The sequence below is a fragment of the Babylonia areolata genome, chromosome 6, assembly GCF_041734735.1.
Source record: "Babylonia areolata isolate BAREFJ2019XMU chromosome 6, ASM4173473v1, whole genome shotgun sequence".
In the NCBI taxonomy this organism is placed as follows: Eukaryota; Metazoa; Mollusca; class Gastropoda; order Neogastropoda; family Buccinidae; genus Babylonia; species Babylonia areolata.
The window spans coordinates 49730693-49992132 of NC_134881.1; the positions used below are offsets into that span (position 1 = coordinate 49730693).

Consider the following 261440-nt stretch of genomic DNA (forward strand, 5'->3'; position numbering starts at 1 on the left):
CTCACATGATATAACACATATGCTATTAATAGTGCATTACACCACACAAGAGCACATGAGGACATAGAAGTGGAAAAACAAAATCTATATACACCGATACACTACTACAAATTGCAGGAAAAAGGCACAAAATACACCCTATACAAACACACACACACACACACACACACACAGAGGAATACACCAATGGAGGGGGGACACAGGGGGAGTGCAGAGGGTTGGAGGAGATATACAAGGGACTATGCTTCTTCACATCGAAAGGCCATTTTGAACAGGTAGGTTTTAAGTTTTCCTTTGAAAAAGTTGATGAGTGCCAAAGTTCCAGAAGAAGAGAATTCCAGACAGAAGGTGCTTGATACTGAAAGGCCCTTTGACCAAATGTCTTTGAAGAGATTTTAGGGACTCAAAGGAGCTTTTCTCCAGAAGACCTGATAGAACAGGATGGAGTGTAAATGTGAAGGGCAGAAGATAACTAAGATGGAAGAGAACCTGCAAAATAGTGATAAGCCAATATGGCAATTTTGTACTGACTTCTGTATGGGATGGGCAACCAAAGAAGTTGACGGAAGAGAGGAGTAACATGATCTGTTTTGGACTTTTTGAAAATGACTCTGGCAGCATTGTTCAGGATCGTCTGAAGGTGTGATGTCAGATCAGAGGGCAAACCAGCGAGTAGTGAATTGCAGTAGTCAGTGCAACTGAGAATCAAGGAAAAGACAAGCTGAGAGTTGTTGTCAGATATGGTCGAATGGTACAGATTTTTCTCAGCTGGAAGTTTGCAGTTACATAAATTACTGACGTCATGACTGATGACTGATGACTGATCATGACTGATGCATGGGCAGAACTCAATCAAAATATGCACCCAGGTTTCTGACAGAATTTTGAAAGTTGACAACAGCATTGCAGACAGTCAAGGTATGGTCTAAACCATGACTAAGCACAGACCTAGATCTACAAGCATGTTTCGGCAACTGCAGTAGAAATACAGTCAGCAGCCTGTTTCTTTTAGTCTAGTTTTCCAAGACAAATAGAAATGAAAGGAACAGAATGTGAGTTATGTCAAAGCACAGTACACTTATATATATTGGTGAAAGAAGCACTTTGATGATCAAGGACCACCACTCGCCCTCGTTCCCCCGCCCCCACCCCCCAACCTCCCACCTCGCCTGTTTGACAGCTCTTGCCACTTCACCTCTCATTGCTTGCCATCTGCACTCACTCACTCACTCACACATACGCACACGCATGCATGCACGCACCACATGCGCGCGTGCGCGCGCACACACATACACACACACACACACCACACACACACACACCACACACACACACACACACACACACACACACACACACGAGCGAAAGCAAAATGGTGGAAACTACCAGCAGCTGAGCATAACTGTGGCAAAGTTTGATGCAACCGCATAAAAGAAGATGCGATCGAGAAGTGTCATAGCATGTATAGCCACAACATCTAGCCATGTGGTTGGAAGACAAGCAATAGCGGGTGGAAGCGCTGTATAAACCGGAGCACTGAAAACAAAGCTGTCCGATGCGAGGTTGCCAAGTGCACCAATGACGGAGCTCCTCACCACGGCACAAAAAGACATAGACCTCAACATGAGAGATGCTTTGTTAGATTTAAAGCAGATAGTTAGTATTCTGTGCACCTGTATCTCCTCATTGGAAAGGACTGTCGATGCTCAGAATGAAACATGTTATACAACATATTTTGAAAAAAAGAATTTTCTATGGTAACTATAGAAACCCAAACTGGATCCAGCCCCACAACTGAACTCACCTACGCTGAGGCAGCAAAACTGAACCAACCGATCCCAGAAAAAAAACAAAGAAAAACACCAACATTGGAAGGGATGCCCATCATAACCAAAGAAAAAAAAGGAAACATCAACCCACCCAAAGCCGCAGAACAATGACATCAAGCCTGTTCCTGACATAAGTCTGCAAATGGCATAAATGCCAAGCCACCTGGTGCAAAACATTCTGAAAAGAACACAGATTTACCCAAAGTGCTATTCTGCATGATTCCATCATGAAAAGTGTACAAGAAAAAAGACTTGGAAGGTCGTACTGGTTCCAAGCAAGAAAATATTGCAGCCACATCTTGTATGAGACAGAAATTCCTGCGGGGTTATACCTCTTATCCAGAAAAAAAAAAACGATGTAGTCATCCATTGTGGAATCAGTGACCTCAAATCTTACAAACCGGGGGACTTAAGCAAATCATTTATTTCCACACTTAATCCTTTCGCTGCCAGGAAAATAAGATTTAAGTGAAATCTATTTGCCAGGGGTTTTTTCCCCCCCAAAACGGGTAAATATTTTCAAAAAACTCTATTTTCTTTGTTATTGGAGAAAGACCTATAAAAGTATATATTTTCTGAAAGGTAAACAAATAAAGAATACAAAACACATGATGTTTTCCCATTTTATATATTTTCAGTGACATGCTTTTGTTTTGAAATCAGTGTTTTGTTTTTTTGTCACATTTTCAACTTGTTCATTACAAACATTAATTAATTTGCACTGAAATATATTTCCTGGAAAAATGGATAATATCTGCACACACAAATTATACTAGAACAACCACAATAAAGAAAAAAAGAGAGACAGATACACAATGCATTGTGACTTCTCCAAGTGATAATATGGATGTGGGGCCACGCCCCCTCAGTCTCCACCCCCCTCCTCTTCACCCCTCTCACATGGTCATTTTATCCAGTTCTCATCAGACCACGTTGGCTGAGCGCCAAGAAAATTGCTCGCACTGTGTCCTGCTAATAATTCGGTCACTTTCTGTCATCTGCTACAGCTGTACAGCTGGCATCACTCACTGATAGACGTATCTTGGCCACTCTCTTGATTGCTCCCTTTATTTTCGATCAAATCGTCAAATAATTGTTCATCACTGTCTTCTCCTTTGAATGTATGCTTCAATTCTTTCTGAGCACCAGCAAAAGAAAGCAATCTTGGTTGATTTAGTGTGCCACAATCGCATGTCTTGAGCACAGTGTCAGTCCGACATTTTGTTGAGTGAGCGAGGAGAGGAGCCGGGCAAACACTACGGCAGTAACCCAACCAACACGTTCAAATAAAGGACTGCCTCATGACATAGATGGGGTTTCTAGCTATGAATAGAATGTTACCATAGAAAGATTCCCCAAGCTACCAGTTTTTTTGTCAATGCGAACCAGGGAAAAGTCAGAATATTTCAATGACGAGTTATCTCGTCATTGTGGCAGTGAAGCATACATGCTTGCGCTGATGAGTTATCTCATCATATAAGCAGCCTAGGGGTTAAAGAAACTGAGCAGAAAAAACCCACATACAAAGTTCGTCCTGAGCAGTTTCAGTTTCAGTTTCAGTAGCTCAAGGAGGCGTCACTGCGTTCGGACAAATCCATATACGCTACACCACATCTGCCAAGCAGATGCCTGACCAGCAGCGTAACCCAACGCGCTTAGTCAGGCCTTGAGAAAAAATTAGGGCTCGTCCTGAGCAAGATCATCCCAGTGAAAGAAGAAAGAACAGAAATTAGAAGACAACTTTTCAATGCCATCATTGCTTCAGAACTTTATGATATAGCCAACATTTCATTCATTGAAAACACTAACGGGATAACCTACTATCTTCAAGACGGTGTCCATTTAAATCTATGGAGACGTAGTTAAATAGTTCATGTAGTTTTGCTGTGATGGGCCAATATGGTCATATTTGAAAAATTCAACACACTTTCATACAGAAACAAAGACATACAAATTATATATCACTAGAAAGTTTACTCTCTTCTTTTAACATTTTAAAACAGTTTTCTCATTAAATGCTGCTAAATATTTTTTAAATATTTTAAATTATGTCACTAAATACTGAAAAACAAAAACAAAAATTGAAAAATAAGTATACTGTACTCACCAGGCATGTGATCCATCAGCTAATCCACAAAGAAACATAAGACTATTTTCTCACACAGTAAGGTTCCCTGATTCTCATGAATCAGTTTGAGGTCAAATGTTGCACAACAAACTGTTAAAAAAGATAATAAAAAAAATAAAAGATCACAACACTGGAAAAACAGAAAAGCAAAACCATACAAATCCATCACATGGAAAAAAGAAAAAACCCTACTTACACATTTCTGCTGCAGCTAGATTATTATTTGCTGTAGTCCTTGACTGTGTGAAACACCTCAAAGCATGGAACAGCTCAGAGGGGCACTTTACACTGCTTGCACATGATTGTGGTGGCTTTTTTTCCATTGTTCACCTCTTGACGTGACACTCCTTGTGCTTTGTGTTTGGCGTAACACACCTTGCACCCTCTCTGTGCTTTCCTGGTCTGCTGCTCATTGGTGGGTGGAATGGTTAGCAGGCCAGTGACTGCCTGGCCTCAGTCTCCCCATGTCTGCTACTGTGTCTGGCAGATCTCCTCCTCATGTGTGTAAAGTGTTTTGAATTTCTGTAACAGACAATGCTGTCATAAGAAAAAAAGAAGAAAAGCCGTTGCGTGTATTGCAAAAAAAAAAAAAGAAAGTGGGATGGCAAAAAAAGCAAATGCGAAATAAACATCAATAATATTACACAGCATATACACATGTATAATAATTCAGGAGTGACAGTATAAATAACACACATGCACAGACACGCCCACGCATAATACACTGACACACCCATTTGACAGACACACCCCCACACAATTTAATAAGTGCACACACAGAAAATGATAATTTTACATTATACAAATTATTCATTAAAAATTGTAAAAATCAACATTATTTACACAAGAAATAAATTAGCAGTAATATCAAATTGTAAACACACTCACCTCAACAGGAGTGGACGTGTCTGGAAAGTCAGTCAGAGTCCTGGGGTCCCAGTGAAAGGTGCAGCCAGTGGGAAGTTTGTCAGGTCTTTTACCCACTCATACAAGTACTCGTACTCCTGTTCCCCATCGGCAATATCTACAGTCATCAAGTCATCTTGTCTTGCAGTATGGCTGTCACTAGTGTCACTGTCGATTTCTGTCTCAGCGTCGTAGGGGTCAGTCAGCAAAGTTTCATCATCACTTTCAAAATCATCATCTGGTACTAACTGAATATCATCATCATCAGAAAAATCATCAGAGAATTCGTCACCAGTGTCTAGGAGGTCACGTTCAATGTCTGATCCTTCTTCTGTCACAATTTCGACAGCCTCATGCAGGGAATACATTCACTGCGCTGCCATGTTTGTTGTGTAAGAGTCACGACCTCTGACCGGGTCAAGAAAGATTGAGGAAAAAAGCCTTTCACATGGTTAATGGTCAAGGGGAAATAACTCAGTTTTTCCTAGACTGGTCCCTCAAGAAAGCCTTGTTAGTTTCCCTTTAATTGAACACTGCTGAGTGTATGGAAAAAAAATAGGAGATCCATCATATCTTACACTACGGCATATTGTTCTGAGCATGTGCAGCACCACAGCTGAAGCTCCGGCGCATCTCCAGTGAGTTAACCTGGAGGAAGTCCAGTCTACTGGCAGGCAGCATCGGTCACCATGTCCGGGATGTACTGCGGGAGAGAAACAAAATCAAACAAGCACCTTGGTATTATCTGATGGAACAAAACTTGTGAAAAAGCAAAGAAGAAAAAAAAATGCATTTAAAGCATACATTAGAGATGAATCTATCGAAAACCACATTAAAATGAAAAAAAGCAAAAAAACAAATCTAACAGGGTCAGTGCACAAGCAGAAAGGAAATACTGGTCGTCCTTTTGTAAGAACGAAGTTTCAAACTATGAAGATACACAAAAGGTCTGGGAAAGGCTTAAAACTATGAAAAATTGCATTAATTTGCCTCAGTGCCCCATACAACTACCGAATTCAGATCTACCTTTAGTTTGGAAAAGGCTGAAGCCTTTGTTTAAATGTTTGCTAAAAATAGTAGTACCAGTGGACTAACAGAGAAAAAGGAAAGAATAGAGAAAACCAAGAAGATTATGAAATACATAAGGACCCCAGCACCATAACTGACTATTACATGAACTGTTCAATTGCACTACACAAAGTCAAAGAATATATTTTAATCTCAGTAACTAGAAAACATCTGTTGGGTTGGATGGAATTTCAAATAAAATGCTGCAACATTTACCACCGAATATGATACATATTCTTCACTCGTTATTTCAGAAATGCTGGAGTTAAGGTAAAATTCAGCTCATTTGGAAACAATCAGTTATTGTCCCGATGCACGAACAGAGAAAACCCAAAACAGACAAACACAGTTACAGACCATTTGCTTTAACATCCCACACATGCAAACTCATGGAAAAAAATATACTAGATATGTTGGTACGTTACTGTGAAAAATACAAAGTAATCCCTTTCAACCAAGCTGGTTTTTTGACAAGGGTGGTCCACAATTTGGTAAAATTAACAACACAAGTTAAAGAACAGTTTGCAAGACGGAAAAATATTCTAGCAACTTTTTTTTTTTTTTTTTTTTTTTTTTTTTTTTGAAAAGGCTTTTGTATAAGTATGGCATAGTCGACTACTGTACAGGATTAAAACAATTGGTATAACTGGTCATATGTACAATTATATTATGGACTTTTTATTGAACAGACAAATAGAAATAAGAGCAGGAAACACAAGTTCACAACCACTTAAAATCGACTTGCCTCAGAAATCGGTTATTGCACCTATGTTATTTAACATATTGATAGCTGATCTACAGAAAATATTATCAAAAGAAATAGTGTTATTGCATTTCGCTGATGATATCTGTTTGTGGATGAAGGTGACGATGAAATGCAAAACTCCAACCAGGGTATTGAAATGTACAAAAAAGGTTTACCAGTGCAAAATTGATAAAATTAGCAAATTTGTGATAGAAAATGGACTAACCCTGTCATTAGAGAAAATGAATATGATGCTTTATAACTCGAGATATGATCCTGAAAAACTCCCTGTATTTACTCTAGATGGTATTGTCATGAATTATGCACAGACTGTCAAGTTTCTGGGAGTTATCTAACATCCAAACTTACCAGGAAGCACCACATCAAGTATATAATAAAGCAAGAAAAAGTCTGAATTTTCTCAAGGTTGTTTGCAAACAACATTGGGGACAGGATGTCAAATCGCATATATATTTGTCAATCGCTCTTGTACGTTCAAAGTTGACGTGCTCAGGAGGCATTCTTCATTGCACCACAATACCTATCAAAAAAGTAGAATGTATGTGTTGCAAAGCCTATAAACTCGCGCTTGGAGTCCCATTACATACATCAGTCTTATGGAGAAGCAGGTATGTTACCCCTTCTTGAACACAGAAAAGTATCTGCCACAAAATTTGTTTTAAGAAGCTCAGTTTATGACACTTTTTCCAAAAATGAAGTTCACTTAACATCAGGCAAAGATTATGCAAAAAGGGCAAGATCAATCTAGTCTCCAAAGCCTACCAGTACATTTACTGAAGATATCGTCATTGATTCAGATATTGATTTTTAAAATATTGCGGTTAAACCGTCATTCTCAACCATACCATCCTGGGAATTGAGAAAACCCAACTTTGATATGGACGACACAGATCTGCAAAAAAATGATTCTCCAAACGTAATAAAGAGCTCTGTATGCTCTCATATAGAAAATGAATATTGAAATTATCTTAAAAAATCTATACAGATGGTTCTGCTCTTGATGAGCAGTAGCAGCTTTTTAATTCTGGAATTGAACAGTGAGAAAATGGACCACCTGGGCAAACGTCTTTCTATCTTTTCTGCTGAGTTCGTCGCCATACTTATGGCTTTAATCTACATTCTAGATTTTCATAAAAAGGATAGTCAGATCTTACTTTGCGTAGATTCACGCCTTGAGATGATTACTGAAATAAAACACATTGTACATCAATTATCGATCAGAGGCATCCATGTAACTTTCATTTGAGTGCCTTCTCACTGTGGATTTTTTGCAAATGAGAGGGCAGATCCTCAGGATCCCATGCATCAGATCTACAAGATTGTTATAGGTGTAGGCTAAAAGGTTTTGACTGCCAGTATTACCATCACTGTATGAAGACAGTTACAGCAAGCAACCCCTGAGGCTTTCTTAAATGATTTATCTGTCTTCCAGTCAAGACCAGTTTAATTCATTGATTCTGTTTGAAGCATGCTTTTTACAGTTATATGGATGTTTAACTCTCTGTTAGTCACTACACTATAGCTCTTCGTTTTCCACAACTTGCTACAGTCATCCCACTACTTCTCATGTACCCCACGCCTCATCTCCCATGCGCACATCCATTCCCCCCCCCCACCCACCCCCATCCCCCTGCTGTGTCTCTCCACACTTACACACACACACACTTCCTGTCATCTCCTTGTCAAGATGAACCATCTGACAAGAATTTGTCACAGTTGGCATTAAACTTGTCATCAACAATGATTCGTAAAGCATCTGCAACATCTTGGGTGACAAAGCTAACAGTGTTTTTGCAACATACAACCTTTTTATGCTATTTATTCTATGGACTGGGTGGCGCTGCGCTCAGTGGTGACACTGTGTTTTTGCAGGCTTGTGCTTTTTAGCGTCTTTTATGAAAACTCAACTGCACTCATTAAAAAGAGCAACAGTCACATGTACTGTCTTAGAAAAATGAAATCTTTTAATGTATGCAAGCAGATGCTCCAAATGTTTTACACATCTGTTTGCAGCGTTTTAACATATGGAGCTGTGTGCTGGGGGGAAACTTGACCAAAGACAGGTTGGAAAAAGTCATTTGGAAAGTGGGTGGGGTGGTGGGTATAAGACAAGACACCTTTAGCGACATGCACAATAGAAAACTGACTGACAGACTAATAACAATTTTGACAGATGAAAGACACCCACTACATGATGACATCAATAGCAGAAGGTCAGACATAAGTTGTAAGTTCAGAGCTCCACGCGCAAGAACATCTCACTACATTAATTCATTCATTCCTACAGCCATTCACGCACGCAATCAAAACATCCAATACACTAACTCATGAGTGAACCCCCCCACACCCAAGCCCCCTCGCCACAGCAACACCTGAACTTCACCAGCAGACAAGTGCATGGGAGCAGACATTATGCGTGCATGTGGGACTGAGCGGGTGAGCATGGGCAAGCATTTCTGTGTGTGTGTGATCGGAAGTGATTTTTAAATATATTCTTATTTTACTTGGATTTCATGTATCTTAATGTACAAATTTTATTGGCATGACATATGTTATGTGCGTGCATACATGCCTACATCCATGTGTATGTGTGTGTGTGAGAGAGTGTGTGTGTGCATTTTACTTATATATACGATTTATTCCCTGGATGTTTTTATAAATGTATTGTTGTACAATACCTTATGGTCTTAACGTGTGTGCGAGTAGGAGTGTGTGTGCGTGTATGTACATGCACGCATGTCATTTTTAGTAATGTATACCTTTTTTTGTTGTTGGATGTTTTCATTTGTAAATATTGTTGTGCAATACTCTATTGTCTTAACATGAGTATGTGTGTGGGGGAGGTGTGGGTGTGTGTGGAGGGTTAGTCTATCGTCAGCTATTGGGAATTCTTATTTGGCTAGTTTTAATCTCTTCTTATGTTGCGCATGATGATTTTATGCTAGTGTTTACAACAAGCCTGTGATTGCACAACTTAATTTCGATGTGGATTAATAAAGTGTTTTTGATTTGATTGATTGATTGATTATGTTATAATTGTTATCCATCATTTAGAAAATGTCATCTGAATTTCTGAGAGGGGAACAAAAAGAAGCATCCTGGAATGACCATACAAATTACTACATGCAGAGACTGATTAGGTTTTGCTCCTCATGAATACTTAAAGCAGAAATTGTACTGAAAAAATTGGCAGGTAATTTGGATCTTTTGTCTATTTTGACACATGATTAAAATAAATCTAGTTACTACTATCAGTTTTGACCTGTGCATGTACAATACTTTCCAGCCCATAAGTTTATTCAGAGTAAAGCACGCCATATGAATTAAAAAATAAGGAAGTTTTTTGAATTTGTATAAGGTGCATACAACTGATAACCACATCTGCCAAAATCCTAAAAAGAGAAATTCCTTCATATTGTTTGTTGCAGAATTGCTCTTTGACTCCTGATGTTGTTTTCTAAGTAATGTTGTCATCCTCTGAAATTAGGATCAGAATCTGTGTTGTTTTTTTCTGGTAGCCATGTTGGCTCTGTTATTCTGTTCATTTGCTCTGTTATCTATTTTTTCATCAGCTGGTACAATTTCTTCCATTCTGAAGCCTTCAGTCGAATTTGCATTGTTGTCAAGCCCCAGTGAATTAACTTATTAAATCAGAAACCAGTCTGCTTACCCTGCTTCCAGTTCACACTGCCGTCTTGCTTTTTAAGTTTGAAATGATTGGAAGGCAATCAGTTCACTTTTCAGATTTCTCTGTTTTTGAATAATAAATTCATCTCCTGCTTTCACTTTGAATTTGGTGTCATATGCATTTTGGTTTCTATTCAGTACAGTGGTGAACATAATGTTGAATCAAACAGCAGTACTGAAGCATGGAAGTGTTGATGTTCATTGTGACCAAGTGCATTTATTGTGATCAAGTATTTTGTCAGTTATTGAGTTTGTTGTGAGAGGCAAGCAAGTGATGGTCAGAATTTAGTTTTTAGACACAGACAGGGCACATGCATCCATTAAGATGCAGGAGACATATTTCAGAAAAAAAACATTGTGCCTTATAGGTTGGACATGTATCAGAAGAAGAAAAAAATTGTGCCTCATAGGTTGGACATTGGGTTACTTATTTGGTAAGAAAGAAAAAAAGTCATTTTTATACCAGTCTGTTCATCACAAAGTAAACAGTCCTTGTCTGCACTCATCCTGTTTCTTTTTGCAGCTGCTTACAGTTATTGTCTCTTCATGCATGTTGGAGTTGAAGATGCCCATGATAAACACGATAAAACAATATGTGGCATCAGTTGGCTGCAGTAAATGGTATCCTGTGTGGGTTTTGGGGTTGTTGGTGTTTTTTTTTTTACTGTTAAATCAGAACAAGCTGCACTGAGCACCACCATAGTAACACAGCAGTACAGGGCCTTCTCTGGTTGGGGCCTGATGGTGACCTGACATTGATACTTTCCTGGAATGCTTGAGTGAGGACTCTAGATAGGAGTGAACTTAGCTGTGAGTGTATATGGGGGAATTGGGATAGCTGTGAGTGTATATGGGGGAATTGGGATATACCATGTGAGTAGAAGATGCTTAAGTTTCACACTTACACTTCTATAGTGTATAGCTGTCCATAAAAAAGCACAGCGTACTGTCAGTGGTGTTTTATTGTGAACATTAACCGTGTGGTTTCAGTGTTGCAGTTTGGTTTCCTGACCATTTTCTGTGCTGCCTTCCCTCTGGCTCCACTGTTTGCACTGCTGAACAATGTGATGGAGATTCGGGTAGATGCCAGTAAATTCATCACCCAGCTTAGACGTCCCATCGCTGACAAGGCAGCAACCATTGGTATGTGTATACTTCCTCCTTTCCCCACCTGTCATCAGGTGAGGAGAGGGCTTTCATCAATTATCAAACTGTGATTCAGCATACACCAAACAGTCTTATCAGTGAACATCCCATCATCTATTTATGATAATACAAGTGTTATTTTTTTTAGATAGATTTAGAAAAAAATGTGAGAAATACACAACTGACAAAGCACACACCTTCTAACATTCAACACACATATGTGCATACACACACAAACACATGAATTGTTACTGTTAAATTTGATACCCACCTTTTCCCCTCCTGAATAATTTTCAACAGTTCATCCCTTTCCAGTATGAAATAAAATGACTAATAGTTAGTGAGTTTGAGAATTTCAGAATTTTTTAGTTGTATAATTGATTGTGTACTATTCATGATTGTGTGCTGACTTGTGTGTGTTTCATGTGTATGTGTGAATGTGCTTGTATGTGTTGGAAGGTGTGTGCTATGTCAGTTGTGTATTTCTCACATGCCAGAATTTACTGTCATGCTTGTGGTCTGTGAGTGATATATATATAGATAGATATATATGCGTGTATATATATTTGTGTGTGTGTGTGTGTTTATATATATATATATATATATATATATATATATATATGTGTGTGTGTGTGTGTGTGTGTATTTATATTTGTGTGTGTTTGTGTGTGTGGGTGTAATTATATTTTCTTGTACATACTCTCTTAACTTGCTTGTGATCTGTGAGTGTCGAGACTTAAGCACATTGTTTCTTTTGCCAAGATAGTAATGTTATTTTGATTTGTGTGTGTGTGTGTTTGTATATATATAGATATATATATAGATAGATAGATATGCATGTATATATATATTTGTGTGTGTGTGTGTTTATATATATATATATGTGTGTGTGTGTGTGGTGTGTGTGTGTATTTATATTTGTGTGTGTTTGTGTGTGTGGGTGTAATTATATTATTAAGTATAGAGAATAAACCAGTCCTGATTCTTTAGTCTGAGTCTGATACATATATTTGTTCATATATATATACATAGATCTGATATATACACTGTATAATGTAATGCAGTTCACAGAATGAGAATGTATCGTGTGTGTGTGTGTTTGTGTGTGTGTATAAATTATTGTAGTATTTTAGTTGGTTGGTAGTGTAAATGCATATTTAATTTTTTTTATGCTCCATGGGGAAATGGCAGAAAATGTGAAAATGAGATGTTGGCAGTAATTTTGAATGCAGGCGAGCTGTTGTGGAAGAAGAAATATGAAGCAGCCTGGTTTTCATGGAGATCTAATAAAAAAAACAAACCATGCAGCTAACAAGGGTGCAGTGGGGTGAAGGGTGGGGCTGGGGGGGTATCATTGTGTAGTAACTTATCTGTTAGACTGTGTCACACTTATGCTCAAGTTCACTGTACTTTGAAGAAGACGCATTGAACCGTAGGTACGATCATGTGGTTTACGGTTGATAGGAAATATCATCTGCTACAATTGCTGACCATGTAATTGTCTACTTACAAAAGTCAGTGACTGACACCAAGTCTCAAACGTCTCATGATACTATATCTTTGGCATGAATACCCTCCAGATCACTTCTCATTGTCGGAATCCGTGAACAATCGCGCTCATGTCAAAAAACTGCCATGCTCCACTGATTTAAAGTACCAATGCTCAAATTGAAACCGGAACATATATAGGGAGATTATCAAGGAAAGTATTTTTATGTGCATGCGCGGTGTGACTTGAGAGTAACTGGTTTGGAATGAAATTATGATTTGTTTATTTTTGTTTATTGTTCTGAAACATTATTTGCTGCACGAATTTTTCTCTCAACAAAATTTACCAGCCTTATTTGTCTCCTTTCAATTGAATGTTATTGCGAATCATTGATAGATTTCTTCATAGCAAAAGTTTAAAAACAAATATAACTTCTTGTGTCAAGTTATCAGATAATCGCCGGCACATGCACAGTACTGAATATGCATTGAATTGTGTGCAATCTATTATTTCCAAAAAAAAAAACCACACGACTTTGGCGAATGTACAATATGAAAGGTCTTCACGCTGAGTGAAAAACACAAAAGCCTTGCTATGTACTTAGTAATGATTTTTAAATGTAATGTTTTAGATTTCAAACGATAAATCTCTCTGATTTTTCTGAAAAGGAGCAAACTTTTTAGAACAGATTGAGAATCAACACAAAATAGGATATTACTTATCACTGGTATTTGAACAAGATGATTTAAGGCCATAAGGGTGGCCACCAATTCAGCTGTAAAAATTGAATGTCCCTAACCTAAATAATATGATTTTTCTGTTTTTAGGCTAAGAATCACAAAAGCAGATCCTGCACTGCTATCATCCAGAACCGAGCCATCAGTGTAAACTTTTAACCTCTTGACTGCGTTGTTGACGTACAGCATACTTCATGAAATGTCGCTCACCAATGCTGTATTGACGTACGCCGTACTTCATGTTACAACATTCTATGTTTCGAGTCCTGCATTGCAGAAAATACAGTCTGCTAACCATCAAATTAACTCCCCTGAGAGCTCTTTATCTCCTGAGTTCCATAAGCTAAAAATATTCACCTCATTGTCATATTATGGTGAAAGGTTTGTAAGTTTGTACAAAGCTCAAGTTGTGTTTGCAAAGCCATGGCTGAACGCAGACAAACCCCAACACTTGCACAAGCATTGGAAGAAAATAGTAGAGATGCAAATAGTAGAGATGAAGATTGTGGACTGAATGAGATAGAACGGCATGAAGTTGATGCCGAAGATGCCAATTTTGACATGCAGGGGGGTGGAAGGTGGGGTTGCTTGACGAAACTGAAGACAGACAAGTTCAGCTGATTCAAGATGCAGGTGGATTTTTACGAGGTTTGTCAGTTTATTGTTTGCTTTCTGTTTGTTGTAACAATGAATATAACTGCATTGTGTATGTTTTGAATGTGTTAGCTGTGGTAAGTAGCTTCATCAGTCACTGATCAGTGTGTGTGAGTGAGAGTGAGTCAGTCACGTGTGTACTGTGTGTGACCAACGCTGCACGAGGAGGCGTGGTTCGCTGGCTGGCTCATTGTTGATGACAGCGTGTGTTGCTTGCCTACAGTTTTCAGTGTATTCGTTCCCCAAGTCCGAGTGTGTATTGATTTGTTGTTGGTGTGTGTGTGTGTGGGGGCGGGGGGGGGGGGGGGGGGGGGGGGGGGGGGGGATGATGTTTACAAAACTGAAATCAGAATGATATACAGAATTGTATGCCAAAACTACTTTGTAAATGCAACACTTGTAGAAGTGTGTGTGTGTTGTCATTTTGTTTTGTATGAGAAAGAGAGAATGAAGGGGGTGTGGCATACCATGAACCAGTTTCAGTGTGTTGCGGGAGGGGGGGGGGGGTGTAGGTGTGTGTGTGTTTGTATTTCAGCTTTTGAAAACAATCAGAAATAAAATGGTACCATTTCATAACCTTTATATATGTAAAAAACAACAACAACAAAGCCCAACAAACTTAGTCTTTTATGCAATGTGTTTCAGGTATGCAGCATGGTGATGATCATGATGTTCATCCTGGACCATCTGGAGTTGACAACTTGCAGTTGAAGACCAGCAGCAGCAAGACCAAAGGACAGTAAACAAGCCTCCAGCAATTCTGGATCACAACAAAAACATGGGTGCCATGGACCAAATAGCTGTGTGTGCATTTTCTACAAATTGCCATGCTGAATGCACACATCCTCTACAAAAAAAAACAGGCAATAGCAGTACATTCCTGGACTTTCAGAAGGATGTAATTAGTGCCATGATTTTTGGTGACCAAGACCCAGACACTGTTAAAGATGACCACGCTGTTTGTGTGGACAACACTTCATTGATGTCATCCCACCTACCCCACAGAAGGTCGGGCTACAAAGGAGGTGCATAGTCTGCTGGAAGAAAGGGCAAAGGATGTGAGGTTCTACTGCCCAGACTGCCCCAGCAAACCAGCACTGTGTCTTGAAGACTGTTTCCGCAAGTACCACACACAGCATTTTTACTGGCGATAGATGCTGGGTGAGTACACCCTTTTCATTCTTCGTGTGGATTGTGTTAGAGTCAGGACACTGTTGCTCAACCTGGAAAGTGTATGTGGTTGCATTTTATGGAATTTTTGTGTCAGATTGACTCATTATTTGAACATGTGAGTATTTAAAACAAAATCTTGGTTCATTTTCCTTTCATTTGATATATACCTTTATGCACTTATCTTTGGTACTTTTTGAAATATAAGCAAATTAAAATCACTGGCATGTTTTTCTTGTTTTTCTGAAAATGTTCTCAGCATAGGCTATAACAAAACGTACTAGCAGTGAAGGGGTTAAATGATTATAAAAATTTTCTTCTGAATCAGTTCTTACAGATGCTGCTGTTATTGTGGACATTCTCCTTTTGTTGTGTCAGAAGCACATGTGTTGACGTTTGCTTTTGTTAAATCCCAGGGAGGGATAGGGGCACCAGAACACGAGGTGCCATATCATGTACATCAGTGTCTGAAGAATGTAGAATAACTAAAACACCTATGTGTGAATGATTTGTAGATTTGAATTATTTTGTGCATTTAAAAAAAAATCATTATCAGACCTAATATTTAATTCCACAAAATCCTCCACTGCTGTATATCTCACTATGTATTTACATAGCAGAACTTTTTATATTTCATCTAGTGGTAAAATACCCGCAAGCTTATAGGCTTCGGAGGTCTTAGTATGCACAGGTACCCTAAAGCCAGTTTCACAGCTTTACTGTCAATGATTCAGAGCTTCTTTTGAAATGTTAGTGGAGCAGAAAAGAAGATTTCTTGATGGTAGGTCAATCTTGATCTTACGAGAGAGACCGCTAAATGTAACAGAATTTTGGAGAAATGTAACAGAATTTTGGAGTCTTGTCCAAAAGGTGGGTGACTTTCAATTTTTAAGAAATGAAACTTTTCACTGCTTTAGTCACTATTGGATTAATGTGTTTCTTCCAGTTTAGTTTTGAAGTAAGTAGGATCCCAAGAAATTTTATTTCCGACTTGAAAAATATTTCATGTGCTCCCCCCAAAATATTGTGGTAGTTTGTTGGTATTATAATCATCATTGAAGAGGATCAAGTGCTCAAGCTAAAAAAAAACTCAAAACCATTTGAGTGCTTATAGCTATTTAGTCTGTCAAGTTCACCCAGAAAAAGTTTCTGTACATAATTGATGTAATGTAGGCTTGTCCTTTTCCTCAAGGATGTCTGAATCCATATAGCGATATCACCAGCATATTGAGCCCGCTTTTTATATGATGAAAAACGTGTGTAAATCATAAAGCATAATGTTGAACAACAATGGAGAAATAATGGAACACTGCGGGATTCCCATACTTCTAGGCCTAAAGGTTGATAAAGTTACTCCCACTTTCACCACTATATATCTTCCACTTTAACCCCTTCACTGCTAGTACTTTTTGCTATAGCCTGTGCTGAGAAAATTTTCAGAAAAACAACACGCCAATGATTTTAATTTGCTTATATTTCAAAAAGTACTGAAGATAAGTGCATAAAAGTATACATCAAATGAAAGGAAAATGAACCAAGCTTTTGTTTTCAATACTCACATGTTCAAATAATGAGTCAGTATGACAAAAATTCTATAAAATGCAATTTAAAAAAAAAATGGGACTGTCATTCCATTATGTATGTGCTACAACATCAACCAGGTTATCAACCAGTCTTTCTTGTGACTGTTGTGATCAACCACACACACTGTCAAGGCTGTGCAACAGTGTCCAGGTCCATAAGACTCCAACACAGTCCACACAAAGAATGAAAAGGGTGTACTCACCCAGCATCTATCACAAGTAAAAACGCTGTGTGTGGTACTTGCAGAAACAGTCTTCAAGACACAGTGCTGGTTAGCTGGGGCAGTCTGGGCAGTAGAACCTCACATCCTTTCTTTGTCCTTTCTCCAAGCAGACTCTGCACCTCCTTTGTGGCCGGGCCTTCTGTGGGGTAGGTGGGATGACATCAATGAAGTGTCGTCCACACAGATGAACAGCGTAGTCATCTTTAGCAGTGTCTGGGTCTTGGTCACCAAAAATCGTGGCACTAATTACATCCTTCTGGAAGTCCAGGAGTGTACTGCTGTTGCCTGCTTTTTTGTAGAGGATGTGTGCATTCAGCATGGCAATTGGTAGAAAATACACACACAGCTATACACAGCTATTTGTACCACTTCAGGGTTTTCCTTGTGGCATCGTAGGGCTGCAGCTGTTGGTCATGATGGTCCATGGCACCCATGTTTTTGTTGTAATCCAGAATTGCTGGAGGCTTGTTTACTGCCCTTTGGTCTTGCTGCTGCTGGTCTTCAGCTGTAGGTTTGTGGCAAGTTGTCAACTCCAGATGGTCCAGGATGAACATCATGATCATCACCATGCTGCGTACCTGAAACACATTGCATAAAAGACTAAGTTTGTTGGGTTTTTGGAGGATTTTTTTTTTGGGGGGGATGGGGGGGGGGGGGGTTGTGTGTGTTTGTTGTTGTTGTTTTTTACATATAAAAATGAAATGGTACCATTTTATTTCTGATTGTTTTCAGAAGGTGAAATACAAACACACACACACCTACCCTACCCCCATCCCCACCCCCACCCCAAATCCCCAATACACACATACACTGAAACTGGTTACTGGTATGCCACACCCCATTCATTCTCTCTTTCTCACACAAAACAAAATGACAACACACACACACACACACACACACACACACACACACACACACACACTTCTGGAAGTGTTGCATTTACAAAGTAATTCAGGCACACAATTCTGTATATCATTCTCTGATTTCAGTTTTATAAACATTTCTTTCCCCCCCTCCCCTCCCCCCCTCCCCCACTCTCTCTCACACGCACACACACAAAACAACAACAACAAATGAATACACACTCGGGAACGAATATGTAGAAAGCTCTAGGCGAGCGACACATGCTGTCATCAACAATGAGCCAGCCAGCGACCATGCCTACTTAGTCACACACAGTACAAACGTGACTGACTCACTCTCACTCACACACACTGATCAGTGACTGATGAAGCTACTTACCACAGCTAACACATTCAAAACACACACAATGCGGTCATATTCATTGTTAAACAAACAGAAAGCAAATAATAAACTGACAAACCTCGTAAACATCCACCTGCATCTTGAATCAGCTGATCTTGTCTGTCTTCAGTTTCGTCAAGCAACTCCAACTCCCACCCCCCTACATGTCAAAATCAGCGTCTTCGGCATCAACTTCATGCCGTTCTATCTCATTCAGTCCACAATCTTCATCTCTACTATTTGCATCGTGAAGGATTTCTTCCAGTACTAGTGCAAGTGTTGGGGTTTGTCTGCGTTCAGCCATGGCTTTGCAAACACAACTTGAGCTTCGTACAAACTTGCAAAACTTTCACCATAATATGACAATGAGGTGAATAATTTTAGCTTATGGAACTCAGGAGATAAAGAGCTCTCAGGGGAGCTAATTTGATGGTTAGCAGATTGTATTTTCTGTAATGCAGGACTCGAAACATAGAACATTGTAACATGACGTACGGCGTACGTCAATACAGTATTGGTGAGCAACATTTCATGACGTATGCCGTACGTCAACAGCGCAGTCAAGAGGTTAAAAGGATTTAACATATTCATAAACATGACCCAACAGACCAGTTTGTTTCAGCTTATATAACAGTCTGCTATGCCATACTCTGTCATAAGCTGTAGTGGCCCACCCAAATCAAATAAAGGACTTCCTCATGACATAGATGGGGTTTCTAGCTATCAATAGAATCTAGAAAGATTCCCCAAGCTAAAGCTACCAGTTAGTTTTGTCAAAGAACTAAATTCAAACCAGGGAAAAGTCAAACTGTTTCACTGATGAGTTATCTTGTAATTATGGCATCGAAGTGTACACAGTTGCACTGACAAATATCTCTTCATGTAGGCATCCTGGGGGATTAAGTTCGACATCCCTTAGCTGAAATCATCTTCAGTGTTGACAATTTTCAGCAGTCCATTGCTAATGTACGATTTTTTCAAATCATTGTTAAATAGTCCAGTTGGTTCACAGTTATAGTTGTTAGTTTTTCATTACAAAGATGTTATATCGTTACGTTTGTTTGTTTTTAAACAAAACTTCAAGCAGTTATTTTCATTATCTAACACTCATACACATTTGCATACTTGCATGCACATACAGTCATTTCGTTTCCTTTTCGGGGCCAATTTTTTCCATACCCTCATCTAATATCACTTGTGAAAAGATGTTAAACTAAAGAACAAACACACATGCACACACACACGCACAATCTTCTAAGAACATTTGTCTGAAAATGGTTTCGCAACTGTGTGGATGCATCAAGGCATAGGTTATGGGCCAACTTTTATTTTAGAATTTAAATCAAGACTGCTTGATATGTTTAAGCAAAATTGGCATCCAGACAAGGAAAGTACAGCTGGTTTCAAGGCTTTAATGCCAACAAAAAAGGACGTACCGTTCACAGATTTTCCATGCCCTAAGTGAAACTCCACAGTTGATGCTGAAATTCATTTGTAAATTTTATGATAATTTGAGAAATTAATGTGTGATATTTCTTAAGATATACTGCAAACAGAAAAGATCTTTTTAGCATATTGACTTCAGAAGATCACAAGTGATAAACGAGGGCAAATTTTATATCAGAAGCTCTGAAGGTAAGGCAAAAATCACTGCTCACAGTTACAAACTGCGTGGTTAGATAGATTCAATTTCTTTGTAACAAGTGATGGAATCTGTTTCATTGATAGACGAATGAACAGAATTATTATCATGTGTTGGGTGGCCTGTTGGAGCTACCATTTTTCTTCAAAGAAAGACCTTTCTTTTTGTTTTGTTTCAGTATTTATTTTCACCACATTCATTCATATTATTCTAATGTTTTATTATGCAATGAAAATATTTTGACACTTTCACCCATGTCATAAGGACCTCATGGCCATTGACATAAAAGTGACAAAATGTCAAAATCTCCATCTTTGTCTTTCCACTTGAACTGTTTGTCATTAGGGCCATTTGTTACGTGACAAAAATCATAGCAATGAGGTTAGCTTTTTATGTTTGTGTGTGTGGGTTGGTGTGGATGTGTATGTGTGGCCTCTGTGTCTGGACGTCAGTACATTTTGCTATTGCTGTTGGCTATTGTGTCTGTATTGCATGACATTGCTTCTCGGGCTCTCTGTGTGTTTGTGTGTGTGTGAGCGCTTGCATGTCCAGACACATGTGCTTAATGATGAGGTGAAGGAATGGAAGGGGAGGGGTTTGGGGGATGTGATGTTGAAATAATACTAGAATCTGTGTGTTGAGTGTTTAGATCAGTGTGCCCCAAACTGTCCATCTCTCTTTCTCTCTGTCCTCTCTCACATTGATACCACACACACACATGCATGCATGCACACATACATCCACACACATATGCCGATCTTTCCCACTCACATGCTTATCAAGTCTTTCCATCTCTCTCTCTCTCTCTCTCTCTCTCTCTCTCTCTCTCTGTCTGTCTCTCTCTCTCTTGTTTATGTAGCTGTGTTCCGGAGTGGTATATAAGGGTATGATACAGAAGAACTGAATGATTGACTGAATTAAAGGACAGAAAAGAATCCCTGTGCACAGGCCAGGAACATATAGAGGCCAGTCACAAAAGGGTTTTCTATTTTTTTTATTTACAATATTTACGAGAACATACGAAGAGGAGAAGAAGAAGAAATAAAACAAGGATGAGGAGAAGAGGAAATAAAACAAGGATGAGGAGAAGAGGAAATAACAAGAAGACAGTGCTGTGATATGTAGCGAGATGTCAGCTTCTGGGACAACGCACACACACACACACACACACACACACACACACACAAACTGCTTGCTACACAGCAAGAGAGAGAGAGAGCAGCTCTGGTCAGATGACTGACCAGGTAGAAAGTGACCAGTGATCACCCACTCCGCCAATTTATGCAAGTTAAGCGAACTGCACTGATGCTAACTTGGTCCCTGAAGCGAATCAGCTCAAATGCTCCTAAATTTGCTCAGCTTTGTGTTTGTTACAAGGTGTTTAGTGATAGATTTCTAAATGATTCCTGAACCGATTTATGTCGGATAGGTCGCAAAAGAAAGAGCTCAACACCTACTTTCTGATCAGTATAAAATGAAGTGTTGATTATTTAAAGTGAATTTATAATCTTAAGTCACCTGAAAAGGGTCAGTTTTAGCGAGCTTATTGCAGAAAATTACAAACTGCGTTAACTCTATGGAGACGTAGTTAAATAGTGCATGTAGTTTTACTGTGACAGGCAAATATGGACATATTTCAAACATTCAACGCACTTTCACACAGAAACAAAGACATACAAATTATATATCACTGGAAAGTTTACCGTCTCATCTTTTAACATTTTAAAACAGTTTTCTTATTAAATGCTGCTAAATATTTTTAAAGATATTTTAAATTATGTCACTAAATACTGAAAAACAAAAAAAAAAAATTGAAAAATAGATATACTGTACCCACCAGGCATGTTATATCCATCAGCTAATCCACAAGACAGCATAAAATGATTTTCTCACACAGTAAGGTTCCCTGATTCTCATGAATTAGTTTGAAGTCAAATGTTGCACATCAAACTGTTAAAAAAATAAAAAAATAAAAGATCACAACACTGGTTGGTTGTGTAAAGATCGACCTCTCACCCAGTCCAGAAAAGTGTAGAAAAAAATCATTTCACGCAGTTAACGGTCAAGGGGAAATAACTCAGTTTTTCCTAGACTCATCCCTCAAGACAGCCTGATTAGTTTCTCTTTAATTGAACACTGCTGAGTGTATGAAAAAAAATTCCGCGATCCACCGAATCCTACACTACGGCACGTCATTCTGAGCGGGCAGAGCGCTGACGCCGAAGCGCTGGCGCATCTCCAAAGAGTTAAATCAATTTAACATAGGCAAACTTAAATGGAATAGATCTAAAGAAGAAATTGCGACAATTCTGCCAGTATATAATACTTGCAGTTTACTGATCTGATAAAAGAGATATTAATTAAATACGCTGCAGCACAAACACAGATTAGGGCTCGCCCAATGGCAACACTGGTTATGGAGTGTTTGTGTGGCGAGGACAGAATGATGTAAGCTTAGCATCAGTTGAAATCTTTAGACTGACGAACGATTAAAATGAAATCAAGTATGCTGCTAACTGATTAAAGTGTGTGTGTAAGCACAACAAATATAATATTACAGCAAACGATCAGAGACTTGATTTAATAGGTGTTTAGAGAATAGGTTTAGAATGGGCTTTGCATTCAAACCGGGAATGGCATCACACATTCTGGCGGGTTGTTGTAGACCGGCAGTTAGTTGAGAAAAAAATGTCTGCTATAGCTTGTCCCCCATCTTTTGAAATCCATCGTTCGCAATGGTTAATTAAAAATAATTCCTGTGAGCAGACTTAGCTGAGCATCAAACAAGAATTATTGAGCAGGTAAGGGAGACAATCAGCTGATAACTGATAGCAGAGTGAAATGTTGAACAGTTGATATAGAGAAGGGGTCCCAGTTAGGTAAATACACTATGAAGTTGGAAAGCATTCATTTTTGTGCATATCAATCTATGTATCATATCACTGTCAGATGCACATGTAGATTAGCGTACATAGTATAGATTACAACATGAATTATGATAGCATGTTCATAGACATACTTTGCATTGTTGAGACCTTGTGACAAGCTAGATCACAGGTTAAGCAAGAAGAGAAAAAAACATAAAACATGAATTATGCAGAAATATCTTAAATGAAAACAAAATTAAAGCATGAACAGGAACATGAAAAAAACATAATCAGCATTGCTTCAGTTCAACAAGAATGAAAACAACATGGGTATTGGCATCATGACTGTTCATTTGCAGTGTCACTGTTCTGGCTGCAAAATGTTCTTTTTGCAAAGATTCTCACCAGTCTCTTCACAAAGTTAGTGGTGCCCTGGATGCCAGCCATGTGGATCGCCTAGGGGTGGGAGCTGGTAGTTGAGGTGGCTCTGGTGCAGCTTGCAGGGTTGATGTCCTGGGTCTAGGTCTGGGCCTGACCAGCCACACACCACTGTCAGTGTCCGTGTCTGAGTGTAACACCTTGTCCTGGTGGTGCAGTGGGACTGGGTTAGTCGGCGTGACAGCAGGTAGTGGTTGGCTGGGCCTCTGCAGTATGGGGCTGACTGCAGGTGGGTACACCACCTGTGGGATCACAGCATCGGGTGTGGTGCTCTGGCGCCTCCATTGTCTACATCTGTACTGTCTGCGGCACCTTGGTGCTGCTGCAGAGGAAGGGACTGACCTTTTTTCCAAAGACTGGGTCCGGGTGCAGGCAGGCTGGGTGGTATTGCTGTTGGATGGGCCACTGGAGAAGTGTTGCTCCACGTCGTGGTACATGCCAGGCCAGTAGACCTGGGGTCGCAGTATCTCTGCAGCCTGCAGCATTGGCGTATCAATGACAGGACCTGGAGGCAGAGTTTGCTGGAAAGCACCAGCTGCTCAGACGCCCCACCCTTAGGGTCCATCACCTGTCGATGCAGGACACCCTTCCTGCAGATCACTCTGTCATGCTGCTGGGTCAGCACATTGGTCTGCCAGTTGGAGCTGAGGGCTGGCGTGGCTGGCCATGCAGACAGGACTGGCCCAATGGTGGGGTCGCAAGCTGAAGTCTGCGCAGCTGTTCCAGTGGCAGCTTGGGTCGCAAGTGCTGTTGACAGGGGGTAGGCATGTGGTTGGCAGTGACATGCTGCTTGCTGACCACATGTGTTGTCAGTCATCTCCTGCGTTGCTGGTTTGGAGCTGGTGCAGTTGGAGTCAGCCCAGGTTGTCCAGTGTGTATTGTAGTGACACACTGGTTGTGGGCTGGAGCTGCAGGCTGGTGGTCAGCATTCTGTTGCCTGGCCTGGTAGCGTCGCTTGTGGCGACACTGTCTCGGTGTGGCCAGACCACTCACACCAGACACAGTGTGGAGGGTCTGGGGCGCAGTCAGCGGCACAGCAACGAGGATGAAGCGCTGGTTGTGGAGGATGTGGGTGGTGTGCTGGCATGGGAGACTGCAGCTGACGTCGCAGGCTGGTGTTCTCAGCTGTGAGTGTAGCCAGCTGAGTCTGTAGGCAGGCAACAGTGGTGTTGTCTACGCAAGGGCAGGTGTTGTAGGTTTGGCTGTCCTCCCTCAGCCATCAATAATAATAATAATAATAATACATAGTTTTTCTATGGCGCGATATCCAGCACCAATGCTGCTCAAAGCGCCTTACTTCACAGTTGACTACAAACATGCCTCAAAAAACATATCAACTGCTATCTGACAATGGAAAACATCCAGTGTGTTCATATGAATGTAAAAGCACACTAAAAATTATAAAAGCTATGAAATAAATAAGGCTTAGATTAAAACAAAATGCATTTTATAGAACACCCCCCCCACACACACACACACAGATATATAAATGTCCCTCCCTTACAGACACACACACTGACATTAAATATCAACTGCACTAAAAACAAAATTGCATAAGAATTAAAATATTTCTTATTTTCTAACATAGAATTCTGTTCAGACACACTAACATGCCTACACACTTACACACGTGTACCAGAGCATTGTAATCTCACAGACACATGCACGCACGCACGCACACACACGCACACGCACCCACACACACTCACACACACATGCCCATTAAAAATAACCAGATAGAAAAAATGACATCACATCTAAGACAGACCGAAACTGCTTAAAATACCAATGCATTAAAACAGGACTGTAAAAATACTAGCACAAAGATATTTTCCAACAAGCATACCCATCGCTGGGCCTCCTTCTTCGCTGCCTCGAAGGTGGTGTCAGGGTGGTCACAGATGAAGCGCCTGACATCGCGCCTGAGTGCAGCTGGCTGAAGGCCTCTGGCAAAGGCGTCGCGAAGGATGGTCGCTGACACCTGGATCACCCCATCTTCAGCCTTGTTGACCTTGGTCCACAGGTGCTGAAGATGGGATGCGTAGTTGATCACTGTCTCCTTGGGCTGCTGCTGTCTGGTAAAGAAGGCAGTGGCAAGATCTGTGGCATCTCGTTGATCTCCCCAGTTTTCATCAAGAACAATTTTGCATTGTTTTCAAATTAATGTATTTTTTAAGTGATTTTATTGGCTGACTGGAGCATGTCATCAAATCATTATCTATGCAGGCAAGCAAAATGGCGATGTCTTGTCAAAGCCGAGTGTGAGCAAAAATAAATGGCATGACACTGGATTTAGGAAATGAATGTTTGAAGAAGAAGAAGATAAACTGCAATCTGACAATTCTTTGGAAGAGGAAGGTGATGAATATCAGCCAACTCTTCACCCACACAGCATAACAGTTCAACCTTGCAAGCAGACAGCATTGACTGACTTCAGAACAGAACATGCAGTATGTGACAGACAGGCCCACGAGATGTAGGAATTCCTACTACCTCTGGTGGGCCTGTCTATCACACACAGCATGTATGGAGGTATCAGATTAAGGTATGCAGAGTGAACAAAGACACGAGGTCAGGTGAGGAAGGGAGTGGGACAGTCAGGTGGGCATGGTGGCATGCCTATTTTCAGATCAGTTTGTTTGACATTACTTTTGGCTGTTAATTTTGATCCAGACATTTCTTTGTTGGGGATATTATGTGTGTATTTGTTCATGTGTATGTGTAATGTTTATTTTGGAGAAAAAAAAAATCTTGTGGATCACATATTCAATTGATCAAAATGAAACATTTTTTTTTCTGTATTGTCCATTCATTTTCTTTTCAGAAAATATGTACTTTTACTCATGTCATTGAGAAATTAATCATCCAGAATTTTTTTCTGCACCTACCCGTTTTATATGAAAATTTCTCGGCAGATAGGATCCAGTTATTTGCTGAATCCCTTGGGAGGCTGAGGGTTAAACTGCCAATCCCAACATATTGCTATTATTAAAAAAAAAGTAGTGGGTATAAGTGTCATGTAATGGTTTCATGCTTTGTTTTTTGCTTTTCCTTCTAGGCATCTGGTACAGTGTACTGTATGGAATCTCCCGTATTGCTGTCTTCAGTAATGTAAGTAAAACACTTCAAAAATGCTTTTGGTGATAAAGGGAAATTTTAAGATGCATTCACATAGCAGTTTTGTTATGTGAATCCATATTTTCTGACCCAAAAGGTGCAATGTTTTACTCAAATTTGACCCTCGTGACTTGTGCTGTGTCAGAAAAATAAATTTGACCACCAGTTGGATCCACCACAGTACATTACAGCAAACTCCATATTTGACAACATATGTGATAAACACACATGATCACAAAGAATAACACTTACATGCTTCTATCTTACCTCTTCAAAATTCCACATAGACACTCCAGTTTATTGACCATAATTGTCAGCATCATATTGGATTAAAATATGATCATATATGATGCCGAATTTAAGGTGAACATGGTCACAATTCACTGTTTGGAGGAAAAGGAAATTAAGTGATAAATTCTTATTTGTTTCATTGCATCTGTTTATGTCTTTTACTCTAACATTATGATTCTTGTGGTTTGTGTTATGGTGGTGAACAATTTTTAGTATTGTTATTCTCATTATTGATAAACAGAGATGAATGCTCTAGCTGTGGTGGTCATGCTATTGTGTTTTGAAGTAATCTTAAGTGGAAGGTATGTGTTCATGCATATTAGTGTTTGTTTGTGTGTGTGTTTGTGAGGGTGATGGTGTGGGGGGTGACAGAGCATGCATGAGCTGCCATTGCTTTTTGTGATTTTTAGATGTGGAGTGGCTGATGATTGAATGTCATTTTAATACTCTTTGCGCATACCAGATTCTTCAACTTGAAGCCTGTGAAGAGTCTTGAAGTCTTCACTTTGTGGTGCGAAAAAAGAAGAAACAGAAGATAGATCTGAGCAGCTGTCAGAAAACTGAAATCTTTTTGAATGTGCAAAGCAAGATGACAGTTTGGACTGGAAGCAGAGCCAGTCTGGATTCTGATTTATTAAGCAAATAGACTGGGGATTGATGACAGCACAGGTTCAAATGAAGTCAGACTGGCAGAAATTTTACTGGCGGATGAAAAGGCAGATGACGAAGCAAATAAACAGAAGATGGGACAGAATAACAGAGTTGATTCCAGAGCTGAGATAAACAACTCAGGATTACTGTCCAGTGTCAGTAGATGACCTCACTTCAGAAAACAAAATCTAGGGTCAGCAGTGTCATATTGCACCAAGCAATATGGAGGAAATTCCACCTTTTAGGATTTTTAAGCAGATGTTACTTATTGAGTGTGTTCAAAATGACTTTTTTCTGTGAATTCTGCACCGTATTTGCTACATCACTTTAAAGGCCAGAAATTATAATAAATATGATAAAGATATAGTCCATGAGGTTTTCTCCTGAATTGATTGTGTTTGGAACCTTGTGGGCATGCATTCACTGTTGCTTAGATTGTAGATACAGAAACAGCTTGTAACAACTGTAAATTCTTTGGCTGAAAGATTCCTTCACATGCGTATGAATCATGACCCAGATCATTAGAATTTTGATGGAAAATACTGCAAAACAGCAGTTTGTTCCATTCTAAATAAATTAAATGGATATTTACTGATGTGGATGTCTCACCTTAGTTTTTCTGACATAACCAACTCTCAAACATCCTGTACTTGAGTAAGTAAAAAAAAATTAAAAAAAAAAAAAAAAAAGCAGCCTCTCATTCATGATGTGAAAAACAAAGTAAAAGTAGAATAAGAGTTACCTTCACACTGGAACTGACTGTGAATGATAAACACACACTCTGATCCTCATTCTCCCTTGTCACTCGATCTGATCCTACAGTGTAAGGGGAAGGGGAGTGAGAGTGATTGAAAACTTGTCTCTGTGTTTTAAGGCCAGGCTTGACAAAGCAAAAGAGGAAGTTCATTCCAAAAGCAAGGTCCAGAGACAGAGAAAGAATGGCGGCCGATAGTGGAGTGTTTGAATCTGGGTATACGTAAAAAGTGGATCTGAATCCGATCATAGAGAGCGAGATGGGGTGTAGAGGTGAAAGCAGCCACAGACATAGGAAGGGGCAGATTTGTGAATACATCTATAACATAGAGTGCTGATCTTGTACTTTATTCCGTGTGAGACAGGGAGTCAATGGAGACGTTGGAAATTGGAGTGATGTGCTCTGATCTTTTCTTTCTGAGGACAAGTCAGGCAGCAGAGTTTTGTATGCACTGAAGGGACTGAATGGATGAAGCAGGCAAACCATACAGTAGAGAGTTACAGTAATCAAGGCGAGAGAGGATGAGAGAAACTACAAGTCTAGATGTTGCATCAGTGGACAGATATTTCTGGATGGAACTGATGCTCTGCAGTTGACAGTAGCAGGATTGACATGTCTGACTGATAAATTTTTGTATGGACAGTGTGTTGTCAAGGACAACGCCGAGGTTCCTGACTGACCTGGAAAGAGGGATTGATGTACTGCCAAGTTTGATTGTGTCAATTGTGATGGAAGACAGTTTTTGTTTAGATCCTATGATCATTGTATCGGTTTTGTCTGCGTTCAACTATAACTTATTGAGAGTCATCCAGTTTTGAATGTCCAGGAAGCAGTCAGATGTTTCTTGCAAGAGTGAGGACAAATATTGATGGGTATCGCTTTCCTGCAGTTGAGTGTCATCAGCATAAGAATGATGACTGACATTGTGGCAGTTGATGACTTCAGCGAGAGGAGCAGAGTACAGTGTGAAGAGCACAGGGCCTAAAACAGATCCATGTGAGACTCCGTGTTCGACTTTAACGGATTCAGACTGACAGTTATTAACTATGACAGACTGGAATCGGTTGGTGAGATATGATTTGAACCAGCTGAGAGCAGTGTTGTTGACACCAAATGTAAAATGAAGACAGTAAAGAAGGATTGAATGGTCTGTCATGTCAAAGGAGGCTGATCAGTCAAGAAGAATGAGAAGGGACATTTTTCCTGATTGGGATGCTAGCAGTAGATTAGGATGTGGAGGAGAGTGGTTTTGGTGCTGTGGTCAGCATGATAGGCAGACTGAAAAGGGTGGATGAGATTGTTGAAACAAAGGTGGTTGTTGAGCTGCTTCAGGACAGCTTTTTCAAGAAGTTTGGACAGGAAAGGAAGGTTATAAACTGGTCATTAGTTTTCAAACTATTTGAGTCAAGGTTGGGTTTCTTCAGGAGAAGCCGGATGATTACAGTTTCGAAAGTGGATGGAAAAGTTCCAGTGAGAAGGGATGAGTTTGGTGATTGTGGGGTGAAGCTGTGAGACACACTGGGAGAAGACATAGACCGGTATAGGTGCTGTGGGTACTACTCCATTTCAGGACCCTCATGTCTGGGACTGTGTCCTGTCATTCTATGTGGAGAAAGTTTGCGGAGGCAGCTCAAATGGAAGTGGTTGAGCTGATTAACAAGTCTTCTGTAGACAGTCCAGGTCTCGCTGGCTGGCAAAGAGAAGGGTGGTGAATGCCACTGCTCAGTTGACCTTCAGTTTGGTGGTACGGTTGAGTCCTCTCCACTCGCACACATTCTTGCAGTTTCCCAAAGGCAGCTCGGGCTTTTGGCAATTCTGTTGCTGATCTATGCATGATAAAGCTGTCAGCTACCTGTAGCTTCTGTCCCTTTATTATGATGTGTAGTTCCTGGTGGGGCTTTCCAGGTGTGGGCTGGTTCATAACTTTGGTCTTTGGTGCTGATTGTGAAACCTAAGTTGTTGCAGGCTCATAAGAAGCAGTCCATTTCTTGCTCCATCTTTTGCTCTTTGCTGGCATTGAGGGTGCAGTCATCAGTGAATAAGAAGTCTCTCACACACACTCTTTCACACACACACACTCTTTCACACACGTACTGTTTCAAACACACACACACACACACACACACACAGTTCTGTCCCTTGAAATTACATATATCCGCAGCAACTTTTTGAAATAGACGCTCAGGCAATGTCATCATAATAAGTGGTTCTTTTCTGTGAGTTGGTCTTTGTTCTTCACAATGTTTACAGTTCTCCACCACTTGCTTGATGCGTGCACTGATGTTGGGCCACCATACTGATGTGTTTGCTCTCTCTCTGCATTTTGTAATGCCCTGGTGTCCCTCGTGTATTCTTGACAGAATATCATCTCTTAGGGCTTGTGGAATGACAGTACGACTCCCACATATCAGAAGTCCTTCATGTTCACTGAGCTCATTCCGTAGTGGATACAATTCTCGAAGACCTTCTTCCTCATCAGCAAGGTATTTCGGCCATCCTTCTCTTGTGTACTGCAGAGCTTTCTTGAAGAGAGGGTCTTTGTTAGTTGCTGCAGCAATTTCTTTCAGGTGTTTGTGGCTTCCCAAAACAGTCTTACAGAGTGAACATGTGCTTCAGTGTCTTCTATTAGCTGATGGACTTCTCTTTCATTTCCTGTTTGCTTTTGAGGACTTCTTGAGATGTGTCTGCCACAATGAGTGTTTTCCCTGGGGAGTAGACAGCTTCTGCACTGAATCGCATTAGACGCATCAGCGTGCGCTGACACCTGATGGGAGTGTCCTGAAGATCCTTCTTGTTGATCAGGGGAACCAGTGGCTTGTGGTCAGTTTGAAGCATGAAGGAAGGTAGCCCTATCAGATATCACTGGAATTTTTCACATGCCCAAACAGTTGCCAAACATTCTTTTTGGTGTCATATACTGTACCATGTCAAACTGATGCAAACTAGGCCTATTGGTTTGCTCTGCTTGGCCAAATTTCGCGCGGCTAACAGTGAAAAGACGGGCCCACCCGCTCTCAGCCAATCAAACGCCTCTAAAAACTATAAGCGCTTCATCATTCCTTTGGCCAAGGCTCTCCACGCCATCTTGTCAGGTTTACGCTCTGTCTCGTCTTACGCTTTTTTCGGCTATTCAGCGTATCCTTTTGGCCTTATTTTGTTGCATGCGGCTTGTGTTTATTGTATTCTTACATTCTGTGTACTCGATTCGACTCGGCACCCTCGATTCGTTCGATTTTTTCTGCCTCTAAGTCGATCCTGTCTTTCCTTTCTCTGTTGGGGGTCGGATTTTCGCTGGGTGCCTAAGCGCGGGTTCCATGCCTCGTGTGCCATACCACGAAGGCAGGGAATCATGATGCTGGGATTGAGACTCGGTAAGAGACTCTCCCAGGCCCGGAGCTCATGATTCCTCCCGATACGGACCGCGGCGATGCGTCGTTAGACGCTGATCGCGGAGGCGACGTTCGTACCAGTAAAACGGTCATGAAGGGGACCGGGGGGAAAGAGGTACGAGCGTCGCCTCCCGAGGTGTCCCAGCGCGAGGCAGGGAGAAGGGTGAATGGCAAGTCATCTCCGTGCTGTGGGGACTCGCAGCTAGGCGCGGACTCCCAAGGGGAGGCCGCGCCCGGCCATTACCCGGGTCCCCACTCGGAGACGGCCCTCACGTGCCCCATTGTTGTTCCCCCTCCTCCCTTCTCTGTCGACCCCCCTCCCCCACCTCCTTTTGGGGGGGGAGAAAAATTTGGTTCCGGGGGGGGATCTCTACTTTGCCCACCCCGGGCCAAGCCACCCCAGTCTCCCCACGGGAGGGGATTCGGGGCGCGTGGCAACCTGCTCTGCAGGTCTTCCCGCTATCCGGCCGGTCTCCCCTGCTGGGGGAGGCCCGTGCGTGTCAGGCGGTTCCGGGCAGTCAGCCCGCTCGTCTTCGGGCGGGACTGACACCCAAGTCGGACCTGACCTCCCTCCGACTTGGCCAGGTTGTTCCCTTCATGGAGGTCAACGCACCAGTGACCCTTGGGGTTCGGGTCACAGTATGGCTGGTGCCCACGGGTTGTTACCCCCATTCTACCCGTACTGGGGTGCACCTAGGGTGCACACTGGGTTGCCGGGAGCACCAAGGGCCAGCCCCTTGTCCGCTCCCCACCGGACCCAACCCAGCACATCTCACAGGGTGACACACACAGCCCCGACAAGTGGGATCGACTTCTTGTCGGTCAGGTCGAGCTCCTCGACCAATATTGCCACTCTGTCCACAAATCGGGCCTCTGTCAACCCACAGGTGACCTCCACGGTCACAACGGCCTCCTTGTCAGGACCGACGGCTGCTCAGGGGCCCTACTTGGCCCGGCGGAGCCGGCAGTCCCCACCTGCCCAGCCCTCGGTCCTACAGTGAGATGAGTGGGTGTTTGTCCCCACACAGCACTCGTGGGTCACTCTTGCATCCAGGGACGCCCTCTCTGAAAAGGTGTGGCACCCACCATCCCAAGCATGGTTGGACCTACGGTCCACACGCTCCCCACCCGCTTCAGGTGTCAAGGACATAACAGTGGCGGCCATGGTCCCGGCTTGGGATCGTCCCAGCTCATCCCGCTGGGCTGACCACAGCTCACAGGACGCCCCAGTGGGTACATCCACTTGGGATGGCACCCAGCAGGGGATGGACTGCGAACAAGAGTGGGAGCCCCTGTCTTCGGATGAGGACGAACAAGCAGATGGGCACTCTTCGCCCACATCCCAGGGGGGACAGATTGAGCCCATGCCTCCCTAGGGACCAGCCTGAACCAAACTCGGACTTTGCCGAGCTCCAACTGACCCTCCCCAATAGGGTCACGTATGCCGAATCAGTCCCTCAGGCTACTTTGTTACCCTCGACCCTCCTTACGCCATGTGACTCTAACTCCAGAACCACTAGGCAACTCAGAGTGCCAGAAATGGTGCAGGTATGGCTTAATAAGCCAGCCCGCACTGTCAGGGGTGCTGCTTCCATCCCTCCTCCAGGCAGGGAGTCCCTCTCTGCCCCGGGCGCCTTTTCCCCGGGAAAGTTTCTTTAAGATTCCTCCAAGGGAGGGGTGTGGTCCTGGTACACACAGGACCACCCTGCCTACAGCGGAGCAGAGCCCTCCGCACAGGACAGGATGTTGGTCTCACAGCGCACCACCTTCCCCACTTCAGCTAACCTATACTTTAAAACGTTAGCAGAGTGGGACAAATTGGCCCGCCGCTGCCCCCTCGAGGTTTCCACGGCGTACACCTTCGACACGTTCCTTCACAGGGCCAATGAGCTGTGGGAACAGTGTCCGGTTAATCAGGACAAGGGGTCTCCTTCCTCAGTCCTGCCGGGCCTCTTCACCGGCCAGAGGTTACACGCTTTTGGCAATAGGGTAGCATCTGGTCTCTCGGCAACTGCAGACACAGCTACCAGCCTTCACTTCAGTACTGTGCTAGCGCGGCGTGATGCCATTTTCAGCCTCTCTAACATTCCAGTAGAGGAGAGGGCTGCCCTGCGGTCCATCCCAGCACAGCAGCACTCCCTCTTCGGCCAGTTCCCGCCCCATTTTGTCAGCCACAGGGCAGAGACAAACAGGGAGGTGGCCTCATATTTGGCCCACACCTCTCATGGGCTCCAGGGTTCTATGCCATTGAAGAGACCGGCCACCAGGGCCCCTCCATATACCACGCCGCCTGTCAAGGCAGCGTGTGCTGAATCAGGGGCAGAGGAATAAACCACCTTATGTCCGTCCAAGCCGACCGGCCATGCCCAAGGCCAGAAGGCAGCACCCCCAATGACTGGGCCCCGATTCAGCACCGCCAGTCGTTCAGCCCCTCCAAGTAGGAAACTTGTCCCGGCATGCACATCAGTGGTGTGCTCTGGGACTCAACGACGGGATTATGTCGGTGCTAGAGTCTGGGTACATGCTGTCTTGGGTGGAGGACCTCCCCCCTCTAAGATCCACTCCTCCTCCTTAGGTGCCCAGCTCGACGGAGCAGGAGAGCGTCCTAGAAAAAGAGATATCGCACCCACTCCTCATGGGGCTATATCTCAACTCTCGGACCCGGGCCCCGGTTTTTACGGCTGGTTGTTGGTGATTCCAAAGGTCTCGGGAGGGTGGAGACCAGTTTTGGACTTGTCCCCCCTCAACAAATTCCTCCCCAAATTCAAATTCAAGAGGGACACACAGGCACAGATTCGGGAGACCATCCAACAAGGTGATTGGCCTACCTCTATCGATCTGGAAGATGCTTATTTTCATATACTCATCCATTCGGCATCCCGTCGGTACCTGAGGTTCGTGTGGAGGGACAAGGGGTTCCAGTTCCCGGCCCTCCCATTTGGTCTGTCCCTTGCCCCTTTCCTGTCTACCAAGGTGCTGCGGGAATTGGTGTCCATCGTCCGCTCGGAATCCATTTGTCTCTTTGTGTACCTGGACGACTTGCTTATCCCGGCCCAGTCGCAGGCCCTGTGCCTGAGTCATACAGCCAGACTTCTAGACCTTTGCTCCCAACTGGGCTTCCTCATGGACCAGCAGATATGCGATCTGTCCCCACGTCAGTCCTTCGACTTCTTAGGGATGAGATTCGACACGCGGTCTATGATAGTCTCTCTGGCGCCAGATCACTGGGACCATCTGGCAGGCCTCCTCAGCCACTGGCGCCACTCCTCCCAAGATACAGCGCAGTACACTTTCTTCCCTCTTGGGCATGATGGAGTCCACGGCACCTCTCATTCCCCTGGACAGGGTTCTCAAGCGCCCTCTCCAGAGGGCACTGAGGTTACGCCGGTCCCAGAGCACTCAGCCATGGGATACCCAGATATGTCTGGGCGAGTGGTTCCTCGAGGTGACATCAGAGTGGTTAATCACCCCCCTTCGGACACAGGGGGTGCCCTTAGCCCCACCTACTCTTCAGGTGGCACTCTTCACAGACGCCTCCTCCCTCGGCTGGGGAGCCCACATGGACTCACTCTATGCAGCAGGGACTTGGTCCCCGGAGGAGCGCCTGTGCCACATCAATGTTCTGGAACTGGAGGCAGTTCGCAGGACTCTCCTGCACTTCATGGGGGAGGCCACTGGCAAGACCATCCGCTTGTTCACGGACAAGACGACGGTCGCATGTTATGTGAACAAATGGGGGGAGCGCACTCGGCAGACCTCTCCATGCGGACTGAGGCTCTCCTCCGTTGGTGCCACAGCAAGGGCATTGCACTTTCAGCGAGACACTGAGCAGGAAAAACCAACTTCTTGGCAGATGCTCTTAGCAGGTCCAAGAGTGTCATACGCACAGAGTGCACCCTGGACAAGGACAGCCTTCAGGGGGTGTGGGAACAGTGGTTTCGGCCGATGGTGGACCTTGTTCAACAAGAGACTTCCCACTTCCGTCTCTTCGGTTGCCGACCCAGAAGCGTGGGCAGTGGATGCTCTCTCTCTAGATTGGAGCAGTCTGATTGCCTCCGCGTTTCCTCCCTTTCCAATTCTGTCCAAGGTGATACGGAAAGACAGATTGGAACACCCGCAGCTGATCCTCATTGCGCCGAAATGGCCAGTCCAGACCTGGTTTCCGGACCTTCAGTCCCTGACACATGTTCCCACCCCTGGAACTTGAAACCAAATCTCATCTGCTGAGGCAGCCTCGCTCGGGCACTCCGCATTCCAATCCTCAACTGCTCCACCAGCACGCATGGCTGCTGTGCGGTCGGAACTGTCAGCATCACCATTGAAGTCCTCGACCCCTCGGTCGGCCTCTGTGTCGGCTGTGCTGACCCAGGGGTGTGCCTCCTCTGACCTCCTCTCCATAGTCACCAGAGCAAGGAGGCAGGGAACGGAGACTTTGTATGACTTTCGCTGGAAGAAATGGTTGCGGTGGTGTACAGCTCAGGGCATTACCCCTACGAACCTTACGAGCATGCAGCTGGCCAACTTTCTGGCTCTCTGCTCCTCGGTTCATCCTGTCTGCTAGTTCTGGGCGAGGGTACAGGTCTGCCTTCTGTACCACATTGCAAACAGCTAGGTGGTTCCGCCTTGGAAGCGGATTGCCTGCTCAGAGAGGTGGCTAGGGGTGCCCCTCTGAAGGAAGCTAGAGACCCCAGAAGAGTGCCCCCCTGGGACTTGTTCCTGGTGCTGGATTTCATTCGAAAACAGCCCTTCCTACCATTGGGGACTATTCCTTTTGACATCCTCACCCTCAAGACCACTTTCCTTCTGTGGCTGGCCACAGGCAGTCATAGAAGTGAGCTGCATGGGCTTAGTGGAATGCCACAAGATCTGGCCTTCCACAGAGATGGTTCCATCACTATTCGTTTCCTTCCAGAGTTTCTGGCTAAGAACCAAGACCCTGAGGTTCCTTCCCCCTCTCTGAGAGTCAGACCTTTGTATGATATTCTTGCCCAAGATGATGAGGATAGGCTTCTCTGCCCTGTTCGGTGTCTCAAATATTATTGGGATAGGTCTCGCCATAGGCGTTCTTCTCAGAGGTGTCTGCTCATCTCACTCAATGAGAATTACAAGAAAGACATCGCTGCAGGCACCATTTCCCGCCAGGTTTCCCAAGTCATTCGTAGAGCCTACTCTCATGCACACAGGGATATCAGCTGTCTTCATCCCAGAGCACACGAAGTGCGGGCCATAGCTACTTCGGCTGCTTTCCAGCACTCAGTGCCAATGCAGCATGTCTTGGAGGCAGCCTTCTGGCGTTCTGAGAATCCCTTCATCAACTTCTACCTCAGGAATTTCCGTATGACCAGGGCTGACGGTTCCAAGGGGATTTCCTTTGTCGCGGCTAACACTGCCGTCTCAGTTACAAGGGCTCCCCATATGAACCAGTAGGCGTTGCCCTCCTCCATTTGCTTTAAATTCTGCATCAGTTTGACATGGTACAGTATATGACACCAAAAGGAGGAGTTTGTATTATACTCCATGTTTGGTGTTAAATATACTTACCATGTCAAACTCGAATGCCCGCCCGTCCGTCCCCGCGTCTCCGCCATGGTTCTCATGGGGCATTTTTGTTCATGGCCACGGAATGATTAAGCGCTTATAGTTTTTAGAGGCGTTTGATTGGCTGAGAGCGGGTGGGCCCGTCTTTTCACTGTTAGCCGCGCGAAATTTGGCCAAGCAGAGCAAACCAATAGGCCTAGTTTGCATCAGTTTGACATGGTAAGTATATTTAACACCAAACATGGAGTATAATACAAACTCCTCCTTTTCAATCTGGGCGTAGTTGCGTTGAGTTGATGTGAGGGTTCTTGAACAATACGCAACTGGCCTCAGTCCATTTTCATGCTGTTGGAGAAGTACACCACCCAAGCCATATGAACTTGCATCTGCACTGACAACTGTAGGTCGGGTAGGATTATAGAAGGCTAGTGTTGGTGTCTTTGACAGTAACTGTTTGACAGTTTTGAAAGCCTCCACCTGTGGAGTTACCCATGTCCACTGCTGGTCCTTTTCTAGCAACTCAGTGATTGGGCGCAGGATGGTTGACAGATTGGGAATGTATCTTCCAAGGTAATTTACCATCCCTAATGTCCGCCGGAGTTCAGTGATGTTGCTTGGGTCTGGTATGTTCACGATTGCTGCAACTTTTGCTGGATCTGACTTCACCCTGTCTTTGGTGATGATGTGACCCAGAAACTCAATTTCTTTCTTTCTAAATTCACATTTTTCTTTGTTGAGTTTCAAGTTGGCTCCTGTTATTTTCTTCATGACTGTCCAAATCTCCAGCATGGAGTTTTTCTGAGACCTTTGCATCAAGAACTCCAAGCACTAATCTGTCTCTAATGGCATCTTCTCTGTCTGGGAAGCTTGCATGTTCTGAAAGTTCATATAGACTACATAGATAGGCTTCAATGCATTCTCCAGCACCTTGAGAACGAGCATAGAACTGGGCTCTTTTGTGAATAATATTCCGTTTTGGAACAAAATGACTATTGAACCTGGCTAAAACAACATCAAAATGTTCAGCTTGGGCTGTAGTGAGGTTGAACGAAGCTAAAAGTCTTTCACTTTCACTACCCATTGTGTAAATGAGGGAGCTAACTTGAACAGCTTGATCTTCTTTATCAAGTTTTGATGCCTGGCAAAATCTAAGAAAGGGCTGTTTCCATTCAGGCCACATCTAAGGGCGTGAAAAATCGAAACTATCTGGTGCCTTGAATGGGGCCATTCTTTGTTGTGTTAGCCTCTTGAATTACAAGTGAAATCTTGAATGGAAATTATTATAAAGATACAAGAAACGATCATACCAGAGTTCACTGTTGATCTGTTGCTTGTTCTTCAGTATTCCACCACTGCCACCATGTAAAGATCACTCAATCGGTGTCGCCAACACAAGAGCCTGAGCCGTGGAGACAGGCAACATTTATTTTACCCCCGCAAGTCCGTTAGTGCAAGACATGCTGGGAAGGGCAATAACCCCTGTGCGCAAGTTCAAGGTTAACCGGATGTAATACTATAGTATCTCCACATATGCTAAAGCCCACTCATTTATACCAGTGATTTTGTTGTTGCAGGCTACAAACACAAAAAAAGAAGTTTCTAAAAGAAAATTTGAATTGTTTTATCAGTTCTTGACCTGTAAAGTATGCATGCACTTATGTCAGGTGTCATTGTACAAAATGTTGTGAGCTGTCTATGTTGTGCAGGCCTTCATCATCGCCCTGACCTCAGACTTCATCCCCCGCTTGGTCTTTGAGATGAACTACAGTGAAAATGGAACTCTGAATGGTTACGTGGATTTTGCTCTCGCCAAATTCAATACCTCAGATTTTGAAAAGGATCATCAGCCTGCACTGCCTCTCAGAGGCAACATCCAGGAATGCAGGTCAGAGTGCTGTAGGTTTGTCACAATGGAAATGTGTAGCACAATGCCATAATTCATAGCCATATTTTTTTTTAAACCTCCCTGATAATTCATTCTCTCTCTCTCTCTCTCTCTCTCTCTCTCTCTCTCTCTCTCTCTCTCTCTTGCCCACTCTCTCTTGGCCACTCTCTCTCTCTCTCTCTCTCTCTCTTGCCCACATGGATTTAAACAAAGCTGTTTGTGTCAAGTCCCCATCTATTTATATTTTCCATCAATGAACTTGCTATAAAGGTGACTAAAAAGGGAAGACATGGCATACAGTTAATTCCAGGTGCTGTAGAAGTATTTTCATTATCATTTGATGATGATGTTATTCTTCTATCAGACACTGCTGTAGGGCTACAAAATCAACTGAAAGCACTAACGTTTGAGGCTGATAGATTAGATCTGACTGTAAATTTGGAAAAAAGCAAATGTATTAGCTTTTCAAAAGGGTTGACATCTTTCAGTCCACTTATAATGGTTTTATGGAGACTGACATTAAAGCAGCAAATTCATGCATTTGGTTCTTCTTTTTACAACTAAGTTCAGTTGGAAAGTTGTAGAAAAGGAAAGAAGGTGGTAATGGAAATTTTGAAATCCAATAACTTTTTTTTTTTAAGAACTATATTGATTTTTCTATATTCTGGAAACTATTTTACTCACAAATTGAACCAATTCTAACATATGGACCAGAAGTCTGGGGATTTTATGCTAATCAAGCAATGGAAAAAGTTTGTACATATGCAGTTAAACACTTCTTTTCAGTGCCATTGCATTCATCCAATAGAATGTCATTTGGCGAAAATGGTCAGTACCCATTATATATAAAAACAAAGATCAAATGTATTGGATTCTGGCTTACATTAACAGAGCTCTCACAAGAATATGCAGACAAGCTTGTGAAACGATGCCCAATCAGTTGGATTCTGGGAAAGAAATTTGGACTTTTTTGTAAAGAATATTTTAACCACACATGGTTTGTGGATTGTCTGGGTGTGTCAGGGTGTTAGCAGTAAACAAATATTTCTTGCAGAATTTAAGGACAGGTTAATTAATTCATACAAACAAGATTGGTATGTCCATACTGAAGAGTCAGAAAAATACAATTTGTTCCTCTCTTGTAAGCTTTTCACTTCCGACCGCGGATATATCTATGAATGCAGTGTTAACTGCATTTTGATCAGTCCAGCCGGTCAGCTGAATACACTTACTTCTTTGCAGATGCCTTGTCGTGTGTTCAAAGCAATATCTCAGCAAGTTTGGGCTTGATTTTGATGCTTTTTTTTTTTTGCTTTTTTTTTTCGATTTGTAAAGCAAAAAGCTGTTGAGCTTGTCAACATGGCTGCCAGGATGTACAGTACAGAAGAGGTGACTAGAATTTTGTTTGATTTTCCGCACAATGTCAAATAATAGCAGCTACAAAAACAAGATAGAAAACAAAAGTAATGTTGTTGTTGATCAATGGAAGTGATTCTGGTTATCCTTGTGATGATTACATGCTTCAAGGTACATCAGCAGGAATGGGGCGGGGTCATGTTAGAAGTGGGTCTAAAAAAACCCACAATTTAATCTTCAAACCTCAATTTTTGGGTTTTCATTTACTATAAAACCCTCCAGATGAAAGCTTCAAGTGAAAATATTGATTACAGTGAGCTTTTGTGTTGTAATATTGTGTGATATTTTTTGTGGGTGGAAGGGTGTGTGTTGTGGGTGTGTATGAGTATTTCATTTGTAAGTGTTTATGTTTAAAACAACATGATAGCGGAGGAAAACTACATAGTTGGTCTTAGTTGTTTTGTCTGATACATTTGCTAATATTTTAGCACCATTTCCACCAATAGAATAAATAAACTAGAATTTTCTTCTTGTCTTAGAATATATTTTGTGTGTATTTTTCTAACGATCTTTGTTATATTTCCCTGATTGGTGTTATTTCACTCTGTCAACATTGAACTTATGATAATTATATTCTCCATTCATTTTCCTTTAAGAAAACATATACTTTAACATATTTTTTTAGATGTTTATTTTATTGTTCTTTTGGGGGGGGGTTTATTTGTTTTTTTGTTTTTTTTATAGAGGTTTGTGATTAAATAATTTTGCAAAAATCATAGTTACTGAAGTCAAAGGGTTAAGAACATTTTTCAACCAGAAAAATATGTTAAAGTGCACTAAACCAGCCTGGCTCAGTTCAAATTAAGAACTTTAGGCCTAATTGCAAACAAAAAATAGTTCTCCACCAACACATCTGCACAGTCCCCATGTCCTGTGTGTGTGGTGCATTAGTTGAAGATGGAATCTGTTTTCTTTTTGTGTAACAAGTAAGTCTTACAAGATGTTAAAAAATGTAATTTAAAAAAAAAAGAAATTTAAGAGAAAGTGGACCTTGTCAGTATGCTTCTGATAGATGACGAAATGAGAATAAGATCACCAGCAGTATTTATCCCCCTTGCTTGGGATTATTGGTAAAAGTAATTAACTTTGGAAGCCTTATAACTTATTATTGTTATGTATGATAACTGCTACCCTGGTGTCTGTTTCATTACCTATATGAATCATATGTTTCTCTTTGGTTTTTTTCTGAGAAAGTTGGATGGTTGAGTTGTGTTATATGATTTTAGTTTGCCTTGTATAAGGCATTGATAAGCACTAAATGATCAATACAAGTGTGTGTTTGCACATGTGAATGTGAACTGAGTGTATTTTGAGATATATGTGGTGTGCCTATTTAATTTGATGTAAAGTTACAGTTGCTTCGTCCACAATCAAGCTACCCTTTAACTCTTTTCTATACTAAGCTACGCTATAGTGTACCTCATGCACGCAATGCTTCGTTATTGTGGTGCGCTATAGCGTATCTCCAGTTTAAATTTCTAGTTCATAGATTAAGGTCTTATGTGAAACTAAGTGGCACAGCTCTGTTATACAGTCATCCAAAAGTGCTCCTGTACTTTTAGCATGTCTTAGGATGCCATTGTAATTTGTATGAGTACAATACATGCAAGCGTACAGTCACCCAGCACTACCTTCTCGCTCGCTTGACAAGATGTCATCTCCCTCAACTTCAGCAGGTACTAAGGCGCAAAATCAATTGCAAACTCGGCGTGTTTTCCATCAGGAAGTGATAGAAGCTTTCATGAGTGCTGGCTTTGGTTTTGATGAAAATGATGATAAATCTTTAGATACTGATGAGTGGTCCCATGACAGAATTAGTGAGGATGAAAGTGGTGAAAGTGTTGGTAGTGAGACACACGGTTTCAGAGACAGTCACTCAGCAGCAGACAAACCTGTCTGTTGGTGATGTTGCTGAAGACCAAGACTTGAATGAGGAACAGTTTCTGGAGTTATTCATGCAAGACTGGCACCAAGACTTCTCGTTTTTCCAATATTATTAGTACTGTATGCTAATAGCCGGTACAGCATGTGTGTGTCTGTGTGTGTAAGTGTGTGTGTGTGTGTATCAGTTATATATGCATCCAGGCGACATTAACACTATGCATATCCACTGTGCATGCACATTTACCCATTCCGTCGCTACAATTAGGTAGTGTCTATGGTAATAAAAGACCACATATGTGAAATTTCTGTTATATAAGAAAAATTGCCCTTCCCCTTTATGTCAGTTGTGAAAAAAATGGATTTTTTTTTCAAAATATAAAAAATCAGTCAATATTAAAGTGAGTGCTTTGAAACATTACCTTGTGATAGTCCATTTTCTTCTTTATATTACCACACAATTTCACAGCTGTATGTGCATGTTTTTATTTTTAGACTTTTTCTTGTAACCTTTGTAAAAAGGGGGGTTCAATTTGAGAGGGGGGGGGGGAACAGAGAGATGGATAATGGATTGATTGATGTTGTACGTATTTGCATTCACTCACTCTCTCTCCTCATACTAGTAGCAGGGCCACATGGAGTGCTTTACATATTTACTTTACAATAAACATCGGTAATCAGCACACACACTAAGCGGTTTACCCTTCTTAGCAAAAGCAACACTGTCTCAAACAGATCTGAGCCTAAGCATAAGCAACACACAATTACCTGAACAGTGCCTACTAGCAGCTTTAAGCAACACACAGTAAGCAGTTCACCCTGCATTTAAAGCACCACCTTCTAAAGCGGCACAGCCCTTCAAGGATTTCCCTGCACCTCACATCAGACAGTCAGCCTGTGTCAGTTTTCATTTCTTCTGGGAGACAGCTGAGAATTTGGTGTGCTGACTGATTTTATTCTTTCCCACAACATTCTGTGCATACTGATTGTCAGCTACAACACTCACTCCCCAATTGGTTGAACTGAACCAGTCTTGGCTTGTTTTAGTGATGCTAAGTGAACGACTGACAGATTCACTGATTCATCCTGATTCATCCAGTTCTGCAGTTATATCTGATTTACTCATTTGAAAACCTGCTTTCTGTGACAAGAAGTTAAATATACTGTATCACAAGGAGATAAGAGAGACAGGGTGATACAACTTGGGGCACGTAAGCAGGCTCAGTCTAACATCACCTTAACATAACTTTTCCAAAATACTGACATCTACATCAAACGATAACAAAGTGAGAATCCTCAGGAAGGAAAGACGGGGAAGGGGAAGGCTTCATGGGAAATGTTCCAACCAGTCTGCATTAGCACAATTATGAGCACACTGTGTGTGATGCTTATTGCACTTGCCAAGCCACACCGGCAAAGTGGTTATGCCATCACTACAGCAAGACATCACAGAGCAAATAACCACTTCAGAAGAGTGGAGGGGGTGGGGGGGGGGGGAGCAGGGAGGAGAGCAGGGGTTTGGGACAGAGTCGGTGCGACCTCAAAGGCTGGATTTTGGACAAAGTTGGAGAGATGAAGGGAGGGAAGGGGGACAGGGTGTGGGTGGTGTAGGTGACACTGCCGGCACACTATAACACCTACATACACATAAATAAATAGCCAGTACAGAGAGTATGATAAAGAAAGTCACTGGGCAGTGTAGAATAAGTTAAGAATGTATGAATGTTATTGTCGGTGTTAATATTCATAGATTTGGTTTATGTTTTCTTACTTTTCCTCCTAGCATTTTATTCATTTCTCTGTATATATTTCTTTGTTCTTATATTGTCCCCCTTGCCTAAAAGATTGTATTGTCAATGACAATAAAACAATGTGTCTGAGTCTCTCTCTCTCTCTCTCTCTCTCTCTCTCTGTAAAAAAAGATGTATTTGGTTTAGATAAGGATGTTGTTTTAGTTGCTTGCTATGTCGCTCCAGAAGGAAGTCCTGTATATAATGATAAAACAATCAAAGACGGTGTCTTGATATTAGAAGAAACGTTACTGCAACATTTTGAAAAAGATGAAGTACATTTAATGATCATTGGAGATTTGAATGCCAGAACTGGTAACAAACAACCTGAACTTGAAATTATGACAAATTATATGGATGACTTGGATGACAGTGTGGATGAAGAAAGTGGTGGACGATATTCTAAAGATGAAACTATAAATAATTTTGGTAAAACATTGTTAGACCTGTGTTTCCTGTTTGATATGATTGTCTTGAATGGTTTTTGTGAGAGTGATAAAAAGGGAGAATATACTTTTGTATCTCCTAATGGATGTAGTGTAATAGACTATTTTCTGGTTTCTGTTGATTTGTTATTGAATTTTGATGTGTATATTGGTGACTGCGTGGATTCATGGCATTTGCCAGTTGAGGCAACTTGGAAAAATATTCCTCATAATTACAGTACGAATATGATTCATCAGGGTGAAGAAAAAATTGTATGGTCTGATGAGAATGTTGATGTTATAAAAACAAGCTTGACAGTGATGAATTCTATAATAGTATTCAGAAAGCATTTCAGTTATTAGACACTAACTTGAATGATAGCCTAAACCAGTTTGTTACTGCCTTGTATGGAGCCGCTGCATGCATGGTTCGAACAGTAGGAAAAGGAAGCAAGATATGTAATGATTGGTTTGATAATGAATGCAAGTGTAAGAAACAAGAAGTTAAAAGGTTACTAAAAAGATTTCAGAGGTGTAAAACACAAATGGACAAGATAGAAAAAAGACAAGCATATGTTACAGCCCGAAAGGAGTATATGAAATTAAGAAAGTCAAAAGAGGAAGAGTTTGAAAAGAATAGACTAAAAATATTAAGAGATTCAATTAGTGACTCTAAGACATTCTGGTCAGTGATAAGATCTGTGAACAGAAAAACGTTCGTGTATAATGAGATTTCTATGCAACAGTGGCATGATCATTTCTTTAGAATTTTTAACGACTTTGAAAATGAGTCAGCACAAGAAGAAGACAATTTAGTGGAGACAGAGGACGAGTATGAGCTATTGTTTAGCGACCCCATAACTAAAGAAGAGATCATTTCTAGTATCAGACACTTAAAGTCAGGAAAAAGTGCAGGTCCAGACAAAATCATTGGGGAAATGCTGAAGCATGCAAATTCCCTTATAATTGATTTCTTTGTAGAATTATTTAATCAGATGTTTGAAAATGGTACATTTCCACTAGATGGGCAAAATCAATAATTATTCCTATACATAAAAAAGGAGATGTTAACAACCCTGATAACTATCATGGAGTATCACTCACAAGCGTTCTAAGTAAAGTTTACACTCACATCTTAAATATGAGACTAACTAATTGGGCTGAGAGGGAGGATAAAATAATTGAAGAACAGGCAGGTTTTAGAGCAACTTATAGCACTGTAGATCATATATTTACATTGTATTCAATGGTGCAAAAATATCTGCTTTGTAACACAAAACTCTATGTTGCTTTTGTTGATTTCAGGAAGGCTTTCGATTCTATGAATCGTAATGCCCTATGGAATGTTCTGCGTAAAAGTGGTGTGAATGGAAAATTATATATGGCGCTTAGAGGTGTTTACAACTCAGTGCTCGCATGTGTGCGTGTAAAAGGTGTATACTCAAATTATTTCAAATGTTCCACTGGTGTTAAACAAGGATGTCTTTTAAGCCCGCAAATGTTTTCCTTTTTCATAAATGAATTAGCTGTGGAACTTTCCAAAAGAGGTCGGCACGGTATTCAGTTAATACCAGGAGCTATTGAATTATTTCTGTTACTTTTTGCTGACGATGTCATTCTTTTGTCAGGGACGGTAAAAGGTTTACAAAATCAGCTAAATGTATTAAAAGAAGAAGCAGATCGGTTATGTTTGACTGTTAATCTAGATAAAACAAATATTATGGTTTTTAGAATGGGTGGACATTTGTCAATGCATGAAAAATGGTTATACGGAAATACTGAAGTTAGAGTTGTTAATTCATATAAGTATTTGGGAATGATTTTTACAACAAAATTAAGTCTGAATAATGCATGGGAAGAATTTTGCAGAAAAGGTAAAAAAGGCGTCATCGAAATTTTGAAAACACTTAGAAAACTGAACTCTATTGATTCCTGTCTATTTTGGAAAATGTTTGATGTACAAATAGAACCTTTGCTGACATATGCAGCTGAAATCTGGGGACTAACGGTTAACTCACACATTGAGAGAATACATACTTATGCAATTAAACGTTTTCTGTATGTTCCAATCCATTCATCCAATACGGTTTTATATGGGGAAACTGGAAGATATCCTTTGTATATAAGAACTTTTGTCAAATGTATTAAGTATTGGTTAAAATTGTTAAAGCTTCCACAAACACGTCTGAGCAAACAGGCCTATGACATGATGCTTTAGCAGATGGCGTTAGGTAAAGAAAACTGGTGTTATAGAATGAATAAGGTTTTGACTGAACATGGTTTTGGAATTGTGTGGTTGTCCCAGGGTGTAGGAAACGAACAGCAGTTTATTGCAGAATTCAGAGACAGACTCATTTGTTCCTTCAAACAAAACTGGCATTCTGACATGGAAAGTAAAGAAAAATATAGTTGGTTCTTTTCTTTTAAAAGTATATTTCAACCAGAAACATATCTCAGAATCATTACAGACAAATGGCACAGAATAAATTATGCGAGATTTAGGTTAAGAACTCTGGGGTTTAATGCAAACAGAAGATGGTTTGAACCTGGGACTTCTATACAGTCACCATGTCCTCTCTGTGGATACCAAGTGGATGATGAAAAACATTTTCTTTTTCAGTGTGCAATGTATAATACTGTGCGAGAAAAATGTATATTCTTTAAAACAGAGATGGCTAAAAGCCATGATGTTGTTACTGTCTTGTCATGTGATAATGAAATCATAATTAGATCGGTTGCTAAATTCATTGCAGAAGCTCAAACAATGAGACAAAGGTACATAACTCAGAATAGTATCAACAGCATAGAAGACACTTAATTATAGTTAGTACAGAAGTTGCTATTTTATTTGGACAAAACAGAAAACATAACATTGCATACTTAAGTGTATTGTTGAGGCAGTATGTATTGGTTTGATGTATTTTTGAATGGATGGTCGAGTCGGTCCCCATTCATTTTGGTATTTTATTATCATTACATTGTTGTTTTTCTTTAGTTCCGTTTCGTTGAGTTTTTGTCAGGATGTGACTTAAGTGTTTCCAAGTATTGCATATTTCCTTGGTTTAAACTGACTGAAGGATTCAGAGAAAAATATAGTTTTTTGTTGTTGTTGTTTTGAAGCTAAAATATATGCATTTATGTTGTTGCCCCCTTGTCAAAAGACCTTTCTTGGCAATGACAATAAATAATTCCAGTGTCCAGTGTCTCTCTCTCTCTCTCTCTCTCTCTCTCTCTCTCTCTTGTTTCTCACACATTTTTCTGGTCTTGTTTTCTTCATACTTATTACTCATACATGCAAGCATGCACACACATATACACATATGACACAAAGGCACACACTCACATACACACACACACACTCCCATGTAAAACACACACACACTCCCATGTATACACACACACACACACACACACACACACACACACACACACACACACACATGTTAATGACTATCACAGACACACTCATGCACCACACACACATGCTTCTTCTCATGTTTGCAAACACACACACATGACGAATATAATTGATTATCACTTTTCCACACATAATCTGCATCATCAGTTAACAACATTGATTTATTTTTGACTCACTTATGTAAACAAAGTGAGTCTATGTTTTAATCCGGTGTTCGGTTGTCTGTGTGTCTGTATGTCCGTGGTAAACTTTAACATTGCCATTTTCTCTGCAAATACTTTGTCAGTTGACACCAAATTTGGCATAAAAATTGGAACAAGAGAGGCAAGGCCTTCAAGACTCACTTGTGATACACTTTAAAAAAAAAAAATCTAATCATTAAAATGTGTTCTGTATTTGTTATTATTAAGCTTCGGGTTAAAAGAAAAAGAAAAAAGAGAAAAAAAGTCCTAATGGCAGATTTGAACCCCGCATGTTTGGGTGAGAAGAAGCTTTCTTACCCATCACACTATCATGGCTCCTTAACTGACGTTCAAAAATATAACATTTAAACATGCTTTTTTAAAGGGCGATAAATTGATTGCAGTATTCGCAGTGAGAACACTGTTTAAATCATCTTATTCTGGTGTGTCTTGGGCATTCAAAAAATCTTTAAGGGCAATTAAAAATTCTTTTTAAGTCTGCGGTAAGGGAAACGTGGCTATTGCCGCAATCACACTGCAACATTTAGCCGTTTTCTCTGAATCTTGATAAATGTACAAGTTTAGTTACACCTGGTTGACACGGTTGATTCAATTTCTCTTTTATGTTCATTCTAGTTTTATAGTTTTAAAGTTGATATGAAAATTGAGTATTTTGTTAAACTAATAACATGTAGAGCCAAGTACAAGTACTTCTAAACATCGTATGAAGTGAAAAGGACTTCATTTTGAGAAAAGTCAAGACCGGAAATTTTTACTTTTCATCAATTCAAGGGTATTAACTCTCATGGTTTATTGTTTTTAACTGTGAATTCCGACTGATTCTGTGGATATTTTTATGGCAGTTTGGGGCATAATCCAGTAAGTGATGATGCATTCACAAATCTTTCTCAGAATAAATATTTAACGGTCTCCTTCTCCAACTTTCCATCACATGTTATCGTGTATTGTCGATTGAATACAGGATTGAACGAGCAGGTCCACAACTTGAAACAAAATGGCGTCATTCGCGTTCGTGAAGAATATGAGCACACGCTTTGAATGTGTATAAATATGTGTACGCAGTTGATTTTTGCCTATGACCTTCAGGGCTCAGCCAGTAGATCTATAAAGTCCACTCGTTGTATTGATTTTTGTATTTTCCGAAAAAGACCACTTGGGCAAATGAACATAGTGAAAGCCCTGTACTCTGAGAGTAAAACACACAAGCTTTTTATGTATTGAGTATCATTTCAAAATGTAATGTTTAAGATGAGAAAGATCAGTTTAAAACAAATTAAGCCCCCTAGCATTAATTACAGATTAATTTCCCTTTTTTTTACTGTCTGCACCAAAGACATGCAAAATAAATATAACTTCCATGCTTAGCAAAAGAAGTTCCTGTTTGAACAAAAAATAATAAAAATGACTGCTCTTGTTGTGTCAGAATATCAGATCAAAGTGCCAAGTTTAGAGAATAAAAAAAAATATAAATATAACAGTAAATTCAGTTTGCCTATAATTTGGCTTCTTTTAAAAAATTTTTGTGCCCATCCCAGAGATGCAATATTGTTTTAAACAAGATGACTGGAAAGAACTGAATTTTTCCTATTTTTATGCCAAATTTGGTGTCAACTGACAAAGTATTTGCAGAGAAAATGGCAATGTTAAAGTTTACCACAGACACACACACACACACACACACACACAGACAACCGAACACCGGATTAAAACATAGACTCACTTTGTTTACACAAGTGAGTAAAAAAATTCAGTTCTTTCCAGTCATCTTGTGAACACCTCATCACTTATTCTGGGTAAGACAGTTTCTTCTCACCCAAACACGTGGGGTTTGAATCTGCCATTAGGACTTTTTTTCTTTTTTCTTTTTCTTTTAACCCGAAGCTTTATAATAACAAATACAGAACACATTTTAACGATTAGATTTTTTTTTTTTTTAAGTGTATCACAAGTGAGTCTTGAAGGCTTTGCCTCTCTTGTTTATTTATTTTTCTTCTTTTAAAAAAAGCAACATGAATGATTACATTTTTGCCTTTGTTTTTCAAATTGCTTTTCAGAGTGTGATTAGTAATAGAATTATTATGACAGGTTTTCTTATCCATGAGTGCGTATGAAAGAGCTATTTTAGTTTATTTAGAGCCAGGGGTCCAGAGATGTCAGGTTATGCATAAAAAATGAATTATTGGTGCTGTCTGTACAACAAAATACCCAGTATTTGAAATCCCTTTGAATTATGAAGGTGCCTGTCATCTTTCCTGTTGAACTGCATTGGTGTTGCAGATACCGAGACTTCCGCAATCCACCTGATCATGAGAACAAGTATGAATACTCTGATGTCTACTGGCATGTCTTGACAGCTCGTCTGGCGTTTGTTGTGGTGTTTGAGGTCAGTATGATGCTGGAAAATGTCATTGGTTTCAGAGGTTTATTTCATGCTATTGATAATTCTACAGGCCTGTGTCTTCACAGTGGTAGGAGGATCCTGCAGACTGTGACATTGAAAACTCCTGTCTGATTATATATACTTTATCCTGTCTTATTAGAGTATAGTTATATCCAGCCAAATTTTTTTTTATTTATCTTCTTAAATGACAGACCCGTGATTGGTGAGAACAGGGTCACAGACTGCATGTGCTCATATTTTGTTTTTCTTTGTCATGCAGTTAGCAACAAAAAGAGAGGCATAACTTAAGCAACCTTAGTGTTATCAAGCCAAGACAAGACATGTTTATTTCAGAATGTGAGGTGGGGGCACATGAAAATGTTAAATATTTCATGCAATTGATACAGATATGAATAGCATTGGTATTGTACTCAAAATATATGTACAGTGCTGATACCAACTGTTTGATTCAGACATACATTTGGAGGACAAAAAGAAGGAAAAAATACAACAACAAACAAACAACAACAACAAAAAAACAAGAGCTACGTGCTTTGTACAATGTCAGCATGTCAAGTGAATGGGCTTTTATTTCCATAGGTCAAATTTACTGTAGTTAATAAAATATTAACAAGTTGACTCACCTTGAGATTCACCTTGTTTGTCAAGTTAAATCAGAAAGCATTCATTATTGTTTTCAGGAGTATGATTAGATGGGTCAACAGTTATTTGTTTGTACTCTGAATAATGAACAAAATTTCAAAACATTAGGTTTTTTCCTGTAAAATTTTGGTAAATATCTTTTTCTTGCCTCTTTAAATTGGACAGTTAAAAAGGTAATGAAACTAATCCCCAAGGTCCCAGCATTCACACTATACAAATTCAGTCTTCATTGGGGTGTTTGATTTCCTCTCCTTTTGAATCGCTTTTTGAGCATGAAGTCTTTGATTTAACATTCTGAATTTCGCAAATGTACAAGTATGCATTTTTTGCAGATCTCAAAAATAATTTTCAAAAGCAAAACTATTCTCATACAGTTTGTGATTACTATATCTGTGACAATATGACAATTATGATAATAGTATTTATATAGCGCTGAATCTTGTGTCAAGACAAATCAAAAAACGCTTTCACACCAGTCATTCACACACATGCATAACTCTAAAACTGGAGAAACTGAAGACAAGGAGGAAGCAGGGGAGGGAGGCTATTTTGGGAAGAGGTGGGTTTTAAGGCCAGACCTGAAAGAGCTGAGTGTGGAGACCTGACGAAGCGAAAGAGGAAGTTCATTCCAAATGCAAGGTCCAGAGACAGAGAAAGAACAGTGGCCAACAGTGGAGTGTGTAAATGCATAAAGAGTCGAGCCAATATGACCTTAGTGGAATGCCACAGCAGCTGATCATTTATGAAAAGGGACTTGAATGTGATTTTCTGGACATGCATGCAGAGACTGAAATGAGAGACTTCCTACCAACAGTAAACAACCTTCGGTTCATCTTCTTTTTAAATTTGTTAATCTAGCTTTCAGTGTGACTTTGTCTAACATTCAAGTTACGACACAAGGTGGAAGCGTGTGGCTACGCCTATAGAAATGACAAAAATGGCGTTTAAACCTCCAGAAGAGTTTGACTTTACAATAAACCTCCAGAAGAGTTTGACTTTACAAAACCTAGTGGTTGGCCTACTTGGAAGCAACGGTTTTGTAGGTTCAAAGATGCATCCAGACTGTATAAGGAAGACAAGAAAGTTCAGGTGAGTAGTCTGATTTATGCCATGGTACCTGGGGCTGAAAAGATTTACTCAGTCTTCACTGATATTGATGGTAGCTCGACACTTTAGCTCATCATACAATGTCTTGATTAATACTTTGTTCCAAGAATCAACATCATGCATGAGAGAGCTTTGTTCTATTCACGAAATCAGCTTGCTGATGAAATCATTGAGTCTTTATGAACTTTCAGAAAATGCTAATTTTCCAAACAAGGAAGAAAGCATCATTGACAAACTAGTTCTTGGTATACATGATACAGAACTGTCAGAAAAGCTACAGTTGCAAGCTGACCTAATGTTGAAGGGTGCCATACAGCAAGCTCGTCAGTCCGAGATGGTACTACTACAGCTCAGTGAACAAAGACATTCTACTGTTGATGCAGTCTCTCATGACTGTGTAGGACCTGTTCAGTGGAGAGGGGGCTACAGACAAGGAGGAAAGTCAAGAAATAGACCTCCCAGTAGATACCAACCACCCAAAGCTTGTCCCAATTGAAGGGAATAAATATAAAAGGGAAACAGTGTCAAGGATGTGGGAAATATAATCATTTTCAGAAAGTCTACCATTCATCTAGAGTTAGTCAAGTTTGTGAAATCAGTGAGAGATCTCCCAAGAGCCATCCAGCATTTTCCACACATTTTCTTGGAAGCATTGAACAGCAAAGTGAAGAACTGCCATGGTGCACAAACTTGATGATTAATGGAAGTTCCATTAATTTCAAAATTGATACTGGTGCTGATGTTTCTGTCATATCAAAGGAAATGTACAACAGCCTACATCCCAAGCCAAAACTGCGAAAATCAAATGCAGTTCTACAGAGCCCTGGCGGTGATCTTTCACACTGAGGAACATTCATAGCTCAAGTGAACAAGAATGATAACAGACTGTCGCCTTTTGAGTCACTGTACTTGACAACAACTGTGACAGTCTCCTCAGCAGAGATACAGCCTTACAATTAGGTTTTGTCAAAAGGCTTGACGATTTGAGTGACCTGGCATTTGGGGAAATTGGAGATCCAGTACAGGAAGACAATATCCCCTACAACCTGACCACAGCAAGACAAATACCACTCCCCTTGATGTCAAAAGTTGAAGAAGAATGTAAGCAAATGGAGAAGAATGGAGTGATTTAACACAATACAGAGCCGACCGACTGGTGCTCACCTATGGTGCCAGTCCTGAAGAAAGGAGGCAGAGTGCATATATGTGTTGACCTGAAGAAACTGAACAGAGTAGTAAAGTGAGAACATTATGCTGACTCTAGAAGACATTACTCACAAACTGAAAGGATCAATGGTGTTCATGAAACTGGATGCAACATCAGGCTTCTAGTAACTTCCACTTGATCTTGAAACAACAAAACTGATGACATTTATCACACTGTTTGGCAGGTACTTCTTCCAGCATCTTCCATTTGGAATCTCCACGGCTCCTGAAGTGTTCCAGCGAAACCATCCTGAGTGACATTGAAGGAGTTGAATGTTACATGGATGACATCCTCATTCTTATGGAGAACATGGAAGAACATGATAAGAATCTCAGCATGGTACTTCAACGCTTATGAGATGTCGGCCTGAAGTTGAACAAAGAAAAATGTGAATTTCCCAGGCCACATTTTAAAAAAATGGCATTAAGCCAGATCCATCAAAACTGGTGGCTATTTTGCAATTTGAAAGATCCAGCAGACTTTTCAGAATTGAAAAGATGGCTTGGAATGGTCAGCTACCTTGGCAGGTTCCTTCCTGATCTGTCAACAATCCTGCAACCACTAGATGGTCTCCTCCACAAGGACTCACCGTGGATATGGGACAGACCACGAACAGACGCAGTATCAGTATCAGTTTCAGTAGCTCAAGGAGGCGTCACTGTGTTCGGTCAAATCCATATACGCTACGCCACATCTGCCAAGCAGATGCCCGACCAGCAGCGTAACCCAACGCACTTAGTCAGGCCTTGAGAGAGAAAAATACAAAAAAAGAAAACAAAAAACAGACGCAGTGAAGAAAGTAAAGAAAGAAGCTACTTTCAGAAGCACCAACCCTGGCATTCTATGATGTCACAAAACCAACAGTAGTCAGCACTGATGCCAGCAGTTATGGATTTGGAGGAGTGCTGCTTCAAAATCACAATGGAGAGTTGAAGCCAGTCACATACTGCTCTCGTACCCTTACTGATGCAGAAAAAGGGTATGCCCGGATTGAAAAGGAATGTCTGGCGATAGTCTGGGCATGTGAAAAATTTTAACGCTACCTAGTAGGCCTGGAAACCTTCACAGCTATCACTGACCACAGACCACTGGTTTCTCTGAACAACAAAGACCTGCAGGAAACAGCCCTCAGATGCCAGAGACTACTTATGAGTCTGATGCAGTACAATGTGAAAGCAGAATACACTCCTGGCAAGAACATGGTATGTCTCGCTTTATCGAGAAACCCTGTGTCAGTGCAGAACAGCCTCGTCTTGCAAGATGATGTCCAAGGCTACATTGATGAAATCGCCTCATACTGGTCTGTGTCTGACACCAAGATCAGTCAAATCCAAGAGTCAGCTTAGCAAGATGCTGGTCTGAGAGCGGCAATGGACTTAACAATGGTTGGCCAAAACACAAGAAAGGCATAGTCCTTGAACCCAGGGAATTCTTCACTATTTGGAAAGAACTCAAGTGTTCATGATGGGCTACTGCTGAGAGGAGATAGGATGGTCATCCCTTTCTCCATGCAACAGGAAATGTTGGACAGAATCCATGACAGACACTTAGGCATTTCTAAGTGTCGAGAATGAGCGAACCAGGCAGTGTGGTGGCCAGGCATGAGTAGGAACATAGAAAAGACGGTTTCAAAATGCTGACATTGTCTTGAAAATGCCCTTCTCAACCTCATGAACCCCTTCTGCCATCAGCTCTTTCAACTCGTCCCTTTGAGCGCATCAGAGTTGATCTCTGTGAATTCAGAGGTGGTCTGCGTAGATTACTACTCCAGGTACATTGACATTGCTCATCTGCCGAACATCACTGCATACTTAGTGATCAACAAGCTGAGGAACACCTTCACAAATCACAGAATTTCTGAAGTTGTCATTTCTGACAATGGAAGACAGTTTTCTTCAGTTCCAGAATTTCGCAGCTGAGTGAAACTTTTCCCATTTAACAAACAGCCCACCTCACCCACAAGCTAATGGAGCTGCAGAACATGTTTTGAAGACAGTAAAAAGAAATCCTTCAACAAAGAGAAGTGTTCCTGGCCTTGCTGACCTACCACTCCACACCTATCCCAGAGCTAGGAGCAAGCACAGCAGAACTTGCTTTCCAATGGTGCCTGAGGACGACACTTTCATCCATGCCGCAAACTCTGTTTCCAAGAAAAGTCAACCATGACTGAGTGAGGAAACAAGATGTGGCAATGAAACAAAAACTGAAAAGAAACTATGATCGTCATCATGGAGTTTGTCCTTTGCCTGAGCTTCATCCTGGAGATCCTGTGCTCATCAAAACAGATGGAGAGAAAGGATGGAAACAACTTGGTGTTGTGAAGAAGAAATGCACCCAAGATCCTACCTCATAGAATCCGCTAGTGGTGTTCTGAGGCCTAACCGGAAGCACCTATGTATCCAGACAGCTGCTTCAACACCATCAACTCCAAAACCTGGTACTGCTGATCCTAAGGTGTGGCAACCACCTGCAGTCACTTGTGAGTCAACATCAACCTATCCAGGCCAGCCAACACCTGCTGATGATACTGTGTCTACACCTGCTGCTGAAGGCAAGCCTGTATCTGCTTCTCCAGTACACAAGACACCTAATGCTGCACCACTTAACAATGATGTAGATAAAACTTATTTCACCCACAATGGCAGACGTGTGAGAAAGCCAGTCTGGTTCCGCCAAGACTAGGAAAACATTGTGTACAACCCAGTTGTTGAACTTATTCTGTTAACTCACCCCGGACGAATAGTTCTCTCCCTTGCTTTTCCCAACAGATGACCCATTTGTTAGGGTTAGGAAAAAATCACAAAAAATACAAAACATAAAGTAACTGAATGAAACTTACTGTACTTGACCCACTGACCCCTCTCCTCACATTGTTTGAACTCCCATCCCCCTCCCTCTTCACAGCCCTCAGAAGCTGAGTCACTGTCAGTACCTTCTTGCTGGTAGGTTTCTTCACTGCAGATACTTTATTCAACATCTTCATCATACTCGTTGATGTCAGAACCTTCAGTTTGAAGCACTTCAATCACTTCAGCAGCAGTAAAAGCGGCTGTTGTGATCTAGTTTGCTAAAAAAAAATTTCCACTTGTATCACCTGCGATGCCATTTTCAATACGTATGCAGATCAGCTTGTTGTGTGGGGTCCTGAACTCGTTTGCTCGCTGTGGAGTGTGTTGTTACGAAATCTCATGAAGAAACTTTCCATTCGACCCTTGACACAATCTTTTTCTTGCCTCTTCAAAGGTTGGACAGTCAAAGAGGTAATGAAACTAATCCCCAAGGTCCCAGCATTCACACTTTATACAAATTCAGTCTTCATTGGGGTGTTTGATTTCCTCCCCTTTTGAATCGCTTTTTGAACATGAAGTTTTTTATTTAACATCCTGAGCTTCGCAAATATATAAATATGTATTTCTGGCAGAACTAAAAAATCATTTTCAACAGCAAAACTATCCATATACAGTTTGTGATTTCCTCTATATCTTTTTCCCATCTGAATCAGAGAACCAGTTTTACATATATTGATCTTTTAAACACTGGTGTACCTTATACTTGAACCAAGTATATGAAATGATGGGATGAGGTTACTGAATCAACAAACCATTCAAACCAATATTATTCAGAGTAGTGTTTACAAAGCATAGCAGCGGTGGTTTATACTTATTTTCTTCATACAACTGTATAAAAAACAGTATATTTTGCAAGACAGTTTGTTGTGAATTGTATCATTAACAAGTTTAAACCAAAAACTTAACATTCTGCTTATATTTCCAAAGGATATTGACCCACTTCTCTATATGCCATACAAATTTTTATAAAATGCAGTTGTAACTTTGATGTCAGATTAGACATAATTAATAGGACACTATACTTCACACCCGTAGTAATTTTGATGTAATCATTTTATCAAACAGTTCTATTTTGATGTCTTATGGTAAAATTTTATTTTGATGTCTAATGGTAACACAATTTTCTTCCAAAATCTTAAAAAGAGAAATATTGCTCTTGATGCATTGTTGTAAAGATGTTTCTGTGTTCCTGTAAATATATTATTGTAATTTAAATAACACCCAAATACTGAAAACCAAATGTTCCTTCCATTGGTTAATTTTTATATCACAGTTTTCTCAATAAACAAGCATCACATTCAATGCATTTTGTAGTTGCTCTGGTGTTTCTGCACACTCTGTAGTATCATCTGCATACACAAAGTCCTCTCTCAGTTCCACTTTTACTCCCTTACCCAACATGTCTGAAACCATAGCCAATTATTAACAATATGTAAACTACAACTTTCCATGAACTCCAGTTTTCAGTGTTGCACACAATTTGAGACTGAGACAACAAACAAGAGCAATTTCAAACACAAACAACAGCAATCACTTAGTGGACATATCATTAATGGATGTTTATCAATGGGTAACTATCAATTGACATGCTGTCATCAGATGTCAGCTCATTCATGATAACATAAGCCAAGCAGAGCAAAGTCAAACATCAAACGTGTGCAACCCACGACAGTATAAACACGATCAACACAGCAGTTCTGAGCAGTTCTGATCAATTCCAAAAGAGATAGGTATGTAGTTAATGTCATTGGTCACTGGTCATGGGTCATTGTTTGAAGGTCAAATTTCTGAATCACAGATCAGAGACTAGAGAGTCATATTTTACAGTTCACAAGGTTCATATGTCAAAGCTTACATGTCAAGGAAAACACATTCTTCTAAGACAAGCACAGTGCAGGCAACACACGACGAACACACAACTTGCACGTGGAGTAATACCCTGGTGAAAATGTCCACAGTTGGGCTGTTTACCTCACAGCTTTGTCAAGTTAAAGATACAAAGGTAAATAAATAAATAAATATCCAATTAACCATATAACAGATTCATCTGAAAGTCACAGATCACAAAAACCGTACCCTCACACAACTTCTAGCAAACTATAGAAGCAAAAGACTAAATGCAACAGTGTGAAAACACCATCAGTGTTTGAGGCCATTCACACACAACTTCGCTCACTTTTTCACCTCTCGACAATCAAAACTACCAAAGAATTATTTTCAGTATATATAATGCTTCTGTTTGTGTTTGTATGGATGTATGTCATGGTTTGTGTGTGTATCTTGTTTTAGTATGGTTGCTTGATTGTATGCCTGTATGTGTGTTAAACCCAGTTGTGAAATTGCCTGGTTCATTAAATAGGCAACATACTTGTTCAGTTCAAGAAGTAGGCAAAATTTCTGCACCTGCTCATCAAAGAGATGTTCATGACTGAAAAATGTACCTTTGCGTGTCATTTCCCATACATCAGGTGACAGTGTCGATAAATAACTTTAGAGGCATTTACTTAAGATTGATTCTGTGTGACTAACTGTTAATTATACCCATGAATGATATAGACAAAGCACATTTTTATCATTCTCTATTAACAAAATTGTATTTCTGTGTTTTTGTTTAAAAGCTTACTTGTCCAGTTCATGATCTGGGCAATATTACAAATGGAGTATAACATGTGCATGCATCCCTTCGTTTGTGTTTATCTGTATGTGTTTATACACACACACACACACACACACACACACACACATATATATATATATATATATATATGTATGTAACCAAGCGCTATGCTTGCTCCAATATTTGCCACACGCACAAGCTGTATTAGCTTGCCTCACGCCTCATGCACAAGCTGTATTAGCTTGCCTCACACACAAGCTGTATTAGCAGACGACGTTTTTCCCTCCTAACCCGCGCACAGAATGTGTGACGTCACTCTGCTTACATCATTTTGTCCTCGCCAGACACCTGCTCACAGCTCGCCCAATGTCGCATCGCGGTACGTCATTGGCTGAGAGCAAACTTGTGTTTCTGTTACACCGTAATTAATTAATACCTCTTTTGTCAGATCAGTAAACTACAAGTATTATATACTGGCAGAATCGTCGTAATTCCATCTTTAAATCTATTCCATTTATGTTCGCCTACGTTAAACTGATTTAACGCAGTTTGTAATTTTCAGCGACGAGCTCGTTAAAACTGACCCTGTTCAGGTGACTTAAATTAAGATTATAAATTTATCTTAAATAACCAACACTTCATTTTATACTCATTATAAAGTAGGTGTTGAGCTCTTTCTTTTGCAACTTATCCGACGTAAATCGGCTCAGGAATCATATAGAAATATGTCACTGAACACCTTTAAACAAACACAGTTGTCATCGGATTTTCCGTGATTAGTGACGATCTGCTCGCAAGCCCACGTGACGGCCTTTGTGGTCCGCTAAACTTGCATAAATTGGCACAGAGCCGGCTCTCTCTCTCTCTCTCTCTCTCTCTCTCTCTGTCTTGCTGCATCGGGCAGTGTGTCGTGTGTGTTCTCACAACGGCTGACACCTCGCTACGTATTGCTGTAAGTACTAGTGTGTAGAATGTGTTGATTTGTAAATTGTATTATTCGACACAGTACTTGTGTTCTTATGAGTATGTTCAGTTATTGCTTTGTTCAGTTACTTCTTTGTTCAGTTATTGCTTTGACAGCTCGGCTATGATTGATCTAAATAATTGCCATGTCGTCATCTGCATGGAGCAGTGTTCCATTTGATTCTTAACGTCACAGTCAGTGACGTCTCTGAACACTACTAGTTTTGTTCCAGAATATTCTAGTGGGTGCATATGATGCGTTCTTTCTCATTTGCTATCCGGCTGATGGTTACAGTGTTTCACTGATTCTCAGTACTCTAAGATGTGTGTAGTATTCTGCTGTTGTGATTACAAGATAGTGTTGGATTAATACCAGTTATTGGTTAAAGCCACCTGGTATGTATCAGTCTGTTAACTGTAATTTAGTTATCATGCTCTCTCCTATACAGCTTACTCCAGTATAGTGCAACATGATGAACTGATTCATTTGAGTCACTTTGACACAATATAAGGTTTACCTAATCTGTACTGTCAGTGTACTTTCACTAAGTCAGCATCGCTTCAATCACTTTAACTGTGCTATTTAAATGTATTAGAAATGTCATTTGATGTCAGCGTTTGGTCTTCACACATATGCATTATGTTGTTGCGTATCCCAAACCTGAGTGATAATCTTTCCATGTAATATGTATACATGTGCTTTATTATTCACTTGTGCCGACATGTTGTGCTAATGACATTTGTTTGTGTCATTCCAGGCACTGTCTTCTTCTTAGTTCTTGTCTTCTTCTCCTAGTTGTCTTCTCATTATTTCTTCTTCTTAGTCTTCTTCTTTTAGAATATTGTAAATAAAACAATAGAAAAACCCATTTGTGACTGGCCTCTGTATGTTCCTGGCCTGTGCGTGGGATCTTGTCTATCCTTTCATTCAATCAATCAATTAGTTAAGTCTTTTGTGCCGTACCCCCTTGAGTAACCACTCGGTACACGGCTACATATATGTGTATGTGTGTGTGTGTGTGTGTGTGTGTGTGTGTCTGTGCATGTGTGTATATGACCAAAAAAAATCTCAACTGATGCAGATATTGTGTATGCATACATGTCTTAGTGTTGTATATCTGTGAAAGAGAGAACGTGTGAATGTGTGTGTATGTGTTAAAAAGGAACTTGTACCGGTACTGACATGGCAAACACATGTGTCTGGAGACTGGCAATGAACAGAATGTACTGAAAAGAATAGTTGATTGTGTGTATCTTTTCTTTTTTTAGAATGTGGTGGTGGTGGTTACATCAATGATTGCCTGGTTGATTCCGGATGTGCCTGCCCTGCTCAAGGAACAGATCCGACGTGAGGCCTACATCACCAATGATATCATCTTGCGTACAGAGCTGCAGCGAGCTCAGGGCATTGATGTGGATGACATAGTCGACAGTGGTGCTGCAGATATTGTTGGCTTCGAATCAGAGGAATATTCACCCCGTTACAGTGAAGGTGATATTGAAGTGGATGTGCGCCATCGGGGTCCTAAAGAGGGTGTGGAAGTAGAAAACGAAACTTTCCTTTAAAACAGTGTAATGAAATGATTCATAGGGGAGACAGGGATCTCAGTTTCCTACACAGGCATGCTGTGTCTTAAGATGAGAAAGAAGAGAACAGGTTTCTGATATTTTATGTTCTGCAGTTTAGTTTGTGTTGATTAATTAATCACTGGATACTTTAACATATCCTTCCCTGTCTTATTGAATACCCTGTTTAGAATAGTTTATTTTCATGGATAGGCTCATCCAACTGTAATGCCAGTTATTTTTCATCCTCATGTTATATCAGTGGATGTATATAGTGTCAAAGAATTTAGCTTATTCATTCAATGAAGAAGAGCAAAAGACCTGTAGAGACTGTTATTGTGTTGCTCATTTTATAGAGCCTGTGTCAGACATGTTGGGTGTTGTTTGTTTTTCAATCATGTCAAGGCCAACAGTTATTGCTTTTTGTTTGATGATATTATTGCATTTTTTTAATGCACTGGAGGTTTTTTTGGAGAGTTGCACAAATTCATTCAAATATGGGTTTCAGCTCCTTTTTCCAAGGTGCCTTTGTAATCTCAGTCCAGTTGTCACTTCACTGTTTCCAAAGACTAATGAACACCGACCCAATGGAGAAGTGTTTTAGAAACCATTTACCACGTAGAGATGCTGGTTATGTTAATGACAAAACAGCTGACAGTAAGAAACACGCAGCTGACCATCCATTTTACAAATCTTGTTTACACCATGGACTGAAGATGTAGAGTTTGTAGGTGCAAACTTATCAACAGACTGGGGTTGTTGTTTTTCTTTACAGCTTGTGCCCAGAACTGAGTGTGATAGGAGCTCAGAGTAAATCACTTGAATGACTCCATGTAGTGCTATTCACTTCACTGATAACTTCAAAAAATTTCAGACAGGTACAAGAGGAACTTAAATATCTCAGGCCAGGATGACACCAAGATACATTATCAAAGGTAACTTTGTGCAAAGCCTTCTCGTGCAGTCTCAAAGTAAAATGCATATCTTTAGAATTATCACTGTTATCTCCGTCTCATTGATTGTCAGAATAGAAAAGAAGAAAACATCATCAAAGTCTCTGATCCTTGAACCCATGTCCACACTGGACCCACCTACTTAGATCTGTAGTGTTGGCAGTTTCATGCAGAAAGTTGCTTGACATTGCTGTTTTGGCAATTTCATGCAGAAGATAGACCAATATGCAGTTGTTGTCTTCCCCTGTGGGCAGAAAGAAGAAAGCCTACTTGTGATAATGAAAACTCATGACACCTATCAAGATCATCTATTGTGCTGGTGAAAAGTGTTTGGTTTTTTTGTTGTTTGTTTTTTTGTTTGCTTTTTTCATTTGTAGATTTGGGCAGCTGTTCTTTGCCTCAATTGTTGTCATTACAAGGTGGATGTATGTAGAGTCAGGACAGGCAGTGCCAGAAATCCTGACGGTACAGGAACCTTCTCTAAAAGAGGGATCATGGAGGCATGTCGTTAAAATTTCATCTGGACGGCAGGTGGGCGGATCGCAATAGGATGAACTAGGTGGGTGGGTATAGGTGTACCAGGAAGTGTGTAGAAAGAATGCCTTTGTATGTGTGTGTGTGTGTTCTGTGACTGTCTTTTGGACTTTATGGCAAGAAGTACACAAGGCAGACAAGGGCAGTGGGCAGCATTGTCAAAGAACTCTAGGACATCAACTGCACCTATTTAACAGATGTGGGAAAACATGGTAAAGACAGTGAATACAGCTTGACAGAGTGAATACTCATCAGCAAACTGCACCAGTTTGTGACTAACATCTCTGTTCAAGGTGGGTTCATCCACATCATTTCCTCAGCATCTGATTGCCCTTCAACAGCAATTACTGATAGTGTCTGTCACCAAGATTGTAGTTGGAAACAAAAACATGTACTTGTATATTCACAAAACACCATACACTGTCCATACAGCATTTGTTCACAGCTGTCTAGGTGCTACAACTCTTTGATTATGATACATCACAGCTTTACATGCTTGTATGTGCAGTTTACTTGATATACAGCTAATCAGAAAATGTTATAAAACGGCAATCACTAAATGAGAGATGAGTATCTTGAGCCATCATGGCTGTCTCTCTCCACACACACATGTACACACACACACACACACACACACACAATGCACACATACACACTTATCACACTTTATTAAACTTTTTCTTCTATGGCTACAAATTCACAGTATATGGAATTGTGATTTGTGAGATTTATGATGAAAGACTGATGGGAGCAGTGTGATAAGGAGCCATGTTCTTGCCCATCGGTGTGACTACCTCCTGGAAAAGACAGTTGATGTTTTCCTGGAAAATACCACTCAGGAAAACAAAGAACTGTTTGGAATATGTGTTTACTAGTACATGGCAAGACAGACACACATTTTCTTTTCAAATTATCTTTTTCAAGAGAATTAACAAGGGGAACAAAAACTGCACACTGTTTTTGTTTTTGTTTTCTTTCTTTCTTTTCTTTTTTTCTTTTCTTTTCTGTCTGTTGTTTTTGTTTTTTTGTTGTTGTTGTTTTTTAGCCAGTTTGTTTTCATGTTGTGTCTGTTTTTGAAAGAGACAGTTTGTTTTTATGTTGTGTCTGTTCTTGAAAGAGACAGTTTGTTTTCATGTTGTGTCTGTACTGGAAAGAGACAGTTTGTTTTCATGTTGTCTGTACTGGAAAGAGACAGTTTGTTTTCATGTTGTGTCTGTACTGGAAAGAGACAGTTTGTTTTCATGCTGTGTCTGTTCTTGAAAGAGACAGTTTGTTTTCATGTTGTGTCTGTACTGGAAAGAGACAGTTTGTTTTCATGTTGTCTGTACTGGAAAGAGACCGTTTATTTTCATGTTGTGTCTGTACTGGAAAGAGACAGTTTGTTTTCATGCTGTGTCTGTACTGGAAAGAGACAGTTTATTTTCATGTTGTGTCTGTACTGGAAAGAGACAGTTTGTTTTCATGCTGTGTCTATTCTTGAAAGAGACAGTTTGTTTTCATGTTGTCTGTACTGGAAAGAGACAGTTTGTCTTCATGTTGTCTGTACTGGAAAGAGACAGTTTGTTTTCATGCTGTGTCTGTTCTTGAAAGAGACAGTTTGTTTTCATGTTGTCTGTACTGGAAAGAGACAGTTTGTTTTCATGTTGTCTGTACTGGAAAGAGACAGTTTGTTTTCATGTTGTGTCTGTACTGGAAAGAGACAGTTTGTTTTCATGTTGTCTGTACTGGAAAGAGACAGTTTGTTTTCATGTTGTGTCTGTACTGGAAAGAGACAGTTTGTTTTCATGTTGTCTGTACTGGAAAGAGACAGTTTGTTTTCATGTTGTGTCTGTACTGGAAAGAGACAGTTTGTTTTCATGTTGTCTGTACTGGAAAGAGACAGTTTATTTTCATGTTGTGTCTGTTCTTGAAAAAGACAGTTTGTTTTCATGTTGTGTCTGTACTGGAAAGAGTTTGTTTTCATGTTGTGTCTGCACTGGAAAGAGAGTTTGTTTTCATGTTGTCTCTGTACTGGAAAGATAGTTTGTTTTCATGTTGTGTCTGTACTGGAAAGAGACAGTTTGTTTTCATGTTGTCTCTGTACTGGAAAGAGACAGTTTGTTTTCATGTTGTGTCTGTACTGGAAAGAGACAGTTTGTTTTCATGTTGTGTCTGTACTGGAAAGAGACAGTTTGTTTTCATGTTGTGTCTGTACTGGAAAGAGACAGTTTGTTTTCATGTTGTGTCTGTACTGGAAAGAGACAGTTTGTTTTCATGTTGTGTCTGTACTGGAAAGAGACAGTTTGTTTTCATGTTGTGTCTGTACTGGAAAGAGACAGTTTGTTTTCATGTTGTGTCTGTACTGGAAAGAGACAGTTTCCATGTTGTCTGTACTGGAAAGAGACAGTTTGTTTTCATGTTGTGTCTGTACTGGAAAGAGACAGTTTGTTTTCATGTTGTGTCTGTACTTGAATGGGGTGGTCTGTTTTCATGTTGTGTCTGTACTTGAATGGGGTGGTCTGTTTTCATGCTGGTGTTTTACTTGAAAGAGACTAGTTTGCTTTCATGTTGGCATGTATTTGAAAGAGTGCAGGTGAAAAAGTGTGGTGTAGTCCTTGTCTGTTTGAAAGAATTATGTGAAAATTCCACCTGTCTTGTGTCATTCAGTAGATATGCAGTCCAAACAGGTCTTTGTCATGATGAGTGTTATTTGTACCTTGCATTTAAAGCAGCTGTAGTAGCTTCCGCCAGGGTCCCCAAGTAAATGTTTAAGCAGCCATACCCTGGTAATATTACCCTGGGAGTATGCTGATGGTAAATCTCAGTCTTTATTTTTCAACCTTTTGTCATATTTCTGAAGGTGTGAAGTGAAGTTTGCGATGCATATATTTGCATGGTGTATGTCTCTGCTGCTTGTGTTGAATTTTGTTCTAACAAGCATGCAGTCTATGTATGACAAATTAAAAGAATGTTGCTTGTGATCGATGAGGTCTTTATGTTGTACTCTGATAAGGGGAAGATGATTTGGTAATTTGGTATTTTTCCTGATTTCATCTGATATTTTATGTGATGGAGTGTACTATCAACTTTCATAATCATTGTAACTGAGCTAATTGACACCTTTTTTTTTTCTCTCTCCACAGCTTGACTGCTTAAAATGATCAGAGACATCATTAAGTGATTAGACAGAAGTTGCAAACACTCTTTGGGGTTATTTAATTTTTGTCTGGCTCCTCTCTTCTTATGCCATTTTATTCTGAATCAAGCTATTTTCACTTTCACTGCTTGATGTTAGCTGGCTCAAAGAATTCTGAGATGAAGTTATCAGATATCCATGCCTCTTGTTCTGAGTGATGTGCACAAAAGAGACCTGATTTCTGTTACCACGGAAAAACTGAGGATTGTGCTGACTGGAAAGAAGGGATTAAGTGAGCAGACAGGAAGTGAACCAAAAGACTGGTTGAGGAAGGGCAGCTCCATGTATCAGCTTTCCAGTGCCAAGTCGGTTCCAGGACTGGACTGTTCAGTCATCAGATATCCTGTTCAGGCTCCATGTTATGCCACTGCTACACTGTCATAAATTGACAACATTTAGGAACCTTTGCAGAATTCTGATTAATTGTAATTAGTACAAAATAGTTAGCATTTGAATAGCTATATAGTTATGCAAGTATAATCATGTGGATTTACACTTTGTGGATTTTGATTGCTACAGTGGACATGTTTTCTTTCTTATTTTTTGACATGGCAAGTTTGTAACTATGTTTGTGGATCTCCATTGGTTTTAAACCATTTCCATATAACATGAATCTTGAACATTTTATATTCTACATGAATCTCTGTGGTATTTTCAGAAATATGTCAGAATCTTTTGATGCATACTGCACTTGAGCACATCTGCTCACACTCCCATGTAGATGCATTGCTACTTCTTGGAGAATTTTACCATAATTGTGCCTTAATCATGTGGATGCTTTTGCTGGTATTTTACTATTTTTATGTTTATATTTTGTTGATATGTGATAGGCCTGCAGGTGCTAATTACCCATTTGTATGAAAGAAATCTATGCTATTTTGTTTACATATAATATTCTGTGTCCTTAACTGGGAATGCCTTTGGATCTTTTAGTCATAAAGAGCATTCTCACCACTGAAAATCCTGTGCACAAAAATTACTTTTTTCTATCACTGCAAGTGGACTTTTTCATATGTTTTCTAGAATATCTTGCACACATCTGTAATGTCACATTGGTGTTTACTGGGTGCTTTTAATGGGTTTGAAGAATGAATTACTTTGTATTCAGTTCCAGTGTCAATATTTTGAATTGATACTTGCACATGCTCATGGGGGCAGCTTCCAGAACAAATGGTAGACACATTATCTGAAAAATTCTCACATGAAGTTTCATACTTTTTCTTATTGCTGCCTTAATTTTCAGCCCCCATACCCTTTTTTTATGTCTTCCCCTTTGCCCTTCTGGTGTATTTACATGTCCTGCAAAAAAATGAACAAAAGAAAAGTTTCTCCCTTTTTTTTCTACTTGTTTCTGTCATAGGCTACTGTCTTGTAATGATTTGATGGTGAAAATGTAAAATTGGAATGGGCTCTAGCCCCCTATCCTGTGATCTTATTAGTCAGTATCATTGTTTTCTAGATTATTTTTTTTAAAGATGATATGTAAGTGTGATTATGTCTAACGTCCACTGCAGATAGTGAAGTTGCAAGGAATTTCAGAGTATGAGGACAAGAATAGGTCTGTAACACCAAAACCATCAGTTTTCTAATATTTTCTGAGAATCTTCATTCTGGTGTCACAGATGCTTATATTCTGTATAGTTACATAAGCCTTTGGTATCTTATCAATATTAATCTACCATTTGTTGAAGAACAAAAGGAAAAGCCCTTGGAACTTAAATTAGATTTTATTGAGGACAGGCAATAGGTTATGTAAAATTTGTTAAACATTTGACACAAAAAATATATAAAATATAGGAAAAGCATACAGTATCATTTTCTGCAAAAGAAACTATAAATAAAATGCCATTTAAAGGACTTCAGTATGTATCAGTTATTTGTTGGTGCAACAAATTTGCATCACAGTATGTGACATTTGTACATGTTGTAAAATCTGAGTGGAGTTCTTTTTACCCCATTCTACACTGGGGAGTTTACAGCCTTGGCAAGGCTTCCATGGCATATTGATGCAAAAGATAAAGTTTTTTTACTCCAGATTATATGTGGACACATCCAGAAATATTTTTAAATTAGTTCTTTTCCGTTAGGTATATGTAGGAACATGAAAACTGGTTTAAGGAGGAGAATCTTCACACCAAAGCAATGTTTGAGTGCAGGGCTTAATGGGTTAAATGTGTTATGCAATTTCTTTCTTTTTTTTTCAGAACTTACAGAAATTTATGAAAGTCTGAAAGTGTCTCACCAGTCTAATACTCACATAACTGTCTCCATGGAGTTAATTCTGTTTGTACATTTTGCATTTTCTGTAAAGTTGCTTTTTTTTTTTTTTTTTTTTTTGCTTGCAGTTTGGAAGATGTGAATAAATCATCTGTGTTTAAAGTTTTATATGTTTATAAGCTAATAGTGATGCTTTTTGTGCAAGTGGGAAGTACTTTCTTAGGGCACACAAGCAGGCTGTTTTCTCTGATGCATTTTACAAGTGACCGTTCTGTTCTCTGTTCCTTCCAACTATGAGTGACTAATTTTCGTTGATGATAAAAAGGTGACTAATTTATGATCACTACTTTGTAAGGCAGATAAAGTTGCATGATTTAAGTTGTGTATCATAATCCTCTAATGTTTGATAGTTTGTGTGTGTGTGTGCTTCTTATGTTTTTATGCAATGTGTGTATGCTGCGTATGTATTGATGTTGTATTGTGTAGCTCTTAGTCCCATCTGTTGTCTGTATGCTTTTCTTTTCGTCTGTGTGTATTCAAAATGTGTTTTTTTTTCAGTCAGTCTCAAGATTTAAAAAATTTATTTTATTCATTTCTCTTCACTACAGGTGGTGGTTGAGTAGATAGGGGTTTGCATGGCGTTAGTGAATGATGCCCCTTACCCCCTGTCCCCCCCGCCCCCACACCCTCCCTCTCCCCTGTGGTGATACCTTCCGGAAATTCTCTGCTCAAAATTTCCTCTTCTATTGCTCTTTTTATTTCTGCCTTTTCTTTCTTCACTGTTGTCTGCTTTTTTTCTGCCTTCCCAGTCCATTCCCCTTTCTTTTTTCAAGTGAACCTCAATTTTTTTTTCTCTTTTCCAGTCTGTGATGTACTATCTGTGCTGTTTTGCTCTGGTGATTAGGTAGTGACATTGTAAAGTCTGGGATGGGTTCGAGCTGTCCATTCTGCAATGTTTATTTGCTTATGTGGCCTTTTTAAAATGCATTTTTTGTTTGGCTTCAAAGTTTTGTTTTTTCCTTCATTATGATTTTTTGTAATCTGGGGATGATGAATTAAGTGGAAGGGCTGACATCCTCAGCAGGGCCTTGTCTTATTTACCCTAAATTTTATATGTTGCAACCAAGAGACAGCATTATGTATTGCTGCCATGTGTAAACAAAAGAAAGTGAGACTGTGTCAGAACACCATTTTGGTTGCCCTCGTGTCTCTGTAATGTGTATGTGCATTAAGTTAATTTTCTCTGGAAACATTGATCTGGTGTTTGTGCTGTGTTATTATTTTCTTTTTAATCTTGTCTTAACATTTATTTTCTATATATGCATTTATCATATTTTGGTGCAGAGATTTTTTTTTCCTTTCTCCCTTTGGTGTCAGATTTGTAAATGTCTTGGCAGTTTTGGCGCAGCACGTCTACTTTCTTAATTAGGCATTATCATGTTTTTTTCCAGCCCTTGATTTCATCAACAGATTCACTATTGGGTTGTCTATAAAATGTATAGGCACATTTGATGTTTCACAAAGCTAATTAAATTTGTGACTGCACACCTTCAACACTTGAGACAGAACATTACACTGTCTTAAATTATGCAATCTAAGTCATTCATATATGCAATCTCAGTCACTCAGTCAATCATTTTAATGTCTGAAACACAGTGTGTATTGAACTTTGCCTTCAGGTTTGACATAAAAAAGGGACAAAAAGTTCAAACTTATTTTTAAAGAAAAAATCAATATAATTTCAGTTATTTCATTTTAATTTGTGTCAGTTTTAAAATGTTATTTAAACATGGAAAATGTAAATGTCACTGCCTGTTCAGCCATAAGCAGTTATTGGAAACAGCAAATGTGCAGTAATGCTGTCTGTATGAAGAAACTCAGCAAAAAATTCTTTGATGACAGACTGTGGTGTAATGGCTAACTTTGCATGTGAGGTGCAGTTGCTGGATGTGATCTCCATAAAGGACTGCTTCTCCTAGCATTACAGTGCAATGAGAAATTGTGAGACAATAGGGAGGGTGTGCAGCCCGCTTTCATAGTGGTCTTTTTGTCAGTCGCAGAGCAAGAAGTAGGTCGTATGATGATATGGGCAGCCCACCACCCATACTTGCTTCTCTGAGCGTGCACTGCCTTTGTTCGGACAACTTTTCAGCATTTATAAAATGGATCAGTTCGAATACATAATGGCAGATATGACAAGAAACAGGCTCAAAGTGAACAAAGACGACTAAACCAAGTAATGGGTGTAATCATAAAACCAAACAGATCTTATAAACTTGCAAAAGTAGTCACCAAAAATGTTCATCAGAACAGTGATTTCAGGACGAAATTTTAGCTTTTCAGTGACCTGGTAAAAAGCAAATGGAGATGAGTGTGCTCACGCTGTTCTCGCTAGAAATAAATGGAGAACCTCCATGAAAATCAGACGAAAGTGGGTCTGCACACCATCCCTAGTGATGTTGCACTGGTCTTTTTGACTCGCTTGTGTAAACAAAGTGAGTCTGTGTTATGACCCGGTGCTTAGTTGTGTTTGTCTGTGTGTCCATGGTCAACTTTAACATTGCCATTTTCTCTGGAAATACTTTGTCTACCAATACCAAATTTGGCTTAAACATAGTAGGAAAAAAAATCTTCACAGTCATACCAATAATAGGTTGAACGTCTCCTGAATTTAGCGGCATTTCCAAAGTATTAACGGTTTATTTCGTTGATGATCGATCTGGATTCGGAAAACACTGTTACCCCATTTGGAGCTGCCGGAATGCAGGCAGTGTGTGTAAAGAAGACGCCTTGATCTCGTTTTTCTTGTTCGCAATTAAAAGCAAAGAAATACAAATTCTGGACAGAACACATACAGTGACAGAAACTACATTACTGACGTGTTTAGTGCATATGAATATTCTAAAGTGGACAGTGAATTAACTAGAATGAACACAAAAGAAAATTTGAATTGACTTTCACGAAGTAAGGTCAACTTTGTCTACACTGGTCTGTGCAGATCTTGACAAAACATGTTAAAAAGCCTGACATGATGGTAATGTCTCCTTTACCACCAAATTAGAAGAATTTGTTCAATAATTATTGACTCGTTTACTGCATATGAATGTTTTAAGTGGATACTAAAGTAACTAGAACGAACAGAAAAGAGAAATGAATGAATGGTGTTGTAGTTTCTCAGCAAGTTCTAAGAGCTTGTCGAACATGGATCTCTGCAGACCTGTTGAAAATGGACACATATTGCAGGTGTTTGATGTGATGGGAACATGTCCTTTACCAAGGACTTCTTTAACTCACTCAGGATGACAAGTTTTCTCCCTTGCTTTTCCCCACAGACCCCATTTGTAAGGGTTTGGAAAAAAATTACAAAAAATACAAAATACTGTGTAAGAAAATGAAACTTTCAGAACTGGTTTATTACATGTTGAGCTATTACATATTAAAAAAAATCAAATTTCTCATCTTATTTTTACAGTTTCGCCATATGTAGAAAATACTGCCAATTTTTCACCCCGAATCTCCATACCCATGCTCACTTTCTGCATTAAATTCACTTTCTTCAACACTAAAACGTTGCCGTCACTGCCTTGTTCGCTTCAGAACATTCTGAGAAGAGCCCGCTTTGCTAACAGGCTGGCACGCAAGCAGACGACCGGTCAGTGAATTTGTCAGCATGTGTGCGAGACGGGCCACACATCACAGGCTGACCAATCATACTGTTCGATTGTGGAGTGACCCAGAATAGCGCACTCTGCTTGGCTAATCACAAAATCATGTGTACAGCGCATGATGGAATTTTACTTTCAGAGAATGCTATTCCATTCCTTCGTCCGAATCCGAATACGTTTTGTGTAGGAATGCGTGAGCATTCCTTCGTCCGGAGAGAGTTAATGCCCAAGATATACCAAAGTAACATGATTTAAACAGGGTTATCAGTTCGATTACCATTGTCGATTTAATCCACTAAAATAACATGCTCAAATGATAATATTTGAATGCCATTTTTGAAGCTGCGTCAGCTTGGTGGATAAAAACCACTTGTTCTCGATTCGAACATCCTTAGTTTGAATCCGCATGGAACCCTTTTTTTCTTTTTTTTAAGAGAAGCTTTAAATGATAATATTAACAAATAGAGAACACATTTCAACAAACTAATTTTTATAAGTTTCATTATTATTATCTTTTTTTTCCCTTTTAAGTGTATAGCGCAAGTGAGTCTTGAAGGCCCTTCCTTTCTTGTTACGCCTATGTTTGTTCTCTGCATCTGTCACTTATGGAGAAGGTATGCTTATGTATATTTAGTTTACTAAGTCATTAAAAGTGCATAAAAGTGACGTATTATTTTATGAGACAATTTTGCATGTTTCTTTTTAAATTGTCTGGAACTAAGTTGGAGTTTTTCATCTGTATGTCATATGAATACTTGCCTTCTTTTCATGAGCAGCTTAGAATTTAGCAAGAGTGTTGCATTGGGTCAACATTATTTGGAGTTCAGAGAAATCAAGTGTTTCTGATCCTCACAGACAGGGTATGAGTGTTGTTTTCTCACACCCAATCACATTGCTGTCCTCAGTGTTATCTTTCTTTGACAAAGACAAAAATGGTGTCCATGAAGGTAGAAGGTGATCAAGGAACAACAGGATTTACTCATTGCTCTCAGTAACAATGTTCAGTGGAAACGTACAGAAATTATCATGTACAAAACACTTGTGACAGAACTTTCCCTTGTGGAATAAAAACCACAGAATGATAATGATAATATTAGTGATTTAAACTGCACCTCTATTTCACATATACACTGCAAGCACTTGTATATTAGCACCTGTTAATTAAAAACCACACATTAATGCACACACATTAATGGGCAAATTGATCATTGAGAGACCAAAATTTGTCAGTAGACAGTATTTTGTTTAAGTGGTGGTTGATGTAAACTTTCAGGCACTTCTCCAGACTTTCCTTAGGTAAAATTAATTCTTTCGTTTCTTTGTGTCTTGTCACACAAAGAAGTATTACTGTAAACCATCACTACTCTGGGATACCAACCTGTCAATCCTAAGACAAAACCTGATAAGAAATATTCAGTACTTTGTCATATCTCAAACCAGATCCCTAGAAATATTCAGTAAATTGTCTAATACTTTGTGACAGGTGCTAGAGTGCAATAGAACCTTAAGAACACTGAGCATCAGAGTAAGCCCTTTCAGGTCCTTTTTGACATTGTTGGGGACCATTGCACAGACACTGAGCACAAGATCTAATGAGGATAAAATCTTGACCACAGAATACACAACATGTCAAGCAGAAAAATCAGTGTTTGAGGTCAAGGTAGGACTGCATCTTGCAACAAAGATATCAGAAACTTATCACTACATCCAAAGTAACCTGATGGTGTGTGTCCATCAAGATCGATGATGACCATCGTTGTCATCCAGCTGGGGGATGGGGGCAGGGTGGTGGTGGGGGGGGATGCTCATGAATCTATCTGTGAATGTGCAGATGGCTGAATAGTCCAATCTGCGCACGAAATGTTAGCTGACAGTTGGGGCAGACAAAGACAGGCATATCATTGTCAGGGAGCTTGTTTGCCCGTGACTTTCTGGCCTGCCTCTTCTGAACAGCTGCAGCAGTCCTGTTGGCCTCACACAACTTGGCACCTTTGTGCACAGCAGCACGCCATTTGTCACGGTCCACTGCAGATTCCTCCCAGGAGTCAGGGTTGATATCAAACGCTTTCAGAGAGACTTTCAGAGGTTTCTTCCGCAGAGGTTTCTTCCGCAGATTCTGCCGGATCCAGACTTCGCATGCAATCGGTAGACACACCCCGGGGGCCAACTGTGTGTGGCATGCACACAGCACGGTGCAGCTAGATGGCCGTCGGTGACTCTCCTGAGCCGACGCCCTTTTATGGATCTCGTTTTTAATTCCATAAGGGTGTCTAGCCACCCGCCTCACCAGTCCCGGAAGGGAGCGGTGGGAGTGCCAGTTTAGTCGCCGGCAACCCGACCCTGAACAGGTTGTACTGGATTACAGGTTACCAGTAGCAGATCTAATGACCTGACCTGACAAATCTGACAAAGTAACCTATGCAATGTGTGTAAAGCACAATTTCACATGAAAACAATTGTCAGAGAATCCTGAAAGCTAGCAGCAGTGATCATTTTCATTATATTATTTATTCAATTTGAACAGCAGAATCAATGGAAAATGTCCGTGCTTTTATAATAAAATTGTATTGATTTATATACTCCTGCTTGTTTTGAGACATAGTAGAAAATGTCATGTATTCCCCAACGTCTGTGTATTTTCTTATATCCTTCGCATTTTGATGCATTTCTGTTGTTGTTTTTCAACTCCTTTTTTTTCCCAGTGTAGCATTTTAGTGTAGTGTTTTCCTTATGAATCTTTGCATTTTAATATTAAACTGCTTCTTAACCTTGATTAAAAGCGGAAAAACTAGCAGTGTTCATATGTATGTTCATTCTCACACATATACACACACACACTTTGGGGCCTTACACTATCTATATTTGAGAATGATGCTAACTGCGACATTGACATGTTTACTGCAAACAAATATTTTACAAATGTTACTAGATTAACATTATAAGCAAGATATTGTAATTGACAGATCCCACATGAATTGATGAAGACAGACATCTTGGAATATCAACTTTGGCATTGTGCATTCAGTTGATAATTTGCAGTAGCATATAACTGAAAGGAGGCAAAGAAGGCAGCAAAATTTTATTCAGAGAACGATTTGTGCACAGGTCTAAAATACTCACTGTATAAATGTCCCCAACAAACATACAAAATTAACAATTTGAGTTTCCTACCACAATTTGTCAGTTACATCAAGTCCCATTGAGCATGTGTGAAGGAAGTAAACTCTGACCTCTGTCTGCCAACTCTTAAATGGAAAAAAGAATCACACAAAACAGTTTGCTGTTGCATCTATTTATAGACTTGAATATCACACGAACGTTGCTGCTAAACCTATCTTATGCATGACGGAGCAAAACTGTTGACTTTCATATGCGAATGTTACTAATCTTTGGACAGATCCTATCTCAACTGAAACAGTACAATACCTTGTTGGATTAGCGTAGCAGATGATGTTTCATTTAGATGGCCCAGAGTACTAGGGCGATACTTCCTATCAACTATAAACTTGCAAAGTTGAATCTTTGGCTCGTTGTCTTCGAAGCACAGTTGACTTCAGCATAAGCGTGACACAGTCTAACATACAAGTTCCAACACAATAATATCTCCCAATATTGTATACAAAACAACAACAAAAACATGCAGATCTGCATGTGTGTGCATGTGCACCAACATGCACATGGACACACACATACACAACACACACACACACACACACTAATTGAGCTAATTGCTATTATAAAAGCTCTGAACTACTTAATGAGCCATCAAATAGTTTTCTCAAATATAGCATTCTTTGTTGCTTCCAGATCAGTGCTTTATGGTCTAGAATTATTTAGCCATGAAACAAGACCTGACTTAGTTATTGAGGTAAATCATTTGGTACACTGTTTGAGGATTAAAGGGACTGAGGTCAGTTTTTGTTGGATCCCTTCTCATGTGGGCATTCATGGCAATGAAACTGCTGATAAAGCAGCTAAAAGAGGAGCACAAGATTCAGAAAAATCGACAAAAATACATGTCTGTCTTTCTGTAAAAGAGGCATACACCTTGTTAGAACAAGAGAGGCAAGGCCTGCAAGACTCACTTGTGACTGAGAGTAAAACACACAAGCTTTTTATGTATTAAGTATAATTTCAAAATGTAATGTTTAAGATGAGAAAGATCAGTTTAAAGCAAATTAAGTCCCCTAGCATTAATTACAGAGTAATTTCCCTTTGTAACTATCTGCACCAAAACGTTTGCAAAATAAATAAAACTTCCATGCTTAGCAAAAGAAGTTCCTGTTTGAACAAAAAATGATAATAATGACTGCTCTTGTTGTTGGGTCAGAATATCAGATCAAAGTGCCAAGTTTAGAGAATACAAAAAATATAACAGTTAGTGCAGTTTGCATATAATTAGGATTCATTAATTTTTTTGTGCCCATCCCAGAGGTGCAATATTGTTTTAAGCAAGATGACTGGAAAGAACTGAATTTTTCCTATTTTTATGCCAAATTTGGTGTCAACTGACAAAGTATTTGCAGAGAAAATGTCAATGTTAAAGTTTACCACACACACACACACACACACACACACAGACAACTGAACACCGGGTTAAAACATAGACTCACTTTGTTTACACAAACATAAAGGGACATTATTCCCTAAGAATATTATTAAAGAAAAGATACTGAATCCATCAGCTTGCTATACAAGATTAATAACCTCTCCTTTCTTCTGTATAAAACTTGATGCGCAAGACAGTATAGTAAAAATGTTACATGCATCTGTGGTAAGCAGTTCAGCTTCCATCATTGTTTGTTTCACTGTCAGCAGTTACATTCCTTCTTGCCGAAGTATTTCAAAGAGAATAACTACTCTGCAGATGATTTTTGGAAAGTTATTTCTGACGAGGTTCTTATGGTCGAACTTTCACAGGCATTAGTTCATAGCCCTGTTTCTACATTCCTTTAATATACTTCAGAATTGTGTTAATGGTTTTTGATTGTTACTATCATTATTGAATTCTTACTGTTAACTGTAATTGCATGTCAGTTATGCATTTTTTGGTAGTTTTCTACCTTTTCTGTTTCCTCCCCCCCCCCCCCCCCAACACACACACACACACACTCCATCCTTTTTTTTCTTTTTTTCCATTCGTCTAATATCACTGATAGTGAAAAGATACTAAACTAAAGAACAAACATACACACACACCACCACCACCACCCCCAATCACAATCTTTTCCCTCTCTTCAGACTGAAATATTGTGCAATATTATTTTTCATGCAGAACATGTACCACAGCTACCATATCACGAGTTTAGACTAGCAAAATATTAGTGTACCAACAAATGCATCAAAACATATTACACATATTGTATACTGTATGCGAGTATTGTCAAATTTAAAACAGCATGTCAAAAAATGTAATATCAGAGGAAACCTCACTTATTTCATCAGTTTATGCTCAGTGTGGCCTCCATCTTCCTCCACGACTAAACGAAGCCGTTTCTTCCAAGCAGAAATGCTTTTACGTATTTATTCCACCAATATCTTCTCCCATGACATAATTATCCTGTCCTTTAACGCCAGCTCAGTCAATTTGTCTCTCACTCCCTGGTAAACTTTCTCCTTCAGAGAGTCCCATATGGCATAATCCATTGGGTTAGTCAGAACTTTGTGGAGGCCATTCATCCTTCTTGATGAATTCAGGTGTAGCCTCCTCCAGATGGGCCTTGTGTGTGAAGGAGCCCCATCTTGCTGAAACACGTAATTGTTTCGAGGATAAAGACGCCTACAATCCGGGAGAAGATTGTCATCCAATAACTGAATGTAGTTTTCACTATAACCCTTGGCTCTATCAGTGTCAATAAAATGAATGTTTGTTTTTCCTTTCCAGGATACTCCAGCTAAAACCATTATCTTTTTTTTTAAATCTAGAAGTCTCATGATAGAGGCAAGATGGCTGAATTTCTCGTTTCCGTTTCCCATAAATGCAATTGTTTTGGCAATTTTTATCTATCTCTAACGTAAAGTCTTTCTCATCTGTGAAAATGATCCTTTTCACATCAGTGGCCGAGCAGCGGTCATTCAAGTTACGGCAGCGAATTTTTCTTTTCCCTCTAACATTTTGGTCCCTCCTTGATACCCGTATCCTCTTGAAGGGCTTCAGCTCCAGTTCTTTAGTCATTCTTTGCACAGAAGACTTGCTCACTTGTAAATCGCTTGCAACTTCTCTAAGAGATTTGTGGGTCCCTGGGTTCTCCTCCTGGGATTGAATCAGTTCCTCAACACGGTCCTTGTTCTCCTCCGAACATGCAGTCTTGGGTCTCCCACTGCCAATTTTACATGCTACTGACGCTGTAGTGCGTATTTTAGCGATAAGTCTATTTACAATGACATGACTCCACCCCTTGCCTGGAAATTTCCTTTACGATCCTTCTTCCACCCCAGCCTTTCTCCTTGAAACAGTTTTCAATGGTAATCTTATCACTTTCACTCAAAGGCATGGTTGATCCTTCCAAACTGAAACTTTGGACAGAACTGATTTTGGATACAGAGGACAATAAAAAAAAAATAAAATAAATAAAATCAATAGACGTGACACCCAGACAGACTATTTTTAGACTGACACTGATTGACAGATGCCAACACCTGGCAGCTGGCATGAACATGATGAAGGTCAAATTACACAGCTCTGACATTGGATTTTTTGACATGCTGTTTTGAATTTGACAATACTCGCATAATTTGCATCCAAACTTTTAGATATTTTGCAGACTTGTTAATGATAACCTAAGGTTACTGTGTGAAAATTTTCAATGAATTCGGTTTCTCTATCACTGAAAAAATACTTGTCAAAAAGTGGTTCACTTTTTTGGGGACACCCGATATATGTATTGTCTGTACCAAAATATACATGAATTCCTTGTTTGACATGTCCAAACTATAGATAAAATGTAAATAAACTAAAAGTGAGTAATTAACTAGTTATGAAAGTATTACATTAAAATGTAATATCACCTCTCTCTCTCTCTCTCTCTCTCTCTCTCTCTCTCTCTCTCTCTCTCATATATATATATATACACACACACACACACACACACACACACACACACACACACATATATATATATATATTTTTAGTATTAGTATACTATTATTATGAGCATTTGCACCTAATCTTGAAAACAAGCCCTAGTAAATATCAAAAAGTAAAAATTAAACACAAGATACTACACATTATTAAATTATTCACCACCCGACCAACGCTTCCCACAAGACACACACCCAAACACACCACAACACACACACACATCATAGTATACAATCAAAAATAGTACACGATCAAAAAAATTAAAAGTTTACAAAATTCTGAAACTCTTAAACTCACTCACTCACTGATAGTCATTTTAGTTCATACTGGAAAGGGATAAGTTGTTGAGAATTATTAAGGAGGGGAAAAGGTGGGTCTTCAGACTGGATTTGAAAGATTGCAGCAAAGATGAGTGACAGAGAAGCTGATGAAGTTGATCCCAAAGAATGGGCTTGGTATGAAAAACTGCATTGTCCATACATTTTGGTTGGAACAGGGGGGATCCAAAGCAGGAGTGCATTAGAGGAAGAGCAGAGTTGGTGTGACGGAATGTAAGGATGAATGAGATCAGAAAGATACTGTGGACCAGTAGCCTCAATGGACTGAAACAAAGTGAGATGACTTTGTAATAATTGTTTCTTGTACTGGGAGCAAGTGTAAAGCATGAAGGGGAGACGAGATGAAATTTAGAGGAACAAGCAGCATGGTTCTGGACTTTCTGAAGCCAAGCAATGAGGTAGCTGGGTGAACCGACAAGCAGGGAATTACAATAATCCAGGCGGGACAGCACAAAGACAAGAGGAGAGTTCTGGTCGCATCTTCAGTCAGGAGATGACAAATGGATGCAAATCTGCGAATTTCAAGGTAACACAGTTTACATATACTTGCAACACACTGCTGATAGGAAAAAGACTAGTTGAGTATGACACCAAGATTATGGACAGAAGAGGAGAGAAGAATGTCAGTGCCACTGAGGGAGACAGAGGGAGGAAGAGTGACTGAGTGGCAAAGTCTTTGGGGGATGATGATTATGATTTCAGTTTTATCCATAAATTTTATATAGCCTGAACCGAGTGGTTCTAAGGGGACGGTACAAAAGAACTAACTAATGATGATTAGAAGGATAAAAGGATTGACAAGAATTCCCATGCACAGGCCAGGAACATATAGAGGCCAGTCACAAATGGGTTTTTCTATTGTTTTATTTACAATAGTTATAAGAACCTAAGAAAAGAAGACAAATAATGAGAGAGGAATTGAAGAAGATATAAGAAGAGAAGACATAAGAAGAGAAGAGAAGAAGACATAAGAAGAGAAGACAGTGCCTGGAATGATACAAACAAATGTCCGCACAAGTGAATAATAAAGCACATGTATACATAGGCTATTACATGGAAAGACTACCACTTGGTAATGCATATGTGTGAAGACCAAACACTGACATCAAATGACATTTCTAATACATTTAAATAGTGCAGTTAAAATGATTGAAGCTATGCTGATTAAGTGAAAGTACACTGACAGTATAGATTAGGTAAAGCTTATACTGTGTCAAAGTGACTCAAATGAATCAGTTTATCATGTAGCACTATGCTGGAGTAAGCTGAAAAGGAGAGGGCATGATAACTAAATTACAATTAACAGACTGATACATATCAGGTGGTTTTAACCAATAACTGATATTAATCCAATGCTATCTTGTAATCATGACAGAATACTACACATTTTAGAGTACTGAGAATCAGTGAAACACTGTCACCTTCATCAGTGACAGCAAATGAGAAAGAACACGTCATATGCACTCACTAGAATATTCTCGAACAAACTATCAGTGTCCACAGACATCATTGACTGTGACGTTTACTGCTAATAGTATCACGACATGGTGATATTCTACACCAATCATAACCGAGCTGTGACTACATGTCAAAGCAATAACTCAACAAAGCAATAACAACATATTCATATGAACACAAGTACTGTATCGAAGAATACCATTTACAAATCCTCAACACATTGTACACACTAGTATTTACAGTGATACGTAGTGAGATGTCAGCCATTGTGGGAACACACACGACACACACTCGCACACTGCTTGCAATACAGCAAGAGAGAAAGAGAACAGGCTCTGGCCACGGGCTGACTCAGGTATGAAGCCACCACTCATCACTCACTGTGCCAATTTATGCAAGTAAAGCGAACTACAAAGACAATCATGTGTGCTGCGAAGCAGATCGGCTCAAATCAGGCCAAATCCATCAACAACTGTGTTTCTTACAAGGTGTTCAGTGACAGATCTCTAAATGATTCCTGAACCGATTTACGTCGGATAAGTTGCAAAAGAAAGAGCTCAGCGCCTACTTTCTAATGAGTATAAAATGAAGTGTTGATTATTTACAGTGAATTTATAATCTTAATTTAAGTCACCTGAACAGGGTCAGTTTTAACGAGCTTGTCACTGAAAATTACAAACTGCATTAAATCAGTTTAACGTAGGCAAACATAAATAGAATAGACTTAAAGATGGAATTGCGACGATTCTGCCAGTTTACTGTAGTTTACTGCAGTTTACTGATCCGACAAAAGAGATATTAATTAAATACGGTGGAGCAGAAACACAGATTCCAGCTCAGCCAATAGCGTACCGCGACGTGACACTGGTCGAGCCGTGACTAGGTTGTCTGGCGAGGAGGACAAAACGACGTAAGCGGCTTTGCATTCAAACTGGGAGTGGCGTCACACATTCTGTGTGTGGGTTAGTTGCGAAAACTGTCGTCTGCTAATACAGCTTATGCAAGAGGCAAATTTTGAAGCAAGCATAGTGCTTGGTTACATTTTGCTTGTTTTTAGTCATCCATGTCTTCAGATCGGAGGTGCAGGCCTGAGTAGAGTCAATGAGAGAGAGGCAGAAGAGACGGAGGTCCCGACAGATACAGCTGGTTGTCATCGGAAAAGCTGTGGTGGGACAATGAATGATGATTGACAATGGTGGAAATCAGTTGTGTATAGAGAGCAAACAGAATGGGCCCAAGCACGGAGTCTTGTGGCACACCAAACTGTACGTCTGAAGGGGATGATGAAAGACTGCAAACAGATATATATATATGTGTGTGTGTGTATAGATATATGTGTATATGTATATATATATATATATATATATATATATATATATATATACACATACATATAAGAATATGAATGACATTACTGTATCGACAAAAGAAACAAAGTGTGGTGAAGTGTGTGACACTCATAGACCACAAACATGATTGTAAAATCTAGCACACTACACATATGTGAAAAATACACACACAACTGACAAAGCACATTCAACATTCAACACACACACACACACTTACACATACACATCAGGTCATACACAGGCATCCATGCACACATTTTGCATATACACCCACACAACGTATCAAACAAATGATTATGATGATTCAAATTGTCTAGAAACACCAAGCTGTAAAACAACACAGGACATATTCAAAGAATAAAGCATAAAAACATCAAACTGCAAAATTAATATGAACATTTTAATATCAAACTAAAACATCTCAACTCAAATTCAAACTCAGTGAAAAAAAAATCCACAGCAGTCAACATCCTTTGGCATGAGCATGTGTTGCTCAGTCGCTCATAAGCATGTGTTGCTCCTCTCATAATATGAATTAAGAAATTGTAAAGAAATGTACACCTCCCTTCCACTATCCCTCTTCCCCCTCCTCTAAACCACTAGCCCCCACTGCGCTTACAGCCCTGCACCCAACACCCACACACACCAATACATATGCACACAGGCACACATGCAAGTGCGCAGACACCCAAACATCAAAATCATCCGCCCCAAAACTGAACATATGAATAAAATTGTCCCTGGTTCCAAGAGTTCCAAGTCACATAGTATCTCTCTCTCTCTCACACACACACACACACACACACACACACACACACGTCTATCTATCTGTAAATATGATATATATGTATATACTATATGTGTGTGTGTTGGGGGTGGGGGTGGACATATGCACACATATAGCCTACATACAAATACATACACAGATACATATTCATACACACATGCACCCACATGGGTAAAAAGATATTACAAGTAGGTAAATGGTAAATAATATTATTTATCAATGAGTAACTGCACATAAAAACAAAAAAAACCAGCCATATTCTACAGTAAGTATATAAATAGACACACAAAGACACACGTATAATAGATCAAATAAGTTGCCAGTGGGATATTCATCTGATGAATGAGAAGAAGTTTGTTGTTTGCTGTCCGTCCTCTGTGCTGTTCCGGTGGCATGTTACATCTGTGCTGCTATCAGGTACTCACCCTAAGCATGGAAGTGCAGGGTAAATGGAAAGTGAGTATACCTTGAGAGCAGGGTACTAGTATTACTATTTTACATGCCACAGAGTTTGGAACATTTGAATTCCCCATTTCATGATGAATGTATAGAATTACGCGGCTGTGGAGGTCCATTTAGGTTTGGGTCTACAAGACAAAACTGTTCTATGCATCCATTTATACTATATCCTGGCATCAATCAGAATCGATTGATTCGTAATACTACAGTGTTGGTCTGGGAATGTTGAGCAACACTAACAAAGAATATCCGTGATGTGGTGATGTGTATCATCCTCTACTGCGTGACCCCAGTCTTCCCATTTGAGCCAGTAGCACACACACAGTTGTGGGTGGGTGACTGCCACAGGCCGAAACAAAATGCCTCCTCTGTTGGAGCTCGAATCCACGTCCTTCTTGTTGTCAGTCCACAGCACTGAACACTTCACCACAGCGCGGCTGGTTTGGATCCATGATGTTAGTCTTGAAGGCTTAATTCCATTTTTGAATAATTTGTGCTGATTTCATTGACCGGGAGAGTTGAAAAAATGAACTTTTTTACAGCAGGATTTATAAAAGGAGTGGTGTAGAGTTGTTTTTATTTCTGATCACTGATAAGATTTTTGTCACCTCGGGTTTTATTCCCTCTGGAAAAATGCTCTGACATTTCAGTTGCTAATGCCTCGTGGCACCAGCTCTCTTAGATGTCTGTCACTAAATTTCTGACAAGAGGTGACTTAATCCTGGCTGGCTGCTAAGGTTCTTTCATCCGGTTTCTAGTTTGGAACGTTTTGTAGGAACAGGCCGGGTGCTAACTTGAATCCAAACCCACTTGCAGTTATGTAAGAGTCTGGAAGTTCTAGGTAGTGCATGCTTAAACAGCTATTCTGCGATCAATGTCCCCGGAAAAAAAACCCTGTTGTCAGAAATAGAATTAGACATCATGAACTCATTTCAATATTCACATATGTGCGCCATGTTAGGCATTGGTGGTGGGTTTTTTTGTTTGTTTGTTTGTTTGTGTTTTTTTTGTGTTTTTTTTAATTTTCTCTCTTTTCTCTCTTTCTTTTTTGTCCATTCTTTTTTTCTTTTCTTTTTTACGTGTTTCAACAAAACCTGTGAGCGCAAACGTGCGTTTCAAAGGGCTGTAAACACGAGAGAAAATAAGAGGGGAAACAAAAGGGAAAAGGCATAAACGGCTTCCACAAAATGGTATCAGCTGCAACCAGCAGAAATCTGCCGGGTTTTTCGTTGTTGTTTGGTTGGTTGGTTGGTTGTTGCTGTTTTTTTGGGTTTTTTTGTTTTGTTTTTTGTTTGTTTTTTTTGGGGTGTGTGTGTGTTTGTTTGTTTGTTTGTTTTTGTTTGTTTGTTTTTTTGTAAAATCAATATTATTTCTATGCACTGTGGTATACCTCTTGTCAGTGAGTAATCGACATCGTTCAGCGTGATGGATTTGAATGCTCTTGATCGCCCTTGGTGGGATACAAATCTTCTCTTGCTTCCAAAAGCTAGTGTTCTCAAAGCCTCTTCTAGGGTGTGTGGTTTTGTGTGTGTGTGTGTGTGTGTGTGTGTGTGTGTGTGTGTGTGGATGTTTTTTTCTTCTTCTTCTTCTTTCTTCTTTTTTTTTAAAACTGTTCTACCCCCAAAACTGATCATGCTTAAGGCATTTCTCTTGCACTCGGATATTAACATGTGCACAGTTATTACGTTATTTGAATATCACATGCGCATCTACATGTACATGCGCACGCGCGCTTATGCGCACTCGCACACGCACGCACGGACACCAAGGAAAAGTAGAACGGCGGTGAAGACTGCCTGCTGGTTGGTGACACTGGTCATGGAGACATGTGCATTTCAAGTCGCTTTGTGTTTGGTTGGTTGGTTATTTTTGTTGTATCTCCCAATATTTTCAAGGATGCCTTTTTCGGGCTGAGGATATGAATGATATTTAAATGAGTTCTATCATCAGAGTATGCTCCAGGTGTAACTAGGATTTTTCGAATGGGAAAACGAAGACACTGTATACCTTTAAAACCCAATTTTTACATATGACATACAATGATTAGACAAATAAATAGATATTCAAATCACGTGTGTCTTAAAACATTCACTGCATACAATCTATCCTCAAAGATAACCCAGTATGCTCCCATTCCTCTCTTCAAACACTTTCCTCCCTCCCACCCGCTGTCCACACCCTGGTGAAAACAAGAAATATAAGAAAATTCAGCAGCTGTAGCATGAATGCTTTGACACACAAATATATGGAAAACTGTATCATCTCCATTAAGACAAATTAATTTCTGGTATAAAACACATAAACGATGCACAGCCATTAAATATTCGAAAGATAAATTCACCAAAACTGCTCTGTTTCAAACCCACCACCATACTGCACACATTCACGATTCTGTTTCAGTTTCAGTTTCAGTTTCAGTAGCTCAAGGAGGCGTCACTGCGTTCGGACAAATCCATATACGCTACACAACATCTGCCAAGCAGATGCCTGACCAGCAGCGTAACCCAACGCGCTTAGTCAGGCCTTGAGAAACAACAAGAAAAGAAAAACAAACACAAAACAATCAAAGATGATGATGATGATAATATGGATACTTATACAAGCGCCTATCCTCCGTAAGAGACCCAAGCTCTGAAGCCCTTTACAAACACGGGGTCATTGACTGATACGGATACTTTATATAGCGCCTATCCTCCGTCAAAGACCCAAGCTCTAAGCGCTTTACACACACGGGATCATTGACTGATATGGATACTTACATAGCGCCTATCCTCGGTCAGAGACCAAGCACTTAAGCCCTTTATAAACACGGGGTCATTGACTGATATGGATACTTTATATAGCGCCTATCCTCGGTCAGAGACCCAAGCTCTAAGCCATTTACAAACACGGGGTCATTTGCAACAACAATAGGGCTGCCTTCTTGGGGTAGGGGGGGAGGGGGCTGGAGTGGATGGGGGGTAGAGTCGACTTCAGCTGCCACTGGGCGCTCATCATTCGTTTCCTGTGCCATTCAATCAGGGTTTTTCAGTCACAAAGAAAGAAAGAAAGAAAACACAACAAGCCATATCTTTTTCAAGGCCTGACTAAGCGCGTTGGGTTACGCTGCTGGTCAGGCATCTGCTTGGCAGATGTGGTGTAGCGTATATGGATTTGTCCGAACGCAGTGACGCCTCCTTGAGCTACTGAAACTGATACTGAAACGCACGATTCTGTTCAGTATATTCTTGTTACTTTCATGAAGACTCCCATACAAGCAGATAAGAGAAAACCGAAATAAGAGGGATGTTGTAAAGATTTCCCCCGACTTACTTCTGGTGTACGTAAACGTACTCACTTCTTTGGGTATGTGTGTGTGTGTGTGTGTATGTCAGTGTGTGTGTGTGTGTGTGTGTGTGCAGGGTGAGGCCTGGGTATGTTCGTTTGTCAACAGAGTTGAGCCTTTTTATCTTTGAGACTGCAAATTGTTGTATCTGTACTGTGTATCAAAAGCCTATAATTATGTGTGTCTGCGTGTTTGTGGGTGTGCTTGTATCAGTGTGTGTGCGTGCGTGAATTTGCGCGCAGGTTCACTGAGCGTGGCCCATTTTTGACTCACTTGTTAATCTTGTAAATTCATGTGTGTGTGCATGTGTGACAGTGTTTGTGTCTGCACGTAGGTGTGTACATGTGTGTGTGTGTGTGTGTGTGTGTGTGCACTGGTTCGCCAAGTGAACTCATGAACAAATGTTTTATCTGAATCGCCTGTCTTCGTTTCAGTTATGTACGCATTTGTTTTGTTTTGCTATTTTGTCTAGTCTTTATGTTGCTTTACACAAACCTAGCAAGGATTGCCTCACTAGGCCTGATGAGCTATATATAAGCAGATGTGGTGTTGCGTACATGGTTCAGTCAGCATGCTCTGACACCTCAAACCAAATTAATTTCTGTCTCTGCCTGTATGCCTCTCTCACTCAACTGTCTCCTCCATTTTTGTCTGTTGCTTCCTCCATGGATGCAGGCAAGCACACAAATGTTTTTAAAATGATAATAATAAAGATAATGAACGCTTTTTTCAAAATTTTTCTCGTGCGGAGCTCAGAGCATTTTACATTTAAACATTAAGTACACGATGAAATAATAGATACATTAATTCTCACATTTACTGCAATGATGATGACACTGTTCATTCAACTCTATCTCCTGTGGTGTGTTCAGAGGTTTTCTCATGTTGAGCTCTGAGCATTTAACATTAAACAAGAGAGGCAAGGCCTTCAAGACTCCCCTGTGATACACTTAAAAAGAGAAAGATCAGTTTAAAGCAAATTAAGTACCCTAGCATTAATTACAGAGTAATTTCCCTTCGTAACTATCTGCACCAAAACGTTTGCAAAATAAATAAAACTTCCATGCTTAACAAAAGAAGTTCCTGTTTGAACAAAAAATGATAATAATGACTGCTCTTGTTGTTGGGTCAGAATATCAGATCAAAGTGCCAAGTTTAGAGAATACAAAAAATATAAATATAACAGTAAATGCAGTTTGCATATAATTTGGCTTCATTTTTTTTGTGTGTGCCCATCCCAGAGGTGCAATATTGTTTTAAGCAAGATGACTTGAAAGAACTGAATTTTTCCTATTTTTATGCCTAATTTGGTGTCAACTGAAAAAGTATTTGCAGAGAAAATGTCAATGTTAAAGTTTACCACGGACACACACACACACACACAGACAACCGAACACCAGGTTAAAACACACTCACTTTGTTTACACAAGTGAGTAAAAAATCATATACATGATGAAAAAAGAAAAAAAAGCATTAATTTTCACATTTACTGTGAAGAAGACAACACTGTTCATTTAACCCTCGTCTCCTATGGTGTGACACAAAGCGCTGTCCTGGGCCCCATTCTGTTCATTCTGTATGTGTTACTCTTTCTGATGTCATTTCTGGTCATTCTGTTCTTCACCACTCTTTTGCTGATGATACTCAGCTACAAAAGTCTGCAGAACCTAACCAGACCATCTGATTCAGTCAATGCAAGATTGCATTCTTGATGTTAAATCCTGGATGACATTCAACATAGTTAAGTGATGACAAAACTAAAGCTGTGATTATTTCCTCTTTAAGAATGTCCACTTCAATTTCCCTGCATGCTCAGGTGGTCAATCTGATAAGCAGTCAATTGTGAACTTCATTGGATTAACTGTTTGTCAGTACCTTTCTGCTGAAACTACAAAAAGTCATATTTCTGCTTTCGTGCTGTCATGAATCAACTACTGTAATTCTCTTCTCGAGGCTGTCCACATAATCTTCAGTGAATTAAAAAAAAATCAAAACAATGTTGCCTGTCTGGCTCACAAAGTCCCAAGTACTGATCACATATCTCCTTACCTCTGTATTCTGCACTGGCTCCCCATTGAGGTGAGAACTGAATACAAAGTTGCATGTCTGCTTTTCAATCCATAGGACCCACCCATCGTTCTGACCTCATCAGAGTGTAAGCCCCTTGGTCAAGAACTCACCACTCTTCCTCAGTTTCCTTCTGAAACTTTCTCCTGTCAATACAATAACCTATGGTGAACGTTCTTTCTTCTCATATCTGGAACAATCTTCATATCGGTACATCTGATTCCATCTCTGCCTTTCACTCTTCACTGAAAACTCATCTTCTTAACACCTATTTGTAAGCACTCTGTTTCCTTCTTCTCCAACACCACCCCATGCCTGTCAGCTTACTTGTATGCATGACGAATGAGGGTGGGTGTGGGGGGATGGGCATGGAGAAGAGTGGTCATGAATGATTCATGTAATTTGTTACTTTTTTTTCATGCTTGGAGAGAAAGGGTGCTAAACAAATGTAGATTATTAATATATGACAGGCGCAACAGCCGACTGGTTAAAGCATTGGACTTTCAATTTGAGAGTCCCAGGTTTGAATCTCATTAACGACGTCTGGTGGGTAAAGGGCGGAGATTTTTCTGATCTCCCAGGTCAACATAATTATGTGCAGACCTGCTTGTGTCTGAATCCCCTTTGCATGTATATGCACGCAGATCAAATACATACGTTAAAGATCCTGTAATCTATGTCAGTGTTCGGTGGGTTATGGAAACATGAATAAACCCAGTATGCACATCCCTGAAAATGAAGTATGGCTGCCTGCGTGGCAGGGTAAAAATGGTTATACACGTAAAATTCCATCCGTGTACAATCGAGTGAATGTGGGAGTTGCAGCCCACGAATGAAGAAATTATTATAATGGCACAAGAAATGGAAAAAGGAAGAGCAGAGAGAGCTTGAGCGGGTGAGGTGATGTGCATGCAAGGGGGATGCAAGGTGTGTGCATGTGATGTCAGTGTGAGAGAGAGGACAGAGAAAAACAGAGAGATTGATAAAGATGGGGTACACTGATCTAATCACTCAACACACTGATTTCACTAATTATGATTTTGACATCACACCTTCTCCTCCCCTTTCCATTTCTTCAACTCATGATTAAGCACATGCGTCTGTGGGCATGTGCACATGTGTACACACACACACACACACAGGGTGTATAGCCCAATGAGTGACATCAAGTAATCACACAACAGCCAATGACTATAGTGAAATGCACTAATTGCACCGCATCCAGAGACAGAGGCCACACACACACACACATAAACACACAAAGTTTATGTCCTGTGCTGCAGTTTTTGTCATGTGACAAACGGGCCAAGGGGATAGACAAGGAAGAGACTTTGACACTTTGATGTCATTGGCCATGAGGTCTTTACAACATGGGTGAATGCATCAACATATTTTCGTTGCATAACAAAACACTGGAACAGATCAATGAATATGGTGAAAGTAAATATTGAAACAAAACAAAAAGGTCTTTCTTTGAAGAAAAATGGTAGCAACCAACAGGCCACCCAAAACATAATAACTTCATTCAATTCATCCATCGATGAAACAGACTCAATCAACATAGGAAATGTCAAATCTAACCATGCAGTTTGTTACCGAGTAGTATTTTTTGCCCATTCTTCAAAGCTTCAGATATAAATTTTGCCTTCAAGTTTATCATCTCCTGATCTAATGTCAATATGCAAAAGAGATTTTTTTCTTTTTTGTGAAATTGGAATAAACAAATAATTCACATATAAATTTCACAAATCATCGTAAGATTTACAATCAAAAATTAATTTCATCATCAACTGTGGATTAACACAAAGGGCATGGAGAATATGTGGATATCTGGCACAAACCATTTCTTGTTGGCATTAAAGTCAACAGTTCTCAACATAAATTGTGCAGGTGTTGTACGATGTCACTTGTTCTTTGTCACAGAAAATTTTCAGTTTGGAATATACTTTTAAATAAATGGAAACTGCTGTATTTATCTTTACTTTCCATGTCTGAATGCCACTTTTGTTTAAACACATTAAGTAGTCATTCTGAAATAAAAATAGGCCTTGTCACATCAAAACAACTGCAAAACCATTTTTTGACAAAACATTTTTTTTTTTTTTTTTTACACAAGAAGATTGTGTGTGTGCATGCATTTATGTGTTTCTGTGTGTGTGCGTATGTGTGTGTCCACATGTGCATGTATGTATGTGTGTGTGTGTGTGGCCAGTAGGGTGAAAATTTATGTATATTTGATTTCATCAAAATGACATGTTAACTGACTCTCAGATCTAAAATAAGTAACCCACAATGTTTGGCATAGGTGTTCGGCAGACCAATAGAGAAGGGAAATGGACCTTCCAATTTCGGATGGATGAAAATAATGTCACAGTAGTTGATTTTTTTTACAATTTTGTCCAACACATGCTCAGATGCGATGCAACAGCCGTTGCCATGATATACCAAAGTCTCTTCCCCACTCACATTTTCTCCCAAAATTTGCACAAATCTCAGGAATGGCCTTTGACTTTAGAGGTTTTTCAAAAGGTGCTCCCTATATATGATCACAAAATAGAACGAAGCTTCCAAAAGCTAGACAAATGTACTACACCTATCCTGTTTCATCAGTATGTGCAACAGTCAGGCTCAACTGACAGATGCGCAGTTTCTGTTGTTGTTTGTTTTGTTTTTAAATGAAATGGAAAAAGCGCATTTATGTGTTTTTGCACAGGTTTCACATCCCTGGAGCAAGTCTGGTAACAGTTCTATAAGGTAAACAAACTTGTCTCACAGGCTGCTGCACTGACTGATAAGTGGTTAACATATGTCTCACAAAATGCACTGTTTTGAGGACTGAATATCCATTCTCTGGAATCCTAACTTTTATGCTTGTTGTATGACCAGAAAAGCATTTTCTTTCACTAGCACATACAATCATTAAAATACACTCAAAACAAATTATGTCAATTTCCTTTACTTTCAAATCCAGTATTCAAGCACTAAAATACATGAAAAGGTAATATATGATCATAACTTTCATCAATCTGTACATAAAAATTCACTTCAGTATTGTTATCTCTCAATTTTCAATACTCCATCATCATCTTTCCCACACTGGCACAAGTACACCTTTTTTTTGTCCCGAGTACTTACTTTGTTTTAAATTTGCACTCACCTCACAACATGTACATTACACATCATTCATTATGTACAGTACAGTTGGATTTATGGAAGAAGTTGCTGTGTATGGTTGCTTCTTCATTATCTATTTTGGTCCTGTTGGATACATCAGAAAGAAGAACCAAGGAAACAAAAAGTGAATGCAAGTGTTATGACACTGTACATATGAACAAAAAAAAAAAAAAAAAAAATGTGTGTGGAAAAACAAAAAGTGCAAAATATGAAGGAAATAAATTCAAACATTTTCCCAGTGACCGTAGTCTAGAAAATAAATAGAATGAAACAGCAATAAATTACAGAGGAATAAATCTGAACAAAGTAGACACAAGAGAACATAAAATTCAACATACAGACACTAGGTTCCAAAAAAAACCACTTTCAATTTTTTCTTGCAAGTGTTCATAATACAACAAATATATGATCTGGAACAAATAGATATAGATCCACTATTGGAAGCAGTTATTGCAGCTGAACACCACAAATGTCACTTCATCATCACCTGGCCATTTGTAGTTCTTAACATTCCAAAGGCTACAAATACACCCCTTTGACATGAACTCTGTAAATTTTTAACTCACACAAAAATCGGAAATTACAGGTACTACTGAAGTGCCATCACATACACACAACAGACATAATGAGCAGTACACATGCTGTTTATATTAAGGAAGAAAAATAAAAATCAGATTTTGAAAAAAAGAAGAAAAAACAAAGAAAATACAAAAACAAAAATCACTATGACTATCATCTCTGCAATACAGAAAGGGTGGCGGGTGTATAAAGCACTTCCTGTAAGTTATTAATTCCGATTTAATAGGGAAAAATTAAATATTACTTAATATTTTATGAACTCAAAGCTATTTCTAAACCTACTGTCTTCCTTATCCAACAAACAAATCCTCTCAGGATTCTGCATCAATGTACTGTCTGTCACATTGGGAAAATGTCTCACAATACACATTATCACTTAATATGAGGAACTTGGAAAGAACTCACTGAGCTCATTATGATTTTTGTGTTCAGTGGGAAAACTGTGGATTGGGAGATGGGAATATATGTCTTTTTTTGCAGGTGACATAATACTGCCATGAAACCACATTTGCAAAGAGGTCAACCTGAAAGATGCTACACATTTCTAGAAATTCATCTGAGTGTCAACAAATTCCATCCACCCATTCCACAGAAATAAACAAACATAATAAATGGAAGGGAAAATAACACCAACAAAGATAAAAACACATAAAGACTGATGAGAACGAAGGTCAAGACTATTAAGTATTTCTGGTAACTCATTCTGCTTGTTCTCATTAAAAAAAAAAAAAAAGGCAACAACAACAACAACAAAAAGACTGGTTCAGACCAAAGGTCAATACCATTCATTATCTCCAGTAACTCATTTTGCTTTTCATAATTTCATCAGCACTTTAGAGAAAAAGAGTGACAATATATTTTGACAATGTATGCCTATGGATCTACACCTTAAGAAAATTCACCTCAAATTTGGGGAAAACAATATGTGGTCTTATTTCCACAGTAGATCTGGATGCTAGAGTCCATGTAACTTCTTATCTTGCATTTAGGTATTTCCTTTCAAGAATAGCTATCACACAGTTTTAAAGCATAAACATTAAAATGATCCACCACTAGATTGATTTAAAAAATTCTCCCATCAGTGCAATTCACAATCCACTCGGTCGGTCTGCAAGTATATACGAAATAACTGTCCACCAAGATCAAACACTAAGTTTAGAATTCTAGAACTCTCAGTGCTGTTCCATTTAAATGAACAGTTTTGGAGTAATTAATCACTTCTTCAACCACTGTCTTGACCTTGTTAATCAAGGTCAGGTTGAAAATTATAAGATTTTCAAAACTGGTCATGTTGTGTAAGAGAAATTTCTGTCCAAACATACATGTGCATGACTATGTCTCAATCACTTTTCCAGTTTAACAGACTCTTAATCACTTATTGCATATATCCACTACCTGAAAAAAACAAGTCTCGTTGAGCATTCTTTGGAACGAGTTCACACAACAGCAATACATAATGTACGTTTAATGAGTGATAATTTGACACAATGCAGTCAAGATGAATTGGAAATGGAACACAGTTTTAGTTTGCTACAAATAATTACTGGTTGAAGGATGTGACAGAATAATCAAGGTCCATGGAAGCTAAGACTGCAACAAATGTATGAATCAAATCATGGTGTACTAAATGGCAAGTGATTAAGTCATGACTAGCCACACAACCTTTCCCTTCCTCTGAAACACACATATATAAGCATTCTCTTTCATCATTAAAATGAAATTATTAATACATAATTTGAATACAGGGATAAATAAATAAAAAATCAGAAATACAACTGACATCTTATCAATATAAAGATAAAAAAAAAGGGAACAATTAACACCTTGTCCGTGAAAACATACTACTCGATCTTGCATATAACCAGCCAAGACTGTTAAATATGCATGGGGGAAAAAACACACAATTTGATTCATTCACCTTCCACCGGTCCCTGCACCCAAGATGCCTGTTCCAGGTCAGGCGTCTGAGTATTGAAAATATGAAGCTTTCCAACCACAGATTCTGACTGAACATATATGCTCCAAAACAATGCACAGACATATCAATCACCTTGCCAACACAACAGCTGTGGATCTCTATTCCTAACATTAATTTATATAGCAAAATATCTAACCACAAACCAGGTGACATAAATGATCTGAAAGGTAAAGAAGATGCTCATTTCATGCCTATGAACCTGGTAAACACTCTTGTTGGGCATTTCATCAAACTACTTTTTACTGGAATAAAAAGTTACTTCACAGCAAAATAATAAAGAAACTTCCCAGTTGTTGAAGCTAGCATGCCCAGTTCCTGCACACAGTGAAAGCATACTAAGTAATGTTCAGTTTGCAATTCACCTGTGTATGATTGATATGGTTGTAACTGCAGCACGGTCTTTACCACAGCCGAACAATCACAGTCATGTACTGAACAGGCATAACAGCCATTCAAGCTGCCACTTCAGCAACTGCAAAACCCCATCATTCTACAGATCAATCATATCAAAACTCACTTTTTCTTGTTAATACTAATAGGAAATGTACTGTCAGTTTCATGAACTTGTGTCCTTATACAGCGTTCACACAGACACTGGTCATTCTCAGGCTTAAGATCAGATGTGCAACAATGCCTCCTTTAAAAACATTAACAAAAGAATAAAGACAATGAACAGACACCACTGTTCTCTCCCACACAAATGTCCTCAGACATAACTACCCACTTTTAAAACAACTGACAAGCAACAATCACACAAACACCCAAGCTGTGAACAGTTCTTCTCCAGTTCACCAACTTCTGGACTGGCAAAAGGGCTGATAATGCAGGCAAACAAACTTCTTGTAGTGCTTGTCAGAACCTAATCATTTGGCCAAACAAGGGACAGGCACTAGTCTAAGCCCGCTTGAAAGCCACCTGTTCCCTGGCTGCCTGAGGGTATGTCATAGGACAAAGGGGCGGGTCCAAGTCCATCATAAGGCCATTATATACAAGGTGTGGGTGGCTACTCCTGTGCACTGACAGCATGCTATCAGACAGGACCATTGCGCACTGTGGTTTCTGCTGGCATCAAGGCTGCTGCATCGTAGCGTTCCATTGCTTCCTTAGCCTGAGCTCTGTGGACATGAGAAAAAAGCAGTCAATAGAAGTATAAAAACCAACAACCCAAAAAACAACAACCCAGTATTATTAAACATTGAAAGAAATAACAGATAAATATAAAATCTAACTACCATAATGACTGCTCCTGCATCAAACCCACATTCTGAGAACTGCAACAATGATATCACATCAATGAAATCACATCCACATTCGGAGAATTACAACACTCATCACTGATCTCTCACAGCAAAATACTATGTTGGAAGCACCAGTCATTCTGCTTGTCGTCTGTTACCTTTAGATAAATAAATAGAAAACAAGCATACAAAAGTTAAACTACTTAATAACAGGCATGAGACTGAGAAATTGTGACTGAGTCTGAAAGGTGGGGTCTGGGGGCCGCAGAAGGCCCCCAGTGGGGTCCATGGGTCAACGCCCCTGGTGGGGGTCTGGGGGCAACCCCCTGAAGCTGAAGGTTATTCTCAATTTCAAACCATAAAATCTGCACTTGCGGGCCACCAATGCTGCTGAGGGGGAACGTGTCGATACTCCCCCGCGTCGATACTCCCCTGTGTCGATACCCCCCCGTGTGTGTGTGTGTGTGTGTGTGTGTGTGTGTGTGTTAGATAATAATAATAATAATAATGGATACTTATATAGCACACTATCCAGAAATCTGCTCTAGGTGCTTTACAAAAACACTTTTGTAAACATAAAACATTATATCTTTGTTACACACACACACACACACACTGCATACATACATTTTAACATACATGTGTATCTAACAGGTACCCTAACACATATGCATACATAGGCAGGCACAAACTTACAGAAACACACGCACACACAATACACATTCACATACATGCATGTAGTTATGTACACATACATATGTATACACACATAGTCAAGCACAGCTAACGCAAAGGAAGTGGACCTGCCACAATTGAACTTACTGCTGAGGGAAAAGGTGTGTTTTGAGACGAGATTTAAAAGATGCGAGGGAATCAGAATAACGGAGGTTATCAGGGAGCTTGTTCCACGTCTTTGGCGATTGAAAAGAAAACGATCTGTGTCCATAGGTCTTACTTCTGACGCGAGGTATCCTGAGAAGTCGAGTATCAGAGAAAGAACGGAGCTGGATAACTTATAATTGGTGAAATTTTGTGTAAAAAATGAGATTACAATGTAACATTCTTAGAACGAAATACTAATGATAACAGTAAGCGAACTTGACTAATCAACAATTAAAGATTTGAATCAGTATGATTAAGCACTGATAAGCAATATCATGTAACTTGATGTGATTTGCAACATACAAACAGGGGAAAAAGATATTAATTAATTTGTTTGATATATTTAAGGCATATGGTTTTGGGGGGTGGGGTTATGCGTGTTTGCATGGACTGTTCATGTTTTTGATTTTATTTATTGACTTCTTTCAGGAGACGTCATACATAAGACAAAGACCTACATTTGAGAAAACACACACACACACACACAGCGTTTCGCCGCTGCAAGATTTAGCATGGATAATTCATGTTATATAATTTGTAATACATATGAAATAAAGAAGAAAATTAATCAATTGTGTGTGTCGATTTCTCCTCGTTGCATTTAAAAAATTTTTTCATTTCGTTTTTTATTGATTATTTTCACATACACACACACGTGCGCGCGCGCGCCTAAAGTTTACCCCCACATCCAACCCCCACCTCCCAACCTTGGGCCAAGCCGCCGCACTATGCCTTGATCCTGCAGCCTGAAACAAACTTCCAAACTTTTATGGGCCACTTTTATGACCCTTTTATGGCCCCATCTTGGAGCACCCCACCCCAGGTGCAGATGTGAAGGGGCTGAAGAGGAGACGTCACACATAAGACGAAGACCTACATTTGAGAACACACACACACACACACATGCACACATACACGAAACTGACAGAAAGAGTGAGAGAGACAGACAGACAGACACAGAGAGAGGGAGAGAGAGAGAAACTGACCGAGCAAGAGAGAGAGAGAGAGAGACTGACAGAGGGAAGAGAACACTGAACACTTTAATGTCAATAGCTTTACAGCCTTAATGACATGGGGGTTCATAATACAAATAACAACATGCATCAATAGTAATAATATTGATGAAAACCAAAACGAAATCAATCAATCTGTGCAACAAAGTGCAGTTCGACCATCCATTCAAAGTAATGCGATGCAGAGAGAAATAACAAACAAAAACATATATAAATGTATAACATAAATATTTGCCATATGAGAATGACAACACAGATTTCAATTTTCACAATGAAAAACACCTGATACTATTTTATTATTGTTGTTTTTTTCGTCGCATGTTGTTCGCTTCGGCAATATATTTTCCAAGTGACTGTAGTGAAGTTTCCTGATTCAGATTAAGCACTCCACAAATATCTTCTTTCTTTGCTAAATTTATTTTTAATACAACACATTTTTCTCGAATATCGTCATAAGCTTTACAACAAAAAATGTAATTCATCCTCCCTTAAATGACCGCACATCGGACAAGGGGAGAGTAACGAGGGCTCAGTTTGAAACCACTTTTTATAAGCATTCAACCCAATCATTCTTGATCTAAATCTGGCGAGACTTGTTCGGTGCCACTTGCTTGTCACGACTGTGATATATTTTTCTGACTGAAATATTCTTTTAAAATTATAAAACCATCTATATTTCTCAGTGCTTTCCATTTTACAGTGCCAATTCTGTTTATATGAAGCAATTAGCCTATCTTTGAATTCTGAAACAAACCCTTCTACACATCCAACTTCCTGACACATCCACACAATCTCAGAGGGAAGAGAGAGAATGAGAGAGAGAGAGAGAGAGAGAATGAGAGAGACACAGAGAGAGAGAGTGTGGGAGAGAGGAGGAGACAAAGAAACAGAAAATGAAAGACGGAGAATGAGTGAGAGAGAGACAGAGAGAGACAGAGACAGAGAGTGTGTGTGTGTGTGGCAGAGACAGAAACAGAAAATGAGAGACAGAGTGAGTGAGAGAGACAGACAGAGACAGAGAGAAACTGACAAAGAGAGAGGGAGAGTGTGTGTGGCAGAGAGAGGGAGAGACAGATAAACAGAAAATGAGAGATGGAGAGAGAGAGAGACAGAGAGAGAGGGAGTGTGTGACAGAGAGGAGGAGAGACAGAGAAACAGAAAATGAGAGATGGTGAGTGAGTGAGTGAGAGAGACAGAGAGAGAGAGAGAGACAGAGAGAAACTGACAGAGAGAGAGACAGCGAGAGTGTGTGTGTGTGTGTGTGTGTGTGGCAGAGAGGGGGAGAGACAGAGAAACAGAAAATTAGAGACGGAGAGTGAGAGAGAGATATCTGAATCTGAGAGAAACACAGAGAGAGACAGAGAGAAACTGAAAAAGAGACAGACAGAGACAGAGAGAGAGGGGGTGTGTGGCAGAGAGGGGGAAAGACAAGAAACAGAAAATGAGAGACGGAGAGTGAGAGAGAGACAGAGAAACTGACAGAGAGAGAGACATAGAGAGTGGCAGAGAGGGGGAGAGACAGAAACAGAAAATGAGAGACGGAGAGAGAGAGAGATATATATATCTGAATCTGAGAGAGAGAGAGAGAGAGAGGGAGAGAGCGTTTCCCCGCAGACACACTGAGTCGTGATTAAAAAGTCTGAGAGACAGAGAGTGTGTGTGTGTGTGGCAGAGAGGGGGAGAGACAGGAAAACAGAAAATGAGAGACGGAGAGTGAGTGAGAAAGAGAGAGACAGAGAAACTGACAGAGAGACGGAGAGAGTGGCAGAGAGGGGGAGAGACAGAGAAACAGAAAATGAGAGAGACAGAGAGATCTGAATCTGACAGAGAGAGAGAGAGAGAGAGCATTTCCCCGCAGACACACTGTGTCGTGATGAACAAGTCTAAGTCCGTGTTACATGGCCTGGACAAGGCAGCGAGCCTGGACAGCAGTCGACCCAACACACAAGTCGCTGCTCGCTCAACTCTGAAGGCGGACGGCTGGTGGAATGAAGAGAACACATAACACATTCATTCCACAACACATCTTTGATCAAGCAGAAAGCATTATCAGTCACAAATATATACATACATCTGTATTTGACTGTTTCTGGGTCTTTGTGAGAGGGACTATCGAGCCGAGGGAGTATTGACACGGGGGAGTATCGACACAGGGGAGTATTGATGCGGGGGAGTATCGACACGGGGGAGTATCGGGCTGACCCCCTGCTGAGGTATTCCAACCCACAAAAAAAAAAAATCAGTCCAATTCTTCCTAAACTGAAGTGTTTTTGCTTCCAAACCTGTAAAGTCAGCCTTGGGGGCATGATTTTCCAAATCGTGTCTCATGTGTGCGTGTGTACACTGTGTGTGTGTGTGTGTGGTTTCAATGCAACTCTGTGTATGTGAGAAAGAGAGACAGACAAAGAGATTGAGAATAGGGGTCGGGCTGGACACGGGAGGAAAGTTCATGTATGTACACTGCTTTAAATACAACTTTTTCTGTGTTAAACTCTTTGTGTGAATGAGTGTGTGTGTGTGTGTGTGCGCACAAGTTTGCACTGTACCAATATAACTGACCATCTGGTCTCTTCAACTGTTGTCTCTGTTCCACTGACATGCATGTGTGTTAGTTGAGGAAAGAAAGAGGGAAGTGGAATGACTGGAGGGAAGTGGGGGTGGGTCTGTGACTGGTTATATCACTTCCAAGCAGTCATGGATTCTCAGCTGGAGCTAGCGGTCAGTGTCTTGGCTCAATGCCAAAATTGCCACAGACATTGACAGTGGTTTCATAACCCCCCCTCACCCCACCCCCTTCCCTCAGCACTGGTAGGAGACTCAAGAGAGAGGGGAGGGGTACCTCTGCAAATCATGGAAGTGAAGTCTGCAGGAGGGGGGCAGGGGTTTGGGGAGTGACTTTTTATCTCTCTGAAATCAACTGCTCTTTGGCTGAAAAAAGCGGATCCGCTGAGAGTTCCCCAGCATGGACTCTGTGTGTGTGTGTGTGTGTGTGTTCAGGGGAGAAAGAATGAGAGAGAGAGAGACAGCAAGCGAGCGTGAGTGTGCACACGCGTGTGTATGTGTGGTTTCAACTGTGTGTTAACAAGCGAGAAACAGAGAGGGAGACAGACAGAAAGAGAGGGGAGATGGTAGGAGGAAATAATGCAAGTTGTATTTGTGCATGTGTATGCACTGCTTTCAAATTCAATAGATTCCTCTCTCCGTGTGTGTGTGTGTGTGTGTATGTGTGTGTTTTCAATACAACTATGTGTGTATATGCAAGAAAGAGAGAGAGACAGAAAGAGGGCAAGAGGGACAAAGAGAGAGAGGGAGGGGTGAAGGTGGGAGGAAAAAGTGCAAGTTTGTATGTGTGCATTGCTTTAAATACAATTCTGTGTGAGTGTGAGTGTGTGTGTGTGTGTGTGTGTGCAATCTCTGTGTGTGTGTGTGCTTGAAAGAGAGAGAGTGTGAGTGCACACGCATGTGCGTATTATTAAGCTCTGTGTGATTGTGTGAGTGCTCATATTATGTGTGCACATGTACATGTGTGAAGGAGAGAGAGATAAAATAAGAAAGAGTATCTGTATATGTGAATACATTCATGTGTTGTTGTTTTTTCAAAGTGTGTGTGTGTGTTTGTGCACGCGTGCGCATTCAATTCAGCTCTGTCTGTGCGTGTGTGTGTAACTTTGGTAATCTGGCCGGCAATAGGTCTCAAATCTAAATACACTGACTCTTGCCATGAACTGTCTGTACTACAGAAGCGTTGGCTGTGTCAGAAAAGGCACTGACGTCAATAAGTTGCTACAAAGTTTCTGTTTCAATCTTAACACTGAATGTTACTTGTGCATACAGTGGCAAACGTTAGCAGCTTCTGCTGAATGAACCGAGAGGGTCAAGCAGATGTACCCACGGCCCTTGTGGCTCGACAGGGACGAGATCGTGCGCACTGATGTACCTGTGCATGCGCGCAAGTTTGTGAGTGTTTGTGTGCGCGCGCACGCGCGCTCAAATGTCTGTGCCGCGCGTGTGTGTGTGTGTGTGTGTGATCGACGGCATGTGTGTGCATGTGCGCGCATCCGAGTCGGCTTTTTCTTTCTTTCTTTTTTCTTCTAGAAAACGGACGCTCCGTTTTTAATGCAAATGTTAAAACAGATTTCCGTGCCTAGACTGAAGAATTGCACCCATACAATCTGATACCAATCGCACTTGGCCTTGCCCGCGATGACCATTTTGTGAATGACGTCTGTCGCCTACCCGTAAAGTTTTTTTTTATTTTTTTTTTTTTTATAATTCTTCACTTCTGTTTTCACGATCTCATCTTGCCAGACCCAGTTCCACTTATTATTCACTCCTTTATTGATCTCTGCTGCAAAAATCCTCTAATCCTTTGTGAGTTTTCTCATTTTGTCAGTGACTGAAGACGATGGACGAAATCAGGTATCTTTGCAAGTCGTGAAGCCCGCGAGCAAAAGTTTTGTAATTCCGACCGAATACGAATAAGCTGAATGATGACAGAGACACTTATTCTCAATTGGTTCACTTATCCAAACATGGGCATTTTAGCAAACGCTGTGGGTCTGTCTTGTTGATCGGTCGGACAACGTTCGTGCAACCTTCGTGGGTCAGAAAAAAGACCTCACCCCCCCCTCCACCACTCCGATTTTCTCAACGGATTTACGCGAATCTCAAAAATGGCCCCTGGAGCCAATTTTCAGTCGAAAATCTGACTATAGTCAGAAAAATCTCATGCCTGAATAAGCTGATCCAAATTATACAGTCTGATCATCATAAAAAAAAAAAAAAATTGTTATGTCTATAAAAATGTTGTGCTGGTTTGCGCCAGTCTTAGCCACAATGGATCTGTGTTTCACTAATAATGATAGTTCATATTACAGTCCCTATCTGTGAAATTGATCCAGAATTCAAAGCAAACGGTGGAAGACAATGCCTTACTGGTTTGCATGGGGAGCCTCAGTAACAGTAACAGCTGTGTTTGCCGTGAAAAAGGAAATCGCCTTGGAATCGATCACCCAGGTCATACAGAAATCCCAAAGGCAGAAATTGATGTAGGGGTTCTCCGCACACCAGGAAGGCTGCCTTTAGAACATGACAAAGTGGCACAGAATGCTGAAAGGATGCCAAAGTGGCACTGGCCCACATCTCATGCGCTCTCAGATTCAAGCAGCTAAAACCTTCTGGAACTGAGAGTAGGCTTTCAGAGTGACTCAGAAACCAAAAAAGAAATTGTGCCAGCAGCTATACCTTTTTTGTATTAAAAAAAAAATCTTAACGTATTCTCACTGGTCAAAATGAGAAGAGGTCTCTAAGAGGAACGTCTGCTACGAGAACTATCCCAGTAATATTTGAGACACCTGACAAGACAAGGGCCTGATCCTAGAGAGGGAGAGGGCATCTCTTGAATCTTGATTCTTAGCTTGAAACTCGGGAAGAAAATGGAGTGTAATGAACAGTCCCTGTTGAAGGCTATGTCTTGAGGCAAACCACTCAGACCATGCCTCTCACTCCTACACTAGCATGTAGTGGCTAGCAAAAGCAGAAATGAAGTCATGACAGTCAGCATGTCAATGGGCACAGAACCCAAGGGCTCAAATGGTGCTTTTTGAATGAAATGTAGAACAAAGAACAAGTCCAATAAGGGAACTTCTGGGTTTTGAGAATTCTTGAGTAAAGCCCTCCTAAAGAACTCTCGGAGAAGGAAATTTGAGCCAAGAAGGGCAAACAACACTGCAGAATGAGCAACTAGTGCACACCCGCATGTTTCCAATTATGACACCACAGTACATCTGTGGTTGTGGTTCGTCCGTCGGGATCGACGAGGACCATCTAGTCATCCTGGGGGTGGGTGGGTTGGGCTCTGTGGGTGCGCAGATGACTGGTCAGGCCAATCTGCGCCTGGAAGGTTCTGACGCAGTGTGGACAGGGGATGGTGGCGGCTGTCAGGGACTTGCTGGCACTGCTTTTCCTGGCCTGTCTGCATTGCTCTGCTGCAGCGATTCAATTCGTCTCACAGGATTTGGCGCCTTTGTGGACAGCTGAACGCCACTTTGGTCTGTCCATTGCATTCAGCTCCCATGTGTCGTGGCTGATGTTGAAGGCCTTAAGAGATGCTTTCAGAGTGTCTTTGAAGCGCTTCTTTTGGCCTCCATGGGAGCGCTTGCCATGTTGGAGTTCGCCGTACAGCAGTTTCTTGGGGAGCCGGTGGTCTGGCATGCGAACTATATGGCCTGCATCAAGATGGTGTAGATGCTGGGCAAGTTTGCACGAGTGAGTACCTCTGTGTCAGGGATCTTCTCTTGCCACTTTATGCCGAGAAGTTTTCTGAGGCTGGTGGTGTGGAAGTGGTTCAGCTTTTTGGCATGGCGTTTGTAGACCGTCCATGATTCACATCCATAGAGCAGCGTGGTGAGAACTATGGCCTTGTATACTTTGAGCTTCGTCTCCAGGGTGATACCTCTCCTGTTCCAAACATTTTTATGGAGTCTGCCGAAGGCAGCACTGGCTTTGGCGAGTCTGCCATTCACCTCGTCGTCGATAACAACTGTGCGAGAGAGTGTACTGCCCAGGTATGTGAACTTGCCCACCGCATTCAGTCGTTGCCCGTTGATGAAGATGTTTGGTTCACCGTTAAGGCTTTCCTGGAGCTGGCTGGTGCATCACCTCAGTCTTCTTTGTGCTGATTGTGAGGCCAAAGTTGTCATAGGCAGCAGAGAACTTGTCGACGCTGTGTTGCATGTCAGCTTCGGAGGCAGCGTTGAGAGCACAGTCATCAGCAAACAGGAAGTCGTTGACGGTGTCTGTCCTAACCTTGGTTTTTGCTTGAAGCCTCCTTAGGTTGAAGAGTGAGCCATCTGTGCGGTGCCTGATGCCAATGCCTACGTCTGAAGGCATCTGTCAGCATGGCTGAAAACATGAGACTGAACAGGGTGGGGGCAAGAACACACCCTTGCTTGACTCCGCTGGAGAAAGGGAATGGTTCTGAAGTCTCTCCGTTGTCTTGGACTCGGGCCATCATCCCATCGTGTAGTTGCCGTATGATGGTGATGACATCCGTACTTCGCCATGATTCTCCAAAGGCCATCTCTGCTAACAGTATCGAAGGCCTTGGTCAGATCGACATAGGTGGAGTAAAGGTCGGCGTTCTGTTCCTGACATTTCTCCTGGAGCTGCCTGGCAGCAAACACCATGTCGATAGTCCCGCGTTCTTTCCAGAAGCCACACTGGCTCTCTGGTAGGAGACCTTGCTCAAGGTGCGCTATGAGACGGTTGAGTAGCACTCTGGCCAGAGTCTTGCCTGCGACGGACAGCAGGGATATTCCACGATGGTTGTCACAGGCCTGACGATTTCCTTGCGCTTGTACAGGTGTATGATGGAAGCGTCTTTGAAGTCCTGTGGAACTGCCTCATGCTGCCAGATGAGCTGGAACAGCTGATGAAGCTTCTCAGTCAGCGCCATACCACCTTCTTTGTAGACCTCAGCTGGGTCTCCTCCAAAGTTGGAATGGCATCCAACAACTCACTGACTGGCACCTGGGGGAGTCGGTCGATGGCTTCATCATGGATGGTGGAAGGGCGGTTCAGTACGCTGTCGAAGTGTTCAGCCCATCTCTCAAGGATCTCGTCCTTGTCAGTGATCAGGGTAGAACCATCAGCACTGAGGAGTGGAGCAGATCCGGAGGTGGTGGGACTGTAGACTTCTTTCAGGCCGTTATAGAAGTTCTTCATGTCGTTCCTGTCTGCAAAGCCCTGGATCTCATCAGCTTTGTTGTTCAACCAGGAATCCTGCATCTGCCGCAACTTCAGCTGGATGGTGCAGCGTGTGCTCTTCAGTATGTCTTTCTTTGACTGTGACTTGGGATCTTCAATGTGGGCTCTGTAGGCTTGGCGTTTGTCTTCCAGCAGCTGCTTGATCTCAGTGCAGTTCTCGTCAAACCAGTCTTTGTGTTTCCTGGCAGAAGGCCCCAGGCACTCCATGGCAGTGTTGTACACCGTCTCATGCAGTGCGCCCCATGCTGCCTCCACATTCTGGTTGTCCAGCATGGTGGACTCAAGGTGTTCCTCCAGGGTGTCAGCAAAGCTCTGCTTGATGTTGCCTAGCTCCAGCTTGTTGACATTCAGGCGTTTGGGTGCTTTCATGCCCTGAGGCCGTCTCTTGGGCTTAATGCGGAGGTTAAGTTTGGAGATGATAAGGTGGTGGTCTGTCCAGCACTCGGCGCCGCACATGGCCCTCGTGACTCGTACATCCTGCCTGTCCCTCTTCCTGACGATGACAAAGTCGATGAGATGCCAATGCCTAGAGCGAGGATGCATCAATGACGTCCTGTTACAGGTAGGGAGACAGAAGACGGTGTTTATGATAAGAAGGTCATGCTCGGCACATGTCTGGAGAAGTAGTTGACCATTGCTGTTACAGTTGCCAACCCCATGCTTCCCAATCACGCCTTCCCAGGAGGTGCTGTCACAGCCAACTCTCACGTTAAAGTCACCAAGAATGATGAGCTTGTCTGCGTTGGGAACAGTGGTGATGACAGCGTTCAGGTCCTTGTAGAACTTGTCCTTGATCTCATCCGGGTTGGTCATGGTGGGTGCGTAGGCGCTGACAATGGTGGTAAACTTCTTCCCGTTGCATAAAGGGAGTTTCAACTCATCAGGCGATCGTTCACTCCTTTCGGGGGGCCAGCCAGCTTGCCAACGAGGGTTGTCTTCACTGCAAAGCCAACTCCAGCCTCAGGTCTCTCTTCAGGTCCGCAACCACTCCAAAAGAAGGTGTAGCCTGTGCCTCGCTCACAGAGTTTGCCTTCTTCTGCCAGTCTGGTCTCACTTAAGGCAGCGATGTCGATGTTGTACCTGGCTAGTTCACTTGCAATGAGTGCTGTGCGTCTGTGGTCTGTCTGAGTCGCCTCTGTCCAGAAGCGTACGCACGTTCCATGTGGCAATGGTCAATGGGGTGCTCCTTGTTTTCTTCTTTCTTTCCTTTGTGTGTCGACCGCTTGAGTAGGGTCCCCATGAGCCGCGGTATGCTGACTAGGGTGGTGTGGAGCAGGCAATGTTTAGGGCACCTTTTCTAGCCCCTTCCTCATGCCATGGAGGTGAGCAGTGCTGTCCTGAAGAGGGCTGCTCAGTCGCTCAGGGGGCTGCCGATCTCCACCGCTGCTCCAGTCGGTGAAAAACAATCCTATGGCCTGAGCCGCCTGTGTGCAGGTCCGCGGCTACGACTGCCAGTGTACCCACACCTGTTGCTTCGTCGCTCGCCTGTCGCCACAGGGCTTGGGAAAAATGATGGTATGGGATGAAGGATGACTCATGACTTGCGCGATGACTTTGTTTATAGTGAGGAAGAGTTGCGCACTGTCGACCTCACTCTCTTGTCCGAGACCGTCTGTATCCAGTGGCAAGACGAGGTCAAGACGACTGGAGATGGAAACGGATGCAGTGGATGAAAACGGATGCAGTGGATGACCAGGATGTCCTATGTGCCTCATCCTGCCCTCAGCACTCCACAGTGCTCTGCTGCAACCGCCTTCCTCTCCGTTGAACCATGAAGGTTTCTTCCGCAGAGTCCGCTGGATCCAGTCTTCACATGCTTGGGTAGACAAGCCCTAACTCACCGAGGGTTTGAGACCTGTCGGCTACCCTCACCTAGTTTAGCCAGCCAGTCAAAGCCGTTGCCCGGGGGTTGGGCGCTGCCGCATGCTAGCAGCTTCTAGGACCCATAAGTGAGAGCTGGGTGCCAGTGGGGACCAACAGAGGATGAACCACTCCCGGAAGAGCGTGACAAGCACCCCCTCTAGAGGTGCTACCCCTCCCGTGCACCTCCTAACCCCCACAGTACAACTAGTATCTCAAGGACTGCAAACAGATTTTGGCCAAAAATACAAGCTCAAGGATCATCAGGCAGAAAAGATGACAATTAAAAAAAAAGAAAAGAAAAAAAAAAAGTCTATCGGCAACAGACCAAGATAGCCAACAGCAAAGATGGCAATCACAAAAAAAACAAGAGAGGCAAGGCCTTCAAGACTCACTTGTGATACACTTTAAAAAAAAAAAAAAAAAATCTAATCATTAAAATGTGTTCTGTATTTATTATAAAGCTTCGGGTTAAAAAAAAAGAAAAAAAAAGAGTCCTAACCAGATCTGAACCCCGCGTGTTCGGGTGAGAAGAAACTGTCTTACCCATTACACTAACATGGCTCCTTAACTGACGTTCTAAAATTTAATATTTGAACATATTTTTTTTAAAGGGCGATAAATCAATTGCGGTATTCACAGTGAGAACGCTGTTTAAATCATATTATTCTGGTGTGTCTTGGGCATTCAAAAAATCTTTAAGGGCAATAAAAAAAAAAAATTCTTTTTAAGTCCGCGGTAAAGGAGACGTGGCTATCGCCGCAATCACACTGCAACATTTAGCCGTTTTCTCTAGATCTAGATAGATGTACAAGTTTACGTACATCCGCCGGGAATGTAGTACGACACGGTCGATTTAATTTCTCTTTTATGTTCATTCTAGTTTTATAGTTTTAAAGTTGATATGAAAATTTAGTATTCTGTTAAACTAATAACATGTAGAGCCAAGTACAAGTACTTCTAAACGTCGTATGAAGTGAAAAGGACTTCATTTTGAGAAAAGTCAAGACTGGAAATTTTTTCGTTTCATCGTGATCAATTCAAGGGTATTAACTCGCATGGTTTACAATTTTTAACTGTGAATTCCGACTGATTCTGTGGATATTTTTATGGCAGTTTGGGGTATTGGATAATCCAGTAAGTGATGAGGCGTTCACAAATCTTTCTCTGAATAAATATTTAACGGTCTCCTTCTCCAACTTTCCATCACATGTTATCATGTATTGTCCATTGAACATAGGATTGAACGGGCAGGTCAACAAATTGAAATAAAATGGCGTCGTCCGTGTTCGCAAAGAATATGAGCACGCGCTTTGAATGTGTATAAATATGTGTACGCAATTGATTTTTGCCCATGACCTTCAGGGCTCAGCCAATAGATCTGTAAAGTCCACTCATAGTATTGATTTTAGTATTTTCCAAAAAAGACCACTTGGGCGAATGAACATAGTGAAAGCCCTGTACACTGAGAGTAAAACACACAAGCTTTTTATGTATTGAGTATAATTTCAAAATGTAATGTTTAAGATGAGAAAGATCAGTTTAAAGCAAATTAAGTCCCCTAGCATTAATTACAGAGTAATTTCCCTTTTTTACTATCTGCACCAAAACGTTTGCAAAATAAATAAAACTTCCATGCTTAGCAAAAGAAGTTCCTGTATGAACAAAAAATGATAATAATGACTGCTCTTGTTTTTGTGTCAGAATAACAGATCAAAGTGCCAAGTTTAGAGAATACAAAAAATATAAATATAACAATAAATGCAGTTTGCATATAATTTGGCTTTTTTTTTTTTGTGCCCGTCCCAGAGGTGCAATATTGTTTTAAACAAGATGACTGGAAAGAACTGAATTTTTTCTATTTTTATGCCAAATTTGGTGTCAACTGACAAAGTATTTGCAGAGAAAATGGCAATGTTAAAGTTTACCACGGACACACAGACACACACACACACACAGACAACCGAACACCGGGTTAAAACATACTCACTTTGTTTACACAAGTGAGTCAAAAAAACAACAACCACAGATACAAAATGGGGCATCTATCTCAATCAACCCCACAACACAGCAGATGTTCTTTCTCATGAGACAGGCATGTTTACTGGTATATAAAGGAAAGAGAGACTGAACCCTAGGCTGCCTATATGATGAGATAACTCATCAGTGCAACCGTGTGCACTTCACTGCCACAATGACAAGATAACTCGTCAGCAAAATATTCAGACTTTTCCCTTGTTTGTATTCAGTTTACCGACAAAAACACTGGTAGCTTTAGCTTGGGAAATCTCTCTCGATTCCATTGATAGATAGAAACCCCATCTCCATCATGAGGCAGTCCTTTATTTAAATGATTTGGATGGGTTACCGTTGCAGTGTCTTGCCTGGCTCGTTGCACGCTCAGCAAAATGGCGACGCCCAGCTCAAGCTGTGTGATCAATGTGCACTAAAACAACCAAAACTTGCTTTCTTTAACTCATACTCTGAAGGAACTGAAGTGTCAACTCGAAGAAGAAGACAGTAATAAACTTTTTCGGACGATTTGATAGAAAATAAAGGAAGCAATGAAGAGACTGGCCAAGATATAACAAACAGTGAGTGACGCCAGCTGTACAGAGCAGACGACAGTAACACGACCGAATTAAAAGCAGTACACACTGCAAGCAACATTCTTGGCAATGAGCCAATGTGAACTAAGGAGAACTGGATAAAGTGTGGGGTAAGAGAGGGGAAGAGGAGAGGGGGGAAGAGAAAGGGATGGAGGCTGAGGGGGCAAGGCCTCACCTCTATTTGTCATCACTAAGAGTAATCACAATAAACTGTGTGTATATCTCTTTTATTGTGGTTGTTTTTGTATAATTTGTTTGTACAGGTATTATCCATTTGTCCAGAAAATACAATATTACCTGGCAAATGTTTGTGATGAACAAGTTGAAAATGTGACAAAAAAAATGAAACACTGATTTTAAAATTGTATGTCACTGAAAAGAAACAAAATTGGAAAAAAAGTGATGTGTTATGTATTCTTTACTTTTTACCTTTCAGAAAATATATACTTTTATGGGTCTCTCACTGATAACAAAGCACACAGAATTTTTTGAAAATATGTACCCATTTTTTGTGGAAAAAAACCTGGCAAACAGATTTCACACAAATCCCTGGCAGAGAAAGGGTTAAAGACGCATGTGTGATATCAATTTAATCCTCTCTCTCCCCTCAACCAAGTTGCTGGGTTTGTTCCTCCATACCTCCAGATGAAGGGAAGTGTTAATTAGCACTGACCTTTGTCTAAGCTTCAGCTTGTCAATGTGTTATAAAAAAAAAAAATAATAATGAGAGAGAGAGAGAGAGAGAGAACAATGTTTCCTCAATACAGTGGAACCTCCTCACTCCGACTCCCTCTAAGATGCGACCGGCACCCTCACGACCGACACACTTTATTATATAAAATAACTCTGTATTACGACCACCTCCCAAACGCGACTTGCAACCGAAAAATATTAGTCAGATATGACTTCTTGAGTAAAATTTGCCCCAAAATGACTGAAAATAAATCGAAAATGCGTGGTACCGATCTTAAAAAGTCGCTACATTCCCACTTTTTAGACAAAGACCGGAAACACTGCTTCATAAAAGTCGCTCAGAGTTATCGTCCTTCCAATAGCGTTCGCGCCTTTCGCCAAAGACGACACACAACGGTTCCACTGCACACAATTTCATCTCGGCTTCAGCTTCCACGTGCATTTTCACTTCAAGACGTCGGCATCAAAATCTTCACGAAAAAGAAAAGCCCTGACTCTGGAAGAACGTGTCAAGGTTGTTGAACGGAGTTCGCGTGGGGAAAGTGCCATTTCCATTGCGAAATCGTTGGATGTTGGTAAAACTCAAATCCAGTCAATTATCAGAGACAAAGAGTCGATCCTGACAAGATGGCAGAGCGGTGAGAGTGGGGACAGAAAGTTGTCAAAAATTCGCAAAACCACGTACACGGACATCGACGAGGAAGTGTGGGAGTGGTTTTGTGAAGCCAGAAGAAAAAATATTCCAGTGACAGGAAAACTGATCCAGGAAAAAGCACTGTGTCTGGCTGTGGGTAGTGGGTGTGATGGCTTCATGGCATCGAATGGCTGGTTGGAAAAATGGCTAAAACGACGAAATGTTCATCAGTCGTGTCTGAGTGGTGAGCGGGGAGACGTCAACCAACAAACTGTAGATGATTGGATTGGCCGTTTGCCACATCTTTGTGAGGGCTACAGCCCGGAAAACATCTTCAACGCGGACGAGACTGGTCTTTTTTACAGAACTTTGCCGTCCAAATCGATGGTAGTGAAAGGCCAAGAGGCAGCTGGCATCAAGACATCAAAGGAGAGGATCAGCATTCTGCTTTGTGTCAGTGCCACAGGGGAAAAACTCAAGCCTCTTGTAATTGGGAGGAGTGCCAAACCAAGGTGTTTCCAAGGACTGGACATGTCATCACTTGGGGTGGATTACAAATTTAATAAAAAAGCATGGATGACCTCAATCATCTTCACAGAGTGGGCCAATAAACTGAACAACAGAATGAAGATTCTGCAGAGACATATTCTGTTGTTTGTGGACAATTGCTCTGCACACACCCCCAATCCAGCTGTCAAACATCAAATTTGTGATGCTGCCACCCAACACCACCTCGCGTCTGCAGCCCTGTGACGCTGGAATAATCCAGGCTGTAAAACTGCAGTACAGAAAATGCCTTCTTCGCCATGTTCTTTTTGAAATGGAGAGGGATGGCACTGCCACTGGCACAGAACTGGCCAAGTCAGTCAGTCTGTTGGATGCTGTCTTCTGGCTGAAGAAAGCCTGGAACTTCTTGAAGCCCAGCACAGTGACGAGCTGTTTCAAGAAGTGTGGATTCTGTCCAGATCCTCAACAAGGTATGTGCATGTGTGTGTTTGTGTGCAAGACTAAGAGAGATAAAACTTAAATTTTGTGGGTATGTTTGTGATAACTCTTTATTTCATATACATTTTCTGACTTGTTTCCATTCTACATTTAAAATTCTTTATTCATTCACATCAATTCTGGACAATACAAACACAAAGGACAGAAGTGAGTTTTCTTTGTGTGTGTGTGTGTGCTTCCATTCTCTTTGTTTCACATACATTTTGATTTGTAATTTGTAGGTGACATTTTCTCTGTGCATATATATGTGTGTGTGTGTGTGTGTGTGTGTGCTTCCATTCTCTTTGTTTCACATACATTTTGATTTGTAATTTGTAGGTGACATTTTCTCTGTGTGTGTGTGTGTGTGTGTGTGTGTGCCTCCATTGTCTTTGTTTTACATACATTTTGATTTGTAATTTGTAGGTGACATTTTCTCTGTGCATGTGTGTGTGTGTGTGTGTGTGTGTGTGCTTCCATTCTCTTTGTTTCACATACATTTTGATTTGTAATTTGTAGGTGACATTTTCTCTGTGCATGTGTGTCTCTGTGTGTGTGTGTGTGTGTGTGTGTGTGTGTGTGCTTCCATTCTCTTTGTTTCACATACATTTTGATTTGTAATTTGTAGGTGACATTTTCTCTGTGCATATATGTGTGTGTGTGTGTGTGTGTGTGTGTGTGTGTGTGTGTGTGTGTGTGTGTGTGTGTGTGCTTCCATTTTCTTTGTTTCACATACATTTTGATTTGTAATTTGTAGGTGACATTTTCTGTGTGTGAGTGAGTGTGTGTGTGTGTGTGTGTGTGTGTGTGTGTGCCTCCATTGTCTTTGTTTTACATACATTTTGATTTGTAATTTGTAGGTGACATTTTCTCTGTGCATGTGTGTGTGTGTGTGTTTGTGTGTGTGTCTGTCTGTACTCTGTGTGTGTGTGTGTGTGTATGTGTGTTTGTTTGTTTGTGTGTATGTGTCTGTACTGTGTGTGTGTGTGTGTGTGTGTGTGTGTGTGCAAAGATGTCCAGGTTGCAGTGGCTACAGCTGAAGGGCCAGGTGAAGAAGAGGAGCCTCTGGGTGATGGAGCTGCTGCTCTGTTGGATGGTGCAACACTGGAGGAGATGACAGCTGTTGAGGAAGACCTGCAGATCTTCCCTGACACCTGCTACACAGCACAATCCACAGCTTCAGGCAGTGCATCTGAAGATGTCAAGGAAGATGCTGAGGAAGAGGAGCCTGAGGCTGAAGAAGCACCAGTGATTGACTTTTCCACAGCAGCAAAATATGCTCATGAACTGGCTCGCTTTGGACTGGCTCATGGCATCTCAATTCTTGAGAATATGAGTGATGCAAAAGTAGAGATAGAGAAAATGCACATCGTCAAAAACACTGTGTCCAAAAAACAATCAATGATCTCACAGTTTTTTACAAAACAATAGCCACATGTACAGAAGAGATTTCTATGACTGTGTGTACAGTATATGTAATGTTTAGTGTTTTAATTGACACTGATTTCATCATTACAGTTTTTCTTTCATTCATATGTGTGCGTATCTATGTGTGTGAGTGCGTCTGTGTGAAATGTGCCCAATGTGACTCCTCTCTATTAAGACCCCTCTCAATTAAGACCTAAATTTGGCTGATTTTTCAAAGTCTTAATAGGGAGGTTCCACTGTACAGGATTCCCTCGTACAACAAATCATTTCTTGGTGTTTCAGTTGTGCATATCATTTTTCTCCCAATTCTGATTGCTTCAAAACTGACCTAGCAGCTTCAAGGTCTAAGGAGTTGGTGGTGTCTGGTTCCTGGGCAGTGTCTACATCTCTATGGCTTGGATCCCTGGATCCTGTGTTGGGAGCACTGTCTTCACCACTGTCTGCCCTTCCGCGTATCAGACCACTGCCTGTCAAGAAACTACACACATACAGAGTTCCTTAATATTTCTGGATAAAACAGGTAACAGGATAGCATAAGATAGGCAGAAGCATTCAAGACTTTCCAACATATGATCTTGATAATCAAAAGCTGCAAATATTGAAAGAAAAGCAAGTACCAGTACTAAGTTCTTATTACACAGTCAACAAACAGGCACCTTTAGCACTTAATGGCACATTATGGTATAATAATCTACAGGCATACAATGATTACGAAAAGATTTGGGCTTTATTGTTTTTGGTTTGTCTAGTTAGAGGCTTCCAATGTGTCTAGGGCTGCCTAATACTTTTGAGAGCTGAAAGTAAACAAACAAAAATTAAAGAACAAACAAAAGATAGCACACAACTGATATAATTTTCATTTGCTCCCAAGAAGGCAATGTACACTTCTAATTTATGCACTATAAATGACTACTGTAAATCAGTCATCTGTATGTATTTAGTTTTAATAATCTAAAATTTTCAAAGATTTAGACCACAGGGCAGTATTTGCATACATGTAACTGGAGTTCAGATGTCCTTTAAGAATTTCAGCACTTAAGAATTTCAGCACTGACTGGCAAAGTACAGAATCAACACAAAAAAAGTTATACTAATAGTTCTTATACAGCACAGTCTGGACCTGAAGACTATACGAGAATATCTATGGTAGGTTGTATACTGACACACAGAACAGTGTAGAAGTTTAAAAAAAAGAAATAAAACGCACGTTTTACAAAAGATCCACTTTCTGGAACTTGAACAACACCAACAGATAATATAATGATGATGGAACTATAATGCACACATCATAGTAATGAACAACAGCATTAATATATTCATTATGTTATTTCACACTACATTAGTTATTTTACCACAGAGTCGCAGTCAGATATGAGAAAGACTGTCAAGATAATATCTATTGCAGACATAAAAAATATACACATATTTGTTTCACATCAATAATCTCACACTCAAAATCAATTGGCAGTACCTTCTTTAATTCCAATCACCAATACAAGCAAAAACAGAAACAAACTTTTTCACAGAAATGTATGTCAATTGTTTTGTAAACTCAAAGGGAGATATCTGTGTTTTGCTATTCATAACTCACAAATTTATTACGTTGCAGAATATTCCATGTATATTCTATTTATTACTGACAGACATCAACAACCAAAAAAGGAAACATAGAAAACAAGAGAGGCAAGGCCTTCAAGACTCACTTGTGACTGAGAGTAAAACACACAAGCTTTTTATGTATTGAGTATAATTTCAAAATGTAATGTTTAAGATGAGAAAGATCAGTTTAAAGCAAATTAAGTCCCCTAGCTTTAATTACAGAGTAATTTCCCTTTTTTACTATCTGCACCAAAACGTTTGCAAAATAAATAAAACTTGCATGCTTAGCAAAAGAAGTTCCTGTATGAACAAAAATGGTAATAATGACTGCTCTTGTTTTTGTGTCAGAATACCAGATCAAAGTGCCAAGTTTAGAGAATACAAAAAATATAAATATAACAATAAATGCAGTTTGCATATAATTTGGCTTTTTTTTTTTTTTTTGTGCCCGTCCCAGAGGTGCAATATTGTTTTAAACAAGATGACTGGAAAGAACTGAATTTTTCCTATTTTTATGCCAAATTTGGTGTCAACTGACAAAGTATTTGCAGAGAAAATGGCAATGTTAAAGTTTACCACAGACACACAGACAACCGAACACTGGGTTAAAACATAGACTCTGTTTACACAAGTGAGTCAAAAAAGGGGAAATAGTGCACACAAGCATTAAACTGAAACATAAAAAACAGAAACACAGCTGAAAGGAATGTCAAAACGCGTTAAACAGAATTACAAACCAAAGCAACCATACAACCATTCAAAATAACAACAGCAAAAAATCAACAAAGAACAACCCAACATTAGGCCTTTCACTGCCAGAAATGCATACTAAATAATTCAAGTGAGTAGCATTTTGCTTCAATATTATTATTTCCCTGACTGTTCGTACGCTTCTAGATCAAATAGTTTTCCTTTTCAAACATTAAGGTACATACAACATACCTAATATAGTGTACAGCCAATGCAGTTTACCTGTGTGGACAACATCAGTACAATAAATACGTTTTGAGAGAGAGAACTAAGACAAAAGCAAAGAATTCTCTGGCAGTGAAGGATCAGAGAAAACAAACCATGTTCACCAGTGAGGTACAGAAAGCAAGCTAATGGTTGATAGATCAGTCGTAAAGAACCACTCACTCAAAGTTTGCGCTTAAATCATCATCCTGCTTGTCACTCTGGGCTTCATTGTTTAACCTTAAAAAACACATGGAAGTTTGACACATTTACAGTGAATTTTGTGAATAGCTGTTGCCTGAATGTGAAAACAGCAAAATGAATTATTATCATAAAAAACAAAAACAAAACAAAAAAAGAAGAGAAAAGAGTGAAGAACTAATATGTCTCTGTACAATCATTAGCTCACCATTCTGAATAAATATAAACTGCACCTATTTGTTTCAGATCCTGTAACATCCTGTAAAGGCACGCAAAAAAACTGTAGCACAGGCCTCATAAAGAGAAATAAACTACCAAAGCACAAAACCAATGGAAATCGGGGGCTGGGGGGGGGGGGGGGGAACCTTCTGAAGCTCAAGTTTGTCGTTTTTATAACTCTTTCTATGTTAAATGGTTCCACTTCTGTTGCTTTAAGGCTCTGAAAAAAAATTTTGTGCACAAAAAGAAAAGGGGGGTGGGTGGAATCAAACTTTCCCAAGGAGAACATTAACTTTCCTTAAATCAATAGATTTTATAGAATTTATGTAACAGCTTGCTTCTGATCCAGTCTTTCCAATCGCCCCGCCCCCCCACCTCCCAAGTGTAGATCGGACCTCAAAGAAGCAATGATACTTGATGTAGATAATTGCATATGCCCAAATTCTATTTTCCTTAACCCTTTGAGCCCTGAGTCCCTGAGCAATTTTAACCCTTCTGCCTGAGCTCCTGAGCCAAAATCTGCAAATAATTGGTATTAAACCCTTTGAGCCCTGACCACCGCTCTACCGGTGGCAGAGAAAAATGACATAATGCCCGGCCACCGGTTGAGCGGTGCGTAAACACTTGAAGCGTGCAGTCTCAACCTGCCCCGTCAGGGCAGAAATCAGGGACAAAACGTGTGAGAAAACAACTGTACACATCGCAGCAAGTAATTGATATGCTTGATGATTTATCAGAAGTAGAGTATGACAATGATTACTTTGACAGTGAGGTGGAATTCGAATCAGATGATTTTGCTACAGATAGTGATGTTGAAAATGAATCTGAGCATGCAGAATCAGTTGATCAAAGGAGGCGTGTCAGGTTGAGACTCTGCACACTTCGTGGTAGAAAAGGAGGCGTGTCAGGTTGAGACTCTGCACACTTCGTGGTAGAAATCGATCTTTTTTATCCAAAGCACATGCACAAAACACAGTGAGGGGGCATGGCAATGTTGGTACTGCGTTCGCTTGCGTCGGAATATTACGGTTTTTCTGATTGGCTCTTCAATATAAGTAAACCAATAGCAAAACACGACACAAGTATTTACGCACCGCTCAACCGGTGGCCAGGCATTATGACACCCCTCCCCACCACTGGTAAACCGGTGGTCAGGGCTCAAAGGGTTAAAACCTAATAAAAGTGAGCTGTCAAAAGTCTCTTGTTCAGAAGTGAGTTAACAAATCAGGTTTGTCTGGTTTATGGCTAAATTTATTCATCTCGAGTAATACACCCCCATGTAAAATCATGTTTTTTGTTAAACAAAATCATTCCAAAAAAGACTGATACAATGAAATACAAAACCAAGAGTTATATATATATGATGCAATCACACTTAAGGATTTGAAGTCTACATTATAAACAAAATCAACAAAACTGACTTAATCTAAAAAATATACATACACTGAACCATTCATAACGACAGAGCCAAAAACATAAGGGCAAAAACTGATACTTACTGAGGACTTGCCTCCTGGCTGCCTGCCCCAGTGCTGCTGTCCACAGTCATGGGATTGGGAGAGCTGGATCCGGCTTCTGTTGCCTCTGCCAGCGGATCTTTGGCTTCCACTCGCATCTCCCCCATTGCCCCCTCCTGGCTCTCCACTTCGTTGGATGTGCTACAAAGGTCCAAAATCAGAAATGGTACTTAAGATTAAATTTTTCTGTGATGCTAAGCAAGCAGTAACCATGAAAACACATGGACAGAGTCCAAGTATGAAAAAACTTCACTTGAAAATGTCATTTTTCATTGGAAACAGCAATTTAATTTACCTTTAATTTTTATGACAAGTCAATGATGTACTGATGAAGAATATATAATACAATGCTATGTAACTGAAAATTTTCTCTGATAACACATACAATGTGTGCAAAAACATGTAATATCAATATTATTTGGGGGAGCATCATAAGGCACTCATTCAATTTTAAAATGTTGTCTGCTCCCAGCAATAAAACAGAAAATTTTACTCATATAAATCAATACAAATGCTCATCAACAAATGACAAAACAAAATGAAAACAAATAATTATACCTTTCCCAGTAGACAATGATTCGGTTTACATGCTGTATCATGAAAGTAGGATTCTTATGTTACAAAAATATGGTCAGACCAGTTCAAAACTTTCATTTTACAATCATCAATTTCTTGTTTCTTAACTTCATGTAATAACTTTTGCTGTGAAGTTATCACAGAAAATATTTCAACAAAAACATTCAATCAACAGTTGGCTTAGTTCCAATGCCAACATCATTTAAATAGCAACACATTTTTAGGGTATGCTAACACTGACCTTGACACGGTGACATCCACAGGTGGGGTATGTGCAACAGGTGAAGAGGTGCTGACGGCAGGCCCTGGAGAGGCCATGGAGGTGGAATCAGGTAAAGGCTGATCTTCAGAACCCTGTTCCAGGCTCTCCACTTTGAGATCACTGCTGGCTGCAGCTTGCTGGGCCTGCCCCTCACTGCCATCACCCACACTGCTGCTGCTGCTCTCTGCCATGTTGTTCTCCCCATCAATCACTGTCAGAACAGAAAGATCTATCCCAGTTAGAAAGAGAGAGGGTGTGGGGGTGAGAGAGAGACAGAGACAGAAAAAGATGATATGTATGGAGGCTGATAAAATAATATGAAAGTGATATATAATATATAAAAATTAAAAAAATAAAAAATAAAAAAAGTGAGCGGGTTACAATGACCTGAATGTCTTTAACCATATGTCTTCCTAACTGTTTTCTCTGCAGCTAGATTATTTTCTATGATTGTATGTAGGTATATCATGCTGAAATCCAAGCTCCTTTAACTTCCAAATTTGAACAAAAATGTGATGTGAAATTTTGTTATGTGGTTGGGATAAACATAGAAGATATGCAGAAACAGTATACATGCTATTTTATAGTTGAGCCTGCAAGAAATGAATAATGAATGAACCACTTCCCTGCAGAACATTAAAAATTTTTTTGTCATTCTCATGTGCTGAGTGAAAACTGGGTGTTTCCATTTAAGTGCCAGAAAAGTGGACTACTTCACAAGGATATATTCTTGAAATTTTGCACAACGATTGCTCACATATTGTACTTAACATTATGTAGATGAAAGATCTGTTACAAAATTCCATTGTATAACTGTTGCTATTGTTGTTTGAAACATGAGAAAGAAAATTTTCATGAAATCAAGTGGTTAAAAAATCTATTATATAACTGTTGTTATTGTTGTTTAAAATCATCTATTATATAACTGTTGTTATTGTTGTTTAAAATCAGAGTCGAATAAAATGATTCCATGAAATCAAGTAGTTAAAAAATCAATGCATCACAATTCCAGGATTTCCAGTCAATTTTTTTTGTTGGGTGCCTGTGGCCCAGTGTTTAATCAGAGCTTGATAGAAAAAGATACAGGGTGGCTGGCTGGCTGTTTTGGCACCTGGCCAACAGATACCACCACCCCCCCCCCTTCCCCTCTCCTTCCCCAGCTGGTGGCAGGTTTGACTCATCATCCCTCTCCTCATCTCCCTTCCACTTCCAGCTACACATATATAGTGACTGTGTGTGTTGGAAACTGGTTCATGTTGACTTTCAATTTACTCCTGGCCTGTCAGACTCTTACATAACTTTTACTTTCTCCCTTATGCCACAATGTGGATGGGTCCTGACAGTTACCATCATTATCCAAATCTGCACCTGAAACATCACTCTCACCACTACACAGTCCTTCTTCCCCACTGTCTATATCCTTCAGTAATTCCTGAGCAACTTCTAAAGCTGTCAACGATAAAAAATGAGCCCTGACTGATCTCTGCTAGATGACATCATTTTGACCAACCATGTCTGCAAGTAACAAGGAATTTCCTACTGCCAAGAGTTATACAGTACAGACCATACTAATCCAAGGGGTGTAAACAATCTTCATTCTAGAAGACAGGGGAAAAGAAAGATTATTTCCCTTCAACTATCAACCGTGAATTGCTGATGAAAACTGGACACAAAAGTCACATCCTATAACAGTGCAACAAAAAAGAGTTTAAGTCTCATGTCCAAAGGCAGGCAAGGGGTTAAAATAAACTAAAATGATAACATACATCCAACTGTCAGTGTTCACTTGTTACTTTCAGCTGTGAGGTGCAAGTGTTGTTTTTTCTACCTTTATGCATGGTCTTGGTATACAGACATGATACTTAACCCGGAGAGCGCGATGAGCCACGATCCTGGCTTTCCCGGTAAAGTGCGATGGGCCACGATCGTGGCTCTGTTTACATAAGGTCCGACATCATACGACTGTACTCGGCAGCCTTCATAAAACAGCCTCGTTCTGGTGTTACTGCCTCCCTGCTTGTGTTTGCACAAACTTTGACCGAGTTTATAAGTCCAGATCTTCGTATTTTTTGTAAACAATGAGTGACACTGAAGTTGACAAAGCTCAGGAAATGAGTGACCTTGTCACTAGTGATGATTCGTTTGCTGACAGGATTCTGATGAAAACGGCTTTGTTATTTTGATACTTGGGCATGCTGGCTTGCTTGTTGTTCATTCAGTTATGTGTCTCCAGCCACAAAAACTGGGGGGTGGGTGATGGGGGTGGGGAGGGGTGGTAAAGTGGGTTAGGCATGGGTCTATTGCGATTTCTTGACCAAATCAAGCTAGAAAACTGGAAATTATTTTGATTTAAAGCATTCTTGCTGCTTTTGAAAGCAACATGAGCTAAAAGAAAACATTTATTTCTGTTTTTGCCTGTGATTGCATAAAGTATTGTAGATGTGCGCGTGCGTGGCGTCGGTGGGTGTGTCTCAAACAAATAATACAATGCTTATAATTTCATTGTTTCAGTTATATTCATACCATGATTCTGCAGCCAGAACATTTTCTGCACAGTTTAATGCCAATCTTGAGATTTTGACTCTGTAAAAGATGTGAAAATACCTATAAACATTGTGGTTGACGTTTTTGGAAAACAAGTGTGCAAAATTTGTTGTTTATATCCTCTGGAATATCTCCAACTACTTACAAGGTACAGCCTTTTTCTTACTTTTATCTGATTCTTCATTCACTCTACTTTCCAAAAATGTATAGGTTTACCTATTTATTCTTACTGATAAGCATACAAATGCCCCAAATCAGAGCACAGGTAGCGGAGGCAAACTATCCCTTTGTTTTAAGCATGATTTCTGTATGTATGTTTTATTATATCCAGCACTTTGAGGGTTAAGATTCTAAACCCTGGCATTTCAATCAATGGATCATAAGATGACTGTTTTGTAAGTCCATCCAAAAGAAGAAGACAGAAATCTTTTTATTTCACCCAATCGACATCACGCCACATGCCAACATGAATAGGTGTTTGGCATTTTTTTCCCCCACCTGCCTTGCATATTTCATTAATTATTTGTTTCTGAGACAAGTAGATCAACCACATCAGTGGTAAAAAGGAGAAAAAAATATTCAGCCTCCATAAACTTTTAAGAATGTTCACTGCACCCACCATTTCTGAAACCTCAATCAGCCGGCTAGTCATGAAAATATCTACTCGGCACACGGTTTTCATCAACATTACTGAAGTGTGACACCTCTTCATTCATATCATCATCCATTTGTCGAAAATATTCTGGCAAAAAAAACAACAAACAAACAACAACAAAAAACCTTTCAAACTCATTGCCAGAATCATTGTTGAGGAAGAATTCTAGACTCTCCTAAAACTGTGGGTGTGCCATCATGACCTGCATTAGAAATTCATTCCGAAAAAAAATTGTAAAACTTGAGGAAACTTGCAGAATCTACTATGATGAAAAGCAAATGGAAGATGTCTCCTTCTGAAACCAGAGACATGACTAATAGAAGGTCAAGGCCATAGGAAATCAATTGTGTGGTTCGTCCGTCGGGATTGACAAGGACCATCTAGTCATCCTGGGGGTGGGTGGGTTTTTTCTCTTTGGGTGCGCAGATGACTGGTCAGGCCAATCCGCGCCCAAAGGTTCTGATGCAGTGTGGACAGGGGATGGTGGCGGCTGTCGGGGACTTGCTGGCACTGCTTTTCCTGGCCTGTCTGCGTTGCTCTGCTGCAGTGATTCTGTTGGCCTCACAGGATTTGGCGCCTTTGTGGACAGCTGAACGTCACTTTGGTCTGTCCATTGCTTTCAGCTCCCATGTGTTGTGGCTGATGTTGAAGGCCTTTAGAGAAGCTTTCAGACTGTCTTTGAAGCGCTTCTTTTGGCCTCCATGGGAGTGCTTGCCATGTTGGAGTTCGCCATACAGCAGTTTCTGACTGATGACTTGCGCGATGACTTTGTTTATAGTGAGGAGTTGCGCACCGTCGATCTCACTCTCTTGTCCAGTCTGTATCCAGCGGCAAGGCGAGGTCAAGACGACTGGAGATGGAAACGGATGCAGTGGATGACCAGGACGTCCTATGTGCCTCATCCTGCCCTCAGCACTCCACAGTGCTCTGCTGCAACCGCCTTCCTCTCTGTTGAACCATGAAGGTTTCTTCCGCAGAGTCCGCCAGATCCAGTCTTCACATGCTTGGGTAGACAAGCCCTAAATCACCGAGGGTTTGAGACCCGTCGGCTACCCTCACCTAGTTTAGCCAACCTGTCAAAGCCGTTGCCCGGGGGTTGGGTGCTGCCGCATGCTAGCAGCTTCCAGGACCCATAAGTGAGAGCTGGGTGCCAGTGGGGACCAACTGAGGACGAACCACTCCCGGAAGAGCGTAGGAAATCAATCAATGCTGGCATGAAATTCAATCATCTTAAGCTGGTCAACAACAGTCACCACTGGCTGCAGATTGGTAATGCTCGGCAACTTCAGTCACCATTGGCTTGCTGAAGGTTAAGGTTTCTGATGTGTGAATGATTATACGAAATTGACACACACAACTTTGGTCTCTGTGTTCATTTGTTTTTGTGTGATCAAGATGGTTTGTGCACGAGTATGTGCATTAAATTCTCCCTTACTGGACTCTTTCACATTCATCCTGACACACCATCTTTGTTTCATGTGGGATCCTGATTCACAAGGCCTTGTTTTAACACACCTGACCAGAAAGCCAGTATCTATGGGTTCAAGTCTTGCATGGACTGGGATTTTTACTTTCCCCACAGCGAGATCAAAGGTGGTGGTCAAGTCTTTCAAATGAGACAATGAACAAAGATTCCATGTACAGATTGCACTTAACACACATAAAATAAACCACAGCAACAAGAGATGACCCTGGTAAAATTCTGCAGAAAATCCACTCTGATACCAACTACAATCTTGCAGACAAAAAAACCCAAAAAACAAGGGTGGCACCAGATTATTGCAACACACTTTCTCCAGTAAGAGCAGGCAGAATTCCAAGCTGAGAAATCTGCTGAGGCTGAAATATAATTCAATATAACATTAAAACTGAATCTTCCCAACTGTCACTAACCTATGTCCATGTTCCAAACCATGACCAAAAACCTTGTATGAATTAGTGTCAACGTTGTTAATGAATGTTTGGGAAAAACAAAACTGAAAAAGTATTAAGTACAACTGTGTGAATGGCCTGTACTGTAAAAATGATCAAATTTAAAAATACAGATGATAACTGACTTTTTTCCTTGTGAACAGAATAATGAAGAAAAATGTAGCAATTGTGTGTCAATCAGTAAACAGAAACCAGAGTTCTGACTGAAACACAACAGGGCAAATCAAGACAGGAAAATATGTGATCGTGGTTATTTGCGAACATGGACCCAATAACTGACCATAATAATAATAATGATATTTATAAAGCGCTGAATCTTTTGCAGAGACAAATCAAAGCGCTTTCGCACCAGTCATTCATACACATGATCATATATGGTTTTCTCAACAAAAGAATTAAATTAAGACGGAATTCTTATCACCTATATCTTCAGCTCAAATCCTTTTTCGAGATGTCCAAAACTAGATCAAATTTCCTTTGGACTCCATGACGACAAGTATATATATTACAGATTTTTAACAGGAAGTCTGGAAATAAGGTTGAAAGTTTATTTTTCAATTTATTTTCTGAAATACACGATTGCCACTGACCATCCAGATACGTACAGAAAGAGAAGTCTCAAACGTGCTAAAAATAGCCATGTAACTTCAGTGGGGCTGGGTCATCTAAGGGTCATCTAATAATGGTTTATTGATAAAGTAGGGATCATCATGGGCTCAAATAGGGTTTAGCCTCATACGTTTATCAATGTCACATTCATTCCACACCAAACGCAGGGAAAAATAGACTGCCGGTGCCAAATATTTCTGCATTCATTAAACACACTGCCATATTTTGTTGTCTGCTGTAATTCTGACACGAAATTTGAGGTTTATGCATTGCAATGATCTCTCTCTAGTGACATGCAATGAATACATCAATGGAAGAGCCAGAGTCAGTGCCATCACATCATCATCATTTTTGTCCTTTTTCTTTTGGTTTTCTCTAAAGTTTGGAGTCAAGGAAAGACATAATACAAACCCCAATGACAATGTTTTGAATAGAAACAGGGCACACAAATGCCCAGACAAATCTAAGTATAATTACTATGCAAGCACATGCCAAAAATCTTCCAGGGTGTCAAATAAGCACACAGCAGTGTGCTTGTTTTTAGGGGAAAATGTTTTAACTTACTGGAGATGTGACGGCGCTTTGGTGCCGGTGCTCCGCCCGCTCAGAATGACTTGCTGTAGTGTAGTATTCGGCAGATTGCGGAATTTTTTTCATACACTCAGCAGAGTTCAATTAAAGGGAAACTAATCAGGCTGTCTTGAGGGATCAGTCTAGGAAAAACTGAGTTATTTCCCCTTGACCGTTAACCGCGTGAAAGGCTTTTTTCTCGACTTTTCTAGACTGGGTGAAAGGTCAATCTTTTCATAACCAACATGGCGGCCGAGACGAATTTACTCCCTGCATGAGGCTGTCGAAATTGTGACAGAAGAAGGATCAGACATTGAACGTGACCTCCTTGACACTGGTGACGAATTCCCCGATGATTTTTCTGATGATGATGACATTCAGTTAGTACCAGATGATGATTTTGAAAGTGACGACGAAACTTTGCTGACTGACCCCTACGACGCTGATACAGAAATCGACAGTGACACTAGTGACGGCCATACTGCAAGACAAGATGTCATGATGACTGTAGATATCGACGATGAGGAACAAGAGTACTGAGTGGGTAAAAGACCTGACAAACTTCCCACTGGCTGCACCTTTCACTGGGACCCCAGGACTCTGACTGACTTTCCAGACACGTCCACTCCTGTTGAGGTGAGTGTGTTTACAATTTGATACTTTCCTTTTTACATTTGTAAATAATGTATATATTAATGTAAAATTATCATTTTCTGTGTCTGCACTTATTAAATTGTGTGGGTGTGTGTCTGTGCAATGGGTGTGTCAGAGTATTATGCATGGGCGTGTCTGTGCGTGTGTGTTATTTATACTGTCACTCCTGAATTATTATGCATGTGTATATGCTGTGTAATATTACTGATGTTTATTTTGCATTTGTTCTTTTCTTTTTTTGCCCTTTTTTGCAATACATGCAAAAGCTTTTCTTCTTTTTTTCTTATGACAGCATTGTCTGTTACAGAAATTCAAAACACTTTACACACATGAGGAGGAGATCTGCCAGACACAGTAGCAGACATGGGGAGACTGAGGCCAGGCAGTCACTGGCCTGCTAACCATTCCACCCACCAATGAGCAGCAGACCAGGAAAGCACAGAGAGGGTGCAAGGTGTGTTACGCCAAACACAAAGCACAAGGAGTGTCACGTCAAGAGGTGAAAAACGCACACACAAAAAAGCCACCACAATCATGTGCAAACAGTGTAAAGTGCCCCTCTGCGCTGTTCCATGCTTTGAGGTGTTCCACACAGTCAAGGACTACAGCAAATAATAGTCTAGCTGCAGCAGAAATGTGTAAATAGTTTTTTTTTCCTTTTTTTCAAGTGATGGATTTGTATGGTTTTTCTTTTTCTCTCTTTCCACTGTTGTGATCTTTTTTCTTTTTTTTTAACAGTTTGTTTTGCAATATTTGACTTCAAACTGATTCATGAGAATCAGGGAACCTTAATGTGTGAGAAAATCATCTTATACTGCCTTGTGGATTAACTGATGGATATGACATGCCTGGTGAGTACAGTATACCTATTTTTCAATTTTTTGTTTGTTTTTCAGTATTTAGTGACATAATTTAAAATATTTAAAAAATATTTAGCAGCATTTAATGAGAAAATTGTTTTAAAATGTTAAAAGAAGAGATGGTAAACTTTCCAGTGATATATAATTTGTATGTCTTTGTGTGAAAGTGTGTTGAATTTTTCAAATATGCCCATATTTGCCCATAACAGTTAAACTACATGCACTATTTAACTACGTCTCCATAGAGTTAAGAATACAAATACTAGGAGGGCACGCTACTGCTGGTAGTGCAAAACTTACATTTCAAAAGACAATACATTACAACTTTGCCCACTGTGAGTGAGTTCACCCCAACCAATGTGTAAAAGTTAAGTTCCTTTGGACCTTACTGGTTTTTGTTGTTGTAATGATTCTTATTTGTTATTTGGTAAAACTGATATAGCCATACTTTGGTTGAATAATTGGGTCTCACATATGGTTTATTTGATGGTTAGTTGCACTACCAAATTTCAGAATATTTCTAATGTTTTTTTCTCCAATTTCTTTTTCTTTTTTATTCATTATTTATCTCATGTCACTTCAGTTTTTCTTTGCCAAGCATGCATGTACAACATTTGTTGTTGCATTGTTAAAAAAAAAAAAAAAAGAACTTATTAAAGAAAAGCCATAGTTTTCAAAATACACAAGCATACCATCTCCTTACCATATGCATTGGCCCTGGAACTGTCTGATGTGTCCATAGCAACTGGAGAACTACTACGAGGACCATTCCCTGTACTGAAACATACAAACATACCTATATTCACAACTCGTGAATACTGTTTATAAATACAGTACAAGTGGGACCATTTCCTAAACTGAAAAAAGAAATGAAAAAAGAGCCAACATGCATGACTCTACAACTGGAATAATAGACTAGTGGGGGGAAATTATAAGCTCACAACTTAAAGAGAAGATGTACTGCTAATATGAAGGGATAATGTGATAATGTGAGCCACAAAACCAAGACAGATCACAAAACATAACCTCTTTACATGACGTATATATACTTCATGAAAAATGCATCACTATTTGCCCCATGACGTTTAAATATGTCAGCGTCATTTCAGGATTTTTCAGTTATATTTCAAAGTCTATGTGTCCCAAAAGCCACCAGTCAGAAAGCTTGACATGTTTACTTTAACTATCTTATTGCCTACCACTAATCCCCCATGAAATCCCATGCCAGGGGAATAAACTCTTCCAATTTTTGATTGTAGGTATTTATACAATAAAAATACAATTATCTTCTTTTGTTGCAAATAGCTATTTTATTATAAAGTTGCAAAAGGAATTTTGTTTCAAGGCTCATGGTGCTTTGTACTCACACAATAAAAAAAATAAAAGCATCAAATTTGATGGTCAACTCTGAAAAAAAAGAAGTTTTTTTGACTCACTTGTGTAAACAAAGTGAGTCTATGTTTTAACCCGGTGTTCGGTTGTGTGTGTGTGTGTGTGTGTGTGTGTGTGTGTCTGTGTGTCCGTGGTAAACTTTAACATTGACATTTTCTCTGCAACTACTTTGTCAGTTGACACCAAATTTGGCATAAAAATAGGAAAAATTCAGTTCTTTCCAGTCATCTTGTTTAAAACAATATTGCACTTCTGGGATGGGCACAAAAAAATAAAGAATGAAGCCTAATTATATGCAAACTGCATTTACTGTTATATTTATATTTTTTGTATTCTCTAAACTTGGCACTTTGATCTCATATTCTGACCCAACAGCTAGAGCAGTCATTATTATCATTTTATGTTCAAACAGGAACTTCTTTTGCTAAGCATGGAAGTTTTATTTATTTTGCAAACGTTTTGGCGCAGATAGTAAAAAAGGGAAATTACTCTGTAATGCTAGTGGAGTTAATTTGCTTTAAACTGATCTTTCTCAGTTTCAGTTTCAGTAGCTCAAGGAGGCGTCACTGCGTTCGGACAAAACCATATACGCTACACCACATCTGCCAAGCAGATGCCTGACCAGCAGCGTAACCCAACGCGCTTAGTCAGGCCTTTCTCATCTTAAACATTACATTTTGAAACAAGAGAGGCAAGGCCTTCAAGACTCACTTGTGATGCACTTTTTTTTTTAAAAATCCAAGCTTTTTATGTATTGAGTATAATTTCAAAATGTAATGTTTAAGATGAGAAAGATCAGTTTAAAGCAAACTAAGTTCCCAGCAGAGTAATTTCCCTTGTTCTACTGGCTACAACAAAACGTTTGCAATAAATAAAACTTCCATGCTTAGCAAAACAAGTTCCTGTTTGAACAAAAAATGATAATAATGACAGATCTTTTGTTGCATCGAATATCAGATCTAAGTGCCAAGTTTAGAGAATACAAAAAATATAAATATAACAGTAAATAAATTATACTCAATACATAAATAGCTTGGATTTTTTTTAAAGTGTATCACAAGAGAGTCTTGAAGGCCTTGCCTTTCTTGTTTTAAGTAAGTTTGTCTGGTCTGCAATATCTTCTTATTCTCTTTCTTCCTCAACTTGAAATGCAACAATGTACATGCTGATATTTAGATTCTTTTCATTCTGAAGGATGCTGTATTTTCCATTGATGGTGGGGAGAAAAACAAGAACAAAACAAACAACAACAAAAACCCAACAAACCTAACTTACATATATCTTCTCCATAATAAAAAAGACAAATATAATCCATTGGAATGGCACAACCAGGAAGATAGTGCAGAACGCCAATAAATATCAGTGAAAATGACTCACTGACAGTATCAATTTCAGAGGTCCAGAAATCAATTAACACTCATTATCAACGAAACAGCCAGTTTAGGTCACTCAGGACAATGGACTTTTACAAGATTCTCACACAGCAATCATTCAAATGGTTCAAAATCATCTTCAAATAGTCGTTCAGATTTCACCAAAGCTCTCAGCAGCCATCAAACTTAAGTTGCAACTTTGAACATTCAAAACTTTGGCAAAACTCAACCAAATCAGACCCTGAAAAGTTCAGAATGTTCAGCAGGAATCGGTGAAAATGAGGCAGTGACTTCTCGTGAGAATATCGTTTATGTTAACAAAAATGGCTGTGCCCATTGTAAGCATGTGTTTAGCAGGCACTCCGGGGTTTGAGACAGCAAAATTTTAGTGGGTGCTCTGGGGTTATGCACCTAACCTGCCCAATGTCGCCTTGCAGTCCAACACCCTGGCCAGCCCGGTACCGCCATCTAAACATGTGCTTACTATGGACGCAACCATTGTTGTTTACATAAACAAGACTCTTGCGAGATTCACAGCCTCGTTTTCGGCACTTCCTGCCATGCATTTTGCACTTTTCAGAGTCCGATTTGCTTGAATTTTGACAAGGTTGTGAATTTTTAAAATTGCAAGACGAGTTTGATGATTGCCGAGAGCTTTAGCGTAATATGAACGCAGATTCTGAAGATGACTTTGAACCGTTCTAATGATTTTTGCATGAGAAACTTGTAAAAATCGATTGAACTGAGTGACCTAGATATCGACTGACCGAGTCTTGCTGACAATGAGAGTGAAGTTGGTCACTTCAATGTGAATCGATTGCCAGACCTCTGAAATCATGAATCAAACACCAGACATCCAAAATCGATACTGTTAGTGAGTTAGTCTTGATTTCACTGATATTTATTGGCATTCTGCACGATCTTCCTGACTGTGCTAGTTCAATGGAATATACTACTGATTTGGTAAAGTTTTGCCAAAGTTCTGAAGTTTCAAAGTTGCAAGATGAGTTCGATGACTGTTGATCGTAGTTGCATAATCCAAAAGACTATTCTGAAGATGATTTCTGCGTGAGAATTTTGTAAAAGTCGATCGTACTGAGTGACTTAGACATCCACTTACTGAGTTTTACCGATATTGAGAGTGTAGTTGGTACTTGAGTGTGAATCGATCACCAGGCTTCCAAAATCGTGAATCAATTGCCAGACCTCCGAAATCATAAATTGATCCCCAGACCGTCGGAATCGATACTGTCAGTCATTGACTGCACTGATACTTATTGACATTCTGCATGATCTTCCTGATTTTGCTAGTTAAATGGATAATATTTTTCTTTTCATTATGGAGAAATTACATGAGGAAGGTTTGTTGTTTGTTTTTGTTTGTTTGCTGTTGCTTTTCTCCCAACCATCATAGGAAAACACACCATCCCTCAAAATGAAAAGAACATACGAATCAGCATGTTCATTGTTGAAATTCAAGTTGAGTAAGAAAAAGACTAAAAAGAAGATGTGTTATGAGTCACTGCAGACCAGATAAACTTATTTCAAAGAAAATAATACTGTAATTAAAAGAATTTTTTTTCAAAGTTGACCATCAAGTTTGACACATTTATTTTTTGTGTGTAAATACAAAGCAACATGAGCCTGGAAACAAAAATTCTTTTGCAACTTTATTATGTGTAGAATGCAGGAAAAATAAACATGTGCAACAAAAGAAGGTAATCATATTATCATATTTTTAATCAATGTTAAAAATTACCCACTATTGAAAATCGCAAGAGTTACTCGCCTTTGCATAGGATTTCAGGGGTGATTAGTTTTTAGCATCCTGGGGGTAAGAGGGTTAACATCTTTGATACTGTCTGAAATGGAACATGAAGTGAGTGGGCATGACACAGGCAGGAGTTGCAATTGAAGGACATGTTTATATAATCATTGTGCAAAATGAACTATTTCAGAATTTGATTGTTCATTTCCCTATCACGAAAGTATGGGTTATGTATACTTTCTTGTAGCAGTCTGCATGCTAGAATTTTTTGTTAATTATTACCCTCTGCAACCAAAACCGCCTGGCAAACAGAAAGCACAAGTTAAAAATAATGCTTGGCACTGAAGAAGCTAATGGATCAAAAACCTGCTGTTGGCAATAGAATGAAGGGCTGATACAATTAGTGCAATTGGCAAAATCTCAAAACCGAAAGCACCAGACCAACATTAATGCTTGGAACTGAAGAGGTTAATGGATCAAAAACCTGCTGTTTGCAACAGAATGCAGGGCTGATACAATCAGTGCAACTGGCAAAATCTCAAAACAGGAAGCACCAGACCACCATAATGCTTGGATCTGAAAAGGTTAAAAAATCAAAAACCTGCTGTTGGCAACAGAACGAAGGGCTGATACAAACAGTGTAATTGGCAAATTCTCAAAACAGGAAGCACCTGACTAAAGTAATGCTTGGCACTGAAGAGGTAAATGGATAAAAAAAAAATCTGCTGCTGGCAACAGAATGAAGGGCTGATACAATCACTGTAATTGGCAAAATCTCACCTTATGTTGTCTTAATGTTGCACTTACTACACATTTGACCCTCAGACAAAATATACTGGCAATAGCTTGCTTTAGTCCGATGTGCTGAAGTACATGAAGCTAAGTAGAAAGTGAAGACAATGATTTTGCCAACCTACCTGCCTAAGTCAGAGAAACTGCTGAAGTCAGCCCAGTTGTCTTCTGAGCTGGCCTCAGCTTTGTCAAAATTGGCCCACCCTTCACGGGGAGCAGCTGGAGGAGCTGGTTCAGTGTCCCATGGGGAGTTGGTCTCCATCTCCGTGGGTTCTGAGGAAGCACTACCCTCTCCATTCGCTGCCCATGGGCCTGCAACATCACACTCATCTATAGAAAGTGTCAGTTGCAAGGCTGTTAATAAATGCCTTCAAGGTTACATGTAGTCTGTGCATAACAAAGAGTCAGCTTCATTCAACACCATTGTTACTGATCTGCAATACACTAAACCCAACTACTCAGGACCAGACTTGCAAGTAGCATTTTCATTCCTTGGGGATAGCAAAACTGTGACTGATTGCAGCATCACCAACACACCATGTCAAAATAATCCAATTTTAAAAATCTTAACGTTTCTCAATATAATGACTGGCAGGAAAAAGACAAATCTTCTGAATGCAGGGATGCAAGTTACCAAGTGGCCTTGGAAGGAGAGAAGGGGAAAGAAGATGGAAATAGATCTTTTGTTGCTTTCAACCACTTCCTGTCTTTATTTAGACTTTACTGCTTGGACCTTTTCAAACAACAACTAGATATTTTTATAACATGCCACTCAGAAACCAACATGGCTGCAGGACAGCAGACAAAAAGGCTGAAATGCTTTTGCATGAAAATGTGTATATACATATATGTAAATTATGTCAACCCATAATTCAGTCATGTAATTTTTCAAAATAATTTCAACAGAATTACCATAAAAATATGAAAAACTGCATAAACCAACCAAAACTGTTAGTTGCCCGCAAACAGTTTTATTGAGCAGGCAAATACTACAGAAAATCTATTGATAAATTAACCTTTTCAGATTTTTATTTGGGCTTCCTGACTTCATTTTGTAACAGAACTTCCAAATGTTTGACGTTTGTAAACACATCACATAGAAAACTGACATGCAGGCAAGATGATGGACAAAGAGCTCAAGCTGTTTTGTTTTCAAGTCCCAAGTACAGAACATATGGTTTAAACTCACAAGGTTTCTTTGCTGTGAGCTTCACTTTAACACTGAGCAACTACTTGTTTTTTTGTCACTTCTTTGTTGTCAATGCCATTCCATCAAGATATAACTAAGTGATTAGGATCAGTCTAAAAAAAAATCTGCAATTTGGCAAAGAAATTTACTACTGGCTTAAATATTTCTGTAAAAGACTGTAACTTAAGTTATTAGTGCATGAAACAACAGCAGTAAAAGATGGCCATTTCAGAAAAAAAAAAATGTTCATGTTCTTAAGTTACAACATAAAGCTGAAACATTTAAAAAGAATTCAAAACTTTAATCTTTAACCCCTAGGCTGCCTATATGACGAGATAACTCATCATGGCAAGCATGTACGCTTCGCTGCCACAATGACAAGATAACTCGTCATCGAAATATTCCGACTTTTCCCTGCTTTGCATTCAGTTCGTTGAAAAAAAATGCTGGTAGCTTTTGCTTGGGGAATCTTTCTAGATTCTATTCATAGCTAGAAACACCATCAACATCACGAGGCAGTCCTTTATTTGAATGTTTTGGTTGGGTTACTGGCCACAGTGTTTGCCTGGCTCCTCTCCTCGCTCGCTCAACAAAATGTCGGACTGATGCCGTGCTCAAGACATGCGATCGTGGCAAACTAAATCAACCAAAATTGTTTTCTTTAGCTGATGCTCGGAAAGAATTGAAACATAAATTCGAAGGAGAAGACAGTGATGAACATTTATAGGACGATTTGATAGAAAATAAAGGAAGCAATCAAGATAGTGGCCAAGATACGACTATCAGTGAGTGATGCCAGCTGTTCAGCTCTAGCAGCCGACAGAAGTCACCCGAATTTTTAGCAGGACAAAGGGTGAGCGATTTTCTTGGCACTCAGCCAACGCGGTCTGATGAGAAATGGATAAGTGACCGTGTGAGAGGGGTGCAGAGGAGGGGGGGTGGAGACTGAGGGGGCGTGGCCTCGCATCCATATTATCACTTGGAGAAGTCACAATGCATTGTGTATCTATTTCTTTTTCAATTTTTTAATACTGTGGTTGTTCTAGTATGATTTTGTGTGTGCAGATATCCATTTGTCCAGAAACGGTATGGCCAACAGCAAAGTGAGAGCTGTATTATCAGTGGTTTCTGAATTGCAAAGGGAAATCATTTGCAGCTTAGTCTTTCATGAAGGACTATATCTCTCAGACCAAAAGTCAAATTGCACTGGGACTGTAACCTTGGGGGCTAACTAGCCTTTGGGATCCATCCCAATGGTGAGTCCTAAGGCCCTCTTGATCGAGGGACTGGGGATGCAACTTGGGCAAAACACTCTACTATAAACTGTATAATCAAATTCCAGCCCGAATAGTCAGGACAGCAGTTGCCTCCTCTGCTGTTCTGATGGTCATTGTCGTACACGACTGATTATCATATACTGGTCCTAGGACACCAATCAGCATGGGTAAATCAGGAAACAGCCGCTGTGTGCTTGAGGGATGAAGGTGTCCACCATGCAGGTTATGTTGCAATGTAAGGAAGCCGGAAGGAGTTGACGGGGTCTTGTGGTGCAACCGTGTGTCTGAAAGACATGGTGCATGCTTCCGAAGTGACAACAAAGTCATCCTCGGACAGGCCCTTGACTGAAGGCTGGGACTCCATGATGGGATAGCCTGCCTAGGCTAGAAACCCCTGGAAGTGTCTCATTGGAAAGACAGTGCTTGAGAAGGAATGCCCATCTGTAACCACAGCAGTGGTTGTGTGTTGAGGCTGAAAGGATTGGGCAGGGAAGACCAAGTGCAGAAAGTGCTTTCAAACGCCAATTGTTTGAGACGTCGATGCTGGATCTCTGTTCAAGCAAGGTGATGGGGCCAACTAATGTGCTTGAATGCGGCACCTGCCAAGTTGGTATGAGTGGGCAGAAAGGTGCGCCCCTGTGGCTAATGGACGGTTCGTTGTGCTTTGTGAGATGCATCCGTCCTCGTCAATATGCCTTTCTCCTGAGTGCAGAGGAAAACAATTATTACCCAGGCCTTCTGCTACTAGTGAGGAGTGGAAGAGATGGACTTAAGGTGATTGTCTCCTGCCCAGTGGGCAGTTTTTGGGCCTGCTAAAACTTGGAAGGCAAAGACATACACCCCTTCATGGGAGGGCTGGCTAGGATGTAGGGCCCATGTGGAACTGTTGTCACAACCACAGTGGTGCAAACCAAGGGTTGTTGTAGGTAAGGGGGGGAAGAAGGGATGCCTTACAAACTTGGAAGGAATGAAGGGCATGTGTGTCTGGAGTGGCACCTCCAAGTTGGACTGCCTCATCCCTCCTTGTGCCAGGTTAGGGCATCTCTAGCCCTGTGGGTGATTGTTGTAGGCAAACGAGTTGGGTTGCCTTGTCCCTCCTTGCACCAAGAGAGGGAATCCTTAGCCCTGTGGGTGGGAAGGGAGTGTGTGTGGGTCCCTAAGGACCAGCCACTACTGATATGTGAAGGAGCATACATTCAGGTGTGAATGAGGCAGTTTTGTCTGTGAGTGCAGTCGTACTCCGAAAGTGAGGTAGGGATGAATTTATGAAAATGAATACATATATGTGCAATGGGATTATAAACTTCCATCAACTCAAGTGATGGTGTCAGGAATAGGCCAATGACAAGACAAGAGATCTAGTCACGAGAAATAACCGGCTGTATAAGCAAACGTGTAGTGAGCACAGATATACCCAAGTAAATGGGTAAGTGTGCATAATCCGTAATGGGAAGGAATCTGTGTATGCACCTAAATATATAAGAGATGTACATACGCATATGAATAAAGTGCCAGTATGTAGACACAGAGAGATCTGGGCATGTGAACAGAATGATGCAATTGCAGGTGTGTTGCAATATTGCTATGTAGGGAATGTCAATGAATAGATGTCAGGAATATGCCAATGACAAGAGATCGAGTCATGAGAAATAAGCAGCTGTATAAGCATACGTGTAGCGTGCACAGATATACCCAACTAAATGGGTAAGTGTGCATAATCAGTAATGGAAAGGAATCTGTGTATGCACCTATATATGAGATGTACATACACATATTAATAAAGTGCCAGTATGTAGACAGAGATCTGGGCATTGTGAACAGAATGACACAAATGCAAGTGTGCCTATATTGCTATGTAGGGAATCTCAATGAATAGATGCCAATGAATCGAGATAGAAATAAAATTGTACATGTTAATATGAAAGTCGTATGAACCTATTCCGTAAGCGCACACACGTGTATACCGAGGGATAAGTATACATCTATAAGTGTAAATAGAAATGTGTATAAATGTAGCAAGGTATCACACATTATATATATATATAAAATATTTATTTTATTTTTTTAAAATTATATATATATATATATATATATATATATATATATATATATTGTTTGTTTTTTTGGTTTTGTTTTGTTTTTGTTTTGTTTTGTGTTTTTTTGGTTTGTCATTGTTGATTTTGATAATAAATCAAAAGAACAGAAGCGGAAATATTGTGATTTATTTCCTGTTATTGTGTACAACAAGGAAAGAATGGTAATAGGGTTGGCTGCCTGCAGAGGACTGTGTGCAAGTGTGGGGGGATGAAGAACCCAAACGTTCAGTGGCCAATAGCCTGAGAAACAGCAAGAAAGGTGCAGTAGCTATGCAAAGTTGTGTAAAGTCCATGAATGGGCATCAGGACCCAATGAGAAACTGAAAAAACACTGTTGGTGGACAGCACAGGGGGCAGGACGTGCTGTGTCGGCGGAAGTAACTACAGCGCCTAGGTTACAAATGCGGAGTTGCCTCCCTTGGCGCCGATAATCGGCGAAGAGGATTGTGGCTTTAGAGCACATATCCCCTGGTGTGACGTGTCCTCGCTGTAGAGGGAGGAGTCCCTGGTTCGATGCCACCGTAACAGACACAGGTGAATACGGCCGCAAGGGGAATAATTATAATGTCCCTTAGTGCCATGGGCATCCCTACCCGAATCAGTCGCCATCAGACGTGAGACAGTTGGGGCATGCGGCATGACGGTGCCGTAATCCAGTGTTATGCGCGTCATGGACGAGGGGGTGGCAAGTCCGTCGGCTTGCCGTGGGATGTGATCCCCCTGTAGCTGAACGGCGGTCCAACCATGATAGCTCCTGCGAGAGGACCAACGTTCAGCTGTTGTGACAGATAAAGGGATAGACAAGATCGGCCCGAGCACTGCTGAGTGGCAGGACAGAGTTATCCAGAGGCACTCCGATGTGGAAGTGCCAATATTAGTCTGGGTAACAGCAGAGTTAGGCGAGGGGTGCCGAAGTTCAATGGGCCGTGCACGTACCTGCTCTGTGGGCGAGGGGCAGTGCAGGTGCAAGGTGTGGCACCGGGAAGCAGAGTGGTGCATAATTGCTGCAGCAAGTTAGCAATAAGTTGCTGATTGTCTGGTTGAGCAGCTTGCTGAGACGCCATTAGTGGATGGGAAACAGCAGCATAGCTTGGTGGGACCGTGCACGCACCCGCACTGTAGGCAAGGAGCAGTGCCGGTGCAAGGGAAATAACTGCGCAGTCACCGGCAAAGGTGCCGAAGCAGGGGTTGCCTCCCTTGGATCGGGCACTCTTGACAAGGGGGAGGGTGCACGCGTAAGGGTGAGTGTACGCGTATGGGCGAGTGTGTCCCTTAGTGGTCCACCTTCCTCCCTACATATGGGGAGGGTATCCCTATGCGCCTCAGTCGCCACTAGATCCGAGACAGTCGAGGCACACCACGTGGGGGGTTGCATGATCCGATGTCACGGCCGCCACCACGGATGCATCGCGCATTGGGCCCAGTCTACCGTGCGGATCTAAAGCAAGCTTTTTTTTTTATGTTGGTGTTCCCCCAAAGGGACTGTGGCACATTCCATTGGTGCAACTGTGGGTATGGGCAAAGAGATAGACTCGTGCACTGCCGACTGGCAGGGCCGAGAAAAAGCAGATCGTGTCAAGTGCGTTTGCAGATCGATAAAAATGACATTAAAGACAGCACTGACCTGAGTGTGGGGCAACAAACCTCTAGAAGTCGCCAGAGGAGATGTAGGAGGTGGTGGAGGTCTGGAGTCGACCGGAGGGAGCGGAGGAAGTGGAGGAGAGGGCGGGTTGGCGTTGTTGAGAGGGCCAGGAGTAAAGGGCCCAGAGTGTCAGCGAATCAATTGCGATCTCGCCTTAATTTTAGCGCGATCGCCCAATCAAGCTATATAATTTTGTGACCTGGTTGGAGACATAATTTGACAAAAAACAAGAACGCCAGAGAATCAACAGACAGACAGAAAATATGAAAAAACTTAGCCGTATGAAGAGCACAGGAAGAGGAGTCATGATGGCTGCCGGAAAAAGAGGGCACTAGTCAGGGGGGAAAAGGGGAGGTTACCTACTTCTGGGAGGTTATCGGCTGTAGCTACCTTCGTTTTCTCCACATAGGCGGAGAGTAGTTTGCACAGGACAGGAATGTCAGACCCCAGCCGGAGTCTGCACTAGTGGGTCACAGTTAAGTATGTTAATTAAAATGATATTTTAGTGCAAATTACCTGACTAATGTTTGTAATAAACAAGTTGAAAATGTGACAAAAAAACAAAACACTGATTTCAAAACAACAGCATGTCACTAAAAATATATAAAATCGGAAAACATCATGTGTTTTGTATTCTTTATTCATTTACCTTTCAGAAAATATATACTTTTATGGGTCTTTCTCCAATAACAAAGAGCACATAATTTTTGAAAATTTATACCCATTTTTTTGTGAAAAAACCCTGGCAAACAGATTTCATTAAATTTTATTTTCCTGGCAGCAAAAGAGTTAAATGATATTAGAAGGACAGATGGAAAAACCATAAATGTAAAGCATCCAGCAACAACACCAACATTACAGTTTTAACACACACAAACATGACAAGACACATGACTGTATCACTGTTATTACAGACAAAAAAGTGAATGAGACATCGTTTTTCCCCACTACCTTCAGAGGAGTCCACATCCATTTTTTCAGCAGCAGACACAGCAGCCATTACAGTAGGCACAGTGACAGTTGGGGTGGGTGTGGAGGTAGTGGTGGTGGAGGACACATGGGAGGAAGGGACAGAGGTGGACTGCTGAGGAATGGAGTGAGGGGAGTCCAGCTCTTCCTCACTGTCTGTGCTGTCATCACTGCTGTTGGCCCTGGCTGTCTGACCTTGAAGTCGACTGAAAAATGACAAACTAAAACCTAAGAGTCAATACCTTTTTCTTCTCTTACTGTTTCAATCATTCGTAAGTACAGCATGATTTGAAAAGCAAGTAACTTTCTGTTGTTTCTTTTTCCCCTTCTTATATCAAGCATCGTATCTGCCTTGATATCAAAGATACATGCGCCTTGATATCAAAGATCCCTGCGAAACCCCAACCCCCCAAGACAAAACAAAACAAAAAACAAATAACAACAACAAAAATCCTTTTTACCACCCCCACACTCCTACATAAAAAACAAACTAATAATAAACCCCCTAAAAATGTCAAATAAACAATACCAGCATCCTAAATTTACAAATACAAATGCAGACCAGGAACAAATGAAATATGTTCTTTTTATCTTTTCTCCTTTTTCTTCCAACTATCTGTTCTAACTCCTATAATAATTTTAAAATATATTCAAGCAAATGGTAGATTGGATTCTCATTTCCTACCACTTATATAAAGCTTCAGCCTATTTTCTCTTTCTGTATCACAATCAAAATTACCATTAATTTCAACAAAATATCAAAACAAAACACACACACACACACACACACACAAAGAATTAAAGCAAAGGCAAACAAATTATCTTTGAAAAGTCATGTATCATGAACAGCAACAATAACCAATATATTATACACAACCACCTCCAACCAACCTTAAAACTTAGATCTCAAAGTCTGGTATCAAACTGGTTTTAACTGGGTATGTTCAAACTTCATGTAAAAATACTGACCTGTCAGAATACAGGAGTTAATGTCATGCATGCTAATAAACCCATTAATCACTGTCTCTATGGTGCAATCAGTGCATGCAGCTGTTAACTGAAGGCCAATGGTACAAGCCCTCTGTGAGACAATACATTATTTTAGAAAAAAAAAACAGTAAAAGGAATTATTTTGTTTCATTAGCCATTTGTCTTTTATACAACATACTTTATTATACTCGAATCATGCCTTATCCACACAATTTTCTGGCAGCTAGGCATGCACATGTGATGTCAGCGAGCACACATTTCAAGTAAGATGTGCTTGCATGTTCAACAGTTGTGTGTGTTCAATACAACCAATGTGGCAAGTGTGTGTGCATGTGAGCATGGTGGAGGTGGTGAGGTGGTGTGTGCAAGATACCTTGACACCCTTAAGCATCTGTCAGTTTCTGGTAACTATGCAATTTCCCAAAGTGGGAAGTTTTCTGAATGAACTATTTCAAAATTTAATCCATGTGAAATATCTTATCTCTAATAGCAAGCTGTGGACTGCTCATTACCCCAGAAAAAATGGCTTGCGATGCAGTAGTTGCATGACAAAAAGAAAAATCTGAAAATTGATGTCCATTTCTTAATCATCAAACTGTGTTCCTGTTAATTAATGAAAATGATAACAACTCTTAAAACTATCCATTACTCCTCACAATTCATCAGTGTCTTCAACCCCCAATTTTTTTTGCATTCCAGAACCAAAATGTTAACTAAATAAAGTTACACAATTCAACAGTACTTTCAGTCTTCTTTTCTTATATTTTTTAAAGTCTGAAGTGCCAAATAATAACATACATATCTGCACTAATAACATTATTTTTTGGTGACAAAAAATACATATATCTGTCTGACTGCTTTTCATTTTCTACCATTTACTTACCCTGACCTCATATGCTGTGCATTTTTGTCGTAAGTCAGTGGTTTCTCTACCCAGATGTCTTCATCACTGTCATCATCATCAAACTGCTGGATTCGGTCATTGCATGCTTGGTCAAACATTGTATTGTTGGGCTGCTGCAACATCATAGTTCAGAACTCAGGAATGATGTTAGCTCAACTGGACGAACACATTGACAACACAACTGTCTTTACTGGGGAAAAAAATTTGTAGGACTATGTTTACTACAGTGCTCAGTAAATTTTCTCTTGTTGCCATCTCCAATAGCCCACTACTTTCAATTGCATCTAAAACACACACACACACACACACACACACACTGCTCTTTGCACATAAGCATTGTATCACAATGACTTAAAAACATGTTACAAAAATGAATGTGCAAACCAGAAAATACCAATGTGCATGTTCACTAAAACAGCAATGAATTGACACTTTCAAAAACTATGTACCAGAATATCAGATGCATTTGAAGCCTTATATGCCTGCACAAACAGATGACAGAAGTCAACTGAAGCCAAAGCTCACTTGCAGATATTCAATTTTTCTCTCTTTTTTTTTTTAATTCACAAAGTAAGATTCAATTAAAGGAAACTAATCAACCACATTCCTGAATGCACTTCCTTCCACGAGATGTGTATAAATGCCACATTTTTTATCACTGTTTTTACATGTCAAAGGTCTACATTGTTAAAGCAAAATGGCAGTGCACAGGACATACTCACAGTGAGAGCTATTTAAACATGACACAAGAAGGTTCAAACACTGAAACTGGCCTCCTAGACAAATTGCTGATGATTCTTCTGATGATAATGACATGCAGTTTGTACCAGACAATGATTCTGAAAGTGACATCGAAAATTTGTCAACCGACTGCTATGATGCTGACACAGGAATTGAAAGTGACTCACAGTGCCAGATGAGATGACTTTATGACTGTAGACATTGATGAACAACAGGAATTCATGTATGAATGGGAGCACCTTTCACTAGGACCTTGGGACAGTCAATGCCAGCTGACTTACCAGCCAAGCCCACTCCCACTGATTTCTACCAAATCACTGTTCACTTTGACATGACCAAACTTTTCAAGATAGAAACAAACTGCTATGCCAGGGAGACATGGTCCAAAGCAAGTAAGAAAAACTGACACTAGGATTAATTTTTGATACTTGGAAAGCAGTGAGATGTAGCCATACTCATACACGAGTTGAGTCAAAACCAAAAATCACTGATATGATCTACTGATTGCTTTCTGCACAATGAGTTTGCCCCATGCCTGCTGAAGCACTTGTGTTTTCAATCAATTCTGGAATTCTTCCATTTAAAATACAAAATTCACTGAAGAGAGCAAGATGGACAAAATCCACTGTAAAAGATTCGCCCCTTCCTTCATCAAGTGCTTAAGGTGAGTGTGTTCTCAGTGAAATAATGGTTTGTTTATAATGTGATGAATGTACTGATGAATATAAAAATATTAAAATTATCATTCTACACGTGTGCATGTGTAGTGTTGTGTGTGGGTGGGGGCGTGTCTGTGCACTGTCAATACTGTTATTCCTGAATTATACATGCATATTACCACAGTATTTTTTCCATTTTTGTTTCAAACATGCAGATTTACATTCATTTCTTAATACCATTATCTGTTACAGAAAGAAATGGCAACTTATACCCTGATAGACCTGCACTGATAAGTGAAGAGGGCAATCTTCATTCCGTGTTTTCATGTGGAACAAACCAGTAAAGAGATGACTCAAGATATATATGAATTTTGTGCATCATCTTTGGGCTAAGCTGTCAATCTGAAAGAGATATGCCACAGCTTGGGTGTCAGCAATAAACGTGTTTGATGTCGGCACACTTCTGCTTGAGCCACTCTGCAAACCTGGCCACACACTCTTCATGGACAATTATTACTTTAATCCAAAGCTGGTAGAAACCCTCAGCCTTGAAATCACCCAGGTTGCTGGCATAGTTTGCTCCAACAGAGTTGGCTTCCCAAAGACCTGATGCAGCATCGCATGGCAACATGAGACTACCAGCACAAAAACCAGACAGTGCTTTTGCAGTAAAAGACCAACAGGCATTCATGCTGACAACCAAGAATTTGCCAGAGATGTATTAGGTATGTCCGGCCACTATGTACTGCTGTGAAACTATGGCTGATGGATCATCACTTTTCACTTCACCATACCAAGCGCAATACTGTATACATCGAGTTGAAAAATATATTAGAAAATAAAACCACCTTTGTTCTTTCCTCTAAGTGTTTCTTTTTTTGTGTGTAAGGCAGTGTGAGTGAAACTAATCACCTGAAGTGGAGTAACCTTCGCCATTCAAAACGCACAGCGGTCAAAAAAAAGTTTGCCGACGTCGCTGGGAGGGTTGGTAACAAAAACAGGTTTCAAACATTGCTCCTTACAACCAATCGACTTAATAGACCTATCAAAAAAAAGATCAAGTTCTCTACTTTTATGTGGGGTAAGTTTTGGATTGATATCTTTCAATCAATTTATTAAAAAAAACCAAAAAACGTGGCTCAAATTTTACCCATTTTTTTTACGCTCTACTGCACTTCCAGACAAAATAAATCTTTTCATTAAACCACCACTGAAAAGTTAATTCTATCTTCTTTAAAATACTTTACAAAATGACCTGAAAGCTTTTAAGGAGCAACGTCTCTTGAACGAAAAAGTGGAGACCTTGTATCTTTTATGCCACTGATCAACAAGATCTATTTTCAGATCTGTGGTTTCAATGCATAGCTTCATTAAAGTCTTGTTGCAGAGCTCAACATAGTTCAGGTTTTGCTCAGATGTTTTGGAAACCAACTTTACATTACTTATTTTAGTAAGTATTTGAATGATAGGCTTCATAATTTTAGTTAATATCATTGTTTTCTGTTGTGAAACAATTTTCTTTCTGACAATCAAAGGCAGCCAAGAACTCTGTTAAAAGAGCAGACAAATTTTTCAGTGATAAGTTAAATTAAATTGGGTCTTGCTCAACTTTGTAATCGCACAACATACTAACTCTATTTTTTTCTGTTTTAATTTTCACACACACACACACACACATATATTTATTTATTTGTATATATGTATTGACAGACAGAGAGAGAGAGAGAGAGAGATTTCACATCATGATTATCTTAAGTTTAAGATTTCCAAGTTGATTTCTTTTTTGGGGGGGTTCAAACTAATATTTATGAGTGATCTATATGCTTATGCATTTCCTGTTCAGGAATAATATGTTCATGTTTTGTGTTTTCAAAAATGAGAGCGCCAAAGAATCAATAGACAGAAAACACAAAAAAACTTAGCCGTATGCAGAGCACAGGAGCAGGAGTCAAGATGGCTGCCAGAAAAAGAGGAATGCAAAGGGGAGGTAACCTACTTCAGGAGGTTATCGGCCATAGCTACCTTCGTTTTCTCCGCATAGGCGGGTAGTAGTTTGCACAGGACAGGAATCAGACCCCTGCCGGAGTCTGCACTAGTGGGTCACTGTTAAGTATGTGTAATTAAATTATAGTTTCAAACCAGGCCAGTGGTGTGGGGTGAGGGTACATACGTGTGTTAGTGTGTGTATATCTCACCATTATATTTATCCTTTTATGCAAACTGCATGAAGTTTGTATATGCCTAAAAGTGTTTGCATCCATGCACAAATAATTTTGTTTTTTGTGGTTGTTTTTTTGTTGTCGGCATGCTTTTAACTGGTTGTGTGTGTGTGTGTGTGTGTGTGTGTGTGTGTATGTGTGTGCGCGCGCGCGCACGCGTGTGTGTACATACATGGGCGCATGCTTGTGTGTGTCATGTGTGTTAATGTATGCTACCTGCTGGTGGTAGATGTGACTGAGCATTGTCTTTATTTCCTAGTGCCAGACTTTCATTGTAATGTTATTGTACAACAGGTGGATATGCTTGAAGAAAGGCGGAGACAATATCTTCAGCACATAGTATTAGAGAAACTTTGTGCACTTTTGTACTTCTGAATTTCAAATGTCTGCAGTTACTTGAATAATGAGAGACAGACAGACAGAGAGAGAGAGACACACAGAGAGAGAAACAGATCAAAATAACACTACCTTTGATGCTGTACTGCAAGACTGTTTCCTTTCAACCTTTTTTATACTTCAGCACTGATACGGACCATGCATTAGTTCAACTGGATATCTGTACTGTAGAACTGGTAATCAGCTGTGCTGATTAATAGCTAATAATGAAGTATAGACAAGAAAGCAATTACATAAAGTGATGCACACATATTGATTTTGACTTCATGTTCGGAAAAAACCTGAAAAATATCTAAAAGGATATACGATAATCCTTTTTAGCATTAATGGAGCATATTGTCTCTGTCTCGAATAAAGCATACTTTTACATACAATCATATCAAAAGCTGTCATTTATAAAGATTCATATCAATATCTGCTATCTTTGTAAGTCTACAGTCTTTCCTGAACCTGAAAATATCTTAAATGCTTATGTAGATGCAATAGCTTTTTTAGTTTCACCCATTTTAGTAACGCAACCATTAAACCAGCAGGATCAGACAAGCAGAAAATACGCACTTTCCCCAGAATTTATAACACTGGCATTCAGCCAATAACATTAACAGCCAACTGAAAAAAAATTGAGGTATTCTGTGTACTAAATAGATCAAATAGGAAATTTTCTATCTAAAATTATGTTTAAATAACATACTTACCGTGACCCAACTAGTGCAGACTCCGGCAGGGGTCTGACATTCCTGTCCTGTGCAAACTACTATCCATCTATGCGGAGCAGACGAAACTACGGCCGATAACCTCCCGGAAGTAGGTAACCTCCCCTTTGTCCCACTGGTTATCGCCCTCTTTTGACGGCAATATGTCATCACCAGCGCAGCAAGCAGGGAGAACAGGAAGCGGGGAGGACGGGAGGGTCTTAAATTTGGGTCACGGTAAGTATGTTATTTAAACGTAATTTTAGACAGAAAATTTCCTTTTAATTACACATACTTAACCGTGACCCAACTAGTGCAGAATAGCGCGACAAGGTGGAGGGCTCGCCTGTTCTACTGTCCGTGTGCTGTGATGGTCTATTGTGCAGCTACCACAGAAGCGATAGCTCTTGCGCCATCAACCCGCAGGCGTGCGACATCTTTCTGGTAGAAGTTGATGAGCCATTATCCCTAAGGCGATAGGTGTCCCTCAAGTAGAATTGGACGAAAGTAGAGTGTACTGTGTCGCCTAAGGACATTAGTGCGGGTAAAGAAGACAGAGGTCCACAGCTGTATTGTGGGGGAGGTCTGTGGACCACAGCTGAGCGGATGAGCGCGGATGAGTGTCAATGCAAGGTGCGCATGTGGTTTGATCTGATGATTCCACAACGGATGTGGGCCGATAGTGGAAGTGGTTTTTGTGTTTGAAGGAAACTGTGGCATGAGACAGAGGTAAGTCACCGTGTTGGGCCTGCCTCAGGCATGACAGCCAGATCTGTGGAGCTCCTCCATGCGAGCTGACAGGCGATGGGCACTCCCCCCCCGCCCCCCTGCCCCTCCCCCCTTTTTTGACGTTGTCAAAAAATGACAGCACTGGTATGTTGCCTATGCATAGAATGGCAGACATTTGGCAACAAAAGACTTGATGTCCCTGGTGTCTCTGGGACAGGGTTGTGTAATTGCCCAGGTAGGTACCATCACGAAGGGGCATACGGAAGGCTTGGTGGCTTCTCTGCCTGAGTGTGGCATGTGGTATGAGTAACCTGCAGAAAGTTGTTGGCAGTCAATGGCTGGGTTGGATCAGGCTGTGGAAGTGCATTTCATGTGCCCACAGGTCACTGAGTCTCATTCTGTGGTGGAATTCCCAAATGGAAGAGGGTTTCCATGGGGAAAATTTTTGCTGAAGGTTCTTTAGTGAGAAAGGGGACCGGATCCATGACAGGCCTCTGGCTGTGTGTGGTGCGCACTGAGTCTGGGATGGAGCGGGGCGGGGCAGGGAGGTAAGTGGCTCAAGATGTGTTGTACTGGCTATTGACATCAAGGCACTGATCTGACATACGTTTTTAGTATGGCCAAACTGCAAGGTGAGAGCTGTATTATCAGTGGTTTCTTAATTGCAAAGGGAAATCATTTGCAGCTTAGTCTTTCATGAATGACTATGTCTCTCAGACTAGAAGTCAAATTGCACTGGGACTTAGTGCTGTAGCCTTAGGCCTAAGTAGCCTTTGGGAACCGTCCCAATGATGAGTCCTAAGGCCCTCTTGATTGAGGGACCGGGGATGCAACTTGGGCAAAACACTCTCTACTATAAATTGTATAATCGAATTCCAGCCCGAATAGACTGGACAGCAGATGCCTCCTCTGCTGTTCTGATGGAGACTGTCGTACACGACTGATTATCATATACTGTTCCTAGGAGGACACCAATCAGCATGGGTAAATCAGGAAACAGCTGCTGTGTGCTTCAGGGACGAAGGTGTTCACCATGCAGATTATGTTGCAATGTAAGGAAGCCGGAAAGAGTTGACGGGGTCTTGTGGTGCAACCATGTGTCAGAAAGACATGGTGCTTGCTTCCGAAGTGACAACAAAGTCATCCTCTGACAGGCCCTTGACCGAAGGCTGGGGCTCCATGATGGGATAGCCTGCCTAGGCTAGAAACCTCTGGAAGTGTCTCATTGGAAAGACAGTGCTTGAGGAGGAATGGCCATCTGTAACCACAGCAGTGGTTGTGTGTAGAGGCCGAAAGGATCAGGCATGGAAGACTAAGTGCAGAAAGTGCTTTCAAACGCCAATTGTTTGAGACGTTGATGCTGGATTTGTGTTCAAGCAAGGTGATGGGGTGAACTGATGTGCTTGAATGCGGCATCTGCCGTGCTGGTATGAGTGGGCAGAAAGGTACACCCCTGTGGCTAATGGACGGTTCGTTGTGCTTTGTGGGACGCATCCGTCCTCGTCAATATGCCTTTCTCCCAAATGTAGAGGAAAACAATTATGACCCAGGCCTTCTGCTACTAGAGAGGAGTAGAAGAGATGGGCTGAGGGTGATTGTCTCCTGCCCAGTGAGCAGTTTTTGGGTCCGCTAAAACTTGTAAGGCAAGATAGACACCTCTTCATTGGAAGGCTGGCTAGGATGTAGGGCCTGTGTGGAGCTTTTGTCACAATCACAGTGGTGCAAACCAAGGGTTGTTGTAGGCAAGGGGAGAAAGAAGGGATGCCTTACAAACTTGGAAGGAATGAAAGGCATGTGTGTCCAGAGTGGCACCTCTAAGTTGGACTGCCTCATCCTTCCTTGTGCATCTCCAGCCTTATGGGTGATTGTTGCAGGCAAATGAGTTGGGTTGCCTTGTCCGTCCTTGCACCAAGAGAGGCATTCTTAGCCCTGTGGGTGTGAAGGGGGTGTGTGTGGATCCCTAAGGACCAGCCACTACTGAAATGTGAAGGAGCATACATTCAGGCGTGAATGAGGCTATTATTATTTTATTTTATTTTTGTGAGTGCAGTCGTCCTCCAAAAGCAAGGTAGGGATGAATTTATGAAAATGAATACATATATGTGCCAAGGGAATAAAAACTTCCATCAGCTCAAGTGATGATGTCAGGAATATGCCAATGACAAGAGATCGAGACACAACAAATAAGCGGCTGTATAAGCATACGTGTAGCGTGCACAGATATACCCAAGTAAGTGGGTAAGTGTGCATAATCATCAATGGAAAGGAATCTGTCCATGCACCTACATATGAGATGTACATACGCATATGAATAAAGTGCCAGTATGTAGAGGCAGAGAGTTCTGGGCATTGTGAACAGAAGGCCGCAAATGCAAGTGTGCCTATATTGCTATGTAGGGAATCTCAATGAATAGATGTCAATGAATAGAGATAGAAATATAATTGTACATGTTAATATGAAAGTCGTCTGAACCTATCCCATAAGCACATACACATGTGTATACTGATGGATAAGTACGCATCTATAATTGAAAGCAGAAATGTGTATGAATGTAGCAATATATGTCATATATATGTATATATGTGTGTGTGTATATATACATATATGTATATATATATATATACATATATATAGATTTTTTTTTTTTAAATATTTATATATATATTTCGTGATTGTTGCTTGTGATAATAAATCAAATGGATAGAAGGGGAAATATTGTGGTGCAAGAAAAGTGCAGTTGCTATGCAAAGATGTGTAAAGTCCCTGACTGGGCATGAGGACCCAATGAGAAACCGAAAGAAAACATCGTTGGTGGACAGCACGGGGGGCAGGAGTGATGTGCTGTGTCGGCGAAACTAACCACAGCTTCAAGCGCCTAGGTTACAAATGTGGAGTTGCCTCCCTTGGCGCCGAAAATCGTCGAAAAGGAAGGTGTCTTTAGAGCACATACCCCATTGTGCGACATGTCCTTGCTGAACAGGGAGGAGTGTCATGTTGTGTGTGAGAGTCCGTGGTTCGATGCCACCGTAACCGACACAGGTGAAAACGAGCGCAAGGGGAATAATTATAATGTCCCTTAGTGCCGTGGGCATCCCAACCCGAATCGGTCGCCATCGGACGCGAGACGGTCGGGGCATGTGGCATGACGGCGCCGTAATCCAGTGTTATGGGCGTCGTGGACGAGGGGGTGACAAGTCCGTCGGCTTGCCGTGGGATGTGCATCCCCCTGTTGCTGAACGGCAGTCCAATCTCGCGAATAGCTCCTGCGAGAGGACCGACGTTCAGTTGTCAGTTGTTGTGTGTTGACGGATAAAATGATAGACAAGATCGGCCCGAGCACTGCCGAGAGGCAGGATCGAGTTATTAATACATTTAAGAATTATCTTGATATTCATTGTGAAAACTTTAAAAACAAAACTCATTTACATATTTTCTTATTTTTCAAGCACTGCGCACTCAATGTTGAAAAATGCAACAGACATACGTGGGGACTCTCTTTTTCTTCCCCACTTCAAGCGGGTAAAAGGCCTTGTCAGGCTTGCACGCCTTGATATTGATATATGATATAATATAAGAGGTACTCCAACGTGTAAGTGCCAATATCAGTCTGGGAAACAGCAGAGTTAGGCAATGGGGGAGAAGAATCCAACACTGCCGAAGTTCCAATGGGGCGTGCACGTACCTGCTCGGTGGGCGCAAGGCGCGGCACCGGAAGGCAGAGTGGTGCATAATTGCTGCAGCAAGTTTAGTGATGAGTTGCTGATTGTTTGGTTGAGTAGCTTGCTGAGACACCATTAGTGGATGGGAAACAGCAGCACTCGGCGGTGTGGCAGATGGGGTCATCACCGCATAGCTTGGTAGGACCGTGCACACACTCGCACTGAAGGCGAGGAGCAGTGTCGGTGCAAGGGAAATAACTGCGGCGGTCACCGGCAAGGGTGCCGAAGCAGGGGTTGCCTCCCTTGGATCGGGTGATCCGGACAAGGAGGGGGGTGCACGCGTATGGGCAAGCGTGTCCCCTAGTGGTCCACCTTCCTCCCTACACCAGGGGAGGGCATCCCTACACGCCTCGGTCGCTATTGGATCCGAGACGGTCGAGGCATGCCGCGTGGGGGGTCGCATGATCCGATGTCACAGCCGCCACCACGGACGCATCGCACATAGGGCCCAGTCTAACGTGCGGATCCAAGACAAGCCGTTTTTTTTTTGTTTTTGTTTTTTTTTCCCCCAAGGGATCGTGGCCATTCCACTGGTGCAACTGTGGGTATGGTAAAGAGATAGAGGAGATCGACTCGTACACTGCCGACTGGCAGGGCCGAGAAAACGCGGATCGCGTCGAGTGAGTTCGCGGATCGATAAAAATGACATGAAAGGTAACACTGACCTGAGTGTGTGACCACAAACCTCTAGAAGTCACCAGAGGAGGTGTAGGAGGTGGCGGAGGTCTGGAGTCGACCGGAGGGAGCGGAGGAAGTGGAGAAGGCGGCGGGTTGGCGTTGTTTAGAGGGCCAGGAGTAGAGGGCCCAGAGTGTCAGCGAATCGATTGCGATCGCGCCTTAATTTTAGCACGATTCCCCAATCGAGCTACATAATTATGTGACCTGGTTGGAGACATAATTTGACCACAAACAAGAACGCCAGAGAATCGACAGACAGACAGAAAATACGAAAAAACTTAGCCGTATGAAGAGCACAGGTACAGGAGTCATGATGGCTGCCGGAAAAAAAGAGGGCGATAACCAGCGGGACAAAGGGGAGGTTACCTACTTCCGGGAAGTTATCGGCCGTAGTTTCGTCTGCTCCGCATAGGCGGATAGTAGTTTGCACAGGACAGGAATGTCAGACCCCTGCCGGAGTCTGCACTAGTTGGGTCACGGTTAAGTATGTGTAATTAAAATGAAGATTTTTCACTATGAGAATGTATAAGTTGCAATGCACTCTTTCATGCTAGCAAATATGAGGCTTCTGCTATGAATTCGAAAATTTGGCGTAACTTACATAGATGTATTAAAGTGCAGTACAGAACGAAGCAGAAAGAGAGGCCTGTTTATGTTAAATGTTTACTTTGTCTCAAACCAACAAATTGATTTCATATCTGCCTCTTCATCACAAAACACTGAAGTGGTGGAAGAAAGTCTTTTCATTTGCTGACTGGCCATGATTCAGAGTCATGTCATATTCAATCAAGTTTAGAAAGCACTACACTAAAAGACCATCCAGCTGGATGCATTTGTGGTGTGTTGTGTGTAACTTTTCAGCAATGCCAACACCAGAAGACAACCCACAGCCATCTACTAATAGTGCCACGTGCCCAGACACAACAGCAGACAAGGGAAAATTGATGCCATGGAGCCATTGATGGAGCCTGCTGATATTCCACCCACCAAAAAGCGGCAGACCAGGAAAACACAGAGAGGATGCAAGGTGTCTTACACCAAACAGAAAGCACAATTTTATCATCAACAAGAGAGGCAGGGCCTTGAAGACTCACTTGTGACACATGCTGTATCCAGTAAAGGAATTATAAGAGAAAAAAAGATTCAAAAAGAAAAAACCCAACAACATTAAAATGGGCCCAGTATTACAAATAAGCTTTGACAAGCAGTCTAATTTCCAATGCTACACCACATCTGATGTCATTCAAACAAATTAAATATAAAAACTATTTTCTTTTTTAGCGCACTAAAAAATATTATTGTATTTGAGGTAATCGCACCATTTCATCATGTTTTCTTGACACATCTCGTTTAATTAAGATATTCTTTTAATTTGGCCATAAAGGAGACGTTGACATCGCCTCAGGCACACTGCAAATTGTATAGATCTGCACAAACCAGTCTGACAGCAGGCTGCTGGTGACCAAAACTGAAAATGTTCGATTCAATTTCTCTTTTATGTTCATTCAGTATCCACTTTGAAATAGTCATATGCAGTGAACACATCGATGGTGTAGTGAGTGTCACTGTATGTGTTCTGTCCAGAATTTGCATTTCTTATCTTGTAACTGCCAAAAGAAAATGATGTCATGTCATCTTCTTAACAAGAATAAAGTTCCTGCAAATGGGAAGCAGTAAAAGGAAATTTTCTATCTAAAATTACGTTTAAATAACATACTTACCGTGACCCACTAGTGCAGACTCTGGCAGGGGTCTGACATTCCTGTCCTGTGCAAACTACTATCCATCTATGCAGAGAAAACGAAAGTAACTACAGCCGATAACCTCCCGGAAGTAGGTAACCTCTCCTTTGTCCCACTGGCTAGCGCCCTCTTTTGATGGCAATATGCCATCACCAGCGCAGCGAGCAGGAAGCAGGGAGGACGGGAGGGTCTTAAATTTGGGTCATGGTAAGTATGTAAATAAACATAATTTTAGATAGAAAATTTCCTTTAACACATACTTAACCGTGACCCACTAGTGCAGAATAGCGCGACAAGGTGGAGGGCTCGCCTGTTCTACTGTCTGTGTGCTGTGATGGCCTGTTGTGCAACTACCACAGAAGCGATGCCTCTTGAGCCATCATCCCGCAGACGTGCGACGTCTCTCAGGCAGTCGATGAAGGTGGCAGGGTTTTTCCAGTAGGCAGCATCTATATCTTGCAGCCATGTTGAGTGTGCTAGGGCAAGAGAAGAGGACCATGCTCTGACTTCATGTGCTCTGGCTGAGGAGGCATCAAGTCTCAACTCTGCACCTGCATACGCGCCTTTAATCGCATTGACTATCCATCGAGACAGGGACGTTTTGCTAATGTCACGCGGATGGTCCAGGTTCCAGCTAATGAAGAGGCGTCGTTTGGACGATCGGAAGGGACGCGACCTTTTAAGGTATATGCACAGGGCCCTGACCGGGCAGAGGAATCTGTCCTCGTCGTCATGGGCCAGTATAGAGGAGAGCGGTTTGATGAAAAGAATGGGAGAGGGTGTACTGGGAGTTTGATTTTTGGCAAGAAATTTGGGGAGGAATCTAAGTGAGATATATCCGTCTGGCTCAAAGGCTATATCTTGTGTGATGCCACTGAGGGCATAAACCTCACTACACCGCCTGCCTGAGGCAAGTGAGATGAGAAAGAATGTCTTCATGGAGAGTAGCTTGAAAGGAGCTATAGCAAGGGGTTCGAAGGGGGCCAAGATCCCAAGAAGGGGTCTGGAGGGATTTACGTGCGTGATTGAGGGAAGCCCCTCGGACCAGTGCACTGAGCAGGGGTTCATCTGAGAAAGAGGGCCCGCCCAGTTGCCGAAGAGTGGAGCCGATTGCAGCGCGATGGACGTGTACTGCGGAGGCAGAGAGGCCTTTGGAGGAGGAGAGGAAGGCAGGAAAGTTGGCGAGATCCATATTGGATGGGTGTGTGGGATTGACTGAGTGGGTTGAGCACCAGGAGAGCCAGCGGTTCCAGAGTGCAGAGTAAACACCTCGAGTGCCTTTGCGATGTGACCTGCACACAAGGTCAGCTGGTCATCGGAGGCGCCTAGTGCTGACAGAGATTCCCGCACAGTAGCCAGGCGTGTAGGTTGAGAACCTCTGGGTTTCCGTGGGGGATGCCCGAGCGGGACTGGACTAGGGAGTGTCTGCCGATGTGAAGGCGGAGTGGGGGGACATGAGTGAGGTGGAGAAGGTCGGGGAACCACGGCTGTGCTTGCCAGTGTGGTGCAATGAGAATCAGGGTGGCACTCTGCAGCCTTGCCTTTCTGAAGACTTTTCCCATGATGGAAAGTGGGGGGAAGGTGTACCTCGAAATGTTGGACCAGCTGATCGATAGGGCGTCTATGGCCCAGGCCTGCGGGTCAGGGACTGGGGAGACGTATGTTGGAATGCAGAAGTTGAATCTTGTGGCAAAGAGATCCACATGTGGTTTGTGCCAATGGTCCCAGATCAGCTGAAGTGTTGAGTGTGACAGGGTCCACTCCGTTTGGAGCACGGTATGGGATCTGCTGAGGTAATCTGCAAGAATGTTGAGCTTGCCTGGGACATGTCGTGCTGTCAGGTGGATGCTGTGCTCTTGACACCAGAGGAGGACTGTCTCCGCACGCAGGGACAGCTGGTGTGAGTGAGCTCCCCCCTGTTTGTTCAGATAACATGCTACCGTCGTGTTGTCCATGATCAACCTGTGCGGAACGTGGGGGAGGAAGTGCTGGAGGGTGAGAAAGACTCCTCCAGCTCCAGTTTGTTGATGTGCCATGACTGCTGTTGCGGGGTCCAAGTCCCTGACGCTGTGTGGTTCTCCATGCCCGTGTTGGAGGCATCTGTGTACAGTTCTGCATCCGGTGTTGGGTTCGGAACCCCGGCCTTGAGCCATTGCATGTCTATCCAGCGCTGGGTCGACTGTGAGAACCATGTGCCTAGAGGTATACAGGTGTCCCAAGTCTGTGAAGACTGGGACAACCTGTCCTGGAAGCGTCGCTGAAATGGACGTTTGTTTAGTTTCCCTAGCGGAACTAGTGCAGCGAGGGACTCCATGAAGCCTAGCAGAGAGGCAAGTTCCCTGGCAGATGCCGAGGTTGCCTGTGATAGTTGAGAGAGGAGGCTGTGTAGCCTGTGGAGGCGAGGCATGGCCGGACGTATGGTCACTGATACAGAACCGATCGCCATACCCAGGAATTCGAACTGTTGAGAGGGTTACAGTTCCGATTTTTCTGTGTTCATTAGAAAGCCCAGTGATTGGCACTGGTTCCTGACAAGGTTCAGGTGATGCTGGCAGAGGGCCCTGCTCTCTGCAAGGATCAACCAGTCTAGACAGACCCTCAGGCGTATGCCCTTGCTCCTGAGGGCTAGGCATAGTTCCCTGACCACCCTGGTGAAGACCCACGGGGCTGGCGCAAGGCCAAATGGAAGGGCTCTGAACTGGAAGGACTTGCCGTCCCATGAGAAACGGAGACACTTGCGGTCCCTGGGGTGAATGAGGATATGGAAGTATGCATCCAAGAGTTCTATGGAGACTGCCCAGTCGCCTTGTCTGATGGATTCCCTGAATGACGCAGGTGATTCCATGCGGAATGGTTTGTACTGGAGGTACTTGTTTAGAGGAGAAAGGTCTAGGACCGGCCGCCATCCGCCGGAGGCTTTGGAGACAACAAAGATGCGGCCAAAGAAGCCTGGTGACAGAGGAGGAGCTTCCTCTATGGCCTGTTTTTGGAGAAGTGAGAGGATTTCGTCCCGCAGGGCTGAGCAGGCTGCGTCGCCCTGTGGGGGGGGGGGGGGGGGTAAGGGAGGAGGAGAGTGAGTGAAAGGTGCCTTGGAGGAGAGCCAAGGCAGACGGAACCCCGACCCTATCACCCGGAGGATCCACTCGCATGCTGGGAGAGACAGCCACGCTGGCATGTGCCTGGATAGGCTGCCTGCTGGCTGCTGCTGCGCAAGTGGTGGGTGAAGGGCGGGGGTAAGTCATTGGGGGTGGGCCGGTCTGGAGGTGGCTGCTGGCCTGTGTGGAGGGCGAAATGTGTACGTCTGGCACCTGTACGCCCTGGGCTGGCCCCTGGGTTGCGCTCTGGCGTTTGAGGGGGAAGACTGACGCGGGCACGGTCTGGAGGTGGTTACATTGTTGCGCCTGAAGGTGTAGGGTTGTTGCCGCGGAGCGTGCCACAAGTGTGCCGAAGCGCGGAGAGGGCCTGCACCAAAGGCAAGGTCCCTACCCAAGTCTGCGCGGCGTTTTATGGCCGCAGTGGGGAAGCCCTGACCAAATAGGGAACGTCGGTGGGGGGAAGAGCTCTGAGGGAAGCGTGCTCTGGTGGAGAGCGCACATATGGGGAGCAGTCGAGCACAGCATCCCTCCTGGCCAAAATAACATTCATATAGGCCTGCGACTGTATACTCGCAGACCGCATGAGAAGCTGGCTGATCTGCTGGACAAAAGGGGAGAAGATGGTGATGTCAAGGCTGGCTGGTTGATCAGTGGGGGTTTCCATCAGGGCTGTGGCAAGCCCCACAAGGAAGTTGTCTATGACGGCAGTCGATTCTAGAGATATTCTGGTAACTTCCTCCAGATCCATAAGGAATCTGTCAGGCAATGCTACTATGCGATTGCCATGCGAGTTGTGCGGGAGGAGTAGTAGGTCTTCCTGAGAACGAGGCAGGGGTCTTTGAGGAATAGGACCCGGAGCTAAAAGTGGGAGCTTTGAAGTGGGTCTGGGCAGGGTTTTCAAGAATTTCCCTCGGCCCATTGCGGCTGGAAAATTTGGGACAGAGTCGGAGGGGACATCGCTGATGGGTTGGCCCAATGCGTGCCAGTGTATTACTGTGTAAGGGCATAGTGAGGGCCATGGGAAGATCTGTGGATCCCCATAATCTCCATAGCACCGCGGGTTTGAGGCGTGCCTGGTGCTTGAATTGTATCCACCCTATCTGAGAGTGTAGGAAGCTAGGAGGGATAGTGCTTCTTGCAGGGAAACCAGCTGATTATCCTCTGAAGGTGGTTCCTCTGTATCTGTGTCCCCATCAGAAAATGTCTCTTCTATGGCATAGGATGATGGGTCAGGCTGTGTGCTGAGCATGTGACCAGTGTGGTTGCACTGGGTGCTACGAGTGTCCTGTTGTTGTGGAGAGGAGCTGCTGGGAGGTGGTAGAGGAGGGTGGAAGCAGATTTGCTGCAGTAGAAGATGGAGCAGTAGCAGGAGAAGGTGTGGCACCAGGAAGCAGAGTGGTGTATAATTGCTGCAGCAAGTCAACAATGAGTTGCTGGTTGTTTGGATGAGCAGCTTGCTGAGAAACCATTAGTAGCTGGGAAACAGCAGCAGCTGGCGGTATGGCAGATGGGATCATCACTGCATTGCTTGTAGAAACCTTGCACACACCTGCACTGTAGGTAAGGGGCAGTGCCGGTGCAAGGGAAGTAACTGCGGCGGTCACCGGTAAGGGTGCCGAAGCATGAGTTACCTCCCTTGGATCGGAAATTAGTGACAAGGGGAGGGGTGCACGCATATGGGCAAGCGTGTCCCCTAGTGGTCCACCTTCCTCCCTACACATGGGGAGGGCATCCCTATGCACCTCAGTCGCCAATAGATCTGAGACAGTCGAGGCATGCCGCGCGTGGGGCTCGTGATCTGATGTCACAGCCGCCACCACGGATGCATCGCACATAGGTCCCAGTCTAGTGTGTGGATTCAGAGCAAACGTATGGTGTTGTTTCCCCAAAGGGCTTGTGTTATAATCCATTGTTGAGACTGTGGGCATGGGGAAAGGGACAGAGGAGGTCGACTCGGGCACTGCTGACTGGCAGAGCCGAGAAATCACGGATCGCATCGAGTCTGTTCGCGGGTCGAAATTAATAACATCAATGGCACTATTGACCTGGGTTTGGGGTAACAAACCCCTAGAAGTCACCGGAGGAGGCGTAGGAGGTAGTGGGGGTCTGGAGTCGACCGGAGGTAGCGGAGGAAGTGGAGGAGGCGTGGGGTTGGCGTTGTTGAGAGAGGCAGAGGTAGAGGGCCCAGAGTGATCATGAATCGATTGCGATCGTGCCTTAATTTTAGCCCAATCTCCCAATCGAGCCACATAATTTTGCGACCTGGTTGAAGACATAATTGGACAAAAAGCAGAAACGCCAAAGAATCGATAGAAAATGCGAAAAAAACTTAGCTGTATGAAGCGCACAGGAACAGGTGTCGAGATGGCTGCCGGAAAAAGAGGGCACTAGCCAGCCGGACAAGGGGAGGTTACCTACTTCCGGGAGGTTATTGGCCGTAGTTACTTTCATTTTCTCTGCATAGGCGGATAATAGTAGTTGTTTTTGTTGTTGTTTTTTTTGGCGGATAGTTGTTTGCACAGGACAGGAATGTCAGACCCCTGCCGGAGTCTGCACTAGTGGGTCGCAGTTAAGTATGTATAATTAAATTGCATTTTCAGATTCTGGAAAAAAACTCAACAAAATAAACCCTTAATGATCTGGAAATACAGCTAAATATGGGAGACTTGCAACCTATTATTGGTATGACTATGAAGATATTTTTTTCCTATTATATTTAAGTCAACTTTGGCATTGCCAGACTAAGTATTTCCAAAGAAAATGGCAATGTTTAAGTTTGCCACAGACACACATACAGACAACCAAACACCAGGTTATAACATAGACTCACTTTGTTTATACAAGTGAGTCAATAAAAGAGCAAAGCGCCCCTCTGTACAGCTCATGTTTAGAATTGTTTCATCCAGCCAGGGACTACACCAAAGACTTATCTGACTCCAGCAGAAATGTAGATTTGTATGATTTTTGCTTTCTGTTTCTCTAATGCAGTAACTTATATATATATATATATATATATATATATTCTTTCTTTCTTTTGTTTACTTTTACAAAGAGTGTAGTGCAACTAATGACTTCAAACTGAATCATGTGCTATGAGTAACATTAATGTATGCAAAGATCATCTCATTCTTCCTAATGGATCAGACAGTGGATATTTCATACCTGTTAAGTACAGCATACCTATTTCTCATTTTTTTCTATTTTCCAGTAATTTGTAACAATGAGTTAAACAGTTTAAAGAGAAAAACTTTCAAATAATGTATAATTTTTTCATCTTTGTCATTTTGTGTTAGTGTGTTGACTTTACATAATATGGCCAAAACTGTCTGTCACAACAAAATGACTTAGACAGTTTGACTGCGTCTCTCTATACTAAGGTGCGCTATAGTGTACCTCATGCACATAACGCTTTGTTACTGTGGTATGCTATAGTGTACTGCGAGTTTAAAAACTCTAAGTTCATATGTTAACAGTCTTGTGCGAAACTAAATGGCTCAGCTCTGTTCTAGTCACCCAAAAGTGCACCTGTACTTTTATTGCGGCTGAGAATGCCTTTGTTTGAGTACAATACATGTGAGTGTATAGTCACCCAACTCTGCCTTCTCGCTCGCTCACTGAACAAGATGGCATCTCCATCAAACTCGGCAAGTACTGTGGTTCAAAGCCGAATGCAACCTGATTCTATAGTAGATATCCACTGTGCATATGCATTTGCCCAATCAACTGCTACATTTAGGAAGTGTCTATGGTTACAAAAGACCACATTAATAAAAATGTTTATTGTATGAGAAAAACTCACCCCCTTCATCAATCATAAAGCGAGTGCTTTGAAACATTGCCAAATGTCAGTCCATTCTATTCTTTATATTAACATAAAATCTGACAGCTGTATGTACTTGCATCCTTTTTTTAGGTATTTTTCTTTTAACATAAACAAACAGCCAGTAAAGAGAGTATAATGAAGGAAGTCATCGGGCAGTACAGAATGAGTTCATACAAAGTGTACTCTCATTCAATTTACAAACACATAAAAAGTAAATAATAAATGTTGGTATAACTGTTATACAGCAAAACCACAGTCCATTTTGTACGCATCATAATTAATGTACAATTCAGCTTGTTTCTGATACAATCATGCTGTATGTGTAAGTGATTAACACTGATGCATGAGACATTAAGTTACCATTTTCACATAAGAAACTAATGCTTGTGCTTACCGTAATTTCATTAGCCTGAATGTTGAAATTAATACTTGAGATCCTGTCTGAAAATGGTGCACTGCAACAGAGAAATAAAAAATAATCAAAAAATCAACAACACGAAGATTTACTCACAAGTATTCAGAGCACAACATAATCGGTTTTATCTATTTTTTCAAAACAGTTCATTTTAAACATAGCACAACGGACAGCATACTACCAAATGAATGAAAGCGCATGTTGATGAACAAAAACATAATTCCTTAAAACAGAATTTTTTTTTTTTCAAAACCCCAATTTATTATTAAAAAAAAAAAAAAAAAAAAAAGTGCAATACCTGCCAACATATAGCCTTCGTAACTTCCAAAATCTAAAATTCACAGAATAAAAATGAACTTACTCTATCTTTTCCTCCTGCTCTGCAAACTCCTCCTCGTTGAAACCAAACTGGTCTATAAAGTTGCTTGTCATCTGTTGCAACTGGTAATCAGAGAAGGCCTGATGAACAAACCACATAATCCTTTTCAAACAGAAACGCTAAAAAACTTACTATCCCTCAAAGACCGTATGAAAACAAAGCAGATAAGATTAATACAAGATTATAATCAGCATAAAGGTAGTGTCCATAAAAAAATTCAGATTCAAGTGAATCTTAAAAATGCATTATTTTCCATAGATCATGTACTAAAGAAATGTAAATACAACTGAATCTAAACTGCATTACTTTCCATAGTTCAAGTTCTAAAAGAAGTATCAGGCATCAGAATATCCCAGAATGTTGAATCCAATCCTCTGAAGAAGAAAGGGTCCAGGGATTGCCCAGGCCCCGATGAATGAAGGAAGACATGAGAGCTATTAAATACTGATAAAGATGGCGCAGACACTTATTTTATTTGCAGGAAGTGAGCACACAAAATGATCCATTTAAGTTTTCCATATATGCGCAAAACAGAAAAGCCATTTAAGAATACTATTTGAGAATAACATCAAGCTCCATCAAAAAATTCAAACCGCAGTCCTCAGTCCACCAATCCTCTGAAATTTCTGGATCCATGGACCATTCTGATGCCCGAGTATTCTGATAAAAAGTGGTACCGTGATAAAAAGTGGTACACTTCATCAAGTAATTTTGTGAGTAAATAAGATTATATAAACCTAACAGTTTAAATAACAGAAATGTGTACATTTTCTTAATACATACAAAGCTTTGTCAGACATAAAACCAAAAAAGTCAATGGATAACTTTAACATGGCACAATTTTTTTATGGCAGTCTTCATTCTCATACAAGAGCACACTTACATCACTGACCACAACCTTTTGACAACAGTGTGTCTATAAAGCTATGTGTGTGGTTTTCATGACAAATACATATGATTCCGATTCACACAAACCAGACCTGTTTAACCCATCTTTGTGTTTGGTGTATTCTTGTCAAAAAAATGGTGTCCTCTTCTTCAAAATAGTGTACCAAGCGAACATATCTGAAACTGCAATTCTGTAACTTCTACAGTGCACACACAAACACACACAAACACCCCACTCATCCCCACACCCCCACCCCTTCTCACACACACACACACACACACGCACACACACACAGAGATACGCACACAGTGACTGAGTGAGAGGAGTGAACCACTGAAAACGAAAGCCGTACAAGGACGATTTTTAAAAGTTTGTCGATCCTGTCACAAATGCATTTATTTCCCAGGAGTTGCACGATGACCTGGTTGTGAATTTCACACAATCTTGCACTTCATCACATGTGCGTCTTCAACGTACTGCAACCATCTGATTTCTTACTCCCATGAACGCTGAAGTGTGGCTTTTCATTTTCGGTGATCCATCCCCTAAGCTGGCTGATCAATGTTGGCTGATTCAAAATCATCAAGCCATGATAGTGGAGGCATTCTGATTTCAAACTGTAGTACAGAATATTCGACAAGCCTCGTTTTGAGCGTACCAGAAATGGGCAGCATTTTCCGTAAAGGAAGATAAGACGAAAGTAATGAACTTTCCAGCAGTTGCCGATTTCACAGAAGATGCCGACCGTATACTATTAAAACAAGAAGAAGCAAACGCTGTTGTTTGACCGTGCTTGTTCACATTTCAATTGACGCCGGTTTCTTAGTGCATCCCATGGACTCCCTAGCCAAAACTGTAGTGTGTTCTTTCTCATTTTAGAGAGTCAGGAATGCACATATGTGTGTTAATGGAAGCCCTGGTGTGTGTGTGTGTGTGTGTGTGTGTGTGCGAGTGGTGTGGTGCTGTTTGTGTATGGGAGGTGGGGGGGGTCACAGTATGTGTGTCTCACAGTATGTGTGTTTCAGTGTGTGGGGGGGGGAGGAGGCGGGGGAACGGTGGGGGGGGGGGGGTGAGGGGGATGGTAGTGCTTGTGTGTGTGGGCGGGGGGACAAGGGTGGCGGTCACAGAGAGAGAGAGAGAGAGAGAGAGAGAGAGAGAGAGTGTGTGTGTGTGTATATCTGAGTGAAATAAAAGAGAATGGTAAAGGGTCACAGTTCCAGAGAGGGAAGGTGTAGTGGTGCAGCAGACAGCTGTGCTATCTACACGGAGGTTGCCTAGCAACAGGACTTTCCACAATGCCCTTTGATATGTGCATGTCGTTCCCCTCAACAAAACTGGACTTTTGGCACCCCCCTCCCCTCCAAACGCCCACTCTGCCTCCATCCTTTCTGCCATCTCCAGACCATGTAAAACAGGAGTTGGGGGGGTGAGTGGGGGATGGCAAGTAGCAAGCTTGCGATACAGGTGGTGGTGTCAGGAGGATGGAAGCAAGAGAGAGTGAGTGAGGGGAGCATGAGAAGGTGGGAGGAAAAAGTGCAAGTTTGTTTGAGTGCATATATGTGCATTGCTTTGAATACAATTCTGTGTGTGCGTGCGTGCGTGTGTGTGCGCGAGAAAGAGAGTGAGTGTGTTGAGTGTGCGTGTGCATGCGCATATTATTAAGCTCTGTATGAACGCTCATATGTGTGCACATGTGCAAGTGTGAAGGGAGAGAGATAAAATTTAAAAAAACCCCAGAGTATGTGTATATGTGAGTGCATTCATGTGATTTTTTTTCAAAGATGGAGCGAGGAAGAGTGTGTGTGTGTGTGTGTGTGTTTGTGCGTGCACGCGCATTCAATTCAGCTCTGTGTCTGTGCGTGCATATGTAACTTTGGTAATCTGGCTGTAGGTCTCAAATCTAAATAAACTGACTCTTGCCATGAACTGTCTGTACCCCAGTGTCGGCTGTGTCAGAAAAAGCACTGGGCTGTGTCAGAAAAAGCACTGACGCCAATTGCTAAAAGGTTTCTGTTTCCATCGCAACAATGTTACTTGTGGGCTGTGTCAGAAACAGCACTGACGTCAATTGCTACAAAGTTTCTGTTTCCATCGCAACAATGTTACTTGTGCATAAAGTGGCAAACCTTTGCAGCTTTTGCTGAATGAACAGAGGGTCAAGCAGATGTACTCACGGCCCTTGTGACTTGACAGGGATGGAGATTGCGCACACAGGCGTTTACATTTACGTGTATCTGTGCGTGCGTGCGTGTGTGTGTGTATGTGTATGTATGTGGGTGCGCGCACGCTCGCTCGCATGTCTGTGCGTGTGTGTGTGTAGGGATCGTTATCAGCATTCTGACAACTTCAATCGACCATCAAGAAACTTTCTGACTTCGATTTTGGTGCTCTGGCAAATCACTGGATCGCCTCTCAAGGGGTCAACAAACGACGCTTTCAGTTCGAAAGAGCATTCTGTTTTCATTTTTAACAGATCATCCAGTTGGTAAACAATGTAGAACTGACGGCCCATTGGCTTTTCTTTTTCTTTTCTTCCAGAAAACAGACACTCCGTTTTTAATGTAAATCTGAAGACAGATTTCCATGCCTAGACTGAAGAGTTGCACCCATACAATCTGACACCAATCGCACTCGGCCTCACCTGCGGCGTCATTTTGTGAATGGCGTCGCCTACCCGTGATGTTATTTTTCTGTTCTTCACTTCTGTTTTCACGATCTCATCTTGCCAGGCCCAGTTCCACTTATTTTTCACTCCTGTATCGATCTCTGCTGCAAAAATCTTCTTATCCTTTGTGAGTTTTCTCATTTTGTCAATGATTGAAGACGATCAACAAAATCAGGTACCTTTGCAAGTCGTGAAGCCCGCGAGCAAAAGTTTTGTAATCCTGACCGAATACGGATAAGCTGAATTGATGACAGAGAATCAACCGAACACTTATTCTCAACTGGTTCGCTTATCCAAACATGCGGCATATTAGCAAACGCTGTGGGTCTGTCTTGTCGATCTGTCGGACAACTTTCACGCAACCTTCGTGGGTCGGAAAAAAACTCACCCCCCATATCCCCCCCACCCCCTCATTTTCTCAATGGATTTACATGAATCTAAAAAATGGCCTCTGGAGCCAGTTTTCGGTCGGAAATCTCACTATAGTCGGAAAAATCTCATGCCTAATTATATGTAGAATGCAGAAAAAATAAACATGTGCAACAAAAGAAGGTAATTATATTTTTAATCAATGTTTATAATTACCCACTATCAAAAATCGCAAGTTATTTGCCTTGGCATGGGATTTCAGGGGTCATTAGTGCTGAGCGACCTGGGGGTAAGAAGGTTAAAGCAATTCATTTTCCTTCTGCAGATCAGAGAAATGATTTGCCTCTTATGAAAATCATTTTGGTAATGTTTTCCCCATGAAACCATAGATTTTCTGTATATCTTTATGCAACTCAGAGTTACCGGTGTTTTTTTCTTCAAGCTGAAATTTTGACCGTTGGACTTTTTCTACCATGGTGTGACATTCCTGTAGTGAAAGCGAAATATTTTAATCTAATTCATTCATGGAACTTGTAGCTCCTTTTCTAGCCAAAATGTCAACTTTTTCATTATTGTAAAAACCAGCAAAAGGTTATGTAAGAGCCTCTTAGTAAGAGTTCGTGAATCAAATGGTTGATTTCAATAATGAGTTCACACCAAACCATTTCTTTTAAAAGTTTAATAGTGTGAAGAACTGATTCAGAATGAACACAAAATAGAATCTGAAATATAGTTTTCGGAAAGGACATCATAAAATTTAATGCCATGAGTTCAGCTGTGAAAATGGACTTTCTCTACCAGATCAAATAGTTTTTTAAGTTAAGGTCTGGAATAACGAAAGCAGCACCAGCTCTATTATTTCCAACAGAGACATCTGTAAGTATCTTTAGATGATTAGGGTATTTCTCTTCCAAATGAATTCGTACATATGATTAATTAAATTCATGTTGTCATCTTTGGTCAGATCAGTATTACTGATATCAAACTGCACTCTTTGGAGTTCCCATACAGGTGTAGGTGATACCACAAACCTTTTAGCAAAATGTGGGGTTTTATTCACGCCAGAATTTGTTAAAATATTTGACTAGTATGTTCCCAATGTGGTATGAGAAGATATAGATCTAACTCTCTTTGGAAAATCACGGTCGGATTTCAGAATTATTTCTGATTCCAAATTATTTTTTGAGTGTGCGTGTGTGTGTACGAACCAATAATATTAATTTCACCTGCAGTGAGTTATAATAAAGTTTTTTTTAATTCATTAATCCTCAGGACTGGCTCAACACAAAACACAGAAAATGGCCATTATATGTGCCAGGTCTAAATGATATAAACTGTAAACATATGATACACTCTAAATCTATGAAGGATCCATTTTTGTACATGCTACATTCTATGAAACAAAATTAACATGCAATAAGTAAAACTAAGAGACAGTTGTTTGATTCACGAAGAAAAAGACAATATTCTCTGACAAAATCATTTGGAAGGCAACATACACACCTGCTGCATGGCAGTATCTTGAGGAAAGGGAATGTCTTTAAAGTCGGCGTCATCATCTTCACTACTAGATGCCAGGGGGTGACCCCGCTGTTAGCACAAATCAAAGATTAACATTAATGTACAAATATACAAATGTACTGGAAACTGCAAGGCATCTGTACACATAAGTGCATGCTCTCTTTGTGTGCTAGAACAATTCACTGCATCTAAAAAATTTTTTTTTTAAAGCATCACACTAAGTAATGCAGACATGCTGGTGTTCTTTTCCCTTTTTCCCTTTGTTTTCACAATCTGCCACCTCACCCCCCCCCCCCTCCACCCCCCAACTTGTTTCTTTCTCTATTATTTTCTTTATCTTCCCTGTGTCAAATGTACTTTGGTTTAGCAGATGTGTAAAATAACTTCATGGATTTTTCTGCATGCGATAACACCTTGAAAGTTTTCGTCTGGAGAACAATAGGACATAGCACAAATAGCATAAACGAAAAGTAGTAATAATTCTCTGAAGACCTTGTACTGTCCAGCTCTCACTAAAGTTTCTTGTCACATCACATATTTAATGCATACTCACAAACTCAACTCTGTTCCTCTTGTTCACATCAGCAAGAGTGCCGAAAACAAAAGCATCCCATTTCTGTTTACACTCTTCTGGTACTTCTGTTAAAAAGAAAAGAAAAAAGAAACATTTTTTTTTCAAAATTATGAGAATGCAAAACAAAATCATGTTTTCAATTTGCTATATCTTAAAAAGTCTACTTCTAACAGACTTTTGTTATCAAATATTGACTTGGCAACCTCTGAACAGGCTTGAAAGTATATGAACAAAAGGAATAAGATAAAGTTAGGAGATACTGTGAGAAATACAAAGTCAATAACACAGCATCATATCCAAAGCAACCACAAACAAAAAAGAGAAAAAAAAGCTGCAAATTAATTTTCATTTCAGTGTGTATTTCAAGGTTTTCACTTTCTTAAGAAGAAAAAAAGTGTTGTCCTGTACTTACACAGCAAATTTTATAGTTTACTTTCACACACTTTTGCAACCATACATAACAAACGGCATAAATAAATATTACAAGGTAGCTTACAATTTTATTCCATACGAGTTCTCATAAACTGACAAGAGCAAACCAAAAAAAGTAATCAGTAATTTCATGTTATTCACACAAAGTATGTGAATTATATACTAATTTAAGGAATAATATACTACTTCACATTTAAAGAGCAGTGAAGAAATCACTACATCAGAGCCACACCAGTTTATCTCAAAAATGGTGGATTTAGGAAATGCCCACTTGAAGTTTTTAAATGATGGCAGAAATCACACGAGTGCTTCTACAAAGATGAAACTCACAGTAGTTAAAGGTCCGGTAGTAATGTACAAGTGCTATTAGCAGCATCAAACCATACTGAATAGAAAACACAAAAACATGGGTTTACAAATAAGTCATTCCTCGCATGAAATCTGCCTTGCAATGGCTGTTCATAATTTGGGGCAAACCAGTCTTTCTATAGTAAGCCCGCTGTAGCATGAAATGTCACTGCGCTCAGCCAGTACACACATTTTCATAAAATAGTTCTATGTCTTAGGGAATGGTTTATAGCATATAACACTCAGTGCACATATGAGAACTTTCACAGGAAGTCTTCACTTCTATCTATAGGAAAAGCTTGTTCACATTTCATAATTATGGAAGTGCAGCTTAGTGTTGTTTTTGATACCGTGAACTGTTTACTCAGTCCGCAGTGTATGACAACGTTTACAATGAATAATATAATTCTGTCCGTGTACACCACTGCAACAGTGGGTCGAATTTGTTCAAGTCCAGGTTATACTGACAGTATCACTCCAAAAAAAAAAAAAAGAAGTAAACATGATAGCGTGTGACCAAAGGAATAACACATTATGAAGGCGCTCCTTTCACAGCAGAAAAAAAGGGTTTTCTGGTTACTCATTTCACACTGGCAAATGAAACAGGAGTCATCCACTGCCTGAGAAATACAAAAATACAATAAGTGAAAAAGTGTTAAAATCAGTTGAAAGAGCACAATCCCCTGTGTCACTAAGTTCTCCATCAGCCAGCCCCAGGGAAACCCTACGTTGAGCCCAACATCACAGTCAACGGTCAGAGACTCAGTGCGGTGGAGCGGTTCACATACCTTGGCAGCACACTGTCACGAAATGCGACCATCGACGATGAAGTAAACGTCAGGATTGCAAGAGCAAGCGCAACTTTTGGTAGACTCAATGCAAATGTCTGGAACAGAAGAGGCATTAGTCTTGAGACCAAGCTAAAGGTCTACAGAGCAGTAGTTCTCCCCACACTACTGTACGCCTGCGAAACTTGGACAGTGTACCAACGACATGCCAAGAAGCTGAACCACTTCCACACAACATGCCTCAGGAAGCTACTGAACATCAAGTGGCAAGACAAGACCCCAGACACAGAGGTGCTCGCAAAAGCCACCCTTCCCAGCATCTTCACCATCCTGATGCAATCCCAGCTTCGCTGGGCTGGACACGTGGCGCGCATGCCAGACCATCGGCTGCCCAAAAGGCTCTTCTATGGCGAGCTGCAACAAGGGAAGAGATCACACGGAGGTCAGAAGAAGCGCTTCAGAGATACTCTGAAAGTCTCTCTGAAAGCGTTTGATATCAACCCTGACTCCTGGGAGGAATCTGCAGTGGACCGTGACAAATGGCACGCTGCTGTGCACAAAGGCGCCAGGTTGTGCGAGGCCAACAGGACTGCTGCAGCTGTTGAGAAGAGGCAGGCCAGAAAGTCACGGGCAAACAAGCTCCCTGACAATGATATGCCTGTCTTTGTCTGCCCCAACTGTCAGCGAACATTTCGTGCGCAGATTGGACTATTCAGCCATCTGCGCACTCACAGATAGATTCATGAGCATCCTTCCCCCCACCCCACCACCACCCTCCCCCATCTGGATGACAACAATGGTCATCATCGATCACGATGGACACACCACCAAGTTAAAAAAAAAAAAAAAAAGAAAGAAAAAAAGAGAGGATGTCACTCATCATCAGTATCTGTGCTTTCTGTTCTGTCCGGTTCAGGCAGCCTGTCTAAAACAGAGCTGTTGCTTGGGATATTGTGATAGTAGTAATGATGTTTCTTTGGCACAATGCCCATGTCACAGAAGTCCAGCAGGTCACGCTTTTTTGCTTCTTGAGAGTGCTTGGCGGGTGTCACAGCGCTTTGGTAATTCCTGATAGCCAACAGATGCTTTCTTTTGTCTGCTGTTTCCTTTGATCTTTAGTTGTTTGAAATCTTCTGACATTCTGTATTTGAAAAATATTGTGTCTTCTTCAGATTTCACATACCTAATCCACACAATTTTGAGCCAGTTTACCTGCTTTCCCCCTGTATCTACTTTTGTATTTCTCAGGGTTGAAGATGCCACCTGCTCCAAGTCAAAGAAATCGCCATGTTCCAACACATCTAGTGTGTATGGGTTTAATGATGATCTAGCTCCTTGGATCACAGGGTACCACATTTCTGGGATAAAAATCTGTGTCTTTTTTTTGGCTTTCTCTATGGCTGAATGGACAGAGTCACATTCCATATGGGAATGTCCACTTACAAGAAACTTCTGATCAATGACCTCTGTCTTGTCAAAATGCCTAACAACATAATGCAAAGCTGATGCTACAAACTTATTTCGATTCTGACCACCACAAGTGTCTGAATACAGAATGACATGTTTAACATTTGGGGGTAATGATTTAATACATCTGATAAGACAGGTTCCAATCTCACATGAGCCTTTCCTGCCCTCTGTCTCATCCCACACATAGCATGTTGCCTCTTTGTCACCTAGAGAATAGATTAAGGTTATAGACTGCAAGTTTTCGCTTATAGTGCACCCGACTTACATTTGAGCAAGGTGTGGCCAAGACAGTTTCCAGATCAGAAGTCATGCAGTGGACGTCATCACTTTGTTTGGATAGCTCCCTATCTTCAGCTTTTTCTTCTCTGGCTTCAATTTTTCTTTTGATGTGTTCTTGATACTGTGTTTCTCTTTCTGCTGTAAGTTCTCCACAGCGCTTTTCTTCAAGATATGTGGCACACACAAGGCACAAGTCTTTTTTAGGTTTATGAAAATCAAGATTATACTCTGTATTAAAAATGTCACTATACAGACTGCTGGAAACTGGTTTAACTCCGTCAGCTTTACAAGAATCACAGTAGAAACCATACATGATGTTAACATTAAGAGTGTTATCAAGAAACTTTCTTTTACTCCTCTGCCTACAATAATGTGACTCCACTGCAGGGAAACTTTCAATGTGTCTTTTTACTCCAGTTCTAGACTCCTCTGAAGTTTTGTTTGAAGGTGTATGTTTGCCTCTCTTTTCTTGTCCAGTGTACATGCCATTTTTGGTATTTTTCATGGTAGTATTGATGTAACCGTGGCCAATGTCAAATGTACCTTGGAAAAAACGCTTACACACTTGAACCTGGTTCCCATCAGCAGGAAGAAAAAACTTTCTGGCGACTTGCCTGGTTTTCCTGACAGGTTCTTTGCTGTCATCAAGGTATGTGAGTGTTTCTTTTTGTTCTACATGCCTGCACACAAAATCTGTCTGTCTTTCAGGAGAACATAAATTATAAAACATGTTAAATAGTGTCTGGTGCTGTGTCAGTTACTTTAGAGTTACATTTTAGTTTACAGTTACAGTTTGCTGATCGCACTTCTTTGGCCTGCACTGATTTCCCTCTGCTTGAAATATACTCTTTACCTTCTAATTTAAGTTGTTTTCTAACATTCCTTTTCCATTTTGTTGGATCTGCCTTGCGTTTCCTGGGAGCTGTCTTTTTTGGTGGTGTGTAGAGAGATGTTCGTGTTGACGTCGACACTGTGACTGGATCTGTTGATGCTGGTGACTGACACTGCACGGGTGTTTGAAGTGGTGGAGATGGTGGAGGCATTAAGATGATGGTGGGGAGGGTGTTGGAAAAGACTGCTCATCTAGTGATGATGATGGAGCAGACGGTGATTGTAGGTAAGGCGATTCCATGGAAGATGATGGTTTGGGGGATGGTGACATTTTTTGTTGCTGTGAAGATGGTGGCAGTGATTGGGGTGGCTGGGATGGTTAAGTGTTGATGTTGCTGGTGAAGGCCATCCAGGATTAAACATGGAATAAATGTGCTGTTTAACAGCAATAGCCCCATCATAGTGCTCTGGAACACCAACTTGTAATGGCAGAGCAAGGTATATGGGGTGAAAAATACTGCTTTGGTGGTTTGCTCGGGGTTTGATGTTGATTGCCTGCTTGATCCTGGTGGTGAAGATTTTCACTCTTCGGTTACAGTAGTCAGCCAACACCAAGGGAAGGATGTCGTTGGCCTCTGAGTTGAACTGTCCAGGTCGTCGGATCTTGTCAATCTTGGCCCGGGCAAACTGAAGCTTCTCGGCTGAATTGAGGCCGGCATCAATGTTGAGGAAGTTGATGTACTCTGCAACGTTTTCCATCATGTAGATGCAGAGGTTTTGTCTGAGGTCTTCTGTGTCCTCGTTTAAGTGCAGTGAAGCAGCGCGGAAAAAGCAGTTCCTGTCTGCAGGTACCTCCACCCTCTCCATGCTGTTGGCTTTCAGCCTGGCACCAAGGCGCCTGTTGTTGATCTTCACAGAAAGGTGGCGCAAGTTTTCTGTCTCTCTGCTCCGCCTCATCGCCTCTGACAGCTCATTCACTCTCTTTTCTGAAACAAATAAAACGTAACCAACATGAATTATAAAATTTTGGTTTGGGTGAAGCACTAAACCATTGCTCAAAGTGGAACAAAAAGGAAACTCGAGAACATGTACAAGAACAAACAAAACCACACATCAAAAAACCACCACATATTTGTATACTGATAGTTACATTGGTACGTTTATTTAAAATTTGGTTGAAAAGTCAATGATCAAAATGGGACGAAAAGAAATGCATCAAGCAGAAATACAAATATTTTATTACCTCAAGATTTAGAAACATAACAGCACATACAAAAAATCAGCCATGTATGCGAGTTCTCTCCCAAAAAGCAATCATCTAAAAAGTGTTCAGATAAAAAGTGTTCTCCTTGTAGAAAAATTAATCATAAGCAAGTGCCTGCACACACACGCACACACGCAGCGCGCGCACACATACACATATGCACATGTACATATGCACATTTACACACACACATATGCACATGTACACACACACATGCGCGCATGCACGCACGCATGTGCACGCACACACACACACACAAAAACCATGCTGAAGGTACAAGTGCCAGGAAAAAATCTTACCGGCAGAGTTTTCATTTTCCGATTCCAGTCGCTGTAGCAACTCGTTTATCTCCTCCTCCTCCCAGTCAGACCACTCAGCATTGTTGTCAGCCATTTTTTCTATATTAAATAAAACAACAACAACATGAAAGCATATAATTGTAATGAAACAGAACACTGTCATCCATTTTTATGTTGCAAAATAGTGGCACAACATCCAGTTTTGTTTTTGTTTTTTCGGGGGGGATGGGGATTGGTAATTTTCTTTGGCATATTATGTTTGTTTATTTTTGTTTCATTCAAATTCAATTTTATTTACTTTGTTCTTTGCTTGTTTGTTTGAAGAGACAGCCTGCACAAAAATTATGAATGTGGCTCAAAAGATCAATATCATCATTATCATCATTACAGCAAAGTTATATTATGCATAGAGAACTTTATTAGTAAATCAGTAACAAGTCAAACAACTCACCTTGATTAAAAACTGAAGTAGCAGAGATTCTCCCAAGTCAATAAGGTGCATACTGCTCAACTGTCTTGAGGGAAAAGACTTGTCAGATTCTGCTAACTGTGCAGGTCTGTCCAGTAGACTGGAGAGATAGGCGGTTGCGTACACACAAGGCAGCCACTTATTTACATTTCATGTCTGGCACAAGTGAGTAAGACAGAGCTGGTCCAGTCTTCACCCAGGACAGGCCATCCCAGTCTTTCCCCTCCCTCATACCACAGGGGGCCACATGGTCAGTGTTCCATGGAATGCAGAAATGTTTGCTCTCCTGCTGCTGGCATCTTTCATGGCAGGGAAGAACATCAGCTAAGTGTACAGCAGTCGCCTGCCTCTCCCTTTCTTTTCTGCTCTTATCCTCTGAGAGGCACAGGCGGTTAAAACCACATGTTCAGCTGTTGCTCCAAACCTGCAGGCAATCTTGCTCCGTGCCAGAACAGTTTATTTGCATTATCTCTGCAATTATGCAACATCACATCACCAGGTTTGGAGCTCTTGATAAGACCATGAAAAGACTCAAAATGCAAAACAAAAAAAAACAAAAAATTTTTTGAGATAATCTGGTGTGGCTCTAATGTAGCGAAATGGTGAAAAACAAAAAAACGTAAGCAGTATATTCAGTAATCATATTTTTCAGTTGGACTCTACCATGTTGTGAGCATGTCAGGTCTGGGAATGTGAAAAAAAAAGTTTTTCCCAAATCTACAATAATAATAATTATTATCATTATTATAATCTTGACATATAAACAAAGCTGGCTGTAGTTCTGGAAGTTTAACTTCATATCCCATGTTGAAAACTGTGGAAACACAAGAAACATTGTCCCCCTTACGCAACACTTGTGTCAAAAAGGCAACTTGCGAGTGACTTCAAGGTGAAGCCACATGATCTGATTCTGAACACACACCATTAGCCATGACAACTGTTTCATGTTGAACACATAAGCCATTCATTTCCCAATGCCAGTGGTAACTGAACGTTTATAATACTGACCTGTCCACAAAAGCTTGATCATCTCACAGTTGCAACCTCTCTCTTTGGACCCAGATACAGCATTGGCCATCTTGGTCAGATGGCCCATGAAGCCCTTCCGCTTCCCTCCTTCCTTTGTTCTGAACAGATCAAAAGTTTGTGAAAGTGTGACTAACAACTGTTGCAGCTTCAATACCACACGATACAACACAATACTGTCTTATTCCACTGGTAAAACTTGGGACAAACTCATAATAACTTCTAATCATTATAAACATATTTAAATGTATGGCACAAATTCCTATAACAATGAAACTGGAGTTATGACTGTATTTTTGATCTTTTCAAAATTCTTGCAAACTTTTGCCACAATACAACACTGATAAAGAGTGTCAGTATCATAGTCTTACATCCTAAGACATACTGGAATTTGAGTATGGACACATTTCAAAGCAAACTCACTGTTGCTGATCATTTTCCTCCCACTCATCCAGCAATCGCTGTGGCAATCTGACATCAGTGAACAACTGAAACATACAAGGAGATATAATGTTGTGTGTGATATCCTCAGCTCATGCATTAATTTCACAGTTCTAATATGCACAAAACGTCCATCAGTCCCGCCAAGTAGAATTAAGTTATTATTGACATAAAAGTAATTTCTACAAACCCTCTTTCTAAGAGCTTGCTTGCATGTTTTTCCATTCAGTTATGTTATGATTGGTACCTCTGGTTTAAAAACATAAACTTTCATAAACAAGGTACAGGAATGTGAGAGGGACTAAAACAAAAATGTGAAGTGAAGCCAGAGGCCAGGGACCACACAATCCCCCTGGTGGGAAGCTGGGAATGAACCCATCTCAAGCTGACAAAAAATTGTTTGCATCCCCAGAAATTGTGCAGGAACTGCCGCTGTTTTTTTGTTCTACAAGGCTTGATGTAGGAGGAGTTTGTATTAAACTATTATACTCCATGTTTGGTGATACATATACTTACCATGTCAAACTGATGCAAACTAGGCCTATTGGCTTGCTCTGCTTGGCCAAATTTCACGCGGCTAACAGTGAAAAGACCGTCTTGCCTGGTCTGCTCTTTGCCAATCAAACACCTCTAAAAGCTACAAGCGCTGAATCATTCCTTCGGCCAAGGCTCTCCATGCCATCTTGTCAAGTTTACGCTCTGTCTCGTCTTACGCCTTGATGTTAACCTTTTTTGTGTTCTTTTTAACTTGCACACATGCAAACATACACACAAAAGGAAAAACAATGTTTCTTAAAGGCATAAAATCTGAGAGCTATTATGGACTTCTGTCTGAAACCTTGCGGACATTTATAAATTTCAGAGGATCACGTTTGGAGGGGAAAAAAAGGAAAATACAATCTTCACACTTACATGTCTGTATGAATTGTCTTCAGTGTGTGTGTGAGTGTGTGTGTGTTTCTTTAACTAACTCTGGATAACGGGCCCCAATCAAGGCCCTACTGTCTACACCCGTTTCAGATGAAGGAGCCTGATCGTCATTTCAGAAAGGTTTGAATTTGAGTGTCTGCATAATGACATTATAAGCTAAAAATATCATAACTTACCTTTCCACTCTCCACTGTGACCAATAAATGCAGAGTATGTTGCTGTACTTATGAACAGGCGAGTTATCTTCTAGGTGACTGGTACACATGAACAGTGCAAGTCAACATCAACAATTGTGTCTGACCCAGTTTCTTCTCAGTCACAAGGCAGACAACAGAATTAGACAAAGGGGCCCTATCCAGGCTAAATGACATTCTAAATTCAATCTGTTTCAAACTCTTTGTGCTTTCCAGGATTCGTTTACAAGTCAACAGTGTGTGCAAATTTTGAACAAAAATTATGGATACTTTCATCATCTCACTGGATGATAGCATGAGAAGGGGTGAAGTTTTTTATTTTGTCCCCAACTAACTCATTATGTTACTGATCAGTTAGGAAATTGTTAGTTCATAACTTCTCACATTTCTTTTTTGGTGATTTTATTTCTTACCCATACAAATGGACGATAATCTATGGGGGGAAAGTCAGTGTAGTGAACTGGCAGTACTAGGTGAGTTGACTCAATGGAGATGCAGTTAAATGGACAAAGTCATTTTGCTGTGACGGGATATTTTGGCCATATTTGAAAAATTAAACATAGTCAATTTGTTTTTGTTTTTTAATCTGTTCATTTCAAAAGAGTGAGGGAGTCCAAAAGAATGACTTCTTTGCGAATGTTGGCCTGGACAACAAAGTGTGATAGGATATATTTTACCATTTTCCAAAATGGTGACCTGTTTCTGTCAGTGATGAAAATAAAAAGCATATTTAATCAATTTAGCCTCTTGACACCACGCACATTTTTGTTACATCCATTTTATGTATGGTTGGATAAATATAATGGAACAGGTTGCACATACCTGCTGCAAGAGAGGTTGTTCTTTGGCACCATCCACCTCCACAGGAGGGTTGTTGAGCACCAGTGTAATGCACTGCTCTACCTGAGTGTGCAAGAAGTTGTTCCAACTGAACCGGAAGTACAGATCCTAAAAGACACAAACACAGTGTACAACCATGAGGAAGTCACAAAATACATGAATCTTGCCTGCAATTTTTCTGTTTTTAGTGTTCTTTATACAATATTCTATGTAATACTTGTTTTGTTTGCTTGTGAATGCTGATGTTCAAAATAAAATACTTAGCATCACATGCTCTTTTTGAAGAATCATACATCCCATTTTCCCACATCCTCCAGTCACCTTTAAAACAAGGTGACGACATATTAATATTTTTCCAGATGATGTGTTTAAAAAATTCAATTTCATTGATATCTTAATTTAGCACAAACCTATTCCATGCCTATAAACCATCAGCTGACATCAATGACACTGTTTCCCCAGTGCCATAAAGTCACCCACTGACAGCATTCATCTATTCTAATCTTTCCTCCATCCAAGTTTGGTTCAATGAATTCAAAGAGATAAGTTAGCTTGATGGGTCCATTGTATAAAAATGCTATCTAAATGAGCATACATCAAGAGAAGACCCGTTTCTTCTTGATAATGCAAACTGGACCACACAGATGTCAAATGGAAAGGGCATTTACCCAGATGCAGGAAGGGATTCAGAAACTTTAACAGGCAGAAATGGTCAAGTATTGTGATTTGAAATGTGCAATATTTAGGTACTGTGATGCATGATATGTATGATGAGTTTTGTGTTGTTTGCGATGATTTTTGTACATATCTTAACATACTTTTGAGGTTGGTTGGATGCCAGTGCAGTGTCAGGAATTGAGTTTTTCATTTCAGAGTTTAAATCAATGTCAGAAATTGAGTTTTTCATTTCAGAGTTTAAATCAATGTTTTACTTGTCAGTTTTTTCACTGTACAGCTTAACTGAGCATGTTTTACATAGAAAGGTGCTCTAAAAATTGGATTATCATCGTTATCATTCAAACAGAAAGAGCATTTTTATGGGAACAATGCTGGATTGCTGAGGTAAAGTGTGTGGCCTAAAACAGTTGTGAGGGGAGACAGAAACAGAGACAACCAATATGGAAGGTAATGAGAGAAGATGTTTTGTTGATGCACAAAGCCTGAATATTACAGTAGCCATGTCAGTAACCATTCACTTAAAGTGCACTTTAATTTCTCTGTAAACCTGACAACAATGCCATCAACTACAAGAATGCTGCTCTTCCGTCACCACTCTGCTCAAACCCCCTCCATGCACTTTCCTGCCATCTGATGGTTGTTAACAAGCAGGCCACATTCAGTACAATGTCCCCTACTTCACATCCACCTTTCTCATCCTTATTTTTGTTGTTATGAATAATGGAACGCTGAAACCAGATTAACTACTATTCCAAGATAAATTGACAAACTGTCCCTCAATTATCATCACTGCTCTTTCCAGTCAAAAATGGGCCACAGAAAGCACAAGCAGCGGACAAACCAGAAGGGCTTGAAGAGTGTTGAGGTTGACCAGCTCCAGGTTGACAGCAGCCATGTTGGTGGCTATCAGTGCTGTGATCAGCTTGGTCACTTGAAGACGGGCGTTCCCAAGTGGAGGTTCTAGGGTTCCCACTGATGTCGGCATGGAACTGTACCGTTGCTGTCAAACAGGGATCAAGTTATGAATTCAACAACCAACAAAAGGATTCAGTGATCTAATGTAATCATCTTTTCAATTATCAATTTTCTTCCCTGTCATAATGAACCCGTCTATCTATACCTGTGTCATAATGAACCTGTCTATCTATACATTAACCCTGCACATCCACTGCACGACCCCCACCCTCTTTACTGATCACTATCCTTTTCAAACAATTTAGTACTTATTTTCAAATTTAAAAAAATGGCACTAGCGTGCTAATCTGACATGGTATAAATTACAACACAAATAAATACTTCAGACTTTCACTGCACTACAGACAAACAACTAAAGTTGGGAAAATGGATAATTATTTGTTTAGTTTTAAAGACAGAGGTATCACTGACATTTTCCTCCAGAAATAACATGGGATAACTTCACTCATTCTTCAAACAAAATACAATATAAATATATCTTTTATTGCACACACACATATTTTTTTTAAAGTAATATACTGCATATTAATCAGCAGATGAACTCATCCAATAACAACTTCTGTGTCACTAACCTTTGGTGGGTTGATAAGCAAGTTATGGAAGTTTTTTAAACGAGGTATTATAGCTGCCATGACATTGCTGATTCCCTGAGAGAGGCGATCAGGTTCTGCCACCTGTTCATTCATGCCTTCTTGCCTGTAATCAGTCCAAATTTCACTTTTGTGTCACTAGAACAATTAACATCAGAATTATACAAACCTCACCACTGCCTATCATTCATAAAAGAAGTTTTCCAACATAATTATATAAATTATAACTGATATATGTAACATCACTTCGGTTTTCCTATCTGTTCAGAATTCAATTACATTAACCAACAACACTACTGATAAGCTATCACCTCAATGCAACCACACCCCGGACCCCAAAAAACAGTTTAAAAGAAAGAATAGGCAAGTGAGACTTATGGTTGGCTTCTGATGTTGGCAAGTCAGTCATTACTTGTTCCTCCGATTTCAGTGATGAGATTCAAAATTTTGAAATTTACTATAAAAAAAAATAGTGCAGTGTAGGGGGAGATCTATAGAAATAGGGGTAGGGTCCTGTTGGGGAATTCAGGGGGGTGTTCCGAAACTGAATAAAAAATTTTTTTAATAAAAAAAGGTTTAAAAGCATTTGGAAGGCTCTCCTGCAATCAAAAGTAGAAAATTTCACCCAAAGGTAAATATCTAAAAGGTGCATGGTGAATTACTGAACTGGTTATATATATATATATATATATATATATATATATATATATATATATACATATATATATATATATATATATATACACACACACACATATAGACAGACAGATATACACACATATACAAGCATACAGATGCACGTGAACTCAGAAAACCACAAACTTTTTAAAGATCTGGCATGGTACAAAATAACTCATGTAAACTAAAAGACTGAGAGAGAGAAACGCAACGAAACATAACGAAACAAGATATTCAATAGTAATTTCATAGTTCCAAGGATATTGCAAAACTGCAACTTTACTGTTCTGCAGTCTATGAAGGATAATGTTATACACATTTCTAACATTTACATATACATATATATATATATATATTTTTTTTTTTTTTTTTTTTTTTTAATATATATAGACAAAAAACCATGTAAATTAAATACTGATTTACCAGCTTGTATGATTATCACTTTCATTATCTTACCCTTGCCTTCGGACTTCAAGCAGTGTGTGAATGACAAAGAGACCATTGACGATGACAGACTCATTCTGTTCCAGTTCAAACATGTTGCTCAACATTTTGGAGACAGTTTCTTGCCTGAAACACAATCAATCATTTGTGGAACATTGAAGAGCTTCTTGCCAGGGGAAAAAGACTGTTCCCAAACAGAATGCACAAAAGAAGCAATGAAACCCAATCCTGCCAACTCCTATGAATGTTTCATTATCTTCTTTTTCTAAAATTTGACTGAGAATAAAAGACATGGGGAAAAGACCAAATCAACTGAATGCTGGGGTTAAATGACTATGAATGATGGAGTATGGAGGAGGAGATTGTGTGGGATGACATTTGGGGAGGTTTTGTGGGGAGTCAGTTCGTTGATATAAATTAATTTAAATACAAAAAAATCATAAAGTTTTTTCACACAAAATGTAAACAGCATCAACTGACAAAAAGTATATCTTTAGCTCATCACCCTCACACAGTTTTCGTTGAACAAAAATTGTGTGATCAAATGCAATTTTTCCAATTTCGGGCAGCTAATATAAATTTGTATGTCACATTTACTAATGTTTCAAACTTTCCCTATCTTTATTACAACTTTCTAGTCTGAATATATTCTTTAACACCTTTCCATCAAACAACCTTTCGGGCAGAAGTGTGAACATTTCCACCCGAGGCAAGCAGTCCTCTTCACATAGTCTGGCATTTAAATATTATGTGCTGGCAACTGCACAATTGAATCTACCAATGAATGAACCTTTTCCTGATTTTATTGTGTCTTCCTGGTTTCATAACCAGGTTTCATCGACCTGTCTCTAATCTGTCATTTTTATCAAAACTGCTAGAAAAGATCATATTGTCTCAGCTCTTAGCTCATCTGGAACAGAATGGTTTACTTAATTCCCACCAGTCAGCTTATAGACGTGGTCATAGTTGCGAAACAGCCCTTCTTAGAATAGTGAATGATTTGCTTTCGGGATTTGATGAGGATAAGATATCTGTTCTCGCTCTCTTAGATTTGTCAACAGCTTTTGACACTATCGACCACTCTATCCTCTTGAACAGACTTAAAACTTCCTTTGGTATTCGTGACACTGCACTAGCATGGATCACGTCTTACCTGTCAGATCGTACACAGAAAGTGTGTGTAAATGGTACATACTCTAGAGTATCTGCCTTGAAATATGGTGTCCCACAAGGGTCCATCCTAGGTCCTGTTCTTTTTGTGCTGTATGCGGCTCCTGTGTCGGATGTCATCAGTCATCATGCGATGTCGCATGAGAGCTTTGCTGATGACACACAACTTTATCAGTCGGCTTCCATAGCTGAATTTGATGCACTGGTGACTCAAACACAGGAGTGCATTGCTGGCCTAAAGGACTGGATGACTCTCAACAAGCTGCAATTAAATGATGATAAGACTGAATTTATGATAACCTGTCCAAAGAAGTTTCGTCAACATCCTTCCTTTCCTGACTCTGTTCTGATCAATAGCACACCTGTTTCACTTTCTCCCTCTGTTCGCAGTCTTGGTGTAATCCTGGACCAGTCTCTTTCCTTCCAACAGCACATTTCGAATATCTGTAAAGTTGCCTATTTGGAACTGCGTAGAATCAGCTCTATCCGTCACTATCTCTCAACCGATGCAACCAAGACACTTGTATGCTCTCTGGTTCTCTCAAGATTGGATTACTGCAACTCTCTTTTGGCCGGCCTTCCCAAATACCTGTTAGACAGACTCCAACGAATTCAGAATAACGCTGCCAGACTCATTTGCAGAGCTTCTAAATTCGACCATGTTTCTCCTCTCCTTCAGTCTCTCCACTGGTTGCCTGTTTCTGATCGAATAGACTATAAGCTATCCACTCTGACCTTTTCTGCAGTCAACGGATCTGGCCCAAAGTATCTTTCTGAACTCATCCATATCTATACCCCGTCTCGCCAGCTCCATTCTTCCTCTGATACTCGACTTCTCAGGATACCTCACGTCAGAAGTAAGACCTATGGACACAGATCGTTTTCTTTTCAATCGCCAAAGACGTGGAACAAGCTCCCTGATAACCTCCGTCATTCTGATTCCCTCGCATCTTTTAAATCTCTTCTTAAAACTCATCTTTTCCCTCAGCAATAAGTTCAATTGTGGCAGGTCCACAACTACATGCATGTATATGAATGTGTATTGTGTGTGCGTGTGTTTATGTAAGTTTGTGCCTGCCTATGTGTGCATATGTGTTACGGTAGCCGTTAGATACACATGTATGTTAAAATGTATGTATGCAGTGTGCGTGTGTGTGTGTGTGTGCGTGCGTGCGTGCGTCCGTGTGTGTGTGTGTGTGTGTGTGTGTGTGTGTGTGTGTGTGTGTGTGTGTGTGTGTGTGTGTGTGTGTGGTCACATTTTGGTGTGTGTATGTAACATAGATATAATGTTTTATGTTATCAAAAGCGTTTTTGTAAAGCACCTAGAGCAGATTTCTGGATAGTGTGCTATATAAGTATCCATTATTATTATTATTATAAAACACTTTCTAAACACACCACACTAAAACCAACGAGCAGGAAAGACAGCTGACAAAATGTGAGGATAGTTTTGCTGTTAAGTCTCCCTCACACACACTACAGAATACATGGTTTGCACTCACAGATGAATCATTCTTTTATACAAGACTGAGCAGAGTGAAATGCATCAGCCAATATATACTTTTATCAAGAATGGAAATGTTAAAAACCTAAAATGAGTGCCAATAAAACAGAAACACTCACTGGCTCATAGGATAAGCTACACAGAAACCAACATCCCAGTCCCCACCCTTATGTTCTCATTGTATACTTCTCATCTTGTGTGTGTGTGTGTGTGTGAATATGGTGTGTGTGTGTGTGTGTGTGATGGTGTGTGTGTGTGTGTGTGTGTGTGTGTGTGTGTGTGTGTGTGTTGTAATAGAAGTAGTCGTAGTAGGCGCTGTCATCAATTTAATGTCTGTACACTTTAAGTGATATTTAACGGAAAAAAGGGCTGTTTGCATTGAGGGGGGAGAAGAGGGTGTGTGGGATAGTATGTTTATGTGTGCGTGCTTGCATGCATATGTAAACACTGGAAAATAAAAAGGAACATCAGCAAAATGGTAGGAAAAGCTAACATCAAACACCAAGAATAAATGCCCTATTGGGACTGTGCATCAAACCTTCTGCAATAGCAGATAACGTCTTGAAATTACAAAAAAAAATACATTCAAGTGTGTGTGTCTGTGTGTACCCATTTCTGTAGAGCAGTTAGAACCTTGTTTTGAAAATAGGCGCCAACAGTATATATATTCACATTATTATTACTATGATTACACCCCTTGCATGCCACATGCCAATTATCACTCAAAGCTTTCTGGGGGTTTTTTTCCCTTTCAACCCTTCACTCCCAGGCATTGTCTAGGGGTTTAGGGGTTATGACAGGGGCTAACTGTACTACTAACAATCCAGCTGATCCTGTGAGTATGCTTATTTACTTGCAAATGGTATCTGCCTTGTAGCATGTTTGAAACCGTATCTGAGCCAGTTTTGGCTTGATTTTGATGCGGTTTTTACGAGTTTTGTAAAGTGAAAAGTTGTTGAGCTTGTCAACATGGCTGCCAGGACATACAGTACAGAAAAGGCGGCTAGATTTTTTTTTTTTTTTTTTTTTTTTTTTATTGATTTGCCATACAACAGCAATAATAGCACTACAAAAACATGATAGAAAATGAAAAGTAATATTGATGTTGGTCAACTGAAGTGATTATGATTACCCTGATAAGGATAACATGCTACAAAGCACGACAGGAAAAGAGTGGGGTTGCGTTAGAAGTGGGTGTAAAAAAAACCCAAAAAACAACAACAAAATACTTTGTGTATTTTTCAAAAAAAATAATATGAGTAATCTCAAATGAAATGAAATGAAATTATGGTGCTTAGAGCCTCGCCGACCACTATGGCCATCTCAAGGCTATCGCCACATTAATACCTACTACAAGGGTAAAAAACAAACAAAAACAAGTCACCACTTTAAACTTTACACTCAAAGTTTAAAAAACCTTCCATAGTTTAAAACCTTCAAATCTGATTAAAAATGTGAGTAATCTCACATGACTGGGAGTAATCTCATCCTATCAACACCGACCATATGATAATCACATTCTCCATTCCTTTTCTTTCAATAAAATATATACCCGTACAAACTCTTAACTCCTTCATTCCTTTAGCACAGTTTTCCGGTTTACAGAAATCATACCCTTCATTCCTGGAGGCCAGAAAACTGTGCAGCAGAGAATTCTCCCTTGCCTTCCTGTGGCATGGAAAACCTGTTCTAGCGGTAAGCGCTTTTGAACTGCCTGAGTTGCGTCATCAACGTGTGTCATATATCCTTGACCAGGTCACTAGCGGGGCAGTGTCAGGCATGAGATTGGGAAATTGTGATCGAGTCTGAAAGGTGGGGGCCCCCAGTGGGGGTACATGGGGCAACGCCCCTGGTGGGGGTCTGGGACTGAAGCCCCCTGAAGCTGAAGGTTTTTCTCAATTTCAAACCATAAAATCTGCACTTGCGGCCACCAACACTGCTGAAGTATTCCAACCCACAGAAGACAAAAAATCAGTCCAATTCTTCCAAAACTGAAGTGTTTTTGCTTCCAAACCTGTAAAGTCAGTCTTGGGGGCATGATTTTCAAAATCGTGTCTCATGTGCGTGTGCTTGTGCATGTGTGTGTGGTTTCAATGCAACTCTCTGTGTGGATGTGAGAGAGACAGACAGACAAAGAGACTGAGAATAGGGGTCGGGCGGGAAATGGGAGGAAAGAGTTAAAAGTTCATGTATGTGCACTGATTTAAATACAACTCTCTGTGTGTTAACTCTTTGTGTGAGTGAGTGAGTGAGTGAGTGAGTGTGTGTGTGTGTGTGTGTGTGTGTGTGTGTATGCGAGGATGGGGAATTGTCCAGGAGAGTTTCCTCTGAAAATTGGCCAGTGTCCAGGGTGGCAAAGCCCCATTGCCGAAAACGAAATTAGTGATTTTTAAGAGGTTTGGGGGGCAACTTGTGTGTGTGTGTGTGTGTGTGTGTGTGTGTGTGTGTTGTGTGGCGTTTTCAAGGAAAATGTTCTTAGCATATACGTTTGCACTGTACCAATATATATATAACTGACCATCTGGTCTCTTCAGCTGTAGTCTCTGTTCCACTGACATGCATGTGTGTTGGTTGAGCAAAGAATGGGGGAAGTGGAATGACTGGAGGGAGGAGGGGGTGGGTCTGTGATGTTTATATCAATTTCAGCAGTCAAGGATTCTCAGCTAGAGCTAGTGGTCAGTGTCTTGGCTCAATGCCAAAGTTGCCACAGTCATTGACAGTAGTTTCATACCACCCCCCCACCCCCACCCACCTTCCCTCAGCACTGGTAGGAGACTCAAGAGAGAGGGGAGGGGTACCTCAGCAAATCATGAAAGTCTGCAGGAGGGGAAGGGGGGGGGGGGTGACTTTTTTCCCTCTGATATCAACTGCTCTTCCAATGAAAATAGCGGATCCACTGAGAATTCCCCAGTATAGAGTGTGTGTGTGTGTGTGTGTGTGTTCAGGGGAGAAAGAGAGAGAGAGACAGCAAGCGAGCAGGAGTGCGTACACGCGTGTGTATGTGTGGTTTCAATTCAACTGTGTGTAAACAAGAGAGAGAGAGAGAGAGAGAGAGAGGCAGACAGAAAGAGAGGGGAGATGGTAGGAGGTAAGAATGCAAGTTGTATTTGTGCATGTGTATGCACTGCTTTCAAATTCAATAGATCTGTGTGTGTGTGTGTGTGTGTGTGTGTGTGTGTGTGTGTGTGTGTGTGTCTGTCTGTCTGTGTGTGTGTGTGTTTTCAATACAACTCTGTGTATATGCAAGAGAGAGAGGGAGACAGAGGGACAAAGAGCAGAGAGAGAGGGGGGAAGGTGGGAGGAAAAAGTATAAGTTTGTATGTGTGCATATATGTTTCCATTGCTTTAAATACAAATCTGTGTGTGTGTGTGTGTGTGTGTGTGTGTGTGTGTGTGTGTGTGTGTGTGTGTCTGTCTGTGTGTGTGTGTGTGTTTTCAATACAACTCTGTGTATATGCAAGAGAAAGAGAGAGGGAGACAGAGGGACAAAAAGCAGAGAGAAAGGGGGGAAGGTGGGAGGAAAAAGTATAAGTTTGTATGTGTGCATATATGTTTGCATTACTTTAAATACAAATCTGTGTGTGTGTGTTTTCAATCTCTCTGTGTGTGCACGCACACGAGAAAGAGTGTGCGAGTGTGCGCGCGCATGTGCGTATTATTAAGCTCTGTGTGATTGTGTGAGTGCTTATAATATTATGTGTGCACATGTACAAGTGTGAAGGAGAGAGAGAGATAAAATTTTAAAAAAAACAGAGTATGTGTATATGTGAATGCATTCATGTGATTTTTTTCAAAGTGTGTGTGCGTGTGCGCACGCACATTCAATTCAGCTCTGTCTGTGCGTGCATGTGTAACTTTGGTAATCTGGCCGGCTATAGGTCTCAAATCTAAATAAACTGACTCTTGCCATGAACTGTCTGTACAGAAGCGTGGGCTGTGTCAGAAAAAGCACTGACATCAATGAGTTGCTACAAAGTTTCTGTTTCAATCCCAACAATGTTACTTGTGCATACAGTGGCAAACATTGACAACTTTAGATGAATGAACAGAGGGTCAAGCAGATGTGCCACGGCCTTTGTGGCTTGACAGGGATGGAGATCGCGCGCACTGGCGTTTATGTGTATCTGTGCGTGCGTGCAAGTTTTTGTGTGTGTGTGTGTGCGCGCGCACGCTCACGTCTGTGCATGTGTGTGTGTGTGTGTGATTGACCGCATGTGTGTGCATGTGCGTGCGTGCTTGCTTTTCACAGTGATATCAACATGTGTGCCATGTAGGGATAGCCTTTCGTTATCGGCATTTTGACAACTTCAATCGACTGTTAGGAAACTTTCTGACTTCAATTTTGGTGCTCTGACAAGTCACTGGATCGCCTCTCAAGGGGTCAACAACCGACGCTTTCGAAAGAGCATTCCGTTTTTGTTTTTGACAGAATATCGGTAAACGATATAGAATGGCCCATCGGCTTTTTCTTTCTTTTTTTTCTTCTAGAAAATGGACGCTCCGTTTTTAATGCAAATGTGAAAACAGATTTACATGCCTAGACTGAAGAGCTACACCCATACAATCTGACACCAGTTGCACTTGGCCTCGCCCGCGGTGTCAACTTTGTGAATGGCGTCGCCTACCCGTAAAGCTATTTTTTTGTTCTTCACTTCTGTTTTCACGATCTCATCTTGCCAGACCCAGTTCCACTTATTATTCACTCCTTTATCGATCTCTGCTGCAAAAATCCTCTAATCCTTTGTGAGTTTTCTCATTTTGTCAATGACTGAAGATGATCAACGAAATCAGGTATCTTTGCAAGTCGTGAAGCCCGCGAGCGAGTTTTGTAATCTCGACTGAATACGGATAAGCTGAATGATGACAGCGGAGCAACGGAACACTTATTCTCAATTGGTTCACTTATCCAAACATGGGGCATATTAGCATACGCTGTGGGTCTGTCTTGTTGATCGGTCGGACAACGTTCGTGCAACCTTCATGAGTCGGGGAAAAAACCTCCCCCCCCTTTTCCACCCCTCCGATTTTCTCAACAGATTTACACAAAACTCAAAAATGGCCTCTGGAGCCAATTTCCGGTCGGAAATTCGACTATAGTCGGAAAAATCTCATGCCTGAGTGTTTTTAAGTGGAATGGATGCCAGATTCCCCCCTCCCCCTCCCCCTCCTGGGCCATGGGAAAGTGGCTGCAGCTACATTCTTGCCAATGTGCTGTGTAGACACACGTACACAGAAAATGGAATGTATAGAAAATTTGGATTTTGACCAGTTTTCTGATGAGTTTTACGCTTTATCAGATGGGGACTTCTATCTCTTGCAACAGAATGATGAGTAGCGAGTGCAATTAGCTGCTGCTTCAGAAGCACAGACAGCAGATAGCGGGTGGTGAAAAGTTCAAAAGGTGCAAGTGTGAAAATTGTGGTGTGTATTTGTGCAGTAACTAGCGTGACTGCTTCAAGGTATAATATCACACATGTGTCACCTCTGTGTGACATATTACGTGATGAGTGTGGCACGGACAAATGTAGGCAATTAATTTTATAGAAAATTTTGTTTCAGAATAGTTTTTGTTCAAGAATTGTGTAAATAATGATTTGATTCTGGCTCAGTGACTGCTTGTGTAGTGAAATGCATTTATTTTCTTTGAGACAAAGTTCAAATCATTCATAAGGACAATAGCAGTGACAACTGTGACAGTTTTTCATGGATATGACTAGCAGTGTGGCACTGAGATACATGCGAGGCACTACTTGGTGAGTACCTGCATGATGTGCATACTCTGCAAGCAAAACACTGTACTGCATGTGATATGTACTTGTGTGCATTGTGTTTGACCACAAATTCACCTGTTTTACACCTGAGTGTCACCAGAAATGTCATCCTATAGTGTCAACAGAGTCACAGACAACTTCTCACATCAATTCTGTACACAACAGTATATGACAATCTTATTGGGCTGTAATGAGCTGCGTTGCCATAAGCCTTCGAAATAAGTACCCTGCTTCATACTTTCTTTCTCTTCTCTAAATTCTAGAATGACGGGAATATACGCACCGTAGGGATCTGGGAACAAGGGGGAATAATGGTTCATAGAAATATAGGAACGAAAGAGTTAAGCATCATTATAATTTCTGCAATTCTTTTTTTCAGAGGTTGGTGACTTCTTTTTTTTGTCAACAATTACAAATAGTTCCCATAGTCAAAGGATTAAATCATTGCTTGATTTTTTAACTTTAGCACAGCATTTCTTTTGTGAGCATAATCGCATAATGTTCTGAAGCCCAGCTCAATATGTTAAACTGAAAATGAAGCAGTCTGATACTAAACACCAAAATAAAGAAAATGGAAAGAAAAAACAAGCATAACAGTAGGTACCGGCAGCCTCACTTGTTAAACTGAAGCTATGACTAAAAAACATTGATTTTGCCTTTTTCCCCAAGCCTGTAACTTGAGTGATGATAAAGAAATAAAGACATGTTTTATATGGAAATAAAGTTCACTTTCTACCAGCCGCCGTGGCAAAGTGGTTAGCGTCGCGGACTGACGGCTGGGAGGACGCGGGTTCGAATCCCAGCGGAGGTGGGTTTTTCAGCCCGTGGCTGGCTCCTACCCAGAGTTGAGTGTGCTGTGGGCTTAAATGGGGAGACTGGGATCACACAGTCGAGTGTCATCCACTTCAAGGATGCGTCTTTGGGTGTGTTGCTCTAATTACCTGACCAGCACTGCAAGTGTCTGTATCTCTCGGGCCTGGTTAACGCCGGGATATAATTATGACGGGAAGCGTAGAGTACAGCCTTGTCACGCAGTCCCAAACCAAATTGGACCGCCATAGCAACATCGTCATCATCATCGTCATCCTCCTTCATCGTCATCAATATAAACAAAATAGTCTCAAAGTCTGTGGTCTTTCATGCCCTCCTCTCATGGTGACCTCAGTTTCGATACCCCTCCACTTCCGTGCTTGGGCGAGTTCTGTCAATGTCGTCAGTGTCAGCAGATTCATGGGGGGCTGTTTGAGGGACGTGGTGGCGGTCTCCACTCTGGGAGGGACGCACGCTCCGTCTGGCTCCGCGACTAAGCCATTATTGTCGTTAGTAGGGGGTTTAGTAGGTGGTGTCCCAAGTACGTTAAAACAGAACAGGCACCACTGAGCACCACCGAAGTGACTCAGCAGCAGTGCAGGGTCTCCTCTGGTGTGTGGCCTCCTGGCGACCTAACATATCGATGGTTCCCTGTGGACTGCTAACGCTGGAACTACGACGGACAAACCCGGGTGTGGCCGTGTTTGGGGAAATCTAAATGAGCGGCGTGGGAGTAATGCCACTGAAACGGTGCAGATGATGGGGCAGCAAAAAAAAAAAACCACACACACACAAAAAACAAAAAAAAAGTTCACTTTCTCCTCTTTCCAGTGCTGTTTTTGTTTTTCATCTGTATTTCATCTTTGTTGAATAAAAGAGTAAAAATCGGGGGTAGTTGAAAGGCTTCTTGCACGCCGTGGCCGACCGCTCCAACACAGATCGTGTCAACTGGTTTTCGCGTCTCTCTTTTCTTCGCTTGGCTTGCCTGTCCTATTTGATCTACAGAGCTATTTTTAGTACAGCTGTGTTTGTCTGAACCTCATCTTTCTGAGTTCGGCTTGCAATACTGCATATTGCGAATACAATGCATAAAAAACGATTTTCGCTTGACTTTAAACTTAAAATTCTCAAAACTGGTTATAAATACAATAGTATTATTAGTAATTACAGATATGAAAGAAAAACTGTTTTAATTTCCTTCCAAAAGGTATATGCAACTACCACATGGTATTACTGGTGCAGTCAAGCTCTGAATCGAAAGAGTGGCTGTGCATCATTCGGATGCCAAAATGGCAGTACTAGAATCTGAGCCGAACTTCAACAACAATCTTGGTCAGTTCTGAAACCTTTCAGTTCGTTTAATTTTACTATCATACTGTTGATTATATCATCAATGATAAACATTTAAGAGAGGGTATTTTTCATAAATGAGTGCACAAAAGTGCTCAATCACTGGGAATACCCCATACTGCTGCACCTCGTTTCGAATCTAATTGAAGCGACGATCATTTTTTTCTTATTTTCATGATGGAATTAATGACAAGTATGTTAAGTTGCTGTTTGCTGAAATGAAATTAATCAGCAGATATATTCTGTAGTAGTGGTTTCACTTTTATTTACAAACACAAATTATTACACAAATTATTACACAAAAAATTTTCTATTTTTCCAGAACATCATCATTCCTGCAACCTGCTAACATGATTTAACCAGTAGAGTGCCTATAAGACGTCAGCTGATGTCCTACAAAAAGTATTGCCATAGTGCCTATAAGACGTCCACTGACATCCTGCATATGTTCCAATTTTTCCTTCACTGGAGTTTGGTTCAGTTCATATAAACAGACTCTGAACACTTAGTTTGATGTGTCTAGATTATAAAAATACTATTTAAATGAACTTACATCAGGTAGAAGACCTCTTTCTACTCGATAATATTTTGCTAACTGACCACGTGATATGTGCGTGGAAAAGAGGGTTGCATCATGTGCAAACAAATGCATTGAAAACTGTGTCCGGTAAAGCAAATAGTCACAGTCAGCAGATTTACACAATTCTGAAAGCTCTGCTTGTGATTATGGACAGCTTTCACGATGAAGGATCTCCACTGTCTGATGATTGGTTTGAAAACGAAGGTGATTGAACAGCCCATTTATAGTAATTCAGTCCGTCCATCCAATCAGACAGCGTTTCTGAACAACTGGCTATAACTGACAGAATACGTACAGCCAGTGTTGGAAGTAGAGGAGGAGAGGGAGAGGAGTGATGTAAGACGATAGGTCGAATGCCAGCCAGAGGTCATCAAGGAGGCGTGGCTTTTGGGAAGAGTGTACTCACACTTCAAATCAGACAGAAGGCAATCGACAACCGCCCAAGCCCCACGATTTTCACGAAATGCAGTGCTGAACCTGCACTAGCCGTGAAACATGTGCTTTTTGTTTTTAACGCTTTTTTTTTGCTGAATCAGAGGGATGACTTGTTTGAAGAGGTGGCAAGCCGGATGCAGAGCAGACACTTTAATCGGCCCACATGCAACTTGAAAGGAGGGAATGTCATCAAAGAACTTCACCCTCTCACTTACAAACGCTCTTTGCTGTCAAAAAGCTTGCCAGCTCAGTTTCTGGGACTGTGATTGACCTTTTACGTTGACTTTACTCACTTTTGTCATTATTGGGACAGTAATGTCTGCAAGAGCTGTGATTTGTTTTCATAAGCTTATAGGCCTGTTTTAAATTCTTCTACAGGTATAATCTGACAATAGGCTTGCTATTTCTAGCTGTATTTTGTTTCTTTTCTTTAAGGATGTCATTATGTTGAAGTGGAAATAGACTTTTTTGTTGCACAAAAATTATTATCTTGACTTTACGTGCCTGAACAGTTACCTACAATCAACCTAATTGGGGGGGGGGGGGGGGGGGGGGAAGCCCAGAAGCAGAATCTACACTCATTTTTCTTCACAAAAACGTTTACTTTCTTTCTGTATTGCCCATAACTTTTGTGCAAGAATTTTTTTGTGATTTATTACACCCAAATCCTCAAAATTCCCTGGCAAGGGGAGAGCACTTTTTCTTCTTTTTTTTTTTTTTAACAAAATTCTCTGACTGAACTGGGGTTTTTTTTGTCTTTTGTTTTTTAAAGTAAAGAAAGAAAGAAAAAAATTTGCTGAATGTGACTTTTAATTAAAAAGTCATGGTAGCATGTGTGTCTGTCAGAGAGTAAGAGAACAGTGATGTGTATTTGTGCATGTGTGTCTGTCCAGTTAAAAATGAGAAGAATCTGATGTTAAATCTTACAGATCATATGAAATAGATCTAAAAAAATTTTTTTTCCTGAAATTGAATTATTGCTGTACCTCGTTTTAAAGGCCTTGCTCAGCTGAATACTAATCACTTTATTTCATAAAAGTAGCTTGATAAATGACGAAACTGCACCGGTTGTTATTTTGACAAATTTTGCCGTGTGAGAATTTGCAAAAAAACTGGATTTTATAGCTCAATATCAATAAAACCATCAAGTAATATAGCTGTAAAAAAAATTAGGCATCTTCACTATATACAAAATATCATTTACCTTAATTTTTAGCTATCTCTGTTGTTTAGTATACATGCAGTGATGCTGTAAAATTTGTATTTGTATATTTGTATTTCTTTTTATCACAACAGATTTCTCTGTGTGAAATTCCGGCTGCTCTCCTGAGGGACAGCGCGTCGCTACACTACAGCACCACCAATTTGTTTTCATTTTTTCCTGCGTGCAGTTTTATTTGCTTTTCCAATCGAAGTGGATTTTCCTACAGAATTTTGCCAGGAACAACCCTTTTGTTGCCGTGGGTTCTTTTTACATGCGCTATGTGCGTGCTGCACACGTGACCTCGGTTAATCATCTCATCCGAATGACTATGGAGGTTTGTCCAAAAGCACAAAATGAAGTGCAAAAAGGATCAATTTTAATTAAATTTAACTGACTGTAATTCTGGTTCTAATACACATAGAAACATAATTTTTGTGGTGGGATGTCTATTTTGACTTACAGTTTTAATCTAAACTTGTTTAAAAGTTGTTTTAACAGAATTCATATTTTCTTTAAAAAGGTTGCCGGTACCTAATAACAGCTAAACTTCAGCAGTTTCCAAATAAATTGAACCAGAATTAAAACCTTTAACTTGCACTGGCTTTGAGATGGACCCATGGGATACCTACAGCAAACCACACAGAAAAATCTTTTTCCATGTCAAAAAATGGCTAATCTTACTTATACATATCCAGACAAGACAAAAAATGACAGCCTTCCAAAACAACGCAGTAGAAGATCAATACTTACAATTCCATTGTAGTTAACAATGGATCTGGATCTGTGGCATCCTGAAGCTGCATCATCTGCTCCCGGCCTAACCTCACAATATCACATAAAGACTGGGCAGCATTACAGTGAATCTGCACAAACACAGACAAATACCATTGATTTACATCAGTATTATCGCACAGTAAATTATGACTATAAGGCTAAGAACCGAAGAAAAATAAACTGGACTACAGGAAATAAATTTCTTGAATAATGAAAAAGCCTGGCCCATGATCTTTTTCAGTCATGATCTATTTCAGTGTATGTCTAATCTTTCAGTCATGGTCTACTATAAGATTTCAATCCACATCCAGTCTGTTAATCCAAATTTCAGAATTTCAGGGGAATAATCAACAATAAAATAATATGATATACTTTAAGTCTCAAAAATATAAAAATATGCATACCACATTGTGTGTGTGCGCGTGTGCACACACACACACACACACACATGTGCATGAGTGCAAGTGTGCATGCACCCAAAAAGACTCTGTGTGTGTATAAAAGAGAGAAAGAAAGAGAACTTCCAGTCTGTATGCATTTGTATGTAACCAAGGCAAATATCCTGCGGCATGCTTTTGCCAAAAGAGGTAAATGAAAAATTAAAAGAGGATAAAAGCATGAACTTTTATGATATTCTAATAAACATTTTAAGTTTGTTAGTTTTCATGTTAAGGAATTTTTATCACACAAGAAACTGGAAACACTTTTTTATCACTTTTAGAAAGGCCTTTGGCAGATGTTCAATTGTACCAAAAGGACTAAGATTTATTCTGTGACAAAAACCAAGATCACTGAAACATATGAATTATCAGGAAATGCAACTGTGGTTAGCAACCACTACTGACATGTATGCAATGTGTTCTCTTGTGTAAATTTATCCCTTATACCTTAAATGATTCTTCTTAATATCAAAACAAATTTTTATCTTTTTTATAATTAAATCATCATTATTCATTTGAGCAATAAGTAATGTACTCACATCTTCATCGTTTGAAGGTACTATACAATCAACTAGTCTTTGAACAATCTGATTCTCATTCAGCCACTGTAACAGAAAAAAGCATTACATATATTCAAAACACACCACCTTTCATTATTGCTGAATAAATTGAAAGTATTTCTTTTCATTAGCACCTTTATTATCTATGACACTCATCTTCTAGTCCCAAAGTAAAACACTACAAAAAGAAACATTAGCCGTAAGATTAGACAGTCGAATATCTGTGAACCCTACTTAGTTTTACAATCCCATGGATTTACTGATTGTATTTTTCCTACAATATTAGAAGGAAATTGTGAGAGAACAGAACAAGAGCACGGCAAATCTAAAGAAGCAAGAAAAAGATAATTCACTGAACCTGTTCAAGAGTGAAGAGATAAGATTGTTGCTGCACTTACTCCAGATCTTGTCAAATACACATACTTCCATCCTTTATGTTTAAATACTTTTCATAGCATCCTTTTTCTGATGGAAAATAATCAGACAAAATATGCACCTGAAATGTTCCCAAAAGGCTAAATATCTGAGAACCACAGATGATTGTTCCTGTTTACCTGGTGCCATAAAAGGTTAATATGGCTGCTAACCCATACAAGACAAAATGATTTATGGGAAAGATCACAACACTTGTAGACATGCAAAGTGTAGACAACAACCGTTCCAACAACAACAAATAAGAGTACTGGCAAGATGAAAAGTCAATCATGTTCTCAGAAATGGAGCAGTCAGGTTTTTTTTAGGTTTTTTTTTTTCACACCCAAGTCGTGAAGAGCATCCCCATATAAAGAGGGAAGCGTTTTGATGATATTCTTTCCACGATTGTAACTGAGGCGATAAGATGCCTGCTGTGCATCCGGTTTGCCTACTCTACAAAGAAGCCTGTCAAATGATCAGTGACAAAAAGCCTAATAAAATAAACAAGTGTGATTCCCATCCATAATCCATTGTCTTTTAACCCTAGGTTTCAAGATAATCATGGATTATTGGCTGCTGTCCATTCCTGCCAGTTGAGCACTGTTAACAGACAGTTCACGGACATTCATGGCCATGCCCCCTACAACGCCCTCAATGTGGTCTTGACCTAACATCTAACACCTCTCTCTCTCTCTGATCCCCCTCTCTTATCCTGGGTTATGGAAACAAGAACATACCCAGCATGCATACTCCCAAAAACAGAGCATGGCTGCCTACATGGCAGGGTAAATAATCAAAAATGGTCATTCAAGTAAAATGTTGTAGTCTATGTGAGTGTGTGTGTGTATGCAAGACTGAAACCTGACTGAATGACACAGGAAACAAATGATGAGTGTCCAATGGCAGCTGTCAGTCGGATCTCCATATCATCATCATCTTCAAGTTCAAACCAATCATTAGACAAGATAGATGCATCTCCCATCATTATAACCATTCATATTATCTGCACAACCTACTTAGTTGTGTAAATCCACTCATTGACACCACTGTCTTTGCTGGACAAACTTTCCGTAACCCTTTTTGCACTGGAGGCAGCCCCACTTTTCATGGTCCAGTTAGCTAAACATTATCCACAGGAAAGGGGTCTTCCACCTGACATTTGAAGCAGCACGTGAAGAACCGGCTTTAGTTGGTAATAGCAATTTTGACATTTATGGGGTTTTTTTAGTTTAAAAATCACATATTAACATACAAAATCAGACCTGACCTATCTATCCTAGTTTTTTCCTGCTTTAGAACAAGAATTATCTTGAAAATCTTTTTGGTGTCAAAAGATTTAGAATTACGTAAAGATTCAGAACTAATCATAAACTTCTAAAATGACAAAAGCACAGGAAAGTTCTCATTTACTCTCTGTACTCCAACAAATTCAAAAATGGCAAGTGGAGAAGTGATGTCATGCCACGGGAGAGCAGAGTCAATGGCGACAGAGAATGTTCAGATGAGAGACAAAGGCATATTTCCTGAAATACTGATGAATCTCTTCAGATCCCAGATCAAAATATCGTTTACAAACTGCAGTCATAATGTCAAAAGCCTGGAGTCAAATGTACTGAACACTGCAACTTAATTGACAAATGTATGCAGTAGTACCAACAGTGCATGCACCTGAAAACACTAAAAGTACAATTCCAGGCAGTTTTGTGCTAAAATACTTACCAACACCAAAGAAAAGAATTCAAAAATGCAAAATCTGTAAAAATCGCAATTTTCATTATTTTGACCCTAATGAGGTGTTTTAACTCACTCCATGCCAAGAGTTTTTGCCCTTGCGAATCCCAGACAACCCAGGATTTGTATAGGATGGGAAAAAAATTCTCAAAAAAACAAATAAACACCCAGACAATTGAAATTTAGCATGTGTATTCAGTGAATGTTGTTCCATATTTGTGCCAAAAATTAAATCATTCACTCACTATCTTGTTGTTGACCACGGTATTCATTTTTTGTGTATTTTGTAGCATTTTTGCGCCCATCAGAAAGGTATACCAAGTGTCCTTGAACAGCTTACAAATGTTCTACATCACATCCTAACACTATTTGAGGAACTGAAGACCTAGTACATGCAATGAAGAATGAACAGATGGTGGAGAAAGATGAAAATCACGCACACAAAAGAAAATATTGTCTCTACATAAAAAAGGGAGTTCACTGTACACAAAAACCTGATGTATTATCACTGACAATAGTCTTGTCTGGAGTGAAAAAAGGCCATGGCAGGTGATGTTGAGTCCTGGGCACAGCTTCACACACAGTGGAACTCCACATTTTGGGCACCAGTTGGCAGTTTGGTGTCTTGGTGTGTTGTGGCAACAGGTCTTCACAGACCTTGCACTTGCAGTAGCTGGTCACTCATATCCACTCCAGCCATGTTGGTGATGTAGTCTTGTACTGCAGCTGGCTTCGGTCTTTCAGGACGGTGTCATGTTGTCACACTGACCATGGTAGTTGGCAGCATGACTGTTGTCAGCACATGAACTGGATTTCTGTCCTGCCACTTCAGCACAGCAACATGACCTGCAACCACACACACACACAAATGATCATGCAGGTCTAACTCTTTCTTCTTATTGTTGTTTAAATTATTTGTTTGCTTATTCCCTTGTTTATTCTAAATATTTATGTGAATGGAAGCATAATGTGGTAAGTTTTTTACGTGTAGTCAAAGAAAACCACTTTAGATTTTTTTTTTTTTTTTTTTACATTACAAACAATGACAGTATCATCAGTATTAGTACTATTACTGTCATTTCTATAGCACCTTGTTCTACAAATAAAATCCATGTTATTGTAAAACAGAAAATAAGTAAACATATGCATGTAATCACACACACACACACACACACACACAGAGTTGTACACCTGAGCATGTGACATTGTTTTGTTTCACACACACACACACACACATATATATATATATATATATATATATATATTATAAAATACATACACACTCACCATTTTCAGTCCAATCACTGGCAAAAACAACAGCAAAGTCATCCGTTTCCTCAGTGATTTCGTTGTCAGTGTCGGTCAGCTGGCACATGGTCAGGACTCGCTTTCCTCTCCACTGTAAACACCCTCTTCAGTGGCCGAATCTATTTCTAGTTCATCGGGATATGGTTCAAAATCACTGTCCGACGAATCAATATTATCTCCTTCAACATCGGAGCCTTCAGTTTGGATCATTTCCAAAGTAGATTCAACGCTGTGTTGCATTTGACCTCTCCTACCGTGTCGAACACTTCGACGCGACGCCATCTTGTCAAACAACTTGCAGAGCTGACTGAGGGTATGCTTCGTTGTCAACTGCTAACGAACGTGTCACTACACACACGCAGTGTGTGTGAATGAAAAGTTGGCCGGAGATAACTTAAGAATCAGTTCTGCTTTTGAGTTTCGTATCCGACACATCACTCCAACAGCGCGACTTTTCAAAATCAAAATCCGCATATGCGGACATTGGCATCCAACGCTTTGTCCGACGACATCCGCATATGCGGACAATGGCAGCGAGTGAGTTAAAGCATTACTTTAGTTTTTAATGTGCTGCATCATGTGTACTCATTTAAATGGTATATTCATAATCCTGACAAAGTAACCGTTCAGAGTCTGTGTTCACTGGACCAAACTCTGATGATGGAAAAATCAGAATCGATGCAGAACATCAGTGAGTGTTTTATACAAGTTATAGGCATTATGGCAACACATTGTTCAGGACATCAGCTGATGTCTTATAGGGACTGAATGGGTTAAACACTGCTTACAACACTAAATAAATGTATACTGCTGCCAGAATTAAATCAGTCCTCTCGAGTTTTATTAGTGAAGACCAGACAGGGTTTATTCCAGGGAGATAAATAGGAGATAATACCAGATTCATAAATGATTTGATACAGCACCTAAATAATGAAAGTATGTGAGGATTAATGTTAACCATTATACACCTAACTTGCCCAATCAGGCATGAGATTGGGAAATTCTGAATGAGTCTGAAAGGTGGGGGCCTGGGGGCCACAGAAGGCCCCCAGTGGGGGTCCATGGGGCAACAGCCCTGGTGGGAGTCTGGGGGCGAAGCCCCCTGAAGCTGAAGGTTTTTCTCAATTCCAAACTATAAAATCTGTACTTGTGGGCCACCTATGCTGCCGAGATATTCCAACCTACAAAAGAAAAAATCAGTCCAATTCTTCCTAAACTGGAGTGTTTTTTGCTTTCAAACCAGTAAAAGTCAGCCTTGGGGACATGATTTTCAAAATCTTGTCTCATGTGTGTGTGTGTGTGTGTGTGCGGTGTTTTCAAGGAAAATGTTCTCAGCACACAGGTTTGCATTGTACCAATGACCATCTGGTCTCTTCAGCTGTAGTCTCTGTTCCACTGACAGGCATGTGTGTTGGTTGAGGAAAGAAAGGGGGAAGTGAAATGACTGACAGTAGTGGTACCTCAGCAATTTATGAAAGTGAAGTCTGCAAGAGGGGGGCAGGGGATGGGTACCGGATTGCTGAGAGTTCCACATCCTGGGCTGTGTTTGTGTGTGTGTTCAACTAAACTCTGTGTGTGAGGGAGAAAGAAAGAGACAGAGAGACAGCGAGCATGAGTGCGCACACGTGTGTTTATGTCTGGTTTCAACTGTGTGTAAATGAGAGGGAGGGAGGCAGACAGAGTGAAAGAGTGGGGAGTTGGTGGGAGGAAAGAATGCAAGTTGTATTTGTGCACTGCTTTCAAATTCAATAGATCTCTCTCCGCGCACGCACGGTTGTGTGTGTTTTCATTACAACTCTGTGTGTTTTTGCAAGAAAGAGAGAGAGAGAGGGAGAGACAGAGACAGAGAGAGAGGGGGGAAGGTTGGAGGAAAAAGTGCATGTTTGTATGTATGCATATATGCGCATCGCTTTAAATACAATTCTGTGTGAGTGTGTGGTTTTTTTTCAATTTCCATGTGTGTGTGTGCGAGAAAGAGAGAGTCTCTGTGTGTGACTGTGCGCCGCATGCGCATATTATTAAGCTCTGTGTGAGTGCTCATATATGTGTACATGTGCAAGCGTGAAGGAGAGAGAGATCAAATAAAAAAACAGAGTAGGTGTATATGTGAGTGCATTCATGTGATGTTTTTTTCAAAAAGAGAGAGAGAGAGAGAGAGTGTGTGTGTGTGTGTGTGTGCGTGTGTGCGTGCAAGCGTGCACACACGCGCATTCAATTCAGCTCTGCGTCTGTGCATGGGTAACTTTGGTAATCTGGCTGTATGTCTCAAATCTAAATAAACTGACTCTTGCCATGAACCGTCTGTACCACAGTCTCACACTGATGTCAACTGCTACAAAGTTTCTGTTTCAATCGCAACAACGTTACTTGTGCATAAAGTGGCAAACCTTTGCAGCTTTTAGTGAATGAACAGAGGGTCAAGAAGATGTACCCACAGCCCTTGTGGCTTTACAGGGATGGAGATCGCGGGTACTGGTGTTTACGTGTATCTGTGGGCGCGCATAAGTTTGGGTGTGTGTGTGTGCGCGCGCATGCGCATGTCTGTGTGTGTGTATGATCGACGCCACGCGCATGTGTGTGCATGTGCGTGCTTTTCAGTGATATCAATGTGTGCCGTATTGGGATCGCCTTTCGTTATCAGCATTTTGACAACTTAAATCGACCGTTTAGAAACTTTCTGGCTTCAATTTTGGTGCTCTGACAAGTCACTGTATTGTTTCTCAAGCAGTTAACAAACAATGTTTTCAAAAGAGCATTCCGTTTTCATTATTGACAGATCATCGGCAAACGATATTGAACGGCCCATAGGCTTTTTTTTTTCTTCTCCAAGAAAACGGACGCTCTGTTTTTAATGTTAATCTGAAAACAGATTTCCGTGCCCAAACTGAAGAGTTGCACCCATACAATCGGACACCAATCGCACTTGGCCTTGCCTGCGGCGTCGATTTTCTGAATGGTGTAGCCTGGATGTTAAGTCATTTTTTTGTTCTTCACTTCTGTTTTCACGATCTCATCTTGCCAGGCCCAGTTCCACTTATTTTTCACTCCTTGATCAATCTCTGCAGCAAAAATCTTCTTACCCTTTGTGAGTTTTCTCGTTTTGCCAATGATTGAAGATTATCGACAAAATCAGGTATCTTTGCATGTCTTGAAGCCCACGAGCGAAAGTTTTGTAATCCAGACTGAATACGGATAAGCTGAATGATGACAAGAGAAGCAACAGAACACTTATTCTCAATTGGTTCGCTTATCCAAACATGGGGCATTTTAGCAAACGCTGTGGGTCTGTCATGTCAATCGGTCGGACAACGTTCGTGCAACCTTCGTCAGGTCGGAAAAAAAACCTCCCCCCCCCCCCCCCCCTCTCTCACGCCCCCAATTTTCTAACGGATTTAGGCAAATCTCAAAAATGGCCTCTGGAGCCAGTTTTCGATCAGAAATCCGACTATAGTCGGAAAAATCTCATGCCTGCCAATGTCGGCTTGCAGTGTAACATCGTAACCCGCCCGGTACCGTTGTCTAAACACATGCTTACTATGGATGCAGCCATTGTTCTTTACATAAACGAGACTCGCGAGATTCACAGCCTCGTTTTCAGCACCTCCTGCCATGCATTTTGCACTTTTCAGAGTCCGATTTGCTTGAATTTTGACAAGGTTGTGAATCTTTAAAGTTGCAAGACGAGTTTGATGATTGCCGAGAGCTTTAGCATAATGTGAACGCCAATTCTGAAGATGACTATGAACCGTTTTAATGATTTTAGCAAGAGAATCTTGTAAAAATTGATTGAACTGAGTGACCTAGATATCAACTGACCAAGTTTTGTCAACAATGAGAGTGAAGATGGTCACTTGAATGTGAATCGATCGCCTGACCTCCGAAATCATGAATCAAACGCCGGACCTCCAAAATCGATACTGCCAGTGAGTTAGTCTTGATTTCACTGATATTTATTGGTGTTCTGCACGATCTTCCTGACTGTGCTAGTTCAATGGAATATACTACTGATTTGGTAAAGTTTTGCCAAAGTTCTGAAGTTTCAAAGTTGCAAGATGAGTTTGATGACTGTTGATCGTAGTTGCATAATCCGAACAACTATTCTGAAGATGATTTCTGCGTGAGAATTTTGTAATTCTCGAAGTTGGTCGTACTGAGTGACCTAGACATCCACTGACTGAGTTTTACCGATACTGAGAGTGTAGTTGGTACTTGAGTGTGAATCATTCACCGGACTTCCGAAATCATGAATCGATCACTGGATCTCCAAAATCGTGAATAAGTCACCGGACCTCCGAAATCATAAATCGATCGCCAGACTGTCACAATCAATACTGTAGTCATTGACTGCACTGATACTTATTGACATTCTGCACAATCTTCCTGATTATGCTAGTTAAATGGATTATATTTTTCTTTTCATTATGGAGAAATTACATGCGAGGTAGGTTTCTTGTTTGTTTTTGTTTGTTTCCTGTTGTTTTTTTCCCCCGACCATCATAGGAAAACACACCATCCCTCAAAATGAAAAGAACATAAAAATCAGCATGTTCATCACTGGAATTCAAGTTGAGCAAGAAAAAGAATAAAAAGAAGATGTGTTAGAAGTCACTGCAGACCAGATAAACTTATTTCAAAGAAAATCATACTGTAATTAAAATAATTTTTTTCAAAGTTGACCATCAAATTTGATACATTTATTATTTTTGTGCAAATACAAAGCAACATGAGCCTGGAAACAAAAAATTCTTTAGCAACTTTATTATGTGTAGAATGCAGGAAAAATAAACATGTGCAACAAAAGAAGGTAATTATATTTTTTAATCAACGTTTATAATTACCCACTATTGAAAATCGCAAGAGTTATTCGCCCTGGCATGGGTTAAGTATTGATTCTGAAAAATCATTTGATATAGTTAATTGGACATTCATGTTAAAAAGACTCAAAGCCTTTCGGTTTGATGAACCTATTTGTAGACGGATTGAAACATACAGGCTACTAGGCTACTTAGGTAGTGAATGGAAAATCATCCAAATGGTTTGAAATTAAAAAGAGGCTGCAGCTATGACAATTCAATATTGCCTTATCCATTCATATTATATGCAGATTAAGTGACAGAAGCACACAAAAGCCCAAATCCACCCAGACATTTTGATCATTTTACCACTTCTTTTTTTTTCTTTTTTTTTTTTACATGATGCACCTCTATCACAGCACGTCTGGTCTCTGGCGACTCGATGCAGGTGATGAGTCGCAGCAGCAGGTCCATGATGGCTGAAGTGCCTATATGATGAAGCAAGCTACCCACAAAATCTTTCTGGCTTTTCAGGTACTCGAAAATCTGGAAAGGAAAATAGTTTTAACATCAGGGAAAGAAACTTATACTATGAAAACAAAAGAGGCTAGCATATCCTCAAGTTAGTTAACAGCATCAAAGCTTACTTTGAAAAGGAAATTTTCTATCTAAAATTACGTTTAAATAACATACTTACTGTGACCCAACTAGTGCAGACTCCGGCAGGGGTATGACATTCCTGTCCTGTGCAAACTACTATCCGCCTATGCGGAGAAAACGAAAGTACTACGGCTGATAACCTCCCGGACGTAGGTAACCTCCCCTTTGTCCCCCTGGCTAGCGCCCTCTTTTGACGGCAATATGCCATCACCAGCACAGCAAGCAGGGAGAACAGGAAGCGGGGAGGACAGGAGGGTCTTAAATTTGGGTCACGGTAAGTATGTTATTTAAACGTAATTTTAGACAGAAAATTTCCTTTTAATTACACATACTTAACCGTGACCCAACTAGTGCAGAATAGCACAACAAGGTGGAGGGCTCGCCTGTTCTACTGTCTGTGTGCTGCGATGGCCTGTTGTGCAACTACCACAGAAGCGATGCCTCTTGAGCCATCATCCCGCAGGCGTGCGACGTCTCTCCATGATGACTTGCAGCCGTGTTGAGTGTGCTAAGGCAAGAGAAGAGGACCATGCTCTGACTTTATGTGCTCTGGCTGAGGAGGCATCAAGTCTCAATCCTTCTGTTCTATCGCCAGTGCGCTGCAATGGCCCGTTGTGTGGACACTGCAGAGGCAACGCCTCTTAAGCTATCATCCCTGAAGTGATAGATGTCCCTCAAGTAGAATTCAATGAAGGTAGAGTGTACTGTGTCACCTAGGGATACTGGTGCGGGCAAGGAAGACTGAGATCCGCAGCTGTATTGTGAGAGAGGTCTGTGGACCACAGCTGTGCTGATAAATGTAGTGCAAACAGAATTGGGTTGGTGTGTTGAATCTGCACTTTACTGAGAGCCCTTCGAATCAAAGTAAGGGAAGGGAACATATACCCTATAGGGTTGTCTCACTTGAGCGCGGTTGAGCGTCAATGCAAGGAGGTGCACATGTAGTTTGATCTGATGATTCCACATCGGTTGTGGGCCGATGGTGGAAGTGGTATATGTGTTTAGAGGAAACTGTGGCACGAGACAGAGGTAGGCAACCATGTTGGGCTTGCCTTAGGCGTGACAGCCAGATCTGTAGAGCTCCTCCATGAGAGCTGACAGGCGATAGGCGCTCCCACCCCCCCACTTTTCTGTCGTTGCCAAAAAAGACAGCAGTGGCATGTTGCCTATGCATAGAAGGGCAGACATTTGGCAACAAGAGACTTGAGGTCCCTGGTGTCTCTGGGACAGGGCTTTGTAACTGTCCAGGTAGGTACCATCACGAAGGGGCATACGGAAGGCATGGTGGCTTCTCTACCTGAGTGTGGCATGTTGGAGCAATCCGCAGAAAGTTGTCGGCAGTCAATGGCTGGGATGGATCAGGCTGTGGGAGTGCACTTCATGTGCCCGCAGGTCACCGAGTCTCATTCTGTGGTGGAATTCCTAATGGAAGAGGGTTTCCACAGAGAAAATTTTTGCTGAAGGTTCTTTAGTGAGAAAGGGGACCGGATCCATGACAGGCCTCTGGCTATGTGTGGTGCGCACTAAGTCTGCGATGGAGCAGGGCAGGGGCAGGGAGGAAAGTGGCTGTAGATGTGTTGTACTGGCCATTTACATCAAATCACTGATCTGACATGCGTTTTCAGTATGGCCAACAGTAAAGTGAGAGCTGTATTATCAGCGGTTTCTGAATTGCAAAGTGAAATCATTAGCAGCTTAATCTTTCATGAAGGACTATTTCTCTCAGACCAGAAGTCAAATTGCACTGGGACTTAGTGCTGGAGCCTAGAGGGCTAACTAGCCTTTGGGATCCGTCCCTATGGTGAGTCCAAAGGCCCTCTTGATCGAGGGACTGGGGACGCAACTTGGGAAAAACACTCTGTACTATAAATTGTATAATCAGATTCAAGCCCGAATAGTCAGGACAGCAGTTGCCTGCTCTGCTGATCTGATGGTCATTGTCGTACACGACTGATTATCATATACTGGTCCTAGGAGGACACCAGTCAGCATGGGTAAATCAGGAAACAGCTGCTGTGTGCTTGAGGGATGAAGGTGTCCAACATGCAGGCTATGTTGAAATGTAAGGAAGCCGGAAGGAGTTGACGGGGTCTTGTGGTGCGACCATGTGTCTGAAAGACATGGTGCTTGCTTCCGAAGTGACAACAAAGTCATCCTCGGACAGGCCCTTGGCTGAAGGCTGGGGCTCCATGATGGGATAGCCTGCCTAGGCTGGAAACCCCTGGAAGTGTCTCATTGGAACGACAATGTTTGAGAAGGAATGCCCATCTGTAACCACAACAGTGGTTGTGTGTTGAGGCTGAAAGGATCGGGCAGGGAAGACCAAGTGCAGAAAGTGCTTTCGAACGCCAACTGTTTGAGACATCAATGCTGGATCTCTGTTCAAGCAAGGTGATGGGGCGAACTAATGTGCTTGAATGCAGCATCTGCCATGTCGGTAAGAGTGGGCAGAAAGGTACGCCCCTGTGGGTAATGCACAGTTCATTGTGCTTTGTGAAACGCATCCGTCCTCGTCAATATGCCATTCTCCCGATTGTAGAGGAAAACAGTGATTACCCAGGCCTTCTGCTACTAGTGAGGAGTGGAAGAGATGGACTTAGGGTGATTATCTCCTGCCCAGTGGGCAGTTTTTGGGCCCACTAAAACTTGGAAAGAATGAAGGGCATGTGTGTCTGGAGTGGCACCTCTAAGTTGGACTGCCTCATCTCTCCTTGTACCAGGTTAGGGCATCTCTAGCCCTGTGGGTGATTGTTGTAGGCAAATGAGTTGGGTTGACTTGTCCCTCCATGCACCAAGAGAGGGCATCCTTAGCCCTGTGGGTGGGAAGGGAGTGTGTGTGGGTCCCCAAGGACCAGCCACTACTGAAATGTGAAGGAGCATACATTCAGGTGTGAATGAGGCAGTTTTGTCTGTGAGTGCAGTCATCGTCCGAAAGCAAGGTAGGGATGAATTTATGAAAATAAATACAAATATGTGCAATGGGATTATAAACTTCCATCAACTCAAGTGATGGTGTCAGGAATAGGCCAATGACAAGACAAGAGATCTAGTCACGAGAAATAAGCGGCTGTATAAGCAAACGTGTAGCGAGCACAGATATACCCAAGTAAATGGTAAGTGTCCATAATCCGTAATGGGAAGGAATCTGTGTATGCACCTAAATATAAGAGATGTATATACGCATATGAATAAAGTGCCAGTATGTAGACACAGAGAGATCTGGGCATGTGAACAGAATGACGCAATTGAAAGTGTGTTGCAATATTGCTATGTAGGGAATGTCAATGAATAGATGTCAATGAATGGAGATAGAAATAAAATTGTACATGTTAATATGAAAGTCGTATAAACCTCTCCAGTAAGCGCACACATGTGTATACCGAGGGATAATTATACATCTATAAGTGTAAAAAGAAATGTGTATAAATGTAGCAAGATATGGTATACATCTATATCTATATATATATATATATATACACACACACAATATTTTTTTATTTTATCTTATTTTATTTTATTTTATTTTTTAGTTGTTTTTTTTATCAAAAAGAACAGAAGGGGAAATATAGTGATTTATTTCCTGTTATTGTGTATAACCAGAAGAGAATGGTAATGGGGATGGTTGCTTGCAGAGGACTATGCGCAAGTGTGGGGGGATGAAGAACCCCAAAGTTCAGTGGCCATTATCCTGAGAAACAGCAAGAAAGGTGCAGCTGCTATGCAAAGTTGTGTAAAGTCCATGAATGGGCATCAGGACCCAATGAGAAACCGAAGGAAAACATTGTTGGTGGACAGCACGGGGGGCAGGAGTGACGTGCTGTGTTGGCGAAAGTAACTACAGCGTTAACCGCCTAGGTTACAGATGCGGAGTTGTCTCCCTTGGCGCCAATAATCGTCGAAAAGGATGGTGTCTTTGGAGCACATATTCCCTGGTGCGATGTGTCCTCGCCATAGAGGGAGGAGTGTCATGCTGCGTGTGAGAGTCCGTGGTTCGATGCCACTGTAACCGACACAGGTGAAAATGGCCGCAAGGGGAATAATTATAATGTCCCTTAGCGCCGTGGGCATCCCAACCCTGAATCGGTCGCCATCGGACGCGAGACGGTCGGGGCATGTGGCCTGACAGCGCCGTAATCCAGTGTTATGGGCGTCGTGGACAAGGGGGTAACAAGTCCCTCGGCTTGCCGTGGGATGTGCATCCCCCAGTAGCTGAACGGCGGTCCAACCTCGCGAATAACTCCTGCGAGAGGACCGACATTCAGCTGTTGTGTGTTGACTGATAAAGGGATAGACAAGATCGGCCCGAGCACTGCCGAGAGGCAGGATCGAGTTATTAAGAGGCACTCCAACGTGGAAGTGCCAATATTAGTCTGGGCAACAGCAGAGTTAGGCAGTGGGGCAGAAGAATCCAGCACTGCCAAGTTTCCAATGGGACGTGCACGTACCTGCTCTGTGTGCAGGCGCAAGGTGTGGCACGGGGAAGCAGAGTGGTGCATAATTGCTGCAGCAAGTTAGCGATGAGTTGCTGATTGTTTGGTTGAGCAGCTTGATGAGACGCCATTAGTGGATGGGAAACAGCAGCAATCGGCGGTGTGGCATATGGGGGCATCACTGCATAGCTTGGTGGGACCGTGCACACACGCGCACTGTAGGCGAGGGGCAGTGCCGGTGCAAGGGAAATAACTGCGGCGGTCACCGGCAAGGGTGCCGAAGCAGGGGTTGCCTCCCTAGGCCAGGAAATTTAGATTAAAATTTGCGTTAGGTCAAAATGTCTGCAACAAAACCGTTCTTTTTACGATAAAATAGAATAAATCATACTTATCACACTGACATAAAGTTGGCCACTACAGGGGGGCGGGAACATAGGTAGATTTTGATTTTTAATGTCCAGAATCAAATATTTTTATTACTTCTGCCTGTGCGAGAGCGCCTTACAAAGAGTTGCAAGGCAAGCACAGGCAAAGGTTACGCAAGCGTGGTATAAGGGGTCGCCAGAGGAAAGCGTTCAGAGCGGTACTGTACATGTAGACTGACTGCTGCCGCGCTGATGCTGATCTGTGAGCAGGTCACTGCGGCAGACAACTGATTCTGAACAGTAAGCTAGGAACAGAGCTCTTTCGGGTCAAAAGGAAACAAACATTTTCAATTTCATGTATTTTATACTAAAGTGGTAGAAGATGCAAATCCGCTTTTATGAATGTTTTCCAGTTTCCTACCATTCATGACATATCATAAAGAATGAAATCAGTATCATAATGACTGCAAAGGTGAATTTACGAAGGCAGCACGGGATCATTTAGTTCATAAGTACAATTTTGTTGATATTTTACGCAATGCACAACTTGGATATACTCCATGCTCCGCTTATTAACATGTAGAATATAAATATCTAAATATGTGTTAACCCATTTCAGTTTCAATGAACATTATCGACGCTATGTCCAGACAATAAACTGGGAAAGTATGGAGGGCAGATGATGGCAAAATTGAACATCATGTCTTGATGTGAAAAGAACGGTATGAATTACAAATTTTTCTTTGGAAATGAACTGGTATTTGCAAATGTGACTCACGAACCCTGGCGCAGTAGACATCGATTTAGCGTGGGATATAAATAATAATCATAATGATAACAACGGATCATAAATTTTATTAATGATTATGTAAAACTTTCTTGTAACACGTGTAACATTGAATCCAAGTTACCTAAACTAACTTTCCCGACACAGATGTTTGAATTACTGGATTTATAATAATGATAGTAATGAATCTATCACGCGATCCTTAGCCAATGCAATGCATTGAAACAAAGCCTGTGCAAAATTATGTATTTTATTAATGATTACCTAAAACCTTATGACATATCTAACATGGAACCCAAAATACCTAAACTAACTCCCCCACCCTGAATGATTTTATTTTTCAGAAACACTGCAGGCACTCCATTTTCACATCAATTCTCCCCAGTGTTTCGTTCCACACTTCGTCTGTCTTGTTAACTGATACATCATTTCGTGATAAAACTTCACCAGACAGCAAAAGCCAACAAGTCTACTTTGAACTTTCTTGTTTGGAACTTTTGCTGCAACAAGTCTTCAACTGAAAACAGTCTTACTGAACTACATGTGTTGACTTGGTTCAAAATCTTACGCCAGTATCCGTATATTACCGCATCTCGCCATCTGTCAGAAACAGTGATTATGTCTAAACTTAATCGGATCAGACATAAATGTACAAACAAACCATAACAACGACGAAATTAACATACACAGTTTTGTTGTTGTTGTTTTAATATAGCAACAACGGGGTGCGAATGAAATATCGGAGATTTCCGTGTATCATATGTACATCTCACACGCTGTCGGAAACAACACATTCTCTGAATCCGTGTTCAAACACACACGATTGAAGGGCGTTTGTCAAACCGATTTACGCTTTCCCGCGATGAATCTGCATGATTTATGTGGAAACAGTTCTAAATTTGTTTATATGTATATTTTTATTGGGTCATTTACATGCACTGAAGTAACACAGAAAAGCGGAACTGAAAATTAATATGCAACGTCGATTGCATTTAAATAGTTGAAGTCATTTTTTTTTCAGAAAATGAGTATATGTGCTGCAGAAGGTAGATGTGTTGACCACCTGTTGCAAGTAAAGAATGTGTAGTGTATTCATGAATGTGCTTGCCTTTGAACGAATAAAAATACGTCAAGAGGAACGGGTTGTTTATGTCTGTCACACGGGGTTTTTTGCGTAATATTTAAAACTTAATGTACCATTTTTACTGATAATCAATGTTTTATTATCACAACGAATGAATATAGATCAGGTCTGTATTACTGGATTTTAATCAGGTTTGTACTTACTTGTTTCTGACCACTTCATGTTCAGACACATTGTCATGTCACAAAATGGCGCCAAAATTTTCGATGTTTTTAATAATTTTCAACACATTTAAGACACAAGAACAAACCATATTCTCACAAAATTGTTGCAGACATTTCTCTAATGAATTGCAATCCTGATAACATGTGAAACATTTGAATGATCATTGTAAACACATGTTTATACTGACTGAGAGACCCCCATTTCCAACAAAGTTCTGGAGACTGACCCATTTTCATTTTCCAGGCAATCTTTGCTCTTCATAACTATCTGATGCACTTCATTTTGCCACCTTCATACTCCAGCCAGATACATTTTCTTTCCCATGCTAAACCGACGTGTCTACTGCAGCAGGGTTCATGAGTCACATTTGCAAATACCGCTTCATTTCCAAAGAAAAATATAAATTTCATACCGTTCTTTTTACATCAAGACATGATGTTGGTCGATTTTGCCATCATCTATCTTCCATGCTTTCTGAATTAATTGTCTGGACAGTGCTCCGACAATGTTCATTGAAACAAACCTAGTTAACAGGTATTGAGATATTCATATACTTCACGTTAATAAGCAGAGCATGAAGTATTTCCAAGTTGTGCATTACGTAAAATGTCAACATAATTATTCCTGCGAACTAAATGATCCCATCCCGTGCTGCTTTCGTAAATTCACCTTTGCAATTAGTATAATACCGATTTCATTCTTTATGAAACGTCAGGACTGGTAAGAAACTCTAAAACATTCATAAGAGCAAACTTGCGTTTTCTACCAATTTAGTATGTAATAGATGAAATTAAAAATTTTGTTTCCTTTTGACCCCAAAGAGTTCTCTTATTTTCTGTACGGTATCTGTCATCTGCCGCAGTGACCTACTAACGGAAGTATAGGACAGCATCAGCACGGCAGCAGTCAGCCACAAGTACTGTACCGCGCTAAACGCTTTCCTCTGGCGACCCCTTATACCGCGCTTGTGTAACCCTGGCTTGCTCATGCCTTGCCACTCTTTGTAAGGCGCTCTGTCATGGCCAAATGTGTGAGAAATAATTATTAAAAATCAAAATCTAATCATGTTCCTACCCACCTACAGTGGTCAAGTTTATATCAGCGTGATCAGTATGATTTATTCTATTTTATCGTGAAAAGAACGGTTTTGTTGCAGACATTTTGACCATTTTTGTATCTATCCAAGACTACCCTTGGATCGGGCGCTCCGGACAAGGAGGGGGGTGCACGCGTATGGGCGAGCATGTCCCCTAGTGGTCCACCTTCCTCCCTACACCAGGGGAGGGCATCCCTACGCGCCTCGGTCGCCATTGGATCCAAGACGGTCGAGGCATGCTGCATGGGGGGTCGCGTGATCCGATGTCACAGCCGCCACCACGGACGCATCGCACATAGGACCCAGTCTAATGTGCAGATCCAAAACAAGCTGCTTTTTTTTTTGTTCGGTTTTTTTGTTTTTTGTTTTTTTGGTGTTGTTTCCCCAAAGGGATTGTGGCACATTCCATTGGTGCAACTGTGGGTATGGGTAAAGAGATAGAGGAGGTCGACTCGTACACTGCCGACTGGCAGGGCCGAGAAAACGCGGATCGCGTAAAGTGCGTTCGCGGATCGATAAAAATGACATTAAAGGCAACACTGACCTGAGTGTGTGGCAACAAACCTCTAGAAGTCACCAGAGGAGGTGTAGGAGGTGGTGGAGGTCTGGAGTCGACCGGAGAGCCACAGGAAGTGGAGGAGGCGGCGGGGTGGCGCTGTTGCGAGGGCCAGGAGTAGAGGGCCCAGAGTGTCAGCGAATCGATTGCGATCGCACCTTAATTTTAGCACGATCGCCCAATCGAGCTACATAATTATGTGACCTGGTTGGAGACATAATTTCACAACCAACAAGAACGCCAGAGAGTCGACAGACAGACAGAAAAAACGAAAAAACTTAGCCGTATGGAGAACACAGGAACAGGAGTCATGATGGCTGCCGGAAAAAGAGGCCGCTAGCCAGGGGGACAAAGGAGAGGTTACCTACTTCCGGGAGGTTATCGGCCGTAGTACTTTCGTTTTCTCAGCATTGGCGGATAGTAGTTTGCACAGGACAGGAATGTCAGGCCCCTGCCGGAGTCTGCACTAGTTGGGTATGGTTAAGTATGTGTAATTGAATTGTTATTTCAATCAAAGTTATGGTCAAACAGTTGATCATTTCAAAAGACTATTTTCTTATTTGAATCAAGATTAGGGTCAGATATCCAACTGCATTTAAAAGAATTTGATGTAATACACCCATCCATGCAAAATATTTTATAAAATGTTCATTCTGCTGTTCAAATCAATTATTCCAACTGCAACTCTTATATGCTGTAATGGTCAAAGATAAAAACAGTAAGACCTCTTTCAATAATGAACAACATTACTTTCGTTTTCTATCACATTTTCGCTGTTGCTATTGTTGGCATTGTACAGAAAATAAAACAAGATTCTAGCCACCTCTCCTGTATCATACGTCCTGGCAGCCATGTTGACACGCTCAACAACTTTACGCTTTACAAAATGAAAAAAACAGCATCAAAATCAAGCTAAAACTTGCTAAAATATTGCTTCAAACATGCATCCAGGCAGTCGACATTTGCAAAAAAGTAAGTGTATCACAAATGACCAGCTGGGCTGTTGATAATGTGGTTACCCTTAAACCATGGAGATATATATATATATATATATATATATATATATATATATATATATATATATCTGCAGATGGAAGTTAAAGGCTTAATAAATAGTTCCCTCAGTATATTTAGGCTGTTGTCGCATTACATCTCAGAATTTTGCTGCTCCTTGCAAATGTATGCATCAATGTTACTGCAATACAATGCTGGTGAAATTGTTATTCTAACTAAAAATGATAAAATGACCTGTGTTGATACAAGATAACGCAGAAGTTTTATGAAAAACAAAAATGTAATAATGGTGGTGTGTGTCCATCGAGATCGATGATGACCATCGTTGTCATCCAGCTGGGGGATGGGGGAAGGGTGGTGGTGGGGTGGGGGGGAGGATGCAAATGAATCTATCTGTGAATGCGCAGATGGCTGAATAGTCCAATCTGCGCACGAATAATAACATAACTGCAGAACATTCCAATAAGAGCAGTCATTATAATTAGAATGTGTAGGAAGAACTGTTGTTAGTTTTCCATGTCAAAGCCAAGTTTGGTGCAAACAGAATATTTCCAGAAAAAAAATGTTCATACCACCAACATCCACATACATACAATGAGACATACAAACAACTAAAACAGGGTTATTACACACTCACTCATAGTGCTTACACACATGATCTAACAAAACACAAACAAAATGAAAAGTGAATCTTATCAAAGCAAAGAGAACAAAAATCATGTGTGTTTTTTGTTTTTTTATCATTGCCTACCATTTCACTCTTCCTTGTGATGAGGAGTCCCATGACTTTAGAAAAAAACGAAGCCAGCAGAGGGTTGAGAGGCCTCTCAGACTCCAAAAACGAGTACAGTTGGTCGACTAGTTCCCTGTCACTAGCGAGTTTATCGTTGATCTGAGATACATCAGATGTCAGCAGTTCACATGCTGTGTTAGGGTACCTGAAGAGCAAACACAAACATATAATGATCAGAAATTCTACACCCCTCCTTACAAATAGTATTTCATTGTTCACTACATAAGAGCATTCATGTATAAGACTATAACGAATATAACTTTTCACCCCTTCACTTTGTAGTATTATCTTCTAATAATCTGATAATGCAGGGAAAAACACTTAATAGAAATTTCAACCATCTTTTTATTTTTCAGTGACATTTTCTTAACACCTTGATTTAATGGTCAATGTCACAGTTTCAAGCCAAAACAATCTAGCCAAAACAATCTCACAATCATGCTTTTACAAATGCCTTAGGTATAAGTTGTTAAAAAAAATTTAAAATAAAGAAAAAAGATTACCGTTCACATTTCAATGTGTATTTATCAAAAAATCCAAAAAATAAAATAAAACAGATACACACACACACACACACACACACACACATATATATATATATATATATATATGTGTGTGTGTGTGTGTGTGTGTGTGTGTGTGTGTGTGGGCGTGTGTGTGTGTGTGTGTGAATGGGCTGAGACCTTTATTTTAAAACACTTTCTTTTTCTTTTTTCTTTTTCTTTTTTTTAATGAAATTTTCTAAATTAGTAAATACCTCGAGTCTGTGCCACAGTTTCAAAACCATGTTTCAATCCAAAAATATCTCAAAAAACAATGATGCTATAGCAAATGCCTTGAGTATCAAGTTGTCAAAAAAAGACCACCATACAAATTTAAATATGTGCGTTTACAAACATATATCACATATATCCAGATCTGTATAGGAATGGGTTGAGACCAGGATTTCCAAGAAACACACTCACACCACACAACACAAACACAAACTCACAACACATATACACACAAAATTATGCACAAAGAAAATCTGGTTTTGATGAGATGATATATATTCAAGACTAAATGACTATCAGCACTATACATTACCCTGAGAAAAACACTTTCATTTCCAGGGAAGTGAAATGCAATAATATTCAATGTAACATCTTGTATAACATCAATGAAACATGAAAATTTTATCAATATATGGAAAAACTGGAACGGAATGTGAACATTTACCAAGATGCAAATGCTATCTTTGATAATCAACAAACAAGAAACAACAGATTACTTGAAACGAAGTTTTTCGTCAACATCTTCCTCAGGTTCTTTGGTGATCATTTTGACCATATCTTCCATGTTGTCGGACTGGGTCAAACTGAAACAGAATAAGGCAAGTCAGTGAACCCTGTACATGCATTGCTGTCTTGAGTCTGGATTCCAAATTACACAAATAAGATTTTTATAACCCCTTTAGGAGTCAGCAAGGAACTATTACTGGATGCTTCAATGGTATATATATATATGAGGCTGTATCTCTGCAGATACACACATGCTGTGTGTGTGCAGCATGCATACTAGTGTGTGCGTGTTGTGTTGCTTTCTATCAGAACAGAATCCTCTAGGGACTGCACATTACCACAGAACAGCGCCACCCCCATCCCCTTTTTTTCTAGATGCAAGTGTATTTGTTTTACTTCTAAAATTGATTTTTCTAAAGAATTTCATGACAGACAACCCTTTTATTGCATTAGGTTCTTTTACATGCACTAAGTATTATGCTGCACACAGGACACTGGTTTATCGGCTCATTCAAAAGTAGCACCCAGCCCAGACAACCACTCAAGGTCTTTTGGGGAGTATGGAGGGGGGATGTGTGTAAAAATCCTTGTCTATATGGGATTCAAACCTGCAGACACTTAGATCAAGCTGCTAATCTGTGTGTGTGTGGTGTGTGTGTGGTGTGTGTGTGTGGGGGTGTGTGTGTGTGTGTGTGTGTGTGTGTGTGTGTGTGTGTGTGTGTGTGTGTGTGTGTGTGTGTGTGTCTGTGTGTGTGTGTGTGTGTGTGTCTTTTTGAAACTGGTAGCCAGTGAAGAGAGTGGAAGAGTGGAGTAACATGCTCAAACTTGGAGGAGCATAGTTCTGAACTCTTTGAAGTTTTATCAAATGAAGTTTTTGGAATGCCAACAAGAACAGAGTTGAAGTAATCAATCCTGGACAAAACAAATGCACAAACTAATGTTTTGGTTGCTTCCATAGACAGGTAATGGTGAATACATCTAATTCGTTGCAATTCAAGGTAAACTGATTTGCAAATGTTTGAAAAGTGTTGCTGAAATGACAGACTGTGGTCAAAACTGACACCGAGGCTTTGCACTGATTGGGAGATAGTAATGACTGTGTTGTTTACCAGAAGAGAATGAGGGAGAGACGGGTGGTTCATAAATTTCTTGGGGCAAGCAAGCAACAGTTCAGTCTTTTCATCATTCATGTAGTTTGCTGAAGGTCATCCAAGACTTTAAGTCTGTTACAGACTTTTGCATGTGTTTGTGTGTCATCAGTTTCAGCAATAGTAGCCAAGTGATAAGAGTTGAGTGTCGTCAAACTATTCACCAATTCCATGATTTAACCACTCAGATACTTCTGAAACGAACTAGCTATCACATGCTCAACATTTTCCACAGACTTTTCAATAAGATGGTAAAGTTTATGTAAATTGGTCAACTCAAATGTTAAGCAAGTTCATTTTAATTAATACAACACCTGAAAAAAATATATTTGTGTACAAATACAATACATACTTTGATGGTGAAGTGTGTCATTCTGTATAAGTTTCTTCCTTTTAAATTCAATTGCGGATAATAGATTGTCATGCTGTATTAAAATGCTAATCAGGCAACCCAAAACTAGTCCAAAAATGATCCGGGAACCCAAGAAAAACTGCAGATTTAGAAAAAGGAAATAACATGTACAAGTATAATACTGAAAGTGTGGAATGTTTTTTTTTTTACTTTAAATCCAAATTCAGTGTTGACATGTATTTCTAGCGAAATGAATTTGTTAAAATGTTTACCATGGACATGAACACACATATATATAATACATGATTATATACATACATATACACAGACAACCAAAAAAGTGTCATACTTACTCTGTTTATGCATGTAAACCAAAAACAATTATATTCATTCTTAAGTTATACACTCACAAGTCAATCAATTTCCTGTTTTGAGCCTTGCATTCTTGCAAGATGTCATCTTCTTCCATAAGTTCACGTAATGTGACATCCTGAAAACACAAATACATGGTACTTAGCAGCAGGAATCTAATGTAAAGGCTTTGATACAAATGCAAACTGAACTTCCCAAATACCATATTTTGTTTATTATACAATCTCTAAAACAATAAAAACTGTACAAACTGGAAATGCTTTACAATGCACTATGTCAAATCTATATGTACATAACATCTGGAATCAAGGCTCCAGAACAGAGGCCCCCCTGCACTCAGTAATCCCCAAAACCCTCCTTCCCCACTCAGATAAAGTGTTGTCCATGAATCTCACACCCACTCCTGAAAACAACTTTTTCACTTAATTATTCATTATCTTGAAAATCAGCTTGTGATGTCATCAATTTAGGAAAAAAACAAAAAACGAAAAAAGCAAAAAAAACATTACACAGTAATGCTCAAATCAGTTTTGTGGTATTTGGTTCATTATAAAAACTAAGCTTACCTAAATGCCAAGTGGGTTTTTCATGTTCATCAATTGTTTGTTTGTTGGTGGTGGTGGGTTTGTTTTTTTTTAAACCTTTCTCTTCCAGATATTTGTGAGTTTTGCAAAATAATCACCAACCCCTAAAAAAAAAACAAGAGACGCAATGCCTTCAAGACTCACTTGTGATACACTTTTTCTTTTCTTTTTTTTTAAATCTAATCGTTAAAATGTGTTCTGTATTTGTTATTATAAAGCTTCGGGTTAAAAGAAAAAGAAAAAGAAAAAAAAAGTCCCAACGGCAGATTCGAACCCTGCATGTTCGGGTGAGAAGAAACTATCTTATCCATTACGCTATCGTGGCTCCTTAACTGACATTCAAAAAAATAACATTTAAACATGCTTTTTTAAAGGGCGATAAATCGATTGCGGTATTCGCAGTGAGAACGCTGTTTAAATCATATTATTCTGGTGTATCTTGGGCATTCAAAAAATCTTTAAGGGCAAATAGAAATTCTTTTTAAGTTCGCAGTAAAGGAGATGTTGCTATTGCCACAATCACACTGCAACATTTAGCCATTTTCTCTGGATCTAGATAGATGTACAAGTTTAGTTACACCCGGTTGACACAGTTGATTCAATTTCTCCTTTATCATTTTATGTTCATTCTAGTTTTATAGTTTTAATGTTGATATGAAAATTGAGTATTTTGTTAAACTAATAACATGTAGAGCCAAGTACAAGTACTTCGAAACGTCATATGAAGTGAAAAGGACTTCATTTTGAGAAAAGTCAAGACAAGAAATTTTTATGTTTCATCAATTCAAGGGTATTAACTCTCATGGTTTATTATTTTTGACTGTGAATTCCAACTGATTCTGTGGATATTTTTATGGCAATTTGGGGCATAATCCAGTAAGTGATGAGGCGTTCACAAATCTTTCTCTGAATAAATATTTAACTATCTCCTCCTCCAACTTTCCATCACATGTTATTGTGTATTGTCGATTGAATATAGGACTGAACAGGCAGGTCAACAACTTGAAACAAAATGGCGTCATTCGTGTCCATGAAGAATATGAGCACGCGCTTTGAATATGTATCAATATGTGTATGCAACTGATTTTTACCCATGACCTTCAGGGTTCAGCCAACAGATCTATAAAGTCCACTTGTATTGATTTTAGTATTTTCCGAAAAAGACCACTTGGGCGAATAAACATAGTGAAAGCCCTGTACACTGAGAGTAAAACACACAAGCTTTTTTATGTACTGAGTATAATTTCAAAATGTAATGTTTAAGATGAGAAAGATCAGTTTAAAGCAAATTAAGCCCCCTAGCATTAATTACAGATTAATTTCCCTTTTTTAATATCTGCACCAAAGACATGCAAAATAAATATAACTTCCATGCTTAGTCAAAGAAGTTGAACAAAAAATGATAAAAAGACTGCTCTTGTTGTTGTGTCAGAATATCAGATCAAAGTGCCAAGTTTAAAGAGAAAAAAACAACAACAGTAAATTCAGTTTGTATATAATTTGGCTTCTTTTTAATTTTTTTTGGTTTTTGTGCCCATCCCAGAGGTGCAATATTGTTTCAAACAAGATGACTGAAAAGAACTGAATTTTTCCTATTTTTATGCCAAATTTGGTGTCAACTGACAAAGTATTTGCAGAGAAAATGGCAATGTTAAAGTTTACCATGGACACACACACACACACACACACACAACCGAACACCGGGTAAAAACATACTCACTTTGTTTACACAAGTGAGTCAAAAATCACAAACATTAAAAAAAAATATACTCAAAAATATGCAGAGTATATATTTTCTCGAAGAAAAATGAATGGAGAATATAATTATCATAACTTCAATGTTGACAGGATGAGATAACTCACAATCAGGGGAAGATAACGGATTTTTTCAACAACAAAAACACATAATAATTTGATAAAAAAAGAAGAAAATTCAAGTTTGTACAGATGGAAACAGTGCTAAAATATTAGCAAATGCATTACACACAACAATCAAGTGCAGTTATGTTGTTTCCTGTACAACCATGTTGTTTTAAGCATAAAAACAAAGTATATATAACTACTCACATACACCGACATACACACTCTACACCAAACACCCACAAACACTATCACAAAATATTACAACACAACTCACTGTAAACAATATTTCAGCTGGAAGTTTTCATCTAGAGGGTTTCACTGTAGATGAAAACCCCCAAATCAAGGATTTAAAGCTAAAATACTGCGTTTTTTCTGTACCCACTTATGACACAACCCCATCCCCTTCCTGTTGATGCATCACGTAGCATACAATCATCATCAGGATAAGCAGAATCACTTCAGTTGATCAACAACATTACTTTTGTTTTCTATCACGATTTCGTATTGGCTGTTGTTGTTGTTGTACTGAAAATCAAACAAAATTCTAGCCACCTCTTCTGTGCTGTATATTCTGGCAGCCATTCTGACATGCTCAAGAGCTTCTCGCTTTATAAAAAACAAACAAAAAAACAAAAAAAACACACACATCAAAATCGAGCCAAACCTTGCAGATAATATTTTTTTCATTCATCAAGGAAGTCACCATTTGCAAGGGAGGTAAGTATTTGTAAATGAGGGGCTGGACACCTGATTATGCAGTTACCCCTAAACCATGGATAGGGTTGGAAGTGAAAGGCTTAGTGGTGGTCACTTGTAAAATTTGTAACAAGACACCACTGTGGCTGGACGTTTATTGATTTCCATTTTATTATGGTGAACAACACAATGTGCAAATATGCAAACAATCTTTTTCTGACATCATTTCCATTCAATCTACATAGATTGATAGAATATTGTAATTATGTATTCTTTACATTAACCTAACACTTAAAATCATTTTCATTCAAGGTGTAAATTAATATCAGAATAAAATGGTGAACAACACAAAGTGCAAAGCACGCAAACAATATATTTTTCTGACATCATTTTCAATCAAGCTTTATAGAATATTAGAATGACATATTCTTTATGTTAAAGGAGGAGTTTGTATTATACTCCATGTTTGGTGTTTACATATACTTACCATGTCAAACTGATGCAAACTAGGCCTATGGTTTGCTCTGTTTGGCCAAATTTCGCGCGGCTAACAGTGAAAAGACGCCCCTCTTAGTCTGGCCCGCTCTTAGCCAATCAAACGCCTCTAACAGTTATAAGCGCTGAATCATTCCGTGGCCATGAACGAAAATGCCCCATGAGAACCACGGCGGAGACGCGGGGACGGACGGGCGGGCATTCGAGTTTGACATGGTAAGTATATGTAAACACCAAACATGGAGTATAATACAAACTCCTCCTTTTGGTGTCATATACTGTACCATGTCAAACTGATGCAGAATTTAAAGCAAATGGAGGACGGCAACGCCTACTGGTTCGTATGGGGAGCCCTTGAAACTGAGACGGCAGTGTTAGCCGCGACAAAGGAAATCCCCTTGGAACCGTCAGCCCTGGTCATACGGAAATCCCGGAGGTAGAAGTTGATGAAGGGATTCTCAGACCGCTAGAAGGCTGCCTCCAAGACATGCTGCAGTGGTACCGAGTGCTGGAAAGCAGCCGAAGTAGCTCTGGCCCGCACTTCGTGTGTTCTGGGATTAAGACAACTGATATCCTTGTGTGCATGAGAGTAGGCTCTACGAATGACTTGGGAAACCCAGCGGGAAATGGTGCCTGCAGCGATATCTTTCTTGTAATTCTCATTGAGGGAGATGAGAAGGCGCCTCTGAGAAGAACGCTTATGGCGAGACCTATCCCAATAGTATTTGAGGCACCGAACGATCTCTGCCTATCTTCATCATCTTGGGCAAGAATATCCGACAAAGGTCTGACCCTCAGAGAGGCGGAAGGGACCTCGGGGTCTTGGTTCTTAGCCAGAAACTCTGGAAGGAAACGAAGAGTGATGGAACCATCTCTGTGGAATGCTAGATCTTGTGGCATACCACTAAGACCATGAATCTCACTTCTACGACGGCCCGTGGCCAGCAACAGAAGGAAAGTGGTCTTGAGAGTGAGCAGGTCAAAAGGAATAGTCCCCAATGGCTCAAAGGGCTGTTTTCGAATGAAATCCAGCACCAGGAACAAGTCCCAGAGGGGCACTCTTCTGGGATTCCTAGCTTCCTTCAGAGAGGCGCCCCTAGCCACCTCTCTGAGCAGGAAATCAGCTTCAAAAGCGGGACCACCTAGCTGTTTGATAGTGGTACAAATGGCAGACCTGTACCCTCTCACAGAACTAGCAGACAGGTTGAGAACCGAGGAGCAGTGAGCCAGAAAGTTGGCCAGCTGCATGCTCGTAGGGTTAGTAGGGGGAATGTTCTGAGCTGTACACCAACTCAGCCATTTCTTCCAGCGAAAGTCATACAAGGTCTCTGTTCCCTCCCTCCTGGCTTTGGAGACTATGGAGAGGAGGTCAGAGGAGGCACCCCCCTTGGTCAGCGCGGCCGACACAGAGGCTGACCGAGGGGTGGAAGACTTCAATGGTGATGCTGACAGTTCCGCCTGCACAGCAGCCACGCGTGCAGGTGGAGCATTTGAGGATTGGAGTGAGGAAGGCCCGAACGAGGCTGCCTCAGCAGATGAGGTTTGGTTTCCAGTTCCAGTGGTGGAACATGTGTCAGGGACTGAAGGACCGGAAACCAGGGCTGGGCTGGCCATTTCGGCGCAATGAGGATCAGCTGCGGGCGTTCCAACCTGGCTTTCCGTATCACCTTGGACAGGATTGGAAAGGGAGGAAACGCGTAGGCAATCAGACTGCTCCAGTCTAGAGAGAGAGCATCCACTGCCCATGCTTCTGGGTTGGCGACCGGAGAGACGTAAGTGGGAAGTCTCTTGCTGAACCTTGTCGCAAACAGGTCTACCATCGGCCGGAACCACTGTTCCCACACTCCTTGCAGGGTGTCCTTGTCCAGGGTCCACTCTCTGTGTATGACACTCTTGGACATGCTGAGAGCATCTGCCAAAATGTTGTCTTTCCCTGCTATCTGTCTCGCTGAAAGTGCAATGCCCTTGCTGTGGCACCAACGGAGGAGAGCCTCGGTCCGCAGAGAGAGGTCTGCCAAGTGCGCTCCCCCCCCTTTGTTCACGTAACATGCGACTGTTGTATTGTCCATGAACAAGCGAATGGTCTTCCCATTGGCCTCCGCCATGAAGTGCTGGAGAGCCCTGTGAACTGCCTCCAGTTCCAGAACATTGATGTGGCATAGGCGCTCCTCCGGGGACCAAGTCCCTGCTGCATGGAGTGAGTCCATGTGGGCTCCCCAGCCCAGGGAGGAGGCGTCTGTGAATAGTGCCACCTGAAGAGTAGGTGGGGCTATGGGCACCCCCTGTGTCAGAAGAGGGGTGGTTAACCACTCTGATGTCACCTCGAGGAACCACTCACCCAGACATATCCGGGTATCCCATGGCTGAGTGCTCTGGGACCACCGTAGCCTGAGTGCCCTCTGAAGAGGGCGCTTGAGAACCCTGCCCAGAGGGATGAGAGGTGCCATGGACTCCATCATGCCCAGGAGGGAAGAAAGTGTCCGCGCTGTTGCTTGGAAGGAATGGCGCAAGACGGTCCCACCGATCTGGCGTCGGAGGGACTATCATAGACCGCGTGTCAAATCTCATCCCTAAGAAGTCGAAGGACTGGCTCGGGGACAGATCGCATTTCTCCTGGTTCGTGATGAAGCCCAGTTGGGAGCACAGGTCTAGAAGTCTGGCTGTATGACTCTGGCACAGAGCCTGTGACTGGGCCAGAATAAGCCAGTTGTCCAGGTACACACAGAGCCGAATGGACTCCGACCGGACGATTGACACCAATTCCCGTACCACCTTGGTAAACAGGAAAGGGGCAAGGGACAGACCAAATGGGAGGACAGAGAACTGGAACACTCTGTCCCTCCACATGAACCTCAGGTACCGGCGGGATGCCGGGTGGATGAGGATATGGAAATAAGCATCTTTCAGATCGATGGACGTCGCCCAATCGCCCCGTTGCATGGTCTCCCGAATCTGTGCCTGTGTGTCCATCTTGAATTTCATCTTGGGGAGGAATCTGTTGAGGGGGGACAAGTCCAGGACTGGTCTCCACCCTCCGGAGACCTTTGGAATCACGAACAACCGGCCGTAAAAACCGGGGCCCGGGTCCGAGAGTTGAGATATCGCCCCTATGAGGAGTAGGTGCGATATCTCTTTCTCTAAGACGCTCTTCTGCTCCATCGAGCTGGGCACATAAGGAGGAGTGGATCTTAGAGGGGGGGCGGTCCCCCACCCAAGGGAGCATGTACCCCGACTCTAGCACCGAAACAATCCAGTCGTTGAGTCCCAGAGCACGCCACTGATGAGCGTGCCAGGACAAGTTTCCTACTTGGAGGGGCTGAACGACTGGCGGTGCTGAATCGGGGCCCAGTCATTGGGGGTGCTGCCTTCTGGCCTTGGGCATGGCCGGACGGCTTGGACGGCCATGAGGTGGTTTGTTCCTCTGCCGCTGATTCTGAGCACGCCGCTTTGACTTAGGAGGCGAGGTACATGGAGGAGCCCTGGTGGCGGGTCTCTTCAATGGCATAGAACCCTGGCGCCCCTGGGAGGAGTGGGCTAAATATGAGGCCACCTCCCTGTTTGTCTCTGCCCTGTGGCTGACAAAATGCAGCGCATACTGGCCGAAGAGGGAGTGCTGCTGTGCTGGGATGGACCGCAGGGCAGCCCTCTCCTCTACTGGAATGTTAGAGAGGCGGAGAACAGCATCCCGCCGCGCTAGCACAGTATTGAAGTGAAGGCTGGTAGCTGCGTCTGCAGCTGCCGTGAGACCAGACGCTACTTGATTGCCAAAAGTGTTTAACCTCGGGTCTGAGAAGAGGCCAGGCAGGCCAGAGGAAGGAGACTCCGTGTCCTGCTGAACTGGACGTTGTTCCCACAGCTCATTGGCTCTGTGGAGGAACGCGTCAAAGAAGGTGTAAGCCGTGGAAACCTCGAGGAGGCAGCGGCGGGCCAGTTTGTCCCACTCTGCAAATGTCTTAAAGGGAAGAGTAGCTGAGGTGGGGAAGGTGGTGCGTTGTGAGACCAACATCCTGTCCTGTGCGGAGCGCTCTGCTTCCCTGTAGGCAGGGTGGTCCTGTGTGTACCAGGACCACACTCCTCCCTTGGAGGGATCTTTAAGGAACTTGCCTGGGGCAAAAGCGCCCGGGGCAGAGAGGGACTCCCTGCCTGGAGGAGGGATGGAAGCAGCACCCCTGACGGTGCGGGCTGGCTTATTAAGCCACTCCTGAGCCATTTCTGGCACTCTGAGTCGCCTTGTGGTTCTGGAGTTAGAGTCACCTGACCGTAGGAGGGTTAAGGGTGACAAAGTTGCCTGAGGGACTGATTCAGCATGCGTGACCCTATTGGGGAGGGTCAGTTCGAGCTCGGCAAAGTCCGAGTTTGGTTCAGGCTGGTCCCTAGGGAGGCGTGGGCTCCATCTGTCGCACTGGGATGGGGGCGAAGAGTGCTCATCCGCTTGTTCGTCCTCATCCGAAGACAGGGGCTGTCCCTCTTGTTCACAGTCCATCCCCTGCTGGGTGCCATCCCAAGTGGATGTACCCACGGGGGCGTCCTGTGGGCTGTGGTCAGCCCAGCGGGATGAGCTGGGGCGATCCCGAGCAGGGACCCTGGTCTGTTATGTCCTTGACACCTGAAGAGGGTGGGGAGTGTGTGGACCGTAGGTCCAACCATGCTTGGGATGGTGGGTGCCACACCTTCTCAGAGAGAGCGTCCCTGGACGCCAGAGGGACCCACGAGTGCTGTGAGGGGACAAACACCCACTCATCTCCTTTTAGGACCGAGGGCTGGGTAGGTGGGAACGGCAGGCTCCCACGGGCTGAGCGGGGCCCCTCAGCTGCCGTCGGTCCTGAAAAGGAAGCCGTAGTGACCGTGGAGGTCACCTGCGTGCTGACAGAGGACCGATTCGAGGCTGTAGTGTTAATACTGGTCGAGGAGCTCGACCTGCCCGACGAGGAGTCAATCCCTCTTGTCGGGGCTGTGTGTGTCACTCTGTGGTCTGTGCTGGGTTGGGTCCGGTGGGGAGCGGACCAGGGGTTAGTCCCTGGTCCTCCAGGGAACCCAGCATGCACCATAGGTGCACCCCAGTACGGGTAGAATGGGGGTTACCACCCGTGGGCACCAGCCATCCCGTGACCCCAGCCCCAAGGGTCACTGGCGCCTTGACCTTGCTGAAGGGAAAAACCTGGCCAAGTCGGAGGGAGGTCAGGTCCGACTTGGGTGTCAGACAGGCCGAAAGGCCGGCGGTCTGACTGCCCGGAACCGCCTGACACGCGCGGGACTCCCCCAGCAGGGGAGACCGGCCGGATAGCGGGTGCCACGCGCCCCGAATCCCCTCCCGTGGGGAGACTGGGGTGGCTTGGCCCGGGGTGGACAAAGTGGAGGTCCCCCCCCCGGAACCAAATGTTTTTCTCCCCCAGAAGGAGGTGGGGGAGGGGGGTCGACCGAGAAGGGAGGAGGGGGAACAGCACTGGGGCCCCTGAGGGCCGTCTCCGTGTGGGGACCCGGGTAACGGCGGGGGGCGGCCTCCCCTTGGGAGTCCGCACCCAGCCGCGAGTTCCCACCACCAAGAGAGGACGTGCTACTCCCCCCTCCACCTGCCTCGCGCTGGGACACCTCGGGAGGCGACGCTCGTATCCCTTTCCCCCCGGTCCCCTTCATGACCGTTTTATCGGGACGAGCGTCCCCTCCGCGATCTGCGTCTCTTGCCGAGTATCTCTCCCAGCATCATGATCCCTGCCTTCGTAGGATGGCATACGAGGCATGGTACCACGCGTAAGCACCCAGCGAACAATTCGATCCCCAACAGAGAAAGGAAAGACAGGATCGACTCAGAGGTAGAAAAATACGAAGGAATCGAGGGGGCCGAGTCGAAACGAGTACACAGAATGTAAGAACAATATACAGGCAAGCCGCATACAACAAAATAAGGCCAAATGAAAACGCTTAATAGCCAAAAAAAGCGTTAGACGAGACAGAGCGAAAACCTGACAAGATGGCGTGGAGAGCCTTGGCCAAAGGAATGATTCAACGCTTATAGCTGTTAGAGGCGTTTGATTGGCTAAGAGCGGGCCAGACTAAGAGGGGCATCTTTTCACTGTTAGCCACGCGAAATTTGGCCAAACAGAGCAAACCATAGGCCTAGTTTGCATCAGTTTGACATGGTACAGTATATGACGCCAAACCTAAACTTAAACTCAATTTCATTTGAGCTGTAAATGAACATTAGTAATTTAGAATAAAATATTCTCTGTTCTAACCAGACACTGATAAACAGCAATTTCCTTTCTTCATAATTCTTTTCAATCTCAGATCTAAGTATAATGTTTCGCAAGAGAGTTCATTGGATCAACACAGAACAGGCCTTTATTTATCTAGGTGGATGACGTCAAGAAGATAGCAGTATTTTTTCTAGGACTTTTGTCATCATCGGCAGTAGTGTTATATAACATCACATCTAACTTCTAATTTTTCCAAAGTCATTTTCATCAGGAAAAAACAACAGGACAACGGACATTTTGGGAGAGAGAGAGAAAAACAAAAAACAAAACAAAAACGGTCAGAAAAAAAGTATGACATTTTTACATCCCTGTTTTTTTGTTGTAAGTACCATATTTTGCATTGAAGTTTACAGCTGTACTTCTGTTGCTTTTGCATACATGACTTATGTATCTGTTTTGAGATTCTTTTTTCAAATCTGTTACATTCATCAAATAATCAGGAGACTAGAGGAGTTTCTTATAGTAACATTAGTATGTTTTGAGGATATTACTTAATTATTATAACATGTTTCATTGATCAGTTTCATTAACGTGAAGATTTGTCTTTGTCACTTGGGACATCAAATGTCCATGTTACATGTGACATCATTCTGAACATTTACTTTTAGTTTTAAGCTACTGACTCCTCTAAATATAAGGGTTATCTAAAGATATTGTTTGGTTTCTGTAATCAAACAGTATATTCAATCTTGTAAAAAAAATTTTAAAAAGGTAATTTTTATTATTAAAAAAATATTACAAGCTGCTTTGTATGCACATGCAAACTTTGTGTGCAATGTAACAAAAAACGTGAAGTTCCAAATCTACTGACTGTGTTGACTACGCATTTGTATCTTTATCATTGTTTGTCTGCTTTTACTCGTTTTAGTTTGGTTATTATTAAATGAAAGGTTAAACAAGGCTGGCTAAAAGAGACAAAATGGTCACAACACAATGATTCCTATTAACAGACAGATGGACAGAAAACCAGCCTGTGTGACACATGTCATCACACTGGCCTAGTGAGATGCTTCATTGCCCACTCAACTGTGATTCTAACGAAGCGCCTTCTCATAGGGTAGGATCACTGTTACAAGCTTCTTTTGTTCAGAATATATACTTGTGTGCAATCTTGTTTTTGGTGTCCAGGTTTTGCAAGGACATTTTCAGACTTACACTACTTTGAGACCAGCCAATACTGAAACCATCTTACATTTTATCAAAATTAATGCAAAGCACAATACATGTACCTTTCAGTGAAATCAGAAAAACAGAAATTTGGTTTTATTTGCATTCTATTTTCTTTTATTCCTATGTCACAGAATGGTCCCCACCTTAGGAGAGTGACCCATATAAACTTAAGTATCAGCAGTATCAGTAACACACCTACAAAATTGCCAGATTTAAAGAAATTATTAACTGAAATGAAAACTGAGCCTCAAAATGGCCACCAAAAATTTGCATGAAGCTACTGGGTTGCAAGTGAAGCATGCACATGTTATGAGTGATTATTTCAGCTTTTCTTTGCTGTTTGGTTATCTAACAATGTCAAAAAAGTGTTGCACTTGAAACAAGAAGTCAACTGTGTTCTACTGAGTTATATGACACTTGAAAAAATGCCTGTAATGCATATTACACTAAGTGTCAGACTTTACTAACAAATTCAACACTACTTCTGAACATATTCGCAGCTGGAACTGATGTTTAACACATATTCAACTAAAAGCTGGGTTGAAAAGTTTTCAAGTATACTCTTACTTCTCTAGGAAAAACCTTAGTAAAAAAAATATTGAATCAATTTTCTGCCACTATGTCACACCTAAAATGCGCATTACACTCCACTTTTGAAGTCGTAGTCTGTTTACTGAACACAACGACCAAACAGGAAGTTCCAGAAGAAACAATCTATATCTGTGATTTGATTGGCGGACTTCATTTCTTCATACCCCCCAAGGAGATAATTTGGTAATTCAACAAAACATAAAGCGCAGGACACTTTGACCAGACCTCCGCAGCTGACTGTTGTAGAAGGATTTCTGCCACGAGAATCATTATGACCTCTTTTAAACCCCTTTTAACAACATTATGAGCAATGGATTTGGGAAAAGTTTAGAATACGGATCTACAGAAAAGTTTAGTATAGTATTATGTCCATCCTTTAACTCTGTGATTATTACTGCATGTGTGTATGGCTGTGATAGTGCATACATGTAGATTTACCCTAAATTACATTTTAAGGGTTTCTGTTTTTTCTACTGTGATTATTGATTGTAATGATGGTTTGCCATAGGTTGATATCTTAATATGGTTTATCAATATACATGTTGAATGAATGTGATTTTCTTGTACTGTTTTTCTGTTTTACACCACATATGAATTTCTCTTGCAGAGATAAAGTATTCTGTATTGTTTCACAGTTGTGTTGCATGCATTACAATGTAACACATCCATGTTGACCTTGTACAGAGTACAAACATTTCTAATGTGGAATTGTGTACTTTATTTTACTTGTTTATACCTTCACTTTAAATTAATCTGCTATATCAATAATCATTTAAAGCATATAACATTTCATTTACAGGTCCATGCTTGTCACACTGTAGTACACAGGACACCCTTCAAGACCCCATAATGGCCCCATTTCATACTTGATAAGTTGATTGGGATATTTTGCTCTGTGAATATGTTAAGTACATGTTTGTGTTCACTTGACCAATTCTTTGATGCTACGGATATGATTTTAATGCATGTCACAGAAGTAGATGCACCAAAGTACATTACAGATGGCAGATCGCAAAAATGTTGCAAGTTAAAACTGATCCCAAGTTTTTCAGGGTTTTTTTTTTTTTTGTAATCCAAGAACACATGAATGAATCATATGAATAAATGAGAAAGAAAAGCAACTCTTCTTCTTCTTCTTTATTCTTTGACACACTATGTCTGTGTCACATGTTAACACCGTCACATGTCACATGTAATACTGTGAATATGATGGCATTTACAAATTTCTTCTGTGTGCTTTTACACTTCGAGCTTTGAATCTGATGCTTCGCTCATTCTTCAAGTTTGTCAAAAGTAACATTGTCATGAGCAATGTATTGGGGGAAGTTTGAATTAGGAATCCACAGTAAAGTTTGTCATGTGCATTTCAGTGCTACACATCCACGTTGACTTTGTACAGAGTACAAACATTTCTTATGTGGAACTATGCACTTTATTTTACTTGTTTATACCTTCACTTCAATCTTCCGTATCAATAACCATTTAAAATCAAATGTATCAAATATTTCATTTACAGGCCCATGATTCCATGTTTGTCACACTCTAGTACACAGGATGCCCTGCAACACCCCTATTTCATATTGCAAGACTGAACAAACTGGCAGCATCAATGATTTTCTAACTTTTTATTAAGATTCTATATGCCATTGCCTGCCAAAACAAAAAATTGTAGTCCAAAGCTTATTTTGATATTTTTACACAACATTCTAGTCACCCATTCCGGAGAACAAGTCATACATATATGTACACATGTAAACAAATCGATCTCTTGAGGAAGGAACGAAAACATTAACAAAACTTGGAATAAGCTACATGATACTGAAAATGACCTCTCTCTCTCTCTCTCTCTCATGTATCTATGTACATAGAAATGATATATATATATATATATATATATATATATATATATATATATATATATATATATGTCAAAGTGATTACAATGTATTGTCATCAAACTTTTTTAAAACCTGTTTAAACTTTCATTCATATCTATACTATATAGTACTTTTAAGCTATCGCATTCACTTTGCATCAGCTCTTTAAAAAGTGAAGTTAAAAGCAGTCAAGTGCTTTTAATAGCGTTTTATTTTTCATAAAATTCCAGCTAACTTGCTAAGTAGTCGCCGAATCTGGCAAACTACTCAATTACACTGCTAATTTACAGGTGATCCGTTCTTTCTTCTAGTGTTCTTGCTCTTCAGTACTTTTCTGCAGCCTTAATAAAAATCATGAGACACCTGAGACGTCTTCATGTTCTTAAAAGTAAATACTTTTACAGAAGTTTTAAACTAAATTTAGTACTGATTTGGTTTTGAACTTTTAGCTGTGAGATGTCTTTTGTGGTCATCTCTGGCTAAGAACAGGATAATTTTGCAAAATTTTAGGCCATAGAACAGGTCATACCAGAAATCAAGACTGTATATATATATCAGGGTTTTGGTTTGAAGGTGGTCATCACAAGCACACACACACACAAACACACACACAATTTGAAATGACCTAGCAATTCAAAGTTCGTCAACGGACTATACTTTTTTGGAAAGTCATGCGAAAAGGGCTTTTGCTTTTCTTCTTCTTTTTTTTTCATGCAAAACACTATACTAATATTTCAAAAAGAGAAAAATATATATCATGTTGTTACTCTGCAGTTCAACGCTGAGCTGATGAATACTGTAAACAAAACCATCAAAACTTGCAGAACTTTGTAGTTTTACAATGCTGGGATCAGAAACAAGCTACTACATGGGGAAGGATAGGGTGGGCTGGGGGTTACAGTCTAAAGTGATTTTTCAAGTACACTCATAAGTTTTTACTTACTTCTTTTTCAAGAAGAGTGTCCACATGAGATGATGTCAGCAAATTAAACTTCCAAAACATTGTTGCCTGCAACATGACATCAGATAATATAGAACTCATTAAACATTTAATAACCATGCTGTAACTCATTGCAAGATATGACAACAGTGAACACTAGTATTAGTTTAAATGTTAACCCTGACAAATGATACCAAATGAGGTGAAGGCAGATATAGCGTGGACAGGTCTCCAGAAACTGGAGATCAGACAGAAAGGCATGACTGCAACTGTCATGACCTGGCTCTCCATTAAGTTAAAGAAGTTGCCTGCCCAAATGAAGCAGTATGACTGATACTTTAATGCCTTTCAGTAGTAAGTACTGCCTTGTTTTGGTTTCTAGTTTTTCTTTTTTTGTATGAATTACTAAAAATGAATCAAATAGAATTAGAACCAAGATCCTGAAGACTGACTTTCTTACTTTTAGCATTATGTGATCAGAAATGAAACAAAGGAATTCAGGGATAGAAAAAAAGAGAGGCAAAGCCTTAATCAGTTAATGGCTCACATGATTCCTCTCTTATTTTAAGAGATAAAATAAAATAAATAGATAAATTCAAATAAAGGACAAAGGACCACCATTCCCACACACACACACACCCCCACACCCCCAAACGCCCTACGCCCCCAAAGTAGTGCTGGGTGGCAACTAGCAGTTAAATAACTTATTCGATAAGGGTTAAGACCAGCAGACAATAATACTTTAAATCTAAACTGATTCACAGCAAGTGTTAAAATCCATACTAAACCTGTCTGGTCCCCTTCACAAAATGAGTTTTTGTCCAACTAAAAGCTATGAACTGGAACATAAACATTTTCACCAAAATCACTGGTTGACATGTGATGATTTTAATCAATGTGTCAGCAAATGTGGAATTGAACCTATCAAAGTTTTAACCCATTCAGAAGTATTTAGTGGTGCGCGGGTGCAAATGCTACAAAAAGTTGGCTCAGGCACGCAAATTTCCTGTCAAGAGTGCCCAGCTGGCACTCAAAAATCGATACAGGTGAAATAAAATTAATCAAAAGACACACCAAGAAAGCAAGCTCAAACGCCGTCTTCTGCAGCTCGCTTCATGGAGCAGCATCTTCACGCGTATGTGATCGGATGTCGGCATTCATGGCGCGTTAACGACAAACGATGTTTCTCATCTTCAATGTTCAAAGAATGGCTCCCAAAACAGAGACGAAAGCTCGGGATGACAAAATGAATAAACAGCAGGAGTACAAATCAAAGCGCCAGCACGTGTACAATAAAGCCTGGCAGAAAGACTTTCCTCAGCACACCGTTGAAACGAAGGAAGATTTTATATCATTTTATTATGCTGGCACCCAAAACCACAATTGGGCACTCAAATGTCTTGTCCAGAGTGCCCAACTGGCACTAAAAAAATTAGTTAAATTCAAACCCTGTGAAATGTTTGTCAAATACACCATACAGAATCCAACATACTGGCAAAAACAACAAAAAACTAATAATATCAAATATGAATTGTTACTGGCAAGTTTTATAAATTGAAATAAATCAAATTCAAGTTTTCAAAGTTGTAGATATAAAAATTTAAAAGAACCTTGCTTTACTGGTTTGATCTGTTGATATGGACTGGTCTTTTTATTTCTGGTCCAGGCTGCGGTGTACAGTCTACAGATAACTATTCTCTTTGTTTTGGCAGGTGTCCATAGAGTTTTTGGTTTATTTGACTTCCACCTGGACACTGTGCAGTCAGAAATGTAAAGACCTGCCAATTCCCTCTTCCAACAAAGGCACAAGATGAATTGGGTGACTATGACTTTGGAAAACAGCACACTTACAGAGTTTTCTTCTTCAGTGGCATTGTTATAGAAAAGACTTTGCTCCCATGAACAGGAAATCAACTGTTACAGAACCAAAGTAAACACTCTAATAATGGGAGATAAACATCTGTGTACTAAGTTTACTGCCTTAAAATCGTTACTTGCTGGTCCATAAAAGCAAATAACTGGATGCATTGTTATCTTAAAATGATAAACTGCTGTGTCTGACCTGAAAAAAAACAAAACGTTTGAACTGTTCAGACAAGTTACCAATTTGATTAAAAAAAACTTTCAGTCTTTTTCAGACCTGTGTCCAAGGCTCAGATGAATCCTTCAGTATGTAAACAACTAAAGGAAAACAACACAAGCAAAACATACCAATGCTATGAAAATACATAAATACTAGTTTCAAACTTGACCCTAGCAAACTTCCATATCACTATCATTGTATCAACCACCATCCGCAACCGTTTTTGGACTCTGTGGCTGACTTCACCTCTACACCCCATCTCGCTCTCTACCACTGGCTTCAGATCCACTCTATTTACACACACCCAGATTCAAACTCTCCACTGTCAGCCACCGTTCTTTCTCTGTCTCTGGACCTTGCTTTTGAAATGAACTTCCTCTTTCACTTATTCATATCTCCACACTCAGCTCTCATAGGTCTGGCCTTAAAACACACCTCTTTCCAAGACAGCCTCCCTCCCCTGCCTCTTCTTCATCTTCAGTTTCTCAAGTTTAGAGTAATGCATGCGTATGAATGACTGGTGTGAAAGCACTTTGATTTGTCTCTAGCTCTGCACAAGATTCAGCACTACATAAATACTAATTGTTATTATGATGGCCATACTCATACTGAAAAGTCACAGTAACTTAGATTTTAGGTCCACATCCTGTACTTCCAACTATTTTCTTTTTTTCCTCTATCTTGAAGTCCATTACAAGAGAGATACTTGTAAGAGATTCATGAAGTATGTGGTCCCTGATCTTGGCCTACGTCCGAGCTGTCCAGATCATAGGAGGAGTTTGTATTATACTGTTTGGTGATACATATATGTCCAGATCATCATCTTCCCCCCCCCCCCACCCCCACCCACCCACCCCCTCGAATGATCCTTCACAAGAGAAAATACTTGCAACCACAGCATGATATGGTCATCTCTTCCTTTGGTGGTTCATGAGGCCTGAGATCCCTGGTTGCCACAATCTCAAACACATAAAGCACCTCCCATTAAATCTGGAGAACAGACTCTAGTCATAGCCATACCAAACAAACAACCCCAAAAATTAACTTTTTCCCCATCTGTTCAAGCCATACCTGTGTTTATCAGTGTATGTGCATTGTACGTGAACACACGAATCTTGCCTACGTACCATTTTGGAAATTTTCTTCCAAAAATTACGTTTAACTTAAGTAACATACTTACCGTGACCCACTAGTGCAGACTCCAGCAGGGGTCTGATTCCTGTCCTGTGCAAACTACTACCCGTCTATGCGGAGAAAATGAAAGTAGCTACAGCCGATATCCTCCCAAAGTAGGTTACCTCCCCTGTGCATCCCTGACTAGTGCCTTCCTTTTTCATATTTTTTTTTTTACACTGGAAGTGGAACTGAAACTGTGACTAGTGTAAGAAACCTCAGCTTGTTCAGTGTTTGGATAGTCAATTTAATTACTATCAGAAAAAAAAGTTTCAATTTATGTGATGGTTATTTGCTGAATTTATGACACTGAATGTGATATAACCAAACACACACACAAAATTAACACTTCATGACTTCAAATTCAATACTTACATAGTTACAAATGCCGAGTTGAAAACAACATAAGGAAAATACAAGTTTTCTCACCTCAAACTTTCACCAGAACACCACAATACAGATATTCCACCACAATAAAGTTATTCCATTAAAGTAAATTAAATCTATAGTATAGTAAATGTTATTCTTCCTATGTTTACTGAAATCATCACTGTTAATCTTCACAATCATCTTCTGACTCTGAAACAGATACCCCTTCAACAACAGACCCACTTTCCAATATTTCATCCAATTCTTTATGTTCTTCAAAAGTAAAAGTCGAAGCATGATAAGACATTTTATGAATGTAGCATGAGACATTTTATAAAGTGTACAAACTGGGCAGCACACACACAAATTATTGTAGAAAGAGAGGAAGAAGAGCACAAATGTTCAACTTGACACAAACACAAATATATTCACTCAAACTGACATCTACTAAACTGTACAAGTACATACAATTACAAAATGTGCACACACGCACGCACGCACGCACACACACACACACACACACACCAGTGCGTGCACATGCACATCACACACACATGGGACAGAATGAATATATGGCAATCTTGATTTGCTGAAACAGCAAAGCACTCTGCATTGTTGATTTTAATGTTCTTCATTTCAGTTTACACAGCACCCATCTACTTAAAAATTAACTACTGATCAGCGTACACAGTATCTGCCCTAGATGGCTACGATACCCCTTGAAAATGAAAGCAGTTGGTTTTTTGGGGGGTTTTTGTGAATACATCTCCACTAGCAAATGTTATGTGGTTTTGCTGTCAGCCATACTGACCCCTGTGATGGGCACACGTCGTGTACAATGCAGTTTTCCACTGTGGTGGAACCCAATACTATGCGGTATGTATGGAAACAGTTCATAAATGGCATAAAGATTGGGTTTCTTAAGATGGAAGAAAACAAATATTTTAAATCTGCTTCTTTCTGGTTTGTGTAAATTCTTAATTTACCGTTGTTTTTTCAATTTTTATAATCTTTATTCAAATTCATGCCAATTTTTCGTGGGCTTTCATTTGGGTGCCTTTAAATTTCACCACAAACGTGCGGTTAAAGTTGTTCCCCTACTTTGAAGCAGCTGTTACTTTGGGTGTCTTCTTTACTTTACCAGGAAATATTTCAGGTACAGTCTAATGAAATTAATGCACTGCAAAATACATTACCAGGTATTGTGTATGACTTCCATTATCGTGACACCAACTTTACAGCGGGTTTTTTTTTTGGTTTAATTAATAAAAAATAAAATTAAAAAAACACCAAAACACACACACACATTTACCACTATGTAGTCTCGTATTTTCATGCTAAAGTCAATTTCAGCCTGGGCCTTTGACTTAACGAAACATCATTCCAGGTTTTTTTGTTTTGTTTTTCCACATCAAAATAAAACTTGGTTGGCTAAGACTAAGATGTTCAGCCATCTCTAGTCTACTACTTACGGTTTACTCGTCTCTCCGTCTTTTATTCATGAAGCAGTCAGTTGGATGTTGCAGAGATTCTTCGATTTACATTGTAAACAATGATATTTCAGCACACAGAAAGCGTTGTCAAACAGGTCAAATTTGATCCAAATTCCGAAAAATACAACACAGTCGATCGAAATCAATCATGTCATCTCGAGAACCTGTTATATGGCACAGAGACTGACTGACTGAATACAAAACACGACAGTTGTGTGTTGTTTTGCAAAGCAACGGCACACTTCAACTATACCTCCCCTGAATAATGTAATCGAGTTTTTGTGTTGTTAACATCAAACAGCACATCCCCTTCTTCGCAAAATGGCTTCCAGGTAGTTTGAACTCTCGGTTCGGCCCATAATACTACGAGATCTCGCGTTACTTTTGTGCATTCAAAGTCCAACAACAATTTTGTTTCGCAAGCGGCTGGTGATGCTCTCAGAAAAACAGCAGTTTAATGCTTCAAAACTTAACAGTGTTTATTGTTTCAAAGCTTTGCATTGTATTAATCTGTCAATATAAAGGCGCAGCAAAAGTTGGACAGTGGTGCATAAAATCTTACTCCCATAGTGTAAATTATTTGTATGCACTCAAGGCCTGATAAGTGCGTTGGATTATGCTGTTGTCAGGACTGTCATATGTGGTGTGGCGCATATGGATTTATCGGAACGCAGTGACGCCTCCTTGAGATATTGCAACTGTCAGTAAATGGGTTGTGTCTTCAAAGTATCAAGTGACAGCCGGGTTAACTTTGTGATCCACTGTTTTGGTGGAGATCCGCGTCATTGCCGCTACTTCCCATCACTGAGTCGGAAATGTTTTTGGGTTGTGTTGTTTCTTTTCCATAGTTGTTTTTTTTGTTTTTTTTTCTTTTCTTTTCTTTTTTTTTTCAGTGAAGTCTCAACGAACTATTTTGATAAAAAGCCTTTTAAAAGAAAAAATAATCCAACGAGGTCAACATTCAGTTTCAGTAGCTCCGTCAAGGAGGCGGCGTCACTGCGTTCGGACAAATCCATATACGCTACACCACATCTGCGAAGCAGATGCCTGACCAGCAGCGTAACCCAACGCACTTAGTCAGGCCTTGAAAAGGTGAATAAATAATAGATAAGCGTGCATAGATAAGTAAATAAATAAATTAATAATTACAATATGAAAAAGATAGTAGTAACAATAATAATAATAATGAATGCGAATAAATAAATAAGACAACAATGATGATAAATAAGCAAATAAATGTAAAACATGAAGACACACATTCACACATACACCCACACATGCATAACAGATATGTACCAAACACTGATGCAGTTTCACAGATATGAAAGCACAGTCAAATACACATCATTAACGTACATGAGTCCCAACACACACACACAAACACACACCACACACACATTACCCTACACCTCCTCTACCCCCTCCTCCACACACACATTTCTAGGCTACGTATCGCAGCTTCCACGGCACACACACACACACACACAGATGAACACTTACTTGTACAAGCACACACACATACGCCCATATCCCTCACCCCCAACCCCACACACATATATATACAAAGATATATATATATACACACCCGCACGTTCCAATGTCCTGTTGCTCCCACAGTGTAGGCATGCATACACTCTCATACCCCCTCCCCCCGGCACCCCCACCTCCCCGGGCCCTCACACACACACATACGCACATGCACATAATTCTCCTGACACTTGTGTACACTTACACCCTCGCGGCGCATGCACAAACGCACTCAAACACACAGACCCATACACACATACATACACACACGCACAGAGGCTGCCACTGATTGGCTGCAAGAGGGATGGGAAAAGATCTCTGATGCCAAGAGCGTGGCGTCTAGTGTGTTGCTCAGTCTATTGTATTTGGAAAAGCCCACAGAGAGAGACTGTGTTCCGTTTTGAAGAAATGTGCGCAGTGTTGGTTTAGAAATTATGCCGATATTTTGATTTGCAAAGCATCGTGCTCTACCTTTCATGTTAGACTTACGGCCGCTCCCTCTCTCTGCTTTTATTTCTTTGAGGCGATCGATGGTGTGATGGCCTTGTACCTGTTCTTTTTGATATTCTTTGACTTTTCTGAGGATTTCCGATTTTCCTAGATGTAGGCCGCTCGTTGGTGTTGCGTTACCAGCAAGTCTGTCAGCTCGCTCATTTCCCTTAACACCTGCATGTCCCGGGCAGTATGACCATGTGAGTTTTTTAATTTGAAAATTGCGCATTGCCTTATGCCACTCGGGGCTTCCCATTCCGTTTTCAGCTTTCTGTATGAGGTTCATTGAGTCAGTTAGAATCATGGCATGTTGGTTTCCGGGCGTATGGATGGACGATAGCCACTGGAGGGCATGTGTCACAGCTTCAACTTCCACTGTTAGGCTGGAGGTTGTGACCTTGTGGGCAGCATTCTCTTCCCTAATTGTTTTTCCATTTTGTTTCACAGTGAATCCCCAACCGGATTGGTCTTTGGTGACTGAGCCATCTGTGTATATGATGATGTCCTCTTCTTTACTGTTTTCTTCTATGAGTAGCTTCACTTCCGCATCAGTTTTGCCCTCTGGCCATTCCCGACAATGTCTTCCTAGAGTGGGTGAGATGGCTGTGTTGAATAGATGGTTGAGGTTTACGGGGTTTTTCTCCCATTCTTTTGTTTCTTTCAGCTCTTGTAGTCGGCATACTAGCTGGATTGTGTCTGTTGCTTGCCCCATCCATGATCTTCCTCGTCCTAGACGGCTGCCTTTTGGTTCTTTGACTGCGTCATGCAGTGGGTTTTGGGGTTTTTCTACTGATGCTTTGAAGTAGGTCTTAACCTGTTCTAACTTGTTTCTGGCCTGCACTGAAGGAAGATCAAGCAGGTATCGCATGGTTTCTGTGGGCGTGTCTTTTGTTGTTCCAAGGATCAGCCTCATAGCTTCATTTTGAACTCTTTCTAATTTAGGAGGTTGCTTTGAGATGGTGTTGTTAGCCCAAGTCCTTAGTCAATCACACTGAGGACGAGTGATTGGTACAGTAGGAAGAGGTGGCATTGTTCAATACCTTTGGTTGCCATTGCTTTTAAGACTTAAAGGCCCTTTTTGCATTTGAGAACAGTATTTTCCGTATGTTTTCTGAAGGTCAGCATCCTGTCGAACTGTATTCCTAGGTAGTGGAGGCATCCAGTTTTCTCGATCTGAATCCCGTCGAATGACACAGGTGGTGGTGATTTGCTCGCGGTTCTGTTGTTGAGGGTGCACAGCAACGTTTGGGCTTTCGCTGGATTGATGGAAGATCCTGTGTCTTCGCACCATTGAGCAACATTGTTTAGTTGTTTCTGGACGGCTTTAGTTCTTTCCTGAGCATCCTTCGAAGTTTTGAAGACCAGGCTATCATCCGCAAGAGTAAGCACCCGAGCTATTTCGTTGTTGTTTGTTGCAAGGCCCTTCGTGTAGACATTGTAGAGGACAGGAGAGAGCGGAGACCCTTGTGGCAGTCCCATGGATAGTTTAGAAGGTGCAGAAATCCAATCTCCGAGGCGTAGGGCGACGGTTCTATCCTGAAGCGCTGCTGCTATCCATCTTGTCAGTGTCAAACTTACCCCATACCTTAGTAGCAGCTCCATGAGGTGCACAAACTGGACTTTATTGTAGGCATCTTCAAGGTCGATTGCTACTGCTAGTGTCTCTTCTTTTCTTTGAAATCCTTCATATACCTCATATGCAAAAGCAGCTGCATTTTCCCATGTGGACTTGCCTGTTCTGTAACCACCTTGATTTGAAGGGAGAATGTGCCTGTGTTCAAGATCCCTTGCAAGTTTCCTGGCTATCATGCGTTCCATGAGCTTTCCAGCAATGTTTTGCATGGTTAGGATCCGGTAGCCGCTTACCTGACGATGGTCCTTTCCTGGTTTTGGTATGGGTTTTAAGAAGCTGTGTGTCCAGTCCTCTGGCACATGTCCATTGTGGAAACTGTTTTGATATAGATTGAAAAGTTTGCTTCTGTCTTCTTTCGATAGCTCCTTGATGTCCGAGTAGCGAACTTTGTCTGGGCCAGGAGCAGATTCTTTCTTGCATTTAGCTATTGCTTCGTTTAGATCATCTATTGTCAAGTCATCATCGGGTCCAGTCTGCATAAGGGTTTGGTTTAACTCCTCAACATATTTCTTTTTCTCATCTAAGTTTCTTTGATCGCTCTGTTGTATGAAACGTTTGAGCAGGGCAGATCCTTTTTTTTCGTTTGTCTTAAGCTTGGTTCTGTCAGTGTCTAACATGTCTAGGGTTGTTATTGTGCACGTTTTCCCTTCCATGCGACGATAAAATTGCCAGAACTCTGTCAATGTTGTGTCATAACTGAGTGCCTCGCAAAACTGTTTCCACTTGTCATTTTTGGCCTATTGAGCAATGACTTCAAACTGTTTAGTTTTTTCTTTCATTTTTGTTTCAATATCTTTGTCCAGAGATGGTTTTCTTTTTTCTTTTTGCCAAAGTTTGACAGCCGCATGTTTTTCTATCCAGGCTCTCTGTGTGTCGGTATTCCACCATGGGGGCTGAATAGTTTGCATCCTGTTCAGTGCCGTTCTTTTGTTTCTTCTGCGTCTTAATTTTTCGATGACGGTTGTCTCTTTGGTTTCATACTGAAATGGATCACGCGGTTTCATACAGGGTTTATCTGACAGTTTCTGTAGACTGAAAACTACCGGGAGGTGGTCGCTGCCTTGGTGTGGAAGCGTCTCTGCATTCATTTCTGCTCTGAATTTTGGAGATGTTAGAGCGATGTCGATCATACTGTCACTGTCCCCTTGTCTTGTTCCACGGCGAGTTGGGGATGTGGTTGTTAATGGGCTAAGAAGAATTTCCCCTATCATTCCTACAAGTGCGAGTCCTTGTGGGTTGGTGTTCCGCTGGTCCCATAACTTCGATCTTGCATAAAGGTCTCCACAGATAATGACTGAGTCTCCAAGTTCGTTCTCTATTTCCTCTAAAAAGGCCCAATCCTCTTTTGTTGTGCAGGTTCCTGGGTGAACATAGGCATTGATGAGCACGATGCTTTTGTGAATTCCATCAGGTTTTTCAAGACGCACCCCCACTAATTCACATGAGTTGCTACACCATTTCTCTAGATTTATGGTGGAAACTTTGTTTTTTTAGGTTTTTGTTCAGTATGATTGCTACCCCTCTTCCTTCATTCCTTTGAAAGACTGTGAAATTCTCAAAATGTATTGGTCTGTCTGCACTTGTCCTGGTCTCTTGGAGACATAGAATGTCAAAATCATTTGCCAATTTCTCAATTGTTGAGATTCTCATTCTCGTGCTGGAACAATTCCAACTGCCGATTCTAAAGAATTTCTTTGATAGCCGCTCTTCTTTTGTCATTCTGCTACCTAAGCACAATCTTTTCCCACCTCTTTTGCCACGCCTGTTTTGGGGTTTTGGGGATCTGAATTTATGTCTCGTGCTGTGCAGCTGATCCCCGAGGTGCACGCGAGACAGGGTTTTGTTAGTATCCATAGAAGGGTGTTCTATGTGGTGAGGGAAAATATTCGGTCGCCCTGACAGAGCCTCTTATCAGGGAAGGGCAATGGATGTCCATCTGTGTGGAGTCCGTCAGCCTGGTGTCGCCCTAAGGCTAGACTGCATACAGTTAGTGACTGTTTAACCCAACAGCCATTCATCCCATTGGTACTGTATGAAAGCCGTGGGATTGGGGATTTTTGTCGGGTTGTCTCCTCAATATTCAACTAACTGCAGGCTGTTCGGGACGCACGTTGCATAACTGCCGAAGTTCAGTTCGCGTAGTCGATCCCGGCGACAAAAAATTTTTTTGCTGCAGATACTTAGGCGCCAATCCTCGGAAAAGCTCTAAGCACTTTACAAACTCTGGGTCATTTGCACAACAGGCTGCCTACCTGGGTAGAGCCGACTGACGGCTGGCATTGGAGGGCTCATCATTCGTTTCTCGCTGAGTTGTGTCACTCAGTCAGATTTCAGGCATGCCGCACACATACACGTCAGGTAAAATGTTACATGTCTCTCTGAGTGATATATCTAGGGAGAGTTGGACAGTACAAGGGCTTCTTCTCAGAAGCTCTCCAGCTCTCCCTCAGTCAGTAGAGATTCGTCAGTATCACTCAGTCCGGTAGACAGACATGTAACATTTTACGTATATGACCGTTTTGTTTATTTACCCAGTCATGTTGGCAGCCATACTTCGTTGTCGGGGGCCGATGTGCATGCTGGGTATGTTCTCAAGTTGTTTCCATAACCCACCGAAACAACTGACGGCTGACTCCGACATGAATTACACTGAGGTTCTTTTACCTGTGTACTTGATCTCAAATTCTGCGTGCGTATACACTGACACGACTCAAGAAGGGGGTTCAGGCACTAGGAGGTCTGCACTTATGTTGACCTGGCAGATCGGAAAAATCTCCACCCTTTACCCACCAGGCGCCGTAACCGAGAAACCGCAACCCGGCCGGAACCCTCTGATTCCATGTCCAACGTTTTAATCACTGTAGTCGGCTAATACCGCTATTACCGCTTACTTTTGGGGTGACGCGAACGAAGCTTTTTAAAAAAAAATATTTTTTTTATTTTTTAAGAAGTGGAATGTTCGGCTTGGGTTCAAAACAGTTTTGTTGTGTTTATTTCCGCTCACTATAGAAGCCAAAGGTCTAATATCCGAGGGGGTGCCTCGCGGCATTTGGCCAAATGTTCCAGATTAGTGAAGTTCTGCTCGTTAAGCTATACTATCAGAGACTTGTCATTGAGAGAGGGTGGGGTGGTGGTCGCATTTGAAATGTTCCACTGAGAAATATCACTCAGTGAAGCTTATGAAATAAATTCTCACGTCAGTAAAGTTTTCAGTGCTGTGATAGTAAAGTTTTGCTGTGATTTGTATTGTTTTTAACACCAACAAATGGATGAAAATGAACCAAAAAATTCACTACATTTTAAAAATTTATTTTATAGTAAAGTATTGCTGTGATTTGTGTTGTTTTTAACACCGACGAATGGATGAAAATGAACCAAAAAATTCACTACATTTTGTAAATTTATTTGTCTCAACATTAGTTTCAGTTTCAAGGACTGATGTGTCAGAGCGTGGGTGTGGACAGATCCTTCAGGTTATACACTACACCACATCTGCTGGAGAGAACGGGAAAAAAGGGATTTGAAAAATGGTCGATGCCACACCTGCGCACAACCCAAAGCGCCGATCAGGCCTTGAGAACCTATCCTTGGAGGAAAAGATAAATACATAGAAATAAAGAGCAGCCGGGGAAAGATATGTATAAGGCAAGAGACGAAACATAAACATGAAAGAAAATGGGCCACGCTCAGTGAACCCGTGCATACCCACACACGCAAACACACTGGCATAAGCGTGAAAATGCACACACACACACACACACACACAGAGAGATGCACACATATCATTTGTAGAAGACATCATGTGCAACAATGGAATCAGAAGGAAGCTAACCATTACATACTCCAAGAAAACCTTGTCTCCCTTACCCTCCGGGAGAAACAGTGGCCCATGCAATTCAACCCGCAAAGCCTTGAGTGTCAACCACAAGATTGTCCCAGATTACCAACGTCATGGCCACTTACTGGTAAACTGTCAACACCGTAAAAAACCTTGGTGTAAACATCGAAGAAGACCTTCAGTGGGGATCCCATATCAACCAATAAAAACAACAAGAACGTAGACATCCTCTGGCACAACCTCAATGTAAGAAACAAGAAGGGACAAAGAAAACTGCGTACTGGTTAACTGTCAACGCCGTAAAAAACCTTGGTGTAAACATCCAAGAAGTCCTTCAATGGGGATCCCATATCGACCAATGAAAACAACAAGAACATAGACTTCCTCTGGCACAACCTCAAAGTAAGAAACAAGAAGAGACAAAGGAAACTGTGTACAACTGAAGCCCTTGTTCGTCCTCTGAGTATCAGTGGGGCCCCTACACAGCCAGTAAGATCCATGGGGACCCCATGATTATTAACCGATAAATACAAGAACCTAGACTTCCTCTGACACAACCTCAATGTAAGACAAGAGACAAAGGAAACTGCGTACAGTGGGGCCCCTACACAGCCAGTGACATCCAGGCCATTGAAGAGGTCCAGCACTGAGTTGCAATATGGGTCACCGATCGACATCGTCAGACGTCCTCTATCAACTCCATCCTCAGCTCTTTCAACTGGTACCCCATACAAGTCAGACGAGAAAAGGCTCGCCTGGAGATGTTTTACAAGTTTCACCATGGACTTGTCTCCATAAACTCAGTCTGCCTACCAAGACAGACTGAGTTTCAGAAGAAATAACACCTGAAACTATGACATCCTTGCCTGCAGGATACTGTACAGACATGTATTTCCCCCCTGCACCATCCCAGAATGGAACACACTGCCCCAGGAGGCTGTCTCAGCCGAGTCATTGGATTGCTTCAAGTCCGATCTAGTCTTACCTGTGACTCAACCAAGTAACTTTCAAACGCCTCCTTACCCCCAACCCTTCTGTTTTTTAAGCTGCCCCCATCCCACTTCCTTCCAGCCCCCCTCCCGTCCTTCCCTTATTTTTTTTCATAATGATTAGTGTTGTAGAAAGCTAGGGCTGTGCCAGTCAGGTGAATTCCCGAAGACCGCTACAGTAGCTGGATTGGCCTAGCTGGAGACGCAAATAAACCAGTGGATTGCCACCCCTGTCCCACCCACCCCCCTCAACTAACAGCACTTACCTCGGCAGTTCAGTCAAATCACGCTCTACAGCAACCTCTCACAATAAGTTTCACCAGAATATTGATGGTGGTCGTCACGTGGAAGAAGAAGAGAATCTCAGCATGCTGGACATTGTAGTGACTCAGCCAGGTGATCCCAAAACTCCTTCAGAAGCTAAGTTCCAGCATGGCAACTGGCTTCATTGGCATTCCTGTTCACCTGGTCCGTACTGATGGTGTACAGCTCATTCCAGCTCTCAGGTCCTCAGCTTTCTTCAGGTGATTTCCAAGGGCTGTGCATTATATCCTTGTACAACCGATCTTCAAGAAAATTGGAGCAAAGTCCCCAACTGCTGCCACGTCTCCTCCACCTCCATCTACAGGAAGATGCCAAAGCACATGAGGTTAGCACTGATTACCCATTTTGACAAATGCCACATCCTGACCAACTGCCAACACTGACAGGTTCAACAAGGGGAAATTGTGTGACACTCAAAATAACCTCAGAGTTTGACAGGGGAGCCCAAATAGATACCATATTCATCGATTTCGAAAAGTTCCCCACCAGTGTCTTTACCTGCAGCTTCAGTTATCACTACTGGGTTCATGGTTCCATTCTCCAGTAGATAAAGAAATTCCTCCTGGATAGGGCACAGGAAGTCGTAGATTAGACAAGTCATTTGTGGGGTCAGTGTTACAGTTACAATTTCAAGGAGGTGACAAAGCTTGCAGACTGATCAATATAAACTAAACTGTTTTTTTTTTTTAAGTAGAAAAAAGCAGATGCCTGATCTTCGCATAAACCCAACCTGTTGATCAGGCCTTGAGAGCCCATCCTAGGTTAGTGTAAAACATTGACATATAACAGGGAAAAAACAACAAAAAAACAAACACAAAACCGAAAATCAACTACACTCTTTGCTGGGTCCAGCTCTCTTCCTGGCCCGATATAAACGACTTGAGCATGAACACCAACCCTCAGGTGCGCTTCTTTGCCGATGGCAGTATCATCTACTGTCAGCAGATCCACTTAAACTGGACTAGACACATTCCAGTTGCAAGAAGATCTCAATAAACTAGGGGAATGGGCATCAACATGACATTTGAACTACATCTCATCTCGAGAGAGACAACTGCAACCTTGGTGAACTGAAACTGAACTGGATGGTCAGACTTTCTAAAGAGTCAACAGTACAAAGTACCTTGGGGTCGGACTGAGTGTGTGTAGTATCATGCATTAAAAAGATTTTAAATGACTTTTGATTTCATAATTATTTCAAAGTGATGTTACACGGCTCTGTAAAGTTTAAGACGGTGCTTACCTTGAGCCTCTCACCACCACTGTTTGATTCATGTCAGACTGATACGATCTAAACTATTATAGATCCATGCCTCGAAATCCAAAAACATGCTTGAGCCTACAAAACAGGATATCATGGTCGATGATCATGTCAAACATGGCTGAAAGATCGATCAGCTTAAGAATTGACCTGTTTCCAGAATCTAGTGCAAGAAGATAACTTGTAATTATCAAGAGCAGTTTCCATACTGTGAAACAGACTATACGCAGACTGAACAGTCTTGTTGGCAATATTTGAAGGTTTTGTCTCACCTTCTTTATATTCATTACTTTAAAGGTTGGATTTAGGAGCCACTATGTTCTTGTTGTTGTTGTTTTTGTTGTTGTTTTTATTTAAATGGAATGAAAACTTTTCTTTATGGAATAAATGTGTATGTGGTGCATGTCCATGAATGGAACCTAAATGTCTCACAGACATATGGAACCTAAAGGTCTCCCAAACACGGTTTTAAACTTTACAGAGCCATGTAACATCACTTTGAAATATGAAATCAAAAGTCATTTAAAATCAGTCCTGTGTATGCTGACTTACATAATTAGAAACATGTTTGTCCATGGACAAAACACTTGAAAGTGACACCAATTTTTGTTGTTGTTGTTGTTGTTGTTGTTGCATAATCTGCAAAGTGAATGTTGGTCTGATCTACATGGATAGAAGTGGGTGCTGTGTCTTGGAAGGATAATCTTTTAGACGTGATCTGCAGTGCTTTAGTTTTCTCGTCATGCAGCTTTAGCTTGTTTCTGCTCATCAGGGTTTTAACTCGTGAAATGCATGTCTGATATGGCTCTGTTATTTGTTCTGGGGAAGCTGATCTCTGCACCTGTGTGTCGTCTGCGAATGCATGGTGACTTTAGGGTGTTCCTTGAAAATGTGGGCATGTGCAGATAACAAACGAAACAGGCCCAAATACTGAACCCAGTGCAACGCCATACTTAAGACAGGATGGTGCTGACATCGAGCCTCTCACAACAGCTGTTTGAGTCATATCAGACAAATATGATCAGAACTATGACAAATCCATGCCTCGAAATCCAAAAACATGCTTGAGCCTACAAAACAGGATGTCATGGTCGATGATCGTGTCAAACACGGCCAGAAGATCGAGCAGCTTAAGAAATGACCCGTTTCCAGAATCTAGTGCAAGAAGATCATTAAAATTTTGTGATTATCAAAGAGTAGTTTCCATACTGTGAAACAGACTATACGCACTGAACAGTCTTGTAGTCAATATTTTGAAGGTTTTGTCTCACTTTCTTTATAATCATTTCTTTAAAGGTTGGATTTGGGAGCCACTATGTTTTTGTTTGTTTTTTAAATGAAATGAAAACTTTTCTTTGTGGAATAAATGTGCACGTGGTGCATGTCCATGAATCGAACCTAAAGGTCTCCAAAACACGGTTTTATACTTTACTGAGCCGTGTGGTTCGTCCGTCGGGATCGACGAGGACCATCTAGTCATCCTGGGGGTGGGTGGGTTGGGCTCTGTAGGTGTGCAGATGACTGGTCAGGCCAATCCGCGCCCGGAAGGTTCTGACGCAGTGTGGACAGGGGATGGTGGCGGCTGTCGGGGACTTGCTGGCACTGTCTGCGTTGCTCTGCTACAGCGACTCTGTTGGCCTCACAGGATTTGGCGCCTTTGTGGACAGCTGAACGCCACTTTGGTCTGTCCTTTGCATTCAGCTCCCATGTGTTGTGGCTGACGTTGAAGGCCTTCAGAGAAGCTTTCAGACTGTCTTTGAAGCGCTTCTTTTGGCCTCCATGGGAGCGCTTGCCGTGTTGGAGTTCGCCATACAGCAGTTTCTTGGGCAGCCGGTGGTCTGGCATGTGAACTACATGGCCTGCCCAGCGCAGCTGAGCCTGCATCAAGATGGTGTAGATGCTGGGCAAGTTTGCACGAGTGAGCACCTCTGTGTCAGGGATCTTCTCTTGCCACTTTATGCCAAGAGGTTTTCTGAGGCTGGTGGTGTGGAAGTGGTTCAGCTTTTTGGCGTGGCGTTTGCAGACCGTCCATGATTCACATCCATAGAGCAGTGTGGTGCGAACTATGGCCTTGTATACTTTGAGCTTCGTCTCCAGGGTGATGCCTCTCCTGTTCCAAACGTTCTTATGGAGTCTGCCGAAGGCAGTGCTGGCTTTGGCGAGTCTGGCATTCACCTCGTCGTCGATGACAACTGTGCGAAAGAGTGTACTGCCCAGGTATGTGAACTTGTCCACCGCATTCAGTCGTTGCCCGTTGATGAAGATGTTTTTTTCAACGTAAGGCTTTCCTGGAGCTGGCTGGTGCATCACCTCAGTCTTCTTTGTGCTGATTGTGAGGCCAAATTTGTCACAGGCAGCAGATAACTTGTCGACGCTGTGTTGCATGTCAGCTTCGGAGGCAGCGTTGAGAGCGCAGTCATCAGCAAACAGGAAGTCGTTGAAAGTGTCTGTCCTCACCTTGGTTTTTGCTTGAAGCATCCTGAGGTTGAAGAGTGAGCCATCTGTGCGGAACCTGATGCCAATGCCTACGTCAGCGTCTCTGAAGGAAGTTGTTGACAGTGTCTGTCCTCACCTTGGTTTTTGCTTGAAGCCTCCTGAGGTTGAAGAGTGAGCCATCTGTGCGGTACCTGATGCCAATGCCTATGTCAGTGTCTCTTAAGGCACCTGTCAGCATGGCTGAAAACATGAGACTGAACAGGGTGGGGGCAAGAACACACCCTTGCTTAACTCCATTGGAGACAGGGAATGGTTCTAAATTATCTCCGTTGTCTTGGATTCGGGCCAGCATCCCATCGTGTAGTTGCTGTATGATGGTGATGAACTTTCTGGGATATCCGTACATCGTCATGATTCTCCAAAGGCCATCTCTGCTAACAGTATCGAAGGCCTTGGTCAGATCGACATAGGTGGAGTAAAGGTCGGCGTTCTGTTCCTGACACTTCTCCTGGAGCTGCCTGGCAGCAAACACCATGTCGATAGTCCCGCGTTCTTTCCGGAAGCCACACTGGCTCTCTGGTAGGAGACCTTGCTCAAGGTGCGCTATGAGACGGTTGAGTAGCACTCTGGCCAGAGTCTTGGCTGCGACGGACAGCAGGGATATTCCACGATGGTTGTCACAGGCCTGACGATTTCCTTTACACTTGTACAGGCGTATGATGGAAGCGTCTTTGAAGTCCTGTGGAACTGCCTCATGCTGCCAGATGAGCTGGAACAGCTGATGAAGCTTCTCAGTCAGCGCCATACCACCTTCTTTGTAGACCTCAGCTGGAATGGAGTCTGAGCCAGGGGCTTTGCCATTGGATAGCAGACGGATAGCTTTCTGGGTCTCCTCCAAAGTTGGAATGGCATCCAACGACTCACTGACTGGCGCCTGGGGGAGTTGGTTGATGGCTTTATCATTGATGGTGGAAGGGCGGTTCAATACGCTGTCAAAGTGTTCAGCCCATCCCTCAAGGATCTCGTCCTTGTCAGTGATTAGGGTAGAACCATCAGCACTGAAGAGTGGAGCAGATCCGGAGGTGGTGGGACCGTAGACTTCTGTCAGGCCGTAATAGAAGTTCTTCATGTCGTTCCTGTCTGCAAAGCCCTGGATCTCATCAGCTTTGTTGCTCAACCAGGAATCCTGCATCTGCCGCAGCTTCAGCTGGATGGTGCTGCGTGTGCTCTTCGGTATGTCTTTCTTCAACTGTGACTTGGGATCTTCAATGTGGGCTCTGTAGGCTTGGCGCTTGTCTTCCAGCAGCTGCTTGATCTCAGTGCAATTCTCATCAAACCAGTCTTTGTGCTTCCTGGCAGAAGGCCCCAGGCACTCCATGGCAGTGTTGTGCACCCCATGCTGCCTCCACATTCTGGTTGTCCAGCACGGTGGACTCAAGGCGTTCCTCCAGGGTGTCAGCAAAGCTCTACTTGATGTTGCCTAGCTCCAGCTTGTTGACAGTCAGGCGTTTGAGTGCTTTCATGCCCTGAGGCCGTCTCTTGGGCTGGATGCGGAGGTTGAGACGATAAGGCGGTGGTCTGTCCAGCACTCAGCGCCGCACATGGCCCTCGTGACTCGTACGTCCTGCCTGTCCCTCTTCCTGACAACGACAAAGTCGATGAGATGCCAATGCCCAGAGCGAGGATGCATCCATGACGTCCTGTTACGGGTAGGGAGGCAGAAGACGGTGTTTGTGATAAGAAGGTCGTGCTCGGCACATGTCTGGAGAAGTAGTTGACCATTGCTGTTACAGTTACCAACCCCATGCTTCCCAATCACGCCTTCCCAGGAGGCGCTGTCACAGCCAACTCTCGCGTTAAGTCACCGAGAATGATGAACTTATCTGCGTTGGGAACAGTGGTGATGACAGCGTTCAGGTCCTCGTAGAACTTGTCCTTGATCTCATCCGGGTTGGTCATGGTGGGCGCGTAGGCGCTGACAATGGTGGTAAACTTCTTCCCGTTGCTTAAAGGGAGTTTCATCGTCATCAGGCGATCGTTCACTCCTTTCGGGGGGCCAGCTAGCTAGCCAACGAGGGTTGTCTTCACTGCAAAGCCAACTCCACCCTCACGTCTCTCTTCAGATCCGCGACCACTCCAATAGAAGGTGTAGCCTGTGCCTCGCTCACAGAGTTCGCCTTCTTTTGCCAGTCTGGTCTCACTTAAGGCAGCAATGTCAATGTTGTACCTGGCTAGTTCACTCGCAATGAGTGCTGTGCATCTCTGTGGTCTCTCCGAGTCGCCTCTGTCCAGAAGCGTACACACGTTCCATGTGGCAATGGTCAATGGGGTGCTCCTTGTTTTCTTCTTTCTTTCCTTTGTGTGTCGACCGCTTGAGTAGGGTCCTGAAGAGGGCTGCTCAGTCGCTCAGGGGGCTGCTGATCTCCACCGCTGCTCCAGTCGCTGAAAAACGTCCCTATGGCCTGAGCCGCCTGTGTGCAGGTCCGCGGCTACGACTGCCAGTGTACCCACACATGTCGCTTCGTCGCTCGCCTGTTGCCACAGGGCTTGGGGAATATGATGGTCTGGGATGAAGGATGACTGATGACTTGCGCGATGACATTGTTTATAGTGAGGAGTTGCGCACCGTCGACCTCACTCTCTTGTCCGAGACCGTCTGTATCCAGTGGCAAGACGAGATCAAGACGACTGAAGATGGAAACGGATGCAGTGGATGACCAGGATGTCCTATGTGCCTCATCCTGCCCTCAGCACTCCACAGTGCTCTGCTGCAACCGCCTTCCTCTCCGTTGAACCATGAAGGTTCTTCCGCAGAGTCTGCCGGATCCAGTCTTCACATGCTTGGGTAGACAAGCCCTAAATCACCGAGGGTTTGAGACCCGTTGGCTACCCTCACCTAGTTTAGCCAACCTGTCAAAGCCGTTGCCCGTGGTTGGGCGCTGCCGCATGCTAGCAGCTTCTAGGACCCATAAGTGAGAGCTGGATGCCGGTGGGGACCAACAGAGGACGAACCACTCCCGGAAGAGAGTGACAAGCCCCCCCCTCTAGAGGTACTACCCCTCCCGTGCACCCCCTAGCCCCCACTGAGCCGAGTAACATCACTTTGAAATATGAAATCAAAAGTCAATTAAAGTTTTTGTTTGTGTTTTTTTTAAATGGAATGAAAACTTTTCTTTATGGAATAAATGTGTATGTGGTGCATGTCCATGAATCGAACCTAAAGGTCTCCCAAACACGGTTTTAAACTTTACTGAGCCGTGTAACATCACTTTGAAATGTGAAATCAAAAGTCATTTAAAATCAGTCCTGTATATGCTGACTTACATAATTAGAAACATGCTTGTCCATAGACAAAACAGTAGAGAGTGACACCAATATTGTTTGCATGATCTGCAAAGTGAATGTTGGTCTGATCTACATGGATAGAAGTGGGTGCTGTGTCTTGGAAAGATAATCTTTTAGACTTGATCTGCAGTGCGTTAGTTTTCTCGTCATGCGGCTTTAGCTTGTTTCTGCTCATCAGAGTTTTAACTCGTGAAATGCATGTCTGATGCGGCTCTGTTATTTGTTCTGGGGAAGCTGATCTCTGCACCTGTGTGTCGTCTGCGAATTCATGGTGACTTTAGGGTGTTCCTTGAAAATGTGGGCACGTGCAGAAACCAAACGAAACAGGCCGAAATACCGATTATGCAAAACATATTGGTGTCACTTTCTAGTGTTTTGTCCATGGACGAGCATGTTTCTAATTATGTAAGTCAGCATATACAGGACTCTACAGCATTGCTTCCATTCATCACTTCCTGTCTGTTGACACAATCAAAACTTTCATTTGTGTTTTTTTATTCTCAAAACTGGATTTAAAGTTATTGCAATTCTCACATTGCTGATTCTCCACAGACCATTATACATAACCAAGAAAGTTCAAAATTCAGCTGCCTGTCTTGTATTAAAACGCCGTAAGAGTGTCCGGATTATGCCTTTTCTGAAATAACTGCACTGGTTGCCGATACAGTCCAGGAATGAATATAAATTCTCCACACGCTGCTTTCACGCTTTCCCTCGCTCATTACCTTTCTCAGTATATTTTTTATCTCCTCACTGATTTCATTCCAACAAGGCAACTGTGTTAATCATCAGACAGTCGCATCTCCAAATTCCCTCTGTTTTAAGTCCTTCAGTGAAAGATCCTTCACATTCACTCCCCCTGTCCAGCGGAACTCCTTGTCAAAAGAATTAAGACAATCCCATGCAGTCCTTTTCCAGCTTCACAAAACCAACCTCTGTCTAAAATGTTTGTTTCTGCTTTCTGTGTGTGTGTGTTGTTGAGGTGTTTGTTGTCGCCAGGTTAGTCAGTGTCAAGAGAGGGAGCATGGGACTGCCATGGCAGTTGGGTTGTGCATTGTTTGGGTGTTGTGATGCATGCGGATGGTTTGAGTGTTCGGACTGGTTTTGGTGTTGTGATGTTGGTGCTGTGACGTGATGTAGGACCAGTTTGGGTGTTGTGATATCTTTGGTATGTTTTTTGGTTGTTTTTATTGTGTGTTACGTTATTGCATGTCTCTGTATGGATTACTGTTGGTGTTTGGTTTTATGTCTGTGTGGGGTTTTACATACTGTATGAAGATGTCGTGATGTTTTGATGTTTTTGTGTGTCTGTGTATGTATTAGTGCTGGTATTTGGTTTTATGTCTGTGTGAAGTTATACATATGAAGATGTTTTTGTGTTGAATCACGCTGAAATTTACGTTACACAGCACGGTTGGACATGTTTTATATAAGTGGAGAGGTTATGTATGTGATAAGAAATTCTACTAAGGGAGAGCTGGACATTACAAGGTCTTCAGAGAAGAAGCACTCCTCAGTCAAGTGTTTCGGCCCTTGACTCATGACTCCTGGATGCCCTTGTATTGCCGCCAATTTTTTCAACCTGGTCCTCAGCAGGCTAGAACCGCGCCTCCAGGGTAGTCACCACTTCAGGACTGAGTCACCTTTCTGGCAGACATTTTAACCACTGAGCCATTGTACGCCTAGTTTGAGTAGGGAAATCTAATCCTTATGAAGTTTACTTTAATTCCTCCTCGACCAGATCCAGCTGGAACTCTTTGCTGAGTTTGCCATTGCCTTGAGAGCCCTTGTCCTCTCTCTGCCAGAAATCAACAGTTGTTTCATGAGGCTGTAGGCAGATGCGCTCACAAACCCTCTTGCACCAGTCTCTATGGCGAGGACTTTGGCTTGGAAGCCAGATTCTCTCAGGCTGCTGGCTAGACTAGCATAGTTCTAGGTCTTGTAGATGTGGGCTTCCCCCATCCTGGTTTCGTATTGCACAGTGAGCTCATTCAGAATCACTTGTTTCGTTGCCTTGGAGTGGAGTACTATGTCAGGTCTCATGCCACTTTTGCTGATGATTTCCGGGTGTTTCTTCCCCTCTGGTAAGTCAACTGTGCATTCCCAATCTTAAGCACCATCAAGCAGCCCATGTTTTCATGCTTTGGATGTTAAAGCTGTTCTGACTTTATTGCCTTCTGCATAGAAGAACTCTACTGGAACGTCTGGTGGTGTGGGTGCTCCTTGAACAGCGCTCACTACGCGTGGAATTTCTTTTAGCACTTAGTGTGCCTTCATGTGTACGGCCTTGGCTCAACGCTGCTTTGCATGATAAGAATAACTTTATTATCTCCAACTGGAGAAATTTGGTCAGGTGCATTATCACAACATAGACAAGTAAACAACATGGGGACCATAACTGTAAAAGCCAACAACAGCCCCAACAAATATTACGAAGATACAAATGTAAAAAATATCACATACATCGTTTCATACATACATCCACACACTGCAGGTAATAACTAGTATTCTTAATGTAAAAACAGAAAGAATTAAGAAACATTATTTGAATATAATTATAAACATAGCCTACTATACTGCACATTGATTATAATAGACAGATAAGATAAGAATAAAGATGAATTGCGGAAAACCACAACCAGATAATCAGCACACACCCGCACCGCACCCCCCCCCCCCCCCACACACACACACACACACGCGGATAACTTGATTAAACAAGAGTAATAAACATATGTTCTCAAATAAAAGCATTTCACATATTCGCTTTTAAAAACATTGCAATTACTTATTACATCGTAATTATTAAACAGAAATATATTTAGAATATGGACGTTAGCATTAGACATGTTCCACTGTTTGTTTGCCTGGCACACAGGGTCCTCTGCTTTCCCCCATTTCACCAAGTTTGTTTTTGAGGGAAGGAGGTCGTACACAGATCTTAGGATGAAGTTCCACATGTAGCTGCAGCTGAGGCTCCTTTGGAGTGCATTTTCCCAAGTTGTCCACTGCCGCTGCTGGCCTTGCTGGACTGCCCTCTGGACTCTTTCATCATCCTCTTCCTTCTTGATCTCCTGTATGATCATGTCTCTTTTTGCTTTCCCCTTTGCCTTGAACCACCATTCCATCTTTGTCAATACCAGGCCCTGTCTGTTGGTTTGGGTATGTCCTATTATTTCCTTCATCTTGAGACTTTCTTTTGCTGCACTGACTGCCTCCCTGACTTTCCATTTTCTGCCAGTCTTCAGCTTGGGTTGGTTGGATCTCACAATACTGTCTCCTGAGTCTTTGAGCATGCTGAGAAGCCTTGCCTTCCCTACCTTGTATTCTTTGACAAGGGATTTCAGAGGTAGCCTCAGCTTTGCTTGGCGACAGTAGAGGGCCACATCAGTGAAACCAGGTGGGTCACGAAGCGATTTGCGTGTGTACTTGTTGATCTTTGCCTCAATCAACTCAACTTTGCTACAGCTGATATCATATATCAGGAGAGGCCACAGAAACTTTGGTATTGGCATAGACTGTAGGCACCACACTTTATATTTGCCAGGAAGTCCACACTGGTCTTTGATACGCAGACCTTCTTCTGCTGTCTGCTTGGTTTCCTTTCCTCTTTTTGTATCTTTCAGGGACTCATCATACCATCTTCCAGGGCTCTTGACTGGTTCATTAGACACCGTTGGAATGGCTTGGTTGGCTACAGTGAATGTGACGTTTCAGCTACTTTCCCTTTACGCAGTGCGAGGCTCCGTGATTTCTTTGGTTTGAAGTTCATCCTGGCTGAGGCAACTAGCTCGTCCAACCACTTCAATATTCCACAGGTGTCATCCTCTTTTGTTGAAAGGACTGTTGTGTCATCCATGAAGGCTTTCAAAGGAGGTATCTGGTATCCGTTGCTGACGTCAGCTCGATCCGTGCCCTTCATTGAGGCCTTCAAGATCACTTCCATTGCCAGCACGAACAGGATTGGAGAAATTGCACAGCCCATGGCTATGCCCACTTTCAGACTGATCCAATCTGTTGTGTATTCCTTGGTGGTGAACTGCATTGAGAAGCCATGGAATTACTTCTTCAGCATTTCCCTGATGTTCGTTGGTACATGGTGCATCTTAAGAGCCAGTTGGATCATCTCTTGAGGAAATGACCCGTACGCATTTTCCAGATCCAGCCATACCACGTTTAGGTCCTTTTTCTCTGCATTTACTCTTTGGATTGCATCCCAAATCATTGTGGCATGTTCTACACAATCAGAAATTCCTGGGATGCCGCCTTTCCGGACTGACACATCCATGTACTCATTTTCTGTAAGGTATTTTGTCAATCTTGCAGCCTTGACAGGAAAGATTTTTCCTTGGATATTCAGGAGTGATACTGGTCTGAACGGGCTAATGGTACTTGAATTCTGCTTTCTCGGGATGTACACGCCATCAGCTATCATCCACTGATCGCTGAAGTTCAGGTTCCTCCATGCTGATCGTATCAGTCTGTGGCGTCACTTAAGGACTTTAAGAAATTTCTTGTTCATTAGATACGGTATTCTGTTTGGCCCTGGTGATGGTTTGGCCTTGGCTTTCTTGACCACTTTCTGTACTTCCTCAAGGAATGGTGGTTTATCACTGAACTTCTTCTCTGGTTTCCTGGAATGAACTAAAACCTTCAGACATAGTGGTTTCTTGCTTTGCGGATCGGATTATGTTTTCCTGGGATGCTGTTCAAGTGTTTCTTTATCCACTGTAAGTGTCCCTCATTTGGGCTGCTCGAACAATTTCCTGGCGAACTGAAAGGAGTCTCAGAAGAAGCAGTCTTATCTTCTTGTGCAGTGCATTGATGAATATTCGTCAGATTCTTCATACAACCTTTTTTTGGCAGTCCTGTGGATCTTCACTGATGCCACGCTCAGTGGAGAATTTCCGCTCACAGACACACATGGGAATTCCAACGGTTGTGAAGTCGTAGTGATGTTTACAATTTCCAGTTGTGATTGGGTTGGCGCTGATGGATTCATCATTCGGTACCCCTTTCGGTGAATCCAATGTCTAGATTATGATAATAATAATTATTATTATCATTATAATTATTATTATGTTATCATTATTGTTCATGACGTATTTACGCGTGAAGGCATATATATATATATATATATATATATATATATATTGTTTGCTCAATTAATTGGACTTATATATTCACATGTTTTGATGGATATTATTTCATTGAACTGTTTTACAGTAAAGTGTGTGGAGCAAAGTCGTTCTATTAGAAGCAATATAAACTGATGATGATGATGATGATGATGAGTAATATCGTTTCATCATAGGCGGCTAAAAAAATTGAACTATTGTATAGTAAAGTGTGTGGAGCAAAGTCGTTCTATCAGAAGCAATACTGATGATAAACTGATGATGAGTAATATCATTTCATCATAGGCGGCTAAAATAAGACTAACAAGAAAGGCAAGACCTTCAAGACTCACTTGTGATACACACTTAAAGAAAAAATAAAATAAAAACTTTAATTAAAAAAAATATGTTGAAATGTGTTCTCTGTTCGTTATTTTGTTATGTACAGCTTCGCGGAAAAAAAAAAGAAGAAGAAAAAAAAGGAGAAAGGTTTCAATGCAGATTCGAACCATTGATACTTGGATCCAGAATGAGTGGCCGGTTTTACCCACTGCTCTAACGCTGGTTCGATGTTAACGTCAGTTCAAAAATTATTATTTGAGCATGTCAGTTCTTTTAGCGGAATGAATCCACAGCAGCAAGTTGTAACGCGGTTTAAATCATGTTGTTTTCAGTGCCGGGGTATATCTCGGTCATTTAAAAAAAATTCTTGCAAGTCCGAGGTCAGTAAAGGAGACGTTCCCATCGCCTCAAAAACACTGACTGCAATATATGTCCGTTTTTGGAGATCTGCAGAGATCCGTGATCGACAAGCTTTTTCTTTCCACTCACTGAGAAACACCACCACCTTCCATTCAATTTTTTTTAAAACCTGTACTGACCAGTGCCTTGTAGACGAGGCAATGAAATCAGTGACGGTCAGTCTGAGTCGATTCAAATGTTCTTTTCTGTTCCTGTTCTGATTCTAGTTAATTCAGTGTTCACTTTAAAATATTCATATGCAGTAAACATGTCAATAATGTTGTCAGTGTCAATGTATATGTTCTGTCCAGAACTTGACTGAGTATTTCTTTGCTTTTAATTGCGAACAAGAAAACCCAGGTCATGGCGTCTCATCAGACAATCCGGAAGCCTCAAAGGGGAAACAGCGGTTTTCGGAATGCGGAATGAACATCAAGGAAATAAACTGTTAATGAATCGGAAATACGGCTAAATTCGGGAGACTTACAACTTAAGCCAAATTTGGTATTGGCAGACAAGTATTTCCAGAGAAAATGGCAATGTTGATGTTTAACACACACACACACACACACACACACAAATAACTGAACACCTAATCATAATATAGACTCACTTTTTTTTTACACAAGTGAGTCAAAAATGGATAAGTGGAAATTACAGCCTATTACCTACATCAAACAGAAGTGGACCTAAACAATGGCCGCCGGCGCAGCGCGGCTTACGCCGCGCGGCCGCCATGCCAGTCCACCCGGACCGCGCACGCTCAGTCACAGTTTGGTAAGCGCGCGCGCGCGCGCGTGTTTTGTATGAGTGTACGTTCGTTCTTTTGTTTAATGTTGGTCTACAATTGTGGCCGGTTTTAGACGTGTCGTGTGTGTGTGTGTGTGTGTGTGTGTGTGTGTGTGTGTGTGTGCCGTCACGGTGTGTGCGTGCCTCTGTGTGTGACTTGACTTGACTTGACTTCATTTATTGTCATAAAATCCCGAAGGATTAATAGACACAACAAAGAACAAAGGGAACAAAGAAATAAACGGTCATCTAATACGCATGCACTGAAATACATAGTTGGCGAGTGTCTTTTGACAGTCATCGCAGGTGAATAAATCACTTGGTTTTAGGATATTGTTTTGTATTTTTCTAGAGATCATATTTGATTGATGATCATACTGCTGTATAGTTGTGATTAGATGGTTTCGCAAATTATGAAATAAGATACACGTATCTAAGAAATGTAATTCATCTTCAACAACTTCACATATAGCACATAACCTCTCTTCTCTGGGAATGTTTGCATATCTTCCTCGTTCGATGTTTAAATAATGTGCGCTTATTCTGAGTTGACAAAGAGCTTGTTTGTGAGCAGGATCGATTTTATCAGTTAGATAATTCTCAATTTGATAATCGTTTCTTTTAATTTTGCTGTAGAAGTCTAATCTGCTGTATTCAGTTTTTCTCTGTTTCCAGAATTGTACATATCTATTTCTTCAGTAGTTGTTGGCGTAATGTAAATTTAAGTCTGCTGTTACTAAATGTCGACTGATTATTCCAAATATGACCTAATCCTACATTGTGAAGAATATTCTTTACAAATTGTATCCAGGGATTTTCAATTGTGTCTGGTTGGTTCATCATCGACATATAGACCTTTTTGATATGACTATCATTATGTGCATCCAGAATATGAGTCCAGTGGTCAAGAACTCTGCATGCAATATGAATTCCAGTTGGAAATCTGCCCAGTTCTGCTAGAGTTGGCAGATTCATTGTTTTAGAATGTACCCCTAGAAGCAGTTTGCAAAATTTTTTATGCATTTGTTCATGTGAATGTTTCGAAGAAATGCAATTTCTAAAGAAATCTGTTATTCCTGTATTGAATGAATTGGTAGTTTTAGTTTCAGCCCATGGGAACAAAATATCGTGTGTGTGTGTGTGTGTGTGTGTGTGTGTGTGTTCCGCGGAAGTGCAGAAGTGAAGTCAACAAAGGGCTGTCCACGACATAACAGGACTGTTCATGACTTCCCTTCAGTTTTTGGTCATATCATGGTGGTGTCAGTCGAAACTGCCGCCTCTGTGTGTGTGTGTGTGTGTGTGTGTGTGTGTGTGTGGCGGTGTGTGTGTGACCACGTGAGACTCTATCAGTGAGGCCTGCCTTTGACTTATTTTTGGATCATGGCGGAGGTCGAAACCACCTGTGTGTGTGTGTGTGTGTGTGTGTGTGTGTGTGTGGCAGTTTGTGTGTGTGTTCTTTAGTTTAGCGTCTTCACTATCCGTGATGTGTGTGTGTGTGTGTGTGTGTGTGTGTGTGTGTGTGTGTGTGTGTGTGTGTGTGTGTGTGTGTTTCTCCTCCGTACTGTACGTGCAGAGTTGAAGTCAAACGGTCAACCACATTGTAAACTGAGGCACCACTGCACTGGATACACAAATTTGCTTGTACATAGAGCACATCACAAATACGCCGGGACACAAACACATGCATTCATGCACACACAGACACATACAGGCACGTACAGACACAGAAACACACAGACATACTCTCTCTCTCACACTGGCACGAGCATGTTTAGCGTAAATACATTTTTCTTAGAAAGCACGACATGTTTCAGTTTAGAATACGTTATATTTTTTCTGTTCTAATCACTTTTACTAAAAAAAAACAACAACACTTTTCCATAGAAAGTCTCGGACAGTTATTTCTAAGTGCCAGTGAACAGATAAGCCGTGCACACACACACACACACTGACACACACACCGGCATATGTTTATATATATGTGTATATATATATATATACATTGTATATATATGTGTATATATACATAAATATATACATCATACACTGACGAAGACGAAGAAAACTGAACACACATTTTCTTTCACTGCACAATGACATTGTGAAAACAAACAATCAAACGGAATAAGTGATTCCCTTATTGATGAAGTACTGGTCTTTTCTCTCCTTCTGCCTTCTTAAGGTTTTCTGCAGCAATTGACGGGAACGCAACACGGCATTTTATCCTTTTCGCTTTCTCGCTCACATGAGTTGTGGGCATACTATGGCTGCAGCGCGCGCGACATTGTCGCTTAAAAGTTCAAGCTGTCACGTGGTGAGCTTCAGAATGGCACTATTTTTCTATTTTTAGAACAGTGACCTTGCGTGCAAGTTGTATTTGTGAAATTCGGGCTGCTCTCTCCAGGGAGAGCTCGTCGCTACACTACAGCACCACCTTTAAAAAAAAAAAATTTTCCCCCTGTGTGCAGTTTTATTTGTTTTTCCTATCGAAGTGGATTTTCCGACAGAATTTTGCCAGGAACAACCCTTTTGTTGCCGTGGTTTCTTTTACGTGCGCTAAGTGCAAGCTGCACACGGGACCTCGGTTTATCG

General features: G+C 41.2%; 3 protein-coding genes across 13 annotated transcripts in view; 1 reads left to right on the forward strand and 2 right to left on the reverse strand.

The window, feature by feature from the left end:
* LOC143283114 (anoctamin-1-like) overlaps nucleotides 1–75024 on the forward strand; it is a 358246-nt gene extending 283222 nt beyond the window's left edge. For all 5 annotated transcript variants that reach the window (XM_076589234.1, XM_076589235.1, XM_076589232.1 and 2 more), the window contains 5 exons: nucleotides 11375–11527; nucleotides 26638–26690; nucleotides 39026–39204; nucleotides 50615–50720; nucleotides 61393–75024. In XM_076589234.1, coding sequence (XP_076445349.1) covers nucleotides 11375–11527; nucleotides 26638–26690; nucleotides 39026–39204; nucleotides 50615–50720; nucleotides 61393–61689 — 788 coding nt within the window. In that variant the 3' untranslated portion in view covers nucleotides 61690–75024. The remainder of the gene's footprint in view (nucleotides 1–11374; nucleotides 11528–26637; nucleotides 26691–39025; nucleotides 39205–50614; nucleotides 50721–61392) is intronic.
* A 15501-nt stretch (nucleotides 75025–90525) lies between these two features.
* On the reverse strand, nucleotides 90526–236698 carry LOC143283116 (serine/threonine-protein phosphatase 6 regulatory subunit 3-like). Of its 7 annotated transcripts, none has more exons than XM_076589249.1 (27): nucleotides 236336–236698; nucleotides 231242–231307; nucleotides 216807–216886; nucleotides 214887–214973; nucleotides 213575–213761; nucleotides 203015–203152; nucleotides 194340–194405; nucleotides 193337–193449; nucleotides 179775–179888; nucleotides 178623–178746; nucleotides 177917–178075; nucleotides 176380–176505; nucleotides 174416–174480; nucleotides 173975–174093; nucleotides 166766–166851; nucleotides 166195–166281; nucleotides 160751–160830; nucleotides 160369–160429; nucleotides 141460–141593; nucleotides 139569–139792; nucleotides 132539–132725; nucleotides 127792–127865; nucleotides 119244–119475; nucleotides 118409–118567; nucleotides 116673–116729; nucleotides 114265–114414; nucleotides 90526–95943 (listed from the first exon to the last, which is right to left on the reverse strand). In XM_076589249.1, exons 2-27 carry the CDS (start codon nucleotides 231299–231301, stop codon nucleotides 95859–95861), a joined length of 3054 nt encoding a protein of 1017 aa, XP_076445364.1. In that variant the 5' UTR covers nucleotides 231302–231307; nucleotides 236336–236698; the 3' UTR covers nucleotides 90526–95858. The 7 variants fall into 7 exon arrangements, with proteins under 7 accessions (XP_076445364.1, XP_076445363.1, XP_076445361.1 ...); XM_076589248.1 differs by having other exon boundaries at nucleotides 141466–141590; nucleotides 160751–160848; XM_076589246.1 differs by having other exon boundaries at nucleotides 141460–141590; nucleotides 160751–160848.
* Nucleotides 169245–173417, reverse strand: LOC143283428 (uncharacterized). The gene is made up of 2 exons (XM_076589663.1): nucleotides 172498–173417; nucleotides 169245–171920 (listed from the first exon to the last, which is right to left on the reverse strand). The coding sequence occupies exons 1-2, from the start codon at nucleotides 172658–172660 to the stop codon at nucleotides 171187–171189; spliced, it is 897 nt and encodes a 298-aa protein (XP_076445778.1). The 5' UTR covers nucleotides 172661–173417; the 3' UTR covers nucleotides 169245–171186.
* Nucleotides 236699–261440: the final 24742 nt, after the last annotated feature.

Bases quoted from the DNA above. Each gene is read 5' to 3' on its own strand.
- LOC143283428 (XM_076589663.1), bottom strand. From the start codon at position 172,660: ATGACAGTGTTCTGTTTCATTACAATTATATGCTTTCATGTTGTTGTT. The intron at 171,921-172,497 runs GTAAGATTTTTT...TATTTGTTTCAG, and splicing joins GGAAAATGAAAACTCTGCCG to AAAAGAGAGTGAATGAGCTG.
- LOC143283116 (XM_076589244.1), bottom strand. From the start codon at position 231,301: ATGTTTTGGAAGTTTAATTTGCTGACATCATCTCATGTGGACACTCTT. The intron at 174,094-174,415 runs GTGAGTTTGCTT...TGATCTGTTCAG, and splicing joins GAGGAAAATGATCAGCAACA to AACAAAGGAAGGAGGGAAGC. The intron at 166,852-173,974 runs GTCAGTATTATA...TCTTTTTAACAG, and splicing joins GATCAAGCTTTTGTGGACAG to AAGTACCAGAAGAGTGTAAA.